Source organism: Aptenodytes patagonicus, chromosome 19, assembly GCF_965638725.1.
Source record: "Aptenodytes patagonicus chromosome 19, bAptPat1.pri.cur, whole genome shotgun sequence".
Classification (NCBI taxonomy): Eukaryota; Metazoa; Chordata; class Aves; order Sphenisciformes; family Spheniscidae; genus Aptenodytes; species Aptenodytes patagonicus.
The window spans coordinates 1464546-1745513 of record NC_134967.1 but is presented as its reverse complement, the minus strand read 5'-3'; the positions used below and the strand labels follow the sequence as shown (position 1 = coordinate 1745513).

Genomic DNA, 280968 nt, shown 5'->3' with positions numbered 1-280968 from the left:
TTATATTTAGATAAGAAGCAGCGCAGGCTGACATGAACAGAAACACACGAAAGAACAAAGTTAAAATGCTCAACAGTTGGTAACAAAAACCTGAGAATATCCGAGTTGGATTTTTTAATTTTCCTTTCCCTAATTCACATTTCCCTGTACAGAGAGAACATCAAAGCAGCACATGGCTTTACGTGAACAAAAGGTAAAGATTAGGTGTTTCACCTGACTCTTACAGGATTTACTGTTGCCTTTGTGGTAATTGAAAAGGAGGCTTCCTACTCTATGCATTTTTCTTTTTTTTAATCTTAGCCTAATTCTTTTTCCCATACAAACAGGCGCATGCTCAACCCTGTTGTCCTACCAGAAGAGATTTAAAATATTGAGGTGATCTCTACAGTGCAAAATTTATGTGGAATTACTTAACATCAGCAAAGGCCATCTCACAGATTCTTAAAGACTGAACAGCTACATTTAACCTCATTCTTCCCGATTTTTCAGCTGTCCCCAGCAAAGGCATCTCTCAACCCACTCAAAACCCCTAAATCCCATTCCAGTGGGATTCATCAGTTGCTGGCCAACAAACTAAGCGGGAAAGAGGACATGAAGACAATGGTAGGGAAAGGTTTGCATTATGTAATGAAACTAAATTCACTTTTTTCTACTTTCCCTTCAGTTGTTTAAACAAGCTAAGAAAGTTCCCGACAAAATAAAATACACTGGAGCCTCCATGGGAGGTTTCAGGGAGCCTGTTTTTCCCATGATTAAAATTCTCTTGGCAGTATTTTTCATCAGTTTATTTCAATATTAAGACACACAAAATAACACATACATATTCCTTTCCAACTGTAACTCACTGCTCCAGAAAGAATTTCATCACAGAGAAATAAAAAATTAAAAAACAATCTCTAATTACTTTATGAAAGCCTTGCCCACTTGTCATTAGAACTTTAAGTATAACTATCACAATTAGAAAAAAAAAATCCATTTCCAGACTTCTGTATGTACAACTTCTTACCATCGCTTTAATTCCACACTACAGGAATGACTATGCTCTTCTAAATCCTGGTGAAAATAAAAGTCACTTTGCATCTTAGCTGAAGTTGCTTTTTTAATTCCAGAGCAAGATCTATTTTACATTCCAAGCTATAGGAAATTATTCTTCCAACTAGTAAATCCTCCAGCATCCTCGACATCAGTCAACTGAATAAGCACTCTTAAAAAATAAATTAAAAAAGAAGGCAAAAGGAAATCTCGGGTCACTTATCTGTAAATTTACACACACACCCATGCGGCATTCACACTTTCACATTCTGGACATCACCTATGGGAAGTCAAACACTTCCGCCAGGATTTTGTAAATAAGTTTAAATCCCGTCTCAACAAGGTACTTTGCCACATGCCCGGCTTTTAAGAGCAAAACGTCCCACTGCTCAGTGCCATGTGGTTCAATACATCGCTGCAGCAAAGCTTTAAAAATAAACGCTAACACACGGAACAGCAAGAAACGTGTAAAGCCATTTGACATTACAAAACTGAATGAAAACGCACAGAATTTTTTTTTTTTAGCGCATTAGAACACCCTGACAAGCAGCCCAGAAAAGATCATTTTCTACAAAAAAAAAAGGGGGGGGGAGGGATTTTTTTTCAGGAGGTTGGGCAGGGCACAAACAAAATCTGGTTTGCTTCCTATGGGATCACACAGCTTCTTCCATGACACAGTACAGAAAATATGTTTGCTAATGTATCATTTGCGGTGCGCATTCAAATCAACAAAACGGAGAAATTAAGGCTTCTGGTGGCAGAAAATTAAAATGTAATTTTCGAGGGTTTTTTACGCTTTCAAGGCAATTAAAAAAACCAAAACCCAACGACCCTTTTCGGTAACACGGGTGGGGAATGAGAAATCTCACGTTAAGACAACTTCAAAACACAAACTCTTCCTCAAATCCGCGCAGGTGACGCCATCGGAGAAAGCGGCTCCTGCAGAAAGCATTCACATCCACCAGCCTCCCCACCTCAGCCCGGTGGGCAACTTCTGAGAGGCCACAACGTACCACAAACAAAGCCCTGCTTCAGAGAATATGGTTTATTTTTACCGTGTTCTTTTTGGTCTTCTACATTACTCCTTTGCAGTTCCCGTTACAACCCCCCCTGTAAAGGCCTCCAAATAGACATTTAAAGCGAAGCTTAGCTGAGATCCAATGCAACAAACTCCGAACCTTTATGAAATACAGGCTTTTTTTGTTTTTTTAAAACAAGCTGTGGAGCATCTTTCCTCATGTTATTGTCCAGGAAAATCATCTCCCTTTAATGAAAGTCCTATTTACTTCACACAGCTCTTTGGAAACCACAAGGAACAAAGCCCAAGCTTCTCCTTCACCACCTTTCTGCTCATTTTTCACAGCACCTTAAGGACGGTGCTACGCACAAAAATTCTCACAAGTGTTTAACACCCACGGGTTTCCACAGGCTCCAGCGTTTGTCCCCAAAACATTCACAGGAGCGTGGGTGAGAGACCCACCTCTCTGAGCGAACACAACATGTTTTGCCTCTTCCACCCCGCCAGCTGAGAGACAGACAGGACGAGACGTGAGTGACAAAGTTCTTCAAGACGTACAATTTCAGAAGAATTCAGTGTCATAAAGACCTTAATAATCTCACAGTGTCACAAAATCGGCCATTTCCACTTGTAATAAAGCCAGAAGAGGATCTCCAGCTTGCTAAAATCCCGGAGAAATACTACGGAAATTGCAAAGAGCAATTCTTCTTCAGACAATAACGAACCGTCCTTAGTTATTCCAGAGAAATCCCACTCTAGAAATGAAAACTAGATACGGAATTTGGGAAATCAATCCGGGGATGACACAGCCAGAATTTACTACCCAGGGTATGGAGATGCAAATAAATTTCTGCCTGGTCTGGGTATGTGAAACCTGAATAGATCGCACAGCAAGTGGGAGCACCTCACCATTAAAAAGGGGGCGAGGTAGCTTTCGCTCACCGCAGGGTATGAGGGGCTTACATATTTACATTGCTAAATTCAAAGTATGTTAAAAATTAAACAGGAAAGTCCGCTTGTGCTTTAGAAGACTTCAAGGCCAGGTGGGGTTTTGCTTTACAAAGTGAAGATATGCTTAAATGTTTATTAATATCTAAGTCATTGCTTAGAAACATGTAAAACTCCTTTCTGATCCTTCAAAATGAAATATATTATCCACCAGATTCTATTACTTGCTCTATTGAATTTGAATTTACTGTATTAGTAAGTAAAAAAGTTTATTTCCCTTTCCCTCCCAGAGTATCATCTAGTTTTCCATTACTACAACTAGAAATTGCCAAGAAAATGAAATGCTAAAGCACAGCAGACGCTGCTTCTGATTACATCTTCAAACTTTGTTCCAGTGGGATCATATTTAGTCCTCTCAAATGCAGAGCAGTATTTCATCCCGTCTCGACATCCCAACAATGACATTTTATAAATATTACGAGTTTCTTGGACTCCCTCCTGTCCATTCTGCAACGAGCAAAGGAGAACCAAAAGAGAGATTTTCTTGCCTGCTTGGGATTTTTTTTTGAAACTTTAAATGTAACCAGGCCTCCTTTCAATTCATCTTCTCTAGGGGTTTTTTTGAGACCTCTGGAAGTCTCACCAATTCTTTTAAGTCATAGTAAGTGTGAAAATCTTTGGCAAAGGGTTGTCTTTACCTAAGTGTTAAGATCTCATGGAGTGAGAGGTGTTAGAAATAAACAAACAAGCCTTTAAAGCAGCCTAAAAGTCGTCTCAAGTATTCTAGAGGTGCCTCTCTCTCCACCCGCTCTCCAGCCAAGACAGGACCTGGCTTTCTGAATCCAGGAGGAGAAAACAATAATTAAAAGAAGTAAATAAATCTTTGCACGGTTCGTTAGACATCGGGGGGGTGGGGAAATCAGAAGAGGAGAAACTAACTTCCTCATCCTCGCTTCTGCACACTCTCCCCAGCGTCAGCCCATCTAGCCCTTCCAGAAGGTCCAATGTTCAAGCAGGTAAGGTTTTATGAGAATAATTACCTTGACTAGAGAGTTACCAGTGGTAAAATTCCATTCATAGTGATAATCAAACACTAAGTATTTATTATACTGATGTACTTATTTACTTAATGAATATTTTCAGTTTTGGAGAAGAACTGGTATGCAAAGGAAATGTTTCCAACTCTGGAAACCCTTCTGAAGAGCAGAGCTCGTCACCAAACAGAGCATAAAACATTTACAGGTACAATGGCAGCTTCTTGGTTTCCACTCTTCGGGTGGATTTAATCTTAAAAAGCTAAATACCCGAGAGACGTTTCAACATGAATTTTCAAATTACTAAAAGAAATCCAGTGATTAGCTCTAGTACTCTCCCCCCCTGTATGTAGTTTACAAAGCTACACAAATACAGAACTACCATGGCTATTACAGAACCAAGGACACAGGCGTATCGCTAGGAAATGCATACTTGGATTTTTTTTTTTTTTTCCATTCTTCCAAGTCTGCAATTTTTGCTGCGAGGCCACAGGGAAAAAATGGAAAGGCAACATATCAACCTTTTAAATGTTAGCGGTGATAGGGAATGAGAGGAAACCGGACAATACTACTTATCGTTTCCCCAAGTATTTTAAAATGTGTCCTGTAAAAAGTAGACGACCTTAAAATTTGCTTATTCCCTCACTTAGGCAAATAAAATATTTACCCCATTCTCCAACCACACAGGCAGCAGCCAGGGGCGTAGCAAGGCCTCGTGTTCCTACATCTGCGCTTTGCCTAGCCAGCCCCTTACGGATGCTGCGCAGATCCACCATGGAAAATAATTAACGACGGCAACAGCATTCCCCTCGGATCTGTTTCGTGCCAACTTGGTCTTTTTACATTTCACGCCGGTTTATTTCTACATCAATGAATAATGCTTTGCCACGAAACACCTTCTATTTCCACAGCTTGGGCTCACAACTCCTCGCCGTGCCTCAGAAAATGACCCGCAAAGCCCACGGGACAGTCGCTTTGGGTCGGGCAACAACCCGCAGTGACCTTACCTGTCGCTGCTGGTACTGCTGCTGCTGCTGATGGAGTCGCTGCTGGAAGATCTGCTCCTGGATCCGCTGCCGCTGGGGGAGCGGGTGGGTCTGGACGCCTGGCTGGCCAGCCTCTGCGGGGACTGGGTCCTGGACTGGGATGAATGCGGCGACCGACTCCTGCTGTGCTGGTAATTCCTCTCTGGCCTTCTGCCTCGTACCTCCCGTGTAATATCATCCCTGTAGATATCCCTGTGTACCACACTGGGCAATGTAAACTGCTCCCGGGCCCTAGGTTCGTAACGGGGGTCGTGAGCATCAAAACGGTTTGGACTTCGACTCCGAGAAGTATAATAGAGCCCGTGTTGTAAAGTCCGCTCTCGAGGATCTCTATAGTAATCCTGATCGTAATGTCTCGTCCGATCAAATCCTCCCGTCCCCCGCTCATGGTGTCCATAGGCACTATGTTCATAAGCACGCTCCCTGTTATCTGAAGCCCTGCATTTAGGAAGGGGGAAAAATACTTCATCAGAAAGGGGCAAGCACAACTAAAAGCAAATCATGCAAACATTCACGTCAGCACTGAACTTATTTTTGCGACTGCTTCTCCACTAAACAGCAATAACCTATCAAGCAAACACTGACAAACTTAAAAACATTTTACTTGACTCCAAAGTTATATTCGTATACGATAAAGCTGAGCAATCATTTTGTTTTAATCACAGGATTGGGCTTTCATGACCAGCATCTTGCCTGCACAGGAAAAAAAATACTGCTTTCCAGTGCAGAATCCTCATTTAAATTGTGTTGGGTTTTTTCCTTTTTCTTTTAAATTCAGTAAACAAGACAAACTTCATGTTTGTGGACATCATAATTAACTCCCCTCCCCCCCCCTCCATTTTTGCTTAAGAGCTTCAAAAATTTTTCTGGAATTTGGTAATTACTGGAGCTCTTCTAATTATCCTTCTGCAAAAATGGCATTGCAAATTGGGCTGTAGCCATGAAAGCCTCTGTGCAAAGCATGACCCAGAGGTAAGAAGCTGCTTTCAAAAGGGGTAGCATAACCCATAGAGGAGGCCCAGAAAATTAGGGGTTTTCTTGTTGCTGTTCTAAAATATTTCATCCTCTTAAGAGGGAATTTTGCTTTTTTCAGACTGCTACACTCAATTCTCGTCAAAGCTGCATACCCTCAAGAAACATCTTGATTACTTATGTCAGAATACTTAAATTGCAAGGGTGCAGGCCCCAAAAAGATACTAAGACCCTAGGCAAGGAGTATAAAATTAAATTTTTCACTAGGTGTTTTTGTCTGTTGAGACTGCTATTGTTACTGCAATCACAGAATTTCTATCCTCACAAGCACACTACTTTCAAGTAGCTAAGGTCCATTTTGTTTTCAGTATTTCCAACATTTTGTATGTCAATTGAGAAAGGCTCTATGTTCTAAGAAAGTTAGTGTGATCTCTCAAATAAAGAGATAGTAAAACTGACAAGTGAATTAAAAGAACGTTACAAATAGTTTAGTAGTCTAATTTCGATAAGTACTGGGACGGCATGTCTAAGTTACGTCCACAAAATGGAAGATCAAGAATGATTACATTCAGCATTTAAAAAATACTTGCAAAATTCTAAATATGTCAGGGTAGCCAAAGTTAATTTAAAAATTTAATTATCCATCTTATGAAGGACATTTCAACCTTTTTTTTTTCAGCCTTCTCTCTCGGATTCTTCCTTCAGAATCAATTATTAGTCACTTCAATCCCCTGAATCCGAATAACCCAATTCTGCCTTGTGCTTCCTCCTCCTCTCCTGCATCACGGGTCTGTCTTCTATTTAAAATGGCAGAAATATTTCAGGTATCTTTTATAAACTGATTCTTTTTTGATTAGCATCTCAGGAAGTTCCTCCCGTTCCTTCTCCAATGAATCACTAGATCCTTAATCCTCTAAATATATTCACCCTCTGTTGTTAAATTATAACTCATTTTCAAGCTTTCTTTGCCTGCATTTTTTCTCTCAAATTATATATATAAGAACCTACCTAACCAGTGCAACAGAATGTCATTAACTTATATATCCGCTTTAAAATTCATTGTTGCCTTTCTATTTTCATTATCTCTTGCTTGCAACAATGGCATTTTGAAAGATATTCCAGGATCTGGCACAGAAACATGTCTCTTTTTTTTCCCCCTTTTGAAGGACCAAGATCAACAATTTTATAAATGATTGCATTTAGCATCCTACAAAGTGTTAATCAGTGAAAGCTGCTTTAATGAGGTAAGAGAAAAAGCAGTATTTTCTAGAGGGTTACTGCTATATAGCTGACATAAAAGAACAAAGTCCTCATCCATGAAAAGGACACAGAAGACAGACAGAGGAGCTAGCAGAGCTGAAAATCTAATGGCTACAGTGCTTTTTTGATTTATCTATTAGTACTAAGTACTACTGGAGTTAGTGGAAAGAGAGGGTTTGACTTGGGTTAGGAGAGGGGCTAATATACACAGGGCAGGACATACCAACCTTTTCCAAGTGTGGAAACACGACCTATATTCCCAATTAAATCTAGGGAGAGAATTGTGAACATAACTTCCCCAATTTTGGCCCCTCTTACAGGGGTAATCCACCTTCTTAATGGGCAAGGGTGTCAAATGATATTTTAGATGAACCAACAAGGAAAAAAAAAAAAATCTTAGTGACAAGACAAAAAAAAAAATTCCACTGGAAGGAAGTAGTCCCAGACTGAAACCGTAACTCTGAAACCCCCAGACTTCTTTCTTGAGACAGTAGGCACTTAAATAGATCCATTACTTTAATTTCCAGCCCTACGTCTGAATCAAGCAGCTGGTAGAAGATCACCCAATGCACGAGGGCACTCATCGCTGCTGGCCAGCAGGCATCCTCTAGCCGCCTTTGTAACCATCCAGCCCAGTCATTTTTCACTGGCGTATCCACAAACTGGTATTAGCGCCACATCCTTAAAACTAAAGTATGTTTAATGTGGAGTAGCAAAGAGCTTTTTAAGAGACTAGACAGTAATCCACTCCCCATGGCTACTGGCGTCTTGACTGTATACCATCCAATAAATTCAAGGCAGTAGTTCTTATCCCAGCATTAAAAAAAAAACACTATAATTTCCAAAATTTAGTAATGTCCATCATCTCTTTTTGCCAATACCATCAGAAAGAATAATCCCAATAACTTGGAAATGATGTAGATCCAAAATGGAAACATCACAAGCTGCCTTCGGTCTTCTCCATCCAAGCGTTATTTCCATGGCTAAGTGTTGTCTGTAGAATCCAAGGGGCTGCATCATTAAAGTCTACTAGAAATTTTGTGGTGACAATCCAATTAACATACCAACTGCGTATAGTGAGAACTGAGAACTAGGCATCAAGCTTTCACAGAATTTTAGGTTCTAGTATTCCGAAGATACTCCACAGAGAACTTCACCACATGTTGTAGAGTAAGATAGCTCCATCTGGCAGCAGGGATACATCCGAGCAAGGCCTTAATATTATCCAAGAAATGGAATCATTACTTCTAGAAAAGAGTAACTCCAATATCGATGCTGGCCAAAGGAAATCTTCCATCTTAAAACCACCTTATTTCAAGTGTAGATATCCAACCAGCTGCAGAAAACATCCTCTATGGATCCACAAGGTACCAGCCACTGGGATAGAAATCACTTCCGTTTCCAACCCAAAATAGGAAACATAGATAATTCCCAAAATTTTAAATCCATCTGGGGGCCCTAGATACGAGTTTGTGTTTCTCACCATATCAAATACAAAATACCTGCCTAGAGAAACCTTGGAACTTACCCATCAAGTCTCCGCTCATAACGTCCTTCCCGTGCATGAAGCGATGGGGGGGGGCCGTAAGTGGGCCCCCCACCACCTCCTCTGAACCCAGAAACCTCTCTACTACGAGATGCTATGGAAACTGTATCATCCAATCCCCGAGCAGCACTGGGAATGGTTCCTGGTTCATTATAATCCGTCCGTAGGTCTCTATCTCCCATTTTGTTGACAGAGTTGTGTGCCTTCTGTGCACTTTTGATGTCCACAAAATCCACAAACGCTGCCACTCCGCCTTCCGACCCCCTCTTAGGGAGTATTTTGACACTTTCGACACGTCCATATCTGGAAGGAAAGCAAAGCAGAGCACATATATTAGTGCTGGTAGAAGACCACCACACTTCGTAACATTGCCTCCTGCAAAATCAACACCAGTTTCAAACCGTTCGCCCGTCCCATACGGCAGGAAAATCAATCTCAAAGCACGGCAGGGGTTGGAAGATACGTTTTCAAAGGGGGGGGGGGGAAGCCATTTAAACTTTCCACCACTGTATTCAAAACTCCTCTTTTGGTTAGCCTACCATGAGATCGCCCTTTTTGTAATAACAGAGCAACAGCAGCTGAAGAAATAGAAAGGTATTCGTAATTAGAGCAGCCCTTCTGGTTTTTAATCTGACAAGCAAGACATAATTAAAACAAAACTGTGTCACAACAAGTAAAAATAAAGACATCCCCACAATTTTCTTAAGAAAAAAATGACCTTGACACAGCAATTCCACTACTCCGATCTGTATTTAATCCATTCAGCGCTAAAACAAGAGTCTTCATTCTGATCCTTGTTCCTGATCTCAAACCCATTTATTTACAACAGCCTCGCAGGACACTTTCAAAGTGTGGCCGACACAGGCACCCCCAGACCGGGGTGCTTCTGGGGTTCAACTTTACAGCCCCCTCCGCCGTGGACCAAGCCGTACAACAGGCACGCTGAGGAAAGCTGATGGGAACGTGACGCCACCCTACTTAATGTATGTTAAATTAAGCAATTGCAACATGGGCACTTAGGGATGAGTAAACGTCTACGTAAAAAAAACCAAAAAAACATGTTTGTGCACACAAGAAAACACGATGTAAAAATGTTTTTAAATGACTTGCATCAACTCATAGCAGAAAGGATAAAATGGAAGGTACGAACACAGCAATGTTTTGAAACAGCCAAGAACCGCAGGTCACCTTTTGGTTGCTCATTTCTCTCGGCCAGGAGATTTAGCAAACCAGGTAAGGGCTTTAACTGCAGTTGTTAATCCACGACAGAAAGAGGCAAAAAGCGTATTTTTGAATGCACTGACAAACGGGAAAAGGTCACACAAATAAAAAACTAATCAAGAAATATTTGTAAACTCTATGAAGAATTATTGCAAAAAAAAAGTCTATTCACAAAGGCAGCACAATGCTGAACAGCTGTAAACAGATCTTAAACAAGAAAAGCTGTTTTCAGCTATACACGTAGGAAAAAGCTAATACAATTGCCTCTCTGAGGAGCAAATGCTGTCAGAACCTCCATCTGACTGTTCTATGCGTGGCTTTCAATATACCTTAAAATTTCATCATCGTTGTTGGATGACTAATCCTTAAATATGATTTGAAAACCTGCGTCGCTGACTGCCAGCTTCTCATTCCAGCCTGACCTACTATACTTTATATATAATCTGGTTTGGATTTAGATCTCATTTTCCTCCGGTTTGTACTCCACCGAATACGGCGCGCTGTCCATTACGGAATATGTGCACAAACAAGAGCACCTTTCCATCAGTAGAAGTTGGGCCTAAGAAGGCAAGGTCGCCCATGGGACACCTTCTTGCCTCTAAGCTGCCCAGAGCAGAGCTTGCTGCCTTTGCACTCGTGGGTACAGCGCGGTGACGTTTAATTCTCGGGAGTCTCCTAACCTGTGATACCAAACTGATGCACCGGTCATTTTTTATTCTAATTAAAAGGTGCAAGGAGCAAATAATGGCAAATGGTACTGCAGGAAAGGTACTTCTCCGAGTTTGCACTCTCCCGAGCCTAGATAAGGTTATCTTTCCTTGAAGGTAAGATTTGGGAAGATCAGAAAAGTAGAGGATATGGTTAATAAAATTTGTGCGAGGAAAAAAACGGCCAACTGGATGTGGCACGTGTAAAGAGAGAAGAAACAGGAAAGGAAGAAGGGGGAAGGAAAACAGGAAAGAGCCTATTTGAAAAAATGTTCATGCCATGAATGAACATGACGAAAAATATGAAAAATAATTAGGTATCCTAGTTAGCATCACCCTTTACCATGCGTTTCAGTGCCGGTGCTCTACAGACAGCAAAGGAAAGATGTTGCAATAGCACAGTGCTCTAACTCTCATATCTATTGAGTTTTTCTTCTAAATAATGTAGTTACAGAAGTGACTGGTTAGAACATGTACTTTCCTTTTGCTCACTGTTTACACATTTGGTTTCTGGCAACACAAGCCCACACTTTGCCTACGATCTTCGGGGGGGGGGGGCAGGGGGGCGGAACAGTATCTTAGCACTACTCAAAAAACCTAAAATCCTAATTGACCTTCTGACTGCAATCACCACAGTCTACTTTGCATGAGTGCTGCCTGCCAGTTACATCAGAAATGAGCTCTGACTCTTCCCACTCACCATCCTGACAATTCTTTTATTTCCGCATTCCGAAATCATAACATGTATGTGTTATTATAACATATGCGCAGACCTCCATTATTTTTCTTTTGCTGCAGAAGATCCAGAAATGGGTTAAAATGTTCAAATATTTGAGCTAATGCTGCCCAGAAAGCACAGAAGATACAGAACATCAACGTAATATGCTCCCCATGTACCAACAAAATCACCCAGCAAACACACAACTCTTGCAGCCAGAGTTTAAATTTTATATTGGGAAAAGTGTACTTTGGTTGCCATTAACTAAAAAGTTGTTTGGTTTTTTTTTTCCTAAATCAGAAGTGGATGGGGGAGGCTACTACTGTTTTCCACTGCAGCCACAGTCCTAAATCATCCCACTCGGAGACGGCACGTTTTGATCCGTCCGTTATCCAGCTACATAAATATTCGCTGCGCTTTGGTGTCCTGCACCGTACCCTTGACGAGCCCCGAGGATAATCTGTGACAATCGTCTTTGCTGAAAGCGAGGGAGGCAGACGGGGGGAGGAGAAAGGGAGCATAAGGGGGGGATGAAAGAAAGCCGAGAAGGAGAGAGCCCTGAGTACTCAAGGACAGCTGCTGGGAGAGGAAGGTTTGCATTTTCCTTGCCCCAACGTGGTCCTGTGATTACACACATCCTTTGGTCCCCCACCGTGAAGATTAATCTGTCTGGTGATCCGACCCAGCCCCACCCGTTGGCGTCTCTCCGAGCTGCTCCCGTCTTGGCAGATGCTGCCAGGAGGAGGACCGCATCGAGGGGAGAGGAGGGGAGATCTGCAGTGCTGCATCACCAGACGGGTTTACTGCAGCAGAGTAATACATTACAAGAAAAAAACGATACTTTCTGGAGGGCCGGGGGAGGCGAGGCGACGATAACGCTGCGTTTCGTTACGCGGATCGCACGTTAAGGCAAGATGGAGGCGAACGCGCTCCGAGGAGCAACCTTTGTCCGGATCCCGAGGGCTGGGAAGAGGGGACAAAAGACAAGGGGAGGCATCGCCGTGACCTTTGGTAACATTCGCAGAGCGGCTCCTCTCAACCTTCGCCTCGTATCTTTATACCTGCGCGTCAGCCTTTTCCAAGAAGGCTGTGTTTCACAATCGCTGGCAGACCAAACAGAAAACAAAAGAGGCGTGTTCGCTCAGCTCAGAATCCGCAGACCCTCACGAAAACAAGGCTTTTTAGTGCCTTTTCCCGTCTGCGACTCATGCCAATTAATCATTAGCTCCATACTGTAACGAAGGTGGCCGAGGCCGTGTTTTCAGAGGGGTTTACAGTTCAACCAGAAGCAGAGGAGACGAGGATGTACGAGAGCTGTTATGTCACCGAGCCCCTCCACCAGCACAGCACGATCGCAGCACCCAGCTGTAAACACAGATCCAGCGGCCCTTTCAGAAAAAAAAAGTTGCTCGATAATCACTGCTCGAACAAAGCCACGCTAATCCAGCTTTTCAGACAAAGAAAAGGAATTCATAATTTAAGCATTATCGGTTTATTCACTGTAGATCAAAGCACCTCTATAATCAAGCAGCTGAAATGTCTCTGGGCTCTTGGCATGGCTGCTCGGCATGTTTCCCTCGCTCTCCAGCCCTTCCTCCTCCCCAGCTCTTCCTCCCATGCCGGCAGAGAGCGTGGCCGGGTTGGGAAACGCAGCCTCCGCCAATGCAAGGCCGGGCTGGTTCCTCTTCCCCAGGGGCGACGTGTCACCCAGACAAAGCCTAAGTCACCCCTCACCCTACAGCTTTCCCTGCACGGGGGTACCTGCACCCTCAGCACCCTTGCCTTTCCATTTCTAATTAACTGTTTCATCTCGGATGTTTACTCCAAACATTCATTTTTCTGCAGTCTCTGCTGTTCCCAAGCAAAAGCATTTGAAACAAAGGATGGACTATGAGAGAGCTGGCCAGCAAATGTTTAGTAAGCAAATGTTACCATTTAGCTGCAGTATTTTACAAACTGATTAAGATCTTTACGGGATGACATAGACACGATAGGAAAGGGTAGGTTGAAATCAGGGAGATTAGCTTTTTTAATTTAAACTGAATCCCACTTCAAATCGTATTACCTCCTTATTTCTCACGTTGATCTCCCCCTGAGCTTGTGAAGACCTTTTATACCCAAGCATTTTCATTACTGCAGACTTCTGAATGCCAGCTACATCCCGGTCTACAAATACTTCGTATTTTTATTTAGAAGTCAGCACAACGTTACGCTCCAGATACTACTAAATGCGAGACACACTGCAAGATCAAAAATAACGCAGGAGTTTTTTGTGCTTGTTTCTGCACCGCTCATTAAGAGCATGATTTGACAAGACATCCTGATACAGCAGGACATCTGAATATTCTGGACTCACTCGGATTCACTTTGACTAAAGCCAGATATCTTTAGCCATCTGAAAAGCAGGGATGATTTTTCCGTGCCACGCTCAAACTCCTTCCTCCTCCATTATTATATAACCCAGGCAAGCCCCAGCCTGCATTATTCAGTAAAACGCTCGCACAGCTTGAAGCTTTTCTTGGCCAATCGCATTCCTCTTGCTTTGTTGTTATTTCATAACAAAATAATGTGACCTGAAATAATACTTCTCCAGATGTCTGCGTCTCTTCTCCTTATTTGTAACTCCAAATCAGTCCGATACCCCATGCTAGGGGCTACCATAGTCCTGTATTTCCCCCTGCACAAAGCAGACCTGCTCCAGATACAGGTACAGGGAAACGCAAGATGTGCAAATACTAAAGCTGCCATAAAGGAGGTTGCCATCACCAGCTCCACAGGGGTTTTTAGCCAGGCTGCCGACGTCTGTTGAACTCCATTAACATCAGTTCTGGAGGTTTCTGCTATCACGGACATCCATTTCACAGTCCAAGAACTTGGCCCACCGCAATAGTACATGCATCTGCTTCCCATCCATGCAACACACCAAATAACACGCCAGAAGAGCAGCAAAACCCACTGCACTGCGGTCTTACCAGCAGCAGGACACCAAGCCATGGTGACAGCTATCCTGAAGAAATCCTGCTCCGAGTTGAGCGCCAGCTTCCAGTATCACCAACTCACGACATGAACTGCACAGCGACTCTCCCTCCCGTACCACCAACAGCAGCGTTTAATTCCACCGCTGTAAAAGTTCCTAAGCCAGTAGCACAAAGGGACGTGTGTCTTTACAGAGGCATTTGCAAAGAATAAGGCACTATAATTGATCATAACAAGGCCATTACTATAATAAGTAAAATATACCGTATAATAGTTATGACATGCTTGGCCTAAGAAAATTGCATACCACCATGTTCCATGCTTCATATTCATTATAGCCACATACTTTACTTGCCATGAAAAATATTCACATACTTCACCACCTTCAGACCTGAGCGGCACAAGTCTTTGGAATTACACTCTGCTTCAAGTAACACTGAGTAGCAGTTCAAAATCTGACAATGTCATCCTGTGCCTAGCATGGAAGGAAGACTTGAGAGCTTACAGATACAGAAGAATAAAGGAATCTAAACAAAAGATACTCAAAAACACACAGACTGCATTATTGGGTTTGGGTCCTATCATAAATACAGTAACTGATCTATAACAGACAGCAAAACCAAAGATAGACCATAGAGAAGCGTGTGCACAGGGCTGGGGTGAAAATAATGCAAGTTAATTGAAATGTATCTTGATAGAAACAAGAAGCAGAATTCCAGAGTCCTGGAAAACTGCACTTAAAATCCACTTTAACAAACGTGGGGAACTGTCACCCCATGAGCCACAATCACTTGTCTTTGTAGTGCTGTCACTCAACCCCGGAGAATTTGTCAAACAGTATCTCAAATGCTTAATGACAAATATGGCAACGTACACACAGCCGCTGGCCTTCACTAACAGCTGCGCTTAAGGGAGACCAAAAGCAGTATTTACTGTGAACAACTCGATGCGATGTCTCATTACTGAGGGCTCGATCCAAAGCTGGCTGAAGGCAGGAGCCTTCACTCCCAAGGGCACCAGACCACGCTCTGCATGGAGCTGGCACGTCAGAACGCTCAGGACATCAGAAATCCCTCACATCAACCCACACGTATTTCAGTTTTATCTTGAAATTTGAAAACTAGCTCTTCAGGACTTTGGTGAAAATACTGTGAACGTTTATCTACTACACATACACACACACACACACCCCTTTGAAGAGCCCGAATGCAACATTTTGTAACACTCCTCCAAACACATGATCCTCCCCCGATTTTCTGAAGAAATAGGTTTAAGTGACAAAACCCACCGGGATGAGGGTACCAGCACAAAGGCTGCCAGCAATGTATGGAGCACTTCCAGCAGCCTCTAGAGGAGATGCAATGTATGGTATTGGCTCTCCTTATCTCCAGCTGCTACATTGTGTTAAAGACAGCTAAAAATAAAACAAATTAAATGCCTCTCTAATTCTACTTTTCTCGGCACAAAATTGCTGTTTCTGTAACGATAAGCCATCGTGAGCGGCCGGGACAGCGTTCTGGATGATCACGAGTAGGAAAGCTCATCAGCAAGCAATAAAGCTACACGACGCAAGGCTTTGAAAACCTTTACCTTCCCGAAGCCAGGCAAAATAAAAGCTCCTCGTATCACAAGGAGCGTTGGTTTTCAAGCCATACCAAGAACAGACCTTGTGACAGCAATGATTCAGAAACATGCCCTAATTACCAAGCTCCCGTAATTTTCTAGATTGCAATCTGAGATGCTTTATAACCTGTTTAGAGTGATCTTTATTGGCTCTGCGACCTTTGGGGGGAGAAAAACGACGTTCTTCAGGGCATTCTCCGCAGCTCTCCTCCTAGCAATAAAGATCTTCAGGGAAACCTCAACATTCAGGAGCAGAAACCGTCAACCAGGTTACGGAGCTCAGTCAGACAGCTGGGGCGAGTCCTCACACGATGCTCCTAACTCTCCCCTCCTGCCCCACCGCCCAAATTACTCAAACCCAGACCACTCCTAGGCTTTGCAGCTCCCTTTAGCCCCCAACGGCACTCAACGGGAAACCTCCCAACTCCGACTACAAATGGGGGGTCTGTTAATGAGATACAGCACGTGTTCCTGCCACGCACCGAAAACAGCTAGGGCTTTGTCTACGCTCGTAATCCCTCCCTAAGAGATGACAAAGTAGGAAATTAAAAAGCTAGCACAGGCACATTCACTGATACTTCTGACACCTCTGTTATTTAAGAGCAACATGCTCGACATATCAGATAGTCCGGTAGATAACTCTGTGCTGAAATAAGCACTCGCTTCTTGCTTTACAGCTCAGCTGAATGCTCCATTTTAAGACACAAAGTAAGAGCGATTCCTAATTAAGACATTTTATTTATGTCTTTATTGCAAAGTCACCGTTTGGATGCTGCTGAGGTATTAATATACAAATGAAATTATTATGTACCACCAGAGAGCGAAGAAACAGAATATTTAAAACCATTTATTCACGGTTGCTACTGTCAGTAGCAACTACTTCTTCCAATAGTCAACATAGCAGGAAATTTTTCTGCGACCCCATGACAAAAAATTTTGCCACAGATAAGCTGTTCTAGCGTGTACGCATCAGGTGAAACTTGAATATAGATACAGCCGTTCCTTGAGATACAAATCTGTTCCACTGCAACACCCCCACAACACGAAACAGCATGCAAAAGGAGTCCTAGCAACATTTCAACCTGACAAAGACGACGGGGGGGAGATGAATCCATGCTTTGGACGCTGGGATAGCTTGAAGCTATATGGATTAAAAAAAAGCGCCTCAGCTTGTCCTCAGCAACATCTAGCTGGGCTGCCTTTAATATCCTCACCCAAGTCAGCAGTTCCGCTGCCTGCAACGTCAGGCGAACCCAGCATTGCATCAGACCGTCCGCAGGCTGCAGTCAGAAGGCAAATCTTGACCGAACTGTAATGAAGGGCTTAACGCAAAATCACCAAGTTAAAGCTCCGTAAATGTAGCTGAATGATACAAGTTTCTTATTCGCACTGCCACCTCAGCCAGCCAGAAAAGAAGCAGAAGCTGTTATTAAGGAACTTTTCCTAGTTGTCACTTCTGTACAATTAAGGAGAAGCATGCCAGCATCCGCAGCAGGGCTTATTGGTATATACCTTATTAAAGAAAAAAAAAAGAAATCAAAGTGGCTTTGTAAGCAGAAATAATGAAGACTCATTTCTTATGGATGCATGTCTTGAGGTCGAATTCTCCGGCGTCCAATAACTGCCAGTTCCCACTGCAGCTTTTCCCACGGTCAGGAACACCTCTCTCCCATGTGGATTCTTTAATGTCTAATAAGGGTTGCACTCTCGCTGCAGCTTTTCTCTCCATGGGGCCGCTAATCAGGTCTCTCTCCTCTATTAAAACTGCTTGTTTTCACAAAACTCAAAGGAATGTCGTATCTCTGAGACTGTGAGTACCCCCTTCGCCCTCAAGTTTAGCAGAAGCTAGCTAACAGCTTCAAAATTGATTAGGGAAGATATATATGCATGGCAAGATCACATCAATCTTGCTCTCCAAGCAGATGAGCATAAATACGACTATTCATAGAAGCCTGAAGAGGTTATAAAAATTTGTAGAAACTCTGCATGTTCAGCTGTATTGTATCAAGTACGATGCGCTGTGATTCTTTATCCTCCAACCTACACAGATGCACGGTATCACGTTACTACATGCTAGACACAGAGCCGCTGAATTCCATCTCCAGGACATTTTTTCTTCCAGCTTAAAGCATAATCTGCAGATTTGCTTCAAAAATACCGGTGGTGATAGGCTACATTAAATGCTTTCTGCAGAGGAATCGCTCAAGCCTGTTCTTTTGTGTGACTGATTTTAGGATTTGTTTGGATTCAATTTTAAGAACGCGCTGCATCGCAACTGTAGGAGAATCTCTTGATTAATCAAGTTTTTCATTCTTACGTGAAAGGGTAATTCCCCATCTCAGTTTTGCTTCTCCAAGTCCTGCTTTGCATGTATTCGGCAACAGATGGAGGGAAATGCAGAGTCATAACATTATGGTCTCCCTGCCATGCTGCAGAGTACTTTAAATATGTATCATCTTAAGGCTTTTTAAGTCTTGGTGCTCACTGGTTCATACTTCTTTAGTCAAACACAAACTTTATAACCTCTTCTCCAAGGTTTTGTACGTTTTCCAGAAAATGGTATTTCAGAAAAAAAAAAAGTTTATTTGTCTGCAGTCTCTTAGACCATCCCAAGTGACGGGATTGCTCTTCCCCCTTGAATCACAACTCCGTTTGAATGAGTGACCGGCTTCAATTCAGCCAATAGGTTCGACAACTTGGAATTAATTTCAGATCGAAAGCAGCCACAGATCCAAGCACTCACAGTCAAGTCACCAACCCCAAAAGCTCACCTACTCCTAAAAGGTTACGATCTTGAAACCGGGGAGGGAAAAAAGTCCGTTCCCAGCCCGTCCCAGCCTCCTCCACAAAGCCCTGTACATAAGCTGGCCAGCTGCTCCCATACTGCCACACCAGCCAGTCACCCAAATACAGATGTGCAAATGTTATTTCGTTGGTTCGTGACTCACCGCTACCATCACCTTGGAGAAAGTGCTTGTTCCTGTGACTACACCAACTGGCAGCACAATACTCGGTGTGAGCCAGGTGTCAGCCCAAGGAAACTAATATTCCCCACTGACAAGCGCCCGGTGAGAGCCAGGCACACACTCAGGTGTTTTGTCTGCAGTGACTACCTGCACTCTAGGCGGTTTCTCCACAGGTGAGAGCTTAAAACTTTCCACAACTGAGCTCCTTAGCCAGCCAGATTTTAATGGCTTTTCTTTTGATGCAACTCAAACTCAAGGTTTTGCAAAGCCAAGCTGAAAACAGGCTAGCTTGAATTTCATCGCAATGACGGGTGAGGTTTCCCACCTTGGTTTTACGAGCTGACCCAAAGGAGGCCTCACCATACCAAAGAATTCAGCAGACCCTTATCTCGAGGTGCATGGGTACTACCAGACCAACAGGGCTCCTCCTGCGGTTTAAGGATCAGCCAGATACACCCTCCCATCTGCAACACAACTGGGCACATCACCGTAACCACCAGGAAAGCTGCTTCCTAATTTTATGCCGTTTCGGTGAGCAGCTTCACCTTTAAATGCTTGTTTTCAAAAATTAGTCTGACACGAGCTAGGGAAGAGCACGCACTGCCAGTACAACCGAGGGACTGTAATCTCTGAATGGATGTAGAGGAAGAGATGCTTCCGGAGCTCAGCTGCTGCTAAAAAACAGCGTATCTCGCCATACCCGCCACCAGCATATCATCTACAACATCAGTGCTGAAGTCATTTTTATTTTTTAAATGTAGCAAAGCTTCTCTGCTACTAATACTTCCAACAAGTTAAGAAAAAGACCAAAGGTTTATTTAGATTCTGATTACAATGAGGTTACTGTGCAGACTGTTAGCTGTCTACATGCGTATTTAGCTGGCTTTCCAAGAGCAGTGTCTCACACATACAAGCACAGATCCCCTGAAATTAAATCAGATGTTGATTATGTATACAAGGGAGATACTTATCCATCCTGAGCTTTTATTCTCCTCACAGTTAGGATGCTAATGAGGCCGGAAGACTTTTTTCCTCCAAAGACGACTACTTTAAACATACAACTTGGCAATTTATTCTTCTTATTTTGCCCCATTAACTATTACAGGTCACCCACAGCTGCCACAGAAAGCCTAAAGAGGGAACATTTAAATAAGCCTCTATGCGCTTTTTGGCAGCCCTCACTATTAATGAGGACGGGAGGTATTCACACCAGCAGCAAGAGCAGATGGACCACAGCTCAGTGCTTTGTGCCGCGTGGAAGTGGCGAGCATCTCACCAAAGACACGTACACCACAGTTGGGGAAATCTGTGACAGGGACATTAAGTTACTCTCAGTGAATCCCATGGACAGAAAACACAACCAGCTCAGTTTTGTACCTGGAGAAAAACTGAAGGTGATTCACCACTTGCTTAAAAAAAAAAAAAAATTTACAATCTGGCAGTAGTCTTTTCATTGAGCTAAAAGATCATTTCAAACCCAGTTTTGATTGGGTACCTGATCACCTTCATGACAAGAACTTGGTTTGAACCCAGCTCTGATTTCCTACCACATCAGGGGATAACAAAAGACATGCAAGCTCTTCTATTTGGATAGAGGGATATCCAAGAAGAATACACACACAAGTTAGCACTGTCTCCATCTGTAGGGAGAGCCACGTGTATCCAACGGACAGTGGTGCAGATCATCTATTCACGCTCCTTCCAGAGATGTTTGGACTTATCTGGCTTTTCAGTGTTGAGATGAGAGCACGTTCAGGGCATTTTGATCAGATGTGGAAGCTCACGCTTCAGATCTAAGTGTGCTTAAAAAAAAAAAAGGTGCTTTCAATTTTAAGTTGCTAAGCTTAGTTAAAAAGGGGAAGAGAAAGGAAGCAAAAAAGCTCCCTTTTGTTCTTAAAAGATGCTCGAGTCTTTAAACAGAAAGTGGTCATTAAGACAGACTGCTGCTCTTCTCCCATGATTAGTTTGTCTGAGCGGAAAATTGATGTTCCTTTCACATCCGAATTCTGCTGCATTCTCACCCAAGTCACCATGAACGTTCGGACCTCGGACAAGGCACGAATATACAAACTACAGAGTCAGCCACATGCAATGCTACAGGACACACTTCCAAAAAATCCGTCCTGAGAAGGATGTTGTTTCAACCGAATTCAGGGACACTGCCTTCATATTCAGTCTATCCTGCTAACAGATCAGATTGCAGCAGGGCCTGGAATACATCCTGGTGTATTTATGAAAAGTCTGTAACAATGTTTATTCTTTTATTAAAGCATGTTATCTTCACACTGCAGGATTTTACAGGTTGCACAGGACGATTACACAGTGTTAGCAGGTTAAACAGTAACTATGGAAATGCAGAAACCAAACCAGTTGCAGTGTTCTATTCATCGTACAGAAGCCATCATCACATCTTAATATATTACTGCAGAACAGCACTGGAGACATTTTTTCAGACTTGAGGAGACCAGAGCTGCCATTACTCCCCAGGCAGCCAGAAAGGCAAAAGCTCCTGCATTACCCCAACGTGTACAAAGTGGGAAACACTACTGACTTGTTAGCTCTGCAAACGGAAAAAAAAAAAAGCAGCTTTTGTCTGATTTTCATTAACTGTTCAAATAGTCTTCGGAACACTACAAAGACTTGTGCAAAGGTAAGCCGCGAGGCTGGTTGTACACCGTGAATTTCCATCTTCAGGTTCATATTCCTCCCACGAGATTTCTAAATCGGCATGCCGAAGATGCAGCTAAACTCAAAATCTTATTATGAAGAGTAATCATATTTTCTAGTTTATTCCTCAGTTCATTGTTTAGGAATGTTTGCCCTTGCAGTCTTCGGTTTCAGGCATTCTCAGACCTCAGCAAGTTCACTGAACTTAATAAAAAACACAAGCAAAATATCTCACAAGTGCTTATTTTTGGTAGCTACCAAAACCAGAACGTATCCACCCCAGCAGCTTGACAACTTAAACCCTTGTTGCCAGCAACTCTCTGAAACCTTTAGTAGTCTAAAGCCAGCCAAGAGGGGTGACCCTCAGTTTTACCCCTTCCCAAACATCTTCAAGACCTTGTTTTGATAGTCGTTATTTCTCAGGTGCATCTTTGTGTGCAGAAGGCATCTCCTCCTCTTCTTCACAAGCTGACAACAGTGTGAAACCACCGCAACAGCGAGACAGCTTGCAGTTGCGACACTTCAGCTCATGAAAACAAAACTCCCGAGGAGCCCCAGGTTGATCCTGACTCACTGACTCGTCCAAAATCTGCAACCTGCCCTCTACTCATTTGGATATTTACTTCCTTTTTTATGAAAAGCCAGCTAGCACCTCTTCGCCCTCAGCGAAGACAACAACCTAATTTTGGACACACCTTAAGACAGCAATAAGGTCATTTGCCGGAGAACTTGGCATGACTTTGTGTCCTATGAAAAGCGAGGGGAAGGAAAAAAAAACCCCACAGTCAACAAGGCTATCACAAAACAAATTTAAGCCTTTTCTCACCACCTGTTCTAACTTGATGAATGGATTTAATACCTGCATAAGCCTCACAAGGACTGGTAAGTTCTCAACACGTGAGTCTGCTTTCTTGCAATCTGCGAGAAAGGGCACTAGGACTACTTTATCATCGTACCAAAGGAATTTAGAGTAAGGGCAAGAAATACCAAAAGCCAACGCCACTTTGGAGCGGCTCTCAGCAACAACAGAAGCTGCTCTCATCAAATGACAAATAAACACAGCCAGGACCTTTGAAGAAACTTCAGAGAAGAAACAATGCCAGAAAGGCTCAGCAGATGACAGAATTTTGTAACCAAGTGACATCAACTTATCTTTCTAACAGGGCTCAGCGTATAAAAACACTTAATAGAAGCTTAGTCCAAATCTATGCTCTTCGCGGCTTTTCATTAAGTTTCTTTGAAATAATTATATAGGCATTTCCTCGGCCAGCGTGGCGTCAACAAGCCGCCACCTCAAGTGCATGCAAAGAACAGAATCCAGAGCAGCCGGAGGATTCATGAATCTTAAACTGTTGAGGAGCCGTCCTCCACGTGACTCAGTCTCAGGGGAAGAAGTAGGTGACTGCAGACAAACACTGCTCGATAACACCCCGGTACACCACAGAGGTGATGCCTGTGCTGCTTTATGGCGCTCGGTGAATTTATGCCAGGATCAGAACTATTTAAGGGGGTCTAGCGGAAAACAAAGACGCGAGCCACCATCAGAACCAGCACCACCATCTCCCCAGTTAGCCACCCAAACGATGAACCTATGCCTGCTACAGGGCTGACTTTCACTAGGAACCGACCGAGACTCGAACAGGCAGGACTCACCAAGTGTCTTCCACGCCTTTCTTTCCCTTCTGATTCTGGGCAATTAATTTAACCCCCTTGCCCTAATCCCCCAACCAAACACCCTCCCATCATCTTCTTGGGTTTTATATTCTGCAAAACTAAGATTACCTTACTGGAGGTATTTGTAAAACGCAGCATAAAGAAGTCCCGATACTGCCCAATATTCTAGATGTTGCTTCAGCAAAGCACAGGCGTAAATTTTGCCTTCCCCTTCCCTTCAAAGGCTCTGAAATAAAAAGGCTAGTACCTCATCTATGAAAGTACCATCACTTAAAAATGATACGAATCGAGAAAGAAAACAGGAATAGTTCATTCTGTAGCCTCACTTCTGTATTTTCCTAAAATAAAAATACATCTGGATAGAGATCTCTATACACAAAGTTGATTCAGTATAACCATCCATGTGTCTGCATCCTAAGTGATATCCAAGAACTATTACTCTATTATAAGCAATAAAACCCTGGGAACATATTTGAGAGTTTTACTAGAAAAACCGGAGCACTGTTACTTCCGATTCAAGCCTGTTCCCGCGGAAAGGCACTGCAAGATCTGCCGGTGTCACACGTGGGAAAAAGGCACAGAAAGGGTGCTGTCCTAGCAGCTATCATCCTAAATAGACACGGAGATTTTTCTTCTCAGTGCTCAAAGCCAGCACACCAGCAGCAATCTTAACTGCCCTGCCCCGCACACAATCTGTAGAAGAGCTGACCAAGATCCCTCTACCCCACCTTTGTCCGTAGCAGTGATGTACAGAGCAGAAAGCATGGAGATTTCACGCTCCCAGGCTGAATTCACACTCCCAGCCATCAAGACAAAACAATTTCTTGTGAACTGACCAAATGTTTTCTAGAAGTTATTGAAAACAAACATGCACTCCCCATTATGCCAGTTTTTCCCAGAGCAACTCCTCAGAGCAGTTGTGTTTAAAATGCACACGTCTCCTGAAGGTATCCTATGCATCTACTCAAAACAGAGATCAGAACAAGGTGAAGCCAGAAAAGCACATTTTCCCAAAAGAAACCTTAACAGTTATTTTGTCTTCTCCGAGACTGCTCGGATCTGCAACTTATTTCTAGCGATTTTAAAGGAGCACGTTTGTTTCCTGAAGCCCGGGGCTTCTCCTGGTGTTGGTTGCCTCTCTGAATGTCTTAATTCCCCTACAGAATAGGAGATGGCATACCAAAGTCACATGGTTCATAATTAAGAGGCTTTTACTCCTCTTGCCCTTTAAAACACCAATAAAAGGACAAAGCCATGTTCTTTCAGATAACTGGAAGAAAACACGGGGGGGGGGGAATATGGAAGGCCAGCACTTGTGCTGGGGACAACTGTTACTATATTTAGTCGCCTTGTTCTGCAAGCTGCCGAGCATCTGTTTCAATGATGGTGAATGACTTTTTTCCTGCTAGTCAAGACAGCATTAATTAGGTGAACCCAAATGATTGCTACCACCGCTTCCCTGAGCGCCAAGCTCTCATTTCCCATGTCCTAACACAGATTCGCTGCTTATTCCATCTTAACAGCGGATCTCCAATCCTGGCACCGATTGCTTTCGTATTCAGGAATGCCTTAATAACTCATTTGAAAGAAAATACAGCACATTAGAAAGAAGTTTTTAAAAAGGGAGTATCTGGGTACAAAACAGAAAGCCCGTAACAATTTCAACTTGTTAAAATGCACAGAAAATCATTCTTTTGCAATCCCCTTTAATATCAAGACAATAGATTTAAAAAAGGGCTTTTAAGGAAAAAGAGTAACACTGCTCACATAAGCCAGCGCTTTTTGAGACCAGCTGCAATATTCTCTCATTTGAGAGGAGAATTCATAAGCACAGAGTGTTATTTCAATTCACACTAAACAAAACCAATCAGGAGCGTTTTGAAAAAAAAAAATACACTTTCTGCAAAACGCCTCTTTCATCTAAATTCATCCCTTAAAAGAATTACTTGTGAGACTGCAAACCCAAGCAAGGTTCCCACAGTAACTGGTTAATTGAAGGGGGAGAGGGGAAGCAGCAAACCCCTCACATTGAATACATCTGCTGGGTTTTAAGTTTTAGGAGTCTTCCTTGAATTTTTGCTTCTTTAGAAAGAAAATGGTTGTGTTTCTCAAACTTGCCCCTAGCAGAGACTGTGCAACAGCAAGACCGCTTGCATATAGGCTTTAATATGGAAATCACAGTATTTCCTAAGCAAAGTGGAAAAACAAACACTCCTGTGGGTTGCACAGAGGCTTTAGAGGTAACACTATTCCCCAGCCCTCGGAGCTACGATTTTAAGTGATATTCCCCCAAATTCTTCCTCCTGCTGCCGTGGCTCAGCCTCTCCGCATGCTCTTCACCCTATTCTCAGGCTGGGGGATGGGTGGGAACTGGGTTTCGCCAAGCCCAGCTCCATCTGAAAAGACTTTCTCTCCAAACTGAATTGTCCTTTCCAAGGAGGGAGCCTTCCACATCCCACCTCCACCACATACCCACCACGCCATGCAATCCTTGTGTAACGTGTCCCTTCCCCCAGGCGAGTACCAGCATACAAAGGAAGCCTTGCTCCATTGTCCACCTACAGCACCTATACATCGAGCCTGAAACCCGACTCAACATATACCCCTTTACCCCTTTCACAGCCACAAATATTCAGGTGTTTACATCCCCAAAAGGGCTACGGAGGCGGCGTGTCATTTCCTCCGTGCCTTAGTACCTGCACCCACAGCCAAATGTTTTGAAGCATATTTTAACTGTGTTTACTTGCATGAGATCAACCTCACCCAAACACACAAATCCCGGTTAAAAATCAGTTCTGAAAAACCGTGACAAATTGCAGAAATGGGGGGGGGGTTTGCCTGGCTGCACATCTCCTTCCCAAACCTCTGATGGAAACTCACAAAGGTAAAAACAACCAAAAAAGGTAATTAACAATTCAGCGCCTGCCATTTTTTCCCATCCATCTCTAAGCAACAGTACCATAGCAACTTTTTTCCTGCTTTAATACATCTTACAAAAGGAGGAGGACTGGACAAAATAAGACCCAGGAATGTCAAATTTCCACTTTTGAGTGCCTATTCCTTCAGCTAGCTATGCCTGCAACAAACAACCCCGGAGCGGGTTTTCTTTCCCCGAAAACCCTGCCTTTGTACAACGCTGGGACACGTAACCTGGACTGACGGACGCGACAAACCACCTCGAATGCAGAACCACCATCCCGCGCGCTGCCATGGACGGAGCAGCGATTCCAGGCTCAGGGGAGAAAATAAAAAGGTGAAGCTCAGTTAAAATAGGGCAATTCCTGAGTGCTGATGATGCCAGGACGGGATTTTGCTGCTGCTGCTGCAGCTCAGGCCAGGAGCATGGAGGAGACCTCCGGGGGTTCCTCCCCGCACCCCCGGGGTGACCCCAGCTTCCCCCCCGCCCCAACCGGGGCCCCGCCGCCATTTTGGAGACCGACTGGCACCACCCGCGCTCACCGGGGCCGCTCTGCCACCGGGGAGGGGGGATGCGAGTCCCCCCCGGCCCCCTCCGCAGCGGCAGGCGAGCAGGAGCCAGGGCAGAGGCGGCAGGGACCTTCCCCCCCCCACCCCCCGATGTCACTGCATCTATTTTTCCCATGGTGACTCATTATTAAGGACGCTCCGTAATTTTTCCAACGCAGGAAGATTAAAAGAAGCTTCAAAATCCCTTTTTTTTTTTCGGGGGGGGTGGTGGTGGGGTGGTGGTTAGGTGGTGGTTAAAACAACCATGAGCTGAGCAGCCACCCTGTTACCAGTTACCTTCTTCTTCCCCCCTAAAAAAAAGCTTCCAGCGTGGGGTGCCGGGCATCAACTTCGTGCGAGAGCATTTCCCGAGGAAAAAGGTGTTGCTGAGCCGGCGGGGGAGAAGCCTCCTCCTCCCCGCACGGAAAGACGAAGGAAGGAGAGAAAAAAAAAAAATACAACCATGCAAACAGCTACTACTTCCTTATAAGCAGGATTAATCTATGCAACGAAAAAAAGGGAGGGAAAAAAAAAAAAAACAACCAAACAACATAATAAGGAGTCCAGAGTGCTTGCCGCGTGGAGGGATCCGGGGAGCGAGGCGTTTTCTTCGTGGATTTGTGTGATTTTTAGAGTCACGTTTTTGCAGCTGCAGGCGCTTCGGTTCCCACCGTTTGCCGCACCTCGGCGGGACGCAGCATCCTCAGGGCCGGGGTGGCTCCAGACGAAGGAAAACACAGTAAAAAGGGGGGAGAAATAAAAAGAGAAAACTCCAAACGTTGACTAATAATAAAATAAAAAAAAGGCAACGGAGAAGCAAGATGGCCAGGCTTAAGGCTGCCTCCGAGACACCGCGCACCCCCCTCGGCATGAAATCCACTCCGTGCAGAAAGCCGAGCTTCAACACGCTGCTCCTCCGTCTTTCTGTGGTTTATTTTCAGTCGTCGTTATTATTATATTTTCCTCCGCTCCGGCAGGTCTCCCCGCAGCTCCGTCCACGCCGCCAGCCCTCTGCGGACGATCCTCGCCATGGCGCGGGAGTTATTTACAGCGATTTTGTTTTCCTCCTCCTCTCCACAGGCCGCGGGAGCCACCGTCCCCTCACATTCCTCCCCCCACCCCCTTTTTTAATTTTTTTAATGGATTTTTTTCCTTATTTTCCTCAAACGGGGGGAAGAGGGGGGTGGGAGAGCCGCGGAAAGGGCCTCCCCGGGGGAAGGGTGGGGAGAGCGACCCGAAGACGCGGGAAGAACCGGCGGAGACCCCCCCCTCCCCTCTCCCTCTCGCTCTCCCTACTCACCGCTTGAAGTGCTCGATGATCTTCTCCTCACGCACGTTCTCCGGCAAGTTGCCCACCCAGAGGTGCCTGGTTTCCCGGACCATGCTGCGCGGCGCGGGGCGAGCCCGCCGCCCCTGCCCCGGCTCCCGGCCGCCGCCGCCTCCCCCCGCGCAGCGCTGCCGGCCGCCGCTCGCCGCCCGCCGCCGCCTCCTCCTCCTCCTCCTCCTCCTCCTCGCCGCCCTCCGCCTCTTCCGCCGCGGGGCCCTGCCGCCCTCAGCGCCGCCGGCTGCCTCCCCCCGCGGCGGCGGCGGCGGACGACACCATCCCCTCCGGGGGGGCCCCCTGGCTGGCGGGCCGGCTGGCGGGCGGCGGGCTTCCCCTCCGCCGCGGGTTTTCTTCCTCCCTGTCTCCCCCCGCCGCGGCCCTCGCTCGCTCGCTCCCGCTTCCTCCTCCTCCTCCGTCAGCGGCAGCGCGGCGCCCCCCCCCGCCGCCGCCTCCTCCTTCCCCCCCTCCGCGCTCCCGCTCCTCTGGCGGCTCCGCTCGCTCGCTCTTCCCCCCCCCCCTCCCCTTCCCTTTCCCCGCGCCTCTCGCAGCGCCACACGGGGGCCCCCGCGCAGGCGCACTGCGCCCTGGGGCGCGCGCCGCGGCCCCGGCGGCGGAGGCGGAGCGCGGGCGCGCAACGCCCCGCTCCCGTGCGGGGGGCGGCGGGACTGCGCCTGCGCGACGGCGCCCGGGGAGCGCGGTGGAGGGAGGCGGCCTGCAACGGGAAACATAAAGGGGGTGCCGTGCAAAGAATAAAGGGGGGGCTGCAGCGCAAGGGCAAGGTCCCGCTGGCGCCCAGCACCCCGTCTGCACCCAGGCTGGAGGCTCGGTGGCGGCTGAGGGCGGTGAAACGCTGGGAGGGGGGGGTCCCCGCTGGGCATCGCAGCGCCCTTGCTGGCCCTGAAACCCGCAACCCCCACCGAGAGGTGGGGGGCCGTGAGGGTCTCCTCCGCCCTGAGGCCCAAACCGCCCTTACCCCCCCCCGGGGGAAAGAGAACCCAGCTCGCTGCCTCGACGCAATCGGCAGGAGCAAGGGAAGGATTACTCGGGGAGCCCGTAGCTCTGTTTATCCGCGATGGCTCCAAAGTTCAGAGCTACCGGCGACCCCGAGCGGGGCTGGCGGCGAGCGAGGTCACCGAATCCTCCGGGCTGCCCAAAATCCTTCCCCTCCGCCGAAACGGGGAGGCCAACGTCACCCCGAGAACGGCGCAAAAGAAACTCGCAGCCGAATCCCCCACCCCCCCGACGGCGGGAGTCACCCCCCTTCTCCTCCCCCGGGGTTTTTGCAGAGCTCTTTAATTAAGATGGGGTGAAGAAAATCCTCGTTGCGAATATTACCCTGCTTGCAGAAGTTAACCGACTCGCGTGTTGCACCCCCTCCCTGCTCGAAAGTCGGCTCCGCAATGTGGAGCTAAACGTTTTTCAACCCGGAGAGTCTTGGTTTTCCACGAAAATGTGCCTCTGCGCAGATAAAAACGCCTATTTCTATGCCCGAAAAGGAAAATGCCCAAGCGATTACCACCGCGAGAGTCCGAGCAGTTCGAGGTCAGGATAAAACCAAACATGCACCCAGGGCCACGAGTGCTTTTTTTTTTTTTTTTTTTGGAAGCCGGTTAGCTGCTTCCACCAGAGAGAGCAGCCCGACGTTTCAGTATTTTCCTTGGCCAAAGCCTCCTGACGGCGCTCTTCTATTGACTGAAAACACGTTTTATTTGTCGGGGCGAGCGGCGCTCAGCTTCGCTGCCTTTGCCACCCAAGTCCACCTCGACAACTGGTCAAAGTCATCAAGCTATAGGTGGCTTAACAAACATGCAAATCTCTTGATTTAATCAGACCTCTGACGCACATCGGCTCAAGTCTTGGCGGACCCAAGTCTTATCCCCAATTCTACCGCTGCCGGGTGGCTGTGAGCCCATCCCTTCACGGCCCCGTGCCTCAGTTTCCCCAGCGATGACGGGCGTTACGCTGCTCCGCCAAACTGAGATCTACTGATTAATAAAAGAAAAAAAAAAAAAAAACAAAGCACCAACAACTCTTTGCACGCAAAACGTCTTATTATTTAAAACACGTGATGGAGCCACGTGCACACGAGAAAACGCACCGCCAATGCGCTCCACCAGCACTTTCCACCGCACGTTTCCTCTCCGTGGAAATGGGCTTAGCTTTCTGTTTTAACTGGTCAGAAGCCCAAAGAGCAGTCGCTACGTGTCTATACCTTTAACGGGCTCTACAGGCATCCATTTTGGAGAGGAAGAAACCCAAACCACGCATCGAACGGCTTTTCGATGCCGAATTCTCCCTTCTCCAATCGAGCGTGCTTGCTGCGACAGCACTTCCAGCCGTTCTTCCCCTCCCTCCCTGCTAGGGTGGCACTTCTGAGGGACATGAGAAAACCGCGCCGGCTCCCAGGTCCTTCAAAGAAACCTCACGCGGGGTCATTGCTGTCACACGGCCATCTTGCAGGCAGGCTGGCCGGGAGGGACACCCACGGATTGCAAACAAAGCCATCGACTCTGTTGACAGAAGAGACAGTTGAGGCGAGTGCTTGAAGGGCTCCGTTTACATGAAAGCCAGGCGGAAGAGGAGCACAAAGCCCGGACGGTGACGCAAAACGAAGCTCTGGACCATCCCGATGCTTTTCAAACGCTCTGGGGGGAAAGCTGTTCCCAGTTGCAACACGCGACCGCACTCAGGCGATGCCGCTGTAACCGGATCCCTCCAACTCGTTCGGAGATTTTAAAGGACACAGACACAGGCTAGAGACCAGAGCGAGCATAACTGTCCCCTCAGCAGGCCAAAGGGGCCTCGACGAAGGACCGGTCTTACGTGGCAGCAACCAACGCCATCCTTGCCACCGCCGAATGGACGAGCGTTCATACCAGCCCACTGTCCTGCCACCGGTGACAACAGGATGAGCATCCAGGGGCGAGACACGGACACGCATCCCTGCTTGCGACCCTTCCCAGAGGGGCAAACAGCTGAGGAACAGGGGCCTTCAGCTGCTTTCCATCGCCCGATGGCCCTCAGCCTTCAGGACACGCAAGGGCAGGGTCTGGTGCACCGCAAGGCGCAATTTAAATTACTCATGCCCCCGCAGTGGGTGTAGCCGAGAACCCAGCTATCTCCGGGCATCTCGGCCAACCCCGCAGTTAAAACATTTGGACGTTTCTTATCGGCACTTGGAGAGGATTAAAATGCCAGGTCATATATTAATGAGGGAGCAGGTTATAGACCCATCTCAGCTTGAACACCGTGTTCACGTCAAGAAAAGCAAAGCAAGAACAGGACAGATCAAAAGAGAGCCATTAAAGGCGTGAGAAAATGGTGCTGCCATATAAGGAGCTAATAAAGTTAGCAGCTCTCCAGTTTAGAGGCGGGGGGGGGGAAAGGGCAGGAGAATCAGAAAACATCCTTGGGGTCCACACAAACAGCCAGAGACAGCCTCACTTTGTGGAGGAAACGTCAATTAATAGAAGCGAGTGGACAACACTTGAAAAGGCAAGTTTGTACATTTTTAACGCAGCATCTTTCTCAAGTGGTGGAGCTCGCTGCCACGCGTCGCCAGGACTGCTTGCCAAACATTTAAAAAAGCAAAGATCAGATACCGAACAAGGACAGCAACCAGAGCTCTATCTGCTAAGACCGTAACTTCCTATACTTGGTTCTGGCTTAGCAAAAGCTCTGCGTTTCGTGCTCGCAGCAGTGCAGCTGGAGGTGGGGAAGGGAGGCATTACGCCTCTCCCCGTAGCTGGGGACATCGGCCAGCTACATCGACCGGGGACTCGCATGGATTAGAGCGGTCGTGTTAGCAGCACGCAATGATTATCCCCACCAGCGTCCAGTACACATCCAGCTTTCTTTGCTTTTTACAGAAAAACAGTAGGTTACCCAGACAAGAGCCCTCAGACATCACCAGAAACACTCGGAGTGTTTCTTTGTTCGAGCCGGCCAGCTCCAGCCACCATCTTGTCATTATAAAATGTATTTACGTGCCTTTCCTGCTCATTGACTGTATTTATTAAAATGACAGTATGGCAGCTGAATATCAAATTGCCAGCTAGGCTTTTATCTCATTTTTAAGCCAGCCTGAATTACTGGCCTAATTTTATTGCTTACCCATTACGTTTTATGCAACGGATAATTTTCTCCAAGAAGGAATTGGTGCTGTTTGATATTTGGGCTCATCTGTTGCCAAGACAGAGGATATTGGCTCACACGTTGATAACGTTTTGAACACGAAGCCTGGTTCTGGATCCTAAGCAACACAAAGTATAGGATTTGTATTAATAAAGCTACCGATTTCGGTTCTTTCCTCTTTGAGGGTCAGTGCTCCAAATCTTCACGACGAGATGACTCTGTCTGGAAAACTCCCTTCACGTTTTTGAAACGCAGTATTTAGTAATTTATTTTCAAACACTCTTCCCTGCTAGACTTCACGGTGGCGTTCTTACCCACACAGCGCCGGGGATGGGAGCTGACACAAAATACCGCCACTGTAACCGGTGGGTTAGCACCAGTTACCTTCTGCAGCACAGTAAACACAGCTCAGGAGCCCTTGGAATTCAGTTGACACTGAACCCATTTGTATAGATATAAAAGCACACTTCTGTTTTCAAAATACTTTGCTATACAAAAACAGACATTTCTTCAGCAGCAGAGCACAGTGCGATTGCTGAGCCACGCAACCAAAACACCATGTGCCGTCACAAGACTGCAAAAGAGCTTACTCTTGGTCGCTGTATAGTAGATGTATTAGAACTAATACCTATTTTTTTGCCTGTTGTTGGGAAAAATTAGAAATATCGCAGTGCCGGCTTCTGCCCTGCCTCCCCTTGCCCCCCAACTTCTGTGCGACCACGTACCAAAGAGCTGTACCTGCTCACCTCACAAGGGTTCTTCCCAAACACGGGGCATTTCACCAGCTAGACAGAGAGGACTTCAGTCTTCCAGGCTGCAAAATATTACATTTTAGGGGAAAAACAAAGAAAACCAAACCCAAAAAAGCCAGCCCCACGTGATTTGATACCCGAACATGACAACTGCAAAGGATATAAATCCCCTAGGACTGCACAGATCACCTGTACTTTGCCATTTTTAACACCCAGTTGCTGTATGGCCTCTACGTAAAGGTCCCGCGTGCAATGCCCAGGAAAAATCACAGAAATTACGCTGGAGATGTTGCAGGACAAGGGTTTAACACAAAACCCACAGTCCAAACCTGTGACCTAAAGGCTGCTCTTCCCCACATTCCCCATCAGATTGATTGGCACCCCCAAAATAAACACTGAGCCAGCCACCGTCAGAGCTTTTGTTTCGCCAAACACCATTTTGATACCGAAACAACTTGACCGTGTTTTAAACGGAGCACGTTTGCACGGTCATTGCTCTTTCACTTCAGAGGAAAGCACAAAAGAAAAATACTTGCGCATCGAGACCTGCTGCGCTCGAAAACCTCTCCAGCAATACAGCACAGGAGACCGGTTTCTCGGCGAGCTTTGGCTTTCATTTTACCTCTGCAGACCTCACGATGCAGCTTTTTAACTCTTTGGGATAAAAGGAAAGCTTGAAAGATTGCGGTTTCCGCCATTATGGAGGAGGAGCGGAGGTTTCTATCGCTCACTTGCTTTTTGGCACCGGAAATTCAGGTTTTGTTTAGCTTGGAAACCTCATGGATGTAGTTCTAATAACTCTTCAGTCCAAAGCAGAGGGTGGTAAAAGTTCAGCACTCCCAAGGTAATTCTCACTCGTTTATCCTAAACTGCCAAAGAAAAGCAATTCCGAGTCCCACAGGGTGTGCCAACCTGAAAAACATGGAAACGTCCCAAACAGCCAGCTTCTTCGTCCACCATATGTCTATGCCAGCAAAGGCCTCTGATGAGCACGAGGCATATCTCCAAACCAACATATCCCTAACGAGAGAATAAAATTAATATCCCTGTCCACGCTGGTTTATTTCAAGTACAGACGAGGCTTCAGGCACAGGAGCTATTGACAATTTTCACGTACACCACACACCAACTTTCCCCAGCTCTCCACCGCAGGGAGCACGGTATGAAATCTGGCCCGGACACCTCATACTTACCCTCCGCTAAATTTTTGCCAGAAAAGCATAAAGTCATAGCCGTGCTACAAATCACTGCAGCAACCAGACTGCCTCACTGGCAGTGAAATCACGGCGTTTCTCTTAAGGTGTTGCTCCAGCTTAGCAGGGCAGGGCCTCTCCGCCGGTCAGCCAGAGGCATTCATGCAACACCGATGCCAATATTCTCATTAAGGGAGGCTAACGAGAAGGCGCCGATACCTAACACTCCTTGCGTGCTAATGACTGCCGGGACTCTGCGCCTTGAAGTCATGTGTGACCTAGGAGAGACCGGCACCAGGTGCTTTTTATTACCTTTTGCAACACAACAAAAGAAATTGCACCCAGTAAGGAAGCGTTTTCCTTCTTCCCGGTGAGCGAGCACAACTTTGAGGAATCAAGTAATAAAACGGCAGCATCTCGCAGGAGCAAATTCACAGAAAAAAAAAAAACAGTTCAAGGGGACCCTGATCTTCACCAATGCAATTCAGGACGTTGCAACGTTCCCTCCGACGTTAGCCCATTGCCTTTGCCTGAGCAAAATTAGGAATAATATACTACCGCATGTAGATCTGTTCACTTGTAGGGAAAGGGGCCCCACAGTTTTACTCTCTGGAGGCAACCGTTCTCCCCACCCCTTTTGTGTGTATTTTTTTTTTTAAAATGTGCCACACATCAGCACAATGCTGACAACTGCATTGTATGTTTTCTGCCTATGCAGCAGTTCAAGAGCATACAACTCTGGAAGGTTTTTTTGAAAGGGGAAAGGGGGAGGGAGCTGTCCTTTGCCATACCATTTTAATTGCACGGCTTGCTCTTCTACGTGACCGCAGCGAAGGGAAAAAAACACTAAGGTTTAAAAACAGTACCATTTTTAGCATCCAAAAGGGTCAAACTCAGTCTTCCCACAAGATACAGTGGAGCTTAGAGTAAAAGCTACCACAGGCAACAAAAAAAAAAATTAATCACCAGGGTTTCTTCTCTGGAGTTGGAAGTGACCCCAGAAGACAGCTCATCTGTCCTTGCTTACTGTCGTTACGGTCTCTACATTTCCACACCTGCCAATGCAGAGATACCAGCACTGAAAAAGGAAAATGGAGGGAAGGGTACAAAAAGCTGGACTGTTTTTCCACCTGCCAGCAGCAGCTCGACGGAGCCTCGGTGGCACTGCTCCAAAGAGCAGCGACCAGAGCACATTACCAGCCTTTGCAAATAAAGCTAATAGTTAATATCTCACACGCACATGCATTATACAGATAGGACTGGCAAACACAGCTTCCTTTAAAAATAAGGATGACTAATCCACAGCAGTTTTTATTCTTTTTTTTTTTAAGGCCACAAGGCAGAGCTTTTTCCAGAAGCACCAGCCTTTGCTTTTGCGAAATAGTAAGCGGTGGGAAAGGGAAGCCCTGGGACCTACTCATGCTATCCAGACAGGAGTAACCACAGAAACATTGTGGGTTTCTGTGGCCCGTGTACAACACACCCTTACACAACCAGAGCACTGTGCCTTACGCTCCTCGGCAAGGCCAGATCCGACTGCCCGGACAGCTCTTAGATCGCTGCGTGTTTACAATACTTACAAAGAAGGTATCTGCTGTGGAGAGGGGTTACACAAACAATCCTGTATTTCCCTGCGAAGGAAGGAAAAAAAAAAAAAGGAAAAAAAGTAAGGCAGAAGACAGCTTTCACCCATAATACTGCAACATGCCCCTGCGCTACCTGGGTCAGGGAAGGGATGTGCTGGGAAAAAGCGGCGTGCAGGGTTCTGTAATCGAAGCGGAGCATCTGCATTAGCTCGGTGGGCCCAGTCCCTCAAGCAAGGTCATTCCGGCTCGCAGGGAGACACATTAGCGCTAGCAAGCCTGCTTTAATGCAAAGCTGTGGTCCAACCACAGCGGAGCCAGCACTAAAGGAGGTCACTTGGGGACTACAAAAAGGTAATGAATTAAAAAAAAAAAAAAAAATCTATAAGCAGATGTTTACTGACAAGCAGGCAAGTCCACAGCTTCACTCTGGCAAAGAGCAAGAAGGAAGGGTCATCTGCATGGAGCAGGCAGAGAAGTAACAGCCCAGTTCCCAGGACGCAGCAAAATACTCTGCATCTACAGAGAGCACTGAACAGATTTAGGTTACGGCCAGGCACACTTACCAACATCCCCCCCTTCCCAGCTTTGCTTTGCAGCCCTAGAACCCACCAAATCTGTAATTTTTTAAAGCACTCAGAAATCCAGATTTGCCACCAATGTGATTTTTGGTGGTGGCACCATGAAAATACTTACCCACCTCACAGACAAGGGATGTGAAATCTTAAATTTGTGTTTGCAAATGATTTTGAAAGCCTTCCAAGGAAGGTGCTGTAGGATTGTAAATCCTTCCCATTATTAATAAAATGGAGCTATTGTTCCAGCTCTAATCAAGACTTGTCTCCAGCTGGGCAATTTTAAAACACAATTCAAAACACACACACACAAAAAAAAAAGATCATGAGGAAGCTTCAACCCACAGGCTGCCAAGAAAAAAAAAAAATCACTGAAAGAGCAAGCTGTTCTTTAAGGGGAAGGGGGAAAGAAAATAAAAAATAATAGCCCTGCTATTTAAAAATGAATTCCAAGCAGGAGCATGTCAGGGCGGGGGAAAAGCCTCCCTCCCACTGCCTGGGAAAGGTCACTTCTGCCATCGGTACCCTCGCTACGCCAGATCAAGGCTGCAGCAGTGCGTGCGAGCGAGCAACCCCATTGCTGCGAGCCCAGCCTCATCCATCTCCATCAGGAAATATCTCTGCTTTTAATTTATTTAGCAAAAGGGGAGGAAAAAAAAAGATTTAAAAAAAAACCCAAACCCTTGCAAACACCTCCCAGCACCCTCTTCAAGGATGGGGAAATCTAGCAAGGGTGAGAGGCTTGGAAAGAGGCTGTTAGCCGGGGAGGGAAGGCAGGGAGAGGTGGTGCATCCTCTGCATCCTCCTCCTCCTCCTCCCCCGGCGGCAGGGACCACGCCTGCCCGGCGCTGCGGCAAAGGCTCCGCAGTGGGTGCTCCCCTCCCCCGTAGAAACTTCTGGAATAAGCAGCCAAGCTGGGGAGAGGAGAGAAACCTTTATACCCGCGGGGGGGGGGGGGGGGAGCAATGAAGCACATAATAAAAGGGGAAAGGATTGCACAAGGATCGGGTGCGTGCATGGGGGGGGGGGGGGGGGGGAAATAGATATATATAAAAATTAAGCCCACGAGCGGCTTTGGCAGCCCCGGCTCGGCGGGGTTTTGCAGTCTGCTTGGCTTTAAATAAAACGCCCCAACACAAAGCACAGGGAAAAAAAAAAAAATGGTGGTGTTTGGAGCGCTAGATGGTGGGATAAAGGAGCTGATCCCTCCTCCCGGATCTACAGCAAAGCCCTGCCATTTCAGTTGAACTAATTTGTCCTCTCTTTTTGTTGCAATGAATTGTCTGATCCGGACTATTTGATTGCATTTGCAGCTTCAGTTACTGGGGTTTGTTTTTGTGTGCCTTTTTTTTCTTTTTGGTTCTCTTTTATTGTTGGTTTTTTGGGTGTATTTTTTCCTCTTTTAATTAAAAAAAAAAATCCTCCCCAAATCTCCCATGGAAAATCTACATCTCTGTGGAACAAATAAAACATTCAGGCACAAATTTCCACCATGGACTGTAAAAAAGAGATGGGTTGCTTTTTGTTTTTGTTTTTTTTTTTAATGGTTTTTTTTTCTCCTGCTTTTAGGATATATTGTAGTAGAAAGCCAATGGAGGAAAACAAAGGTAATATATATATGTATATAAAATCAAACCTCTATACGGGCCAAAATTACAGTGATTATATATAATTAAATCATAGTGGTTTAGGTGTGTGGGTTTATTTCATATTCTGTAATCAGTCCCTGGAAAAAGGAGATACTTATGTATCTATATATGTATCTACTAAATATACAGAAATATTTCTATATATGTAGAAATAAAAGAGCATCTGTATGGGCCTAAATCTGTAATTCCAGGAAAAATAGCAGTATATTTAGGCATGTGGTTTTTAACAAAGAGGGGGGCAATGTTATAACGTAGCCTGTAACAACACTGTGGTGCAGAAAAAAAGGTAAGGCAACATTAAAAAAATACATTAAAAAAGCGTACATGGTACCTTGGCTGCAGCCTCCAACAACGAGCGTTTGGATGTTACGGGGTATTATTTTTTTTTACGGTATTACCACGTCTGATCACACCAAGTACGTGCTTTTAATTAACCGAATGGCGGGCAGGTTGTCGTGAGGAGCAAGGCGAGCGGCGACGGCTTCTTCCCCGAGCCACTCCGGCTCTGAAGATAAATCAATCCTCGGGTGTTTTGGGGTTGGCTTTTGGTGTGTTTTTTTTAAAGCGCGTTTGGGTATTTTCCATGCCGTGAGGCGAGCGGGAGCTAGTGGCTTCAACCCCTGCGAAGTAGAAAAGCGGTGGAAGAGAAAGAATTAGGCACAAAACTACCCACCTTAGGGTGCGTGTGGCGATGATGAGGGGGGGCGTGTGGAAAGAGCAATTCTGGGCCAAAAATCTTCACGCTAGGAGGAAAAAAGCCATCATTTCAGGGGTCCGTGCCGGCGAGCTGCGCCATGAGGGGAATGAGGGGACGATGGTGCCGGGGGCCCGAGACAGCGATGGCGCCTGGGCGGGGGGGGCTGAGGCCTCCGCCACCCCCGCGGCCGAGTGGAAATGCGCGTTTCTGGGCATTTTCGCATCTTTCTGCAAAGGCGGCGGGAAGAAAAGCGGGTGGTGGGGGGGGGGAAGGTCAGGTTTCACCCGCAGCGCTTTCGCTGCCCGCCTGGAGGGGATATGCACATCAGGAGGAGCCCCTCCGCCGTGCTCCTGGCACGGCTGAAGCCCACGCTCGCCGCCCCGGCCCCCACAGCCGCTCATCGCCCGTCCTTCCCCCCGCTGCCCGCCCGGCGCCATTTTGTCGCCTCGGCGCCGCTCGCCGTGGCCCCGCCAGGCGGCCATTTTGTGAAGCGAGCGGCGGGGCGGGGAGGTGCGGGGGGCAGCTCCTGCAATACCGCGGGCGAGGCGGCGCTGTGGAGCCGGAGTCGGCGGGGCCGGGCCGTGAGGGGCAGCCCCCGGCCTCCTCCTCCCCCTTTTGTCAGGCAAATACCCTCCCTTTTCTTGCTTACTTCTCTTTTTCTCTACAAAAACGTAGTGCCCTTAAAACGCCGGGTGGAGGCCGATCGCCTTAGCCTCGGACGAAGCAATCCGATAAAGGAGATTAAAGTATATTCCTCCGGCTGGGCTGTGAGGGAAAGTTTAGCCGCACGGAGAATTAAGGGATTTATTAATTTTTAGGAGCTATTCCCCCCTCCTCCTCCTCCTTCCAGCTTTTTTCCCAGTGGTAAATCACCGAGGTCAATAAGCCACCTTTAAAACGGGATAACCTCTTGAGAAAAAATGACCTTTTTTTTAATAAAACCGCTCACCTATGGGCTCTAATGGACACTCCAGCAAAATAAAGATGTAATGTAAGCTGCTTACAGGTAATGTAATGTAAGCCAGGTCTGGGCAAAATTGTTAATTTTCGGGAAATAGGGCTGCGGGATGCTGTAATCGCTGCTGATACGATGAAGGAAAGCTGGGATATAAAATGTCAAAGCCCCACTTGCAGGCGTGTGCTGTGCATCTATTTTCAGAAATGGGGTGGGTTGTTGGTGGTTTTTTTTCCCTTGTTTTTTTTTTTTTTTTTTAAATAACGCAGTGTATCACTTGCAGCCTGGTAACACGCTTGCGTAAACGGCTGCATCAATTTCGCCTCATGTTATCGAAAACACGGCGTGCTTTAAAAATATATTGTGGTGCTGGGTGTTTCAGTTTTATAGGGAAAGTGGGAAAAAAGGAGAATAGTGTTTTGTTTTGTTTTTTTTATACATCCTGCCTGTGCTGCATAATGAAGCTGGAGAAATTCAGGGCTTGGGCTGCTCCCACAGTAATCCCTGCTGGTTTCCCCCCTCTCCCTTAGCCAGCAGGATCAGACCACTTTTCATTTAAGAAATGTTAGGTTTTTAGGTTGTGTCGAAGACAGGAAAGTGCAGAAAATGGGTCCGAACGCTCTGCAGGGAAGGATGACACTGCAGCAAGCCAGCTGGGTACGGTTGCGATTAACCTGGGTCGACCAAAGGAAAAACCCAGTTTTCCTCCAGCTCTCTCCATCCCATTTGGAAAAACAAACCAAAACAAAACATCAGCAGCAATAAGCGCCCAACCCTCCTCCCAGCACCTTTTCCAGCCAGCAAAGCCCCGGTGGCTGCTTCAGCCTCAGTTTCCCCTCCTGCAGTGTTTCCCTCTCCGCAGCCAGCTCCTTCCCGGCACCTTGAAGGCGGTGATGGCAGAGCGAAGGCACGCGAGGAATCCAGCTCATCTCTCCCTCTCTGGTTTTTGCATTTCTCACGGCTGACCGGGGGGGGATGCCGGAGAAGGCCCGTTTCCCTTTATGGGCTCACTTTCCTTCTGCTGCGCCAAAATCTTTGGCTTGCAAACAAAACCTGAAAAAAGGCCTTATTTGTTACAAAGCAACACTTCAGCCACTGATTTAAAAATACTACGGCCGTGCCTGTCAGCTCCTCCCTTAATTTAAAAGCTCTTTTTAAAAATCAGGCGGTCCTTTGAGTTGCAAGGAAGATAACCTTTGGTTGTATTCCTGGGAGCAAATTGGGCTCGCAGTGGGGTATGGTATCGGATGCCTTCACTGGGAAAGCCCAGGGAAATTTTATCCCCGGGCCGCACCCAGCCTGAAGTGAAGAAATATTTGCATTTGCTTCTCCTTGGAGGGCAGCCAGGTCCCTCCCCGCTCTCCTTGGCCTGCCAAGAGGGATTGCAAGAAAAGACGGGCTTATTGCAGCAGCCCAGGGAAGGGCAGGGCCCAGCTGGTGCGATTCGGAGGCGTATGATCCTCTTTGCCCTTTTGCACCGCCACTGGAAGGAGACGAGAGAGACCTCGAGCGAGTTTTATGCCTGGGTGGTCTCGGGGGGGGGGTGTCTCTGCAAAGCTTTGGGGGGCTCCCAAGGAGAACAAGAGCTTCATATTGCTCCGTGCATGATTTGTATTTATTATATTTTTGCTAGCAGACCTGGGCGCCTGCAAAAGCGCTTGCAATGGGGCGAGGAGCCCGAGGACGGGCTGAGCCGTCGCAGCCAACGTGGGCTTGCTCGGCAGCAGGATGGGACCCAGCTCCCGCAGCCCCACCCCTGCGAAATCTCCTCCACGCAGCTTGGCCGGTGCTAGAAATTCCTCGAGATCCTCCCGGGGGAAAATGCGGGGCCATGCTTTTCAGGCTTAGTGACAGTCCCTGCGCCTCAGCTCATAATGCTTCTCCCCTTATCTGAGAAGAAAATGGCTTAAATCAGTCTTTTATCCTCTTACCTCCATGTCCATCCATCCCTGTCCCTTGTCATCCTCTGTTCCTGGAAAAATATGCCAAATCTGACCACTTCTGCATCCCTTCGCCGCACCGCCAAACTCTCCAGTTGCACCTTGCCCTTCTCCTCGCCTTTCAGCATTTTCTCCAAGGCTTCATGTCGATAAAAACTTTTCCCTGCCTGCCTCCGGCCAAAAATCACCACAGTCCCGGTGCTAACAGCCCATCCTGGCTTGCTCTGCGGGGGAAATACCCGACCCCTTCCCACCGTTAGCTCTGCAGAGGGGTAGCGTAGCTCTCTGAGCACCCAAGGGTGCTGCGCAGAGGGTTTAAGCCAGCGTGCAATGCCATAATGCATCCAAAACACCGCTCAGCATCGGTGTTTCCATCCTCCCTGAAAACCTCGCTTGGAAAAATACCCGTATTGCCAAAAAACGGGCAACCCTTTGCTCTCTGGGGATTCCCTTCCCCGCCCCCTTTGGCCACCGCCAAGTCTGCCCACGTCTTTTTATGTTTTTAGCATCATTTTGGTGCCTGGTTTTCCCCACTGGGCGAGAGGCTTTGGAAAGTGAGAGCTGACTTCGAGCACGGGACTTCCCCGGCGTGGGACACGGGGGTATGCGGTGTCCCCACCCAGCCGGACCCAAAGCCACCTACTTACGTGACCGGGACAGACTGCAACTTTACATTAACATCCTATTTATAAATAAGTTTATAGTGAGTTATGACCTGATTGATGGGCCGTAGACACACATTACGAACGTTGAGCAATAGGCTTTGTAGATGGGGAGAGTGGGCAGGAAATAGTTGCGGGGTTGGTGTGATTAATCAACCAGCCCGCCGGACTCCAGTGCATACATTAACCATACATTAACTCTTTCATTCATAAACACAGCACGCACGTATGGCTGCTGGTTTGGTTGTTGGGTTTTTTTTTTTAGCAACTCCCTTTTTTCATCAGGAAAGCATTAAACATCATCTCAGACGCTCTTGCTATTTTCTGCTCTCGATTTGTGGCTTTTTAAGCACTTTCGGTTAAAAAGAAAACCCCTCTTTCTCCAGCTGGTTTGCAACGCCCTCGCAAACAAAACCGCTAAGCACCAGTGACACCAGTTGCACAGATGTCAGGCACGCAGAGAAATGGTCTAATTTCTGACGGTTTGGGGCTTGGACTGAGAGAAGATCAAAAAGCTTCCAACGGCAGAGCGATATTATCTTGGATAACATGCAAAAATGGGGCTGTCGGTCTTTCCTGGCATCCCGGTGCTGTCGGATATAGGAGATGGCATTTAGCCGGAGTTTTTCTGCCTGAATGGGGGAATTTGTGCTCCGGCTGCCCTCTGCCGGCTCCAGGAGTTGGTTGAGATAGAGCCCAGGCAGTGCAGGCTGTCCGCAAAAAAATAAAACCACCACCAAACACCCTTTCATCAACACCACGGCACATCGCAAAATCCTGAATCAGGCCCCAAAAAACGACCCTCTGCTCTCCCCCAGGGTGACAGCGGCATCTGCCAAATTGCTGCACCCCAAAATCAGCCACGTTATCGTCCTGAGCGACCTGACTCTTGCCACGCCTATAAAATCTTAGAAGTGGCTTTTTTTCATATTTTTAAACTTGCATTTTATGGGTTTGGAATGCAGGGTGGATGAAAGAAACGAGGGTTTTTAAACTCGGGGTTTTATTTAACTGCGAGTAACTAAATCAGTGCCCGCTCTCTGTGTCACCGCAGAGAGAAATGTTTAAGTAAAACCCCAAGGAAGCTCAAGAAGAAAGAAAAAACACCCAAGGAAACCAAACCGGCCACGGAAAAGGAATTTAAAAAAAGAAATAAGTGAACAAAACCTCAGCTCCTCCGCCACCGCTGCTCTGCCAGGCCTTTTTATGTTCGTAACGAGCGCAGAGCCATGCCAGGACACTACATCTGCGCTTCGCCTGGCCAGCCTGGCAGGACGGGGGTCCGGGTACATTTCGGTGACAAAAACTCTGGTCCTGCAGTTATTTGGGGGTGCAGCGGGCACCTGGGACCGGCTACGGGGTGCATCCCGGTGGGTGCACCCCCTTTTTGGTGTCCGGTGCTGGAAGATGGAGGTTGAGCCGTGGGGTTTTAGCAGGACGACTCGTTTCGCCGGCGGACGTGGCAGGACTTGCAGAGGAGGTGGTCGTCCAGGGGGTAGCACCCATTCTCCGTCGGCTCCGGCGACAGGGGCGTCCCGCAGCTCTGGGGGCGAGAGGGGAAAGGGAGGCCATGCCTTAGGGATCCCTGTGCTGCATTGCATGTGAGATACCATGCCATTGCGTCCCATCTTTCCTGCAAAACCCACCAGTGCTCGGAAGAAGCAACAAACAACATCAAAAGCGTGAAAAGCTGAAGCTCTCCTGGCCGAATGCATCGTCCTTTTCACCTGATTTATTTGTTTTTCCCCCTCCCTGTCGCAAGATAACTGGTGGCTAAAAAATAACCCTGGGTGCTGCGAGCCCTGTGGCCGTGCTTTGCAAAGACTCGGTGCCAAACCCCTTGGCTTTTGGGGGGCACCCCCAGCCCCGTCGGGGCCGTACCTCGCAGCGGTAGCAGCTCTCGTGGAAACTGCGTCCCAGGCACTCGATCTTGTAGGTGTCCTTGTCCTCGCGGGGGACGATGGGGTGCTCGCAGGCACTGCAAACCACGGCGTATTTCCTGATGGGAGCAAACCAGGGTGGCGTGAGTCCTGTGGGGTGATGGGGATGAGCCGAACCCCCCCCAAAGTGGGGGATGCTCCCCTGTTTCTGTGCTCCCCAACCTGTAAAAGTCAGCCACGCAGTACACCTCGTTCTGCTCGTCCACGGCAAAGCTCTCGGCGCCAATGGCCCGGCCGCAGGCAGCGCAGGAGAAGCAGCCGGGGTGGTAGCCCTTGCCCAGGGCACGGACAATGCGTTCCACGATCAGCCCCTGGCACTTGGCGCATTTCTCCAGCGTGGCCTGGGGTTTGGGGACACACACCGTGAGATGCCAGCTCCCCCCGCGAGGGACTGCATCTCCCGCCACCCCACCCCCCCCCGAGGGTGCTGGTTGTCCCCGAGGGAGGACGGGTACCTGGTAGCAGGCATCGCACATGGGGCGCCCATCTTTTTGGTAGTAGCGCTGGCCGGCCAGGAGCCGGTGGCAGGTCCGGCAGGTGAAGCAGTCGGCGTGGTACTGCTTCCGCATCGCCTCCACCGTCGGCTCCCGGGGCCCCACCGCTTTGTGGCAGAAGGCGCAGATGTCTGCGGGAAGAAGGGAGAGGGGTTCAGTGCCACATGCCTCGGTTTTCCCAACTGGGGATGAGCCCACACTGCACAGCTGGGTCCTCCCCTTACCTCTGGAGCCATCCCTCTCTGGGTAACCATTCGCATCCTGCCACTGCGGTTTGCCTGCTTGCTCCTGGCAAAATTTGGGCGGCCTCAATTCGGCAGGGAAGGCGGAAGGGGCCTGGTGAGCGGGGGAAGGCGAAGCCATGTTACATTTATGCTCTTGCAGGTGGGGAAACTCAGGCACTGGGGCGACTGCACCCCATTGTCCTCACCTGAAGGGTGGCGGGTGCCGCCAGGTCCAGTTGCTGCAGTGCCGGACCCAGCGCCTCCGCGGACAAGGGCTGGGGCGCTTCGGAGAGGACGAGGACCGGTGGGGACGAAGGCACAGGGGCCGCTGGGCGGGTTTCTGTGGCGAAAGCCAGACACGGTGGGTTTAGAGGGGGCAATAATGTCCAATAACACCCCATCGCAGTAACTCCCTGACAGCTTTGCAGTAGCGCTTGCCGACCTGCCCCAAAAGCAAACGCCATCCCAGCCGGAGGGGACAAACAGTGCCGATAAGCGCCTGGCAATGGAGAGCAAACACAGCCCTTCCCTCGCAGCCGGATCCATCCTGGGATGGGTGCGGGGATTTGGGGAATAACACCCCCCCAAAAAACCAAATCCCCTCCTGCCTGCACGCGCATCCTTTAGCAAAGGATCTCCGCAGCATCCTCAGCACCATCATCATCCTCCCAGCACCGCTCGCAGTCCCCCGCGGACACCCCTCACCTCCGTTGAGCAATGCAGGGGGCTGCAGCGGTCGGGTCTGGGGGTGACGGGTGCCCGGGACCTCTGCACCGTCTGGCCGCGTCTCCCTTTGGGTTTTCTCCTTGGTGGCCGCCTCCCTCTGTGGCGGCACCAGGGTGATGAAGACGGACGAAGCGATCCTCTTCTCCGCTTTCCCCGGCAGCATCGTGAAAGCTGCGGAAGGGCTGGACCTGGGTTTGATTTGGGGGAAAATAAGATAAAAGGGAGCGAAACCCGCGGGTGCACCGGCAGCTCCTGCAGCCGCGCCGCCCTTCGGCCTCAACCCGCCTCCCTCCTCGCCCTCCCGGAAAGGGAGAAGGAATGAGCGTCCCTGTCCCACGTCACGGCAATAAATGGTCTCGTGCCTGGGAGGACACAGGGTAAAGGGTCCCGATGAAGCAGCATCCGAAATCTCCCATTTCCGTGCCTCTGTGACCAAACCCCACCCTTTCGTAAGCATTTTAACCCCCTTTACTTCCTCTTATTGCCCCCACCTGGGATTAAACTCCCTGCGGGCAGCAGGAAAAACCCACCTTTCCTCTTAAAAATGGGGTTGTAATAGGATCTGCTTTTGCAAACCATTTTTTGGGGTGTTTCTAGGTCCCCTGGCTCCCCGTTCCCTCCCTGCTTACCCCTATTTCCCCCCTAATCACTTCCAGCTCAGAGCATCCCCCCCTTGATGGAGAAACCGGGGCATGATGCCACGAATCGCTGCGTCCCTGTCACTGAAATGGCCCCCAAGCATCGCCCAGCGGCGCAGGCAGGATGCGCCCGACCCCGATAAACCCCGCTCGGGAAGGAAAAGGGCTGTTTATTCAGCTTCCCAATGGGAAGAGCAGCCGGAGAGAAGCTTCCCCTTCCCAAACGGGATGGTTTGGGGGTGGGGGGACAGAACCCTGAGGCTTTAGCCAGGGCGCTGCGCCGGTGAAGCAGGATTCATCCCTGAGATGAATCGGCGGCCTGAAAAATACCTGTGTGATGAGCTGCCCGGTCTCATGCCCCGGTGTGGGGCAGCTCCGCTCCCCCAAAATCCCACTCACGGACGTCTGTGCATCCTTTCGGGGGGGTGGCCGGTCCTCCCGTGGCGGGGGAAAAGCTTCGGGACGGGCACGCTGGTGACTTCAGCCTCTGACTCAAGCAGGGGAAGGGATTAAAAAGAAAAAAACCCCGGGCGGCTTCGCTCCCTCCTTCCCTCCCTCCCCGCCGGCGAAACCCCAAACGGGCTCCGGCGCTGCCAGCCTTCGCCCAGACGCTCAAATCCTCGCCCGCGGGAGCCGCTGGTTTTCCTCCTCCCTGGCCCAGCTGCTGCAGAAAATAGGGGGGAAAAAAGTAATAATCATAAAAAAACAACCCGAAAAAGAAAAAAATCTCCGGGGCTAATGGGAACCATGTGCTCGTCGCATTCCTCTTTGTGCCGGGGCTGACGGGATCCCGGCGGCCCCATCGCAGCACCCCCCCTCCCCGGTTCCCTCCCCAGCCGGGGGCCATCGGGGTGGTTGAGGCTTGAGAGGTGCACTAATGGGGTTTCCCCCCCCCTTTTTTATGGGGTCCCCCCTACCACGGAGCTCCATCCTGTTTCGGGATGGCCGAGGCCATGTTGGGAAGGCCCCCCCCCCTCGCCCCGGTTTGCTGCAAGCATCGCCCCCCCAAAATCTGCTGGGGTGGGAGCCCAGGTGGGACCGACGGAGACGGGGCCACTTATGGGGCACCCCCACATGCTCCCCAAAATTGGGATGGGACATGGCCCTCCTACAACTGTCCCCGACTCTGTTCCCAGCCCTGGGGACCTCTTGGAGAGCGCTTTGAGGATGCCCCAGGGGGAAGGGACGGGGGGGGGGGACGACGACACAGCCTTTGGTGTCCCCTTGCCCCTTTCCCGAGTGGCCTCGCTGTCCCCTTGTCCCTTACCTGGGGGGTGGCCTTGCAGCCCCCCCCGCAATCCCCTGTCCCCCACCGGGTAGCCCCACAGCCCCCTGTACCCTACCTGGGGGTGCCCTGTCCCCTAAGTGGCGGTGGCCCCACCGTGTCCCCTCCAACCTGGGAGCCCCCCGTCCCCTACCTGGGGGTGGCTCTTGGCCCCTTCGTCCCGTCCCAGGGCGGCTCTGCGGTCCTTATCCCATTACCTGGGGGGGTCCCGTGTCCCATCTTGGGGTGTCCCCTGTCCCCTACCTGGGGGTGTCCCCAATCCTATACCTGGGGTGTCCCCTACCTGGGGGTGGCACCTCTCCCCTACCCGAGGGGGGTGGGTGGGTGTCCTACCTTGGGAGGGGGGAGGTCCCCTACCCGGGGCGGGGGGGGGGGAGGGTCGCCTGCCCGGGGATGGCCCTGCAGCCCCGCCTGCCCCTCGGGGGGTGGCCCCGTCCCTGTCCCCGTCCCCTACCTGGGGAGCCGGTGCGGGTCCCTCCGTGCGCTCCGCGGGCGCGCCCTGCCCGGCGCGGCGGGGGCAGCCGGGGGGGCAGAGCCGCCCGGCATCACCGCCCCTTCCTCCCTCCCTCCTCCTCCTCCTCCTTCCTTCCTCCTCCCCCCTGCCTGCCCCACGGCCCCGGGCAGAGGGGGGGCGGGGGCACATGTCCTTAGGGTGCCCCATGCACCCTGGGGTGCCCCATAGGTCCTTAGGGTGACCTATAGGACATGGGGTGCCCCATGCACCCCCCTAGGGTGCCCCATATGTTCTCAGGGTGCCCCATGCCCCGTGGGCCCCTCTGACTGCCCCATGCATCCCAGGGTGCTCCATGGGACCTCAGGGTGCCCTCTGGCTGCCCCATAGCCCCTCGGGTGCCCTTATGTGCTCTGGGATGACCCATGGCCCCCCCCCCCGGTTGTCCCATGGACCCCCCTGGTTGCCCCAGGCACCCTCAGGGTGCCCCAAGTCCTCAGGGTGCCCCGTACAGCCCTGGATGCCCCAACACCCCTAGGTTGCCCCATGTGCCTGGGGGTTGCCCCATGTACCACCCCATACACCCCCAGGATGCCCATGTGCCCCTATACAGCCCCAGCTGGCCCCCTATGCCCCCAGGATGCCCCATACTGCCCCAGCCCCCCTCCTGCTCCCCACCAGGGCCAGGGGCGGGTCTTGCCGAGGGAAGCAGCCGCTGCCGAGGCCTCCTTCCCTCTCCGAATCCTGCACCCCAACTGCGCAGGGCCTGGTGCCCCATAGCACGGCACGGCCAGCTGCAGCCAGGTGGGGAAACTGAGGCACGAGGGCACCTCTCAGCCGGAGGGTCACCCTCTCCGTGCCTAAGTTTCCCTTCCCGGGGAGGAACCGCACCACACACCTCCTCCAAAAAGCTGCACCGCGGCCGTCCCTGAGCCACTCTCCAGCTCACTCTGCCCACGGATTTTGCTGGAAAAAAACTTTATTTTCTGAGACTTATAAGCCCCCGGAGGCCTTTGCACCGCAACAGTGCGGCCCTGCAGCCACGGAGGACGGGGACATCCGTCAGCTTCCCGCATCCCCGGCAGGACGAGGGAGCAAACCCCCAGCACCACTGCAGCCTTGCGGGATCCCCCAAAAACCAGGGTCCATGTGAGCCTCCCCCCAACCTCCCCCACCCCACGGGATGGGGTCGAGCATCTTCCGAGAGCCCCTTTTCCTTCGTCCCCATGGGGGATCTGCGACAGGGAGGGTTTGGGGGGTGTCCACATTTCAGGGAGCCGGGCGAAGCCACCCTGAGTTTCTGATGCCCGGTTACACCCCGCGGCTTATCAGGATGCCTCCTCTGATCCTGATCCTGACCACCTATCCAACCGAGACTGCTGGGTGAAATCCTACGGGAGATGGAAGAAGAGAAGCAGAAAGGCCCCTCACCGTGGCCTCAGGGCTGCCACCAGCCCCTCACCCTGGCGTCGTGGCAGGGAGGTGACCCCATCTCACCTGCTGCCGGCATGCCTCCAGCATGACGCCGGCGCGGAGCAGGCACCAGAGCTCTCCCAGCAGCGAGACAAGGACGTGGAGGACGTCGGTCCAACGGCCGACGGTGAGGAGGAGGATGAAGAGGCCTCCCATCCGTACCAGCACTGTCTGGTAAACTGGCCGCCCGCCGGTGCTCTGCCGCGGCTCCTCTGCAAGGACGTGGCATCGGGGCGGCCGCCGCAGGGGGGACCCTGTCCCCTCCCCAGCCCCATGACCGGGGGACGCCGTGCATTTCAGGGATGCTATGGGGTGGCTTTGCATACAGCCCCGGGACACCCCATGTGCCCCTGTACAGCCCCAGGATGCCCCACACTGCCCCATATACCCCCAGGATGCACCATATTCCCCCTATACAGCCCCAGAATGCCCCCTGTGCTCCCATACAGCCCCAGGATACCTCATACTGCCCCATATAACCCCAGGATGCCCCATACTGCCCCATATACACCCCCAGGATGTCCCATGTGCCCCCATACAGCTGCAGAATGTCCCATACTGGGACATACTCCCCCCCCCCAAAAAAAACCCTATAATTGGGGGTTCAGTCCCCTTCTCACCTTGCATGTAGATGACCAGCAGCGTGTAGCAGATGGTGAGCGGCGTCCAGAAGCGGACGGCCTCCGCCGTGGAGAGGAAATCCTGGTTGATGAGCGCCACGGCGGCCAGGTCAGCCACGGCAAAGGTGATGGCCAAAGCGTTCCGGAGCAGCCGGGGGATGCCATGACCGGCGGCGAGGAGGAGGATGCAGACGCCGCAGTAACGTGCTCGGCTGTGCAGCTCGTAGAGGGTGCAGATGTGGTGAGCCAGGCGCCGGGCGTAGGTGGCCAGCAGCCCCGCCAGCCCCGCTGCCAGCGCCAGGTTGCAGGTCCCGTGGGGAGCCCCTTCCAGCAAGAAGCTGAGGCTGCAGGACACCCCGCAGCCCAGCGAGTACTGGCACAGCAGGTAGAGCTGGCTACTGTGGGCGCCCTGCGAGAGCGGGACGGCACCGTCAGCCGCTGCGGAGGTTGCAACGCAGCAAGGGGATGCATGGCCGCAAAGCGATGCATGGCTTCCTCCGTGCTGCAGCCTCCCCATGACCTGCATGGGTGTTGCAACCAACAAGGGAATGCACGACTGCAAAGCCATGCATGGTCTTCTCCATGCCGTCTCCCCTGTCCTCCCCACGGGTGATGCAAAGCTGCAAGGGGATGCACAGCTGCAAAGCAATGCATGGCTTCCTCCATGCTGCAGCCCCTGTAGCCCCCACGGGTGTTGCAAGCAACAAGGGGGTGCACGGTATAGGGGCCGTATGCGGCATCCTGGGGGTATATGCAAAGCCACCCCATAGCATGCGTGCGTGCATGCAAAGCCATGCATGGTCTTCTCCATGCCATCTCCCCTGTCCTCCCCACGGGTGTTGCAAAGCAGCAAGGGGATGCACGGCTGCAAAGTGATGCATGGTTTTCTCCATGCTGCAGCCCCCCTGTAACCCCACAGGTGTTGCAAGCAGCAAGGGGATGCACGGCTGCAGAGCGATGCATGGTCTCCTCCATGCTGCAGCCCCTATAGCCCTCATAGTTGTTGCAAATCTGTAAGGGGATGCACGGTTGCAAAACAATCCCCTTGCAAATCTGCAAGGGATGCACAACTGCATGGCTCCCTCCACACCACTGCCCTGCCTCAGTTTCCCCTGTCCCGTCTCACCTTGCCAAGGGAGAGGATGGTGGAGACGGCACGCAGGGAGAACTCCAGCACCACCAGCGCGGCCACGCGGGAGCCCACCAGTGCCAGCACACCCGTCAGCACCGCCACGTGCAGCGGCTCCAGCACCCACTGCTGTGCCTGGATCGCCTCCTTCTTCGCCTGCCTCTCCGGGTTGCTGGGGACAGCAAGGGGGACGCTGAGCCGGACGGGATGTCCCCTTCCTCCTCCACCACCCCAAAATGGGGTGACAGCCTCGGAGACCTCCCCTGTGCTTTGCAGTGGAGAGAGGAGGGTGCAGCCCCTGCCCTGCTCAGGCCACCGCTAGCACCCATGGGTGCTGAGAGCTGCCTCCCCAATAGTGGATCCCAAAAGCAGATCCCCAAAAGAAATCCCCCCGGGGGGGAAGAAGAGCTGGTGCTTACTTCAGGCACTGGATGTAGAGGTAAACCTTCAGGAGGCTGCAGAGCACCGAGACGGCGCAGGCACCCACCAACCCTGTGGGGAAAAGGCAGCAGCGGGTCACCGGCGTTCCCCAGGATGTCCCCAAGCCGTCCCCATGCCGCCCCCGGGGGCTCTCACCTTGCAGGAGCGCATCCAGCAGCGCCCAGCCCCACGCCAGCCCGGGCAACGCTGGCAGCCAGGACGTCGGAGAAAACATTTTCGGTGGAGAGGAGCCCCGGCGTAGTCGGGCCCCGGCTCCAAGGTCCACGGGGTGGAGGCTGGGAGCGGCCCCCCTGGCTAGTAAATCATTGCTGGGACAAGCGAGGGCAGCTGGAGCCCTGGCCAGAGCAGCTGAGCCCCAGCTGCGCGGTGGAGGTGAAAATTAAGGTGGCAAGAGGGATGCAGTGATGGGATGCACATGGTGGGGCTTGGGGACCACCAGCATCTTTAATCCCCCTGCCCCGGGGGGCGGATTGCCATCATCCTCTCTGGCCTGATGCATCGCAGCGTTTCAGGTCCCGGCTTTGCAGGGCATGAACCACCCCCCCCCACTCTTAGCACTACCCCAAAGACCCCGAAACGACGCCAAAAATAGAAAAACCCCTTTATTAACGGCCGCGGCGGGGCCGGGAGCCCGTCCTACGGCCTTGGGGGCTGCTGGTGCTGCACCATCTTCCTAAGCTCGTCCCAAAAGAAGAGGCTGAGGACGGTGTGGGGGCCGAGGCGGAGGTAGACGGCGCCGATGCCCTTGTACAAGCCCAGCAGCCCCTCTTTGCTGGAGATTTGCAGGATGCAATCCAAAAAACCCCGGTAGAGCTTGCCCTGGGGAGAGAGGAGCCGGCTGCGCACCCCTGCCGGATGCAATCCTGGGAAAAGCCGTGTGTTCTCCCCGTCTTTTACCGAATGGCCTTACTGTGCCGTCGGCGTCCACCGGCTGGTTGTAGAGACGGGTGCTGACCACGTCGAAGGGCGCCATCGTCACCGCCACGGCCACGCCGCTCACCATGCCCCCCGCCAGCACCGCGGCCCAGCTGCCCTCCCTGAACCACTGTGGGAAGCAGGGGCCATCAGCTCTTCCCCCCAAAAAAAGGGGAGTGGGGGGGGCTGGCGGCGGCCGAATCCGGCGCGTGTTCCTCCTCACCTGGCGCTCGCAGACCCAGTCCTTGGCGGAGGTGAAGGTGGCGAGCTGTGCGGCCGAGCCCACCGCCACACGGGGCACGGCGCCCGTCACCCCCCGCCACAGCCCCGCCACCCCGTGCTGCTTGTAGATGCTCTCGAAAGCCCCGGAGATGCTCTGGGGAAGAGAGGAAATTTGGGAAAAGCAGGAATGGTGCACCCCAGTCTGGCAAAATTTCCCACCCCGGTGTGCAAAACCCCGTTGCTCGTCGGTGGCACGAAGCCACCCTGGCTCCGGCTGGGTGACACTGATCCCAAGGGGTGTCCGGATCCGGTGTCATGGCTCCGCATCCCAGTCACCCCCTCCCCGTCTTCGCACCGTTATTTATAGCATCTATATGGGGCCGAGCTGCCAAACAGCAGCTTTAAATACCCAGTGGCCAAAATAGCGTTGCCCTCACCGGGTCCCGGCGCGTGCACGGCCAAGGTGCCACCGAATCGTCTGTCGTCCCCCCCGCCCCACCCCGTCCCTGCTCACCTCGTGGTTGTGCTGGTGGCCCACGGCCACAGCCGACAGCGTCTGGGCTTGGAGGTGGGTCTTGACCTGGGTGGGGGACACAACGCCGACTGACGAAACCCCCCGAGCCCCCACCGGGACAGGCTGTGGTTCCCCCCCCATCCCTTCTTAGCAGCTTTTGGGGGTGTCTTGAGCCCCTCCGGCAGGTGTGGGGTGCCCAGATGTATTGCCAAGCGGCGCCTCCAGACTTTGAACCCCATTTCCCCCCCACCCCAGGGTAAAGGGCCCCCACAAACGCTTGCTGCAGCTCCCCTCTTGAGCTCTGCACCCCCAAAAAAGGGAGAGACCCCCCAAAAGGGGGAAAACCACCCCTATTTCCTTATGAGGGGGTTCTCCACTCGGATTTCGAGGAGGGGGGGATTTAGGGGTGAAAGGGGGGGAAAGCATGCACAAAGCAGCCCCACATTTTTGGGGGTATGAAGCAAAGCAGCGGGGAGAAAGGATGCACCGAGCCGGTGTTTACAGGATGCAGCCAGCTCCGGGCTGGCCAAATCTTTGGGGGGGGGTGGGGGGGTGGGGGGGTCTCCCCGGAATGCCCCCCCCCTCCTTCCACCCCCCCACCCCCCGATGCCAAGGGCTTCTGGGGCAGAGTGGCACTCACCAGGTACGCAGGGCTGCCCACGAAGGCTCCCACCGCCCCAGCCACGGCCCCGGCGGCCACGGTGCCACCGGGATACCCGGTCCAGCCGGCGTCCTCGGCGCGGGAATAGCAATAAAACCGGACGCCGTTCATCAGCCCCTGGTAGAGGAGGCTGGCGGCCAGGCCCTTCTGCAGCCCCCGCAGCCCGTCGGCCCGGCACACGGCCCCCACCGCCCGCAGCACCCCCCGGTAGGGCCGGGGGTAGGTCCCGGGGGGCTGCAACTCGCCCTGCAGTTGCAGCCGCGTCTTGACCACCTCCAGCGGGTTGGTGAGGACGCAGGCCAAGCAACCGGCCGCCGCTCCCAACACCAAATCGGTAGCCGGCGGTACCCCCCCGGTCGGGGAACCCGGTGCGACGCGGGGTCTGTTTTGGGGGGGATAAGGGAATTCATGCAGGGAGGCGGGGGGGGGCCCGGGGAAGGGTGCGAGGGCCCCGGTGCCCGCCGCCATGCAGCACCTGCCTGCGGGGATGGCCCCAGGCTCCACCTTCCCCCCCCCCACTGCGGGGAAAAAAAAAGGGGGGAGCAAGTGAGCGCCGCCTCCTGCGAACCAACACCCCTCCCCCCCCCCCCCCCCGCAATCCAAAGCCGCCCCCCAATTTGGGAAGGGATATGGGGCAAAGGTCAGGCCTGGGGGTGCGTCGCCCCCCGCACCGACGCACGCCCGGCAGCCAAATCCTGGCCGGGCAGCGTCGTCTCACGTGACTTGGCGGTGCCCCGGCGCAAATAGGGAAAAAAAGGGCCGTTTCTGCAGGAAAAAAAAAAAAAGGCGCGATAAAATTGAAATAAAAGCCGAGGAAGGGCGGTGTCGGGGGGCACACGCAGCCATCCGCCCCCCCCCCCCAGCCAGCTGGATGAACCCCGGGGAGGGCATGAGGACTGGCCAACTCATTGTGCTTGTGGCTGGGGTTCAGGGGGGCTTGGGGGGGGGTCTTGCCCCCTTCTCCCCGTGCCAGCCCCTCTCGGGGTTACCGAAATGCTTTGCAATTGGCACTTCCCAGGCCAAAAAGCTGCAGGGAGGGGTTGCTGTCTGTCCCTGTTCCCCCCCCGCCATGGCTTCCTATTTTTAGGGCTCCACGGTGACCCCCCTTGGGACCCAGGTTTATACCACGTCATAGCCGTGGCCAAGCCACTTCGGTGATTACTGGGGTGGGGAACCCCCAAAGTCCCAAAGTTCCCCCCCCCCCCACGGCTGCCCCATCCCTGATATCCCCCCAAAATCCCCCCCTTTGATCCTAAAAGGCGAGGGAGGGTCAGTGGGGAAGGTGGGTGCCGCTGGGGGCTGGCCCCGGGGCTGTTTATTCCTTGTCTAGACTGGGAATTTCTCCCGGATCCAGGGATAAACGGGGCCGGAGCGTCGGGACGGATAATTCACGGTTGAAGCCGTGAACGTGCCCCACTGCAGGGTTAACGCCACTGGGGTTCAGCGAGGAGCCGGGACGCACGTCCTCCCCCTTCTCTCCAGCCTAAATATCTCCCTCTCCCTGCCCCAAAGCGAAGCCGAGGCTCGAACATCATGGGGGGAGGAGGAACGGCAGCCCCCGGCCCGGGAATTCCAGCCAGACGCACGTTGTAGGGCCAAATCTGAGTTACCAATGAATATTTATTTGGGGAGGGGGAAAGGAAGCAGACGTATATACATATACATTCAGTCACATACGTTTCCTCCCAGAAAAAGGCCCCGTGAACATATATTACATGAGAAGGTCTCCAGATTATTATTATTTAAAAGCTGGGGTCATGCCCCAAAGGGCTCGCTGTGGAGGGCAAGCGGCGATGGGTCCTCGCTGGCCTCGGATGCAGCGAGCCAAGAAGATGAGGACAGGTTTGGTGGCAGCCGTGTGACAACGTCCCTTAGGACACCTGAAGAACATTGGGATTTGATCTCTTCTCTCCCCCAGCACATGGGGCCAGCGTCCAAACCTCAAACTGGCTTCCGAGATCTCCTAAAACCGCGCCGGGATATTCAAGGCCAAAGTTTTGGCCCCGGTCCTTCTTCCGTACCCTCAAATCTCATCGACAAGCTGGAGAGTGGTTTTGTGATGTCCAGAGGCGCGCGGTCCTGGGAGGAGGAGGAGGCAAAGCGGTGCCGTACTTGGTGATTGTATTAGCAAGGAGAAAACATGCACGGTAGCCATTTAGTGTTCCCGTCTCGCCACCTCCGCGCCCCTGCCCTGTTCTAAAATGAACAACACCTCAGTCCTGCTCCCCGCCGCGACGGGGAGATGCTCATCCCCAGCCCACCCCGCTCCCACCCTCTCCCTCACTACTAGTGGGATATTATTCCGTGAACGGCAAATTATTTTGCCCCGTGACAGCTGGACAAGGAGGGCGCAGGCTCGCCTGCACGGCTGTACAAGGAAAGCAGCCGAGCTCGGCCTTGTCTCCAGCGTGGTGAAGCGTCCGGTTGCTCCCCAAAACACGCTGGACATCCCCGACTCGGTGGAGAGCATGGTGGGGACGGTTTGCGGGGTCCATGCCTGCAGGCACGTTCCTGGTGGGGACCGAGCAATGGCAGGAGGGTTTGGGGTGCCAGTTGGCTGCAGGGCAGCCAGATACAGGCCCTGCTCTCCAAAAATGAGCCCCCCCCATCAGCTGTCCTCCCCCCCCCCCCCCAGCCAGGGTTAACACCAGGGGTCCCGCTCCGCTCGCCCGCGGCAGAGGCTGTCGCTGCGCTGCCAGGCGCTGTCGATGAGGCTCTGAGCGTCTTCGCATTTCTTCTTGATGGCGGCATCCAGAATGGCCTTGTGCAGGAGGTCGACCTGAAACACACGTGTGGGGCAGTCAGGAGGGGGAACGAATGACAGCCACTTCTCCTTGTTGTAAAACCACCTCAAAAACAGACAGGAAAGTCGCCTGTGTCATAAATACAGGTGACGGAGGGGCACGGGGCTGAGCCAGGTTCCTCCCCCACTCCCCTTGCCAGTCCTGGATGCTCATGGCCCTCCTTGCCAGGGCACTCAAGCTCTGAATCCCACATCCCACAGTTATATGGATACGGAGGGGCTCCGTGGCTTTCCTGCCCTTTGTGGGAAAGCTGGGTTCACCCTGCAGGGAAAAAATCACCCACTCCTTCCTCGGAGGGCGCTGGCCCCGTTCACCCTTCCTTGCCGGAGGAAGGGTGTGACGCAGCCTTGCACGCTCACCTGGTAGATGTTCCTCCATGTGGCGTTCAGCGCCGAGAGAAACCTCTCCAGTTCTGTAGTGCAACTAAAATAGAGGACCCAGGGGGGCAGGAACTGCTTGCGGTCCTGAGCAAACTCCTAAACATCAAGAGAGAGGCCGGGCGTTACCACCGCGGTCCTTGCCCAGCCCTGGGCTGTCTGGCCCCGAAGCACCATGCTCACCAAGATACAGTACTCCTTGCCAGCCTCTGTGGAGATGGCAGTGATGTCCGTCAGCTCCATGGTGCCCAGCGAGCGGAAGAAGCTCGTCTGGCAGTCCTCATGGCAGGTGAAAGCCTTCTCGTCCGTCAGCACAAGGCAGCAGGGGACGCAAGGCGTAGGGGCAACACCTTGGGGGATCACCTGCACGGGGTGGGGAAAGGGGGGGGTTAAAGTCTGGCATGAAGGAGCCCCATCTCCACAGGGTGCCTCGTGGGGAAGCCCTCCCGGCTCGGGAGAAAACTGCCTGCTTCACCCCTGCCAGACATCCCCGCTCCTGTCGGCAGCTCCGTGCCGGCTGGGCTGTGCCCCAAAGGGGCTCCGGGCGAAAAAGGGGGGTCGATGCACCCGCGCTTGGGGGCCTGTCCCCGGCTCACCCCTTTGGAGACAGCCTGGCAGAAGTACTGCATCCAGTCCGCCATATCTTCCTCGTTCTCGGCACTCAGCTCCAGGGAGGGCCGGTCCGTCAGGATCACCTGGAAGGAGTGGGGCCGGTCGGTGGTGTTGGAGCGCCGGCATCCCCCACACTGCTCGCCACTGGGAGAGAGGGGGGAGGGATGGAGGTCAGCGGGATGGACTGGCCAGCGCTAGCCTGAAAACAGCCTCTGTCTGCCCTCCCTGCGCGGCACGTCACCCCTTTCCCCCACAAGCATTCGTTTCCCATTTGTGACATCCCCTGCGGTTGCTCCAGGGATGCCCTCCGTCTCTGCACATCGTGGTGGAGCTGGAGTTGAGCACGGTGGGTTTGTGGAGGTCGCCCAGCGTGGCTCTTGGAGGGGCATGCCAGCCCTTCAGAGGCCAATTCCCCGTCAAAGGGTGGGCTTGGCATGCAAAACCCAGGAGGAAACGAGCCCATCTCCAGCTACACGCACCGGAGCCAAAGCAAATGGGCATCTGTACTCAGCCAGGAGCAAGCAGGGAGTCCTGTGGCACAGACTAGATCATGATTTGCCCAGAAACACCTCCCCGAACATCCCAAGGAGCTCCTGATCCCCAGATCCCCGCCAAATCTGGGCGCTACATCCTACCAGCTGCTTACCCCATGTTGATGGAGAGCAGAGGGGTGACGTCCGTGCGGTCCGGATACTGGTACAAGATCCCGTTGCTGCCGTTTGGGAAGATGAGAGAGGTGGTAACTGGAGTCAGCTCGGCCCCGGCAACTGCACAAACAACCTCTGCCTTTGGTCCCACAGCCACTCTGCCCTGCTCTCCACCCACGCAGTCCTGTGGGGTTGCGTTCCTGCTGCTGGGCAGCCACAACTGGTGGCTTTAGCCCCCCAGGTGACAAGATGGGTCCTCTCCATCTCCCAAGCAGCTCCTGGGCAGCAATCTGGTCCCAGCGCCTTCTCTGACGAGCCCTGGCTGACCCCAGTCCCGACCCACAGCCCCGGTGCCCACCTGAGCACCACGAAGCAGGTCTTCCACTGCTCTTTGCCCAGGTAGGAGGTCCCCGCCTTGTAGTGCAGGATGCCGTCCTTGGTGACCGCGTTTTCGGCGGAGGTGTAGCTATTGTTGGCGGGTCCCAACGCCTCGTCCATGGGGTCTTCCCAGTGAACGAGGCCGTAGAAACGCACAACCACGTCGCAGGCCTGTGAGAATCAGGTGGGGAAGTCAACGGGAGGGAGTCTCCCTGAGCCTCCGCCACATGTAGTGATGGCTGCGATATCCAAACTCACCTCGCACTTGGACTCCTGGGCCACGAACTTTGCGAGTGCCAGTTTCTCCATGGTGGCATCCGTGAGGATACTGGGGTATGGGGGCTCCCGGCACCCTTTGATCATGGCTGACTTCAAGGAGACCAGGAAGAACCTGAGAGACAGAGATCTCTGATGAGGCCAGGGCAAACAGCCCCTCATCTCCCTCACGCGCTCTCATGCCGAAGGGGCTTCCCTTCAACGTGGGCCTCTGGTCTTCCAGCCCAAAGGGTCTCAAAATCAACCTCACAGACCAAAGGCGACGGGGGTTGCAAAGTCTGAGCTCGAGGAAAGAGACGGGTGAGACTGGGAGATGGACACCCATCCCAACACAGATCCCAGTATGACCATCCAGGCCCTGAAGAGGTCACCTCCCTGAGCTGACAACACACAGAGAGACCCGGGGACGTGCCCTGAAACTCAAGACCTCGTCCCTACTCATCCCAAGTGACACAAAGGGGACACAGTCTCCATCGCCCAGTGCCTGCAGGGTTTAGCCGGTGGCATCAAACCAAACCCCAAACCCCCTCTGGTTGCAGGACTTTGTCGTGAAGGGCTGTCACTGGAGTCTCTTGCATTCCCCAAGTCACGCCGGGAGTCCAAGGTGCTGGCCAGACGTCCTGCACCCCGGGAGGAAAGTGCCACGGTTCTGCCACCCGGTCCCTGCTTACTCGGTGAGAGCCACGTCTGCGGTGTCGAGCAGGAACTGCTTCCTCCGATTGGTGCACACCAGAGTCACCGTCTGCTGATCCAGCCCAACCTGTGCCACATATGACCGGTTAGGGAAGCCAGGTGGGGGACGAGGGGTGGTGAAGCAGGGCTGAACCTGGCTTCTGGCCCCGGGGGAGAAGGTCAGTGGTCGCTCTGCTGCCCATGCAAAGATACGAGCAAGCTGGGCACCCGCAGAGGTGGCATTTGAGGGGGGATCACTTCTAACTCTCCCAGTCTCAAAAGATTCACTGGCCAAAATGCTCCCTGTGGACAGAGCGCCTCACAGAAACACCCCACCGTGACGCTCCTGACACCCCTGCGGACGGAGAGGTGAGGACCGACCCCCCCACTCCCGCTCCCTCCAAGAGGGCTGACCCGACCCAGGCTGCACTCACCGAAATGTAGTCCAGCTCATTATAGGAAACGGCCTCCTCCACCATGTACGGCTTCTCCGCTGCCCCTGGCACAGACACAAAAGAGCCACGTGAAGAGGGGCAAAGGACCCCAAGCGCTGCCCGGATCTGGGCCGCTGCGCAGCAGCAGTGACGGACCTGCAAACCAAGCCGTGTCCCAGGCAGCACGGAGCTGCGGGGCACGTGTCCCAGGGCTTCTCGGGTGACAAGTCAACCTGAGCTCCCTACTGTGACTCTGGGGGACCCGAGAGAACTGGGCAGGAGCTGGCAGTGAAGGTAGTGAGCTATGGTGCCCTAATTTATGGACAAGCAGCCTCCCTCCCTGCAGCTGAGCACAGAGGCTGTTGGGACGGGATACCTTTCCGGATCAGGTACACGTAGCAATCTGTCAGCAGGACGTAAATCAGCTGCAGGTTCCCCTCCATGTGCCCAGTGCTCATTCGGATCATCTGCGTGGAGAGGAAAGAGCTCTCAGCCTGCAACCAATGCAGTCACAGAGCCGGTCATTTGCAGGAGATCGATGGTGACCACCTTACCCTGAACAACTGTTCCTCGTTCTCCCGAAAGACGTGGATCATCAGCAGGAGGAGATGGTTGTTATCCACCCTGTGAAGAGAGACAGTAGAGGATGGACATAGACGTGGGGCTGGGTGAGTCCAGGAAGGGCAATCCCCTTCCTTATTGAACTTGTCCATGATTTGGGCACCTGTTAGCCCCCCAAGACCTTCTCCTCCTGACCCCTTGTGCCTCATCTTCCTCCTGGAAAAGGATGGGCTTTGCCCCCCAAACCGAGGACAAAGGGAAAAGTGAGAGCTCGAGCTCAAGATTGTTTGGAAGATGCTCTCCCTGCTGAGCAAACCCAGCCTCACCTGAACTCAGAGGGATGGGTCAGCTCCGAAGGGCTGCCCTGCCCTTCCTCCACGCCAGAGTCCTCGGCGCTGCTCGGGGAAGGGCTGGGCTGCTCCTTCTTCGGCTCGTGGAGAGCCTGGGGGTTGGCAGTTTCTGTCTGGCCAGTTTGGGGTTCATCACTCGCCCCTCCAGACTCCTCTACTGCCCCAGCTGCTTCTCCCTCTCTGCTTTCTTCTTCTTCAGGAGCCTCAGGGCTACCAGAAACATGTGGCGGTTGGCCAGGCCCTGGAGCGTCATGGTGGCCACCACCTGGTGCAGCAGCGTTTGGACTCTCGACGGTAAAGCGGTAGAAGTCCATGGGGGCTGAAATTCCCTCACTAAAGTCGCCAGAGGACGATCCATCCGGGGTCTCCCCTGGCGTGCCAGTCCGAAAGGACTGCCCGGGGGGCTCGAGGGGGGCATTCCAGCCACCGGGGTCCAGCTGCCCGTTAAGCCTGTCCATCACCTTGCTCAGCGGCTGCCCCACACTCTCCATGGACGTGTCCTTCATCTCGGGGATGCGTAGAGCCAGCTGGCTGAGGGCAGAACGGTCACGACCCTCTTCCCGCCCGCTTGGGCTTGGCTCACCAGCCGGGGCAGCGGGACCATCGTCTCTCTGAGGGTCTTCTCTGTCACTCAGCCCGTTCATGCCGCTGTCTCCGCTGGCCTGCTGGGTCTCGGGCACTACGGGCGCAGGGGTGTTCATTGGCTCCTCGGGCTTTGCTTTCTTCTTCTTGCCTGTTTTCTTCTTCTTGGCTAACCTGCATGGTGAGAGACCAGTAGAGATGTCACTCATCTGTGCCTGCTTAGACTGCTGCAATATAGAGAGGGGGTCCCACCCTTTCCCAACAACCTTCCTTTGCAATTTTCCCCGTTGCAGAGAAATCCTTGCATCAAGAACATGGCTCAGTGTGCGGCCACATAGAGCCCCCGTCTCCATGCCAGCCGTCACAAGAAAAGCAGGGTATGGACACTGTTTCCTACCTATCCAAAAAAGAACAGAGTCATCGGCTGCCGGACGCAGCATCTTGGGCTTCCTTTGGCTGCAAAGGGGATCACAAATGGATGCGGAGCTAAAGTGACGTGGGAGAAATCCCCGTCTGAGAGCAAGATGCTGGGAAGGGAGAAGGTTTCAAGAGGACGTGGGAATGCCGTGTCCCCGCCTGCCAGAAGAGGGAGATGCAGGCTGGAGCCTGCTCCAGCCGAACGGCACACCGGGATGCCGGCTGCGGAAGTGTTCAGGCCTCCCATGGCACCCAAACTGCTGCCAGGTCACTCTTGTTTGGGAAGCGAGCACGGTGCTCCTCTTCCCGTGTGTCTGCAGGAGTGCAGACAGGGTGCGACAGAACCCAGCTCCTCTGCTCCTCCCAGGAAAAACAGGGTGCAAGAACAAAGCACAGGCCTGCTGGGCTGCTTTTGGGGTGCCCCCAACCCTGAGTGTGAGCAGACAGAGCCTTGAGCTCTTCGTCTGGGTTTAAGGGCTCCAAGGGACCCCTGGGGATCTCCTCTGCAAGTGTCAAACACAGGCCAGCAGGTCTGCGGAGGCATCTCCCTCAACAGGTTTAGCCACAGCTCATTGACAAACAAGAGGAAGGACGGGAGAGAAGATCTGAGACCCAGAGTTGCTGCAAACCTGCCACCAGCTGGAGAAAACTTCAAATAAAAGCTCACGGCTTCCTCTGAGCTCTCCGACACAGACGGTCAGGCAAAGGTGTTTATGTCGAGCCAGCCTGTAGCTCTACAGACCCAAGGGACCAGCTCTGTTGACGCCTACAGAGCATCAGCTGGTGTCTGGAGGTATAAAACCATTTTCTCATGATTGTAGAAAGGCTACACCACAGATGCTGTCTCCGTTGGGCTAGAAGGGCTGGCATATCATCAACATCTGGTGACAGATGACACTCGGGGCATGTTTCCAGGCCAGGCAGCTCTGTCCCTACCTGATGACCTCCAGCTCTGTGCAGCTCTCGGACTGATCCGTTCCTTCAGGGGTGGCTTCTGCCTTCTCCTGGGAAGCTGCGTGCACCGGCGTGGTCTCGGTGGAGGACGGCGCGTCGGCTTTCTCCTCGTTGAAGGGGTTGTAGCGCTGCGTCGGGCTCTTCACGGAGGCCTTGCTGCCGTTCGCCTCTGAGGCAGTGGAGCGTGGGCAGCTGAGTGTGTCCGTGAGGTCTCCATCTGCAAAGACAAGAAGGGAAGAGCAGAATTAATGTCAGCTCGGGCACCTGGATCAAGTCAAATCAAGCAAAGCTGCGCACTGGGGGCTCGGGGCACTACAGGATCACAATACTGCTCGCAGGGACACCATCCCGGGCACTGGCAGAGTGCTGTCGGACCAGCTTAGCTTCAGAGATTGCTGCAGGCAGCAGGCTCTTTGCGAGGAGGGACAGAGAGGCCAGCGCGCACCCCAGCATCGCTCTGCATTTTGCACCCGCTGCAATTTAGACAACGCCTGGAAATAACAGCTCGGTCACCCAGGAGCCGGCAGCCGGATTAAGATGTAGAGGTAGCGTCCTTGGGAAGGAACTTGAGGGGTTTTGGGGCCACGGTGCTCCTTAGCAAGATGACAAAGAGCTAAAGAGGCTGCTGCCCCGCATTGCTGCTTCTCCCCTGCGACTGGGTCTTAGGAAGACGCTCGCTCGGCTAGAAGGGCAGAAACAGAGCCAGCCCGTAGAGCAGTGATCCTTATGGAACCGGCTGCTTTTCTCTGCTTGCACAAGACACACACGGGGGGCTGGAAGTGTGGTGGAGGGGGGGGACAGAGCATTCACCAGGGTCTGAGGACAGCAGGCTGCACAGACAGGTCGTAGCACAACCAGCTTGGTCCATGTTAGTCTTCAGAGGGAAAAGGAGCAGCGGAGAAGGGCTACAGGAGTCATGCTCGGAGTTATCTGTCCACAAAATCAGGGTTAAAGGAAGGTTACCCATGCCCTTCTCTTCTCCAGCACCCTGCATTTCCAAAGACAGCTAGAAACCTCTTGCTAGGCAGGGAAACCCCTTCTGAAGGAAACCACAGCCCTGGCAGACTGATTCAGGGGCGTAGGTTTTGAGTAGGAAAATGAAGCCTCTTATAAAAAATCTAATAAAGGCAGTTTTGTGACGGCCGATTTCAAAACGCTGCTTTGTTCCTGCTGAAACGCCTGCCCCGCAGCGTGGAGGGTGTGACCTCTGTCAAGGGAAGTAAATCGGGTGGATTTTTAATGTCTACGTTAAAGGGAAAATAAAACATTTAAAAGCAATTTCAGCCCCAGGCTTCTAGCCTGTATCACCAAAATGAACATCGCTTCTTTTGCCTAAACCCTGCTGATTCTGTTGAGACACAACAATCTTTGTCCAAAATACAGGATTTTACCCCAAAATGCATTTGCTGAAAATGGGGAACTGCCCCAACTTTCTTAACCTCTTGCTCTGTGTACAAACAGCAAGGAATGCATTGGTAAGCTAAGCTCGCAGGGGGGATACGATGAAAACTTTGCTACAGCCGAGGTTTGCTCAGCACACAGTAACCCAGCCCGGAGCAGCGGTGGATCACACTGGCACCGCTTTGCAACCAGGACCTGCACACGGGATCCGTGCACGCCTCCGAAAGCCGGAGGGATCTGCCCCCAGCATCCCTTGGCTTCTCCCAGCCTGCACCCAACACCCACGGTTAAGTTGCTCGCCGGGTGTTGGGTTTAGAAACGTGGTTTGTACCCTCTAGGTGTACGCTCAAGCTTCAGGGATACGTTAAACCATCTCTGTGAGCATCTCTGCGCGTGGGGTAAGAAAGAAGATGAGAGGGAGCATGTTAGAGCCCAAGAGCCATCCACATGGAATTCAGGCAGAATTTCCCCAAATATTCAGGCGGTACCAGCCAAGGCAATTCAGACCCGGGGCTCCATCCAGCTTTCAGCTGCAAAGGACAGAGCACGGGTATATTTCCTCCAGGGGTAAAGCAGAGAAGTCTCCTACTCCTGTGACATGCAAAGGATACACAGAGGGACTGCACGTGGAGGAAGGAGAACAAGTTCCTCTAAAATGGGCACGTGCTCTTGACTGTAAAGGCCAGACATAGCTGACAAGTTGGTTTTAAAAGTGGTAAAATAAAAAAAGAAAAAAAAGAGAAGTGTGGTGACTCAAACTGAGCACAGCGATGTGCTGGATGTTGTGGCTTCGAGAGATGTTTTGATACAGGAGAGCAGGGTCCAAGGAAAACAAAACCTCCCAAATTAATCCCTGCAAAAGGCCCAAAATTAAAGAAAGCAGAATTAATTCAGCTGTTTTCCAGGGCTTTCAGGAAATCAATGAAGGTGGATCAGTTTTTCAATCAGCACCCTGTGTGCTTTACCCCACGGAGGAAATCTACGGTGTGAGGTCAGCTGGCACGGTCATGCTCATTTTGGACGGCCGCTGATCCCTGCCTGCCAGCTTCGCGGCGGGGGCGATTTTGCAGCTTTTCTTTTGTAACCTGGTATAAAGGCTCCTTTATCAACACAGGCCGCAACGTATTGAGCAGCCACAGAACCGCGCTCGAAACTCCAGCCTCGCGTCTGCTACGCCGAGCGCTGGGGCAGACACGTCTAGAAGACACGGAGGCATCGTCAGAGGCAGGAAAACAATCCTCCGCTCCGGGATATACGGCCAGGTGAGCGTGCCTGCATACACCAGGAGTTGGGGAAAGCTTTGCACGTGGTCTTACGGATGAGACACACAACCTCCCACCTTGGGGGATCTTTTCCTCTCCTTTCTGCCTCTACCGAATTCCATCAAGATGCGGTGGTTGCTCGTTAAAGAAGTGAACCGGGGAGCATGCAGCAAGCTTCAGGTGGCAGCAATGCAGAGAGAAAAACAAAATGTTGTAACAGACGAGTATGTCCCACCTTCCCAGTCTCTGCTGGGCATGGTCTGCATTGCTGGAAAGACATCTCCAAAATCATAATCTACAAAAACGAGGGATAAAACTCAGGATTAGAAATACAAGTAGTGGGGAGGGAGCGGGGACAGGGGAGAGTGTGAAGGGGATTTGGGGAGGGAGATGGGAAAGGAGAAAACAAAACAATCTTCCACCAGTATCTGAAACGCATGAGAAAATCATTAGGGAACATGGGTGCAAATGGAAACCAGCTGCACTAATGGTTGCTCCTGCTGGATGTTTGCGTTATGGGAGCTACAACGGGACCAGAGAAGGATGAAGGCCCCATTATGCGAGCTGCTGGAAAGTTAAAACAGAAAAACGGTTGGTGTCATCCAGGGCTTGTGTACCTAATCAGGGATCCCCTCTCGGAAGCAATTTAATTGCTCTGTGCCTCAGTTTCCCCACTTCACGTTTACCTCCCATAGACACTGTGATGTTTGACTCACTAATGTTTGCAAAGCCAGGGGTCTGATTAAAGGGAAAAATTTGTCCTCTGATCCTAAAATCCCCAGCTCCACCTACACTCCCAGGGTAGCGAGATGCTCCTGTTGAAATGATGAGCAGTGAAATAAGTTATTGAAGTTCAATTCCTCCACGCCGGAGGAAGAGCGGCAATGCCTGCCCTCCAGGGCTCCGACACCTCCACCATCCTGGTCCCACAACAGGGCGCGGCATTTCTACGTCAGCACCAAACCCCTCTACGCATGGGGAAACTGAGACACAGATCACAACCGCTGCCCGGACACACAGAATAGCTTGCGACGATGCTAAAACCAAAATCTAGCTCCAAAATCTCCTGGATCTCTACTCCAAACCCCTCTTCTCTTGAGCATTAAGCTTCCATCCACCAGACGGGCTGGAGAGCGTAGCCAAACCTAAGTGACACCCTGTGCCCAGTCAACAGGGACAGTAGGAGATGTGCCGGCACCAAGACATGTTCTGCTGAGGGAGGAACAGGAATACAAGCCCAGGGGGTGCAGCATGCACTGAAATGGCTGCTTATGCCAAACCTCCGGGGACAGAGGAGCTTCCTCCTGTGACTTTTACTGCTAGGCTCCTCGTGCTGTCTCCAACTTACCTGGATGCTGGAGGTTTGGCATAAGCAAGTCCCCGAAAGCAAACCCTTTCACGCTCACAGCACGAGCGCAGATGTTGTGGGTGAGCCCAAGACAGTGCTGTGCTTCAAAGCCCTTTGCTAAAACGATGCTAACGCCCATCCCCACATCTGCATCTTGCTTCCCGGGCTGTTCCTTCTCAGCATCTTTAATATTAGTCTGCAGTTTCTATCTTGCACATAAAAGGCAACTGGCAGACCCTCGTCTCGGAGGGAACCTGTCCGTATGCGGACTCGGTCCTGAATTCACTGCATCCAATTAACGGCACGCATCACCCCATCTGTTCCAGAATCCCCTGATCTCGCTTTGTTCAAACTGACATCAAAAAAGGAACAGCGCCAACGTATTTTGGATTAGGAACAGCAGCAGCAGAGCTGTTCCTTCACCTCAACATGCTTCATGCAGTGTAACAGCTCCCTGCTCCAGCCTGAAGCAGGTTAAGGGGGCTGGCACAAGGTATAAGTCTTCTCAGTTCATCTGGAACAACATCCAGTCCTCTCTGATAGCGATAAGGGGGTGAGTACGACAACTTATCAGGCTGCTCAAGTTAAGATGCATAAAGAGGAAAAAACAGCACCTCTGAGACCACTGGCTGCCCTTCCCTCAGACTGCGGACATGGAGAAAAGACTCTGGAAACTATTCCCCACCACCTCCAGCCTATTTCGGTCTCTGGACTGCAAAATAAGCAGTTAAAAAAGGTCCTCTGCAGCCCTGCGTACCTGCTCTGAACTGGAAGCCATGTTCAGATACAGACACGATTTTCACTCCATGGGGAGATTTCTCCAGTTCCTGCTAAAACACCCCCCCCGGGATGGAAACGTGGCCTGAGGTGACTAGCATGGGAAGTCCTTCTCTCCTGGTCCGAGGCAAAGGGGCTGTCCACAGCTTAAATCCCAGCACCTCCCAAGGCAAGACAGGAGAGACTCACAGCCTAACTGCTGGGTCTCTCGCTTTGGTCTCTTCCAGCCCATCATTTGCTACCTCATTCGGCATCTCGCCCGGTCCAGCAGCTCAGCCGAAGGAGATGTGGGAGCACAAAGGCCTGACCGCACCCATCTCCGAAAAAACCACTGACCTTCACTGGATGGAGCGATGGCGCTGTCGTCCCATTCCAGGTTGGTGGAGGTGACCGAGTTGAAGGAGTTGAGGGACAGGCTGTCCGAGCCGTGCACGGAGCTGGGCAGGCGGTCCTCAAAGTCTAGCAGGTACTGAGGTTTGTAGTAATCCGGCATGTACGGGGCCAGATCCAGGTAAGGAGCGTCCTGCAGAGAAGAGAGCGTGGGGTGAGTCAGGCTCTAGTCACCGCACACAGTTATTAGCACAGTCGAAACGATGGGACTGTCCTTGAACGTCCTCTGACTGTCCATTTCTGCTGCCTTTCAGAGGAAACCCGGCAGCTCCACTGCGACACCGAGGGTTAGCCAGTGGCTTTGTGTTTACCTGGAGCGACGCCAGCATTTCGTACGGCGCTTGCAGAGCTCAGCTCCTTTATCCCCATCAATCTGCCCCGCAGCTGGCTTCCCCACACCTGCCTCATTCCTCTTCCGAACCATGCAGAGGAATAACTGAGCAATAGGAATAAATCCCATTGCCGGATCTCCAAAGATCCCAGCCTAGAGCCTTTCCTAAAAGTGGCAGCTTCACGTTTTCAGCTGAAGGCCAACAAGAAGGTACACCCTGGACCAAGCGGTGGGACCTGTGACACCCAGGACGCTCCCTGCTCCACATACCCGCTCTCCCAGAGCCAAGACAAATGGATAAAACACTCACCAGATCCAAGTCAAAGCGGATGAACTCCAGCCCAGACACCAGCGTTAAGAACAAGGTCAGATGATCGTGACTGCAAACCAGGGCGTTCCTGCAGCATGGATAAAACAGAAGAGCTTTAGAGAAGGAGGAAAGAGAAGAAATAGCTACAAGCACCCTTCCGTTTTCTTGGTGGCGTGTCTCCGAGCTGCCGCATAAACAGCCTCAGAGCTGTGAGCCTGCTGTTTTCCTCTTCCTAAGAGCAATGGCAGAGCTTAAGGGCAGATATGCGTGGCTCAGAGCAGGCGGGCATCCACTATGTGCTGTCCCCGAACCGAGCTACGGGCAGATTTCCAGGCGTCCACCAGAGCTGGGTCCCCCTGGACAAGAGCTCAGCAGCTTCTTGGAAAACATGGAAGAATATAAAGGCTACATCCAGGACTGGGAGTGAAAGCAGTAACTAGGAGAGATGCATGGAAGTCCTCTTATATAGGACAGTGCGTCCACATCTGGGACCTTTAAATTAATCATGCAAAACCTCTGCAAAACCCACAAGGAAAGATCAGACCCTGATCAACTGCTTGTTCCCCACTGGCAAATTAGGGCTTGCTTCTGACAAGAAGGGATGCCAACCAGTGCCCTAACGAGAACGAGCTGGGATACTCACTTGACATAGTACTTGTGCAGCAGGCTTAGGTTCTCCTGGAACAGCCTCAAATAGCTCTCCAAGGAGTTTTCGTTGAGGGCTAGGTACAGCCATGCCCGGCCTGAAAAGAAAGCAGCAGACAGATTTATCTGTGGGGAAACGCCCGAGAAGCGAAGCAAGCCTGGAAATAAACATGAATCAGTTAAAACATGTCAGATCGTTCATTCGCATTTGTATCATTTCAGGGGAGCAACTGACCGTTGGGGAAATCTGTGGGGAAAAATGTCAGCGGGAGATGAAGGGGCAGATTTGTGATTCAGAGTGGGAATAAGAACAAGAGACCGCGTGGTAACCAGTTGAGAAGCAGACACACAACTGTGTCTCTCCAGCAAGATGGGAACCCTACTGGCATTTCCAGGAGGGATCAGGAGACAGGAGAGACGGAGGGAGAATCGCTCTAAATCAGCGCAGGTGCAATTTGAGATATTACACAAATTCTGCAGGTGCAGAGAGGTGCATGGTGGAGTCTGCGCTCAGCTCCGCTCTCACCAGTACGGGGCTTGGGAGATGAAGGGTGTTGGGATAATCAGGCAGAGGGGAGATCTCTGGGCACCGTCCTGCGTCAAAAGCGGCCTCGATGGTCCCAAACATCCTACAGGCAACTCGAAGCAGGGGAGAAGCGACATCGGGCAAATGACAGCTACAGCAAGACATTCTGGGGCGAGAGAGGCGATGCCTCCCATCTGCCAGAAACCCTTCCCCAGAGCACGGCCCAGCAGATCGCTTTGGCTTCAAGGCAGCAGAAGCAGGGCTACGTCTCTGACCCAACACCCAATCCTGAGACACGGTGCAATTATTTCTAGAGCCGTCATACGGTTACGGCAGGACTCTCACCTCCTTGGCCTGAGCAAAGCGACCCGGACTCAGTGGGGAGCTGCCTGCTGGCTCCCTCAATCTGCCTGCAGCTCCAGCCCTCGAACACGCAGCCAGCACAACCTGCCTGGACCTCCTGCTAGATGTCCCCAAACCGAGGTTTGCCCTCAGAGCCGGGGCAGCTTCTGCGAATACTCACTGCGTCCCAGGTTGGTGGCCACATGTTGAAGCACTTCGATCTGTTTGACGGCTTCCCGGCGGGTGAAGTGAACGACCAGCACCCAGTAGCCCGAGGAAAGATCTTGCAGGCTGGAAGAAGAAAGAAGCCCAGAGGAAGGTTAAGCAAGGGCTTCGTTGTCTCCATCCCAGTTACTGCCTAGATGGCTTCCCCATGCTGAGGCTACATGCTAGGCAAAGCACGGTGAAAAGCATCCCAGCAGCCCAGAGGCAGGCTCCACGCTTACCCATAGAGCAGAGCGTGGTCCAGATGTTCACAGAGCCGCTGCAGGACTTTGTCATGGTTTCTGATGGCCGGCGTCTCGTCTTCACAGGCAGCAAAGTAGCTCTGCAGCTGCAAAAAGATGGGATGGCTGAAATGCCCTTCTACAGCCCACTGAGGAGGCAGATGGAGATGCCAACACACTCACAGCCAGCATTAAATAGCTTTTTTTAATCTCTCAGCTTGCTAAACCTTGATGCAGGTTACTCACAGGGTATAGCAATTGGTTTCAAGAGTACCCTAAAGGCAGTAACTCACAGGGAGAACCTCACCCACAAAGATCTGTGCATTTTTCAGAGACGTGCCAGCAACGTGGCCGCAGCTGCACAACCAACTTCCCTGTTTGTTGAGCAGGTGGGCTGAGCTGCGCAGCCTCCTCCTTTACAGCTAACACTACAGCAGGGTTTTGGTGGTTCCTCTGCAGCGATGCAGCCATCGCAAAGCCGTTCAGAACAGAAATAAATCAGGGCTCTGGGCTCCGTTTCTGGCTCTGCCATGGACGAGTCCCCTCCTCGGTCTCAGGGTCTTGGCACAGGAAACCCTGGTTGCGGAGAGATGTTGCTTCCAGGTATAAAAGATGCTCTGAGTCCAGGGGCCTCATTCTTGCAGCACGCGTGCTCTGTGCTAAATCTGTGTGAAATCTCAGCGCAGTTTTGGCATCCCGGGAAGAGACAGAGGTTTTCTTGTTACAGGCGGCTCAAGCGATCGCCACGATGCTGGGTATTGACGCCGGGCAGCTGAGAGCTGCCCCAGACTTTCAAACACAGGCTGGTACGGATTGCCTGGCCGCACAGCAGCGGGGACTCGGGAGGGTGCAGAGGGCAGCGCAGATACGGACGGAGGCACATGCGCATGGGACAAAGGCAGCTCAATTAATCCCGAGTCGTTTGCCTCTGCTGGGGCGAGGCTGCATCGCTACGACACATCACGTCACGTAGCTGATGCTTTCTCAAAAATCAGGACAGCTTGACCCATCCTCAGTTAACCCGTTCGCAGCTGCAAAGTTAGGTCTAAGGTCAGCGCTGGCCCCGTGCTCTGCTGACAGCAGCCCTGGAGGCTCGACTCAGCGTAAATTGCTTTTCTGCTTCTGTAAAACCACTCAATAGAAATCCTAGAAATCCCCTTACACCCAAATCCTATATCCCTTCCCAGCTGACCCACCGGCCTCCTCCTGCCCCTGGAGCTTACAGATCTATTTAGGTCCCCATCTCGCACATACTTGGCATTCAGGCAGGGAGATTACTCACCCAGGATGTAATCTCAGCTGTATATGCCACGTTTATTTGCTCTGGCTGGTGACAAGTGAGCACAGTTCAGCTGAGCCACGACAACACATCACCCGTACGTACGTTATTTTGGTGACCCGATACATCTTTGCCAAACCTCACCAGTTAGACGGTAGATTTAAAAAAAAAACAAAACTTGACGGTATTGTGCCTGTCGAGTCTGACCTGTCCCCAGAAACTGGTTTCTCCTCCTGAATTATTACTAGAGCCAGAGAAGCTCCTTTAGAAAATCATCCAGTCTCGATGTAAAGATCGCTCTCTACAACCACCTGAAAGGAGGTTGTAGCGAGGTGGGGGTCGGTCTCTTCTCCCAAGTAACAAGCGATAGGACGAGAGGAAACGGCCTCAAGTTGCGCCAGGGGAGGTTTAGATTGGACGTGAGGAAAAATTTCTTTACTGAAAGAGTGGTTAAACATTGGAACAGGCTGCCCAGGGAAGTGGTGGAGTCCCCATCCCTGGAAGTATTTAAAAGACATGTAGATGAGGCGCTTAGGGACATGGTTTAGTGGACGTGATGGTGTTGGGTTGACGGTTGGACTCGATGATCTTAAAGGTCTTTTCCAACCTCAATGATTCAATGATTCTATGAAAAGTTATCAAGGGGACAGAGAACACTTCATGGCACCTGGGGAACTGCTCACAACAATCCTCTTAAAAACATGACCATATCTAGCTCCAACACCCTCCTGGCTTGAAGACCTTGTCTCTCTCTGGAGCTCTTAGGCAAGACGGGAGAGCCAGGCGTGTTCCTGCATGGAGCAGGTCCCAGCCCTTACGTGAGAAAGAACTGCTGAGCCGCAATAATCGCAGCCAAATTCCCTCGTCCGATCGCACAACGCAGTTCAGCCTGTCTTTGTCCCGTCTAGTCCAGGAGGTAAATCCGCTGGGGAAGGAAATAGGCAATAATGTTTTGTTTGCAGGTACCTGTGGGTGCTCCGGCGATGCACAGACCGTTTCACAACACCCAGGTGAGACCCGAAGCATTTCAGCTCAGCAGCTTTTAGCTGGTTTTGGGAGGAAGCTGTCCCAGAAGATTTACACTATTAATAGGCAGCCCAGACCCAAGCAGGGAGAAGAATGCCCTAAAATCCCACTATTCAAGAACTATTTCAGGAGCTACCTGCAGCCAGTGTTTTAAGCTCACTCCTGCAAAGAGGACACTAGAGGAAGAAACAAAGTCATAATTTAGAGCCGTATCCCTCTGGCAATGGATAGACGGAGCCACGGGGGATGTTCTCCAAGAGCTGTCTGGAGCTCACTAAAATATCCCATTTTTGGGGAAACTGAGGCAGGAAGCAAAGGCCCTGCCATACGGGACGTGAGCCAGGATTTGAAGGCAGAACTTCCCGGCTTCTCCCAACCAGGCTGTTACCTCTGCGGAGAGCTGGGGTACCCTCAGAGGAGGGTTCCTGTCCTGGGTGTTTCTGCAGGTTCTGTGCTCCCTTGAGGAAATGCAGCTGTGGGAGACAGCTAGGGAAAAACAAAAATAACCAGGCCCTACATCAGCTTACCACTAAAATCAAGGAGCCACTCAGCCAGCTCTGCACACACAGTTCGGGGAGGTCATCTTGGAGGGAACTTGGAGCCTGTCTGTGCCACCGACTGGAGGAATTCCCCATGACAGAGAGACTCCAAGCCTGGGCAGCGAAAGAGATGAGCAAATGGAAGCATTTCCTCTTTTTTTCTTTCCTTCCTTCTCCAAAAATAACTTAGATCTTTGTTACAGTCCTTCCTGCAGCCAGTTCACAGCTCCCAACCCTCTCCATTGCTACATGCAACCGACCTGCTCCCATCATCAGAGAATGCAAACCGTTAGCAAACGGTGGTTGTCTCATCTCAACATCTCCACACACGGAGAAGCACCAGGGAATTTCTGAAAAACAGATTTCTCTTCCCTAGAAAAGCCAAATCTTCCCCCATGAAGGGATCTAGGTTTTGAAGAGCTCGTTCTGCATTACGTTAAGGCTTGGTGTTACTTTTAGCTGCTCTGCAAGGAGCACGCAGCCTCCTGCCCTGCACAAACCAGCTACCCCTGCACGGCACCCCCTTCCTGGGGAGGCTGCTGGAAAACCCAGCCCCACAGCGATGTCCAGAGCAAACCTACCCCAAAAAGCTCAGGTCTGCCCCTCTGCAACATCAGGAGCCAGAGGACGAGCTGGCGTGACTGTGCTTCGCTCAGAGTCACGGGGTTACGCCAGCCCTGCGCACGTGGGACCCTGCAAGCTGGAAACGCATGCTCAGCAGTTTTGGATTTGGATTCGAGCGCGCCGAGTCACAGCATTTTAGAAGCTGTCAGTCACAGGGAAGCGCACCAAGTGCTTGCTCCTACCCACAGGCACAAAGGTGTGCCGCCGCGTTCCCCGGATGGTGCTGCATCAAGGAACGGTGCTGCATCAAGGAATGGTGCCGTTTCCAGCATCCCTCCAAAATAAACAGGGCCAACGGCTTCCAGCCCTGAGCAAAGGATGTGCATGGCTTGCCGGAGCACAACAAGCCCCAGAAAGAGATCAGCAGGAGAGACCAGGTGAATCCCTGCCGAGCTACCACGTTTCCAAGGAGGAAACAAGACAGAACAAGCCTTGGGATCTCCTGGGTGGAGTCATCCCTACAGCAAGGGTGGCGAAAGGCTGCGACTTGCAAAAGCTGATGGGGAGGCGTTTTGGGCTTGGGAAGAAGGGTGAAGACACACACAGAGGAAAGGTACAGTGAAATAGCTTTCCCAGTTGGGGAACAAAATCCAGTTGCATCATTTCCCACAGGCCTGCTGGCCTGCTCCAAGATCCACCTTGCCCAAAATCCGTAGGAATTAAGACCTCAAGCATCTTGGGGCAGAGGCACAGACCACGGACAGTCCCAGCATCCGACCCTGACTGTGCAGCACAGGCAGGAGTGATGTGGCACTGCCCTGAAAAAATGGCATTTATATGGAGTGTTTACTTCTCTCCTGTAAATTGCCATAAAACACAAATGAATAATTTGAAACCAACCTCTCCCTAATCACGGCGTGGCAGACAGACCTGTTTGGGAGGTGGTGACCAAACTTTATGAAGCATCCGCAAAGCAGCTCCCTGACATACCTGGGCAGCGAGCCGGGGAAAATCAGGAAGGATGCAAGCAATAACGTTAAAAAGCATTAACCAAAAGCGACATTGGTCATCTCTGGGTTTTCCGGAGAGATGTGCTTCCCCTCATCTCCTCCACGCTCCAAAACCAGAAGGAAGGGTTGAAGGCTGGCTCAGACGGAGGCCTCGTATGGGGCACGGTGAACGCCTCGAGCCCTGGCCCGGGGTTATTTATAGACATTCCTGCGGCCAAAATAAGCGCCATCGCCATGCAGAAGGCATCCCCGCCGAGACCACTCTGCAGCCCCAACTGGGTCCGAGCACCGGTGTTGCGACAGCGTGAGACAAAACCTGCTTCGGTGAACTGGTTACAAAAGCCCAAACACTCGAGGCTGGCGAGTTAAACACACTTGAGAAGAAAGCAGAGCAGAAGGACGTTTGTCCAAAGGCAACAGAGAGCTGGTTTGCACTGAGGGGAACACTGGGTTTGCGCTCCTAACGATCACACCTTGTCCCCGTTGAGGAGAAGGTAGATTTAATAGCTGTTTATCAATCATGAGTTGGTTTGTTGTTTGTTTTTTTTTTTTTTTGCAGTGATGCACCACACCCCACTCTGGCACACAGGAGAAAGGATATTCCTTGCACAATTTTATAGTCTACTAATTGCACCCGTTCTCAAGGAGTGTGAAGCTCTCCAGGCCTATTTGCAGAGCTCCTGTGTTGCAAGAGATGCCAAAAAACAATCAGGCAGCCACACTGTGAAGTCCATGCTCCGAATCTAATCATTCTTGTGGCTCTCCTTTGAAATCTCTCCAGTATTTCTACAACCTTATTGAAATATTGAAATACAGTCTTCTGACCTGTTCACGGCTGGCCACAACCCAACCGAGTCTCCATCTCCCCTCCGTAAATCTGGCCCGCAGATGTTTCACTAGCAGCTTTCCAACACCAAGTTCATTTCCCTTGTTCTGCTTGGTATTTCCTTGACAGGACAAACATGGCAAAAGAAAAGCAAACAGCCCAGTCGGGCACCCTTTGCATTCCTCCGGCTCCCTAACCACGGCGCTCACTGCATGAGAAAGGCGAGAGGCGCTTCGAAACCCGCTTTCCCACCCACAGCACATGGACCGGCGAGGGGTTTTCCCCAGCTGCAGCAACACAAACAAAAGCAGTACCACAAAGCAGCAATCGGACAGCCAAAACATAACAGAAACTGCAGCAGCCTTTTTTCTGCCTCAATTCCTGTCTTCTCACTGTCTTCCCCAGCGGCTGGAAAGACACCTCCAAGCTATCAAGTAGGTGGTTTTCTTTGAGGGCAGTATTTTGTGAGCCATCCAGGCAGGCAGCTGAAGATGCAAACCCTTTGCTAGGCCCAAAACCCTTCCCAAGCCTGCTCCCAGCACCTGCTTTTCCACCACACTGCACGACTGGAGAAGGATGGTGGCACATTACCTACCACACTGCACAGCCAGAATAACCCTCTGCAGCAAGAGAAAACCCGTATGGTTTCCTGTGAACGCAGCTTGCAAAGCTGTCTAACTACATGATTAAAAAAACGCTGATTAAGAAGCCAGCTCTGGGTCTTGGCACTCAGTCTGGGGCTGGACCCGGAGCCGAGCACCCTCAGGAGCAAGCCTGGAGCTCCAGGGAGCACCAAAAAAAGGTGGTAGGTGACTGATCTTGTCCCAAGCAAGCGATGGCAGCTCAACCCCAAGGCAAGAGGCAATGGGAAGGGACAGGAAAGACGCATAAGAACCGGCACTCTCATACCTGCTCAGGGGAGTACAGACATTCAACGGCAAATGGATAAAGAGGGGGCTGAACTACTCTGCCTGGAAAACTCCTAGTCTTCCATAGCACCCATAAAAGCAGGCTGAATTTCAAGGCAGGGGTGTTATTCTCTCTTGTACACTTGTATAACACAAAGCTCTAAAACTTCAGCTCTAGCAGGACGTTTTGGAGGTTGCATATATGATCTGACTCAACATTTCTTACAACAAGCTTCCAAAACAGCACCAGTCTCAGCACCCAGCTTCCCATCCTGGACTCGGTACACCTTGCCTGGTTCTTGTGGCTTTCCCGATGAAATACATGGGCACGCTCAGAACATCAGCACGTTGAAGGCACCACAAGTGACGCTGGAGCAGCCCGGAGAGAAACAGAGCATGCTCGTGATGTGCAGAGGCAGGAGCCTGAAACAGCTGAAGCTGAAACCCACAGCAAAGATGCTCCGTGGCTGGAAACGCAGGGCTTTGAAGCATTTGCAATCCAGCGCCAGCAAGGCTGTCACCTCCTGGGACACGTACGCTCGTCAGCTCCCACACCCCCAAGGCTTTTCCAGGGCTTTCCTTCATTATTTCTGAGCAGCAAACCTTGCAGCAGGCTGGAGCTGCGCGTGGCTCAGCCAAGGACAGGATTTTTTCCAGTGGTGACACCTTGCAAGTCGCGGGGAGCATCCCATTCCTCTGTCACGGCGAGCAGAGTGCACGGAGCAGGGGACGGGCACAGAGCTGGCTGCTGTGGAACAGGATCCCTGCGCTCACTGAAGGCAGATGGAAAGGTCACATGCTCGGCATAACAGAAAAAACAGATTTCATGGGAAGGAAAAAAACAAGTCTGGTTGGCAAACACACCAAAACAAGCGAGCGCAGGGTGCTTGTGCCCTGCAAGTCTTGGTAATGGCGCTGCTCTCCCAGAGAGCTGCCGCTTACTCACACGCCGGCTTTGAATTTCTCCCCATCAACCAAGTCCTCTGGCCCGCAGTTATTTCAGTTTCTCCTCTTGGACCAGGATATCAGAAGTGGGGAAAGCTGAAATCACTCAACAGCCGCTGAAATTGTGCAATCGGAGGCAGAGAGGCTCGGAAGCATTGCTTCAGCGCCTTGTACAAAACCCACTGCTGCAATTCATCCTCCTAAACCAACTGATCTCCCAGAAAAACACTTTGCATTAGCGGTAGGAGAACAAACGGGATTTTTTTCTCTCCAAAAGGCTACCATAGCCTTGTCCACCAGCAGATCCAGAGCTGGTTTTGAGAAACACCTCCTCTGGGTATAAAGAGACATCATCAGTTTAGGTACCCACAGAATCCAATCCCCTTGCAACTGCAGACAACGAACCTCATATCATCGCCAGACCTATGTCAGGATGCGGCATTAGGAATTTCAAAACAGATAAACCTTGAAATACTCAAGTAACCCAAGAAATACACAGCTGCGCTCTCAGCGGAACCACAAACGGCTTGCTTTGCTTGCCAAACAGTGGCAAAGCCCTTAGAGGACCACCAAAATACGCAGTGTCGGAGCTGTAAGCATTCGCAGACTTCCTAAAGCACCTGAGCGACCCTTGTGTCTTCACGGCTGACTTATGAGCTCCGCAAGATTGCTGCTAGCTTCAGCCACGGGCTTCTGGTGGTCTTGTGGTCTGGTGGCTGGCAACCCTGGTACACGTGGCAAAGGGGCAGGCCAGGACTGCCAACGGGAGCGATGTCGATCCCTACTGCGTGCTCCCCACAGCAACAGCAGATGTGGCCTGGAGCAAACATGAGCGAGAGGAAATACCCTGGCAGAGATAAAAACCCCTGTGGTCTTAGAGCCAGCGAGGTGCCCCTCAACGGGAAGCAGAAGGCAAGTCGCTATTTGGCTATTTTCACATCTCCAGAATTGCTACCTCCATGTCACGGCGGCTGGGCTAAATAAATCCACCCAGCCAGAGATGAGCATGTTCCCTACATGATTTGAGGAGGGATGCTCCACTCCAGTGCTACCTGCTCCTTTCCAGGACATGAGGGCACTAAGCCATCCCCAAATCTACCCTCCCTCGCCGTGCAGGAGAAGCAGAGATGTTGGAAGGCAGGGCTCAGAGAGCCTGGGGGACTGCAAAGGCATTTCACTGGTACGGGGCTGAAAATCTGATCTGGAGATAAGCAGAAAAGGCACAGCATTAATTCACTGTGGGGGAAGTGGAAACCTTCCCAAAGTCCTGCATAAACAGAGCAGAGCCAGAGCTTCTGGCAAGAACTCCTGCAACATCGGCAAAACCATCGCTCCTCCTGACTGACATGCACCAAGGATCAGCTGCTCTAGAGTTCATGGGAATGTGTGTCCTTCAAAGCCAGTAGGAAAGCCTGAAAAACAGAGAAGAGCCCCAAAATCTTGGATTCTGATCTCCTTTCTGATTTTAAGTTTAGCTCCTGGAATTGCCAACAAGGAGCACTGTTTAAGGACATCGCATTTTTGCCACCTAACCACAGGCAGGACAGCAATAAATCTCTCCTTAACACACTGCAATGTCCAGGAGGGCACGGAAATCCAACAAGAGAATACAAAACATCTAGGCTACCAGCTTCAGCATGGACCAGGTCAGCCGTGATAGGTTCTAGCTACCAGGAGATGGTTAGCCAAGGACGGATTTGAAGCTGTTGGCATTTCTAGTGTGCTTATCATGGCAAGAGTTCAACTGGGAGGCACCAGGAGGCAGCTCTCATCCCACTGCTGCCATGCACAGCAGTATCTCCTAGAAGAAAACAAGCACTTGAGTGAACAAGGGTCTGCACCCCACTGGGAGAGGATGCACAGAAAGCGGTGAATGCACACTGAGCCATAACATGCCCATCTCCAGCCTTCTGCCTCAATAAAGCCCTAATTCTTTAAAAAAAAAAAAAAAAGGATTAGGCATCAATTTGCACAGTAATTTGTGCTGAAGCACAGCCCTCTTAGCAGAAAGCAGGGTGAGGGAGCACTGGATGGGAAAGGGGAAAAGAAACGGTCACAAGACAGAAGCAACGCGCTCTGTGGCATCACACCGTCCACGTAATCAGAGCAGAAAGCACTGCCCGCTGAATTAATTTATATCTCCCAGGGAGGACAGAAAGGACAAGCTGTAAATGGGAAATCAACACCATGCTCACAGTTCCCTTGGATGTGTGCTAGAATTGAAGCAGGGACCCAACTCGCTACTGCTGAGCTCTCCCAACCCTTCCTGAAGCAGGCAGAAGCCTCTTGACATCTCTCCAGCTGAAGAAGCCAATTTTGTCTAAATTAGATGTTTTGTCCCTCTCTTTGCAGTCGAGGCCTGATCTCACACCTCTGATCTCACACCTCTGCAGTCAATGGCAAAGCTGATCTCCGAGATACAGGTGAAGTACACAAACGGTCCAGATGTGGCACTTGGGTATCACACAGAGAAACCCACAGGTTTGTAATTACCCTCTCCGAGCAGGTTTGCATCCCTACCTTTTCTAGCTGTGCTCCATCCCTCATGTATTTCTAGGAAAATAAGAGAGAAACAGTCCTGTTCACTAAGGCTTGAGGGATTCACTTGGAATTGAAACACTTTTTTTGCTGTTGATTTGTACAGAATTTAATCACTGCTTGTGCTCTGACCTCCCACTCCTGAAATTCAGAAGCACCCTGGAGAAACTGAAGTCGCAGCCAGGTAAAGTCACAGCCACAGGTCTCCGCGGCACAAACCCTGCCCAAGGCTGTGCTGCTGCTCGTTGCCTATCCCATCTGAGGCAGAGGGAAGCCGACAAGCATCTGGATGGTTTTCCCTGTGCCACTCGGTGAAAATAAGGCATTTTTTCTGCTGCCGCTATTTAAAGCCTGACATCGTAACCAGGTACCTCAGCCTTAGCAGTGGTTTGTCCCAGTTTACCCAGTCTTGAGGTGGGGTTTAGTCCTGGCTGTCTTCTAAAATAACATCCGACTTGCAGTCCATGGACTGCTGAGAGTCCACAAACTCCTCTTTGGGTCTGAAGCTGAGAAAAGAAAACCTATCATCATCTGGCCCAAAAGTGATGTGAAGAGGTGTGCGCAGCACCGCAGACACATCCAAACCCTCTGCTCTACAACTCAAACCTGCAACGATGGCGAAAGTAAGGAGCGAGCAACCTACACAGCTAGGAAGCTTTTGAAATCAGAGGCGAGATACTTAGAAAACTCCTCCACGCCCCATGACACAATCCCAGCGATGAGGAGTTACTCAAGACGGACCCAGAGAGGAGGATGAATGAGAGCAGGATTTCCCAGCGCGCAGCTAGGGCGTGGGAAGGGCGTACCTGCTCCCCTAACCTACTACCTTACTCTCCCCGATAACACAGACAAAAAGAGAAATATCAGGGACTTGAGGGCTGAAGTCAGACAGGGAAGCGTTGGGAAAAATTAGCATCTCCATAGCTAAAGGGGAGAGACGTCCCCAAGGAAGGAGAACTGCATCCCGGGGGGTAAAAAGCAGGGGTGTGCCGGCGCTGGACTTCTGCCATGTGGCTGAGTTTGGTTTCGCTGGGATGGTGTAAATAAGTCTGTCAGCCTCAAGTCTCACGTAGGTTCCTACGTTTCCCTGAGCTTTCTTGCTCTGAACTGAACAGGAGAGCAAAAGGGGCAGCACTGAAAAATCCCCAAACCCCTCTTCACCATTGGACCAAGACAGGAGCTGGCAGAGATTGAGGCGGGTCTAGGCAGAGGTGTGCTGGCAGAGCTGTAGTTGATGAGTCCTGTTCAAGTACAATAATAATTAAAATAACCACCGTGTTGATTTTATAGCCTTTTCAACAGGGATCCCCAAGGATTTTCTGAATGCAAACAAACTAGTCCAACAAATCCTGTATGGGAAGTAGTATATCCTTACACGTACGGGGAAACTGAGGCAGCTAGGTCAGTGCTGTAGAGCGTCGTAACAGAGCTTGGAGCAGGCTGAACATCCACTGATTTCCAGGTAGATAAAAGACTATCCTTAATTTTTAGAGGACAGAAAGGTGAGAGACCAGGGGGACAGGGTTACTCATGGAAGAAAAGAGAAAGGCTGGGAAAGGTTTGCACATCCATCCTACATCCCAGAGGTGATGTCAGGCCATCCCTTCCTTAATAGTGCCAGGAATTCACTCGTGACGGTCCTCGTAAGACAAGTTTTCATGGATGAATCTGTGTCAGGACACACTGCAGACCACAGGAAAACTCCTATTCCATAAGGCAGCGGAAACCCAGTAACTGGAGAAATGTCAGCGAGTCCAGAAAGCCTCCTTTCCCCCAAAACTTGGGATGAAAACTGGAACAAGACTCCCTTTACCTCCTCAAACAGAGCTTGCGTTCTTTCTCAAAGATGGCTGGAGTTCACATGTGGACCAGGCAGGACATGTGGCCCAAACCAAAACTTCCAGCATGTCCTTACAACTCACTCCTGTGACCACCCCAAACAGGCTCCAGCGTCCTGGTCCCCTTCGTGCCAGCACGCACACGTTCCCCACCAAAGGGATGGGCTTTAAGAAATGCTCTCACTGGCAGCAGATGCTGAGGGGCAAGGAGAAACAAGGGGCAAGCAGAAGGACAAGGTGAGAGGTAAGGCATGACGGGACATGTCTTCAGAGCCCCCGCTTTGAGGGCTCAGACCAGAGCACGGCCAACCCATGGCGTACGCCTGCCTGGAGGGAGGACCTCTGGAAAGAGGGTTTCATGCTGGACTCATCCAGATCCCCCCACCATAGAGCCCCAGGAAAAGGGATCCCCCCAGGATCCCCCCAGTCCTGTCCACAGGAAAAAGAAACCCTTTGAAAAGGGGGAGCCCCAGGGGGTAACCCCAGTATATTCTGACCAGCAGAGACCAGCTCCTGGGGGTGACCCTGGCAGTGTCCCTTTGGCAAGGTGGGCCAGCAGGTGACCCCACACTCCCAGGGGTGCCTCTGGGGTGTCCCATGGCACCAGCAAAAAGGATGCCTCCAATCTCACATTCCCAGCACAGAGGGTCCCTAGGGACATCCCCAAACCCGCACAGAGGAATGGCAGGGTGTCCTTGACCCCGTACTCCTGTCCCAAAGAGTCCCCCAGCGTCCCTGGGGTGTCCCCAGCCCCCTACCTTGGGGGGTGGGGGGTGTCTCTAAGGACTGTCCTCCAGCCCCACACCTCAGGCAGGGGGGTCCCCTTGGGACTGTCCCTCAGCCCCACATCTCTGGTGGTGGTGTGTGTCTGGGGAGTCCGCAGGAGTGTCCCCCAGCCCTGCACCTCAGGCAGAGGCAGTCCCCCGGGACACTGCAGGGCAGAGGGGTCCCCAGGGCTGTCCCAGGGCTGTCCCCGAGCCCACAGCCCTTGCAGAGGGGGTCCCCAGGGCTGTCCCCAGCCCCACAGCCCCGGCAGAGGGGGGGTCCCCAGCCCTACACCCCAGTCAGAGCTGGGGGGATGTGTCTCCAGGGCCACCCCAGCCCCACACCGGGGGTCCCCGCCGCCCACCTTCTTGACGGAGAGGGAGATGTTCTCCAGGATGCGATCCTTCACCTCCGCCGGCTCCATGGCGCCGCCGCCCGCCGTTGCCGTTCCCGTTGCCGCCGCCGCCCGCCGCCGCGCCCGCCCGGCGGAGGCCGAGTGCCGGCCCACCCGCCGGGCCCGCTCGCCGCCCCGCCGCCCCCCGCCGGCCGGCTCCGTCCTGCCGGCTGCCCCGGCCCGGCCCCGGCCCGGCCCGCCGGCTGCGGGGTGGCGGCCTCCGCCGCCGTTCAGCGCGCCATGGCCGCGCCGGGGCCCCCCGCGGCGGGCGCGGAGGCGAACGGGGCCCCGTGGGAAAGAGGGAGCGGAGCGGAGCCGCACTCGTGACGGGCACCGCGCTCCGCCAGGCACTGAGGTCAGGCGGGAGGGAGGGGAACGGCGCTGCCCGCCCCCGGCACCGGGGACCGCCCCGCCGGGGAGCCGCCGGGCCGCCGCCTCCCCCCCTAAATGGCGCCTGCGGGTCCCCACGGAGGCGGCGGGCGGGGGGAATGGCGCTGGGTCCCTCATGAGCCAGTGAGGGGGATGAGGGGAGGTGGCTTGGGGTCCATCGTGGCCCTGGCCTCAGTGAGGGGTGTGAGGGGAGGTGGCATTTGGGACCCTCATGACCCAGCGAGGGGACGTGAAGGGAGATGGCACTGGGTCCCTCATGGCCCTGGCCTCAGTGAGGGGACATGAGGGGAGATGGCGTTGGGCCCAGTGAAGGGACACGAGGGGAATGTGAGGGGAGATGGCATTGCGGACAGTGAGGGGACATGAGGGGGATGCGAGGGGAGATGGCGCTTGGTCCCTCATGACCCAGTTGAGGGGACTGTTGGCACAGTGAGGGGACATGAAGGGAGATGATGTTGGGGACAGTGTGGGGGTGAAGGGAGATGGCATCGGGTCCCTCACAGCCCCAGGCTCTGTGAGGAGGGAGATGGCACTGGGGACAGTGAGGGGACACGAGGGGGATGAGGGGAGATGGCTTGGGGTCCATCATGGCCCTGGCCTCAGTGAGGGGTGTGAGGGGAGATGGCATTTGGGACCCTCATGACCCAGTGAGGGGACATGGGAGAAGGCATTGGGTCCTTCTCAGCCCAAGGTTCAGCAAGGGGATATGAGGGGAGATGGTGTTGGGTCCCTCACAGCCCCCTGAGGGGACATGAGGGGACAACGGTGTTGGGTGCCTGCTGGGAGGACATACAGTGGGGTCAGCAGGCCCCAGTTTGGGGACACCAGGCGAGGTGGCCACCAGACACCCAGCCCTCCTAGCCAGGGCCCAGCCCACGGCTTTGCTGCACTTGGGGGTGCGGGCAGAGGCCAGCCTCAAAGGAAAGAGAAATATTCAGTGGTGTGAGGGAAAAAGGGGGGGGGGGGGCACATGGCCCCCCACCACCGAGGGCTTCGGCAACCCCGGAGATGAGCAGGGGATCCGCTTCTCTGCTAAGATTCATGCGCTTGGTCGCGCAGCGCTTTGAGGCCAAAAATGGGCCAGATAAGTGTTGCTCGGGCCCAAATCTCCGTCGGTGGAAAAAGCTCCTAAAAAACCTCATCATCACAGGACAGAGCTAGGAGTTGGTGCAAAGGCTTAATGGGGGTGGTGGTGATGGTGTTAAAGAAATAAAAGATAAACCCTCCTCCTGAGATTCAGGTGAAAGGCCCTGATGCTGGGGCTGTCCCTCAGGGCTGGCTTATTGCCCTTGCAACATTCAACCCTGATAACTGAAAATGGTACCGAAAGTAAAAGCAATTAGAAAAGGAAAAGCCAGCAGCTGTCAGGAGCGCATTCCCTGCGTCATTCCCGTCCCTTCCTCTGTAAATAACCTGCTGGCAGGGAAGGGAAGGGCTGAGCAAGGAGTTGGATGGAGAAAACACGCCAGGCCAAGCCTGCTCTTTCCCTGCAGTTGCAGGAACGGCCCAGCCAGTTTAACAGCTTTGGAAACTATGGGAGAAACTCCCAGGGAAGGGAAGAGAGCGCAGCTCGCTAGTGCCTGGGCTAAAACCAAGCCAAACCATAAAACTCCTCTTCTTTTCTCAGCTCCCCACCAGCAGCTGGAGAAGCGGAAGCATTGCGTTGAGTGAGATCCCAACAAGGATGAGAGCTTGTCTCGGCACCTGGGGAAGAAGGTAAACCTCTCCTGCTGAACTGGGGGGAGATTAGAGGGAAACGACCCCACTAAAATGCACACACAACTCCTTAGTAGCAGTCCTGAGCATGAAACATTTGAGCCTGATCCCTAACAAGTCAGTGGAGAGACCAGCAAGCTAAAGTCAGCCCCTTTTAAAGAAGCCCAACAGATCCAACGCACCGTTTTATTCTTTACTGGTGAATTTTAGGATTTAAAGCATGCTCAGGGTATAAAGAAAACAAGCTGTACAGCACCAGCCAGCAGGTAAGTGCATCTGTTTGCGTTCTTCGTTGCTTTGAAGGTACTAGACGCAGCGCAGTGTATACACCTGTATAATCCCGTGGTACGGCAGACTTCCTGGTGTCCTATAGTTTTCCTGGATGTTGTGAATGCCCCAAGTCTCTGTTTTACTCCAAGTAAAACGAGTTGGTTGTAATCCATTAAAGCACCCTCCACGCAATTACGGATTTACATGGAAAATTCCCTGCTCCCAGCATTTAAAGACAGCCCCCATTCTCCCTGGACAAGCTCAGGGGCAACCATCCCACTCCCACCACATGATAATCTGCTTCCTACCCTCTTCCCAAGAGATTTTTAACTCTTTGCTCAGTACTTACAGGCCAAAGTTAGCATGAAGAACATTACCCATGAAGAGAGGGGCCATCAGGTGTTTGTCACAAATGGATAGCAAGGAAGGACAGAATGACTCACTGAGGTGTACCTCATCTCCTGCAGCAAAGCGTGCTAAGTGCAAGATACCATCCTCCTAAGATACATACCTTCTCACGCAGCGCAGTCGCAGGGCACTTTAGTAATGTTGCCAGTGATCCGGAAGGAAATTAAAGAGACACGAGAAATATTTCAGGAGGCAGCAGTATGGATTTAGGCAAGAAAAAAATTTAGTATTAGGAAAAAACACGGAAGAAACCACAGGCTTATCAGGATAAGTAAAACAGCGAGCCCTGCATCTCATGACCAACGTGCAGCCCTGTGAGCGCACCTCCATTTTCACAACCAGGCACAAGTGTTCGATTTTAAAACGCTTTCCATTTTCATTTGTTAACAAAGAGACTCAAAACTAGACACTCCTTTGGCAGCTGCTGTTGTGAGGGATTTCAACCACCAACCACTCACGTCCTCGTCTGCGTGACTCAATGCTTTTATTGGCAATCATGACAGCACCTTGTAATTAGTAAGCTTGGTTGTTAGAGACAATTATGTAATAGTGGAGCAATCATCACAGTACGCTTCCGAGGGGGTCCTTCACCCCCAGTTTACCCTCGAGGAAAGAAGGGGTAGAGCAGATAATCGATGTAAGGCCGCAGTGGATCAAAAGCCAGGCTGGCCAGCAGGATTTCCCAAATCCCCTTCTGGTGACAAAACCTGCCCAAAAAGTTGTTCGCTTGGCAAAGCAACACCAGGCACGTGCTAAAACCATGAGACTGCAGAGAAGCGAGGAAGTGGACCTAAGTGAGCGTCACTGCAGAATTTATGAGTGATGGCTCAGTCGCGTTTCTTCTGTTGACCATTCTCTGAACTATTCTGGTGAGGTTATGATGCAATGCTCACCTCTCTGCATCTGGCTCCTGCTCTTAATGCAGCTTCTGCACCCACGTGACTACTCAAAAAACCCCTTCACCTGTCATTTTTAAACTCATAGACCTCTGGGGGGAGTCCCTTGTCCTACTCCTAAAGCGTCCAGAAAAGATTACCAAGGAAAGCACACCACCCTGCAGTAAGCTTTACATTTATTACATAGGCTCTGAACCTCTCTTGGCCATATAAGGGGCCGCAGATTTAAAAGTGCTAATGCCCCAATTCAGACAGACTGGGACGATCCCAAACGTGAACGCAACCGTAACTGTGGTTAATTTGTACTTGCATACAGTACCAAAACAAAACCATCTTCATAAAGCAGAACAGACAAGGCCAAACGCTCAAAATAGTTTTCAAACAGTCAGAGCATTCAGTCCTTAAATCATCTCCCTGCAGAAGAAACTGCAACCAGCATTGTGGCTGTATGAAAATGTTGAAGGGGGCTGTAGCAGCCCACACATTAAAACCTTCCCCTTTCCCACCCCAAGAACAGAATTCAAAATGTAGTTTTGCCCTCCTAATTAATATCTGCCTTTTATGACATAACTCAGCTATAATAGTGACAACAGCATCACATGGGAGCTCTGAACACTTCGAGGAGGAAACCACTGTCCAAGAACTGCTTTGTCACGGCAACTGATTAATAACCCTTCGCGTTTTTGAGTGTCTCTGCTCATTTGGTACTGACTGCTCCCTGGATATCCGAGATTTAAAATGGTCAAAAACTCAGTGCTTGTCTCAAGGAAAAGTGCATCTGTTTTTCAAGATACGAAAAAGGAATTACTGCTCCATGAGACAAATGCTGGTGCTTAGGGTTAGCTGACTGCACCACAAGTCTCAGAGGAGGAAGATCCTCTGCTCCCCCTTTCCAAAAGCTGTTCTATTACATGACACTAAGAGAATGGGACTTTAAAAGTTATTTCTAACTAAAACTGTCATGAGCTTTCTAGGGATATAAACGCCAATTTTTTGATGTCCCAAGAGATCAGCTTCCAGCTCCAGAAAAATAAAACCAACCGCCTCCTAATCTGTCTGGAAATGAGGTATTTACACAGGCGACATGAAGAGCGCCGCATTCATTTTTCCAGCAGACCGTGCTGCGGCCAAGTGCTACCTTTTGTATCGTACTCTAACGCTCTTCCAAGTCCTGCCTGAAGGATTCAACAGCCCACCTCCGTAGAAGGGGAATACATGAATCTCTCACGCCTGTTCTCAGGCCCTGCCAACTGGAATAATTTTAAGCACAGATTTCTACTCATTTATGTTCAAAATGGCAACATTAACGTTAAGGAAATTTTATTGGCTTTGGAAAAAAAGCCAGAGAAGGATTTAAGTGCAGAGATGCTGACCTCAGAAATACAGACAGACCAATCAAGCAACATTATGATAAAGTGTTTATTCATTTTTTTTAAATATCAAATTTTTTTTTTTTACACATCAATTTTGTTGATAAACAGTCCCCCAATATTAACAAAAAAAAAAAATCAAAAAAAGAATCAAGTGTGTATTACTTTGGGCAGAACCACATCCCACTCTCTGATGACACAACCACTCCTCCCTTCAGCCACCTGCGAGGACAACCGCAGTATGTTCAGCCCAGAAGAGTAAATGACACAAATGCAACCAGCTTTAGGATTCCTGAGTATTGATTCCCTCAAGTTCCTCAAGTGAGTTTGTAAAAAACTCTTAAGCTAAAAAGCATCAGTCAAAGAGTAACCCAAACCGCTACGCATTTGGATCACGGACTAAGCCTTGTCTACACAGTGCAGGAAGAGATCTCTTGAACGCTTCAGAGGGGAACGATGTACACGAAACCAACCCCATTTCCCAAGCCGACTTCTGAGAGAGGCAGGCAAAAATATTCTTGATTTCTCCTCTTTGAATTCACGTTAGAGTTCTGGGGAGCCGTTTGGCAAGAAGTCCAAGTCTGGTGAAGAAACCTCTAGGATCTGTTCCTCCTTTTATTCGTAAATGGCATAGTGTTTTAAAGAAAACTTATCTGGAAGTTAAGCATTCAGCAAGTACACTTAAATATTGCTACTTTTGAGGAAAGGAGAAGGCAAGAGGGAGAGACAAAGACAGAAAGAGGGGAACATATCTAGGAGGTACAAGGTTAACAGTCCTGGAGACCAAGTGTCTACGTAGAAAGTTGAACATACGTAGCAACAAGGCAGAGATTGTCACGATAACGCAGCGTAGCTCAGCTCTGTCCAGCAGCAGGTAAACATGCCAGGGACCGTCACCAGGAAATAATTTCCTCCTCTCGTCAGAATTATCTGTGTCCAGCAGCTTTCAGATGTCGGTATGTCACTAAACATCACCTCTAAACTCACCTAGAGCCTCGTGTACAGGAACATGCATTCAGCAAGAGGCTGAGTAAATTCCTTCGGTATCTTTAAGCAAAAGAATACATCCCAGAAACCAACGGCAAGGTACATGACCACAGTGGCTTCAGGAAACACCCAGAAACAAAGCTCTACAGACCCTCAAGGGTCCCCCACAGGCGCCGGCATCTTTATGAGGCAGCTTCCGAGTGTTGCTTTATTCTCTATAGATGGACTTTTCATAGTGAAATCATTTTGCTAAGCTGATGTGACATTAGTACATCGGGGCACTGATGAATGAGGAGGGGGAAGAGAAGAGAGTGAAGAGCCTTATTTTAGGCCAGGGTACATGGCTCCTTGGAAACCTGAACAGCTTTTGGCATTACCTTTATCCCCCGCTCTAGCCAACAAGCAGTCTGCCATTCATGCTTGAATAGAAGTATTCACCGTGTGGGCCAGGTAAGCACAGAGACCAGTTAAGGGATTGCTAAAGGCTGAGCAAGGGATGTGTGCATACAGCAGAGAGGACACACGTGCACGTTAAAACAGAAGACAACTTTTAGACAGCGTTCGCTAAATACATGTTCTATTGCATTTTATTTCAACCTTAAATACTCACCACTGCCCAGATTTTCTCCAACATAAATGTTGCTCCTAAAAAAACTATTCTCTAATTTAGCAGCATGTAGCCGTTCACTCAAAGCAAGGCTCTGAAATTAAGAGATTTAAATCACCAGGCTTGGACCAACTTGATAAAATAGTTTTACAAGTATTTTTCAGTTGGGGGGTCAGGCTTTGTTTCTAGCACTTCAGAGAAAGTTACCCAGGAAATTCTAGCACTATTGATAAATGCTTCAGTACAGCTTTGGCAGAAGGGCAGGTTTCAAAAATTATATTTGACAAAGAATAAAACTGAGCATTGAAGCAAGTTGGCTGATGCTCTAAAGCTTTTATAGCATAAATTCTGTATATGCAGGCTAAGTAAACGTGGCCATAAAACTAGAGCCTTTAACCAGTTTGGTGCAAAGCAGCAGTACTTCGTCTAGCTATTAGCAATTGCTCTTAAAAACATAACGTGTAAATACGAAAAGGGTCTAACATTGAATGGCTAACATCTGATGCCGTAACGTCAAGAAGCTGGCAGTAGGTGAACCTGCAGGCTAAGGGTGCAAATTCAGCTCTCGTGCATCCAAGAGGGCCAACCCGCAGCTGGTCTCTGCGTACCAGATGGGGGCTTGCTCCCAGGACCACCTCACTGAGACCCGTGGCGTGAATCGGGAGCAGATTCGGCTGTTTAGACTGAGGACGCTCTCTGGACCCGAGAGCTGGGAGCTTCATTCTTGTTGCTGCTTTTGATAGTGAACCAGATGCAGATGGGAATGGGTCTAATATATCTTATTTCCTAAGGCTTCTAGAGAGAGATCTGATGACACTGTACTCCTGTACCAGCCCAAGCGCTACCCTTTACAGAGGCGGCTTTCGCTGATCTGAGGTGCTCATTAATATTTATATATTAATTAATTATTTAAATATTAATATATTTTAAAAAACTTCAGCAGGGGTAACTCTGACCACCTGCACGGTAAAGATCATAAAGCTGTAGTCTTGCCTCAGTAACTCATTTTGAACAGAGCCTCAAGTGAATTAATTACTCGATGCTGCTCTGGCAAGGGGTCCCCAAACAGCCAAGCGCTGCTTCCTACGTACTCACGGAGCAACGCCTGCTGCCAGCATCACAAGTAGTGGGATATGAACTAAACGTGTCTGGGAGCCCCAGGCCTAGCTGGTACGTTCACAGCTCATGCAGAAGCTCCATTCAACAGACAGAGGAATGCCTTAAAGCTCTTCTTTATTCTAAAGGATCTCCTGGCTGCCCAAGCGTCTAAGAAAAACCTGACAACCACTGCCCACTGACATCAGAAACTCCTGCAAGTTCACAGATGAAACCAAATTGGTCTTGTTTTTAAATGCCACCCTGCATGAAAAAAGCCTAGCACACACGTAGGCAAATCTGCTAAGCAACAGGGAAAACAAAACACCAGGAACACAGGCCTGAGACAATGATGACAACAAACGAAAGCCATGAACAAAACCATGTTTCCAGCTGCTGCTGACCCATCACTTCGGGTTTAGCTCACAGCAGGAAGTTCAAGACGAACACTTGACACAAAGCCACTTCTGAGATTTGCAAGTGGGACTAAGCAAAAGTTCCTACTTAAAATTTGGTATCATGTTTCAGCCACACTTTCCTTCCCCTTCCCCAGCCCCAACAGTGTTTCGGGGCTTTGCAGAGCATCACAAAGTAGTTAATCCCCAAAAAAAGCATCTGGAAAGGGCTTCCTACAGCACAGCCTCCGTGAGTCCTCATCATGCAGGCTACTCACCAGGGACTTCCCAGAAGGCCACGATGGTTATAACGCAGAAGCCACGTCAGTGCATTTGTTTCATAAACCCTATTGGGGAGCCCTCGCTCTTTAAGAGGTATTAAATTAGTACCCCACCAGCCGCTACAGGCTTTCCACAGTTTGCATTTCCACAGCTGAGAGGCTGATCATCCCCAAACATCGAGATAAACTAGTGCAGAGCAGATTTCTTCATTCTTCTGTTCACACCCGCGCTCGGTGCATAGAGAATACATCTACTGAAACAGTTCATTCTTCCAGGGGCGGAGGGGGATTAAGAGCCATAACACACGGTTGGTTTGTTAAACAATTTCATCGTTAAGGTTTTGCCTTAAAGTGGTTGAGCTTGTTCTTTTGGGTGGGGGAAACATGATGTGGGCAAGGCTAGAAAAAAAAATGTAAAATACTCCTTTTCCCTTCCCCCCCGCCCCTACAATTAATACCAGCACATCTTCAAATAAGTTAAAACGTCTCTTAAGTTTTGGTAGCACCAAATTCTATCCCTTCCCTTCTTCTATCCCCATGTTGTAAACTTGAACACACTGGCCCAAGAGCGTAAAAGGGTTTGGCAAAAATAGGCATCAGCCTTCCCCGTGCACACACAAAAAGCGTGCGCTTCCAAAAACCCCCTCCACCCCTCACTCCTCTTGCAAAGCGTCACACGTCTGTGGGCATCTACATACCTTTAGTAGCTGCCATAATAGTTTCATCAGCGTCACAGGTGGACATTGGGTTACAAAGCGCAGGAGAGCTAAAACAAATCCACAAAGTCCGTTTGGACAAGCGCTGTTTCGCGTCTGTGCCATACCGAACTCGGCGTGCGCCTCCTGTCCTGTGCACACGCACGGTCAATTCACTTCACAATCTGCTTTGCGCTGGACAGGGCGGTGATCTTAATGGCTTCTGCTTTTTATTCGTAACATTGGAGCTTATTCTAAAATTGTACATTTAAATAAAAACATTAATTTTAATCCAGTATGCATAATTAAAAGCTATCCTGTCCACACAATGCTAGGATGTTTTCTTTCTTTTAAAAGGCCAAATCTAACGAGTGAAACAGAAGAGACAAGTTACTTTGGCTGCAAATAATTAAAAAATCTGGCTCAACATTCTGCTTGTACATTATGGTGTATAATTTAGATACGTCCTTTAAAAGAAAAGACACCCCAGTCAGCTACCTCTTCCGTAGTTATGTAGGAACAACGATACTCTTGGCTAGCAAAATGAGAAGAGCAAGATCTGCGTTTCCATCCGCTTGTTCCAAAGCCTCGAGAGCCTCCCGTGTGGTAAAACCAGCACCAAGGATCCGATCAACGTCAGCCGCAGGGAAAGCAGGTGGTAGAGAAGCACCCGAGGTAAGTCCAGTATAGCCAGCTGGTGGGCTCAGCAGTGGTTCCTCACACCCATCCAACGGCCACAGACCTTCAGGAGCAGAACTACTGCTTCTCCCAGGTTCTCCTGTGAACAGGCTCCGAGTATCTTGAGGTGCGCCTTCATCCAAAGCAGGTGTAGAGGAAACGGATGCATTTTGCCCCAAAGTCGGACTCGTTGGACTCTGATAACCTTCTGCCAAAACCTCTGCCTGCTCAGAGCTCTGTTGCTGGTCAGATGTCACTGCAGAATTCACCACGACCAAATCACTCTTACCTGAAAAGTTCTGAATCTCTGAAGCACCTTCTCCGAGAGCTGACTGCATGCGACTGACAGACCCAATGCTGATGTTTTCTACGCCAGAATCACAAGGCTGTTTCCCCTCTGCTCTTCCACCTTCAGACCTCACCTTATAGAAGGAACAACTCTGTTCCTGGCTGGCTGGATCCGAGTCTTTCTGCTCATCTTCAGAAAGCCCCTTCTGTTGTGCTGCTGACTCTCTGTGAGCCATTTCCAGCTGAGAGACTTCTTCAGAGGCAAGGATTTTACATTCTCCTTTCCGACTGATAATCAAGAGTTTGTGCAGCTCTTTCAAGGCTGATGCTAGAGAGAAACATGGCTCTTCTGAAGGTCTTCCTGGATCCGTGTCCAGCTGATGGATGCTGGAGGGGGAAGAGCTGCCTTCAGCCGACAACTCATCATACTTTGCAGGAATTTCACTAGTGCTTTTAGGCTGTGGGACATCACCGGTGGAAAGCGGATCACTCAAGGAGGATGCAGACTTCAGTGACTCCACCTCCATAGAAAAGGCGTCCGAGTTCAGGTCAGATACGCTTCTGTTCTCAGCCTGCCGCTTCTGCTCGCTTGCCGAGCTGTGCGCTTCAGCTACAGACTGCTCAACTACATCTATTTCCATGAAGGCTTCCGTATGCATACAGCTACGGGAGGCTGACATTTGGATACTCCCTTTCGCACAGGAAAGACCTGCTTTCTCCTGTCCATCTCCTTTCATTTCCGTAGGAGGATTTTCTGGCTGGCTGGCTTCTTCCACAACAGGTTTCTCAACCCCACCAACATGGCACGGAGGTTCTGGGTCAGTTGTCTCAGTTTGCTTCTCCAGATGTTCCTTTTCTGGTTCTTTGCACGTCTGATGGTCTATGGGAAGCTCATGCTTTTGCTCCTGTTCTGAAGACAGACACAGATCTTGATTTTGCCCGTGCTTAGCAGCAGTGTCAGCCAAACTAGTTTCTTTTGTCACTTCCAAACGAAGTTCCTGACCACGGTCTTGTTCTTTAGCGTTACATTCCTTTAGACTGTCAGCAATAAACGTTTCTTTGAGTGTCTTCTGTGAAAGGCAAGCTGGATTGCAACAGGTTACCTCCCCTGCTGGGGAAGAAGGGTCGTTATGTGCCAAGGAAGTGTTATTGGAAAGATGCTGTAATAAAAGAGGATGTTCTTTTTCTGGGGTTATCTGGCATTCAGTTGAAGACTCAAAAGACTCGACGGCTCTAGGATCAATGGGCTCTGCGAGACTAGATTCGGATGAGCAAACTGAAGCAGGGGCAGAGACAGAACGATCAAGTAATTGATTGGTGGGATTACAGATCTTGGAATTTAGTCCTGAAGACTGGACTGGATTTTGAAACCCATCAGAAGCTGGTAATGAGGGCATTTCCAGTGAGGTAGTTTCTTTGTCACTATTCTCTGACAGAAGACAGAAAGAAAGAAGTAGTTAGGACACACGAGAACGACTGTTTTCACTGTAGTAGCGAAAACTTATAAACCAATGGCTATAAATACCTGGTCTGTGGCCCACTCCAGCTGCAGTAAACACACACTACATGCATCAAGGCTTCTGACGTTCTGTTTGGATTAGGAAACAAACACACCAAACTTGTGTTAGCATTCAGAGCACACCACATGCATGGTTATAGTCCTGCGGCCTCGCAGCTCCCCTCCCGACTGTCCATCAAGACAGCGTACGAGCAGCAGGAGCTCCTCACGTTCGCTGCCTTCCAGAAGGAGTTCTGCCTGGGAAATTCGTTACGTCAAGTCAAAAATAACTCTGCTGGAGAACAATTTAAAGGCTGTTCTGTACTCTCTACGCTGCAGAGTGGTCCGTGGGTGATACTATGTGCTTGATAAAATATACGCAGCACAAGGCACGTGTCTAGCACCGTACTGGTTTGTTCTCCGTACAGCTGAAGATATTCAGGAGCCATCTTTCAGGGAAATGACAATTAAGAGGGCATCGCCATTCTCGGACTGCGCTCCCAGCAGCTATTGCCTTGCGATGGCTAGTGGCATCACAGGGAGGAGAAGGCGAGCAAACATCAGCTTGCTGCAAAAGGGAAGCGTAAGGATCCTAGGGTGAAAGGCAGAAATCCCCAAAAGGAACTTGCTGCCCGGGGCTGGGAAGAGCAAAGCAAAGGAAGAGACAGCCAGAAGTCAAACTCCGCTCGCTGTTTCCTTCTCCACACGGAGAACGGATGAATTGCAGATCTCTATCAGTAGCACCAAACACTGGGTCTCGTTATCAGGACAGATTAAGTAAGTGAACTTATCTTGCTAATAGTCTAATCTTGCTCATGTATTGGCTCTCATGCTCTCGTTAAATCACTAACATGACCTTTGCTGTAAGAGCGCCTGTTCTTCCATTAAAGCCCTACTCTGTCCAGTGTCAGATACCCAAACGGTGAGCCAGGTTTTGTGCTGCATGATTTGTTGCACTAGTTCCCTTTCCCTTTCCAAAGGCCTCCAGACTCAGGTCTTAAACGTATACCACTGTTTTCCCTTAAGTCCTTCTCTTTTTACAGATACCCAGGTGTACTGGGGACAGCTAACCATGCTCCCATGTACAGCCAGGATTTCCTTTAAGTTCCACACCATGGAAGAAACCTGCCTTTTTCACCTCACCTACTCGTTTCTTTTATTTTCCGTTAAATAAAAATGGTGCACTGCATGCTGCGATACCACACCTCCGATCAATACACTTTGGTATAAAATACAGTGGCCGTTGCACAGAGCAATCCCTTCTGTTGGCTGCACATCTGGTCTTAATACAGCTACAACAACTTGGCGACGCTGGAGTATTAAAAAGCCAGAATTATCCTGCAGATTTTCAGACCACTCATCTTTCATAAGGGTGGCAAAAGAGGCTTGTGACAGAGGATACGGATGAAAACCGGAGGGATCTTTTTCTTTCTACGCGGTAGGATTACATTCACGCTCTCTGCTCCCAAGCCAATCCTTTAGAGAGGAAGCAGAACTGTCTTTTGACTCAGTGGATCGGTAATAAGGGTCTGATCAAACACATCAAGGGGTTTGCAGTTGTTTAGAGAGCAGAAGTAGCTGGTATTCTGCCAAGCGCTCCTCAGCGTCATCCTTCCGAGACCCACTGTCATCCTCCTCCCAGGGTATCTACAGGAGCTGAATCCCAGCTCCATCAAGGATATCGATCCAGCTAACACTGGGAACAAACTCTTCTCCACAAAGTGCACCATCAGGGATAAATTCCTCTCTATATTAGGAAAAGCCCGAGTTGCATATGTGGTGGCAGTGCCCTTCTTATATCGAGGCTGTCTGGATAAAAAGCTGTATATGGGGTAAGCTACCTGAATACGCTTCCTCCTAAAGCAACTGTAGTTTTGCTGCCAGTTTTGTAAATCCTCCATAATCACAGAATCGTTACCAGTGGTGGTGGTGGGGAAAACGCTGCATATTGGCAGAAAAGAGCAAGCTCGCAGACATAAATGAAGCAGATGTGGAGGGTCTAGATCACAGTAAAACATACCAGGACTCCACTACCACCTCAGCTGCCTTGCCGTAGGTGCTGAAACACCGGCAAGTCAGCTGGCAGAAATCATGACGCTTGCTAAAGTGGGCTTTGGGGAGTTAAATAAAGCTCAAGAATAATCCAGGTGCATTCAAAAGGAGAACTTTAATAGCCTACAGACGTACGCAGTGATTTCTGTTGTACCATCTACCAGAAGGCAGCGAAAATTCAAGCTGTTATGAAAGAACACAGGCCTTGCGGGGAGCTGAGCTTCCTTGGTCCCGCATTATGTTCTCTCCCTCTCCAGTTTCCTGTTCTTTCACTCGGTTTTCCTGGTACCATCTAGCAGCAGCTAATAGTTTTGGAAGAGAGGAAGAGGGTATATATTAATATTCTGACATCTTAGGACACAGCCTGTGAGCCAGAGGCTTGTAATACGTCTAAGACTTACACACAGTCAATCTAAACAAGGCCTACCTTAGTTTTGTGCATGGGTGTTCTACAAGAATTAAGTGAATACGCAAAACGGATTTCCTATTCTCGTAAATCTTTTACGTTCCTCTAGGGTTCAGCATCAATGGAAAACGGTAGACTGCTGATTAGTCTGAACAAAGCCACGTGGTCTTTAGAACTGTACTGGTACATAAGCAGCTTTGATTTAAGTCATTTTAGGCGCTTTTCATTTTAAAGCATTTGACTAAAATGCTTTAATTGTAAAGACTCTCATATTTTGGGCCAAGGTTTGCTTCTTATTTGACCCTTTCAGCAGAGAACTAAGTCCAACCAACTATGATGTCTGCAAAGTCTCATCCGAAATGGAGAGAGACTGCAAAAACCAACCCGGGCTTCATCAGGCTCAAAGTTTTAACAGGAAAAGAATTAATATTTACATCTGCACATTTTCTCTGCCAGATCATGTGAAGAGACATGAGCCCAAGCTACCAAGTCCAACCTTTTAGCTATGTCAAAACCTGACAGGGGCAAGGTCAAATCTATGTTTGTGTTTCTCTCTACTTGCTGCAACTTAAGTTAATAAGCATTCAAATTTGGCTTTAAAAGTCAAACATGTAAAACATGTAAACCATTTCTTGCTGATTCATTAAAGCCAGGCCTTCCTCTCGGTTTTTATGTCCAGAGGTTTTTACGTCTCTGGAAAACTTGTGTTCTTAGAATGGAAGAAAATTGGTCAAAGGGACCCACAAGTGCAGTCCCGTGCTCCCCTTAATGTAAACAACTTCGTTATTTGCAAGAAAGTCACTGCTTACTCTTTGGACTATCAAGCAGCAATTGGGAAGTGTTCAAGAAAAATTTCAGTGCATTACAACTGGTTGCATCTAGCTATATAGCTATATATAGATGTATATGTATATATATACACACATGGTTAAATCTGGTTATTGCATTTCAATTTTAAATATGGGCATGCTAGAGCCTTAAAAAATTAGCAATAAAAACGTTGAAGAAATCAACTTTATCAGCTTAAACATGACCCGGCAAAGAGTTTTGCATGTGTGTGGGAAGCAGAACCTTACTGCGTGCTTTCAGAGGAAAAATTAGCAGTAAAACTCAAAAGTCTCTATAAAACACTTGCATATAAAACGTTACCTTTAAAAGCTTTGTAAAAGGCCTAAGGAATACACTCTGTGAGGTATTCACAGCTTCACTGCAATAGCGGGGAAAAAAATTATGAAGCTTTCCTTTAGTCAAAAACATATGCTGAAGTTAAGGGAGGAGTTAAAAGGAAAATCTGAGTTTCAGATAGTTTGGCTCATAGCTCAGCGTTCAGCTATTTTGGCGTCTCCACTTAACTAAATTTTGCAGCTACCAAAATCTTCCGTAGCCCAGTCAGTCTGCATTTGTGCAGCTTACAGATTCCAGAGGCACAGGGAACAAATCTATGGGGAGGGTGAAAATTCTCTTTGCAGATCCCATTTAAGGCTGATGATATATATATTAGGATGTGAGTTCAGCTGCTTCTCTTGAAATTTAGAGCAACAGTAATCTTCAGTAAGAGAAGCAATTCACCTTCCAAGGGCAGAAGCACCATTCTAATGACAAAAATGCTGAAATAGTACTATTTCTAAAAATTGTCGTGAACTTTTGTCCAGAAATTTGTACTTACTGCTATAGCTCCTCTATTTTTATATGCTGCAGCTATTAAGAACAGGGTTTGCAGAAGACTCCACAAAACTGCCCTTACATGAGGCTGCTAAAAGGTCACACAACTGAACCGTGTCCCTGACTAGGGACTGCACCTTCACCCAGGTGAACGGGTGCCAGAGACAAACCATTTTTCTCCACACCTTCGAAGGCCAAGAAACCAGAGCGGGTAAGGAAGTTGCAAGAAGAGCACAAATTAAACAGCAGGCACCCCCGAATGCCTTCATGCGACAGATTTTACTGTACAGAAAGGAAGAGAGAAGTGCAGTTAGAGGCCACGAGCAAGAATAAAGCCCCTCTCTCTCCACCATTTACTCGCTGATGCTGGATTAGACTGTATCTCCTAGGAGCTGAGAAGGGGGACTGCTGACAGGCATCCTGATGCACAGCAAGAAAACTACGCGGATTAATATTTCAACTGGGCTCCTCCTGGTACCTGCTTCCTCTACGGACTTCTGTATTGCTTCTGCTAGTTCCTGGTCTGCAATCTCCTCTGGCCGCATGTCTTCCCGCCCGGCCCCGTAAGCCAGCCGGGCACACTCTGGGAGCTCGCCCTCCGGGAGGAAAGTGGTCTGCGAGCCAGTCGTGCCGATCACTAGTACATTCTTCTTGAGATCAATCGAACACTGTGAAAGAGCATCGAGACATCAGGGGCCTGCATAAGAGCCAGTCAATTCCCGGAGAAGAAGAAGGAGAAACAAGGTTAAACAATCCATTTCCAACGGGAACAGCTCATAGCAGCTAAGCAAAGTGGGCCAAGAGCACCAGCTATAAGCAAAGGGCTCCGTATGACTTGATTTGTAATAAATCATTCTGTTGGAAAGCTCTGAGCATCTTTGATGAGAGCAATAAACTTCAGGGAGCAGGCAGACACCCTATAGCTATCTGTGATGTATGTAGCGTATGTACTTCTTTCATAACTGACTGGAAGATAATCCACTATCAACTCTCCCCAGAAAAATCCTAATAAATTCACAGGCTTGGCGTTTATGTTGCACTTAGCACTTAACTTGGAAGAGCCAGTAACTGTTTCAAAAGATACCTGATGCCTCTTCAGCATATCCAGTCCTAGAAGCATGTCCATGGGCTGCTCTTCAAGGATTGAGAAGGAGCACGCCAGGAAATCCCCTTCAATCTGGACCTGAGCTGAAATGCAAGGGAGAGAAGTTACCACCTCGCAACGCTACAGCGCAACAAATCTACTTTCTGCTCTTCCATCTCCTGGGAAAGGTCTGCTGGGTAAATCTGAAACCAGAGCTCTGACGTACTGTTTGGGTCACAGAAAGCCTAACCCTGTGCAAGCCCCAGGACTACCAGGCCTGCCTTGGTCTCAAGAAGTTAATTATTTTAAAAGCTGACCTGCTCTAGAGCCTGAAGTACTGCTTAGCTAACCCTCCAAGCTAGAGGAGCTGCGTACAGCTCGTTAGAGCACAAGTCTAAAAAGCAACAACAGTGAAGAGAATGGATTTTTCAGACAATAAGGGCAATCGTCTCTCACCCAGAAAACCTGCACAAGAGCACAGAGAGCCTTCTCTTCCCAAAGGAATATGAAACACTCCACTGTACTGGAACCCTTCCTGAGCGACTCACACTGCCCAAGTCCCACCCCAAACAGGAAAGATCCCGCTATTTCACGTTAGCCCCATTTTTTGCACCCAGAGTGAACACATCCTCTGAGCTGAGGACTCCCTCACCTAAAAGTGTTAAGGTAATTCCATTAAATAAGCATTAAATGAGACAGAAGCCAGGCTACTGTGCCCGAGAGAAACGAACATATTGCATATGCACTTTTATTTTATTCTGCAGGAGTTTCTAACAATTACAGCATTAAACCAGATACTCCTCGGTGCCACGACTGTGGGAAATGCAGTCAGACTGCTGCTAAAGCTGCCCCAAGAAGAATGCCAGTACTTACCTAAGTGCACCCTGCCAATTATTTTCTGCGTCCCTACACCTTTAGCAATGCCAGCCCATCGTCGATCTACCAGCCTCATTATGTTGCACCTTTCAGCACAAGCTTGGCTCATGATGGTCATCTGGGCACCTACCAGCGACAGAATTGGTGTTAAGTCCTGACAGCTCATCACAAATTACAATTCCCTCCTGGAAGGGCTTAAGATCTTGCACTCAGCAGCCGGGAAACCACACTGCATCAGCAACTGCATTAGGGCATAAAGGCTTCCTGTGAATCCCGCTGCGTTGAACTGACTGTGTATACACAGATCAGCACTGACAGTAAAGTACGTATTACTGTAGAGCTGGAATAACCCCAAGTGCTTTCCCTTTAAGGCTGTGGATGGGAAGCACAGCATTAAAGGCATACAAAATCCCCCCCATCTGTAAAATGAGATAAGATACACATGTGGTAGTTACCTTTCTGGCATCGCGGCCCCAGAAATTCTCACAGGAGCCTTGATCTGGGGTGTTCAAGCACTCATGTGCGCTGCTTCTCACAACGATTTACTCTGTTCGCCTTAAACAATGCCCAGGCTGCTCTCGGGTTTTAATTAGGTGCTTCAAGATCACGTAATGCAGTGCTTTATTATGGAATTTTTGGGCAAAACTTCTGGAGCATTTACAGTCTCCCTCAGGGAGGGAAAGGAGAGTGCGGAGAAAGAGATGAAAATGGGGGCAACTCACCTGAGTCAACAAAGGCTTTCACTGGATGTCCATTGACTTTGCAGTTAATATACAGCATCACCACCTGGCCAAAACTCTCAGGGGCCTCTTCCATTGCTATCGTCATATTTTCTTCAATGTTTTGTTGCCTGAATTTAATGGAGAAAAGAGAGAAAAATCAAGACGTTCCATCAGCCAAACCTTATAAGCATCCCTCTGACTTACAGACAGATCTGGTAATCCCACCTGCTGCAGCTCATCTTACAAACAGCACGTTTAAACCACAACAAAGACTGCTTCGTTAGCTAACCAGAGCCGCCTTAGCAGAGGGATTGCTAGTAATGATCTTGGCTTAATCCAGAGACACCAAGTCGCTCCTCAGCAGCCAGGAAGACTGCTCCTTCCAACACCTTGCCTAACTCACACGACAGCACCTGACAACCTTCTGTTTGCAACGAAACCGGTCACCACAGAGTTAACCTGGAGAACTTGTGAGTGAAAAACTTGTGTATTTATTAGTCACGCTAAAATAAAGCGCTGAGGGCACACGATGAAGGTGTTGCCAGTAGCTACAACGCTGGAATCTCACACAGCAGCTGAACATTAACATCCTCCAACGTTTCCCTGGTATCCTTCCTTTTCCAGGCATAGGAAGGGAGGTGAGCAAAACCGCAGCAAGAACACCACCATGAGCACAAGCCCTCACTGCAAATTCAAGCCTACAGAAGAAACGCTCTTCAAGAAGCCCATCACAGCCCCTACAGTAATCTTGGAAGTGGTGGGTATCCGTAGCGACTGCATCCAAAATAGCTTTACCTACCAAAAACGGAAAAGGGCTTCCCATTTTGATGCCATTTCGCTTTTCCTCCTCAGTAGGGGAAGGGGAAAAACCCCCGAGCTCCTCTCTTACCCATCTCCTGTACTGTGGCAGCCTTCCCACAAGAAGATGGGTAGACGTGGTTTCTTGGTGGGGGAGGCAAACAGCTAACAGCATCCGAGACCTGGCTTGCTTGGGAGTTAAAGCACCCTGCTACCCCGCTGCCAGTCTGTCCCGCCTCATATACTCGTGAAACAAAGAGCCACGTGTTGTCCTGTCTTTTATTATTTAAGCTTAAATCAGATATACAGTGGTTAATCTTCAGTTTGTTTTCTCGTCAAATCCATTATTCTGTTTTCTCTGTGCTTGACACTCTCTCCACTTGAAGGACAGAGACGTGTCTCAAAAAATACGATGCTTGCAATAGCTTCCAATCAAGCTTGGGCAGAGCGCATCTAATTAAGCAAGGAGTTCAGAGAAACTAAGTGGGGTGTGAAATCTGGGGACTGCTAGATGCCCAAACTGCTCCCTAACAGCTGCACAGCCTTGGGCACGTCACTTTCATCCGTCCCCTCATCTATGGAAGAAGGAAACCGTTCCTGTGCCTCCGAGCAATGTTTTGCTATCTATAAATGTCTGTTTTTCTGCATTGCTAAGCTAAGCATTTATCCGGCACCAACACCTTGTCAGTCATAATGCAAGAATGACTCTTATCACAAATGAATTTTGGTTATGACCAACTACGAGCCTGTATCACAAAGACATTTCTTTATTGGGGAAAAAACATCAGTCATGTTCTGACTCAAGGATTTATCACTCAATTTAAGAAATCAAGCCTCAGCCCAATGCAATTACATTCGGAAGACAGCAAGAGGGAGCGAGCGCTGATGAGCAGAACATATTTCTACAGAACATCTCTTTCTGACAGCAGTGATGCTCAGAGTCTGGAATCAGCCAGAGAGACAAAACAATTAGCAGTACGCGAAACCAAATCTCAAAGGCAGCTGGGAGAAATGACGCCACGTTGCTGTGCAGGGAGCTCAGCTTAGAGACTAACACAGGCCCAGCTCTCCGGTTCAAAACACACCCAGGGCGCCCAAGTACCGCCTCTCAAGAGGATCTCGGCCAAGTGCTTTCCACAAGCGCTCCTGCATCAGAGTGGACCAGCTTAGACAGCTCCGGGACATCACACACACGGACAGCGGTGCTGCTACCTCACGATCTGTGCTCAACTGGATACATCTAAAGGATGGGGTGTGCTTACACGTCCCCGAATCCCAACCTTCCCACGCGCAAAGGTGGCTCGGAGAGCATTCCTCCAAGGAAAAAGCACCACGGATGGAAGCGCCCTGTGGAAAAAAAGCGCCGTGAAGACCTCCAAAGCCTGCAAGCAACTTTGGTTTGCTACCTTATGTCTTCTTCTATCTTGGCCTGTGCCTCGAGATCAAAAGGGTCAGCTGAATAGAGTCGGATCCTCTCCTGCTCCCGCCGGGCTCGGTCCTGCTGTTGCTCCAGCAACACCCTGGTGAATTTCTCTGCAGTAAGAAGGAGATACAGAAATGCTTTTTACTGGAAATTACTCTTGCAAATCAAGTTCTGGCACAGCAAACTTCTTCCTGTGCCAGCATGCACTCAGGGGTAGACTCAGCAGCACACGCAAAAAAGGCTTCGTCTGAAGGCAGCATGGATGGACGTCAAAGGATCGGTGGCAAACTTGGGAACCCACTGAGATGAAGAGCAACTGGACAGAGCTCTTTCTCCTTGTGTCTGCTACCCAAACTCAGCACAATCAAACTCAATTTCCTTGCGCGTGTATTTTCATATGGAAGGAAAATGGAAAAAACATGAAGACAACAATATTTAAAACAAAGAGCTGCCACTAAAACAGGAATTCATTCTTCTGTTGCAGCAAGGTTTGCCTACGCAATACTCAAAAAAAAAAAAAAAAAACCAGCTGCAAAACCAGCAGATAAATGAGACCCAAAGCAGAAATCAGGACTACAGAACTTGCACAATCCAAACGAGAAGCTTGAGTGCATGTGTATTTTGAAAAAGCTTCAGAGATAGAAGCGAGATTTCATAGCTCTCAGTAAGATGGCCCATCTACAACAACAGCTTGCAAAATCTATCACGTTTTACACTCGGCAATCCCCGGTAAAATAACAGCCTGTAGATCCAGCAAAGAGCAAACGCAGAATTGTGAGACATAAAAAGGCTAACAACAAAACCTACTTTAAGCCCAGGCAACACAGGCAAAGACAGCGACACTGTAATCCCTACAGCTGAATGCCTACCGCTGAAATCAAGAGGTCCTAGGCAGGACACCTGCTTCACAAACTCTAGCACCACGTTTTAAGGACACAGATTTTAGATCCCTGCTTTTTGGATGGCCTCTGGCTATTTTTTTTTACTACTTGGATGTGATCACGTACGTTCCACAAAGGACTTGGCAATAAATTAAGTTCTGTAAACACAGAAGGCTGTGGGTTTGCTTCCAGAAATGCAGTTCCCATGAAGAAGTGCTCTGGCTCAAAGGCTGTTAACGTGTTCAGGAAGGCACTGGGTATGTTTTCTTGTTTGTTTTTTTTTTCCTTTTAAATTAGGCTTCTGTATAGCAGGTGCCTTCTAAAGTGCTTGCGGTGCATCCAGCACAGTCACATGGCATGTATCTATGTGTACATTTGGGCATCAGAGCCAGTGCTGAACTGGATCTGTGCCCAAATACCGACAAGGAGCAGTACGGAACGATGAGAGCATAACCAGACCAAACCACTTCCTTCTGACAGCCCACTGCGGCGATTTGGGACTAAAAAGGCACATCTGATTCAAAGTTTAATGTGCACAACAAGACAGATCAGCAGATGAGCCAGTTCTGGGTGCCTTGGGCTTAACCTCTCGTTTCCTGTGCCAAGAGCGGCACATCTTCTCAAGGTGACGGGAAAAACTCCTGCACTACGGACGCAGCGCTTGCAAGAAGCGTGAAGAAGCTTGAGAGCGCAAAGGACGTGGTTTTAACTCTGGATATGAACTAAAGTCAGAATTAAAAAATGAAACAGGCTGACGATATCCATGCAAGTTCCTTTCTAGCTTCCTTCGACAGAGAGAAATCACTAGGATGTAACCTCGAAAGTGGGAAAAAAGTCTCCTGCTGGAAGCTCCTTCTCTTCATTCATTTCCCCGAACTCAACAGGATTTATTTCCTAACTAAACATCTTGCAGAGGTTTAGAAGCACATCTTCTGATGCCCCAAACACCACTCTGTTTTCATACTGAAAGGACGCTAGAGCTCAAAGCTTTCATCACATGAAGAACGAGGGACCAACATCGGCTACTCACCAGCAGAGACAGTGACACGGTACTAGGCTTCAACTGTGCCCAAAATACGTGAACACTTTCAAGATTAACAGAAACTTCAACATTTATGATTATTCCTATTGAAAAAGCTCCCTAAAGCCAGTATTTGCTTGTTCCTTCTCCTCTCCCTTTCTGACATCCACTTCCATAGCAGCTAATCATTACGGACAGAGCTGGTTTTATAGTGTACTGCCCTACACTGAGGTCTCAGTGGGCTCTGGGATGCAGCAAACACAACACCGTTATTGGAAAATGTGCATTCCGAGAGTCTCAGCATAAAAATCGGGAGCTGAGCCACTCGTCTTCACAGAAACTCGACTTACCTGTGCCTCTGATATTTCAAAGTAGGGGACAGAGGGTATTAAAAAAAGCCAAGCAGGAGAAATACGCCCAACTTGGCAGAAACAGTCCTGTTAGAAGGAGTACTCCCAACTGGCACCTTTTATCAGCGTCATCAATGAGTTGGCAGCGAACATCCCAGCTAGTTAAAAACCTGTGGCCGCCCTTTATTAGAACCGAGCTCCAACAGATTTAAAACCACCTCCCGCAGATTAAAAACCCAACTTACCGAGGTCTCCACTGAGCAACGCCTCCGCCAAGGGCGGGTTGCGCTCCTTCAGCAGGGACAGCTCGTGAGGATTCGCAAGCAACATCTCCCGTAGCAGCGCCGGATTGTCCAGACCCTGAGGGAATGAAGGTGCATCGGGAGGCGACGGGCGAAGACGCTGTGCTGGTGGCTGATGCTGCTGAGTGGATGTCCCGGGAACCGCGATGCTGCTGAAGTCTATCCTCGGCAGACCTTGAGGGGAAATAAGAGGTCAGATGTGTCGGCGCTTCACGTTTACAGTTCTGCTTGAAAAATGTAGTGGGAAAACTGCAGGAAGGATGAGCCGCTCTTAACGCTACAGGATTAGACGGGATTCTGCGAATAGCAGCTCGTGTCGGAAGCACGGCCACGTACTCGGGTTACTGGGTTAGGAATGCTAGCACGTATTTATGTAACTGGTCTAGCCTTCTATCTGGCCCATTTTTTATCCCCTGAAATGCACTTACTGAATCGCAGACTAGTTATTTCCAGCTTCACAAATGTGAATACCGCACGGAGGGACCGCGAGGCTAAACCCAGTGTCTCTAAGGCACTCGTGAATCTCTCAGATTAAAGAAAAGCCGGGGGGGGGGGGGCGGGGGAGGGGGGAAGTAACATTTCTGCAGACCTGCATTGCAGGTACCAATCCTCCAGCTGAGGCAGGAAGACGAGGACCTCAAGCAACGCTCCCACGCCCTTCTCAGCCAGCGGTACCTTCTTTTCCAGCGATATTTTATGACGGGGATTTGCTAGGAATCGCTGCAGAAGGCAGGACAGAGAAGCAGGGCTCCGCTCAGATGTTATCTGAGGAATCTTTCGCATGTTACGATTGCGTAACTGGGTTTGTTAAGACGTGGCTTCTCTGGGTATTTGTCACAGTACAGATTCAGAGCGTGCATCGCAACAGCCTCTTAAAGTGTCTGAGCCGCACAGACCGCAGATTATTGAGCCATTACACCGAGCGGGAAGGCAACCGGCGGTCGCATGAAAATTCACACGCCTTTACAAAAACTGCTGTTCTGAACCAGTTACCCTCCTCACCTTCTCTGCGTTTCCCCAAAAGAACAGTAAAATGGTATTTGCTTCCTTGGAATTAAAAAAAACCCCATTAAATAACAAGCCCTTGAGCTAATTTTAAAAGCCCCTTGCCTCATCCCTAGCCGCCCTCCTTTCCTAAGTGTTTTGCCTAGCAAGGTACTAAAGGAGGCTGACAAGAGATGGAGTTGGTGTTTGATAAATATCGGGATCTTTGCAGGCTCAGAGCAGAAGTTCGCACAAATCCTTCCTCACCTGGGAAACGGATGGAGGGCCGTGGCTCTACAGTCTCTTTCTGTCGCAAAATCACCACGTCCCCATCTTTCAAGCCATAGGAGGCCAAAGATCTGTTGTTGTCAGTTAGAGGCCGCTCCGCATAGACTATCTGTTCATGGAGAGAGTGCAATGAAAAACACCACGTGTGACAAAGCAGACAACATCTTGCGCTTTTAATTTCTTTTTTTTTTTTTTTTTTTTGGAAAGTGTTCTGGGTAAATCCTCTGGACCCACCTCAAGCTTCAGAAGGGAAGGTGCAATTCTCGCCACGGGCGCAGGCGGGCCCTGCCAAAGCACCTCTACCTCAGGCACAGACAGACCTCAACAAGTAAGTGGTTGGACAACGACGCAGAGTTGGTCTTACCGAAACCCGGCGGTGGTTTCTCGAAACCCAGCATCTCGGAGAAGGGCTGGTCTCTCTTAATTAGAGGCCAAGATTTTTAACAGAAAGAAAGCCTTGGACCTGGGCTGTTTGCCACACTTTTCCAAAATCCAATCTCTATGATTACGCAAGTGACGGCCATCTCCTACAGCGTTATCTCCCCCCAAGTCAGCACCTACTGACCACGGACCAACTGCATACACGCAGGCAGCGTCGATCAGGATTGATCCATGGATGATCCAGTCCAATATCTATGATCTCTGCCTTTTCCCACAACTCGGTTCCCCAGAATAACCAGTTTTACAGGGACCTCAATGATTAGCTCAGTGATTTCCAGTTAACTTCAGCGATGTAACTCTGTCCAGACTCGAAGGTTCAGCACCCAGAGACACCACTCCCAAGACTGCAATCAGTCCATGGCGGGGAACTAACTTCTTTTGACTATAAAACACAAAGTCACATCATTTTCTATTACGATAATCTGACTTAACAAGGGGTCCGTGGATTAAACATAAAACCATATTGAGATAAAAACAAATAATCACCATGGGAACATTTCTGTTAACATTAGAACTGTAATACCTACGAATGTCCTAAATTACAGGGAAGCAAAAGAAATAAAACAAATAAAGAAGCACTTTACGGGAACAGAAGTTCCCAGAAGCGATATCTGCTAAACATCAAGGTTTCTGTGCCTTCATCAGAGCGCGAGACTAGGCAGATCGGTTCAACAGCCTCCTACCCCTGGCAGGAGTCCAAAGCAAGAAGTGCCGGAGAACTCGGCCTAAACCCGTCGGGCATACGATTGAATTTCACGTTTACCACCTCGTTTAGCAAGACCGCGTCTCTCTGGGTCTGGAAAAGGCCGGTTCAGCAACAACAGGTTTGCCGCAGGTCGGGACCGGCAGAGCCGCGTGGGAGAAGCTTTCGCAGTCCCTTGCGCGGATGGGCTACGGCTCTACCCGATGCTATCGCAAGTAGCAGATCCAAAAAAACCAATTACTACGCGTCTTAAGGTTTGGAAGACGCTACAGACTTTCACTGCTTTACTGCAGCAACTCAGAAATATTACACAGAAATATTACACTAATGCACTCGAAGAGCGGAGCTCCATCGTCAGCGGTGGTGCCAAAGACAAGACAGAAAAAGCAAAAATAGTGAGAACCGCATACGGCAGCAATCAGAGCTATCAGAATTAGAGAAACACACGCGATTAGAAACAAGCGCGAGCTTCCTACCTTCCCATTAACGACACGCTTAACAGCCTCAGCGGCACTGCACCGGACCGGGTCCCTTCCTAAGCAAACACGGGTCCATTTGCAAGCTATATGAAGGCGCGCAGCCTCTACTCCGATGGTTTGCAGGACGTTACCGGCATAATTAAGGTTAGCTTGTGATGGGGAGAATCCCGGTGCATCCTTTCACGTTACCGGACATGTCCCGCCTGGCCTGACTCAGTAACGCTGCTGCCCGCAGAGAGAGCAAGCTTGTAATAAACCCGAGCTGCATGCGCAAATCTTAAACGGCAGTTTCCCCGCGCAGACACTCTGGAAGAGACAAGTTAATAAGTTTAAGTGAGGTTTTACCTCTGTCATCTTGCTGGGATTGGATTTATGAGCGTTCGGTCTTAACACCTCCGACAATGAATTAAGCGCCTGGCACTCACTCTACATCCATTAGCAGCGCGGCTTAATACGCTTTTGACCCATTCCGCTCCGCTGTTAAAACAAACTGATTTAATTTTGCCGCGTTTTGATTATCTGGTTTGTAGCATATTTTAGAAGGTGAGCTTGTGGGCTGGCCAGGTACCGGACACGGGCGCTTCCGGAGGTGACCTGGGCAGGGATGTAGGCACCAAGACCGCACGACGGTTGGATTTTGCGTGATGCCGTAGGGTAGAACCTCCTTAGGGGGCAAGGAACCCCAATCAAGAGTGCTAGATACCACCAGCAACCACAAATCAATCCAAACCCAGAACCCGTCACATCTCCCTGCGCACAGCCAAGGACAGGAGATGGACGGCACGTAAAGAAAGAGAAACGAAGGAAATCCACGGCGCTGCCGGAAGAATGCGGTTCTGCCGAGAGCCTCCCCGTCCCCCCTCCAGAAAAGCCACCCACCGCCTCGATGCGTGGAGGAAACCGCGGCGAGCCGAATTATTTCCCCTCTCCTGGCGCAGCTCCTCTTATCACCGCAGCCCGCCAGCAGCCGTCCCCGTTATCTCACGCCGTCCTCCGCACCTTGCGACCGCAGCCATCCCTCGGAAACCTCGCAGCCCCCTGCTCACCTCCACCCCAAACTGCGGCACCCGGAATTAATTTCACAAAACAGCGGAAAACAAGACGGGGATCAACCCTCCTCCACACACAGCAGTGGTTCGTGCGACCCCTACTATTAAATTCACCCTCCCTTTTGTGCCAACGTGACACCTTTAACGCAACGTACGCCGCGGTTATGGAAAAGCGGCAGCAAACCACCAAGTTTGGTAAATGTAATACCGCCTATTTGCGGAGGGTGGTTTGAGCACGTAAAACCCTTCTACGCGACAAGCTGCTTCGCCGATAACTTGTATTTTTATAACTTTCTCCCCACCGAAGGTCCTCAAAACACTTCACAAACAGGAGATAAAGGAACAATAAATAGAAAACATTAAAGAAAAAGGAAGCAAAACGATGCATGAACGGCAGATGGGTGAGCAGAAGGACAGCAGAGGTGGTTACAAAAAGCACAGCGCCGATCCCCGTTACCTGCCGCTGATATAATCGCAAAACTCCGCAGCGGTTTCGCTGCGGTGGAGCAAAAACTCAAAGCAAGGGAACTCCCGGCGAAACGAGGTCCAGCCGTTTTTCCGTCACTGACTAATATTCGCTTGATTGGGATTATTAATTTAGCCTAGGAGAGGGCTCGGGAAGCAAAAGCCGTCGCCACAAATCTCCGCAAACTCTGCCAGGCGCGGCCAGCGCCCCGGGGAAAGGAGCCGACATCGCCCCGTCCAGCAGCGCGTCGCCCCGCTGATAAACGGGTAGAAATCGCAAAAAAAAACCCCCAAAAAACCAAAAGAAGCGGGACTGAACCCAAAACAGTGAGTAAACCCCAGACGGACGGACAGACGGACGGACGAGAGCCGCCCCCACGCCGCAGCCTGCCGTGTGTTTTGGCACGCTCGTGACGAGCGAGCCCCGAATTCGGGCCGGAGGGGGATCTCTGCCGGGGGAAACCCGGCGGGCGCGCCGTTCGGTCCCCGCACCTGTAAGAAAAAGGGGGGGGGGGGGGGGGGGAAGCCTCGATCTGCCCGTTCCGCCCCGGAGGCGGGCAGGAATTTGATATGATAAAGAAACCCTTTCCCGAACGTTTCAGCCTCGTTCCCCGGGGTTTGAGGGGACCACGGGCCACCACCTTCCCCGCTCTCCGACTGCCGTTCCTCTCGCTCCCAATCCCCCCTCACTAAACCGCCAAATTCCCCTGAAAACTCAGTTAAAAAAAAAAACCAAAACCGTTTTCTTCTCCTTTTCAGCTCCACCGCGGGAGGAGACCGAGCCTTTCCCGGAGGGACCCCCGTAAGACAGCGGGTCATCGGGGACCCGGAGCCCTCTCCCGAGGGGAAGAGGAGGATTCTGAGGGAAAAGGGACGCGTTTCTGCCCAAAACCGAAAGGTCGGCGCGGGGAGGGACGGCCCCCCAAAATAACACACACACACACACCCCCCCAAACTCCGGGAGACGGCGGGGCGGAGGCCCCGCGGGGACACAGACCCTGCGTGGGGACACACACACAGAGCCGTTCCCGGCCCACGGGACCCCAACCCCGGGGGTGTGTGTGGGGGGGGTGGGGGGTAACGACCGGGCCCGGCCCCGGCCCTCGGGGCGGGGGGGGGGGGGGGCGGCCCGTCGGCGGGCAGGGCCTGACCTGGCTCTCGGCCGCCGGGATACCGGACTCCAGCTCGCAGAGAGCCCGGAAGTTTTGCAGTTCGAAGTCGGCGTCCACCTGGAGGGAGAAGGTGAGCTCGCTGCGGTCGCGGCGCAGGCAGAACACGGTGAGCAGCATGGCCGACCCGCCGCCTCCGCCACCGGCCCCCGCCGCCGCCAAGTGCCGCCGCCGCCGTCAAGCGCCGCCGTCGCAAAGCGCCCGCCCCGCCGGCTCAGGGGCCGGCCGTCAATCAGGGGCGCTCGACCAATCAGCGGGCGCCCGGCGGGAGGTGGGGCCCGCCCCCCTCTCCCTGCGGCGGCACGTGGGAGGGGTCCGTGCCCCTGGGGGGTCCCCGCACCCCAAATGCTGCCCCCCACGTCCCCATCCCCTTCTTCCCCCCTTGTATTCATCAGCGCCTCTCACCCCGCAGCCCTCCGGGCAGGGGCGGAGGAAACCCCAGCACCATTTCCCCCTCTTCCGCCCCGAAACAGCCCCGGCGCACCCCAAAAGCTGCTCGCTCCGTCCCCCACCCCTGCCACCCCTTCGGCTCCTCCACTTCACCCTGGTTTTCCTGGGATCGCGTCTTCTGGCTGCTTTTTCCTCCCCGGACCCCTCAGCGCTCATTTTGGGGTGCTCCAAGGCCCTCGGTGGGCCTTTAGGGGTGTCCCTGAACCCGCCCGTTTGCTTTTTGGGGCACAGCCCGGCTTTTGGGGTGCCCTGTCTTCCTCGGTGCGCCTCTGGGGACACCCCGGACCCCGCGGTGTGCTTTTCGGGGTGCCCCAAGCCCCTCCGCGCACCCCAGACTCCCCCTTTTGCCTCTCGGCGTGCTCCAGCCTCGGCGCCGTCCTGACTGTTCCCTCACAGCCCACCCCACGGAACACCCCGAGCTCGTGAGGGTGACGCGGGGACACGTCCCCCCAGGTGCCACCCGCAAAGTCCGGGGACGCGGCCGAAAGCCCCACGCGGTGAATTCACTTCGCTTCAACCCAGGGCGAGAGGAACAAGACTTTATTTGGAAAAGGAGTTAACCTCGACTCAAAATCACTCCGAGGGCGGGGCGAGACAAACATCGCGAGCTCAATCAGGGAACACCGCCAGAGGCGTCGCGTTCCCGCGTTTGCCGACGCTTTGGCGACGGGTTTCCCCCCCAAAATTTCGTCTTCTTTCCTGTTAATCCCCCCCACACACACGTGTAAAAATAAAAAAGACCGAACGCGGACCCACAGCGTGCCTGGCACCTACCAGTCCTCACAGGGTTACAAACGAGGGTCCCGAGCGCTGCCCGTCCCTGCCTGGCGCCGGGGGGGAAAAAAAAAAAGGCTCTTCCTCCCACGGGGAGCTCAGTCGGATTTCTCCTTCTCCTTCATGTGCAGGAAGACGATGCTGAACATGAAGAGGCCAACCATCATGGAGAAGGCGCCGGCGTAGTACGGGTACGCCGAGGGGATGAAACGTTCGTACTGCGTGTGCTGGAGGGGACGCACGGACACCTGGGAGGGGAGAGAGCGGCCCCGTGAGTCCGGCGGCCCGGCCACCCTTCCCTCTCCGGCGAGTAACTCCCACCGCGCGTACCTGGGTAGAGGAGTAGAGGTGGGTATAGCCCAGCCGGTTGTAATCCACTTTGAACTGAAACACTCCGTAGACGTCCGGCAGCTTGAACCGCACGCTGTATTTGCCGCCTGAGAAAGAGACGGCGGCGAGGTTCGGGCGACGCCAGAAGGTGTGGAAGCCGAGCGGCGAAAACGCCCCCAACGCGGGGCTGGGGCGGCGAGGGAAACCTACCGTTCCTCTTCAGGAAGGTCCGCACGAAGGGATCGATGCGGACGAACTCCAGCTGAATATCGTCTCCGTCGAAGGGGACCCACTTGCCGTCAGAAAGCTTTTCGATTACGATGCTGTACTCCTGGAACGAAGCCACAGCGCGCAAAGTTAACGAGCGATGCCCGAAAACGAACCTCGACCCATTCCGAGTTCATATTCTCCCAAATTCCTTTTCCAAAGCAGCTCCCGCGTCCCCTTCCTGCCCGCACCGCAGGCTCCGAGCAGGCAGCCTTACCACGAGATCGGTGACGGTGTAGGCATTGGGAGGCGCGAGTTCCCCCACGCGGTGGTGGGACACCGCTCCGACGCGCAGCACTCCCTCCTCCTTGAACACCCAGCGGGACAAGGCAACAGCCAGCTCGTAATTTCCTGTCTGCGAGTATCTACGGACGAAGGAAGGCTGAGAAAGGATGGCAGCCGCGCCGGAGAAACACACCGCGTGCCGAAACCCGAACCATTAATAGATGTGAAAGCAACAAAAAGCCGGCCGGGGTTAAAGGAGGGAATTGCTTCCCAAAGCCCTTTGTTCCACGAGGCCAAAGGAACGCGTCACCCCCGATTTCATTCCCGCTTTCTGCTGTTCCCCGTCAACATGAGTATTTGCTGCCCGTTTCCCAGGACTTTCTTCATCGAAGAGCTCCCCAAATGTTCCTTGGCCAGGGACGCCAGGAAGCCAGCGTACCTCTTGGAGCCAGGGGTAGCTTTCTGCACGGCCGAGTTGAAGAAGGCGTCGCTAAAGAAATCCAGGGAGCCACTGAAAACAACGCGGGCGTTGTTCCGGGCTTGGAGCCCCGCGATCAGAAGGGTGTTCTTCCCGACCGCGTGCGGGTACTGAAAAGGAACGCGTTTAGAAAGGCGTTTAGCCAATTCGGGGATGATTAAAGGAGAATTAATCTCCGGTTTGCTGCGGGGTGGAACAGTCTGACTGCAGCCAGCACAGTCCGCAATTAACTAGGAACCAGGAAGCTCAGAATAACCGGTAAGGGATTCACAGCTTCTGCCCTCTCCGGCTGGAATGAAACCAGGAGATAGGCTTTGATCTAGGCTGGCCTTTCTTCCAAAGCATCCCTCACGCGGGACGTTTTTCCCACCGACAAAAAGCAGAGAGGAAGATTGCCAGGGCAACGTCGGAAAGCAGACGCCAGCCTGACGCTTTCAGGAAAAAAAATAATAAATCAATCAATCCGGAGACTAAACACTCGAGGATTTTTCCAAGCTGCTGAAACGTGAGGGACTTTAATCGTAGAAGTATAGCCCAGAAGAGGGGAAAAAGTAACCGAGCGTACCTGAGTAATAGGCTTATCCGGGAAGAAGGAGTACGAGGTAGAAGAGCCAGTCAGGATGTCCAGCACCAGCGGGTTGTCAGGATCAGCCACCATCCTTGCAGGGAGAGGCGCGGTGAGCGGCACGAAGACCCCCCAGGGTCGTCGTCATTCCCCCCCCCCCAGGAACACGCAGCCGCCAACTCAACCGCGCCAACCTCCTCACCCTTCGGATGTGGCAAGACAACTGCGCACACCGAGAAATGACGTATTTTCCTCAAGATACATAGTCAAGCTTCGCTAATTTACGTTAAGAATCATTCCTAAGTCAACAACTAAGCTGCTTTGGAGACGTTCTTTTCATCGTTACCTGAAACCAAGAGAGGTCGCTCGTGTTAAGAGTCACAGCCGGCTAACCCTACGCTTACCTCGCAGCAACACCGGTACGTTTGCTCCGCTTCCCCAACACCGGCCAACCCCGCCTCGCTCCCCACGCCGCGCTGCAGGTCGCTTACCCGACTCCTCGGAAAAGGACGGGGTTCAGCGCCGCTTTCCCCACGATGGTGGGGGCCTTCAGGAGATTTTCAGCGTCTGCGACTATGAGCGTGTGCTGGGAGAAACCGGAGAGATCGGCGTGAACGCGCTGCACGGGCAGGGGGGGTGACGTTTGCTGGGTTCTAACGGCAAGCAACAGCTTCTCTTGTTACTTGAAAGTTAACTTTGTTTTTACAGACAATTAAAACCGAGCGGCTGTTGGGTGAACGTTACAATTCAATTAAAAAGCAGAAAACCAGCATTTTTTTTTTTGTTTAATTATGATCGAATTAAATTAAGGCTGATACTTAAGGAAATGTAAACCACCTTTTGATAAAGATAGCAAGACCTACGGTATTTTACTTCCCCATATTTATCCACTTGCATCCTTAAACGAGGACAACATCCATATATACTGCTTAGTTAAATTTAAATAAGAAAATTAGCAGAGTATATTAAGTTCAGAGCTTAATATAGGTTTTAATTTTAAAGTACTGGATGACACTGGGGGGGGGGGGGGAACTGACCATGGCAACGTGTACATTTCTATACTGGTCTCTGGGACTGAAAATCCCCCTTCCCTCACCCAAAGCGTCGCACTCGGTGTCCGGAGCGCTTCACCCACAGGTGAAATCCCCCCCCACACTGCTTCAAAACCACCATTAATCGTGGTGTGGCTGCCCGAGACACGGTGACAATTTGGTATTACTCAGGGCGGTGGAAAGATCAGACCCGGGACATTCAGAAAGATGGATTTGAGGGCAAAGACCCCGAACGAGCACAGCTTTGTAGCGTTATGTCACGCTGCCAAGCAGAACTATTTATGACTTTCTTGGGAGGAAGCTGAGGAAACAGAGAACGGATGGAAGAAAAAAAGGGTAAACAAGGACAGAAGATTCATCCCCAAACCTTTACACTGAAGTTCTCGTTAAAAAAAAAAACCCAAAACGTGCAGGCAAACCCGTTTACCTGGCCGGGGTCAGATATATCGTAGTTGTGATGGTCGATGACAGCTGTCCTTTCCTCATCAAACTCGATCCCACACTCGCTGCCCAGCTCTCGCAGCGGGTCGCCTGGAAGGACAAACGGATTCTGTTAGGCAGCGCGTTCGGGACGCGACGCCACTCTCAGCACTCAAAATAAAAAGTAAATTCAGCTTAGAGTCACGCGATCGACACTACGAGCCAAACCCCGAGGAGCAACACAACCTCTCCCAGCTAAATTCCCATTCAAAATGTGGGAAGAAAAAAAATTGGCTATTTATCACCCATTTCCTTACAGTACAAACCTTGAGGTTCACAGTGAGAAACAAGAAACTGTGTTTTCTCACCATTTTTGTTGCAGGAACTCAGAGAAGGATGAATAAACTATTTGCTCATTGCAGAGCGAAAGCAGTGTAGGAACCTGTTACAAGAAGTGGCTGAAGCGTGCTAATTTGCTCTGACGAGCGTTTGTACTTACCGATGTCCGAGCTGGCGGCGACGAGGACGCTGCCACCGCCGTCGATGAAAGCGGTGATGGTCTCCACGTTGATGTTTCCACCAAAATCTGAAAGCGCACGCCAGAAATTCGTGACTGGCTCTCAGAAATAATACCCCGGCAGAATTAAACCACGGCAAAACACCAAATCATTTTTATCGTGGCTGAAAGAACCACCATTAAAGGCCTGGAAGCATCCACAGTTTGCTGCTGGGTACAAGACACAAAGGATAACGTCTACAGCGCAAGATTTAATTAAAATTCACAAAGCAGTCGGAAATCCCCTTCCAAAAATGCCACCAAGCTTCAAAAGCGCTTGAGTTTTCCCCTCCTGTGTTTACCTTCTATGGATGGTGAGAAGATGATCAAGTTGTCATACAGAAATTCTCCATATTTTATCAGGGACAGCCCCGCATCATCCGCTGTCCGGAAAGTGAGATCGAAGCCCCTGTCTGCAGCCACAAAACAAACCTGACAACTTTCGCGTTTCACGAAATCGACACGTGCAGCAGCAAAGCAGCATCAAGATCCCGAGTTTTATTTCCCCAATAAACAGCGGTGTTTTGGAAAAAAAAGGCACAGGGGCTTTGGGGCTTGGTTTTATGTGCCCCTTTGTTTAGGAGCCCCTTTGTTGCAAGGACACCTCGTTGACACCCATCAAGTGGGGACCAACACTGCAGGGGACCCAAACTACAGGCGTGGGTGTGTGGGGGAACAACCCTGATCTCCTCCCTCAACCCAAGCAGGGGACCCCAAACACCCCCTTCTTCCCCAAGGAACCCCAACCTCCTCCCTCGGTCTGATCAGGGGACTCCAACCGCCTCCCCTCCCTCCCAGGAGACCCCAACCTCCTCCCTCGGTCTGATCAGGAGACTCCAACCTCCTCCCTCAGCCCGGCCAGGGGACCCCAACCGCCCCCCTCACCCCTAATCTCCTCCCTCAGCCCGGCCAGGGGACCCCAACCGCCCCCCTCGCCCCTAATCTCCTCCCTCAGCCCGGCCAGGGGACCCCAACCGCCCCCCTCGCCCCTAATCTCCTCCCTCAGCCCGGCCAGGGGACCCCAACCGCCCCCCTCGCCCCTAATCTCCTCCCTCAGCCCGGCCAGGGGACCCCAACCGCCCCCCTCGCCCCTAATCTCCTCCCTCAGCCCGGCCAGGGGACCCCAGCCGCCCCCCTCGCCCCTAATCTCCTCCCTCAGCCCGGCCAGGGGACCCCAACCGCCCCTCCTCAGCCCCAGGGAACCCCAATCTCCTTCCCTCAGCCCGGCGCGGGGGCCCCAGCCGCCTCCCCGAGCCCTACCCGCCAGGCTGCGGAAGAAGAGCGAGTGCGTGTCCCGCAGGTTGCCGTTCTCCAGCAGCACCAGGGTGCGGGGCCCCCCCTCAGCCCCGGCCGCCGCCACCGCCAGCAGCCACCACAGACGGAGCGCGGCCGCCGCCATCTCGCTCGCCGGCGCCAAGCTTCCCCGGAAGCGGCCGGGCGCGGGCGGCCAATCAGCGCCAAGCGCCGCGCCCACGCCTTCCAATCACCGACAGACAGCTCCTCGCCGCCGGCCAATCAGCGGGACGCCGTCCTCATCCCCGCGCGGCCACCGTAGGGTCGCTGGGGGGGGGGAGGGAAGATGGCGGCGGGGCCTGGCCGGCCGGCGCGACACTCCGCTCCGGCCGCGGCCCGCTCTCGCCCTCGGCCCCGCCGCCCCGAGCGGGAGGGAGGCAGGTTCCCAGTAAAAGACCTCAAAATGGCGGTGTCAGACTGGTTTATTGCAGCGGGGGGGGGGGGGGGGGGGCGTACAGGGCGCGAGAGAACAGGGTGACGGCGGGCTCGCCCTCCGTCCCTCGCCCCGGCGTGGAGCGAGAGCGTTTTGGTGCAAAAGCGCAGGGATCTGGCGTCTTCCCGCGTTGCTGGAAACCCCAGCGGCGACGGAGTCAGAGGGGGCGGCTGTTGGGGCCGGCTTTGCCCTTTTTGCGCTTGGTGGTGGGTGTCGGCGGGGCCAAGGCGAGGGCCTGGAGGCGGAAGGGCCGGGGCCGGGGGGAGGCGCCGCTGGGAGCCCCCGCCGGCCCCGGGGGAGCTGAAAGAGGAGAGGAAGGGACCCGCGGTGGGCAGGCGTCCTCGCTGGACGCCGGACACGGGCCTCGTCCTGCAAAAAATCCCCGCTGAGGGCGAGGGAGCCAAGGCAAAAAAGCGCTCCCTCAAACAAACAAACCAAAAAAAAACCCTAAAAAATGAGGAAAACTGAGGTGAACGCCGGCGGTACACGGGAAAAGGCGGGTTTACCTCGGTTCGTGGTTGGGTCGGGGAGGAGGATCCGGCTGGCCCGCGTGGGTCGGAAGTAGTTGCTGGCGACGGTCTCGCTGTCGCTCCTGTTCAGCACCAGCTTGTAGCGGTCTTCCTCGGGCTGGAAGCGGGAAAACGCCGTCAGCAGCGCCGGACTCCGCGCTAGCCCTCGGGTTACGGCTTAGAAATACGGCAAAAATCGGTAAAATACGACACAAAACGGAGGAGAAATGCACCGTACCGTTAGCTCTCCGCTCTCGGCCAAAGGGCTCTTTCGGGCAGGTTTGGGCTGTGGCAGTGCTGGAACTGCTGCGAGAAGAGACGGCGTTAAAGGGTCGTCGTCTCTAAAACACTTAACGCTCTCCTGACCGCGCTCCCCGGTCCCCAACACCGCTCCGGTCACCGACCACTGGGCTCACAGAGATTCCGGAAGGATCCGTACCGCGCTTCGCATTAGATGACGTTATTATTCAAACTTTATAGACGGGGAAGATTTTAGAAGCGGACGCAGCCCAGAAGTGATCTGCCGAGCCCAGAAGCAGCCGCGTGCCGGCGACATCATCCAGGCGCTCCTCTTACCTGCGGGCAGGCGGCTTTTTTCAATGACAGGCTCTGGAATTTTCCAGCAGCCGGCTTCCTCATCCCAGACGGATTCGCGCTTGACCTTCTCCAGATTGCTGTAGTTGCAGTCACGCCGGACGAGGGACTGCACCTGATCCAGCAGCTGCTGGAAGAGCATCAGGTCTCGCTCCAGGCGGCGGATGGTGCCGAGGTAATCGATCTTTTCCAGCTCAAATTCCGACTGCAGATCTTTGATCTCCGTCTCGGCAGCCCGCAGCTGGGACATGAAAACAAAGTCAGTCGTTGGGATTACGAAGGAGAGAGACCGATGGTTGCTGTGAGTTACAGGAATTTGTCGGGCAGAGGGATGGAAAGACACACACAAAACCCTCAGTGTTTGAGAGGATTTCTAATTTATAACTAAGAATTAGGATGAGATTTGTGCGGAGAGATTACTCCACGCCCGTTTCAATGAAAGATTTCTCGCGTTTCTCCGAAGTGCCGAGTCTCTGAATGGACCTTACGTTAATCTTACTGGTGTGGTCTGCGCCCAGTGCTAACGAACTCTTGGGAGCTCCTAACTTCGATGAAAAAGGTGCAATATTTCTTTGATAACCTAAATACAAAAATAAAGCAAGTTCTTAACGTGCAGATTTAGGACTGCACACACACACACAGAGATGATTTTTTTTTTCTTTAAGCTCCTCTGATTCTGCCTCATCTCATCAGAGCGAAACTGATTTTTCAAGCGTGCCTAAAATTTAACGGCGTTGCTTTTATATATTTCATTCCCCCCTTCCCCAAAAACTTTTCACGGCGCAGTGTCTCCCAGGAACCCAGGTGTGATACCTGGGGCGATCAGAACGGGAGGAAGCTGTGCAATAGATCGCGTGGGTCAGCAGAGGGAGTCGCACCCTCTCCCGTCACCAGCCGTCACCCTCCGGCCAGCGTCCCGCACGATAAGGAGAGCGGCCTCTAAAACGGGCGAGGTTTGGGGTTTCAACAACTTCATCCACCGTCCTGAGGGCTGCCGCATCCCGTATTTCGTCAAAATACAGACATAGGTACTAATGCGGGCGCACGCATGAAGGATTTCACACAGCCAGAGCCATTCTTTAAACATACCGCCCTAAAACGCCTCCTTAACCTAAAGAAACGGGTACGCAGAGGAGGAGAGAGATGCTCCCTAAATCTTCAGCAGGGACAAGGGGGAGCTGCTCACCTTCTTCTGCACCTTCTCCAGAAGCTTGCTCTTGGCTCGAACCTCCTCCTGGATGGAGTCGTAGACGTTCAGCAGAACCCAATCACTGCTGTCCTCGTCAGACTGCTGCAGCGCGGCCACCAGCTGCATCCTCCGCTCGGCCGCGTATTTTTTCCGGCGTTTCTGCTTTTCTTTGAGGTCCTTGTTTTCAGCCTGTTCCCCCCCTACCACCTGTCGTTCTAGCATCTGCAGCCTGGAAAAGGCAAACGCTTCTCTCAGCTCAGCGGCACAAAGAACCACCCTCTGCGTAAGCGTGGAGGGCGCAGGTCCTCGCCCGAGCGGCGCTTGGGAAGACACAGCGCAGAAAACGGTGATTTCTGACGAGATTTGCTGCCCTGAGTAACCGTGGCAAATTCCACTTTTACTAACGGTTTCTGTCACAGACGCTCCTGCGGACCCAAGGCAAAGCGCGTGTCGTTCTGAGCACCTTTGTCAACAAGTATGTCCGGAAATCTGCATCTACGCTCACAGAATTCTTTTTAAAAACCCCGTTTTGTGGAATTCGTATTTCAATTCTTATTTCTTGTTTTGAAAGACTCTCAAGGCAAGCACAAAATGTGCCAAATTTACGCCAACAAATATTTTAAATGGTGGATATGGGGGTGATACGGCTGGAAGCCACAGTACAATTTCTTTTTCGGGGCAGTATCAGCCAGGGTTGATGACTTGGGTGATCTCAGTGTTTCTGCTTGAGCGCTGGCACAGACCCATATTTGAAATCGAGCTCGTCTCATGTCCACGCCGCACGGCCCCGCACACTCCGACACGGAAATAAAGCCGTGCTCCAGAGCCGTCCCCTTTGTCTGCAGAGCAGACAAAGCTCGGGTTGGCCAGCGCTGGCTCAAACTGGAGAAAATCCCACTGCTGATAAAACCTCCGCTGATAACAGCTTCGTAATTATCGTTAAGCCCATCCGAAAGAGCTCGTTCCCCACCAGAGATGACCTGCTATTCTACCGTACTGCGCTCGCCAAGTAGCCTTGGGTTTCGTTTGCCTAACGCGCGCTTGAATCCTCGCTCTGCCGAGCGAAGTGTCAGAGATCTCACAGCCGTCCTGATGTGTAAAGCTTTTAACAGGCGGCTTTGAAAATCCCCGTGCCTGCGGAACCAAACCCTCCCGCCTAATCTGCAGAGAACTTTGATTTTAACGCTGGAATTGGAAGAGCGTTTTTCGCTTGTTTGTCACAAAAAGGAACGCTGCAATATTAAGATTTGATATATAGTCAAAACGCATGGTTTCTTTGGAGACCTCTCCATTAATAGACAGAATTGCCCGCAAATTACGAACGCTGCTGTTCTAGATTTCTTAATAGCTCCTTTTTTAGCTGGGAGAGGCCCAACAGAGCAAGCATGCGCCACAGGAGCTCACAGTAAAGCTGAAAGACTGGTTAAAAAACACAAGACTTTTCAGAATCAAACTCCCATCATCCACAACGTATCTTACGTTGAGCGCTTCTAATTCTAATATAATTCCACGCGACGGAGTGAGAGAGAGAAATCAGCAGAATTTGCTCAAAGCATCTATTTTTGAAACAGCCCAGCAACATCCCAGCCCTGTGCTCCAGGCCCTGGGTCTAATGCCGCCCCTAAAATGTGATTATTGGGAAATTTTGATGTCAGTTCTGGCTGATGTCTTGCAAACGTTGTCAGATGCGTGAGTTAAGAGGCAAAAGTGACCTCAGTGACAAGGGAGAGTCGTGGAGGACGCACTCTCGTCCATCCACACGCACAGCAAGCAGCAGGAAGGCCTGCTGCCTCGCTTGTACTCTAAGTGCCCTTCAAGAACCTTTTTTCAGAGGAAAATGAGGCTGCCTCCACAACCCGTTTGGGCACTTAAGCTCTGTCAGCGACCGCCAGACTCAACTTTGTAAACTCCTTATAAATTACACCTGCAAAAAGCCAGAGAAGGAAAAGATTTCCCTGCCTACGGATCTAGGCAGGATCTGTTATCAGGAAAGCACGCTTTTTTGTATCCGCATCTGCTGACACAGACCTCTCCAGATTTTTCTCTTATCATAATTCTGGCACTTGGCATCGTCGAACGCCACAGCTATTTATCTGCCCAAATAGGACAAAGTTAATTTTGGGGTAAAGAACACGCGTCTGCCTAGTTTTGTGCTGCGCTGACCTCACAGCTGAAGCTCGACGGTTGTAATGCCACGGAAGAACACGGTTGCTTCTTGCCTGTGTGCGTCGTAAGCAACGCACAAGAGGCAGTTAGGAGCAGCGTGGTCACTGACCTGGCGAGCACCTGCTGCTGGTCTGCAGGCACGGAAATCCCCTCAGCAGTGACAGCCACCTCTGCTCCAGCGCTCCCCCTGCTCACACCACCAGCGTCTTGGACAGTCCGAGGTGCTGCTGGGTCCTGAGGACAAGAGGAAACCGAAGGCCACAGCTCTGAAAAGACGCAATGCGAGTACGGGGATAGATGAAGCACAACACTACCCACTCGGGTTTATTCAGCCCAGGGGGGTAAAGTAGCCTGAAGGGTACCTGGGCTGATGTTGGCTCTTCATCGGCTGCAGCAACAGAGTCTTCAGGCAAGGGTGTCTCGTCGGGAGTAGTTTCAGTCCTCATGGCAGCTGAAGAGTGGAAGAGGAAATACCCACGATGTCAGTAACGAGCTCTGCAAAACTAGAGCATAAACCTGTGAAAACGTCGCACAAAGTCTTCACCAAAAGCTAAGAACTATGTGTCTGGAAGGAAAAGGTCTGTTATTTGCTTCTTATGCTGGTCAGTAAAAGCCATCAGACCCAGAGGGCATATCAGGTAAGGAACGCAGATTTTACAGGGTTGGGAGAGCCTGGGTCCTCGTGTTCACACACAATCTATTTCAGAGGCCAGGGGGGTGTACGTTTGTAATCAGAGGGGGGAAAGAGAACCTCTCACCTTAGAAAGCGATAGCATCAAAAATGAAGAATATAGGTTCAAGAATTAATATTGGACAATAAATGCTGTTGCGTAAGCGCATTGCAAAACATGCTCTGAGGCACTGCGGAAGTATAAATGAAAAGCAGTAACGAGGAGGATAGCTGGCAACAATTTATAGGTATGCGAGAGGAATATCCGCCCTCCAGCAAAGCGATGGTGTTGATAATCCACCGGGAGACCAAGGGCTGCATCACATTTGCATGCGATGGAAGAGACTGCCGCAGCCAGCCTTGTCTTGGGCGTGAGCTGTGCAAAGCCAATCGGATCGAGACAGAGCAGCGCCTGCCGAGACCAGTCATCTCTGCAGCTCAAACCTCTGCTCGAGAGAAACGCTGCGCTAAGTCAGAAGAAACTCACAAAATCGCATTTCATCGCCTCAAGGCTTACAGGGTAGGGCCAGGCTGGTCCTGACGGGGAAAAGAAGTCAGGGAAATAGGGAAGAGGACAAAGCTGGGACAGAGGGTCTTATGAGCGGCCCAGGAGAGCCAGAGTTACCGCTCCTGCTGTCGATAAGGGACGGTTGAGAGCAGGGACTGCTGTTGCTGCCAGGCAGCACTTGCTGCAGTAGCAGTTGCTGCCGCTTTGCAAAAGGGCCAGCCCTTTTGCACTTTTGCAAAAACAGTCTGTGTCTACTCATGCCTAAAGCCAACCCCCCAGCGCATTAACAGCATCAGGGAACCTTCAGTCTGCACTGCGCACCCTCCACCTGCCTCGTCCACACCTGCTTCCTTCCTGAGGTTCTCCTCGAGAGCAGAGAGCTTGAGGTCGTAGTGATTCCTCAGGCTACTGATGTCCTCTTCGAGGCGGGCACGGGACGCCTGCTCCGCTTCGTAGCTGGCCTTTAGTCGGGCCAGCCTCTCTTCGTACTCCTGAAAGGCACAGCAGGCAGCCTGAAGCAACAGCCCTGTGACCGTACACGAGGTCACATCTAGGTCCATTCTAGGTCACATCTTATGTCCACCCCAATAAAACTTTACCATCCTGTATTCATTGATTTTTTTCTGGGATTTAAGTCGACACAGTGTTGATGGAAGGTGACTAGTCAGCCCTAGAAACTGCTGTCTTGGGCAGATGTGGTGCCCTGGAAGGAGCTTTGTAAAGAGCAAGGGAGAGTTTTATTTCCTTCTGGCCCCCAACTCCTCATTCTTCCTCCTGGCTCCATATCCCCTCTTCATCTTCATCCCTGTACTGTTCCTAACACCTTTGACTACTGCTTTTCTCCTCCCTATTTCTCCCTCCTCTGACAGGAGGAGTCTAAGTTTCACATGCAGTTTCCTCTTCTTGTTATGTGTACTTCAAAAATTCTTCTTGGGAATCCATTCCAATTCACCTCCAGAGAGGAGGGAACAATGCTGAGAGAAAGCGGCATTGTAAATAAGGCCTCCATCAACACACGTTCTGTCCATTGGAGAAGCCCAAGGACCAAAAAAATAGGAAGTGTTCTGAAAAGGCTGAACCACACAGCCCTACACCATATTTGTAACGATTATTATAAAAACCCACAAGCCTTAGTCAAAGGCACTACGGGATACCTCCTCCTGACTTACTTCTCTGATCAGCTGCTTCTCTGCTTCAAGATCTAACTGGGGTTTGAGGATGGGAGCTGGCTTCACTTCCAGGTGAGCAGTCTCAGCAGGCAGAAGCCCTACAAAGCAAAGCCGAAATAAAAATCACTCACAATTACTGGGTGGGATTGTCTGTAGAATGCCTGGAAACAGAACAAAGAACCTGGCTGCCAGCAAAGAACATCGCAATCCACGCGCTCCTTTAAACTGCGCTCGTGTGCCAGCATCTGTGCTGCCAAAACGCCCACTGGCCTGGGACTCCATAGGTGTGGGGAGAGAAGGAGTCAGCGCTGAGCGGGCAGGGGGGGGAAGAGGTTTAAGCTTCAGGTATATGAGAGCAAATAGAAATCTGATCTCTTTCACAGAATAACAGGAGACTTGTTTCCAGGGCTATGCTAACAGATTTGGGAGATAAAAGACACTGGGAAGGAGATGAAAGGTGCAAGGAAATTGCCTTCTTTCTTCACAGCTGTTTCTGAAAGGTGGCAGAAATGGGGGGGAAGAAAAAAAAATAATCTTACAGCTTTATTCCTCTGCTGGAAGTTGCCCTTTTTTGGGGGATAATTCTCAAAAGGTGATCAGCTCCCTAAAGACTGCTCTTACCCACTGGTTCCCGCATTTGCTACTCCTACTTCATAGCAAAGAGCGAGCCTGCTGAGGCTGGGCTGAATCCTCAAAGAGAGGACAGTGCCGCTCTCCGTAAGCAGTGCCATCAGCAGGGCAGAACGCTTCTTGTAGTGTCAAAAATTCACAGTGTAGGAGAACAGGGGCTGAATGCTAAATTTGAAAACATATATTTAATAAAGAATTTTACATTATTATTTCTTTAGCAGCTCATTTTTGCTCTGCCAGCTGAAACCCCTCTTCTGTGACTGAACAAATTCTAGCCAGAATGATGAAGAACCATGAAGGATTTGAATCACGTCAGCATTTTCTAACAGAATTTGTCGTTCTTGAAAATACTGGATAATCGAGATGATCTTTACCAGTGGCAGAAGGTCAATTTGGCAACAGTGAAGGAAAAGTCCATTACCAGAATGGAGAACTCTTCCTCCAACAGGTAAGGGACAGGCTGAGGTTAAATCCAGTGAGCATTTTACGTGTAAAAACCTCTTTTTTTCTGTCAAAGATAAAACATCTCTGGCACCACTAAGGGCTCTCCTACCTGACAAGTTATTCGCGCTCATCTGTTCAGCTAGAATGGCCTTCAGCTTCTTAATCTCCTCCTGATACTCCCTCAGCAGAGCATCCTTGGGGTCCTCGTTGATACAGGGCTTGTTCTTGATGTTTTTCGCTCGATTAGCATAGCGCAAAGTGCTGAGGCTTTCATCATAGTTGTTATCAGCTGGAGATAAGCATGCTACCATCAGCGTCTTGGTATTCCCTCCGAGGGAGTCTTGCAGCAGCCTGGTCAGCTTTGAGTCTCGGTAGGGGATGTGCTTACACCTGCTGTCAACCAGGGCCGAGATGACGTTGCCCAGAGCTGAGAGGGAGAGGTTGATTTTGGTGGCCTCTTTGAGCCGCTCCCCCGTGGCTCCAGTTTTTGACTGTCTCTCGCTTCCTGCCAGATCCACTAAATTGAGTTTTGCGGCCCTAAGGTGGTCCTGCCCCTGCTCATCTGCAAGAAAATAATTCCGGGTTAGGCTCTTCTTAAGAGGAAGCATCTTAACAGTCAAGAAATAGGACTCTCTTGGCATTACCTTCCAGTTCAAGCCCTGTTCTTTGTCTGCATTTGGGCCCGGGCCCTGACTCCCTTAAGTAAATAAATAACTACTTAATCTTAGAACTACATGTCGTAGCGCTTTCCTGAACAAGATCCTGCACAGTAGGAATTCATACCCGTTCTTACTCTCCTAGTGAGCTCTGAACACACACACACACACCCCCCACACACACATATTCCCACAGTGTTTAGAATTTCACGCAAAGCCCTCTGCAAGTAACAAGGTCAGACCATGAGTTTATACAACTTTTTTCCTCCTCAGATTGTTTCACGAAGTTAAACAATGTCTGACAATTGGAGAGAAAGAAGGGAGGAAGCATGAAATGAGGAGTCAACAGGCAGCAACCGGAGCAGGGCTAGTTGGAGTGCACAGGCAAAAGAGCAGGCTCCCTGAACACCTGTGTGACGTGGAGAGACAAGCAGGAGGGTTACCTCTACAAACTACCGTGGAAAGGCTGGAGTAGACACTACGTTGGGAAACAGTTTTTCCATGAACTCCCAAACTACAGCTTTTCTCAAGACTGGAATCCAACCTACCCTAATCAATGGACGTATTCAAGGTTTCTTGCCATGCTTCAAAAGAAAAAGCACATTCTATCAGATACCATCAAGGTCCACCATCTGGCTTGAACGTTCAAGAAGCCCAGCAGATCTCCCCTCTCGCCCAGATAGCTGTAAAACTGCGCCGTGACTCAGCACACAGGCATGCTCGGCAGCATCTGTTCCTCCTCAACTCATGACATTCTCAGTGAGAAAGTAAAATGAAGGAACACAGGCGAGAAATGGGAAAACTACAAGAAATCGGGACTGCACTCAGCCCGAACCACCTGGATGAGGAGCTGGATCTCAGCGAGTGAGGAGTCAGACCCAGTGAGCTGGTACCATTCCCAACATACCGCTTTAAGGCAAGAGAAAATCTGAGCTGAAGTTAACAGCTAGCTCCCCAGCTACCTGGACGCACACCTCATGCATATAATATCTGCATTTTGAGGCCGGATTAACATGATGACACAAATCCCCTGTGACTAAGAGAGAGTGCATTCGGTCGCGTTAGGAACCCCTCGGTTTCGCTGGCTACTTAACTTTCCCAGCCTCGTGCAGAGCAAAGACTTGGACACACATTCCCAAATCACAGACTACTGTCCTAAGCACCGGACCATACTCTCGGGTGTCCACGTCCCAATCATCCCTCACGATTACAAGCCAAGTTCAAGGGAAGAGCTCCTTTAGTGCTCCAAGCAAAAAGAACATCAAGGTTTTAACCGAGTCCGCCCTTTTCCAGACAGACTTCTGCAAAACCTAGCCTTCAATTTAGTCAGAGTTAAGCTTTAGGGCTGTGGATAATACCTAAACATGAGCAACGAATAATATGATGCATGGGGGAAAGTTAAAAGTTCACAGGTAAACAAAAAAATCTAAAATCTATCACCCCAGGATATTTCCCCCAGTTACAGCAACAGATTGTTAACTGCGGAACTTAACATTTGCTGCAGAGCAAACTTGTTGTTTCACCCCAGATCCTTCTGGCATGTCAAGACATGGGAGGATTGGGGAAAAAAACCCAACCAGATGGAGCTTAAATAGAGCACCCTCTCACTATCCTTTCTGAGAGCTGGGGTGAGTGGACAGTCACAAAAGGTAGGTTTTCTAACCCTTTCCCTCCTTCCCTCTGTTTATGTAAACACTGACAGGCAATTAAGAAGTTGTTTTGGTTCCTGCCAGTCCTTTTACCCACGAGGCTGTTTGTTTCAATCTTGGAGCTTAGCGGTTTCATTTCCATGGTGTAACAAGGTCCCCAGACTCTTGCTAAAATGCCTGCAGTAGCCCAAAAGTCTTGCCCGTCTAATTCTCCTACAGCCCTTCAGCCAGTGCTGGTGGCATAAGCACTGGCCAAATCTACAACGTCTTTCTCATTAACAAATCAATCCCTAAGCACAACGTAAAGGAATAAAACATCTGCTACTCTAAATACGGTAAAAATACTGATGACAACTTGTGCATTTCAAACATCTGCAGCCAGAGGGCCTGGTATGTGCCATAATTCCTGAATCTGTTACTTTAAAAAAAGAGTAATTTTAGTCTACATAATTGCAAAGAGATCCTTTAAAATATCAGCTCCCTGTAAATTATAATTTACTACAGGCTCAACTGGAAAGTAAGTTTGAACTTCCCCGTGCACCTCTTCATGAAGCCTAAAGATGACAACATAAATACCAACTTCATTAACTATTTCAACTAATGATTACTCTAGCAGAACCATCCAGTTACGGGGATTGTGCCAGAACCCTCAGCTTTCTCCTCAAATATTCCAGCTGTCTTCCATTTAACTGCCAAAACTGCAGGTTTCCCCACCTGCCACTCTGTTCTATAAAACAAGTTTTCAAAGCTTTAAATCAGATAAATTGTTGCAGGCTAGATTAAGAGCCCTGCACCCATCTGGAACACAAAAGAGGAGAGTAAATATTTCTTTTCCTTGTTAGGATTAAAGTTGGAATTTTATGGACCCACATAATGCAAGGATTAGCACCCACCAGCTGTGCTAGTTGAGAAATTCCAAAAATCACACACACCCCCACCATTTTGGATAGAGGAAAACACTGTCACCAACATCTGGAACCACAGTTTAGGAAGACATTTGTGTAACTTTCCCCATGACTGAAACAGCTGAAGAAAACAAAGCCAAGCTGTTCACAGCCTCAGCCGGGGTCAAGGACTAGGCAGAATATAGGAGACCAATTCCTTTCTTAGTCCCAGAGAAAAACCCTTTCGAGGTACGCATTCAGACCCAGCGAGGCAGCTTTATCAGCTAAAGAAACGCCAATGGAAATGAGATACTCGAGAAAGGAAAATTAGTCACTAAAACATTATTAAGGGATTCTTTTATTCCATCTTTAAAGCCAGATTAGCTGTTTGCTTAAAAGATGCGCCCCGTGATTAAGCTCAACGAAGGAATTGTTGGGTGAAATGATCTGACTTGCATTGTAAAGGAGGTCAGACAAGACAGATAATAAGTTTCTCCAGGCTGTACAACACCTGAACTCCAAGCCATTTTATGGGCTGTGAGATTTAGCACCCTTTGCTGGAAATAAAGGTTTTGGAAGATAAAAGAAATGGAAGGAGAATTAAATATGTTCCCAGTTTGAGTGTAAGACATTTCTCTCCTAAGGGGGAATCAAGGAAAAAAAAGACTTTGAATACTCAGCCATTTCACACTGAAGAATGTCCATGTCAGGGCACAATTCTGATTTCTACTGGACCTAAAATCATTTAGGATCTATGTTTTGCTGCGGGATGACCGGTCAGACCGCACAGATTCTGCGCTCTGCTAGGCCCAGGCCTAAGGCAGGACATCCAGCTACCTACCTACGGTGTAGATTTCCATATTGACAGTAAAGATGGAGTGGGAGCGGGAAGAGTCCTTATTCATGAGGGTGTAACCCACTGCTCGGTTTCTCCAGCCTGTCTCCATGATCCGCTCGCACTGGACCACGCTATGCACTGCGTGCAGAGACAGCCCCTTCACGTACACCCCTTTCTCTGGGTGCTCCTTCAGCTGCAGACAGGGACAACGCAAGACAGGTTAGAACAAGACGCACCGAGACTACGGGAAGGCGCGCTGGAAACTGTCCAGAAGCTTGAGGGCTACGCGAGTTTTGCATGTGGAGAAATTAAACTGCAGTACGGCAAAAACGTTATCTGGCTGCCACCAAAAAGCTTTAGTATTTCTGAAGGAGAAATAAAACCACACAAAAAGGGGGAACCACCTTCCTGGCTCTGCAGGCAAAAATAATTAAAGTTAGAAGTTTGCTGATTGATTCAGACATCTCCCAGGCCACAAGAAACCTGCGCCGAGCCGCCTTCTACCTCCCCTGTTACTAAGCTGCATATTTTAAAATAAGAACTGAAATATTTTTCACCTATTATGGCAAAGGCTCCAGTATCTCTTCAGTCATAGAGAGCTTTTTAAAAATCAAAGCACAGATTCAATAGTCACAGATATTGTTACCAGTGCTTTGCTGAACCCCTCCGCTCTGAGAGGGCGTCTTGATCTCCTTGACAAAATTCCCAAAGTCACACCCATCATGCGCAGGCGGACTATAATAATTTTTCCTCCAGATTAGTTCATTTTTAAGATGCTCTAAAATCCTCTTCAGGCACCTGGATAGAGACGGAGTGGTAAATACCTAACAGCATCTTTTCAGCAATTATCAATCATGCAGAAGAAAAATTTCATCCAGCGTGCTAATAAATGATTGAAGTGTTCAAAATCTTGAATGATCCAACAAACCTACATAAAAAATACAAAACAATCAAGACATCCCTGCACTCCTACACCAGCCCCCTCCGAAGCTCCCTCCACACTGGGAATTTTAAACGAGCTGCATTCATTTTCAGCAGCAATGTTACGCCCCACATCTGCTGAGTTCACAACCAAAACTCTATCTTTATCGTGTCAGCTGGGATATCAAGATATGGCTGTCATGACTCAGTGTCATGGGGTGACAGACACCGCGTTTGGCAGTGTGACTTCCAAAGAAGATCCTCAGATACTTTAGTGATGCACGCGCCACAAGAAGCAATGTAAAATAGAGCATTTGCTTTTAAAAAATCCCCACAGAACAGAGCAGAACTGGCTGAAAACTAAACTAGGCAGGATTTTAGCCTTGTTCTAAAGCCGTGACTGCTCAGGGTGAATCCAGTTACAGAATCACAGCCAGACTGTTCATACACCGTGACTTTTGCCTGTGCTACAGGAGAACCCCGCGGCTGGCCCGGCTGTATGGGAGGGTGCTGCAGAGTCCCTGAGGAACACCCAACCGAGGACATGGCTGTTGTTTAACTCCACGACAGACTGATGGCACCGTAAGACCTGCTCTTCACCGGGTTTCATACCACAGGAGGCGACTGTGGGCTTCAGAGTCACTAAAGTCACTGACGCTGAAAGGCAAAGGAACAAACAGAAATGGGATTTTGGAGAATTGGGGGACACAGAAGAAAGCAGTAGGTCAGCCCGGGGTTTCGGTCTCCGCAGGACATGCCTCCCTTAATTACTCGGTGGAGGCAGCAACAGGCAGCGGCTGTCACCAGTGTGATGGTGTTACCCTGGAAACTGGTCTGCCCAACTCCTGCCCTCCCAGTGCCAACTGCAGTCGTCATGGAAACCGGTGTCACTGCTGATGTGGAACAAAGGATGGGAAACCGCAACAAGCGCCTTCCGAAACAGCGAGTCCCCTTCTCCCACCCGTCGCTCTCCACACACACATGCCAAGCATGCTTGGAACGTGGAGTGGAGAGGGTTTTGCCTCCCTGAAAGCCAGGAGCCTGTTAAAAAAACATCTGCCCCGTGAGGCAGTTTGGGTCTGTCACCATCTCGGCGCGTCTGTGCGGCAGATGGTGCTAGTGCCTCGGTTTTCTTCACAAGGGCAGTCCTGCAGGGAAGTAAATTAGGACAGGAGACTTGCAGCTTCCTCCAGGAATACGTGCAAAAAGATCTGCAAAGCCACCAAGAGGTAAATTTTATAAAAATCAGCCCCCTGTTTAGGATTTCAGGGAAGTTTACCCTCCTGTGTTCCTGGAAACCGCCCGCCTTCCCCATATGTTCCCATGGGGAGTAATATCTGCTCTGTCCCCTCAAAAAAGGATCAGCCTTTCTTGTTTTAGACAGGTAATGAGATCATCCACAGCTACACTGGATCAGATTAAACATTTATAAGGCACGGAATCCTCCCACTTTAGAGACAGCCGTGAGATGAAGTGGATTAGGAAGAAATTGCCCCATGAGCACTTTATTCCATCCTTGTCCAGTAATGATTTTCAGGCACCTTCTGCTAAGCTACCGGCCCCTATCAAGCAGGACACATGGGACTGGATCCTGTTCCTTCTGCTACTAAATTTTCACTAACGTCCCTCAAAATCTCCTCTTGGCTTCCATATTCATCACTATATCTTAATATTCTGGCGTTCAGCTTCTGACAGAGCGTATTATTGCACTTCTGCAAGGCATATGTAATAACACTTATCTGAGCAAATTAAAGCACTTCCTGATTAAGACACATTGACTCCGCCTCACCTCCAGCTTCTGCTTGGTGTCAGCTCCTAGAAGGTCTCGTATGTCTTCATTGTAAATCTCCAGGTAGGAAGCTCTCACCAAGAACTTGGCATTTTCGGCACACTGCACAAAACAGGGACGATTTTCGGGTAAGGTTCTCAAAATGAAGGCGAGTAGGCAGCCCACGTAGATCCTCAGTGCCAGCTGGGTGCCCACCTCCCATCAGCACTTCATCAAATCTCTCCTGGCATTCCCAGGTGTAACTACTCAACACACTCGCTATAGGGACTTGCGGTCCTTAAACGTCTCAAGTGCGAGTCCATAAAGTCAGCAGAGACGAGGGTGCAGTTCATCTGACTATACACGGGCCTCAGCTTTAGGATGAGAGGCAGCATACCCAAAAGCCTGTCCCCATTCTTGCTCCCGAGTGCAACTGGCACTCAGTCCTGGGGGTATGACACAAAAAAATCATCTTTCTCGATATCACACAATCTTACAACAGGATCTCTCTCACATCGTTACACACCTACCTGTACGCTCTCAAAAATGTGTTCAAATGCCCTGGGTATTATGCCTTTCTGTGTAGAAGGATCCACGATTCCCTGCATGGTGAATGACTTCCCGCTGCCAGTCTGGCCGTAGGCAAATATGGTGCCGTTGTAACCTTCAGTGACACCCTGGAAATGGAGGAAAACCAAATAAAATAGCCATTACCCTCACCCTTTGCATAACAGGAAGTATGTCATCCAGATTCAATCCCACCTCGTAAAGTGTATTTTAAAGGAAGAGCTAGAAGTAAACATCAAACAGCTGCTTGATCTTCATATGCCATCAGAGTATAATAATAAAAGAAAGCATTCTACTAGCATATAAATTGATGGTTTTCTCTCAAAAATGGAAAACTTGAAGAAATGCAGGTGTTGAAAAGTGGAAGGGCAGTTGACAACGCTTAGAAGACCAGAATATTTTTGTCATAGGGCAGAAAAATCTTATGAAACCCAGAGAGACAACTAGAATGCTAGTTGACTGCAGGGTGGCCAAAAGGTCGGTCTCTAGGTTAGAGTAATTTTCTCTTGGAAAGCTGGCTGAAAGAAGGCCTCACTTTCACTTGTCCCTGTTTCAGAGAAGCATGGTAGGAACAGAAGATATTTGGATTTCTTAAGGTTTAAGTAAAATAATAACTTAAAAACCCTATTAATCTAATAACCTACTCTCTCAGACCCTGCTTGTTCTCATGAACTTCTATCTTAAAAATACCACTAGCCATTTTATCCCTGTTTCTTCTTCTAACGAAATTGGCTTTTCTGGGGGGTTGGAGTTTTTTTGTGTAATTGGTTCCTTTCTCACCCTAGCTGCTTACCATGCTGATGTATTAACAAGGAAACAAACATATCCCCTCTCACTTTGCCAGTCTAGAACAGGCTGAGGTTCCCTGTCTTCTCTAAGGTTTCTTGCTTGACAGTAAAAATGTCCCCAAAATCATCAGGAGTCTTGTTTGTCCCCCTTCTCCTCACATCACTTTCCACTGCAGTTTCTGTCCAGCTACCATCTCTAGGGCCTGCTCAGGGGGGTTCATCTTTCATATAAACATCCGCCTAAAACAATTAAATGTAATTCTATCCTCAGTGCTCCGCTGGCTGCTGAAAACGTTTTTTTTCTTCCCAATTTCCCAGCCTACTGCCGGGACGTTGTTTTGCCCTCCTCTGCACCCCAGGGTTGCAGCTAAGCCACTCGAAACAGCGGACAGGGCTGTTTCTGTCCATAAATCAGTTCCACTTAGGGATCGCCTGCCCACGTAAAACTCCTCAGTCCACGTCCCAGGCTACGTGCTGGCTGTGTCTGGCTTGCTTCAGGCACCACTCACCTCCACGAGCGGGTAGGCGATCTCATTGTAGATCTGCTCCGTGTTGTGCTCCTGGTAGTACGCCCCATCGAAGGTGAACTGCTTCGGGGGCTCGCTGGCAGCAGCGGGGTTTTGGAGGAAGCACTGGCCCCGCGCGCTCTCCATGCTGACAACCGCCTTGCAGCCGAGAGCCTTCTCACGCTCGTTCATGGGCCGGCAGCGCACGATCACCTTCACTGCCTCCGAGGCCATTTGTCAAGGCTCAGCTCAACCCCACGCGCACTCACTTGGCAGCGCTGGGGGGGCATCGGGGCCTGGGTAGGCCTGTGGGAAGGCTGGGGCAAGCCTGACCCCGGGGCCTGCACCCCTCAGTGGGGCGAAGCACTCACAGCTCGCTGGGGGCACTGAGGGGAAGGACCCCCCCCGCAATTTGGCATGAGGAAGGAGAGCCAGGAGGGCCGCAAAACGGCTGGGGGAGAAGGGGAGACTAAGGAAGAGAAAAGCTCGGGGGGGATGAAAGGAAAGGGGGACGCTTGGAACAAGTCTGAGGGGGAACTAGGGCAGGCCGGGGGGAGGAAACCTGAGGGGGGCCCGGGGGCGGGAGAGCCTGCGGTAACTTTGGGGAGCCGGGACAAGCCTAGGGGGGACTGGGCGAGGGAAAAACCTGAGGTAAACCTGTAGGTGTCGGGCAAGCCTGAGGGAGCGGAGGGAAACTCGAGGCGAGCCGGGGCGTGCGGAGGGAGCCGCGGGGCTGAGGAGAGCCCGGGCCGGGGGCTGAGGGGAGGCGGGAAGCGCCGGCCGACGGCCCCACCGCGCATGCGCGCAGCGGCCCCACGCCGTTGCCACGGCGACGGGGCAGCGCGGCGCAAGGCCCCGCCCCTCGGCCCGCCCCGCGAGCCACGTGACTGCGGGCGGGCGCGGGCGCCTGTGCACGAGAGGGCGCGCGCACCACAGCGCGGGTGTGCAAGGGGCGGGGGGGGGGGGTGTGCACGAGTGTGACCCCTGAGTGTGCAAGAGAGGGCGCGTGCCTGGGTGTGCAGCTGCACAAGCGCGTGAGAGTGCGAGCGTAGCAGTGCACGAGGGTGCAAGGGCACGAGGGCTTGAGACTGCAAGCGCGTGAGCGCGTGCCAGTGTGCGAGTGCAAGCACAAGTGCATGGTGCAGCTGTGCAGGTGTGCGAGTGCACGTGGGTGCGGGCGCGTGGTGCACGTGTGTGCACGCACGAGAGCACAAGTGCACGAGACTGCAAGCGCGTGAGTGCAAGTTCATGAGGGCGCACGTGCACGAGAGCATGCAAGGGCGTGCACGTGAGTGCACGGGCGTGCACGCTTGCACGCAGCGCCGTGGTGGGGGGAGCGGGAATAAAAGGCCGCCAGCAGACTTCTCCTCCGGTAGCACGAGAGCCATTTATTGCCAGAGGCGCGCCGTACAGCCCGCCGAGCGCGCACGCAGCCCGCGGGAGGGGAATAAATAAGGCAGATGGCAGCGATTTAAAGCTAAGTGGGGATTTTGGGGGGTAGCCGTGCCCGAGCCGGGGGCGGCCGGGCCTAACCCCGTTCATGCTGCACCCCAACGGGGGTGGCGGGGGCCCAGGCGGCCTCCCCCCAGGCGCTGGCCCCGCCGCCGGGGTCCCGCTCCTCGTAGCCGGGGTTGCGGCGGCCGGGGGCCAGGCGGCAGAAGCAGCCCCCCGGCGCCCCGGAGTAGTGAGCCAGGAGGGCGGCCACGCTGGCGAACTCGGCGTTGGAGTGCTGCCGTCGGCGCCGCCGCGGGGAGAGAGGGGAGAGGTGAGCCCCCCGCTCGGCGGGAGGCCGCGGTGGCTGGCGGGCCTGGCCGGGATGCCCACGCGCCCGTGTGCTGTGCAGCCGTGCACCCGGGCACCCATGCACCCCTGAATGGAACGCACCCGCGCACCAAATACCTGCGTACCCATGCACAGGTGCACCCATGCACCAAATGCAGCCATGCACAGGAGCGCCCGTGTACTTGTGCACCATGCACCCACAAACCCAACGCACCCGTGCACCAGTGCACTCATACACCCGTGCGCCCACTGCACCCATGCATGCGCATACCGATGCACCCGTCTACCTGTGCACCGTGCATCCACACACAGCTGCACCCTGTGCACCGATACACCCACGACTCAAACGCGCCCATAAATCACACACCAGTGCACCCCTGCACCATGTACCCATGCACAGATGCACTCGCGCACCCACGAATCGAATGCAATTGCACACCAAAGCATGGATACACCCCCGCACCCGCACCCAGTGGTACCTGTGCGCCATGCGCAGATGCACCCGTGCACCGATACACCCACGAATCAAATGTGCCCACGCACTGATACCCCTGTGCACCCACGCACAGATGCACCTGTGCACCGACGCAACCATGAAGCAAATGCCTTTGTGCACCCATGCGCTTACGAAGCAAACGCACTTACACACCAGCGTACCCATGCACCGATGCACCCATACACCTGTGCACCGATGCAACCATGAAGCAAATGCACCCGTGTACCCCTGCATCAAATGCAGGTACGCACCCGTGCATCCACGCACAGATGCACCAAATGCACTTAGTGTGTCAAATGCACGTGCACACCAGTGCATCCAGGTTCTTAGGCACCAATGCATCCATGCATAGACGCACCAAACGAACTTATACAGCGCATCGAATGCATGGATGCGCTGGTGCACCCGTGCACAGCTGCACCAAATGCACTCACACGCCAGTGCATCCACGCACCGGCGCATCCACGCGCAGACGCATCAAACGCACTTACCCAGGTGCAAGCGTGCACCGCTGGCAACCACGAAGCAAACGCACCCCTGCGCTCACGCATCAAACGCGCCCACACCCGACGCGCCCGTGCACCCGACGCACCCCCGCCCCGCTGCCCCCCGCGCAGCACCCTCACCTCCACGCAGAACCTGCCCTGGTGGGTCCTGAAGAGGCAGTAGGGGACGATGCCGCAGGGCGCCCGCACCCACAGGCACCAGCGCTTGGCCAGGCCGGGCTCGGGGCGCAGGAGGAAGGCGCCGGGGACGTCCCGCCGCAGCAGCGCGATGCCGCCGTCCCTGGGGAGGGGATGAGGCGGCGGATGGGGGGGACACACACACACACACACGGGACAGAACGGAACGGACGGCGAGGAGCGGGGTGCTCCCGCGCACTCACCTGGCGATGCCGGCGAAGGCCCACACGCTCTCGGCGAGGACGCTCTCGTTTTCGGGGAGGAAGGCCAAGCTCCTCGCCCCTTTGCTCTCCCATCCCGCCGCCGCTGCGGGAGCCCGTTAATCCCCTCTTCGCCCCCCAAAAACCCACGAAATTGGGGTTGTGTGTGTGTGTGTGTCCCGCCTCAGTTTCCCCTCCGGGCACTCACCGGCGTCACGAGGCGGCTGGTGGAGCTGGCTCTCGCCCCCGCAGTCCCGGTAAGCCCCCGAGCGCAGGACTTTGCTGCGGATGGCTTTTTTGCGCACCAGAACCGGGGAGCAGTAGGGGTTCCCCGGGCGCCAGGCACCAGCTCTGCCCTCTGCCTCCAGCCGCCGCTCCTGGAGGGTGGAGGGGCTGTGAGGGGGGGGGGGGGGTTTGGGGACGCTTGCTGCGTGAAGTGTCGTGCAAAACACCATGCAAAAACTGCTGTGCAAAAAAAGGCTACACAAAAAAAACGCCGTGCAAAACACCATGCAAACAAACGCTATCCAAAAAACGCTGTGCAAAAAAAAAAAGGCCGTGCAAAACACCATGCAAAGAAGCTACAGAAAAAAAAAAACCATGCAAAAAATGCCATGCAAAAAATGCTGGGAAAAAAAAGGCCATGCAAATCACCATGCAAAAGATGCTGTGCAAAAAACGCAGTGCAAAGAAAAGCCATGCAAGACACCCTGCAAAAAACTGCTGTGCAAAAATGTGCCATGCAAAAAATGCCCTGCAAAACACCAGCAAAATTGCTGTGCAAAAAAATGCTGTGCAAATACACCCAATGCAAAACGCCATAGAAGAAAAGGCCGTGCAAGAAAAGGCTGTGCAAAACGATGTGCGAGAAAAGACCGTGCAAAATGCTGTGCAAAAAACTGCCCTGCAAAATGCCATTTAAAACAGGCTGTGCAAAACGCTGTGCACATGCCGCTGTGCAAAGAAATGCTGTACAAAGAGGATGTGCAAGAAAAGGCTGTGCAAGACACCATGCAAAAACGTGCTGTGCAATAATGCGCCGTGCAAAACGCCGTGCAAGAAAAGGCCGTGCAAGAACTGCCAGGCAAAATGCCGTGCAAAAAATGCCGTGCAAAAAGCGTCACGCACATACCGCTGTGCAAACAAATGCTCTGCAAAAAAAAGGCTGTGCAAGAAAAGGCCGTGCAAGAAAAGGCCGTGCAATGCACCATGCAAAAACATGCTGTGCAATAATGCGCCATGCAAAACGCCGTGCAAGAAAAGGCCATGCAAAAATCCCATGCGTGAAAACGCCGTGCAAGCAAACGTTGTGCAGAGGCCCGTGGAGCAGCACCCAGCACCCCGGCAGGGTGCACCTACCCCTGCGCCCAGGGAGCCGAGGCCGGCGGGCGCAGGCAGGCGTCGGAAGGAGACGAGGGCGTTGACGTTGCGCGACACCTCCTCGGGGTTGAGCGGCTCCCGCAGCACCCCGGCCCCCGGGGGCTCCCCCTCGCCCGCCTGCTCCTCGGGGTGCGCCAGGAGGTAGCAGAGCTGGAAGGAGCGGCAGAGCAAGAGGTGCAGGGTCTGGACCTGGGGGAGGCAAAAGAAGCTGCATGCAAATATTAAAAATGATAATAATGGTATTTTATTTGGGGGGGGGGGGGGGGTTGGGCCACGCACCTCGCCCGGGGGCCCCACGAAGAGGTGGCAGAAGAGGGTGCTGGCGGGGCTGCGGGGATTGCGGGCCACAAAGGCGAACTGGCAATCGGCGTGTCGCCACGTGCTGTACAGGATCCGGCGGAGAGCGTGCGCCATCAGCAGAGTCTGCGGGGACGAGGTGTGTGTGAGAGGGGGTCACTGGGACCGAGCACCCCTGGACCCCCCCGGGGTGCAAGCGGTACCGGGGTCAACCCCATTTGCACGTCAGGTTGCAAACCTGCAAATGCATGGCAGGTTGCAACCCTAGTTGCAAACGCAAAGCAGGTTCCCACGCAAAACGCAATGCTCGGAGCGGTGCAACCCCCTCCAAAGCACCTCTGCAGCAGCACCCAGCCCCCCCAACACCCATGACCCCCGCCCCAGCACCCCTACCTCCCCGTCGGCACCGTAGACCTTCAGCCCCTGCAAGCTGAACCTCAGCACCACCGACCTCCTCCTGGGGCAGTCCTGGTTGGGAGAGATGCAGCGTTGGGGGGGGTCCGGGCTGTGTCGCCTGGGGGTCCCCCCCACTATTCGGGGTCCCCCCGTTTCCCGGCGAGGGGGAGCGGTGGCAGATGCCCGACCTTCAGCGCCCGCAGCTGCTCCTCCAGCCGCCCCGCTTGCTGCTGCAAGTCCAAGTCCTCCACCGCAAAGGAGCCCACGTACTGGGGGGGGCAAAAACCCACCCGTGTCAGCAACAATCCCCCCATGATGCTGCAGTTGCCCCCCCTGGGGCAAACGGACCACCCTGAGATGATGGTTTGGGGGGTCACAGGGATGCACCCGCACCCAAACCTCATCTCGGGGTCCCCCCTTGGGGGTAAATCACCTCCGCCGGCTTGGCGATGCCCCGGGCTCGCTGCTGGGGGGCCGCAGGATCCGGCCCCCTCCCGTTGGCCGGCTTCTTCCTCATGGCAGCCAGGTTTCGGGGCGAAGGCTGGATCAGGATGGGGTTAAGCGGCTCCGGTGCCGCATCCGAATTATTCGGAGCCACCCAGGGTGGCGGGGAGCCCGGACCTGGCCCCTGGTGACGGTCCCTGCGAGGAGGAAGGGGACAGACACAACCTGCCCCCACCGTCCCCCGTTTCCAGCCCGCTGAGCCCCGGGGAGGTCCCCGTACGGTGGTCCCCAAGTCCTGACCCCAGTGCAGATGTCCCCAAGTGCTGGCCCCGAAGCAGGGGTCCCTCCATACCGACCCCAATAAAAGAGTATGGTCCCCCAGTCCCGACGCGAGGGTCCCTGCATCCCAAACCCAATGCAAAGGTCCCCACGTCCCCACCCTGAGCATCCTGCAAGGGTCCCCATGTCGCAGCCCCCGTGCAAGGGTCCCCCTGTGACCCCAAGTGCCATGCAAGGGTCTCCACAGCCTGACCCTGACCCCAATGTGAAGGTCCCCGTGTCCCGACCCCCGTTCAAGGGTCCCAGCATCCTGACTCCAAGCACGATGCAAGGGTCCCCGTGTCCTGCCCCCGAGCACCACGCGAGGGTCCCACGTCCCCACCCCGAGCAGGATGCAGGTAGTCCCCACGTCCTGACCCCGAGCGTGATGTGAGGGTCCCCAAATCCGGACCCCAAATGCGCTGCATGCGGTCCCCACATCTCAGCCCCAAATGAAACCCAAGCGCCCCCACGTCCTGATCCCCAGCAAGATGCAAGCGGTCCCCACGCCCCGAGCACACAATCCGGACCCCAAGCGAGGTGCATGCAGTCCCACACCCCAAACCCCAGCGAGATTTTGGGGTTCCCCCATCCTGCCCCCCCCAGTGCTCCGTCCCACTCCCTGCCGGCCACGCAGCACCGAGACCCCCACGGCTGTCCTTCAGGGGCGATCCCCAAAACACCAACGACAGGAGCAGCAGGTTTGGGGGTGCTTTTTCGGCCAGAGCACCCACCGAGGGGTGTGCCTGGCCCCTCTCCAGCCACCCAAAGGGGTTTCGCCCTCCGCAGCCCTCGGCCAGGCTGAGACCGGCGCAACTCGTGTCACCGAGGCCACGCTGCAGCCACCTGGGTGCAAACACATAGGAAGGGGGGGGGGGTCCGGCTGCTCCAAGCGCATCCTAATGGGGTGGGGGGGTCCCTATAGTGTCCCCATCCCCTTTGCAAGCTTAGGGCTGCTCCTCTCTTTTCTGGCACAATTTGGGGGGTCTCCCCCCCCGAGCCAATCCACGGGCAGGCAGCCCCCAAGCCCCGCCCCCTTTTTCCCACGCTCCATTTCTCAATGGACCCCCCCCCCCCCCCCCCCCCAGCCCACCGGCCACCCTGGAGGTCCCCAGAGGAGGGATGCTGCCCCCCAAATTTGTGTGTGTGTGTGGTGCGACACCCAGACACCAAGCATCCCCAGGGACCCCCATCCCGCTGGGCCCACTCCCCCCCGGCTCACGGGCAGCTCGCTCGGATGGCTCCGGAGAAACGCAGGCGAAAAATTCCCCCACTCGGTCTCTCGGCCTTCGCCGGTTGTTGTCCTTCCCCCGGGGTGGCTCCTCCGGCAGCTCCCGCCGCGGCGCAGGGATGCTCGACCCGTGGGCGTCAGGCCCTCGCCGCCAGCCAGGCCCAGGCGAGCCCGAGCCCACGCCGGGCACGGGGCAGGCGGCAAACTCTCATTTCCTGCCTCCGATCTGCCCGCGATGAATCACTGCAATTTACCTCCCCGGTTTTCTCTGTTTCTTGGAAGCGATGGCGAGCAGAAATGCTCAGGCTTTTTGGAAAACGCGGCTGCAACTGATTTCTTTTATCTCTTTTTTTTTCTTTTTTTTTTTTTTTTCTCTCTCCTACGGCATGCCCAGCGGAGAAGCGATTTCTAACCCTGACGCACACACGTTCGCTCGCTCGTCACCCCCCTGCCCCGATGCTCAGACCCTTTTCACCCCAATTTCTGAATTCCCCGGGGAGTTTTGCCCACCGCTATCTGCTTTCACCAGAAAAAAAATGAAGAGGGATGGCTCTGACCTCGCTGCAAAGCGGCCATGCAAACCCAGAGCCTCGGGTCCCCAAAATCCTCCAGCTGGCCACATCCACGGGGCCGAAGCAAAAGCTGCCCCCAGCCCCAGGGATGCGCTGGGCTCCTGGAAAGGGAAAGCAACACTTTGGGGAGGAGGTGGGGGTCTAACCCCTCGGAGGTGCATCCGAAAATCCCCATCTCGCACCCCGGTGCTCCCGAGGGCGCGAGGAAAAGGGTCCCAAGAGCGGCGTTCAAACCTTGGGCTGCCGCCAGCGCCGGCTGCTTCGACGCGCCGTGAGATGCCCCGGCAGAGCCTGCCGGAAGAGTCGATAGCGTAGAAACGGCGGAAAGAAGAAAAAAAAACAACCCCAGGACAGATGGGGCTGAAGAAATAACATAACGGAGCCCAGTCTGGCCAGGAAGCAGAGACTGGAGAAGAGCGAGCGGGCAGAGATGGTACGAACCTTCCCGAACGCGTGGCGGAGCTGCCGCTTGCTCCGCTGGCAACGCTGCTGCGGGCTGGAGACGTTCCCATTCAATCCCGGTTGCCGCGCCCGGGAGGCGAGGATCGGTCCTTTGGATTAAATACAGCCGGACCCGCGGCTTTTTTTTTTTTTGGCTCGGTGTGCAGAAAGCACCTTAATTAGCAATTAAAGCCACAACCAAAAAGAGTTTGGTGATGACCAAGGGAGTTAATGGCTGTTTTTAGCACGACGCTCTAATTCAAGGTGCCCCGCAGCAGAATTAAGCCGTGCTCACGTGCGGAAAAATCGGTGTTACCCAGACCAGTGTTTTAACAAATATCCACGGGGTTGTCGGTGTGGGAACGTTATTGGGAAGGAGGAGGTCGCAAAACGCCCCGCAGCTGGGCGAGGACTCCTCGTCCCCATAAATATCCTATGGATGAGAGAAGCTGTTACTCAAATTTGGCTCACCGTAGCACCGGCCTGGAGGAAAATGCTGACAAAACCCACTGTTTCGGTACAAGTAGCCCTAGGAAAGAGCCATTAACTAATGTTTCTAATTGCTTTACATCCCTGCGGATTACTCTTTGATCGGGGCTTTCACTCTCCCAACTTTCCTATCAGCTGTGATTTTCGCTAAACCTGCTGTTCGCACCCTCGTCACAGGGCTGGGAACAATTTAGGGCTTTTCTGGAAGAATTTTTTAAACTCCCAGTTGTTAGAGGTAGCACACTGGGATGGCAACTGAAAAGAATCAATTCAATGAGGCTATTTTCTCCTTTTTTGCATTTTATTTCAGAGGTACTTCCACTCCTCTCGGCACTGTACGTGCAAAGCTCTTTCCAAAAGCGCGTTAAACAGACTGTCAGGTCACATTCGAGTCACTGGCGTTGCCCTGTCCAAGGGAGAGGTGGAGACGTGGTGGAGCGTGTTCGGAACGCAGGCGCTGCTCTGCCGAGCGGGGCAGAAGGGGGAAGATTTCAGCTGGTCTTTTTCGTCCCCGCTGGCCACTGACCGGGGGCGGAGGGAAAGAGGAGCAGCAAGAGGTTCAAACAGAGCTTTCTTCTTGCTCACCTTTGTCTCCAGAGAAAATGGGGAAGGAAAAGGTCACAAGTCCGTCCAACTACAGAGCTTGGCAGGGGCTCAGGCTAAAATAGCCCCACTCTTTCACACTGGCAACGTACTTTTACAAAGATTTGCCTCTGCAGCAATCCATGGTGACTGTAATTCGCTCCTCTCTAGATTTCCAGGAGGAGAAAGCTGTGGCGAGGAAGAGAAAGGACACACAAAGCGGGCCTGGAATTTAGTTTCATTTTATTTTAGCAAACTGCATGTTCTTCACTTATCAACATCTCTACATTAGCAATTGTATAGCTCTCCAACTTTTCTTTAAAAAAGGGTAAACAAGAGGTGACAAAACTCAGGCTCTTCATCTTTTAAAAACATTTGAAAGTTGGATTCAAGAAGACTTTTATATATTTTGGTTTTAAGGTAACAGATGTGGCATGGAAACACTAATTCAAATCACCCGCCTAACCGAGAACTACCCCTTTTGGAGCCCCTCTGGCATCAGACGATCAGCAGACGCTGCAGCCTCCGTTTACTGAAGATCTGACTCACCGCCAAACCAACCTTGCTGGTCTGAAGGAGCCAAACGCGCCGTCTCCTCAGCCTGTCGCTCTAACGGCCGAGCAGAAAGAAGCGCCTCCAGGACAGTGCAAGTGCCGTATATACACTGCTTCTTCACAGAAGCGTTAAGGACCTCGTCATGCAGGGGATCTAGGGAGGACTCTCCTGCCGTTGTACCTTCTCATTAAGAATCACATTCCCCCAATCATCCTGTTCCTGCTGTCTAAAGATATAAAGATCTTCTCTGAAGAATTTTTAAAAGCCAACCCTCCCCCCCAAACCCAAGAGGAACACCGTAAAATGTACAGATTATATATGTCCTAGAAAAGTCCTAAAATTATTGCAGAAACTAAAGATGACTTGTTCCAGGGGAGGGGCAGGCACGAGGCACAGCATTGAGATCTAACAAATGCTCGGGTTGGTTTGATTTAGTTTTCAGCTTTTTCCCCATCATTCAAGAAAAAAAAAAAAAAAAAAAAATTAAAGAAGTGTTTAAGCATCAGAACTAAAATACAAATGCACGTTGACTTATAAAACAAGATTGTGGATTTGACCATGGGATTCCCTGACAGTGGAAAAATTTTACTTTTTTGCCCGGAGAGATTTCCTCATGGTGGATTTGCCCTTGGCGGAGGGTTTCACTTCCTTCCTCCCGCTGGCTGCTGGTTTCTTGGAAGAGCTGCCACCAGAGGGTTTCTTGATGGCTGGGGCTGCTGGTTTGGCTTTCTTAGCAGGGGTTTTAACCTTGGGAGGGGGCTTTGCTTTCCCCCGGCGGGCTGCGGGGGTTTTTCTTGGCTTGGGTTTGGACTCTCTTCGCTTCATCGGAGGGGCCCTGCTCCGTGATTTTGGAGGCGGTCTCTTCTGCATCCTGTCAGAGAGAGGGAGACAGCACAAGATCTCAGTGGAGGCGCAAATGCTACCCAGAACAGAGCTGCTGTCGTCAGTTTGCATAAACGAAGCAGATCTTGGCATCCTTGTTCTCTACCACGGATGTTCCTTTATGCAGCGTACATTTCATTAGCTAAATCCCAAGGAGCGAGGACTCCTCTGGTGGATCTTGCCACGCTACGCACTTCTCAATCCCCACAGTGCTCTGCCAGCGAGGTTTCGAACTCCTTTGTTAGGCATATAAACATACAAATAACGACAATGAATCAAAGTCAATTGTCAGAACAATTAAGAGACCTAAGCGCTCTCTCTCCTCTCTAAATGAAATTTTATTACTTAACGAACAACATTTCTCTTAAATCCACATTCTGAGTAAGGCAGGTTTCATATCTGGCTACAGAACTGCAAATAATACTGTAGGGGAAAGTTTTCCTAAGGAAACACTTAATAAATACAAAAAGTCCCATGTGAAACATCACACCTCTGTAAAGCACAACAGGCGACTTTAGGAGACTAAAGGCAATACGAAGAATAAATACAGGCTCTCTTCTCATCTGGAGGAAAAAAGAGGTAAGCCGCAAATTATGGAATGGGGGAGATCATTATCTCTGGAGCAAGGCATAATTAGAAACAACTTCTTCCAACACCTCTGAGCAACAGCCTTGTGGGTAAATAACCACACCAAGAGACAAACCTGTGTGCTCTACAGCTGTGACAGTCACTTTTATTTCATCCGAAGGAGCCCATTCATCTCCCATGCTACCATACCTCTTCTTTGGTGGTGGCTCTTCCTCCTCAGACTCTTCCTCTTCAGATTCTTCTTCCTCCTCAGATTCCTCCTCTTCTTCCTCATCAGATTCCTCAGAGTCCTCATCCTGCTGCTTCTCTGGGTAGAGCACATCTGGGCTACAAGAGGGTTCTTGTCAGAGCGTGACTTACTTCTAAGGATACGACTCCAGGGTCAGCAAGCCTTGGGTAACCCTGGCTTTCATCAGGCACTGCTGCCCATCCTCCTGTAAGGTTACAGCTTCGAGAGCCTAATCCAGAAATACCCCCAAGACTTCCGTGTCTGCCGCTACCTGAAACCAACGTTATTTAGTCTCTGCAATGGCAGACTGTAAGTCATCAGGAATGCCCCAGCCCTAAGCTGCCCTTTCTCTGCTTCTCTCCTCATTGCTCCTTCTCTGCAAACACAGGAAGGCAGACAACAAAGGGACAAGATCAGGCTTCGGTGACTCTGAACGCAGGCTGAAGCCACTGAGGACTTTGTATGCATGCAATAAAAGAAGGTGGGAAGCAGAGACTTCAATGACTACGTTGCCATTTGGCTCTTTGCGGGACACTAAGTCACCATCCCTGGGCTCCACGTGGCCCAGCACAATATACTCTCACAGCAGGAGAAGAAAGGCTGTTTTCGTCTCACAGAAGCTAATCTAGGTCATCTTCCCTCCTCCCACCTCTCCTCCATATCAGCATTAAGAAAGGCAAACAGCTGGGTCCTACTCCTTACGAGCATCCCTGCATTAAGAACACCACCACACTCTACCTGCTCACGTGAGTTTGTTTTAGCATGGGAACACTTAAATAGCCCCCCCATCCTGAAAAAAAAGCATCATGACAGAGTATCTGAGAATATTGAGCCCAATATTTTTATTGCCCTTATAAGCTTCCCTTGCTAATGAAGTCAGCTTTATGTCCACTCACAGTCAGACACGCAAGTAATGTCATTATCTAGAGTAAGGGTGACAACGTTGTGGTTCATCTGTTATTAAACCCTCCACAAAACTTCCCTGTAAATAGGAGGTCGGCCTATGAACTTCAGCACTGCTATCGGACTGACCTATGCGACACTTATCTTGAACATCGTTTTACAGCCAAGCTCTTTACCTAGGATAATAAGGGAAGCAAAGCTGAAAGGTTCCACTGAAGCCCTTTCCGGAAATTTGCTCCATCCAGCCATTCTTCTCACATTTCTGCAGGGTTCTCTTCAGTAGATGCACTGTGGGGGGGGGGGGAATCAGAGAAAGGTTGCGTTACTATCTTTATCCACTTGTCTAACCTTACTGCTCTCTGCAGTGCCCTCTGAAATCAGAGCTGGAGAGTCAGGATGAAGTCTCCTTTGCCCAGGACACCTGCAAAGGAATGAAACAGCACTGGAGACCCGAGACTCGTGAAGACATCACCACATGCTCCTTTCTGCACTCAGCAAAGAGCAGCTGCTGTGTGTAAGACCCAGCTAGATCACTGCATTTAAAAGTTTTAGTATGTCTTATTTCAAGGGAAATCCTCTTGCAGTTAATTTTCAGGAGGAAGATACAAGATACAAGTGTTTGTTCCTGAACACTTAGCAAGTGTGGTTATAAATTTTCCAAAGGAAGAAGTCAAGGACAGTGCAGGTTTTTGATGTCACTATCAAGGGATCCTCCTTTATAAATGCATTCAACAGCGCCATCTAACTACTTCTGTCCAAATTTAATCCAAGTCTCAGCTTTCTTCGGCCTGTTTTCCAAAGCATTTTTTAAAACAAGTCTTTACCCTGTTTTTGCCCTCCTCCTGTTCTAAATTTCGTATGTGGTGCATCTTTCCCCGTTCTGTGGGTTTTTTTGCTTTTGGGTTTGTTTTTGTTATTTTTTAAAAGGAAAATATTTGTTCTAGAAATATGACAATTGCACTTTTGATTCCAGTCTTCTGCTCCATTGTGCACTGTGTAAGAATTGTAACCGAAACTGCTTAAGTACAGGGAATATTTGTCCCTGGCAAAGGGCTGAAGTTGTTTAGTCAGTTCAAAACCATTTTCAGCTTGAGTTAGAGGGACCATTTACATATTTAGCTCCCTCCAAACCAAGGGAAAAGTAAGGCCTGCCCTCAAGCACATTCCAAAGAGATTCACCCGAGGAATAGAAAGAGAACAATCCAAAGAAACACGCTGGCTGAACCGTCATCTGAATCCGTTCTGTATGATTAACGCAGAGGTATTCACTCCAACCACTTAGTCAACACTCCTGAAATGGGCTTTTATCAAGAACTGATACTGCACAGCAAGAGAATCATTTGGGACAGCGCCGCACCTTCACCAGCTTACAGGCTACCTCTGCTGGAATGTTTTACTTTGAATGGCACTGGAAGAGCTTGCACAGCTAATTGAGTTGACTGTAGCCATTAAATTACTAGTGTTGCAACCTTAGGATTGTCATCGTTCAAGAACTCTTTAAAACCTCCACACTTCTATAAACAGGAGCAACACATAAAACATAAGGCTGTTTTTACTCTGGGTACCAGAGATCAATAGCAGCACGTAAAGGATTTGACTCCAGTCAAATCCAGTTATAAGTATGAGGTATAAAATGGGGAGGAGTGCAGAGCACTGGCTCTGCAGCGCGTGCCCGCCTGCTTCTACATCTCACCAGATCTTCCTCCGGTTGCTCTTAAAACAGAGCAGAGATCATAAAAATTCCTTTTATGTAATGGAAGGAGAAAGAAAACAACAGATTGCAAGCTGAAATTTCCTTATCCGACTTGCAAGACTGACAAGCACTGGAGGCTCGTTAAAAGCAAAGGACCAGGGCAGCTTCCAGTGGTCCTGAAAAAAAAAATGGTGCAAGGGCTTAGTAAGCCTGGGAACTCTCTTCCCTGCCCCAAGATTAAGAAGTCACACTTGACATCAGTCTCTAATTGGCAGAAGGCCTCAGGCAACTTCTTTAGCCCACGCTGCTGCGAGGGAACCTGCGCTCGTCCATGTGTTGGTAAGCCCTGCATCAAACAGCCGTGCTGATGCCGTGCTTCAGCTCCAGGTGAAGAGTGTGGGATCAGCAATCTCCTCTCTGGCCCCGTGTCCTGAGGAATGGCACCAGCAGTGTGACACCACAATAACAAACTGATCTACTTTTAGGTTTGACTCTAGTAGAGACTGCTGCGAGCTCATCCTGCTTCAAATGACCTCCAGCCTCGGTTAAACTACTGCACTGGGGCTCAGACCAAATAATGCAAATAAGCCATTAGAAGATCTGCTTTAAAGTCTCTGTTAGTATTGCTTCTGCTAATGCAAAAGTCAAAACAGACATTAGTGTCATTCCTGCGAACAAAGACATGCCAAATGCCTTCCCAAATACAACAGGATTAGTTTCTCTCCTCACTTGCTTGACCTTTTAAAATCAGAGCCAAAGAAGGACCTCAAACAAATCGGTAAGAGGGGTGCTTGTGAATTTTTTTAAAAGTTAGACTATGCAACTTCTCTAAATAAAAAGCAACTAGGAACTGCATTTATGCCAAGCTGTAGCCTTTCAAAATACAGAGAGACAGATTAAATCAACTTGGTGATTTAAGAACAATAAAGTACTTGAATACTCTTCCCCCTTTCTGGGAACATGCTATAGACAAGAGAAACATCCATTATGTCTCAGAAACTAGCCTTTGTCAGGCTTGAAAGGAACTAATGGGAATTAAAAACACTGAGCATCTCTGCAGCACAAAGAGCTGAGCAGCTGTCAGTTCCCCAGCAAGCTCAACCGAATAGTTTAAAGGTGCTGCACAGACACATCTGCAGCTGCAGGACTCTCTCAGCATGTGGAAGAGAAGCGGTACACAGATCGGTACTTTACCCTGGAAGTTGGAGTTGGTCCCTGGGTGGTTTTCCAGGATATACTTCTTCAGCGCTGTGGTGGAGCAGGTCTTCGGTTCGTTCATGGCCGCAATAGCAGACAGGATGGCATCTTCCATCAGAGTCCCACCCAGCAGGGGCTTCTCCCCTGATTTCTTCAGCTATTTTCCAAGGAGGAAGAGAAAAGCATCAAGACAAAATTCTCCCAAACCAGGTCAGGACAAGCTCCTCTGCACCAGGTGGGTCGGCGCTCCTGCATTAGCACAGATACGTTTTATATTAAAACACCGCACAGGGAACGCTGCTCTCCCAGCTTTAATTGGGAGGACAGGCCTATTCAGTCAACTGGCCTGGAGTGCTTTTTATCGGTAACACATTGTCCTAGTCCCCAAATACACTGCAAGGATGTGGCAATCTAAGGGCCTATCACTCAGGGAAGCAATTCAATCAGATCTTCCTCCATCCCACAGACCAAATGTAGCCAAGAGACTTCTGTGGCATAGACATGAGAAAAAGACGTTGCAGACATATGGGGTACCTACTGCACTTACAATTAGTGATGGAAAGGAAAGCTTACCCCACCATCTCCCCTACTGTGCTAGTGAGTCAGAGCTGAAGCAGCGTGTGGAGCACGCTAAGCAAGGAAGGCAGGGGGGTCTGCTCCAGAAATGTAGACCAAGAGGAGAATAAGAGTCCTACTGCTTCATAGTTTGACAACTCCTGAATATGACAGGCTGCTAAAGAAAGGCGTACCCAGTGAAACTGGGAGGGGAAAGGGTGCGTTAACTTATATCCAAGGCTTGTGGTTAGTACAGTCAACAAAACAAGATGAACTCTGGCTCTGACCTGGAATGTCCCAGACGCTCCCTTCCCTGTGATCTGCTCTAACTGGCCCTTCTCTACAGCTCTCTGCAGGGCATTCTTCAACAGCTGGGGTCTGAAATACAGGAGGATAAAGCTTTACTGACACACACTGACAGCTTAAAAAACAAACAGAGAAACAACGCTTTATACAGAGTGTGAGCAGAGCAGTACTTACAAGTGGTATCTGCCTACATACAGACATTTTAAATGGAGATCTGTCAGCAAGTGCTGATTACGTGAGAAGAACAATGTACGTTAGCGGAAATTCAACTGCAACGCTTTCTTGGTGTCACTGCGTATCCAAAACCAGACAAGCTTCACTTGGAAGGATTTACTCATTTTGAAAAGCACATTTGGACTCGGTGGGCAATGAGTCAGTCAGCTCACAGACAAACCAGGGACTGAGTACAAGCCCCTGTAAGAGGTGACCCACAGGGTTTTCCTAGATTTGCTTCTTCCCCAAGCCTTGACCCGCTCCGTATGGGCAAACTTAAAGATTACTGTAAGCGTGTGCCAGCTAAAGCATCCAGAACCAAGTGGGACAAGATCCCAAGGAGAGACCTTCACATCCACGCAGCTAAAGGGGTCTGGTTTTGGTTAAGGGTGGAGGTGCGTAGAGCAATGCTGATGTCAGCGTCAGGAACAAAGATTGGGTGTGGAGGGATGCAGAAAAAGGCACAGCTTTTCCTCAAGCTTTCCTGCAGGCTCTACAACGCAGAGCACCACCTGTCTGCTGCCTGCTGAAATACTGAATTGAATCACCGTGAAGTGAGGCAAAGCCAGAGGAAGGCTGTGTTTCACTGCTCCTCTGCAGCTCTGCTTGCAAAAGCGTACTCCTGCACCTACCTTATATCTACTTTGAGTTTGGGGTAATACTGAGACACATATTTCTTGATCAGGCTGTAAGAAGCTTCCTTCGGCTCACAAAGGCGGGTGAAAGCCAGCGGCAGGATATCTTCCAGCTTGACTTGTTGCTCTGCAGTCGAAGCGGAAGTGCTTTTCTGAAATACACATACTTTTACGCATCAGTGGGGCCTAAAACTCTGAGTTTTCTGAACCAGCAATGCACAGGTGGGGAGAAGTGCTCCTGACACTGGCCACAGATCTGGAAAATCAAGTTCTGTAAGGCAGTTCTTTACATTAGCAATTTTAAAAGTTTAGCAGTTTAAGTAAAATCGAGCAAATTTGGCTGGAATTTTCATAGGAGGCTTAGGAAAGTTTTACAAATATAAATTGTTGAGTATTTAACAATATCTGTATTTTTAATGGTTTCCTTCCTCTTTCTATAGACATTTTCCTCTGCTACCCTTCAATGAGACAGGTGAAAATGATTCACGCTAACATGAAACACAAAAACCAAAGGCAAGGCCTGTTTACACAGGTCAAATCTTCCCAAAAATGAACAGCTAAACAGGAGTGCCTTTTTTATCAGATGACAGAATGAAGTCTTGATTGAAGCCAATGCTCCCTTCTGAATTTTCCTCCATCCCTTTGTTACTACGAGGAGGGGAGGATCAGGAAAAAAACAGTCTGTTCTTTATACAGAAAAGACAGTGGGGAAATGTGCTGAAGTTTAATGATTTTGATGCTGAACAGCAGCTTTGCAAACAGTCAAACAGGTGAGGGTGCTGCTCACCCAGACAGCTGCTCGACTGCTAGCTGAATTCACCGAAAACAAAAGCAAACTATTTGTTTTGCTGCAACACAGAGAAAGTAACTAGGAACAAAGACACCGATATGCTGCCGACAAGAAAAGTGATACCTTGGCAGTTATCAGGTGCCTTGCTCAAACTTCTCGTGGAGCCAGTGAGCTCTATTTAAAAAGAAGTTCACTGCAATTAGTTTACTTCAGTGCCCTAGTAACAAGTGTGTCACTGTTTCGTTCAGTTTTGGGACTTTTGGTCTCCCCAGTAGCCAAGAGATAAGCACCAAGGCGTTACAATACTCTCTTCTGGGTTCACCCGTCTAAGATGCAAGGGGATCGGCAAACCCATCTAAGCATTTTGTAACTGCGGTGTTAGAAATGTGTTTCATACACTCAGCGCAGCAGGGAGCGGAGAACAGAGGTGCTGGAACCATGACTAATTGTGAGGACTAGGCTCAAAAAAACCCACATCACATTTTACTACCTCAGAACAATATACACCCAACATTAGCAGCTTTCTTCCAGAAGCCTTAGGATATTTTCTTCTTCCTCCCTCTGCCCTCACAGCTGATGGAAAAATGTTCATCTGACAGTCCTGAAGACTGAAGTCTTCCATTTATCCATGCAACAGATATAACAGAAACAGCAGTAGCATAAAGCTCTCTTACAATACCTGAGAGGCATCTCTCTCTACCAGGTAAAGACAGAAGAGGAGCTTCATGGTTATTCAGTTTTCTGCCTCTGAACCAAAGCCTAGGGGTTTAATGTAAACATTTTAAAACTAAGATTTTGATTACTCTACTTCATTTTAAATTTCTCATACTAGCTTTCTGATTCTGATTTTAGTGGAATGGGTGTTTTAATTACTGTACTTGGGGAGGAAAAGTACAGCAAGGAGGAGAATACTGTTTGGGTTGGGGTTAGGCTGCATTTCGTAAGATACATGTCTTTCAGTGCAAGATTTTTCAGAGTGTTGTTTAAAATGATCCATCTTACCTTTCTGTCTCTGGCTTTTGGAACAGTTTTTCCTGCATTAGGCACCACCACAAAGCTCCCAGAAGCTCCCTTTCCTTTCACCTAGTTCGAAAGAAAGTCCATTTCAGTCTTTAACAAATAGTAAGAACCTGAAAGAGACTAAGTGACATCATTACGCAGATTTTGAATGCACTGCCACCCTGGTGATGGGCTGTTATGGCAGAGGCCTGATTTGAACCCACTGACATGTCACTAAGATCAGAAACCACAGCCAGACATTAATAACATGCTCTGCTGTCCCGACCAGGAGACCCTAACAGATATCACAGGCATAAATTACAGTGTTAAAAGAAACATGCTGCTGCAGAAGTGAGGTTGTTAGACTCAGTTTGAAGACACATGCTGCTGCAATGCTATATTACACAACACCAAGAAATGGTCATAAATTGCACAAAAGACAACCATGCAAAGTATCTGATTGTCAGAACAATGCTGAAATCCTGTCAGTGTCTAACAAAGTGGAGACAGAGGTTAATTAACCTCCACGAGGGAGAACATGACCACCCCAGACACCTGCTAATGCAGTTTAAGAAACTCCTATGTAATTGAGTAACACCACCTCCAGTGCTGCTCCGCAAAGCAACCCTTACCTGTCTAATGATTCCTCTCTCCAGCTCCCTTTTCAATGCTTGCTTTAGCAGATAGCCTCTCCTCTCAAGCTCCAGGGAAGGGTATTTGTGGATGATGTATTTACGTATTGCAACGACCGATGCACCACTCTTTTGAAAGCACGCCTGAAACAGAAGCAAAAAGTTAGCAGAAACCACCTGCACTGCAATTATCTTGCTGTGGGTCTGGAAAAACACAGATTGAACTGATGCATGCAGGCCAGCACATCGGCGCAGGGTGCCAGGGCTGGCCTTTTCCCCACAATGACTCAAGAGTATAAAATATGACTAACAAAATACTTAACTTTCCCCTTCAGCGTGGCTGAAGGGCAGACAACACAAAAGCAGTACAGTAAGCGCATATCAACTGCTCCCGTATTCTGAAGCACTTACAAGTCATGGCATAAACACTACATGCTACTACAAAATACAGTCACCTCTTGGCAAACCAATGCTGCGCAACTGGTAAGTCATTTTACTAATGTCAGACAGAGTAATCATTAAGTCAGAACAAGTTGGCAATTTTTTTTTTTTTTTTTTAAAGTTGGAGGATTGACATTAGTAAACTAGTCTACTAGTGATGTTGCTCATGATTGCTGTCATCAGTTGTGCTGCTGCTCTCCCCTTGAGGCTTGGTTCACGCACGTTGCCTTCACAGGAGGCCTGGACTCCACCAGCCTCATCCAACTACAACAGCACAGGTCTCTTCTTACAACCAGGAGGGATACAGTAAACCAAGACCAACATCACTTTGGAATGCTAGTTTACAGTATTTCCCTCTGTCCTGAATTAGAATAAGTTAACACTGAAAACAAGCACGTATCAAACAGATGGATTAATCAAGGTTAATCAAGTTAAATATGGCTAGAAGGCACACCAAGTGAAATGATGACAGCAATCAACCAGGTTATGTCATCCTAGCTGTTTCTAATAATGTAATTATGGAGGAAAACAAATTCTAAACAAGGAAATCAGCTACAGGGCCCCCATCATCATCATGGACTCACATTTCAGCTCCATGGCCTTTCAGGCAGAAGCATACATGTCTTACACCGTAAGTTTCCTGCTAACAGACAGCACTATCATCCGTACCATCAGCAAGCTGAAACTGCGGATTTTAGGTGCACAAATTATTCTGCTTTGCAACAGATAAACAAAAGAAACATTTGTCTCCTGCTTACCCTGATGGCCTCAGTTAAAATAGCATCCATTTTGGGACGTGAGGTGGCAGCCATCTGAGTTTGCTTCTGTGCTCTAGCTAGCTGGCTAGCAGAAAGAGTAGCCCATGCAGGAATGGTCTTTTTCACCTTCTTCTCCTTTTCCTTAGACTGATCCTTCTCGCTTAGGAAAAATACAAAGCAATAGTAAGACAAAAGACACTGTAAAACAAGCCAACAAGCAGAACAACAACAACAACAAAGCCCAGAACATCTGACATTGAAAATAATTTAAAGAACATTTTGGTGTTTCGATTAGAAAACCTGACTTTCTTCAGAATCCTACCCAAACCCCTGAATTCAGCACTAAGCAAGCCTTACTCCTTTTTGGTTTCTTCTGAGGACTTTGCTTCCCCCTTCCCTTCATTCTCAGGTTCCTTTGGCTGTTCTGCTTCACTGGATGCAGCAGGCAGGGTTTCATTCTCTTGTTCTTCTCCAACAGAGGCAGATTCCTCAGAGGTGACTTCTGCATCTAACATGTGAAAACGCATCAAGTTACTGCCTGAAACTAGCCTCTATTCTTCAGGAAGGCAGAGGAAAAAAAAAAGCTTAAGAACACACCCCCCAAAATTATTTCCCACCAGACAATTTCTTTTCTCTAATTTAAACAGATGATTTGAATGTAACTTAAGAAGTGAACAGAACTACTGAAAAGAGCTTCAGTAAGGTGCAATCAGCCATCAAATGCCAGAATAACTTCAAACATCATCATGTAGCATTTTCACAATGAACTAATTCCCCCAGTCTTCTCTTAACTCCAGAAGTTACTGTTGCAATCAACCCTCATCAGAGAGGCCTGGGTGGGGAAGGGAGGAGGAAATCAGTACCATGAAACACTAAGATTTTCCCCTAGGTTGAGGTTTGTGTGTTTTTAACTCAGAAAGGTGCAAAAACATGCACCTCTACAAGAAATTTGGATAGATACATACAAGCAGCTTTGTTTACGACCAACTTGTCTTCAAACACCGCTGTTTCTGCACGCTGTGGCACCTGAAGGATTTTAACCATTCAATCACATTTTTCCAGGCTTGGCAAAGCTTTAGACTGCACATGCATTTGCAGAAGCACTTGTCTATCAGTAGGATTAAATCTAGTCAGAAATGAACTTACCAAGCAAATTAACTCCAGCATATTTAGCTGAGAATAGCTTAGAGACCGGGCTGCCTGCTAGGTAAGATGCATATAAACTGCCATTACCCACTTTTTGGATAAAGAGCTGTCTACCGCGACTGCTCCATGCAGTAGACATGTTCTCTGTCTCTGAGAAGGAGTTTAAGCACTCCTGCTACGTTCCTGTGCATAGTTTTCCCATGGAGGCATCATGCATTTAAAATATGCAGTGTATTAATAGTTAGTTTCGTATGTAATTTATTTATTTGTGACACCAAAGAGGACAAAGTCAGTGAAACTAACTGAATACGATACTGAAATGACACATTCTGAGAAACTGAGGGGAAGCTGCTAAGACCAGACACATTAATATTGGACTAGATTTTATGACACATTGCGGTAAAATCCTTTTGTTCAGGAAAAGAAAGAAAGAAAAAAAATTAAATACTTTGTTTTTCCACTCATTAACTCCACCTTTCGATCTCAAGCCATCTTCTGACACTACTGAAACTTCACAATTTCTACCTTTATTCTAAAGAATGTGCAAGCTTAAAAGGGACTATATTTAGTTATATTTTCCTGTCTGGAGCATCAGGGCTTTGCCACGGGGTATGAAGGACAAAACAAATGGGTTCAGACTGAAAAGAGTAGCTGCAAAATACAACTTCCCAATAATCCAGGAAAAGCCTGTGAAAAGAAGCTAAGCATTAGTAGTATTTTAATCACGGCAGTAAGGTTTTTTCAGGAGTTTCAGAACACAAGCTTATGTTTGGATATACATTAACAATCCACTATAGAACTATTACCGTACCTGCTTTGACCTCTTCACCATCAGCAGGTTTGCTTTTGGGAGGAGTTTCCCGGGAAGAAGAATTCACCGAGCGACGGATCGGCATCGTGTCGTCTTCAACTTTCTATAAAAAGTATACAAAAATCAGTACAGATACTGGAAAGAACCAGAAAGTTTTTGAAATGGGATTAAAGTAAATCAAAAAGCAGCATATGTAGAAATGTTCTAGTTACATTTGGATTTTTCAGAATTTTAAAAGATAGTAACTCTCAAACCAGCTTCTTTGAAGCATACTAGGAGAGGATAGTTTCACATTTTACAGTTATAAAAGAAATAATTTCTTTTCAATTCCAAATTAAATGAGATGAGCATTCAAGGATTTTGACAAATACAACATCTCAGAGAAAGCAGAGAAGGGGAAGGAAAGTGCCTACAGGGTTTATTAGACTCCCAATCGAGTTTCCTACAAGCAGGGGAGAAAGAGTACCGAGTAACCTTCAGCAGGACTGGAAGTCAAGGACTGATCCAAGGGCAAGCTTGGAGAGTGGGCCAGCCCCTACCTCACTTAACTTGTCCGTGTGGATCAGCTGAGCTCCCGTTAAGAGTGGAAGCGCCTTATGATGCACGGGTTCAGCTTCAGACAGATCAGTCGCCATTTAAATTAATTTCTAGCCCCAAGTGCAGGTAACACTGTGGAGCCCCAGGTTTTAACCCCAAGGACTTTTTCCTAATGGTTTTCACAGTGCAGTGAGGAGTCAACCTAAAGTACAGAAAAGATGTGGTGTGAAAATTAACAAAACAAAAACATCTACGTCCATGTATCTAACAAACTAAAGATTAAAAAGAAAAGAAGAATAAATGACTTACAGCTTATGACTAACATAACTGACAATCAACACTTGCATTCAACAAAGATGCTAAAACATGTATGCAAACTTGAGTGCTATGGATGTAGCACAAATGGTAAAGGTATAAGCCAGCCCTGCAGCCTGCTCCATTAAAACATATCTGAAAGAATAAAGAGGCTCTTTAACAGAAAGCGTTAATGAAAAGCAGACATTGCACTGTGCCTAACGTAAGGCGTTGAGGTAACCAGTAAAAGTCATTCACTTTGGGTAAAAGCAGGAGCTGACGCATTGATCCAGCTTCTCTCAGCCTAAGGCATTAAACCATTGAATCTCTTAGAAAATACATACGCTGGGGACCCAAACTATGCCCCTCCCAAAATAAACCCCATGCAATTTATAGAAATTAATGAGTCCTTGAACAAGAAAATAAACATCAGAACAGCAGTCTCCGTACCTTCTACAAAAAACCTAAAGCTTTAGAAAACTCTCCTCCGAACACATGCACCGTCATGGGTACCGAATGGGTTAAGCTTAGTTTAACCCTCATCAAGTCTCACCCCTCGCTACCATTACACTTCTACAGCCTTTCTTACCTGTTGCCCATCCACCTGCATCAGCCTCTCCTAAGGGGAGGTGCTCCACTATTTCCATCACAAAACAGAGGGTTTACTTGCTCATTCACCTCCTCTTCTCAGCACCCCCTTTAAAAACCTCAAAAGCAAAGCCTCACCTCTAGCAAACCAAGGCTGGACCCATTCTCCCCCATTCCATCCAAAGGTCAAGCTCCAGATTGCCCTCTTCCCTTCCTTACAGAGAAAGAGCCAAATGCTCCCGATTTCTACCTATTCTGGATGTTTTCTTTTGCTCAGATGAGAAGGCAGGCACTTACCATAAATTTTCACTTTTAATAGGTATTTCCCCAGCCTGAGTGTCTTCCTCTTGAACGGAGACCTAACATCACTCCTGGCACTGTTTTCAAGATGACTTTCACCACAGTTTCAGCACTTTGCACTGCATTCTCCATTGCAGGGGTGGATGCTCCGTACCACATCAATACCACCTCAATTACTCCGCATTCTTGCCCAAAAATACAGTCCTCTTATTACTCGGCAGTGGGGACTCCTAACCGATCAGAGGGATTTTCTCTACCTCAGTTATTTTCCCAGGCAAACCAAAACCCAGCTCATCTGCACGGAGCACTTTTGTTAAACCTCCAAGCTGTGTAAGTAGTTTCCATTCAGAAACCAGCGGCAGTGAAAGAAGAGCTGAGGGGAATGTACGTTAAGATACGACGGTTCACCAGGCTGGTGCTGCAAGAGGCTACATCATCATACCTACAAGATCTCCTCCCCAAATAATAAACCGGTAAATTAATAAACTAATTCCACTGCTGCTGCAGGTGGGTGCAGTGTCACGTCAGGTGCACACACCTACGGCACAACCGACAGAGAGACTTTCATTTCAGGGGAACTAGACACATCACTTGGCAGCACTTCCACAGAAGGTGCTCTAAAAGACATTCATCTAGCTGGCCATCTTCAAAACGCAGCGCTTCTAACAGCTAAAGGCAGTCTATCCACTTCTGCAACATCTACGACTTCTCCTTTGACACCGAACAGTCATTCTGAAAAATGACAGTGAAATAGTCCTGTCTCAGTACCAGTAAAAACAAATGAGTGTAACAGCGCCAGATGTTTTCTTCTGAGACAAAACAGAAAAATCAAAACACACTACATGCCAAAAACAAAATAAATGAGATGAACGAAGCTTTCTTACGAAATTTCAGGATGGGAAAAAAAGTACTAACAGCCAACTAGAACATACGAACTATAGCCCAGCACATTTTTTTTTTTTGGCCTATTTTAAGGGACCTTCCTCCCTGAAGTGCGGAAAGTGAGAGGATAAATGAAAATTTTCACCAGGCTTCAGCTCAGTATCAAATGTTTTTTCTAGCAAGCATAGCCTGAAGCCCTTTAAGAAAATGCCAGCATTTCATAGAATCATAGAATCATTGAGGTTGGAAAAGACCTCTAAGATCATCGAGTCCAACCATCGACCCACCACCACCACGCCCACTAAACCATGTCCCTAAGTGCCTCATCTACTCGTCTTTTAAATACCTCCAGGGGTATTTTGAAGTGAGTCCTAAAATAACCAATTACAGATCCATCCTCAGGGAAATTGGTTGGGGGCTACAAAAGACGCTTTCCCTGGGATTACTAACACACACATACAAGCATGCACTGTGGCTGCCCTGGTCCTGGGTTTTATTTTTTTTCAAACTGTGTGACCTGCACATCACACGCATGAAAACATAGTACTCCCAATTTTGACTTAAAATTCCCCAAGTTCTGAAAAAAAACTTTTGTTTAGATCACATTATAAACTACTCGAGTCTTTTTGCTCTCAAGAGTGAAACTCAACACAGCGCAATTCATAACTTCAGTGCCTGCAATACATGCAAATAATATCATCCAGCCGAAATTCAGAGTGACCCAAACAGGAGCTTGTTGATTCCCTCTGCATTTCCATGTGTGGATCATCTTCTGCTCAAAAGGCCAAGGGAATCAAAGGGGCAGGAGGATAATCTCCTATTGACTTCAAAGCACCGATATTCTCAAGGGGCAAAGTCACAAGCACCACCATGTGAAAGCATCACAGCTCAAGGACTGCTCTTGCTTAGCGCCTATTTCTTTGCACAGAGGGATCAAAAGCAGTTTTCGGGACTGGGTGTGAAATGTCAACTACAAACAGGCCTGAATTTACTTTCTCAAAAAGATAAAGCAAAAGACTAGAAGGTTTTGCAACAGCAATGCAGGAAAATTCTCATTCCCCCCTCCAAATAAAACGGTAGATTTATCTAACGGAAAAATCAAGTCACCCAAACCAACTGTTACCTGGACACCCTATTTCATGTATGGGAAACTAAGACATCTTTAAACGTGTACCACAGCTACTATTACAAGCATCACTCTTAATAAAAAACAATTGGAAAATAATAACTGTATTTTGCATTTACACAAATGTCAAAGAAACAAACACTGTGATTAGAAAGTGGGAAAAGGCCATCAATTGAGGATGCAGGTTTTCAAGGTGGTTGTTGGGTAACTCTCATGTACGCTTAAATCTGATCAACTGTCAGAAAAAAAAATAATCACATCAGCAATGAAACAAACATCAGGATACCAATCTTTTCAAAAAGTTGCTTGAAAGTACAGATAACAACTCCTCACATAGCTACTCACACTCATTTTCCCATGGGTCATTTGAACTGCAGGTTCACAGGTTCCCCAGCTATCATGAACTAGTCATTTCAAAGCTGGTAATCCAGCAAGGAGCTGGTAAGCGACAAAAGCCCCCAACTTTCTGGATTTCTAGATGAGCAGGAATGGTCGATAGTGTCCAGTCTCCCAGCTCAGGGAGCGGCCACTAATGGAAGATCCAGTCAAAGGTACAGGTGGCTTTCCATGAACTATTATGAAAAACTGTAGCAATTTCCTCCTGAGCTATCAGCACATCGTTTAGGGAAAAAAAAAAGGGGGGGAGGCTTCAGGTGAGACAAACACATTTTGGATAATATTTCAGAAGAGTGGAGTCCCCCCACCAATGTAACAGACAAAAGAACGTTAAAAAAAAAAGTTAATTTGAGACGTAGTTTGGCTGACTCCTTGAATTTCTGCTGGCCATAAGATTTTCCAGCTTATCTCAGACTTCAATCTCATTCGAGGGAAAATATTTCAGGATAAAAATCAGGTCTCGAACGTGGCAAGCCAACTGTCAGGCTGGTGGAAATACCAAGTCACAAGGACTTGGGGTAGGGTGCACAGGCTGAGCGGACTGAAAACAAATATGCAATGGAAAACTGAGAAAGCATATCCAATCCTGTGCCGTTAAGGGTGTCCACTTACTGTTACACGACACGTATACCGGTGATTGATGTGCTCTTAGACATGACTTGGTATATGGCACGCTACGCGGGTCCAGAAATCAGGTCAAAAAGGGCTAGAAAAAAGTTATGTTCTTCCAGATTTGAAGCCAGGGTGTCAAGGGATACAAACCCGCCAACCTTACAAGCGACACAAGCAAGAATGACTGACTATTATCAGAAAGGCTCAAAAAGCAAAGTAACTGGATTTCAAGAACAGGCTATTGATTATCATGCAATTATCTACTAGTTTCTAAAGCTAAATTGAGCAGAAGAGCATTTAAACATCTCAGAAGCTGCAGAAAAAAGCACAGGAAACGTTAATATTTTCACAAAGCAAAAATAGAAATCCAAACCAAACATGCCAAAATATTACCTTCTAAATCGCAAGTTGGCCAACTTTTTAAAGACTTCTGGCCCTCTGAAATCCTCAAAGCTCTTCCCTAAAAATCCAGTTCAGGTAGAATATACCTTATCGAAACCCCCAATATCTATAACGTCACAGAATATATCATCCAGCAACATCTTTGATACAAATTTGTGTTACAAAATGTATCTGTTAAAAGTTCTCAGCTGACTGCCTGCCACAGCCTGCTTCACAAAGATGTTCTAGCATTTACTGATCTCCCTTTTGTTTTTGCAGTTCACCGAGCTGCCTGTTGTCTTGATTAAGTCAGACCAGTAGTATTTAGTCATTTAAAACAGCCTAAAAACATGCAGAGGAGTAAAATACCTTACTGAATACAGAATACGAGTTAGTCCCCGCTTCTAATCCTTATTTGGCAACCTGCTCGGAAATTCACTCCCGTTTCACATCTGGCTGAGCATTACTTCACAACTGGCATTCCCATCACTTTTGTTGCCATTCAACAAGTTTTGTGCTAACTTCGTCCCGATCCTTACGGACACCACGCTGCATCGATTTCCTGGGAGGTGTCCTAGTTAAGCGGACTTTTCAATCGCGTGCCTCCTCCTGACCAAGCTACAAGGGCTGCATTTGCAACTCTCTTGCGGTTGAGTCTCCGAGAGATCTGTTACAGGCTATCTGAGCCCCAAGCTGCTACAAGCATTATAAACCATCTTGTTTCAATTAAAGAAGAATAGTAAAGATCCAATAGCTCACCACTTGCCAGGCAAGAAATTCTTTGGCTTGACTAGTGTTACAGTTTCTATTTCCATCCACTCCTTCCCTATACAGTGTTAAGGAGGGGAACAACAAATCCCAAGTACGTTAGGGTTCAGGGAAGCACAGTGATAATCTTTCACGTTTCTAGTATCTAAACACACGCATTCCTACACACGGAGACCCAAAGGAGAGTTTCTCTAAGTCTAAAGATACATTTTCATTTCAGGGTAGCATTGAATTTGGACCCGTGACTCTAAAAGCCATGAATGCAACCTGACCTACACCTTGCCTATCCTGTTGACTTTTACAGAGCAAAGCAAAGATTAAATACTGCCCTTCTGCACACGTGGATGCTGCTTTCACCGCAAAAAAAAAAAAAAAAGGCACATTACTACAGTGAGATTGATGCTCTGCCTCCCCACCTGGGACTCAGCTCAGCACCTTGTCTCCCCTAGGATATAATACCGGAATTCAAAGTCAGCTCAATCTCAACAGATGTTTATTAAAATACCAAGTAACAACACAGGCCTCACCTCCGCTATTCTTAACCACCAAGAATGCCAGCTCAATATAAAAACCACTATAGGTTTCAGATTATTTCTCAATCAATCTTTGACCTATGCAGAAGACAGTAACAGCAGATCATTTCCGTGGCTTGGATTATCTTCTTTTCCTATACCCAGGAGTTCTTCTTCACATCCCCAAACACACAGCCAAAGCCAGGTAGTGTGCAACTTAAATTATGCCACCATCATACCTAGAAACTCGCAAAAACTTCAGCTAATGGACTAATATGAAGCAGAATTTCTGCTTGCATAGCTGTCTAAAAATAATCCCTCTCCGCGCTGATGCTCAGGATTGTGACAGTGACAATCTCTGTGGGACAACAGTTTTTGAATAATTTTTGGCTAGCATGGTCCTTGATCCAGATTCTCCATGTGCTGCCACTGACACAAGCAGCTAAGGAATGAAATTGCCTGTATTAGAGCACACAGGGTTCAGCTTTAAGTTTAGAACAGGTTTAGGTCACAAACTTAAAACTACTCCAACATGAAAATCCACTGCTGAAAGTTTCATAGCCTTGGATGAAATATCTTAATTCCAGTATCCAACATTATGAATTTTGACAAGCCACTGACACTTGAATGAAAATTTAGGCCGGTAACACTACATACCAGGGTAAGAACCTTTTATAGGCAACATCCTTCTTGCTTAGATGGATTAAATTTAAAACCACTATGCAAACCCTCCTCCCGAACTATTACTTATTCAGCCGTCACTTACTATTATTATGTATAGTTTTGTACTCTAGAAAAGCTATGATTTCCTTGCAGTCTATATAAAATCTACTCACGCCTCATATTAGAGTCCATCAATGTAAAACTTCTTTTATTCTCTCTCATGGAAGTTAAAATCCTCAGAGCACCCTGGGTCACTTGTAACAAAACTCTGACAAAAGATTCACACATCAGTTTCTATTGAAAGGGAAAACACAAAAGATATTCTGAAAACAAAAATAATTCAAGCAACTACTACCTGAGGAAAGTGCACAATGCATCGAAGAGCTAATTAATTAGTAGGCACATGCAGGTAAAGGGGAGAAAGGCTGCAAAAGCCAGTAGATGTTTTCAAGGCATATACACCAAGTTCTCCCCCCCAACAGAAATTGTGTGTATTTTTTTTCCCCTACCCATTCCTCATTTCCAAGGACTTCCCACTCTGTCCACCAATCTTTTTAAGTCCCTCCTGAGGAAGGCAAGTGCTCTCCTGCCCAGTCCATCAAAACACCTCCATTCTCTAACTGAACTCGTCAGCGATACCTTCCTCTCCTCTCATTCCCCCTGTGCACACTGTCCTCACATGGAGGAGCTTAATAGTGTGACATTGTTTATAAACATGAGTACTTCTGGACCTTTCCCGCCTCAGTAAGATAGCTGCTTGCCAAAGATTGTTGGCCAACTATTTCTTGAAGATGCTAAAAATACTATTTATGGTAAAAACAAACAAACAAACAGTCACATGCTTGGAAATCAGAGTGCAACTATTACTCAAAAGGCCTGATAAGAACTGAGAAGTGACACGCTTGTTAACCCAGAAATAATTCAGTGGCCAAGTAAGACTCCTGAAAAGAGTAACCTGTGAAATACCACAGATATGAGCAAACTGTCAGTCTCTGCTACACTTTAAAAGGAGCGAACACACCCACAACCCGACATTAGCTAAGTTTTCTTCTCCTGCAGCACAGGCTGAGCAGTCCCCCGTGATTTGCAGACACCGGTGACTGTGAAAACAGTTAGAATACAGGCGGGAAGGATTTATTCTGAACAGCGTCTCTGGTCTGGAGCTGTCCTCAGGCACCGTAAGCTGGTGGAGCCCCTCTGGCCTGGCAAGAGCTACACCAGTTTACATCAGCTAAGATTTTGGTACGCTGCTCCTTCTCTCCTTAAGTCTTTGCAAGGTTTTAACGGAAAAACCACAGTCCAGAGTGGCAATAAGGATAACGAACCCAGAATGGAAGCCTCTCTGGAACAGTCCCATTCCAGACTGGAATGTAATAGCCTTCTCTATGGAGAAGCATGTGCAGTAAGGAGAGGAAGGTAATTAACATTCTTTAACCAGGCTCTGACCACCACAGGGTCTCGGGGAGGAACTCAGAAGTGCCTAGTAGTCTCACGCTTAGGCCTGTATCCATCTCCAGCAGCACCGAGAGGGATTAAGAGCTTCTTTTTGGAAGCAGAGCCACACTGAAGTCTCGGACAGAGGTTTTCCTCGAGTGGCGGCACTTCTCTGGCCTCTGATGAAGTGAGTTTGTGGAGGGGAAAAAACACAACCAAGCAACCAAAACGCGGAAAGGCTACCGCAGGAGCTAAGGCACTTCCCAAGTTTATAAATAGCGATTATTTATTGTGTCGCACCCCCATCGGCCCCTCCTGCCGCTGACCTTCCCCCCGCGACCCGCGGCACACCCGCCGGTGTTTACCAGGTGTCAGCGGGACGGGAGAGGCGGTTTTGACGCCCGCACCTCCTTTGTGAGAGACGACGAGGGGCCGGGGGCCCGCACCTCGCCAGGCCCGGCCGCGGCGCCCGCAGCTCCCCGGCCCGGCGACACCCGAGGGCCGGGGCCGCCTCCTTGGGCCTGGATGGGGGCGAGCCCGGCGCACCGCGGGCCTCCCCGGGTACGAGGGGGAGGGAAGCAGGCCGCGCTGCCCACCGCGACAGCACCCCCTATCCGCGCAGCGTGTCGCGACTCGTCACGACAGCCGTCCCCCCCCCCCCGAGGCCTGTCAGGGAGGGGGCGCGGCGCTGAGGGGAGTTCCCGGGCCCCTCCGGCGGCCCCGCCAGGCCGCCCCCGCGCCTCACGCGCACCACCCCGCGGCCTACCGGGCCCGCCCCCCCCGCCCCGCCGCGGCGCCGGGACGGGCGGGTGGGCGGGGGGGGACTCACCAGCAGGCCCGGCGGACACAAAGCGGCCCCTCTAATGGCGGCGGCGGAGGGGGAACCGGCGGGGGGGAGGCCGGGGCAAAGGGGCGGGGGCGGGACCGCGGGGGGGGTGTGGCCGCGGCGCGCGGTGGGGGGGCGGGCCGCGGCGGCGCCGCCGGCCAATGGGAGGCCGCGGGCATTTTTCGAACACCGCCCCCCCTTTCCCCTCCGCCTCCACGTCGCGCGGGGGTGTGTGTGAGGGAAAGTGCGCATGCGCGGAGCCGTCCCGTCCCGCGGCTCCGCCCACGCCGCAAACACAACTGCGGGGCGGGGCGGGGCGGGGCGGGGCGGGGCGCGTGCGCCTCCTCGGCGGCCGTTAGTGGCTCTGCGCGCGCGCGCGCTCACCGCCGCCTCGCTGAGGCGTTTCCCGCCTCCGCCCCCTGAGGGCGCTGAGGGGGCGAGAGCCGCCGCCGCCCGCGGGCCGTCACCTCAGCCCCGCCGGTCAGGGGCCGCAGGGCGGCTTCCGCGCCCCTGTCAGAACCGGGCGTACCCAGGCGTTCCAGTTCTGGAGCGTTGCGGCGTCGCATCTTTGCTCCAGCCTCTTGCTTCGTCCTCCTCCCGCCGTTTGTGATTCTTCCAGTGCCTGCCTCCGCTGTGCCTCAGCCTGTTACTCTTTACCCCCCGTCATTCTCATTAGCTGTGTAATTTACTGCCTGCCTCAATTACACTAGTTCCACCGCTGAGATCTGGCTGCAAGCTAGAAATTTTCTGTCAAAACATGCTAAGGAGTCCTCACTTGCAGGAAGGATCCCTTTCCTGGTGTTCCTTCACTTTGCTCTGTTTCAGGCAGCTGCTTTACCTGTGCCTCAGCTGACCAAGGTGAGGATTATCATTGCAAGGCAGAGCAGAGGCATGACCCACACTGGTATTTTCACCATTATGGTTATTTCAGGTCTGTGCAGAGTATGCTGAGAGGTAATAAAAAGTTCTTTCCATGTACCTCTTGCTAGGCTCTTGTGCTAAGTTTGTTTATTTTTTTGGCGAGGCCTGTAGGTGGGTTTTTTTTTTTTCTTCCCCCAAATCCCTCTACTTTCCTTTCACTTGAGTTCAAGGTACAACTCCTCAGTTCCCTTCCCTACCTATTCTTATTCTCTTTTCTGCTCTAAGTATGCTTTCTACAAGCTATCTCCACGTACGCTGCAGAACTTTCCATCTGTAAGTCTCTTGCCCAGGCAGCTTCTCATCTTTGTTTTCTGCACATAATCCTTACTCGTGTGCTGCCAGCCTCTCTTTCTCCATCTGTGTTTTTATGATTTGAAGACTGTACGGGCACTAATGCATTTATTTGGGCACCATGGTACCTTTTATCCCTCCTGTGGATGGGAAGCCCCTCTGTGAGCACTTTTTAGAAGCACTCAAACCATTCAAAGCACGGTGGAGATGTCTTGTTTCTGCAATAGTGCCATGACTGTTTCTTGTCTAAGCTTTTTCCAACTTTTTTTTTCCCCTTTAGGTGGCTGCTGCAACAGCGTACTACACCCGAGAACATCGCCTTGCAAAGCCAAGCTGCTGTGACCAAGGCCTGGCCTTGCTCAGTGTCGTCTTCTCCACTCCAGGTTATCTCTGTGATGCTTTGCTTTCATACAGTCCTTTGTCTCCTGTGCCGAACAGCCCTGGAAGTGCCTTAGCCAGATGGCTCCACTTTGCTAAACATTCCTGTCTTGCTTGTGAGTGCGAAATGACGACTCTGCAGCTGCAGAAAAATGTGTTCTTTGGCCTTTCCCCCCTTGCGGTGCCTCTCTGGCAGGAGGGGAGGGATTGGAAGGTGGAGGAGAGGGGAGCGAGAGGGAATGTGCTCCTTTACTGCCAGCTTTTAAGACACCAAGAAGGAAAAGATGAAATCACCCCAGCTGCCCTCCCCTTGCTCACTGCAAGCCTTTGTGCAAAACCCCAGCACCTGCCTTGGCTGAGCTACAGAGCTACACTGAGATGCAAGCAGAGGAGGAGAAAAGCTTTTGTTGTCTTCTTCCCTGTTTTTTATCTCGAAATCCACCCCAGAGGGGAGCTGCGGGCCCTGCACATTCCTTAACAGCCACACGCCTGCCTGACCAGGGGGGGCTCTTGCAAAAATACCATGCCTGGGGTAGGCAGCTTCATCCCGCAGTGGGATCAAAACCCACTGCTCAACCTCCTCTCCCCTCCGCCCCGTTTTTTGGCTCGTGTCATCTGTGTCCCCCTCCCTGTTCCCTCAGTACTGCACGCAGCGTGTGACAGGAGCCACCTTGGAGTGAGGATGCACAGGAGGAAGGGGACAGTGCAGGACAGGGAAATTAATCGTCGGGGAGTCTCACTTCAGCGGTGGGCTGCTGTCAAAGTCGAACCGTGATTGTGTAGAGCACTACCATCATCATAAAATACTTTTAATGACTAAGTACTAAACACTTTCAATGCCTTTCCTGCCCTCCCAGGTGCCATGCCCTAGTAGGATTCTGACTGATTCGTGGATTTCTTCCCCCCCTAAAATCATTCAATTTGATTACATCTTTCTGCAGCCCTTAGAGCTTTTACAAATTTGCCTACAGCTTTGGGATTTGACTGTACAGTGCAGCTTGCAGTTTAAACTGGATCATTTAGACATATTGCTGCTGTTCCCAAGGAGTAGCTGTAAAATTTGCATGTCAAGAGATTTACCGTTTCCACCCCGTACCTAGAGCAATGCCACGTGTTCTTGTTCTTGTTAGAAACAAGAAACCTGTTGTGCTTCTGTTTTAAATACATCTGGTCACGGAAACTCCATTCCAAGGGTCACAAGCCCCTCTGTTAACTTTCTTACCCTACACCAACTCGTATTTTCCCCATTTTGCCACATTTTTTACTTAAAGTCAATGCTGTTTTATTTAATAAGCACTGCCCCTGTGTTGCTTAACAGCTACCTGCCACATATGGTACAAAACACAAGATTATTATTACCTTTGTGCACCTCATACGTTGACATCAGCTTCTGCCGATAATGTTCTTGACCCCGCTGGCTAAGCGAACACAGCGTCTTTGTTGCTAAATTCTGTTTTAATATTGGCCTGCAGCTCCAAACTTCAGCTGTGATTATATTTAGGCCTTGCCTCTGGTGTCGTCACCCCAAGTTTTTGGTGATTTTTTTCCTTTTCCATTTTTAACTCAACTTTTGCGTTTGTTTTGATAGACTTTTATACGTTTTTGGCCCACAGTCTGCCTGGCTGAGGGAGAGTTTGATCCTTTTTCCATTTCGTCCCGTGTCTAATCGCCAGCAGGCTGGGCAGCTCCTTCCCGTTGCCTTGCTCTTTCATCCCTAAAGCTTCACATTCTGCTGCTGCCTCTTCAGCTTCTCATGCTTTGAAAAACTAATATTCCCCAAGAAGCCATCATCAAACTTAAATTGGGTAGCATGTGTCTACTGCTTCTTACCTTTAGATCTGTTTATCCCTGAACGTGTGTCCCAAGGGAGTTATTTTGGTTTGATGGGATCGCTCGAGCAGGACCCTTGCTCTTCTGCCTTGAAGTTTCCGTTCAGCCCGAGGCGTGCCCGGCCGTTGAGGGGACAGTTGCTGCTGTTCTCAGCTTGACCCGGTGGATTTGCACAGGGAGTGCTGCAGAGTATAACTATCCCATAACCATCACAGAATCAAAACATTTAATTAATGAGGGTCTCTCACATCCATAATCACTTCCCACTTGTAGAGCCACACACAAACTCCCAGGGGCCTTTTGCCTGCAGCACATGGAAGTATTAAGTGACGAAGCACTTACCTGTTATGCAGCGGCGTCACCCTTCCCACGGTCCCACACGCAATTCTTGTCTTTACACTTGAGCTGCTTTTTACTTCTGGATTTTTTTTTCCCCTTTACATCTCCAGTAGAAATATGGACTTTTAGAAGAGATGAGGTGACGTCCTTTAACCACAATTTTCCACTTAGTTGCTGGTTCACTTTACCAAAGACGCATGTCCAATGATCACCAGAAAAACTTACAATTCTCTTCCAATTCATACTTACCCTTTTCAGTGGCAGAGTCCTAGTGTCAGCTCCGTATTTCCTGTAATTCAGTGCAAAAATTACTCCATTTTTGGTTTCAACTCAAAAATACATATTCCCTGCCACTTTGTGGCCTTCCAGACTTCACCTTTGATCTCTTCATTCTTTATCAGCTTCCTAATAATTTTTTCTCCGTACTTTTCCCAGTGTCGCCCTACACCACCTCCCAGCTGATCCCTGTTGCTGCCCCTCTAACAGCTACCCTTAAGGCTAATCCAGTTAGGTTTATCTTTTCAAACCATTTCCCCTTTTCCAGGGGGTATTCTGTTCATCAGAGCACCCATTTTTATATCAGTTCCTAGCAAATGAATAAAAATATGCTTAAATTTACCAAAGTTTGCTCCATTCTGGAGCAAATATATGACAGAAATGCCACTGGAGCTGACAGAAATTTGGAGCAGGAAAATGTTGTGGACTAAGCAGCTTCCACAGGCTGCTGCTTTTCTAGAGACACTCTAATTTGAAATAGATCCTTATTGCTAACGAGGCAGATGCCATCATCACTGGGAGACCAGCAGCTGGAAGTTGTGGGTTTTTTTCTGTAGCACTTTTGGCATTACAGTAGTGATTTATTTTACCCAAAGCAGGCAAATGGAAATGACAGCTCCTCTAAGCCAAGGAGAAGTTGAAGTCCACCAGCTCGGCGTTTCACGCTGGGACAACACACCTCTCCCAAGGCCGCATATCCCCGCAGCTAACATCTGGCAGCAGGAATTTGCTAAATTCCTTTGCTCTCCGAGCCAAACACCGTTTCAGATTAAAATCGGTTAGTAGCGGGCTGCAGCACGGAGCACGCAGCGGCCGTTCCCCTCGCCCAGGCAGGTAATAACTTACTGTCACTAACACCTCCCGGCTGGGATGCTTTTGCAGCCGCAAAAAGCTCATTTTTGGCTGCCGCGCATGCACCGTACGCCCCTGCAATCAGCAGCACGCCAGGCGCATGCAGCAGCCTGGCTGGACTCCGGCCTCCGTGCCGGTCCTGCAGCCATAAGAGAGCAGCGCCATGCCAGTGAGCCTTGCTGGGAAGGCAGAAAACCTTTGGGTTGAGCAGGAATTTAAAGCATTTTTGGCGATGGCTTTTGTTTGAAGCGTACGGTCAGCTCTAGTGCTGGCTCGCTCATCTCTCCGTGGGAAATCTTGTCAACTGGCTTTTCTTCGAGATGTGTCAGCCACAGCTCAGGCTCCTGCTCAAAATATCCACCTTACGATGTTGGAGGAGGCCTGAAGAGTCAGATGTGTTTCCTTGGAGGATGGGTAAAACACTCGACTCCCCGGTTTTGCAGAGAAGTTGTGTGAAATTCCTTGCGTTTGATGATCACGGTGTATGAAAACACCCAAGCAGAGCTGTGCGGCAGGAGAACAGACCTGCGCGCTGCGCCTGTCACCATAAATTCATCCGGCGGTGGTGCCGCAACCCTGCAAAGCGCTGAAGAGGTCGAGTGCCCGCTCCCATCTCAGGCCAGCCACTTTTGGTGAAGTATGTGGTTTTCCAGCACAACTCGCTCGCGCACAAACGGGAGGTGGCCGGGACTGAGATTATTCACTTTGGGCCGTCTTCAACGGCACAGAGCATTTGCACCAGGCGTTATTTCAGAATAGCTTATTCTGCAACACTGAAATGACCAATTTTCCTTCGCGGGTGAGACCCGAAGGTACCAGCTGCATCCGCAGAGATGATCTTTTCAGCTCCCTTCCAGCTGTTCTCTGCAACGCTGTGATAAAACACTTTTAACAGTGCTCCGCTCCACGTTCGTTAATGCTCTGTACCCTGCGGGCTTAGTAAAACTCTGCTTCACGACAATATCTGCCGTTAAACCTTGCAGGGGGCTGCAACAAGACAACCAAGCGTGCAAGAGCCAGGCTTTACCGTTCTCTCCGCTTGCTCAGTAACACAAGGATTTCCTAACTGAAAGCATCGATTGCCTTCCCCAAGCCCCCTCTCCCCTTTCCAATTTGCAACCACAGCACAACCATCCCTGCAGCTGGGACAGCAACTGCACACTTGGACAAATTCCCCTTTGGAAAGTACTGAACGGAGCCGGAGCTGGTTCTATTTCTGTTGCCATTTCAGCGCAATTCAGCAGCTGGAAACGAGGAAGAGAAACCGGTGCCATGTGACCAAAGCTTTCCACAGATCACCATCGGGAATAAGCAGGAGTTAATTTCAGCAAACCACAGTTCCATGATGGTTACCTGCAGGTGGCAAGCGGAGCCCCTTGGAAAATACAAGGGTAGACAACTTCTAGTGAAGTTTTCTCGGATATTGGCAGGCATTTAGTCACACTGCTGGAAGCTGAGTGAACTAATTGATCTCTTGCTGCGGTTGCTTGCCCATCGCTGTGGTTTTCCTGCAACGCCTCCTTGCGGGTTATCTATCCACAGAGCTGGGCTGGGAGTCGGGCAGCCAAGCAGGACCCTCTGGGCTGAAGCCTCCTCATCCCCAGGCTCCATCCTATGGTTGTTGCAGCTTGCACGTGTCCGCCCAGGCCACATCACACCATTGCTTGGAGTTTCTATCAGCGCATGGCGTCTTGTGCAAGCCTCCAGGTTGGCACCTTATTAAAAGAAAGTGGCGTGTGAAGAGCTGACGCTCCTGCTGACGCTGCTTGGCTGGAGATGCCGCTCAGTTGGCCTGGGATCAGGTAGCAGCAGAGGGCCAACGTCTTCCAAAGAGCAGAAAGGCCAAGCTCTCCCTGGCAGACCAACTGCGTAAAGCGGGAGCGCGGAGCGCTTGCCAGCCTGAACATCTCCCGACGGCTTCATCCCCACGTAGCGCACGGCAGCCCCGACCAAACTCCTACCACGCAGCATCTCACCACCGTCATGTACCGACCTGTGGCCAAGGGAGTTCAGTGCCTTGAGGCTGGTTATAGCCATTTCCCTGGTGCAGTCCTTAGGGAAGGTAGAGGTGTTGGATCTAAGGGCATAAAAGCATTTGGGGGGGTCTGATTTTGAGCTTACCGCCCCCAAAGCTAAACCCTCTTACGTCTGTAAAACATATGAAGTGAGCAGCGCCAGGGGCATGGTTATAACAGCTTTTCTGCTCTGCAGTGGACACTCCTGACAAGGCAACCAGCTTCAGGTCCCTTCGTCTGTAAAAACGACTCAACGCTGGGACAAAACACAGTAGGAACAATCACAGCCACCCTTTTGCCAACGAGACGCTGACATCTGCAATTGGTTTTAAACGTTTTCAGGATGCTCAGCGAGTTAACAGGACTTTTTTCCTTTATCAGAAAAAACGGTCTATGGGATTGCAACCAAAAGCTCTGTGGGTCGCAGGAACGCAGCAACGACCAGTGTAAGTTACTACTGGCTTAAACCCACCTTGTGCACACTAAAAACCATCTCTGCAGAGGAATCCCTCTCCTGCCACGTGGCCTCTTTGGCTACCAGCTCCTGCACCAGGGAGGGCTGATCCCGGGCAAAAGATTTTTCCACACACCAAGGTCTGCTCCTGGACCCGAGGCTTCTTGAGAAAATAAGGTTAAGACCCGAACAAGTTAACGCAAGCAGACATAGCGCAACGTCTGGTATCGGTGTAGTCCCTGACCTCGTTCACAGAAACGGCCGATCCATTTCTGAAAACGCTTTCCTAGAAAGAAACCAGCCTTAGGCAGACACCTGGCCTGGAAACTTTCTGTTTGACTTCTTCAGGTTTGGGGACATTTTCAGCAATAAGCGGGGACGTAAGCGATGCATCTGCTCCTCCTTACCTGTGCCATTGATAGTGCGCACAGCCTCAGCACAAGAAGGGCTCCCAGCAGTGGAAATGGCTTCTAACGCAGCTCTTTCCTGCCGAGCTGCATTAACTCCCTGCCACGTTCACGAGCCTGCCCAGAATATGTGTTTAAAGGCCTTACAGGACCAAGACTGGGAAGAAAAAAAAACCCAACACACCCAAACCTTTAGTATTCTTGGGGGAAATCTGCTGTCCTCCCCGCTTAGGCTTTGCTGTAATGTTAGGTAGGAGTAACCACAACTCACCTCTCCTCACTTACGTAAAATGAGGCTCCCAGAAATCACATTCCCATGGGAACCTCTTTTAATTATCCCCTTTTCTGTTTCATATATCTCTTAGTTTTTTGTATTTTAATACCCTTCAGGAGAAGATGTGTTGCAAAGATCTTCCGGGACCACGGGCTGCATCCCGAGGAGCCACAACTGCCAGCAAACCTGTGCTGATCTAGAAGACGACTGAAAAGAAACCACATCTTGGTACGGGTGCAGGTAACCAAGTGGCACGTGGCAAACAGCACGAGGGGAACAGAGGAAGCAGTTTCGGTCCAAGACTGGTGCCAGACAGGCTCCTTGTGGTGACATTTGTGGGAAGATGAACCTCGAGGTAACATACCCACAGCTGGAGACCTCAAGGTCTCGTGCATAAACTGCTCACAGCACTCCACGTGAAGCTTAACTGATCTAGCTGAAGAAAATGCAAAGCTTGCCATGCTGCAAACCCACCTTTCCAGAGCCTTTGGGTAATTCTGGAAAAAAACCCGAACACTTAAAACCTCTGAAAACTCCCTTCCTGGCATTTGCAGGACGCTAACAGGGCAACTTCTCACCCCCTGCAACATTTAAGATTAAAAGGCTCAAACAAGGAGGGGAGAGACTTTCTCATCTCTCCTCTACCCACATGCTCACTGTTCCCATGCTCTCCAGCCAGTGGTTTTCCAACTCTTTCAGCCAAAAGATTCAAGCTCCCCAAATAAATTCCCCCGCCCCGACACACTTTGATCCACGTAGCTGTTCAAAGGCTCTAGCAATTTCTTCCTTTCTGATTCAAGGCAATCGATAAATAAATTGCAGTCCTTGCACAGCACGGCTCCGGTGTCGCACGCTCACATTCCCAGCAGGGTCTGACACTGCCCATCCTCAGAGAGGAAATTCATCAGGTGCACACACCGACTTGGCAAATATTTGGCCTCATTTACATACAAACTCGCATCCATTTAATTCAACTATTTAACTGCTACAAACCATCACGTACCCGCTCACGTTCTGGCTCAAAAATGACTTTTGCGAGAAGAGCACCCACACGACCTTCTGCAGAGGTTTAACAGACACACCTTGAGACCCGCTGGGGGGGGAGTTTCTGTGCGGATGACCCTTTCGGAGATCTTGAGAGCGCCTGTCACCAAACCGCTGGGCCCAACTGTGAGGCCGGGAGAGGAAGCGGCTGAGGACGAGGAGTCGCTGGATGTCATACAAGCAGATACATACATATGCATATATTAAGGGTGAGAATATTTTTTTTTTTTTTTTTAACAAAACATCAGAGAAAAGTGTTTTATTGTTACTAAAAAAAACCCAAACAATGCTCTAGTGTTTTAGGCCATGGATTCTCTAGCTCAAGATTCATGGCGTGGAACACATGTTAACAGGGAAAGCGTCTTGTGGACATCTCCCCTCCAGCCACAACCAGGCACCCTCCTCCCTTCCCCTCGGTGATCAAATAACATCCTTATGCAAGTACAGCAATTGTTTACATGTAAAAGTAAGATTAGGAAAGTATTTAATGTATTTGTAGCCTTTTTTTTTTTCTTGTTTTTCCTGGTTGTTGTTTTTTTGTTTTTTTTGTTTTTTGTTTTTTTTTTTAAAAAAGAAGTGATTTAGCAGCTGGAAAGAAAAAGACAGCATCATGTGAGCAGCTAGTGCTGCACAGACCACCAGCAAATGCTCCACAGGTTACTCGCGGTCCACGGACCACAGTTCACAAACTACATTTTAGGGCTTCACAAACTTTGCAGACTGTATTATAGTAGATGCTTTTTCACAGTGAGAGCCAGCAGGTCATCTTTGGTTGTTGAAGAGAGACACACAAGAGACTTAATGTACTCAGCAGCAGCTCAGTTTGGAGGACTGCGCGGCGCTGGGGCGCGGTTGAGGTCCCTTTGGGCACACAGAAAACAGGCGCTCCGACTGCACTGCAAAGCGACCACTGTTAATCTGTACCCGAGCTGCACTCAGACTTCAGACACCGTCACGGGGTGGGCAGAGCCGGGAAGAGCACCGCATCGCTTGTTCTACCTCTTGACTCGCGTAGGGTGCTTTCGTCTTCACCCGTACGGGTCTTTGGGTTCCTTAGGCACAGCAAGGCAACCGACAGATGTGAAGGGCAGCGGCAGAAGCTGGGCAGCAACGGATGCACAAGCCATGGTGAAGGGCTGTTGGTTCTCTGCTCGAGCGGCTGCGACCTCCGGAGCTACCAGGGTCCCAAGTCCCCAGGACGACACCACTGATCCGAGTCACACGAGAGAGACACCGCGGCCGCACGGCTGGAAAAACCGAGCTGGGATCGGGCACCGACCGCCCCGAGGTCGTCTCCCAGCCTCGTGGCAATGTGCTGGGAACCAAACGCACCTACACGGTACAGCAGCCCAGCCAGCTGCTCATCGGCCATTAAGTTCTCTCTGCAGAAAAGGTCTCCCAAGCAGCAACCCCCTTTTTTTTTTTTCTTTTTCTTTTTTTTTTTTTAAACAACAATTGCTCTCACCCCTCTTTTTTTGGTAGACACACATACATACACACACTATATGTACACAATTTGGAACCGAGGATCTACACAATGAAAAGGAAGCCAGCACCGCTCAGAGATGGTGCACACATTCAGCAGCTGTCAAAGGAGAAGTCGTTTTACTTTCTTTTAAACTTGCAATGTTTGTCTTTATTTTGTTCTTTATATTTTGAAAGTGAAAAGAAATAGTATTGAGTCAATTTCTTTTTTTCTTTTTTTAAATATTTGTTCTATGTATTTACAAGCCTTAAAGTTGCTCTAAAGGTTCTGAAAGTATCACTAGTACTTTTTCCCCAGGGTAGCACTGTTTTGAATGAGTTATTTTCGGAGCACTCTGGTCCGCAGCGGTTTTCTCAAATGCATTTCCTTCTGTTCCAAGGTTATGTACGTTTTGATTACTATTTTCTTTTTAAATTTCTGAAGCAAGCTGAGAGGCAGGCAGGAAAATCTGATGACAATTAAAAAAAAAAAATTGATCTCTTCCTCATCTAGCTTACCCCAACCCCCTTGAAAGTTTTGTCTATTTATCATGCTTTGAAACAAAACTGAGGTGCATATGAAGGGGAGGGAAATTTATTTCTCTGCTTTTGTTCTATTATACAATTTGTTTACAGAAACTGCAAATTTAAAAATTACACTGGCATTTGCAGTCCTTAAAATAATAAATTAAAAGTTTTCAACTTTTTTTTTTTGCTAAACAGATTTGTTTCGCTTTGTGTTTTTGTAAGTATGAGTCCTTGTTTAAAAAGAAAAGAAAAAAAAAGATTAAAACAGAAAATATTTTCTATAAATAATACATGTATTTTGGTTTAGTGCTCCCGCCCTCAGGTTTGAAGTTTACTTTTTTTTTTCAAGTACCTTTTTTCCTCCATGATCACCTTTGTGTTTATCTATTTTTACCTCTCCCACTCGTGCATGTGTGGGGGAAGGGGGGGTCTGCGCGAGAATTGGCCTTGCTGCACTGTGATTGGCGAAGACGTGAAACTTTTTAAAAAAATACTTAAATTGTTTCTTTTTTTTTTTTTCCTCTGTATTTTAAGTTTTAATTATCCTCTGACTCCTCTTCGGCCTCCCGTAGCCACGTGAAGAATGCTGTGACAGATTTTAGCGCTACTCCTTTCCCGTTCTGCTCCGCTGGGTCCTTGCTGCTTTCCCACTTGTAGAAGGCATCCTCTGATATTACCTCCTCATCATACAGGCAATCAAAAAACATCCGCAACAAATCTGAAATAATGGAATAACGGGAGAGAACAGCTGTTAGTACTGCGCAGTTTAAGGCAGCAGACAAAGACACGGTTACGGATAAGGGGATTAACGTGACCTTTAATGCAAGAGATGCAGATACAAGTAAAAGGAAGGTCTGTTTATTGAGTTATTGCTTCCTGGCTGGTTACACACAGCTGAGAGGGAAAACAGGTCCCTCTGATGCCATCGGATAACACATGCTCCGCAGAAAAGGGAAAGCTGGGAAAACAGCCGTGGGAACGTATTATCTAGGGATTGGCCGGCAAACAGAATCCACAGCAGCCTGTCCTCCTCTCGCTGGACCGTGCAACCTGGCAGCCTGGCTCCTCTCCAACACCCGATTTTTTGTGGCTCAGCAGGAGGGATAACGAACAACTGGTGCCTTAAAGCTACGGACCATCAACTCGGGTGTTTTTTGGCACTCTGATTTTGTGCTGCACACTCCCTGGGAATTCCTACTTCTCGGGCAACTCCCTTGCCTCTTTTCCAACAAGAGTTTTCTGCAGTGTCTCTGGGACAAGACTCATCAGTTGTTCAACTCATTTGATTCCCTCCGAGTCCACAGACATCTGTGGTGCAGCAATGCAATTACAATGCCTGGTGCTCTCACATGTCCAGGTATTGTAGACTCAACAGATTATTTTTTACTGCTCTTCCTCCCCTCCCCCCTCTCTTTTTATCAACAGAGGTTTGTCCTTCCTTCTGCATGGCTGCTTACAGGAGCACCCAAGGGAAGAGCCAGCCTCTGGCCAAGCATTTGGGGACCTGCACTGCTCTAAAAGCTGGAATCTGGACAAGCAGAAACCACTGTACGCTGTTTTCTCTCATCTGCTAAGTACAAAGGTAGGGAAAAGCACATCCTCTTCCAGTCCCTACCACTAGACTTTACTCTCGCAGAAACAACCTTTCCTTATGCTGTCAGAGTTCAAATCCCCAGCACAGAAGCAACACTTACTAGGAGGCTGATCAAGTTTTACTATTGATGCTTGTAGTGCATAAAGTGCTTGTAGTTCCTTCTCCGTGTCTGAGTCTAGGTACTTGAGTAAGATCGGCACTCTCTGTTTGATAACAGCAGCGTCCACACGAAAGCTAGAAGAGTCCGCTGAGGGAAGAGAAGAAAACAGGGTCAGCTTTGGTACATGGCAGCAGGGGCGGATCTTTTATCGCCTTTATTTATTCAAATAGAAATCACAGATACAGGACAGCGTGGAGAGAAAGGAGGACGAGAAACAACAGGAAGTATTTCCGATCAATAGCTTTTTCTGGAAGTCTTGGTTCCTGCAGTTCCCCAAATTCAACCAGTATCTGCAGCGACCCTGGCCCTAACCAGCCTGCTGACACACGCAGAAGAATTACAGCCTTACTTTGCAGTGCAAATCGTTGTTGTTTCCACAGACAACTGGCTGTCCAAAGTGCGTACAATGGCTACGGCTAAAATTTCATTTATATAGAAGGTTTTTAGAAAATTGTGTCTTTTTTTTCTAAAAATACTAAGGCAGAAACAGAATCATAAGCTGCACATGACATAGGAAATCAGGAATATATAAAATATACGCATTAGAAGTCCATCAGCAAGATGGATAAATTATTCAGCAGCTTTTAAGTAGATCATGCGACACAATTAAGTGATATTTTGAAAACAAAAGGAAAAAAACCCTCACAGAGGCAAGGTCAAAACGTAAAACAGAAGATGTTCCTGATACACATCAGGGAACCCTGAAACATTTGTAATCAAATCCTGTGTCATTTCACCATTAACACTAGGTGGCATCAGAAGGGTTCTGGTCTCATGGAGAAGAAAGGAGCTGGGCTGTCTTTCCCCCTCGCAGCAAGATGAAGTTCAGACCATTCTCTCCACCAAGTGTGACTCTTAGAGCTAAGAGCAGAACTGGCTGCTTTACAAGCGCAATTTTTTGCCTTGCCAGATGCCAGCAGTAAAGGTAAAGAAAACAAAGTGAACTGACCAGATGTTTCTGGCTGCAGCGCTTTATTCAAGCTCCCCTGAGGATCTGAGGCTCACATGTCTGACTTGGGAACCCACCCTTTCCTCCATTTCCAGCCGACTGCCATACATTCAAGTAATCCACATAAACTGTCTTTCCAAAATTGCAACTTTGGACATAAAACTATTAACAAGACAGAGATGCAGGCTGGCTTCTCTTCTGCAACCCACGCTTCCAACTCGCACGTGGCAATCTGCGATGGTAGAGCGCCCACACGTACTTGCTGACACAGGAGTGGAAATGCTAATTATCTTAATAACGTCTAGCGCATTTCCACCTTCACTAGAAAAATCAATGAACGCTCTGGCATTACTCAAGAGTCATCCGAAACGTCTGCTCACGCAAGGTCACTGGGACACACTAGGGCCTCGAGGACACTACAACCAGCAAAGCGCCTGGCTGTCGCAGGGGGAACGGACGTCCTGCTCTCGAGCACTAGAATTCAATGCGGTGCAAAAGTCTTTAAGTGTGTGATAAAAAACAGCCTCGGGGGAGGGAAAAGTGATATAAACCTGAAAAATGTAAAATAATTCTTTGCACGTTTGGTTTGTATGGTGTTGACATTGCAAGTTACTCACCTATAATAGCTGCTTTACAAACTGCTGTCATTAAAGCTCTAAGGAATGTAGGTGAACTCATCTGGCTTTCATCTAGATTAGCCTGAAATCAAGAGTAAATGGACCAGTTAAAAACATGCCGCTGCATGAGAGCAACCATTTCCAAACTCCACTGCTGAATTTGGCAGCAAGTTCAAGTTCAGCAAAAGCTGCTGCGGTAGAAATCCAGTTCGCCCCTCTGCAAAAATTCAGCTTTCCCATTCACTTCTGGAAACTAGCTCAGGTAGGTCAACATGCAACAACAGTTCTCATACGATCGATACACCATTTAGCTACTCCCACAACTAGTCACTTGCCCCGAGAAACAAACCAAACCAACAACGCTTGGCTTTTACAACGCCCTTATGCATTTTCTAAGAGTTTTAGGCTCTTTCACCAAATTTTACAGCATGCTCCTTGGGTGGGGATTTGTTTGCTTTGTAGAAGAAATTCAGAGAATGGTATGTAACTTGTCCAAGACTACAAAGAGATCTGTGGGTGTCCCCCGATTTTCAGTGCTGCTTTCATTCCACTCCCGACTTCTCTAACGGCAGCAGAAAAACGACATTTCTAACACACTGCTCCAGCAATAGAAATAACTGAAATGATGCTGACCAAGATTTAGCTGTAAGCACAGATCTAAATGAATCAGGCTGAGTATCATTTCAGACACTAGACTTAAAATCCAGCTTAAAGGATGCAGCCAGAGATAGAGGGCAAAAGTTCAGTGGGATGACAGGGCTTCTGTTTTTTCTTTTTTCTTTATTTTCTTTTACAGTGACTGGTCCAACGCACTGGGAAAGGTACACGTGCTCTCAGTGACCGCCCAGGATGTTTCTGCAGCAGGGCAGGGGGAATTTGGTAGGTTACCTAGTAAAAAGCAATGAGATGCTTTTATCCCAAGTTTTGGGAAGAAAGAATGTAGCAGTGTACTCGGTCTAAAATGTAGTAAGTAGCCAGAAGCAGTGTTTTCAGGGTCAAAAAGTCTACAGTATTTAAAAGGTAGTTACACAGTTGTATGTTAATACGGCTAAAATTCTTTCTTCCTAAAGCTTACTTTGAAATAACTGACTGATTATATTTTAGATTTTAATTCTTTGGAAGTGTTGCTTGCACAGACCTAATCATCTTAGTGTCTAGGGAGGAGCTTAGTGCCTAGCTGCCTCCCTTAGTGCCTGGAGAGCAGCCTGCAGAGATGCTCCTTTACATGAGAAAACATTTACGAAAGCAGTTAACGAACTGTGTGCAGGGAGGGTGAAAATAGTCTTTGTACCTCTACCCAGTCAAAGATTTGTTCATCATTCGCCTTGTCCTCAACAATGAGTTTTTCTAGCTGCTTGTTCAGCTCTTCCGCAGAGAGTTCTTTCTCTGAAAGTGCTTCTGAGGAACTGGAACAGTCGGACTCCGTGAAGTCCAACTTCTGCAACATCAGAGGTGATGATGAGAATTAGTTAAATATACTTTCCTATGCTGAGTTATACCAAACTGAGGCAGCAAGCTACACTTCAATTCTGCTTTCTGGCACCTTTCAACTGCCAAGTTATCATTACAACGATTTATAAACTTTTTCTGTTCCAAAGATTATAAAGCATTTTACAAACACGTGGGAACTACATTATCCAGCAAAGACAGCCAGGCATCTCAGAGCAACTCCAGCCCTGCGCAATACGAGCGTGCACAAAATAAAGTGCATGTTGCTCAACTAAAACGACGGGGAGCTGGAATGCAATTACCAGAGCTGGCATTCGCTCAGAGAAATTGCAGCTAACGCCCCAATTCATTGCAAAATGTGACAGAGGATCTACAGTCCCCTCAGCAAGCCCCAGGCCTTGGTAATCCATTTCATTTCCTGCAGTGCAGCACTTCCTAAGTGCTAAAACAGGGCAGTGGATCGCTTGGAGCTCCGAAGGGAGACCTCCAGCTTCTTCCTTAGGAGCACCACCAGCAAGAGCTGCAAGGTGCCCTCTTGCCTTGGATGGCAAGTCCTGGATGGCAATAGAAATATTGTCCTGGATGGCAAGTCCTGGCTCCTCTCGGTTGTGAAACCCCCCGGGATCATAATGCAAGGTGGGATGAGTGAGTAATTGCTACCATTTATTCTGGCCCTTCTGCAGATCGTCTGTCCTTGCTGCAAAACTCATTCTTGAGTTCATTCCCCCCAGTTGGAGAAAGAGATCTAGAGGAAGCCAGCTGACGGGAGATGTGTGCCTGGGATCGGAGGGGACAAGCCCGTCCTCCCAGTGTTTCAGAAAGGAGGTGCCGAAATAATCTAACCCCAACTTGGTGAGGGAGACACTTCACCCCACATCCCATCCCAACTATACGTAGGAATGGGCTGGAAAAGGATGAACAAACGGGACATGGGACCAAAAATCAGCGTGCCAAAATCATTAAGCAAATGCTTGCTCTGAACTCACTTGTTCCATGAGAAAGGTATGTACATCCTCCCCTTCGGGTAAGTAGTCCTTCCAACTGAGGCCAGTCTCCCTCCATAAGGCTCCCACTTTCTTATGGCTCTAAAACACAAAGTTTGTTCATTTTAAAGACTTGAGGGACAACCAGGGGAGCTTACACAAGCCGGAGTGGTGCAGCTGTGTCAGGAGAAATAAAGAACCGTTCAGCCACCAAACAAGATGCCTAGCAATGAAGTGAAAACGTCTGGAAACCCCGTGCAAGAGAAATCATATACACAACCCTGCCACAGGTATACACATCTTGTCAAGTGGTCAAACGCCACGGTGATGGGTAATAAACAAGGCGTAACGTGACACGCGGGGTTTGCAACGACTTCAGCCAGAGATTACCTATGAGAAGTGACACATCTGAACAAGGCAGTTTCCCACGGCCGTGACACAGAGCGGGCAGTTAGATGACTTAGATTCTTCTCCTGACTCTGTCATTAACTTTCTCTGTGCCTCATTCTCACCCTGCCTTGACATTAAGGCACTGGCAAATTAAGCTACTTTCAGAAATTATTTACATGGCTGTTTTCAGTGCAGAGATCAAGCCTCAAATTCAGGTACATAATACCAAGTTCACCCTTCAATTCCTAGGATTTATTGCAAAGGAGCTTTTCTCAAGGTTTGCAGCACATACAGTTCAACCTTCCGCATCCTCTAATGTCACGCTGACCTTTTGGTATCCCGCCTACGATGGCATATATACAATTCTGACAAGAATAAAAATACTAGTAACAACCAGCTCTTTTCACCCAAATGCTTTGCAAAAACCTTTACCTTACAGTGCCTGCACAAGGGAGATCACTGCGTAGCCTAAGTTAAGCACCGACAAAAACAGCCTGATTTTTAGTTCACAAAGCGGATTACAATTTGAAGTTTACAATGCAGATCATTAAGAGCTAATTGCGCATAGTTCCTGCTACGATTCATCAGGATCTGGGTTAGATAACTGATATTACATTGAAATACCCGAGTCCAAGTATTGGCCTGGACAAGGTCAGATTAGAAAGCTGTGGCAGAAACAGAAACCCAAGCCTGTGCTTCAACTCCCAGAGCACGGCAGCTTTTCTTTCAAAGAACAGAGAAAAATAAATGGGAGTCAACTGTCAACTGTCCAAACAAGCATAAGGCTAAAATAAATAAATAAACAGTCACTATTTGCACCGCTAGACTGACATGCTCCTGGAACATTCAACCTTATTTGAATGCATGCTTTAAAAAAAAAAAAAAATTAAAAAAGGCAAGGGAGGGATTTTACAGAGTTTAAAATAGATGCTCTCCAAAGTGCAATATTTAGCTGGATTGGGGGGGGGGGGGGGGGGGGAGACAAAAAATGGAGACAGAATTATAGGGAAACCACCAAACTGTTTGGACACACAACTGTGAGATGTGTAAGAAAGCTCTAGAAGTTACAGGGTGAAAAGGTGTCACTACCCCTAGTGATGGGTGAATCTTAAGAGTTGGCAGGTTTAGTTTGGATAAGCACCCAGAAGTCTGAGAGGCCATCTGAAGCTTATCCGAACCCTCAGAACCTCTCCGGTCTGCAAGAACAGCTCTCTCGCAAGATTTCCGGCACTTGCCGCTTCTGGTCAGCCCAGAAACACCTTGAGAATGTCCCTCTTGCAGTATTTCAGCACTCTAGCTTCTGGAAGAAGCCAGGTGCAAAGGTACCTGCAAAAGGGAAAAGTGATGAGAAAAAACAAAGAGTTAACTCCACTTTTTGGAACCTCGGTAAGGCTTGGTTTGAAACTGGGGATGAAGAGGCAGGTTTCCTAGGTTATCTGGACTGGCTGGCCCATCCCTAAATGTCTTCACGTGGGAAACGTGTAGGCTTCACGCATAAACGTGCACTCGCTGCATCCAGCTCCTGTCTGCGAACGGTACACCCGGACACTTACCATTTGTTTGCATAGAAGGTGCAAGATTTCAGCAAGCAAGACGCCGGCTCTTCCCACAGGAAGCAAAGGTTTGCTAAATTCTCTAGAATGAAAGAAAACCAGATATTTTTCCTTATAATTTGAATTGTCTGAAGACGGTTTCATCCTCATAAAACAGCGCTCCAAGCCTGGAATGCAAGGCAAGGGGTAGTGATCCAACCGAGGCAGGAAATCACCTTTAACTTCTGCCAGGGATAAAGGATTTGGTCTAGCTAGCGCTGCCAATAAAGCAGACTTCAGTGATGCGGTGCACTTGCCACAACAGGGCTAATTACAAAGACTTTATTTTTATGTAATGTCAAATCCGCTCATTTTTGTAGGACGCTGCATTCGGGTAGCAGGACCCTTTTCGGGGAAAAGGCTATTATTTTCTTAATACCTTACTTACAGGAAAAGAGAACCATACAGTTGGCCTCTAGTTAATCCCCAAATATATAAGGACACGTAGAAAATACAGAAACTCTGGTCCTGGAAACAGTTTCCAGTCTCGCAGGCAAGGTTTTGTGCCCGTTTAAGGCAATGCCCAGGTGGTAGTTATCACACTCTGAGACACAAAGACTCCGGCGCGATACCTTGCTCTCTTCAAATCCAATTCTCAGAGCCTCAGTGCGCTCTCTGTACAGACTCCGACTGTACAACACTGGGGTAGTTTTTAGCTCAGCTGAAACAAACAGGATTGAAGTAGATTTACGGATAAAACTTGCACCCCTGAACGGTGACTACAGAGCAGCAAGCTCCCTTCCCACCACAGCTTTCTGTCTGGTGCAAGTCCCGAATGATGTGCAGCAAGCCTTTTATCAACTCGTATGAGAAGCTGAGCCTCTAACACTATTTGTCTTTTATCTGCTGATGGGAACCACGCTGTGAAAATACTATAGCATAGTAGACAGCTCAGCTCGACCGACACTGGAAAAGAACGGCATTGCTTACTGTATAAGTTCTCTCATAGAGATTCCTCCTTCTTTTAACATGGGGGTCACCAACTCAGCTAGGTACAACCAAATATGGGGTATATCTATGGCCATATCGTCCGCCATCTCCAAGGTATCTGAAAAACTTTAAAAGAAGAAGGAAAAATGTCAAGCATTAAATACCATTTAATTTGAGACCTTTCCTGCAAAGCAAATCTGCACTTTAAAACTCCTGGGGGAGAGAAAAACTATTGCCAATCTTATGCTTTCAGTGCTTCAAAACTGCCAGGAGTGAATTCCTCTACACAGTAACACGGAGAGTATGTGGAAAAGGCATCGCCTTCCATAAAACCAGCAGATACATCCAGGAAAACTCCATTTACAATAATTCTTATATGCCAGTAAAAAATCGTTTGCTAGCTAGTAAAACCTGTAAAAGTAGAAAAAGCATTTTTGTCTATAAATACAAAACATCTACTAAATGGAGCCTTCTTAAAAAAAATCCAAATATTTACAGAAGGGGGATTGATAATAACAGAAGTCCAAATGGAAGGTAATCAGCAAAATGTCTGTAAGAACGTAAAACACCACAAGAACAAAGTTCAGTACACCAGAGGGAGGCTTCCATCCAGATCAGAAAACGCGGCAGGATGAATTACAAAATCGCTCCACAACTCTAGAAACAGTTTCCAGAATCGCTCAAAACTCTTCTTTCCGATAAAAGCCTTGTAGGTGGCTTCAATTCCCATGCCTGGTACAAGATGATCATTTTTCTGGCTCTCCTGCCGGTTTTCATCATGATTCATTTCTCCCTGAAAACCTTGAAAATTCTGGGGTCCAGTTTACTGACTATAAATGCATATTTTCTCTTATGCTTCAAACCCAGACACCATCTCCTTTGCTTTGTTCTTTACATCCTCTGCTACTAGTTCAACTACTACGAGGTTTGTCCAAGCGTTTCTGCCAGAAATTGGTTTCCTGTTGTGTATCTCTCCAGCCTTGCGCTGTGACCAGTACTCATCCCATAACCCCTAATTACACAGTAATTTGTCTTGCGTGAATAAGTACAGTGGTTTTCAGTGTTCTTCTCACGTGCCTGCTGAACACCACTTGCCCTTTCATCATCTTCAGGAGCCGTTTCACTTTGTTTATGCCACATTCAGACCACATGTCCCACTATTTCATCAAGATCCTACTTATTTGGCATCACAGCCACTTATCCGCGCTCCAAGAAACACAGGAACGGCTTTAATCAAAATCCATTATGGAAATGTATCACTTCAAACGAGTCGTTTTGACCATCAGCGACTGTGTGGACACAGAAAAGTGTACTCCCTGTGGATACACATTTTTTACTGTTGTTCCATATGGTTTTGAACTCGGGCTGCCTAAACTTTTCCTGTGAGCCACTGGATTGCATCACGACGAAATTCACTGCCAGACACGGCGCAGGGAGATCACCATCGGAGCGGTCAGTGGTACCGTGCGAGACATGATTCAAATAAAAGCAGCAAGACGGAGCTAACTACCCAGAAACTCAGTATCTGAAAGCATTATTCCATCTGCCCGTTCACTGGCTGCTTTTCATGGTTATCCCTGTTTTAATCACCCTGCTCTGAGCCCCAGCGAGAACTGAGTGGTGCCGGGGATCTCCCTGGGAACATGGATCGTTCTACGTTCAAATCCAGGCTGGAAACACAAAACCCAGAGAGCTGAAATGAATCAGCAGCTGAGGCTCAGATCTCCCGAGGAAGGTCTAACCCGTCTGATACCGCATCTGGCACATATTCTCCTCCTCAGCTCCTCGAGGACACGTCCGCTCCTTAAAGTTGAGTTGTCCTGAGAAATGGCATCGTATGGGTGAAGCCCGTTTTACCAGTGGCTGCGGTTCTGTGGACGTACAGGGCTTCAGGCTACACAGCTTCCAGGAGTTAACGTCATGTGAAGATTTTTGACGACTTCCTCCTCTTTTAATCATATTCAGTGATTTGCCAAAAGGCAAACATTGGCAAATGCATCACAAAACAGAAATCTAAACGCACACATTTAGATAGACGCCTACATAGTTGCTTAGAAATAAGTAACTTATATAAATACGAAAATATTTACATTCACTAAGGCATTTGAAATACTTAAAAATATATTACAATAATTATATTACTTATAAATACACCCTGGTAAAAATACTCCTTCAGAACGGATGCGTGGAGAAGGCAGGATACCAAAGCAAGGTGGGAAACCGTTCCTCTCCAACACAGTGTTCATCTGCAACGAACGCTGAAGAAAAGTATCCGTTTCTATGCGCAGAATACAAACCCCTTGAAGAAATCCTGCTTGCTCAGCTTTCCTGACTGCACCAACTGATGTAATAACTGGCCCATGTGATCCCTGGTGATCTGACTCCTCTCGAGCGTCGACTCCACTCCCACTCGCACGAAAACAGGCAGCAGATTCTGAGCGCTCAGCTCCTCCACGCACTGCATTGCTTCCTGTTCGAACGACACACAGGATCATTTGCCTGAACTGAAAACATCAAAAAACGGGGCAGAAGAATATTTTCTACTGTAAGATAGTTTAGGGTGCACAGCTTAGCACCTGGTACACAGGACGGGGATTTTTTTGATGGCAGATCAAGAGACTGCTAGCCTTGGTTTTTTTTGGAAACGAATATTTAGTGAAGCTACCAGGCAAAGGTGCTGAACTAGGCTGTGGAACCTCATCACAAATCACCCCTGAGATGGCAATCGAATAATAATAATGAGAATTTATACCACGCAGGCAACAGAAATTTTAAAATACACAATCAGGCTCCAGGGTACAGTTCGGCTGCTCAGTGAAAGGACAGGGATTGTCTTCTGGATGCCACCAAAACGCCTATTATTTCATCAAATATCAAGCCAAGTCAAAAAGAGGACATTAGGTGAGATTCGTTGCTGATCTGATCTGGCACAGAAATGCCTGTGTTACCAACCCGCACCATATAAAGAGGCAGCAAATAGGTGAGTAGCATTTGGAGGAAAATTTCCTCTTCATAACGCTTCTACTTTCTGGCATGTACATTTTGTAACCTAAGCAAATAAACCACTCTTAAATAGAGACTTTCAGAAAAGCGCTCAATGTCACACTTCAAAAATCTCCACTGTCATCAGCAAAGGTCTTCCACTGACCTTCTAGGTTCAGCCCAACGGATCTCAGCGGGCTTCCTGACTAAAGGCATTTGCTCTTTGTCTTACGTTATGCCTTCAGTTATCAAGAACTGGCAGCCCCAGATGCATTTCTGCAGGCCCCGAACGGCTTTTTTCTGCAGGTCACAAGCCTGGCGGCTCCCAGACCGCACGCTCGGGTCAGACCTCTTCCGTCAGACGTGCCAGACGGATGCCAGTGTCTCCAGGACAGACAGGTGAACATGCCGCTGGTTGACCCTGCTGTCACTAGACGCCGGCATACGGCTCAGCAGTTTTAATTTACAGCCAGGCTAAATACTGAAGACTAAACTCATGAGAAATGGCTGCTCCTCTGCTATATACTACATTAACACACTCATATATGGCCTTGTTGATGCGAGTTTAAGCTGAGTTAGTCAGAAGCTTTGCTGCCCGCTGCGTTTGAAGAGCACTGGGAATTTACAATTATCGAGTAACCCCCAATGCAAACAAGCTGCCTCAATCTGATGTACTTTTTTAACCAGAGGTGCACTTGTCTAATACAATTCAACTCTATTTCCATCCAGCCATACAAATATGTCATTGTATTTGCAAGCACAGAACCTGAAGCAGCCCCTCAGCCCCAGACATGCAGGGGTTAGACTTTGAAGTCTATCGCAAAAAGAAAAAGGACCGGAGACTCCTTTGTTAACCACCCCCGCCACCCCTGACTCCTCCTGCTGAGATCTGCCAGGCCAGCAAGCTGGGGGACATTGCGAATCAAAGTGTATTTTTTTTTTTTTCTCCTCTCCAAACCAGGATTTAATAATTTCTCCTGATTACTAGATGTGAACCCAAAACAATCCATCACAAGAATATTCCTCTTTCCTATTTTAATTGGAAGCCTGATGAAGTGCAAGCAGCAACTCTGCTTTTAGGGTGCTAAACTGGGAACTCCCTAGTGCTGCCATTTCAAACTTGGCAGGTTTTTAAAATTTATTTCAGCAAAAGATCAAACCAATCAGCTTTGCAGCGAATGTAACACGTCTTGCAAACTCCCTGGACAAGCTAAAAATCCGTTTACAAGGGAAACAAAATTTCAACCTTTAACTAGGAAGTGATGACAGCTGCTCAGTAATTTTCAATGTTTATTAAAAATACTCTGGAGTGGTTTGTTCAATATTTAGTATTGCTTTATCTGCCTCCAGATCAGAACAGCACATGCTTTGATAACTGAACGAAAACCTCAGTTTATTTTCCCACTAGCTTTTCTGCTTCCAAAATTGCCGTTGTTATGGAGCTGCTCAGTGATTCATGACACATACACATACATCTTGCTACTTAAAACACACAAGCTAGGCTGCTTTTCCTATTACTAGCAGGGCAGAAAACAAGTTTGGGAGACAACTGTCCTAAAAACGCTCATGGAGCTGCTGCTGCCCGAATTTTGACAGGCCCCACCGTTTCTGTTACCTCTGTGTGAGCTGGGTGCTTACAAAGACACTGCTCCCGGAGAGAAAACATAGTCCAGTCCCACAGACCTCTCTGCTAAAGCGAGGTTTTCATTTTGCTTACCTTAAAATCATTAATATGCAAGAACTCATCAATGATAGATTTGCATTTTCTCTCTATTTCCTCTTCTGATAGCGAAGGCTTTTCTTGCGCTGGAGCTGGGGGAGCTTCTGGCTTGGCTAGTAGAAAAAGAAGAAAAAAAAAAACACATTTGGAAAGGGAAAAGCAGCATCATTTTCAGAGACGACGTTCTGAAAACAGAAGTCACCAGAGCAGGGTGTGTTCCCTGTCCATCATCAAGCAACAGGTTGCTGCTTTCTGGGCTACGTTACCCCCTGTATGAACTCCCAGTATTTCTGTAAATCAACCTTCCCATAGAAACACGGTTGGCAGTGACACAGGTTGCAACACCTTCGAAGCTCTCTATCAACATTAAATAATTAAACTTTGAGCTGTTACAGCGTGCCGCAAATTTAAAACATGCTGACTGCCATGGGCAGCGACCCAAAGCAATCTCCTGGTCACATCCTCAAAACCTTGGTCCCCATGAAGTTCTTTACAAAGTCCCAAAGCTTCAAGACGAGTGTGTGCTGTGTCGTGGCAGCCAAGATGTACTCCTCACTGTAGCGGTTTTTAGATGTTTCCCAGGGAAGGAGCTAAACACTGTACTTATCGCAAGGGTTCTGTCCACAGGGAACATCGCCCTAAGCGTCCTCAGTACTTTCTCGCTAACAAATCAGCTCAAACTGGCAGGAGCAAAAAGAGGGAGCCGCAGCACTGACAAGGTGACAAGCCACCCCAGCGGGTGCTAATGCCGCGCTGCAGAGAGACCTGCTTGGAGGGAGGGCTGGCAACAAGGCAGCACTAAAAAGATACCATGCATGGTCTGTCCCAGACCCAAATCACTGCTCTGGCCCTGGGAAATGTTTGGAAAAGGTAGATACGGCTTCACTGGGCACTGAAGCAGCATTTCTGCAGAACTGACGCTGGTTTTGGGGACTTCTAACCCAGAAACCAGCAGCAACAGTGACAGGATATGAGCAGGCAAGACAACGCCGTGGAGTGGTGTTTTGCTGGTATCTCCAGCCTTCCAACTCTGACGAATCCTAAGGAGGAGCTGGTGAGAGGAGACGACGCCAAGGCCTGTATGAATCAGTTGTGTTGCAAACCTTTGGGAGGCAGATCACAGCTATCGCAGCTTGACGATGCGTCACTGCGGGCCAAATTTTCACACCGCTGCACAGAAATCTGTCACTTTTTCTGATAGATTTTTCCCTTATGCCTTTTCACACATCCAGCAAGATTCCCTGGGCACGGAAGAGCCGCTTACCAGATTCCTTGGCTTTGTTCCTCTCTGCCTCTGTGCTGTTTCTGTCCATCTCCATGCCGCCCGTTAACTGCTTCACTGTCTCCAGCATCTCCCTCCGCTGCTCCTCTTGTGCCTGATTGTCGAGCAGCAGCTCTTTACTGCTGCTGCCCCGTAGGAAGGTGTTGGGACGGGAGAGGGAAGGTGGGAGAGGTTTGTCGTTCTTCTCCCTGCCCGTGCTCCCGCGACTGCCGAACAAAAACACACGCGCTTAAAGGTTATGGAACGAGTAACCCCTGCTCGCAATGCTGGTAGTGTTAGAAGAGATACTGGATAGCTTTGTAGTAACTGCAGGAAAAAACCCACAACCCAAACCCAGCAGGGCTGTTGTCTCGACATTTTACAGTTGTAGCCACACAGAATATAATCAAGATTAACTCAAGTCTCAGAGATGCACAGAGTGGACAGGCAGAGCCAACGCTTCCCAGAGAACACACGGAAAAGCAATAGAGTCCTTACAGCACCCGTTTTATATGTAGAACGGTGAATTTTATAATGTAAAGGCACTGTTTTACTGTGAAATGGTAAGAGCCGTGTATTTTTTTACCCATTTATTGAAAAATAGTTTCAGAATAGTGAAGGTTACCAGCAACAGGTGACAAGGATCTGTCCTATTAATTACTGCATTAAGGAGCAAGATGGGCAAAACAATACCAAAATGGAATAATCTCCAGGTAAGCCAGAGTTTTAGGTGAAATAGGAGGGAAAACATCAGAGGGACAAACCCAAGAAAACAGTCCAGCAGCTGGTGTGTACTTGGAAGGAAGAACCAGTGACATTTAAAATGAACCGTACATTTATAAACTGTGTCTAGAGTTAATAAATTATTGAGGGTTAATACATGTTTCATGCTACAGGCTGGAGTGGCTGTAGCCCTGATGAAATCGGGGTGTGTGAGAGCACTGCACAGCCTTATGTATGCATTGCATGATGCAGACGCAGGGGCAGGCTTGGTCACACCTAATGGGAAGGCTCAGACACAGCCAGAGCGTTTCAAGAGCCCTGCTGCAAGGTTTTAGTAGGCATGTTGTTCTGGATAAATAAACCTACTGACCCGGCTGAATCCATGACCGTTGAATCCAACCTATTTATTACAACATTTTATCTGAAGAGTTTTTAACCTGTTATAAACGACTAGCAAATGTATCCTTTAGGTAAAGGGTGACTGAAAAGTGGAAACTAAAACATTCACCGTAATGGCTTTAAAAATTAATACCACCTGTCTCTCCTATGATATTATAAAAGATGCATGTGTTTTAAGTTAGCTCAAAGTACACAGAGGTGGGGAAAAGACCCAGCCATTCCTGGAAACTCAATGAAATTCTCTTCTTTCTGTGTGCTGGTAACTAGAGCAGCAAGTGAAAAGCGCAGGCATACAGACAGCGGAAGGGAAAATCACCGGCGGACCAAAGCTTACCTAGTTAAGGCCCTGCGAGAATCTAATTCTGAGGATGCGGATGAGGCAGATACAGATGAGACTGGAGGCTGCAGTGCAGAAAATCTGTTCAAACTAGTGGCACTTGGTCGTAAGGAGTCTGGGAGATTGTAAAGACAACACAGATAAGAGCGACAACAAGGTCAGTAGCCGCTGACACCTTTGCATCACAACATCATTTAAGCAATAGCCGTTTTCGGAGTGATGGGGAGAGAACTGAAGGGAAAAGGCCGGTCCTGCCCCGCTTTAGCCCTGCTTGCCAGGCAGTCACACACAGAGATGAGCATTCCCACCCAAACCTGCTCTTGGCAAGGATGGCTGGTATCGAAGCAGAGGGTGACTTACCCATCTCGCTTGCCTTTGCTCCACCACTGCTGCCCTTTCCCCAGCTGCCCAACTGGGCTTTAGGCACAAGCTGAATCTTCTCGTCTATTGTGGGCTGTAAAACACATCAAGACATACAATTACAAAGGCAAATCGTACATCTTAATTATAAACGGGGTATTTTTCGCAACAATCCCTGTCTTGTGAATACCAAAACAGACTTGAACACATTTTTGAAAGACCAAACCCTAGCCAAAGACAGAGGACGCAAACAACAAAGGGCATCAACAAACAGCCTCTTCCGAAGCGTCAGTGAAAGACGTTCACGATGACCAGGCGCTTCTTTTTATTGGGAACTCTGAAGCTCAGTAAGGAGGAAAAAGCACAGTATATCAGTACTTGAAAGATGTTCAGTTTGTTTGTGATGAGTAAAACGGTTCTGTCCACTCCACCTACCAGTCACGGCTTTGGGGGGAATCTGCACAGTAACAAACAGAATTCAGAGGGCAAAGAATGACAATAGGTTGCAGAACTTGGAGGGAAAAAGTAGTGTCTGACTAGGAGAGAACATTGACTTTACAATGCTCAGTTGGTGAATTTATTGACAAGGAGGTTGTGACCCCGCAGATCTCTTTGTATGAGCTCCTCTCTCCTTCCGACAATGCAGCTGCTGCGGAGCTAGCTCTATTTGTACTGTATTTGTACTAAACGGAGTAGAAGGACTTTTCCCAGATGAGCCATAAGCCCAGACAAAAGCAGGCTGAATCCCCCCTGCTAATTAAGTTTTGGAGTCTGTTTTATGACTTTCACAAGGAACAAACCGAGCTTGATCTGCAGAAGGGCTACAATCTGTCCAGGTTCTGCTTTACAGCTCTCCGAGCATCCAGGCACCGAGAGTAAAATTCAGGGAGAGTGACATTAATTGGGACAAGGGAATATCTAGGAAACACCCTGATTTATGTGAAAGATGGAGTTCTCCTTGGCGAGAAATCCCAAAGCTGTTCTGAAGATCATTAAAAAAAAGGAGAAACCTCCAAGCCTGCCTGACCTGCAGCCTGAAATAAAAGTCCCCAGATCACCCCTTTAATGGTAAAATAACAGGAAGATGCTGGTCTGCAGGATGGGTGTGAAAGTTTAAACACATACTGAGGGATGCAACTGCACCGCACAGAAGTCCAGAAACGCTGTAAAAGCAGACACAGCCCTTCTCGTACTACTTGAACCTTTCAAGCCTGGAGTGCTGCCATTTGTGACACGTCAGGAACATTTTGTTTTCAAATTGAATGCAGCATCCTCATTCTACTAAGAAGCAGCGTCAGAACAGGGTCTTGAGAACTTGAGGCAGCAAAGGATTTCTATCAGACAGGTGTTAGAGACGCCTTCTGTAATAGCCATGTATGTGCTGTCACCATCACACACGATACCCCAACTCACAATCTCTTTTAATCATTTAATAAAAACACAGGTTTTTCCACCTTAGAGAACTTCTGGGTGACTAAAAGGACACTATAAACCTGAGGAAAAGCGTATGCATACTCCTTTCCCTTAGAAAAAGCAAAACAGGAACATTCAGAAGACAACGGGGTCTTCCTTTGTGCTCGCTTTATGCACAGTACTAACTCTGGGGATTTAAAATGTCCCAGAGCCCAGGTTTTGACCTGTAAACACCGTAACGGTCTTTCCTAGACAGACAGATACAATAAGGTAAGATCTCGGCGTTTTTGTTGCTCGGAGTGAGTCTTATGCTGGCACCTACCTTGGTGATTTTAAGGAACTTGGTGGGGTCCAGCACTCTGCTGTTCTTTGCCCCCTGCACAGTGTTCCAACCGCCTTCATCGACCCGCTGGACACCTGCCAGGTGACAAACACAACCGCCCTTAGCTCATCCCCGCTGCTCCAGCGGCACCCCGGGAGAACGCAGGCGATCGTCTCCAAATTCAACAGGAGGAGGAAAAGAAGACGGCACGTTTCTGCTAAGCCTCAGCACAATTCTGTGCGGAAATCATGTCTTTCGGAGTGTACCTTCAGACTAAGATGACATAGCTAGTTAGCCTGACTTTATTATTATAAAACAGCCTTGATATAAACCCCCCCAGTATTTTCAAGGGCTGGTTTCTGTAGCGATTCTTCCTGGTTAAGGAACGATTTCTCAGCGTGTGTCCTTGCAATTTGGATACGGCTGCACATACTGTGCGTTCACAAGCTCACAAAAGGAGCAGACGACATGCCTTTGCTAACCCAAAGCCGCATCTGTGGCACAGATTTCAGCAGTGCTAGGCTAGTCTAGGCACAGAACCATTCAGGCAGTCCCAAGTTCCTTACCTTCTCCTGATGTCAGTTTTAGGATAATTAAAACAAAGTCTGTGTTTTTTTTCTTTATGCCCCGTTTTCACGGCACTTCCACTTGATAATCCTTAGTATTAAAGAATCCCAAAGATGACTTTCTCCTTGCCCTGCTCTGTCCCAGTCTTCATTTTCCCAGTCACTCCAAATTCATCTTCAGGTAATGGTCAGCCTCAAGGGCTGGTAGCAATTTAAGTCAATGCCAAGACACTTTCTCATGCTGAGTTAACACCTCACAACTTTAACAGCTAAAGACAACATGGTTCCTCTTGAAATTAGATGCCATTCTCTTGAAATTAGATTCTGCTGTATGCAAGAATGGATGGCAAACCAAGTTACCACGTAGGAGTCAGTTATAACAGATTTCTGGCAGCCTGTCACAAAATCAAATATGGTTTGCATGAACGTGAAACTTAAACAACTGCAGGCCAATAGTGCTTATTTTTACCCAAGGGATTTGCCCCCGAAAAATCCACACAGCCAATCCATGGCAAGTCTGTTCCCTTTCCAGTCTCAGCCATAATCAGGCCTCAATTCCCTTTGCTCATTACACTTAGGAGAAAAACCAGATTTTTTTCTTCTATGTGGGATTCCCTCTATGGCCACCGGATGTGAAATGAGTGAAACGAGCAGCCAACTTGGCTTCTACTTTACCCGGTCTCCTCTTCTCTTTGGTCATGAGTTGTTGGACCTTCCTCTGTTCTTCTTGCTCTTCAATCTTGGCTTCTTTATGAATCTGCTCGATGGTCTTCGGGCCCTGGTCTGCTCTCCGTGACACCCAGTTGCACTAGGAAAGAAGCGAACACGTGCTCAGAGATACTTCCAGGAGGGCATCGTAAACGGGGTATTCTGAACACCGTGAATGAGGCCTAATCCTCCCGCCCTTGTAATGTCTCAGAGGGGCTGCTCCCCGAGGGACTGGGGAAAATTTTGTGGAGCCGGGTCACGTCGCGGACATGGTTATCCCAGCACCGCAGGTCAAAGCTACGTACTCTGGTATATAGGCTGTGGTATATGTTTTGGTGGAGAATGGGAGGCTGCAGTGAAGACCTGACTTTGGAGAGGCATGACTGAATTCAAGACATTTTAACCCCTAGCATCCTGCACATTCCCAGCTTTTCAGTCTTTCTAGGTTCAGAGGAAAGAGAAGGACTAGAGGGAGGCTGCTGTCACTCTCTATCTGTTTAATACTGACACTGTTCGTTGGAGCCCTTCCTCCAAGCTTGAGGGAAAAAACCACAAAACCCTGAAAATAAAGAAGCAAGAAGCGACTGCATTTTATCTGGAGATGGTGCTTTGCCACTCCAGGGATCGTGATGGCTGAGACAGGAATCCTGCAGAGAGAGGTGGAGCTGTCTCTCCACAAAACATTTCCACTGCTTGATGTGTCTATTCAACCATACACTGCACAGATCCATCTATCCCCAGAATAACCAGACTGTCTCTTGAACTTGCTACGACCTTGCCACAACTTTCGGGGTAATTATCTTTGTGTACCCTGCAGTCAAAATGGTGACTTTGGCCTCCACAAAACCCCAAACCAGCTTCAAAACAGCTATCTGAGGTATGAGTAAAACCCGCTCAGGACTTCAGTCAAGTGCTGTCTCGTGGCTAAAGCCATGCTGCTATCAGCACCTACGTGGGTAGGTAGAAATTACAGGTGCCGGAGAAGGTTTGTGCAACCTGCAGTCACATCTTCAACCGCGTGGAGTAGAGAAACCCTTCACTGTATGAGACTCCAGCTTTAACACCTTGGCTGTAGTCAACCATTGCTTGATTACAACATGGGCAGGTCCCTGTCGTCTGCACTATGTGTGCGCTTGTCTACATCAAGTTATCTCCTACCTGTAATTTTTGGAGCTTAGTGTGGACCCACCATCATCATGCTCTGATGGAGCGCAGGCTCCATTTGCTTTTGTCTGCACAATATGGCCAGGAAACAACTAGCAGATGCTTGGTTGTGCTAGCGATACAGGCTAGCACATCTTTCGATGAAATCCATACTGCCATGAAAAAAAGCCCTCGCAGTTTTTTTACAGCCACACTATCCGGTCCCCCTCACTTGTGGGGTACGCATCTCGGAGCACTTCGGTCCCATCAGCACAAGTAAGTGCTGGCAGGAAAGAGTTACACCCAGAGTGCATGGAAATAAAGACAGCAAAGCAGTGCGACTGACACAGACAAGCACAGGGGATGCTGTGGGGAAAACACACCCAAAACCTCTCCCGTGAAGAGCTCAGGCATGTCTGCTGCAGTGGGGCTGGTCTAGCGGCACGAGAAGCCAGTGTGGGCACGTGTCTAACATGAAGCAGAACCAAAACACCTGACACAAGCAGTTCGCCTGTCTACCAACCTTGGCCTTCATTAAGGCAAAAGAGAGACTTCTTGTCTTTAAACAGCCAGACTTTTGGGATAAGGGGCACAGATCTCCCCCTAACATCCCACTTCTGCTGTAAATACTGTAAATCCCTGCTCTCACATGAGAGCTCTTCCAGCCCAGACATTAAAGGGAACGTGCTCTTTTACTTACTTGCGTTGGTACCTACCAGCCTTAGGTCTATTACATCCTGAAGCATGAACCGAATCCTTGAAGATGTTTTCCTCTCTTTCACAATCTTCTCCATCTGATTAAAATACTGGTCCATGCGAGGCTACACAAGAGAAACATCATCATCATCATCGTGTCTTGGAAGAAAATGAAAATACTCCCTCAGGTGGGGAGTCAGTGGGTTCTGCATTACAGCATTTCTGTGCCAGAAACACATCTGGGGACCCAGAGCTGCTCTCCGGAGAAGTGAGCGTTGGGTCTCGTACGCTCCCCCAGGTTGGATTTGAGTGTGCGCAGTGCAGGATGTGCAGGAAGTGAGGCACAAGTCTGCGGGCGCCTCCTTCGTTTAGCACACGCTTTCTCTGCATTTTTAATTACTCAAATAATCTACACCCTCCACATGTACACAATAAACTTGCCATCCATTTAAAAAAAAAAAAAACCCCAAACCCAACGTGTTTTTTTTCGTGGTACAGCTAAGCTGATCTGCTGGCTAGCTGCCACCAACAAGGGGAGTCCTGCTCTACCTCTGAGCTCCTCCTTTTCATATCAGCATGCGTGCTCACCTCAGCCCAAATAAAAATGGCTCGGGAAGCTAAACGGGCATAAAACTAATCCTGCAAACGTCGTTTCGATGCTTTACCTGCCCGAACTGTCTCAGCTGGGGTCAGGCAAGAGAAGCAGGGGCAGAAGCACCGCTTCTCTCAGCAAGAAGCTGTTTAACGGGCTTAGCCATCGTATGAAAGCCCACAAGCTCCCTTCCATCCAAAAAGTCATGATGTGATGGAATCCTAATCAGTTCGCACTAAGACATGAAATGGTATCATTAGAGAAGCCTCCGTTAGGTCTAAATTTGAACCGCCGGGCTCCAAAAAGCCTTTTTCCCCCAAAATGGGGGGCTCTGGCTGTTTTAAACAAAAAGTTTCAGGGCAGTTTTATAACACGTTTCCCACTCCCTTCACTAAAAACTAGCTAAACCCTTTTCCTTATACTTAAACAAACAAGAAAAACCCTATTAAAATTTGGTTCTGGCCTTGCCTTGGAAAGTTTCAGCTCTGAGAGCAAATGTTTCCAAAGTTAGGAATGACGGGGAAAATATTTAAAATGGACTTTGTCCAGAAGCTTTAATTATAACTATCGCTAACACTTCAGCTTCAATAAAAACACATAATAAAATGTCTACCCCATCAACAGAAAATAAATAAAGGATTCTCACTCAATCTTGATAGAAATAACAAATCACAAAGACAGGACACGGGCAGCTTCTCACAACGGGTAACGTGACATCTGCAAGCATTTCCCTGCTGCGTGCATGCTCCGTGTTACACGGTGCCGTGGCTCAAGGTTGCAGAACTGGCCAGTGCACCAAAACGTTGGCTTTTACAGCGTTTCCATGCTAGCAAAGACCGAAACAGCATCCAGGACTCATCCAGCATGACCTCAGCTACTGCTCAGAAGTCAGACCCTGTTTTCTTCCCAAAGCACGTGGAGAAATTGAATCCCCGCTTCTGGCACTTTCAAACCTGCATCAGTAACGCACACGCTGTTGCGTTAACAGCGTAGGGCATTTAGCCTGGGGGATTAGTGGTAAATTAGGCTGTTTTGGTCAAGTCTCCGCAAAACAGTTTGGAAAACTGTTTCCCCATAAGGATCAGGATTGATCCGCCGTGATCCCTGCAATCCAGCGCGCTGCAAGGGAACTCCCTTCCCTGAGCAGCTGAAAACAATTAGCTCAGTTTGTTTCCAGAGCTGAGTCCGACTGATTTCTGGCAAAACCCTTGAATGCTTTTTCATCCCAAGCCTGGCTTTTGCGCAAAAGAGGCAGATTGTCTGTGCCAAGAGAAGCTTGTCGAGTGCGTAACGCTCCGTGCTACATATACATTTGTTGGAAAGTCGGGAGGAGGATGCTGGGGCGCTGCAGTTGCAAAACAGCTGCTTCATTCCAGCATAGCTGGAGATGGTGATGACACAAAATAAATGCATCCACCAAGGTTCAGGTGGGGGTTTAGGTCAGGTAATGAGGGTTTTTTTAGATTTAACCCGAACAATACATTCAGTGGTAGATTTTGTAGGTAATATAAGCCTTCAACGGTAAAGAAACAACTCCAAATCTTAATGTTTGGGAAACTACAGATAAGAGGTAAATTCTATTTGGAAAAAGCAACCCATAGGATATGTTGAGTGCTTTTAGACTGCGTGCTTGGATGAAATATTTGGAAACAAGTAGCGACTGGAGAACACCGTTGAACACTGTTGATACAGACTCTATTAGAAAGGGGCAGAGAGGAGGGAGCGAGGCCAGGTCGTGATGAAACATCCGCAGAAGAGCGGATGATTTTCTCATGCTGTAAAGAAATTCCTGAAGAAAAAAAATAAATCCCCAAATCAAAACACCCCGTACCCATTCTTCCATCCCTGTTCTAAAAGCCCCTTCTCTCGCTCCCGGTCCTGCCCTACCTTTGCTTTCTCAAAGTCCAGGTCCTTGCCAATGGTAGTTAGCAGGCGGCAAAGGCACTCGAGGGACTCTTCATCGTGGTTTTTCAGCAGCTTTACCACGCAGTCATGCATGATAGCCTCCGTCAGCATTTTTAGTTTGAAAAGCTCGCCAATGAATTTTATATTCCCAATGGATCTCCGTCGGGCTTTGTCCTTGGCCTCTTCCAGCTCGTCATGGAGCCGCGTCTTCTCCTCTGGCTGTAAAACAGAAAAACAGCTCTGAAAAACCACGTTCACAGAGCACAGAACTCTTCAAAAGATCCAGTTTTATGTTTATAGTTGCTGTTGTCCCTGTTTACTCTTTCTCTCCTAAAAACCAAAAAGAAGCTGGTATAAACCCGCTAATCAAGGCAAATATTCTTTATTATACTCAGCCACAGTGGCAGAATGAAACTCTCAACTCCAAAATTCCCCCCAAATCGACTGCCATCTTCAGAAGAGATCATTTTCAGAGGGAGCTCTGAGAATTTATGGGGAAAAATACCACTTACAGTGGTAGCAGCTTCAAGTTCTTTCTGCTTCTTTTCAAAGACGTCGTCGTCAGCCTTGTCCTTTTCAAATTCCTTCTGACAGCGATTTAACAGCAACTTGCGGAAATTTACTGTGCTCCCAGGTTTGTCTGCCATGGGCACTTTGAGCTGTAGGAGAAGGAACAAAAACATCAGCAGAAATACGGCTAAACTCTACATACGAGCGAGGTTTCCTGTAAGCCGTCCATTACATTTTATTATGCACTTCACATTCAGCAACGCAAGTCTGCAAGGCTACGACAGTTAAACATCACGTCATGATTTCCAGCCGAGTTTTACATTTCATGTGTAAAGTCGCACTCGAAACTTGGCTGACACCACCTCCGCCCGGAGACAGATTACATTTCCATTCACAGGACCCTTTAAGACGACACACTGCTTAAACACACTCTTGTTACGCGCTGAAGACTCTGGAGCCGTGCTCCTTCGTTGCATGTCAGGAAGGATCGGGGGGAGAAGGGGGCTATTTTGCCCCAAATTCACCATCTGAAAACTAGCTGTCCGGAGCTTGGCTCGGCACCTTGGGCTCCCCTTCAAAACGAGAGAGAGAAATCGGACCTTCCAAACGTGACTCATTGCATCTTGAGACCAGGCAGAGCAAAGTGTCGTCAACTCCCAACAACACATCACTCCAAGCAAAGCCCTCTGCCTGCAGGCACGGCCAACGAATGTAGAAGAAGAAATCTGTCGTGTAAATTATTTTTATTTACGTTCAGAAACTAACATTTAACTCTGCTCTTGCCACGTTTATATTACTGCCCATCAGTTCATGGGGATAACGTGCAGAACATTCACCCGTGCAGAGGAATTTCCCATTTGACTTTGGCGGCTCTTACCGTTACAAGACATCTGCACATGTTGGCATACGCCACCGAGAAGCTCGGTTCATCGATAGCCTTCTCGAAGACCAGGTCGATGACTCCTTTCAGCCTCTCTTCTGTATCTACCGTCAGGTCTGTCACTTGCTTCATGAGCTGATTGAACATCTGGGGCGTCAGCTTGTTCAAGATGCTTCGTACCTTGCGGAACAGCTCCTAAAGGACAGGAAAACTTTAAGTTTAAGCACAAATCGAGCAGGTGGCTCTCAGGAACGAGCTAGGATGCATCTTAAAGGTGAACAGAGATGATGTCCTACGGGAACTTGTAGGAAGTTGCGTTACACACAAGACACATATCTGCGCGCAGTCCAGCTCCAGTTGTAACTCAGCTACCGGCTACCGAAGACCAAAGCCGTGGGGCAGGATTTTTGGGAATGCCCAAATGCTTTTTTCAAGTGCGACAGAGGCACAAAGCCTGTGCTGTCGTCCAACTGAAATATTCTTCTTGATATCAATTTAGCCATGAAATATAAATTAAAAGGGAGTGGCTGCCTTCTCCCTCAACTAGAGGTAATCAACTTCTCCTATATTTAAGGCACTTTTTTTTTTTCTCCTATCCAGAATGATAATTAGGTCAACAACGCTGCCGTTAGCCCCGAGAACAAAATTCCAGTGTCCTTCAAGACTATCCCAACTTATCCTACAAATTACAAGTTTGACCACCAGGCAAATACCTCCACTCAGAGCGGCTGCCCCACGGAGGAGAGGAGGGGGAGAAAGACACAAGAGAAAGCTTCAGAGACGGCGCTGTTGGGCTGGGCAGGACAAACTGACAGAGGAACCTCAGTCTTGCTGAGGTTCAGGGCAGAATCGTAGTCTAAAAGGGGATGAAAAGCAAGTTGTGTGCTGGAAGCTTGAGGTTGTTTGCTTTAGAACAGAGACAGAAATATTCTAGTAAAACAGCAATAGAAAAACCATCCTGGAAGAGAGGTAGTAGGTTGTCTGGTGTTCCCTATTTAGACTCGCTTAATATACAGGATTGCCATTTAAACTCCAGGTCAAGAATAAACACATGAAAAAAAAATAATCGAGGTAGGGGAGAGCTGTTATTCAAACTGGAATTCATTGCCCTTTTTTACTGTCTTACACAACAGCAAAGGCAAATTACCATCCTCCTTCTGTTACAGGCTGCTGTACTCAGAAGCGCTTGCTAATGCTCTCACCTGAGTTTTGACATTTTCCGGGTCCTCGGTTTGGTTTTCTCTCTTCAGGCTCGGCTTCCAGGCGTTCTCTGCCTTCTTCAGGTGGACATCCTCCTTCACACACACAGTGATGATCTTCCTGGGCTCTCTCCTCTGGCCTGGCTGAGATCTCCTCGGTCCAACATTCAACAACTAGGACAAAAACATTCCTTGTTATATCCCCTTTTAAACTCGCATCTCCATAAAACACTCCAGGGAGCAAGCCAACACCCGCTGATGGCAACACCGTCAATCAGCAACTCATCCTAGGACTTGGAGGACTCTCTCCGACCCAACACACCAGTCCGGGTTGGTCAGAGGGAACATGAAGACACCAAACACGTTTCTGGCAGCTTTTCCCTAAACAGATATGGGATGACCACTGCCTACACGCACCGGCGATGCTCCGGACACTGCTTAAGCGCTGCAGAACTCAACCTGACTGACCAAAACTGCCTCTTGAAAGCCAGAAAGTGCTTCATAGCACTTTCAACTGAGGCATCATAGCAAAGGCGTATTTAAGGATTAAATTAGTCCTCACAGGTGTATTTCAAATGTGCCATCCCAAGCAATTAGATTATGATAAATTAGCAGCTCTGCCAAAAACGTTAAGTTTTACTGGAGGTTGCTTCGAACAGAGCCATTTTGAGACAGGAATTACATAAAACACACTGAATGGAGCATCAGTGCTGCTCCCGCATTGTAGAAACACGGATCCGAACAGATGTGGGTCAAACTCTTTGTAGTTTCACAGAAGAAAGGGAAACACAGTACTTTGTCTGCAACAGCATCAAGCACTTCTCCGCAAGCCTGTAAAACGTGATGGTCCTCCTGGTCAAACCAGGTAAGAAAACTGTGGAAACGGGGGAGTTTTTCATGTTGTACAAGCGATAGGGCACAAGACACCCCCAAACTCCTCCTTCATCCTCCGGGAGCTTCTGATTAAGGACTAAAGGTATCAAATGTTATCAGGAGGTTATTCTTCCCCTGCGCTCTTTCATATTTCTGAACTCATTTATTAGAAATGTCCAACCTCAATGTAAAAATTTGCGCAGCAGCAAAACTCCATTATCAAACCCTGTTACTTTCCACAGAAGTAATTAATCTCTTCAGTGGGCAGTAGGCAACCTCCCCATGAAAGGTGGGCCATTTAAAACACTTCTTTGTTCAGCAAAGGAATTCAATGAGCATCAGAGAGGCAAAACCATCTCAGTTATTCAAACAGCTTTGCTGAATACATGAGGAGAGGCTCTTAGCTGGTGCCTCTCATGCCATATATCAGCCCCAAACCCACCTTTGCACAATTAAAACAGAAAACCCTCCTTAAAGGCAGGAGCTCGTATCTGCGATTTGAACCGCTTGGGCTTTGACCACGTAAATACGTGCCGCCGATGAAAGCAAACAAACATAATCACGGCCACTGCTGGAGTTCTCATTTGGGCTTCGTTAGCTGATAACAGCAACAGAATAAGATCTTGTCAAAAAGACAAAGACCTCATGCCGTGATGCACTTCGTACGCCGAGGCGATGCATGGAAGAGGGCTAGGCAGTGCAGCGTGTTGGTGTGCTGCCCCACCACCTACGAAGGCCTGCGTTCAGATCCCGCTGGCACGCACAGAAATAACCCATCAGACTCGTTCAAGCTTTGTCGGGCGCGTGCCGCAACTGCAGTGCAACCGCGTGAGTTGATCGCTCCTGAGAAATCAACGGTGCGATAAGCAAGAACGGGGAGCCTTGATGATGCTTTTGCGTGTTAGATACCTTCCTAAAACAGCTGTCAATCCCTCCTCGTGACCCCTCTCAGCTCCTGCCCAGAGCCCTTGGTCAACACCAGTTATGACGCAGCAAAGTCTGCTTCGCAGCCCTGAGTTGAGACATCCACCTCTGGTTTTTATGCAGTTTCACACAATTTTGCTGCCCAGGTTCTAACCACGCTGCAAACGTATGGCCGTGGAAAGAAGAAACTTCCCTCCAGCTGAAAAACCAGACAATAATGCAACAGAAAACCGACCGGTTTCAACCACGCGCACTGGACCTCATCACACACCTCCTTGCCCACGAAAGCTTGCTAACCAGAGCCAGACTGGCAGCGTGCCCTGAAAATCAAAACATTTGAGCTCATTTCGCCCAGGAACACGGGCAAAGCTGACGAGAGGTAACCTGCGGCCGTCCCGTCTCTCTTGCGCAGAGGCAGCTCTGGTCTGAAGGACCTTCCAACCGCAGCTGGGCTGCAACGCGGGAGGACAGAGCCGCAGAAGCACGGTGCTTCCTCGGGTACGGGTCCACGCAAAGCCGAAGCGTCGGCTTTTAGAGCAAACACACCTCCCTGAAGGAGGTGCCTCTTTCCCTTGCAAAACTGATGGATGCAAGGACCACTCTCACGTCTCCTGAATATCAGCATGTAACATGTCACAGCCTTCTCAAATCTAGCTGCCTTCGAGACCAGACCTTTAAGTGCATTAATAGAACAAAGACTTTCTTTAAGGTTGTATTTTTTTTAATATCTGTGAATAAACTTGGTTCAAACTGTTTGATTAGGTTTTAAAAGCAGTGAACAGAAGCCTCCTTTGAACGTGTAATAAAATAATACACGGATCAAACTTTTAACAGAAAAAATCTGGGGTTTTTTGGTTCCAAATTTACAAAGCGGCAAGTTAAAGAGGCACTTGAGCTCATGCCTGGCCTCCTTTTTGTAACCCAGTCCAAGTAAATAATAATGGTTCTGTAGCACCTGCGATTACAGCGCTACAGCTTGCACTGAAATAGTATTTTCCACCAAAGGCATGTAAAAGCGCTTACCAGATGTGACTACATCAATCTGAAGTACCTGCCTTCCGGATAAGAGGGGGAAAAAAAAGGAAAGCAGAAAGAAACAGGGACAAGCCTCCCGCAGAGGAGCCAAAAACTCACGGCAACACAGCACGACCCGGTGCTCTCCCTGACGGTCGGCTTCCGCTCTTAGGGCGGAAGTCACGGTAACACTTTAAAAAACATCCAAGAAATTCAAGAACTGCTTCTCCCTCTACAACAGGCTTCAAATGCAGAAGGTGAAATTGAGGTTAGATGCTAGGAGCGACCCTGCCTTCCAAGGAAGCGCAAGAATTGAGGCGACTTGAGTTACCGTCACCTCTCAGGAAGGATAAAAGCAGATGCATCCTGCCTCGGCGCACAGGGACGGACCGCTCCTCTCCAACCCTATTTCTCTGTGTTTGCATCTCGTTACCCACTGCACTCATCTAACTTCTTGTCTGCATCAAAAAGCGTTTATTAGCTGTATTTTGTTCCTGTGTAATTACACCCCTTGTGTTGTCTGATGCAACATTTGTTAGTTCTAAAAACAGTCATACAACACGTTTAAGTGAAAAGAAGGAAACAGAGACAAAAGCCAAGGAAGCAAAACAAAAGATTCTCAACGTGCCGAAAGCTTGTTAGCGCTGAGCTGCTCGACATTATTTCGAGGGCAAGGAATAGGCAGTGGGGTTTAATGGTTTATGGGCATGGCCTGTGTAGAGGTGGAATGACCGAGTGGACAGACAGACAGCGTACACACAGACTTTTGCCATGCTTTACGAGAAGATAACGTCTGATTTTGCTCGGGGCTGAAAACCCTCTCATCCTATAACCGCCGACGTCACAGGACAGCAGGGCTTGTTAAATAACGTTACCTTCCAACCCTCCTCGAGAAAAACGCAAAGAAAGGCTCTACTCTGTAAAGGCGCAAATGTAAGATGTATGTTATGTGCTGAATGCTCCAAATGAACGGGGTAAGCGGGACTTACCTTTTCTCCCCCTTTCCACAGGTCTGCAAAGTGCAGACCCCTCGCGGATCCCGCTCAGGCCAACGTCCCAGCATGCCCTCAGCTGGTGATGTCCCACCCACCACTGAAGACTGCCTAGAGGGGTACAATGCAAGTCTTGTTTCGTTTTTTTTTTAAACACTGTTGCACCTTTTTGTAAAGTTTTCTGCCAGTCGTTCTTTATCAACAGTGGGCGTTAGGGAAAAAGACAACTCTACAAAAAGGTGCAAAGACTGGGGGGGAGAGGGGGGGATTTGGCTTACCCCTATTGGCAGGTTCCTCAATGGTGGGTGAGGCGAGACCAAGAGAGGGCATGCTGGGGAACCGCACCGAGCCAGGGAAGGCAATCCAGGGTTGCTCTGCACTTTGCAGGCCTGCGGAAAGAGAAAGAGCGACAGGGACGTTACCAAGATGCCGAGAGGCTCAGGACATTCAGCGCACGAAAGGAGAGAAGGCGCTGGAGTACAACCTGCAAGTCCTAAATATAGGAAGCGATGTCGACCTCAAACAGCATCGAGGTTTCGGGACCGGGTGGTGCTCTGAGAGAAACCGCGACACCGAAGCTACTCCAAGACACGGACGCGCACCCCAGAACCGAGGCACCGGCCATGAGACCGCTCTCAAACCAGAAATATTACATCAACTCAAAAGTCCGCATCGAAATCGCTGGGTTTGACTCCGAGCCTCCTGGAAAACTGCACGCTTGGAAGTCAAGGTTATTCAGTGAACTCTTCTGAAACCAGCCGTTTTGAAAGATAAATGATGGCTATGTCATTAGATGTATCTAGATGGATACACTGGATGTATCTTAATAGACAGATGAAAAAAATCAATGATTGCACGTAATGGAGGCGGCCTCCATCCTCCAGCTGCGGCTGACCGGGTGGCACCGTGCTGGGGGGCACCTGCACCCCGAGAAAGAGAGATGGCAAAGGCAAGAAGGAAGAATTCAGAGAGGGATTTTCAGAGTTTGGGCAAAGCCAGACACAGGGGAAAAGAAGAGAAAGTGAAAGAAAAGCCGAGGAAAAGGCAGGAAAACAAGGAATGAAGTGACCGAAGCAAAGCAACACGTGGAAGCACAGAGAAAGCAAGAACATACACAGGCGCTGTGTATATTCTTTTTTTTTTTTTTTTGGTTAGTAAAACTTTTTGCTCTATTGGCACGTTTTATAAAATAGACTCCTACGATGACACACACTGACGCCGGGTTGTTGTACGAGAAATGTGCATTCGCACACGTGTGACTGCCAGGTCCTCAGCGTGGAAACATGTTTCCACACCTCTCGCGCAGGGAAAAGGGGAAGGAGATCAAATCCATTTAAGACCAATACGTACCAGTTAAAAACCATCCACAACGTTTTTCTAATTTGCCTAAATTTTGACAGCCAAGAAAACATCACCCTTGCATTCATCCTGACAAAACCAGAACCACCGGAGCATCGGAAGAGGCCCAAAAGTGTGAGGATGGACTTCATCGGTGTTAAGGCCAGTTTTTAAATTAGCAAGTTGGGGTAAACTCACACTTCCAGATACGTTTCTTCCACCAGAAGTTTGCCTCCCAAAATCAGCAAAGGCTGGCGTGAAGTCTGGTCCTCGAGGCAGTATCCGAGGGTCCAGAGTTCTCAGCGGCAACTTGGGCTGATTGACCTGCATCGTGGAGCGGAACAAACAAACAGGATCTGTTCAGCGGGTGCTGGAGCTACCGAAGTTTACGCAGGTCTACAGACCACCTCTGCCAAACCGTAACAGTCATATTTAATATCAGAATTAATGCTTTTAGCAAACTGTGCAAGTTTCATGCATCCACACTTACACTAAAAATAAGCATTTAATTTAAAATACGTCTTCTGCAGGTGACTATTGTGGAAATAGGTGGAGTTCAGAAACATTTCAAGGCTGAGCATGACTTATGGAGGATAAAATGATGGCGACACAGGCCCGACTTCTGCAAAATGGATGTGATCGTCTTGGTTCAGGATCACAAAACTGCCACCTTCCCTCAAACAAATGTCTTTTGTGTTAACAAGACAGATGGCCGACCGAGCAAAGGAAGCTCAAAAGCAGACAGAGCAGTGAGAAGCAATCACAGAAAACTAGTAGGTGGATGAAATCATTTTGGGAACAAAGCTGCGTTTTACAATTTGTCGGGGTATGAAATTCAGAGTGGAAATGTTTCTGCACATGAGAATCACCTATATCCTCATCTGTGCTTGAAACTTAAGAGCGAGTCTGTAGTGGTTACATCAAAATCAATGAACTGCATAGTTCTGAGAGGAGAATAAGGTCTTGGTGTCAGCTCTTCAGAAATAACAAGGATTTCAATAAGCGCAGACATACAGCAGAGAAAATCACATCTGTAATAAGGCTGGATAGAAATCACAAAACTTCAAGAGTCAAGGTTTTAAAGATCTTTCATTAGATCAGCTCATAAATACTGACACAACTGTTTCAAACCAAAAAGAGTTTGCCCAAAAGCTTGCCTATGCTTTCTAACCGCAGAATTGATCTAATAAAAGACACTGCCTCTCTGTTCAGTCTTGCTTTGCTTATATCCTTAGTTCTTCATGGTTATATCATTTTAAATTTTAATAACAACCCGGTATAACTTAATCCAGATAGAGACTATTAAAAATGCTTCAGTTTTTAAGTCATCTGTGCCCATTCATTAGGCACCAATGCCTCTATCTGAAGAACTTTGTGATACGACACCAGCCAAATATTTCCCCTTCCCGACAAAAGTCTGCATCGAAACGGTCAAGGAATAAAGCATGCATTAGGGATCTTTGTTTATATTAAAAAAAAAAATTGCACGCACCTGTTTTATCGGCTCTCCTCTCACCTTGTCGAGAACCACATCGCTTATGGGAGGCAGCCCCTCCGGCTTTTGGATACAGGCAGGCATGAACTGGAAATCCAGTAAGAATTCCCGGTCGTACTGCTTCTTCCCCTCCGGGTCCAGGGGCTTCCACTGCTCTATAAGGAGAGAAGGTGCCTGAGATTCATAGGGAACAAAAACCTCCGCTCTCCGAGACGCGTTTCCAGTAAATCCAAAGGGAAGAGATTGCTGCAGCCGCTTGGGAAATTTTCATTTGACTTCATTTTAATTTTGAAGGCAGCAAGGAGAGGAATAGACATCGCATTAAAGGAACATAAACAATGGGGAGCATATAGCCAATTCCAGCAGCAACCACACACGGAACTAATCACTAATTCCAGTTTTAACCCATGTCATCTCATTTTAACTCTGACTTTCACTGTCTCGTGCGGAATGATGAAATGGGGACGATTCCCAGTTTCTGGGTGAAAATGCCAAAGTTAAAGCGGCTGGTTTTGTGTAAAAGGGAGCGATAAATGCAGAGCCAAGGAGAGCGCCACGCAGAACAAACATATCCTATGAAAATGTGAAAACACCGAGCCTTTAACAACCCATGCTGGAGATAACGGTGGGAGCCAAAAGGAAACACACAACCACAGGCCGCGCTCTAAGAATTACAACTTTTCACCCATTTTTTCAGAGGGTTTTCTGGGCAGGAGAACTGCAGCGTAGAGGACCTTGCCTGATGCAAATGAAAATGTAAACCTACAGCCATTTCAGTGCAAGGAAAATTAGCATCTGGTAGCCTAGAGACAGGATTTTCTTTGCCGGCCGCCCAGTTTGTTTGAAGTTAGGAAAGAAAACATGGACTTGCTCAGCAGCCAGGTTGACTAGTCAGGCCCCTCAGCGGGCAGCACGTTTTTATCTGAAGGAAAACATCTGTACGAGATGCTGCCTTTGTATTTCACCGATGCCAAACGGCGTTGCTTTGCATTTATACCCAGCCGTTCAGGTTCACTGTGAAGGTTTTCTATTGTTTATTTTAGTCCCTGATCACCAGCTTTAGGTCTCTGGGTTCTCACCATCCTCATCCCTGCAGAGGCCACAAACAAGAACTTACTTCAAGTGATGGGTTTTAATAACCGGGAATGAAAATACACAAAAGTAATTACAATTTTTAGCTCTTTGTGCAGTTTTATTTCTACAGAGCTTTGGGATAAAAGGGTGCTGAAAACATTTTGGCTGGCTGGCTGTGTCCCAGCCAGAATTCCCAGCCAGCTGCCTATCCACCGTGCCACACCACCCTCCATTTATCATGGAAAAGTACCGACAGCAACAAGAAACAGTTTATATGTACAGTTTCCTTCCCCTGGAAAGATCTTAACAAGCTGTTTTAACGTGAAAAGCAGCTGGGCAGCGTCACAGGCAGGCTTTCTGGATCCCCAACGAGGGGAGAGACCGGGATCAAACACACAATTCCTCCTGTGGTGGACCGAAAGGCAAAATCCCCAGTTTTAGAAAGAGCAGAGCTGAAATCGAGGATTACTGCACCAAGTGGCCAGGTCTGCTTTACAGCAGACAAGTCCGATGCGTTGTTGCTTTCCAAGGGATCGATCCAACCCCTCCAGCTGAGCAAAAGGACGTCCAGATCCGACCAGGATTGTTCCGACTGCATCAAGTGTTTTGGAGAGACAGCTGATGAATTATGGATTAACTTCAAGATGTGCTTACCTAATGAACTGGTAAGCTATCAGAAGTGTGTGGTAAACTATCAAGAGGCCTCTACGGCTTCTCCTAACGATACGATACTACCAAATTAATAAGAGAAAAGTAACTCGGGTCTTTGTCAGAACAAAGCAGCACTGAAATAACAACCACAGTGTAATCACTTAACGGTGGTGCTCCTTCCCGGTACCTTGTCCAGGCTCTCACGGTCCTTCCTTATTTTGTTTTATACTCTTTGATTTCTGAGCCCTTAAGAAAATGACTGATTTATTTTGAGGGAGCTTCACCTGAATAAGAAATGGCTTAAAAATTGGTAGCAACCGAAGAGTCGGTCTCAAGGTCTCTCTTAATGAGGTGAATTAAGAGGTTCAGGTCTACAAATTAAATATCTTAATAACAAAACACACCCCTTAGGTAGACTATATCCAGTGCTAACCAGCAACGAAAGGACCACATCCTGTGAGCCCACACTTGTATCAAAAGAACTGCACGCTCACAGTTCAATAGCAGAGCCTGGGATTGAAAACCACAAACTGTTCCTTTTCTTTTCCTTACTCTTCTAGAAACCTGAAGATCTATGCAACTGTTTAGCCAGGAAATTAAATCTATATAAACACACATACTCGCATTTAGTACCCAATCAGAACTTTCAATTCTCTTATTTAAGAAGTATGTCTGCGTATATGGAATTTCTTGGATCGTTCTCAGCTGTCGATCACACGGGAACCAATTCGCCGCCACTTCCACTGTGCTGCAGCCAACGTCCACATGTGCAATAAATTCAAGGAATCAGGGATTTTCTCTTCTCTTCATTGCCACTGGCGAGAGAAAAACAATTTTCCCCTCGTGCTCCCCCAGGTCTCTCTGAGCCTGCTGGTTAGGGGATCCCGGCAGAGTCGGACACGGTGAAACACTGTACCCCCTTCCAGCCCCACTGGAAACACCCTTCCTTCCGCGGGGAGGATGCACGGAGCGTTAGCAGCCCTTGAAGGAGGGAGGCAGAAAACCAAGCAAGCATACAAGAGTCTGAAACAGGATTTACCTGGTTTATACTGGTACACTGGCCCTTCGCTGGAGCTCTCTGTGAAGCCTGAGTTTGCATCGGTTCCTTCTCCCTCTGAAACGCTCTCTGCACCGTTCCGCACAGGTTCTGCTTCCTGCTCTCCGTTTTCTTCCACAGGTTTCGCTTTTTTAAGTTCAGAGGGGTCTCTCTCCAGTTGAAACCCATGGCTCATTTTCTCCTGTTCAGATTCAAGTACTTTGTCACCTGAAAGTTCCTCTTCTACTTTAGGCTGAAGCACAGATGGAAAGACAGAGGTTACGTTAAAAACACCCTGCCAAAATTCGAAGCACGCAAAACGGCTCTTCATTTATTCATACAGCGTTTTTGTGCGTAGCAGGAATACGTACGCATCTTAAACAGCGATACGGAACACCACACAGAACAACCGGATGATTTATTGGTTCGTTCCCGGAGATGACCCACCGATAACTAACAGTGCAACTGGAAAGACTTAGCGTTGCCCATGAAACCCCCAGGAGCTATTGGGATCGGGTGGAAGGAACTGTTAAGCCCTATAGCGTGACAGCCATGAGCAATCCCAGCCTGGAAAGACAACTTCGCTTTTCTCCTCTCCTGCAGCTCACCAGCCACCTTAAAGGGCACGCCGCGCTCGTTTTGGGGGGATCCGTCCTTTAAACGTAGGCTGCTAATTGGAGCAGATCCCCATGAAGAAGGTAATGTGACATACCGCCACAATTTCAGCATCTCAGTTTCAGGAAAAAGCATTAACAGTATCCCTGGCTGTTAATTCTAGAGCTCTCCACGGACACGGGCTTATTCTGCATTCAGACAGAGGAGGCGTTAGGAACGCGTTTCTCCTGGGAGAAACCCCAACACGTCTAAGCGTTAAACAAAGCAAAGACTGAATCGAGGGTGCTCTGGAAGAAGCCCTTGATCCTTTCGCCTCCCTACCTGAGGACACCGCATCCTAAAATGCTTTTTGCAGATCTTTCAAGGGAATACTCTGAAAAATTAGCATTGGTGAAAACGCCAAGTGGTCCAGGAGACAAGACTCCTCCAATAAAGGACGAAGAAAGCGTACAGAGTATAAACTTACTCGCGCAGCCCAGCGACATCCTTCGCTCTCTGGCTTGGAAACGAGCACAGGGATGCTTTTAATTTCCTTGGATTACCCAATCATCAGCTTCCCCATTGCGCACAGACCAGCTGTCGCAGCGTGATACCTTGCACGTGAGCATTTTGAGCATCTATTTCCCCACAAACAGAGGGGAGAGCACTTCTATACCATTCATAACACGTAAATGAGCCTATCTGCCGCTTCGGTGGAGAAACCGCGAATGCTTGCTTACACAACGGGTGAAATACCGTCCACTAGACTCAAGATTCACTCTGCAAAAACATGCTTTTAGAGGGGAAGGGTTCAACGATGTTGGCGGTAAGGGAAAGTTGTGGAAGAAATAGCAGATGAATAATAACTGAAGAAAAATTTGGAGTGAAGCAGCAATGCTTCTCTGCGTCACATCTGGCCGACATCAGTTTTTATATATGCACGGGGCAGTCTGAATTTTTACATTTTTACTCTTTAACCCCTCTGTGATCTATTCTAACCCCAAGTTTACCCAGGATATTAAACAAAGAGGTTCCTCCTGCAATACCCCTACCAGAACAGCAGCAAGGGAGATTTTCGGTATTCATCTAATTACTGTCGAGGTGATTTTGCCTGGTAACTTCAGTGTTTTCCTTTCCCAGCTTCTCCATCAGATGGTCATCAGGAAAACTAACCTTTGGCCGTGACATCACAATGACATCACTGTGCAGCAGAAGAACCTGCCAAATGTCACCACAGTGGCCTCGGGGACCCAAAACGGGGCAGTGCTAAGGGATTCAAACCCACTTTTATCTCATCCTTCACTGGAAGGACAGCAGTTACATATTCTTGTATGTTGGGGGTCGTTAAATTAAGCAAGAACGAAGAAAGCCTGAAGACCTTCAACAGGGAACAGACTAAAACCGGTTATCTAAAGGATGCTGGGGAATATCAGAGTTTCCCCCCAAAAAGTCTGCCCTGGATCATTGCGAGACAACTGGGAAGCAATGCCTCTAAAATACAGTTTCAAGAGAGCAACATCATCATTAAATTTGGATAAAGGAAGACTGTGCTTCTCTCTTACCTCTGTTTCTGCCTCCATCGCCTCCTCAGTGGCTTGGGTCCGGTCTTTTGGTTTCTTCCACGTCTTTGGTGCAGTTACAGCTGTTTGGGCTGCAATATAAGCGTACACCTATTACAACACTAAATTACACGGAGCAAATATGGCCGTGGGCGATGCGCTTCCCTCTCGCGTGCTGGTTTTACGTACAGGAAAATGGAGCAGTCGCAGCCTTGCAGAGGGTTCAGCTTGATAGAACCGCTTTTTGTTTCAATGTGGTAATAACACAGTCGTTAGTGTGACATTAAAACATGGTAATTGTTTTACAAGTTGCTCATTCAAGCTCAAAATGGTACTTGTGATAGCGGGGAGTTTATTACCAACAGTATAAGGATCATGCAGGGCAAAAGAAAACCTTCAGAAACTGATTTTTTTTTGAAAGATCAAGTATTGGCTAGGAGTGAAGGTTGCTCTCAACATATTTTTCTCAAGGAATATTATAAGAATTAACCATCATCTGGACCATAACCATAAACAGGCTAAAAATTCCAGTATCTCATCCAAAAGGACAACTCCTTCAACCTTGTGGCACTACTGGCTCTCCTGAGCTGGATTTGTATTTTAATTTAAAAGCAGGTTAACAACTCCACCATTCATTAATTTTCCTGGCCAACTGATTCAAAGAAAACACCACGTAATATTTCTAAGATCAGCAGTGATTTACTCTAATCACACACACACACCCCCCCCCGAAGGGTAAAAGAAACCACACAATATATTAAGGAGACAAAACCATTAATCCAATATGTTCATAATTTGTTGCAAGTGCTAGCAGCTTAACTTCTGATAGTGAGCACATACGCATATTTAACACAGAGCGTAAACAGAATTGATTTCGTGAGTGAAGTTTACTGCAAACAGATTTCCAGCTCGAGCCTTTGGTTTCTAGCAGATACCGTGGAAAAACACAGCGTGCACTTATTTTATCACCACAAAAAACAATTTTGAAAGGCTCTTCAACTACAGATAAATGAAAAGAGTGTTAATAATGGCCTACTTTGTTCCTATGGGCAAAGAGGAAACTGGATTTGCTGCGTTCCCACTGCCCCAAAAGATATGTAGGAGCCTCAGCGGCTTCTTGACAGTGTTTCCCTGTTTGGAGGGCGACTATGGACTTGCAGAAACACTGCGGGCGGCGGAAATCACTACAGTCGGCACGCTGGCCCCAACCCAAAGCGCAACAGGAGCTATTGTCGCTGATAAAAGGGTTTTATCTTCATGCTAAACACTACAAAAGCAAAGGTTAATTTAAAAAAAAAAAAAGTCATCTAATTCAAATATTCAAACATCATCTGGTCATTCACAGAACTGATGGTTCATGGAGGAGCTGGAAATATCACCCAGGTCTCCAGACCCCCGAGTCCCGCACATCCCATCCACCGCAGCACCCTATGGAGAAACTTTAAGTTTTAAGAGCAGGGCAGAGCCCCAGCAGCAACCCTGAATTTCCTGGGGCTCAAAGGAGAGTAGAGAAACGGCCAAGAAGGCACGGATTGCAAAATGGCTTTGCCTTACACAACCGGGGATTGTCTTTTATTACTGCTCGCAGAAGTTCACTGTACCCTCGCAAGAATAGCCGAGTTATTCTCTCCGTCTTTGGGTGAAATCGGGGTTGGGTAAGGACCAGGTGTCCACACAGGTGGTAATTTCTGTGATTTAACAAAGTGAGGCTCCACAGTTCCCTCCACCACAAAATCTGCTAAAACTTAGTGAAAATTTAGTGCTTTTCTAAAGTCAACCCATGGTTTTAAGGCCAGACATCAAGCCCCGCTGCCACAATACGATGCCTTCTTGTTTGGCGATGCCACTTCCACACTTCTGGGGGATTTCTTCAAGGAGCGGGTCACGTCTGCACAGTAACGACCTAGATACAGCCACAGCCAAGTAATTTAACTGATTAACCCCAAAGTTTTTAATTTTACAGAATTTCACTCCACTCAAGCTCAAAGTATGCTATGGAAAACATCCATGATGTAAAATAACGTTTCATTTTTAAACGCACAGAAATAAATTCAAGGTCATGGATTTGGGGTTGGCAAAGGTTTGGGATGTTTCCTTCCTCAGCTGTCAGGATGCTAACGTTATTGCTTCTCAGTGATACATTTTTTTCACCTTTTTTTGGTAGAAGAAAGCTATATAAAGGATGTGATCCTGCCGAGCCTCCCGAATGAGTCTCGCAGCTTTTGCCTTGTTTTAATCGTGCAGATCCTTTTCCTGCCTTGGGGCTTCCCTGCAGGAGGATGCTTGGCCGGCCGCTTGCCTTTAATCCCAAGACACGGCAGCAGCCTTCGCTTAAGCCCTGTAGCTTTGCAGCCTGTAACTCCGTGCTAACACCCGACTGTATCTCGGAGCTGCCTGGGGTAGGCCGGCGAGATCTCCAGAGACATTGCTCAATTTTTCCCCTCTTAAAATAGCAGACATCAGATTACTTTTTTTTCTGTTGAGTTCTCATTTCTGCTACAGGAACTGACTCAATAGGAGAATTTATGCTAATGTATGCTGAGAAAATTAAAGCGAGTTTAGGTGCCAACCCTCCCAAACCCAAAACCCAGCCAGGACAACGGCGCTATCTGGTGCTATCTGAAAACGGAGTTTCAGCTGTGAGGCACCCCGTGAGCCGTAGGGAAACCAAAACGTAATGTGTGTAGTTTGGCTCTCGGCAACGGAGGCCTCCGGACACTTCTGGTCTTTCTCTCAATTTTCCTGTCCCCCCCCCAATTAAGCATTTTGCATGCACACCAATAATCAAACTCGTTCTCAAAGGGAGGTTCATTTTTGCCTGCGTTCACACATTTCCAGAGCTTGTTTTCAGCCCGCTTTGACGTGTTAGGTGGTAATTTCTTTCCGTTGGAGGAGGGACACCAGCAGACCCAGCATACTGCTGAGCTCTTTGCTGCTTACTGCTGCTTACGAAAATGAGAGAGAGAACAGGAGTGAAAATACTGATCTACATTTAGAGGTCAGATCTCCTTTTTATGTCCTTGCTAAGTATTACCTACTTTATTACTTCTGCTCTTTTCTTTCTTTCTTTTTTTAAGATATTCCCCTTTTCTTTTATAATTTCAATTATAACACAAGCACAATTCCATCACAAAGCTCAACCGAATTAAATCCTCTAGCTGCCGTAGGACTGGAAAGAGTAACAAAGTCCTTCTTTCCAGCCTATCCTGGACATCGTTACTGGCGATAACATCACCACTGGAGAAATCTGCTCAGCAGACCCATTTCTCCAGCTACATCATGTTCTTCAGCGGAACGTCTTTCTGCAGGAGATACCCACCCCAGCAAGTCCACAACCCATCAAGCGAGACAGAGAAGGCAGTCTCCTCTCCGATGTGGGTGCCAACTGCTAAGCATAAATTAATACCAGCTCTTATATTTTTATTTTTTAGCCAACGTGCCATTAAAAACCAAAGCAAAGACTCACCATCGCCTTACAGCTCATGGGAAAGAAAATATATTCCAGTGGGCTATGGCAGCAAATCAAGAAAAAGGCGATGCCTGATTTATGTTTCCGGCTCTCTGCCTTTGGGTGCTGGAGATATTTCTCCAAGATATTTCCAATTACTGCCCCAAGTTGCTTGTTACAGCCTCCACAGCTAAGAAACCCAGGGACTCGCAGTCAGTTGGGCTTCTTTATATTGAAATACGACTCATAAATTAGTTCTGCAAGAAACAGCCCTTTGAATTCAGTGCGTATTGAGCTCTTTTGGCTTCCTATGTTCCTAGGAGTTCTGCCTGGGACAGACATCAATCTCTTATTTTCCTCTTTGCTTCTCGTAATAGCCATGATAGAAAGATTACATCAAAGGCGGCCATTCAGAGCATGTCCTAAAGGCTTCAAGCCCTTGGTAGCGCCGCCTTCTTTAGAAATTCCACTCCACCAACAAAATTTTTCCTGTTTTGTTCCCCGAGAAGTGCTGGTCCCTCACTGCAGCCAGCAAAGCTACTAGAGAAAAAGCAGAATTTAATTACAAAAGCAACTGTGTGTCGTTGATGACTTTTAACTGGAGCAATGTTTTTAGTAAGGATCGCGGGCTGAGCGCCGAGTTCCTCTCTTGATAATATCTGTATTTTTCTTCCTTGTAATGAAGATGAGTAGGAACTAATTATTTTAAAAGCTGCGTGCTCTTGCCCTTTGCAGATAACAGCTCTGCCCCTCCTGAAAACCTCAAGATAATCGTTCCTGAGCAGGCAGGAATGAGATCCGCTGCCTGCACACTCACAATAGGGTGAACGTGCCTCCTCTAACCCCACATTTTGGCCAATGCTCAGAACCGAAACACAGTCAGCAGCAAGAAACCACACCCCCAGGTACAACATCCTGCTTGCAGGATAAAAAACTGCAGTTCTCAGTGGTTTAACGCTCCGAAACCCACCAAATCTTCCCCATTTCGTAGGGGATTATAAGCAAGACCAATGATGCCGATGAGCAGGCTACGGATGAACCAGCTGCTATCAGACATTGAGATCGAACCACTAAAATTGCTATCTTCATTATGCAGGCTAATACAACTTAAGAGTAGATAGAATACAGTGTATAATAAAAAGGAAAACCAAACATACTCCAATTTCTGCAAAATAAGAAGAATACAACACAGGTGCTCCTGTAGACATCCTCTGGCCTTGGAAATCTGGCAGAGACCTAACGCCAGTGGAAAAGAAAGAGTAGAGGTTCCCCTGGATCCCAAAAGGGTCAGCTCTGCTCAGCTCCGGTCTCTTCCTGCAAACACGGAAAAATTCATGTTCTTGAGCCGTGAAAAAGAACTGCTGGAGAACAAAGATGTTTAAGGGAAAGCCTCTGTGGTCTGAACATACTCGTTCCTCTCTCTATACAGAGCTTGATGGAGCAAAAAATAAAAGTATTGTTTCTCTGACTGTTAGGTAGAAGGTGTGTTCTGTAAAGCGCTTGAGGAACAAGCAAATAATTTCATTCATCCCTGAAAAGCTGTTGCCTCCATCGCAAAATATGGGATACACCTGCAAGTCTCAACAGTAGTGCCCCGCCACGTCAGGGAGGAGGTGGATTAACGTCTCACTCAGAAACCCCCGCATTTTTAGGCGGGCCAGATTATAGCTATGAAAAGGACACCCAGGAGCAAGTGCTGCAGCAATTATATTATTGGGTCTGAGTAGTCTCCCAGTCAGATCAGATCAGCTACCATTAAAGGCAATAAAGCGGTATGATCTGTGGCCAACCAAACTGCTCTCTAGTAAGTACACACTTCTGCTGAAAACCCCAAAGAAATACTGTTAAAAGTCACAGAGCGCACGCTTACCACCACGTGTTTGAGAAGTCTCCCTTATCCCAATTTCTATCGTATCTCCAGAGATCATTAAAAAAAAAAAAAAAAAAAGACTCCTGGCCTCTAGTCCAAGAAAATAAACATAATAATACAGCCCCTTCTCCTTGCTCCTGAAGTTCAGCATCTGTATTTTCCAGCATATGGCAGAAACATGCAACTCCTCATTCAGCCTAGACGGACGCCTGAATTAGCAGTCACCTTCAGATTACGGTATTTAAATCTCTCTCCCTCTCTCCAAGGAAGAATTGGAAAATTATTGCTCAAAAAAAGGTTGGCAGAGAAATGCAATACAGTTAAACATCGTTAAAGAAGAGGTAAAGCACAAAAAATTGACTTGGAGAGTATTTTACTATTAAAAGCTCAGTACTTCAAGGAAAGCAATCAGAGTTTCACGTGATCTTTTACGTGACTTGAGAAATATTTGTTTCTCTGTTGCCAAAGCCAATGTATTGGCTAATGTGTGCTGTCCAGCCTAATGACATCAGAGCATTAAAATTAATCTTCTGCATAATTAAAAGCCCAAAACGCTGTAAGTAGGGTGTGGGGTTTTTTTTTTTTTTAATTTAAACTACAGGACATTACAAAGCAAGCAGTAAGATTGCAAGCTGGAACCTGGCTGCGTAAAACCTCATTTACAGAAAGAGTCCCATTTCTCTACTTTGTAAGGAAATTAATTTGTGTTATGAAGTAGCTCAGGTTGAAAGAACAACAAGTGCCAGAGCAGTGAAATGACCTGAGTAAAATAAAAATAGAAAAAGATTAACAGACACCCCCCCCCCCCCCCATGGCTGGTACAGTGAAGGGATCTTTCTGATCTTCTCTAGATACTGGATTTTATTTAAGATCCAGCATATTGACCTAGCGCAGCATTACATAAATACGGAACAAGGCCAATCTCAGCTTTTCCTTTAATTTAATCCATAGCAGAGTGTGGCCCTAGATGCTACTGATGCCAGCACACATCTATCGCTTGCTTATGAAAGAATAAACTAAAAAACCCCCTATTTTAAACGTTACTCTTAAAAAAAAAAAAATTCCCAAACCCAATCACAACCTAGTGTTTCTCCTTTGTTTCTTATCCAAACTTCACCAAATTCAAAGGATATATTTAAATAAACAACCTCAGCTTCACAGCTCTGAAAGGACTGCAAAACAGGGTATAAAAGATGCGACACATTCAAATGCTTTAACACTGCTCGGCGCGCATAATAGCCACCATTATACTCCCCCCAGCAACTAAATACAAGTAATTGATTGATTTAACTTCTTTTCCACAGTTTCATTTCCAGGAAGTCCTGAAAAAAAAAAAAAAGCAGTTTTCTATAGAAAATACGGCAAATAAAAAGACAGTGGTCTATATTAATCCATCAAATGCTGAACCAGCGATGTGATAGGACACTGCAACCAAAGGCAGATACCAACACTCGGAGAAATAGCCTGGATTTTAAAAGGCAGCCATAGAAATTTCAATTTTTAGTAATTTGTAACAAGTCCTTACGCCTCCCGAACTAGAGCACCATGTTTTCTGAAAATTTCAAGAATAGCGAAATACAAACCGCCGAGCCGAGCGAGGAGAAGGGGAACTTTCGCTTACGTGTTACTTTTGCAGAGGAAAACCAGACGCATCGTTAATTAAGGCTGGGCAGATTGAGGTGTGTGACACTCGGTGCTTCAGTCGTTCGGAAGAGCTTTAATGGTCCCTTTCATTTACCCACATCTGGTAGCACCATGACACATTTTTAGAGTTGGGAAAAAACCTCACTCCACCGGTTTCCAGAAACCGCTGGCTCAGAAGGTTCACCCAGAGGGCTTCAAGGTCTGAATGTTAACCCGGTTTAGGCACAGGCTGACAAATCCAGAGCAACAGGTCCTCAGACCGACCGGTCATCTCAGAGAGAGCAAGAGCAGTGTCCTTTGAATTCCCCCGTTAACAGCACTTGGGAGTGCTGCCCTGTATCACCGTGAACGCAAACGCTAGCGGCTTACATGAACCCAGCCAACCCTGGGACGCACATCCGAGTCGGCTACCTCTTTTACGAACAGTTATGAGGGGTTTTTTTTTTGTCCCTGCAAACAAAGATTAGCATTTCGCAGTCACAACAACGGTCATGCAGCACTATCAGATTTTTTTTTTTGGCAGACAGAAACGGAAATATCTGATGGAAGAACCACCCCAAAGACCCTTTTCCTTCATCCTCCAGTTTACCGCACACAACCACAGTGCCAAACGCTTACCTGGGACAGGACTCTTGCTCGAGTTTAAACTCTGAGCCTCCGTGCTCTCCTCCAGTTGCCCATCTGCTTCCGTCTCTTCCTTCTTTTCAGTATCTTTTACCTCTTCGTTAAGAGTAGTTCTTGTGCTCTCCTCTCCTTCTAAATCTCCCTGAACAACAGGGAGGGCACTAGGAGATGGAAAAGGAGGTGGAGAAGGAGTTGTAGTGGTAACAGCAGCAGCAGCAACAGAAATAGGAGGAGAAGGAGGCGGAGGGGTGGGAGGTGGGGTGGGAGGAGGAGAGGGAGCAGCGTGAAGAGCACTGGAAGATGGCACGCTTTCCACTTCTGCTGGAGGTGCTTCTGGTGTCTCCAACTCAACAGTCAATGGCGCAACTTCTGTCTGGGCTACATCTACTACGCTCTCTGCAGCAGTTACTTTTTCACTAACTCCGTTCATTTCATTAATTAGATTAGTACTAGCAGTCACTGGAATATCACTAGATGCTACACTACTAGGCTCCTTGCACACCTCGGCATCAGCCTCTTCTGCAGGCGAAGGGTCTGATGTGTCCGTGCAGGGTGCGGCATTAGATATAGGCATTGCCTCCTCTTTTGGGGAAGCGAGTTCACATTTCTCCTCTGAGTCAGCTGTGAATGTGGATTTACTAGAAACAGCGGCGACAGCAGCAGCAGCAGTAGAAACAACTGCGACGGGAGCGGCCGGGGTTGGTGATGGAGCAAGAGGAAGTTCTGGTGGGGTTTCCACTGAGGCGGCCTCGGTCGTCTGGCCAGCTTGATCTTTTTTCTCCCCAGTAGGTTCTGGTCTGAGGACTGGAGAAGAAGGTTTTAATACTGGATCTGGTTTTGGCTTCTCTTCTGGGAAAGGAAAGAAAAAAAAAAAAAAAGGCAATGTTACAAACAGCAAGTCAACTCCATTTTCCTTCGCTGTATCTATCTAAGGCTCCTTTCCTTTGGTTCCCCCCCTTGCCTATATTCTGCCCGCTATTCAGGAAGCTCCGAGGAAGACACCAGAGGCACCCGAAGCTAACCTTGGCATCTAAAGGAAAAGTCCAGACAACCTGCAGCTGGCAGATCTGAAAACATAACTGCTGCTTCTACTTTTCTGAACGTAGGCTTTGCAGCGAACGGCAGTCCTTTACAGAAAAGGCATGTAAGTATGTTACAAAATGTGGATTTTTTTGCAGAAACCGCTGCTGAAAATAGAATTTTTCTTGACAGAAATTACAGAAGACAAAAATATGCTTTAGCGGGATTTTGCCTCAAAGGAGCCTGGGGTTGTAACAGGCACTGGCAACCCACAGCCAGTCTCTGCCACTGTTCCCCCTCTTTGTAAAATGGGGAAACCACTCCACGATGGGTGACAGGCCGTTCTTTTACGTATGCCATGTGTCATGCCATTACTAATACATGAGATGCATCTAGTTTATTTTTCCACTTGTTATTTCTCAACTCCATCACCCTTCAGCGCATCAGACTAAAGGACACAATCTAAATTTCAGCAGCTACCTCTTCCCAAAGAAAGGAAACCCAAAAGGGATTTAAGCGCAGCTGCCACCAAAGAACGGCATCATTACCTCTTGATGTTTGTGGGCTAAGGGTATCGAGCAGGGTGGGAAAAGCACGGCAAAATATGCACGTGTATCAAACCAACCCCCAAAACTACCGTGTGCAGAGAAGTCCCTGTACTTATCCCGTGATTAGCAACAGACTTTGCAATACCATCCCTGCCATGACCATCAAGCAGCTCCCAAAGGTCTGCTGCAACTCCGTTTAACACACTTCTTCCCACTTCTTCTGAAGAAAATATGAGCCAAGATCCTAAAAGACCCTCTCCCACCTCCGTTTTGACGACAAGACGAAGAGTGTAAGATCTTGCTTAGGAAAGCGCCTAAACAACTTGCTACAACTTGCTTGCTTGCTAAACGCCTTGCTACAACTCTGCAAGACGGATGAGACAGGTATCACTCAAAGTCAATCATACAGATGGCAGGGACTCAACCGCCCGGTTCCTCATCACCGTTACGAGGAGGTCCGCTTTATCTGTCCTCGGGGAGGGAGCTCTGCTCTGCTCCACCAACGCAAAACGCCCCAAGGCTTTCTGAGCACTGAAGCAACAGGGAACTCCTTCAGGACACCGCCATGACAGCAAAAAGCGATTCCAGAAAAGCCAGAGGCACAAACCCTGCTGTTCAGATTAGGAAATCGAAGGCCACAACCAATCCCAAATCATCAAAATTCAGGTAGAACTGAAGAGGTATGGCTTTGCTTGGTCTTTTCCAGCTCTGCTGGCCTTCCATTTGGGGTTTATTCAACAGATAAACCCTTTCCCTTCAGCCTTTGAAGGAGAACCCATCCGAAACCGCTTGGAGCATCAAGTCCCATCTTTAGGAAGAGCTGGAGCAAAGAAGAACTTTGCTTCCAGCCGTCGACAGCCCCAGCAGTGTTACAGTGAGGACCACGGCCAAAGCAGTAGTTTATCAACTTAATGAGGCACGTAGGGAGACGGCTTTGGATGAGGATGACAAATGAGGAAAAAAAAGATGGGGGAGAGTATCCCAACAGCTGATTTTGATTCTGAAGGCTCCGTGGAAGAAAAAGGACCCGGGAACTGGTTTAGAAAAGAACATGCGTCACCTCCGATTTCTGGAACATCCTTTGCAGATAACTCATGGAGCATTCTTGACATTTACAGCTCGCTACAAACAACTGCCTGGATATTCCCTCCCTTGAGTCAAATGAGATTGCTCAAAAAAAAAAAAAAGCATTTGAAGTATCTAGAAAAACATTCCAGGAGATAAAAAACGCAGCAAAAATACACAACTGTATTTTAGAACCAGTGGTTTACACACACTTTCTTCTAACTACACCTTATTTGGGGAGCATGTTAGCCACCGATAGAGGCTCTGTGTGCACAATTCAAGGAGAAAAGTAATTTGAGGAGGGGGGATTTCAGAGGAACGATGAGAAGGATTTGGCTAATGAGAAATAAATCTTAAGTTGACCGACCATCGCGGAGAACAAATCTCAAAGTCCTGGCAAAGGAACATTCGTCCCTGCCAACTATTACAGAAGGAGTCACGTGAAACAACATACAGTTGGGAAGGGAAAATGAAAATCAATGCAATTCATCCAAACTGAATCAGATCCCTTTTCCTAAATATGCCAAGATCATTCCTCACATTATATTTAGAAAGTATTTACTGGAAGCGCTAGGCTGTTCAAGAGGAAAGCTTGCTCCATCAATAGATATTTTTTAAAGTCTCCAGATAAATACAAATCTTGCAAAATAACTCTTCATTACAAATACTTTTACAAACTCAGCAGGACAGACGCTTGCTATCTCCTCCATGCAAAGACATTAAAGCCAGAGAGGGAGCTGGGTTGCTGGGTGGTCGCGGTGGCAAAGACTGCCCGGAGCGGTGGACGGGGAAGATTTTACTGGATACGGGAATTCGTTTCTGCTTCGCGGTGTTTATCTGAAAATAATCGCTGGGCTTCCTGCCATTTTTCCATCTTTTGTCCCGATGCAAACATTTGCGAGGCGGTACCGATGCTGGCTTCGCAGGCAGTTTTTGGAGCACACGTTACTGAGTCATAGTGTCAGCAGAAGGGCTGAAAGTTTTCCAAGCTTCGGGATCTGACATCAATCTATTTTCCACAAACCGTGTTATACATTCTCCACGTCTGATACATTGCAGGATTTGGAAAGAGGTTTAAAAAAATAATAATACTACTCCAAACATCCCACTGAACCTGTGCAAGCGGAGGAAACGTGGACAGCTCTGATTTCATGCACAATTATACCCCATTACAACTTCTGCACCAGCCTGGCCTGCAGCCAGGTTCCTGCATGCTCTGCCATCAGCTTGACCTAAATTCTCCAGCAATATCCTCGCCTTCTGCAGCCCGGCTGATATATATGCACCAGGGGCACCTATAGGAACGCCAGCTAACTGCTTGCCCCTAAATAATGCCACTTTTCAAGGTATTATAGTAGCAATTCCTATATTCCTCCAAATCATAGATGAATTTTGAAGCCTGAAAAGCCAGAAGCTGCTTTAAAAGCAGCAAATGCCACATGCTTGTCTTTTAAAGAAAAAACAAGGATACTAAATGCAACGCAATCCCAAATTCAGCCTCGCTAAGGACTTTAACGCAAAAATAACAGGGACTGCAGACACTCGCAGCGAGAAATAACAGAGGCCGGGTCTGCCGGCACAGCACACGTGCTCTGTTCCCGATCCCCAACCCAGCGAATGGGCCAAGCGCTGCGCGCAGTTATTTATAACTGCAAAACGATCGCTGAATATCACAAAATTAGAATGATAGCTTTATACCAAATTTCAACTGATGCAAACGAGCGCACGAGGTGAAGGGCACGAGGGAGAATCTGATCCACAGGATGAACACGGTGGAGGGGTCTTAAGGGAAGCCATAATACTGGTTTTAATAAACACTTGCTTGAGAAAGCCATGCAACCCTATCTATGACTATTTTTATTTTGGAACAAAAAAAACCCAACATCAGGCACAAAGTGAAAAATGATTTTGACACCTTGGCGTGTATTTCTGGGAAGATGTGCCCCCCAAGTCACTAGCTCGGCTTAAATAAATAATTTTAATGGTGTCTAAACTTCCTTCACCTTTTATTCGCTCTGCCCTGTGACTGACACCACCGCTGCTCTCCCCCACCCCGAGGCCACAGTCGAACACTAATGGTGTTATTTCAGGGCTCGCTCCTTCTCTGCAATGCTTACATAAATGTGCTCTTTAGCAATTTTTGGACTGGAACAAACGTTTGAATCTTTCTGGGATGGAACAGAGATAAACACAGGAAAGCTCATCAGTGTTAAATCCCAGTTCAAGCCCTGATTTATATTTAAACCAGCACAGTCAGACCTGTGTAACTAACTAAATAAAGACCACTTACTTCCAGTTTACTTACAGTTGCCTAAGAAGGGATTAAGTTAAAGAGAGAGAGAAGAGGGAGAAGACTCACTTTCCTGGAAATACAAGTTTTCACACACAGGGTTGAAATACTGTGCTGTAAAGTGCTGGATTTTATGGTTCAGCATCAACTTGCTTGAAAGGGCAGATGCATTTTGGTGCCTGCATCGCGGCCGTCAGTTGTTCAAGTCCCAGTGCCACCACCCACCTCGGCGTGCGCAGAGCGTGTCCCTGGCAGCGAGCGGGACTTGGGCATGTCGGCAGAGGGGGGACACGGACCGGGAAGAGCGGCTGTGCCAGAGCTGAGCAGCAACAAGCGGCAGCGAGCCCGTGAGCTACAATCACAGTCGGTTTGACGTGTGTTAAACCTACCCACAACTTCTTCAGGTGGCAGAAAGGTCTAAGTTTTGCACAAAGATCTAGACAAAGCCATAGTCCCGCTTCAAGTGGGAGACGGGACCAGATGATCTCCAAAAGGTCCCTTTTCAACCATTTCTAGACACTGCAGCAGTCTAGAGATGTATCCGTGGAACAGTTTTCACTGAGGGAAAACCCTGAAGTCTACGCTATGGCTGTGAAAGCGCAACATTTTCAGTAAATTTTAGAATCTGATACAAATTAGCCTCAGGGATACTTCCCCTTACTCTCAAGCAGCGACCGTGCTGCTCTTTGGATCTGCGACATCTGAAGCACCATAGGCAGCTTTTTTTCCCTCTTTTCTAGAGCTGTGCTTCTCTGAGGCTTAAGTTTCCCTCTAGCGAATACTCTGAAAAAAAAAAAAAATCTCGGCAGGCTCAAAGTTTACAGGCAACGCTCACGACTGAAAGATGGCACTTCTCGACTTCCATGTACACGTGGCTCTAGGCAGAAACCTCAAATGCTGCAATACGGTGAATAAATGGGAAGCAAACAGCGGTGTCAAGTCTGTATTCCAACACCAAGTCCGTTAACATGATGGCAGCATACACAATATTAACTACAGCTTTTTAATGGCTTTTAGGTGGCTATAAAATTTCAGTGTGGGAGGAGTCTTGGCACGCTCCATCTTCCCTCGTTGGGACACCTGTTCTTTAAACACTTTAAAAAAATCTCCCTTCAAATGTATATTCTTAGCTATGAGAAGGAAATGTAATCACTTTAAGAAACTTTTTCCATCCGTGCCATTGTTACTAAAGTCAGCAAAATTTGTTATTACTTTCCATCCTTTGCATCCTAACTTTTTTTCTAATTAAAATCGCCCGTGTCCTGTAGGACAGGACACACGAGCAGCTCTGGAGGAGCCATATGATGCTCTGGTTACGTGCCATCGCTATGGCTATTTGTCCAAATGATATAAAGCACCTCTGGCTAAAAGCATTTTACTGACAACACGCTTGTTTCTGAAGGATGGCACATGGGCGAGAGGAGATTCACGCTGCTAGGTGCTCTGAAACGACGTTTAGGACGTATAAGCTTGGATACAATTATTTTTAACCAGTTTCACGTTGGCAAATTTCAATTAATTCCCTTAGCAACACATTGTTAAAATGTTCCACTGGAGGAAAAGAAGTCCCTCCCCTCCTATTTCTGCTGACTGCTTGTCTCCATGCCAAAAATATTCACACTAAAACAAGAAAGGAGAAAAAAAAAATGACTAACAATAATCAGGGAGGAAATATCCATCAACAAACCTTGCTTCGGGTTGCTAGTCGCAGTGACAGGGGTGCTGGCAGCGAGATGGGTGTTCTCCACAGTCCCATAAACCACAGGGCTGTGCTCGGGGACCTGGCTGGACAGCTGCTGGGATTTGAAGTACAAAAAAGGGTGATAATGAGCATGCGAACATAAAAACTAGCAACATGGAGCACAAGCAAGCCAGTGGGGAGACCAGAATAGGGTGGGATAGAAAAGAAAAACAAAAGGCAGGGAAAATAAAGAGAAAAGATACACAGACCGATTGAATAAATTCAAAAAGTACATGGGAAAGGGAGGGAGGAAAAGGCAGCAGGAAAAGGGGAAAAAGAGACGATTACTGTTAACGACAGCAAGAAAGAGACAGCACAGCACAGTTATTAACACACTGCATTCTCCGAATGCTCCTTCCAAGAGCAGCAGAGATGCTCCTCTGCGTAGTCTGCAAAAAGTCGGATATACACCCAGGCTCCTGGGCCTCTCTGTAATTTAAGTTTGCTTTCTGGACTCGACTCCTTTCTCAACTGATCAGTTATTTCACACACCTTAGATATTTTAATATATATTTATGTATTTTTCTATATATTTATTTCTAGATAGATAACGTGTGCATGTACGTATGAACAGTGCATGCATGTATCTCTATGCATACACATAGTAACTTGTTATCGCAGTAGGAAAATAATCTAGAGTAGTTATACCTGTGTGGTTGTATGAAAAAAAACATCCAATGCCTTCTACAGACAGACTTACGGATGGTACCTGCTGGGTAATATGAGAATAAAACCAATTGTGCATCACTCTAAAGGAGAGCAGGAGGAGCTGGTTCCCAATCAACGCGGAGTGAGCCTGAGATTTTCTATATATAAAAAAACAAAACTGCAAGACCAGCAAAGTCACAAGACTGAAAAAGCCATGGCCTGTTGCTGAGACCACACGTTTTAACTACGTTCCCACCATTAACGGCACAAAACGATGACTTCACTCGTGTTCATGAAGGTTCGATAAAGACAAAAAACTCCCCCCTGTATCTCACCTCGGAATCTAATGGAGACCTTGTGTAAGACTATGAGTAACCACAGCACACTCAAATTTACAGGTAAAGCACTTGTGTACGTTAGAGTGAACATAGATGGGGCAAGTCAACTATTCACATTTGCAGAATCTCCTTAAACACACATCAGGGACCATGCAAAGAAGAAAGTGGGGCTAAATTTCAGTTTAATACTCGGAAGTGGAAAGCCACACAGCTTTTTGCAGGTGGCTGGTTTTATCTAGCACTACACCCACGCTGACTTCTCAGAACATCTACAGGAAAAGGGATTTTTAAACAATCAAAACAAAGCAGAGTGCCCAAGACATGGGTGTCTAATACCTTCTTTCGGACAGGCTATCAGAAATCCATGCAAAACTTATTTCCCTAAAAAAAAGAAACTCTCTGGCAATCTGCTCCTCTTCCTGGGACTCTCTTTTTCTCCCATTTCCAGCTCCTTCAGCTATTGCATCTGAACAGTGCAGAATAAAGCGTGAATTATCTTCAATACCCTATTTTTCACCATTTCACGCAACAGAAAGGTAAAGGAGGACTGTGAAAAAGGACATCTGGAAAAATAAAAATAAAAATCTAAGTAAGCGGGGTGAAGGGTTGAAATTTTATTTGGGATTGCTCCTCTTCCAGGAAGGAGCCTGATGAGATCGGCTGGACTATGGATGAAAAACTGCATCCCTACCTCCAGCCAAAGCTGAAGGAATCCAAAGAAAACACAGTTTTACAAACGAGCAGGTTTCAAGAACGCTTTCCCCTCACCCTCAGCGGATCATTAGTTTCATTTTATGAAAATTTATGGACGAAAGCAGTGGGGGGAAAAAGGAGAATGTGATAAGAATCACAGGAACCAAACGAGACTAGAGGACAAGAAACCTGTAAGCTTAGAAACTCCTTGGGTCAGGAAACATGTTTTGTTAAGAAATTTGGAAAACACTCATTTATTTTGTGGGAACGATATTGCAAAGCAATATAAATGGTACTTAAGTACTGACCCTTACAGGCTCGCAGCTTCAAAATGGAGCATTTAGAGACTCTCTAGGAAAAAAAACCCACTCAAAATCGCTCTCACGATTTATGATGCTAAAAGGGTTGCTCTGTGTTATTCTATCCTACCATGGCCCACAGACCGAGCAAACACCAAGTGTGACAAACTCATTGATACTTGGAAGAGGTTTGCCAGGAAAGTAAGAGCATTTCTGACTCTTTAAAAGGTCATCTCCTATGTAAGTCAGTGCTGAGTAAATACCGTAGCCAGATTTGAAACGTGGTCCTACGTTTTATTTATCTTCCCAGCAAAAAATACAGTGTGAAAAATAGTGTCCTGCTAAAAACACATAAATAACATCTCCACTTACTGCCAGCTTCTCTTGCAGGAACTTTAAAGCATTCCAGCAATTCAGCAACCACTGCAGAGGTGCTGGGAAGACTCCACCTAAAGCACTTTTTGGTCAGCGATGCTGACTGCAAAGCAGGAGATGCAAAAAGCCTGGAAATGGCTAAAACCACGCGGCTCGAGTCTTGGCAGCAATGCTCATCTTTTGGACAATTCCAGGGGTTTTTTTGAGGTTAAGCACTTAATCTACTGAGAGAAGAGGGTGCTTCGGGCTTGTGTTATCAAAGTTTTGGGTTTTCTTTGAGTCAGTTAAAAAAATAATCCATATCTAAAGGGGAAAAAAAAAAACAAAAAGAAAATTTTGGAACCTATTATTATTATAAAATGGCTTCTTTTTCAAATGTAGAATTTGGGACAGGGACTGGTCTACAGCAGTGGCTTCCATGCACTTCTTGAGCCCTCTGTGCTCGTGTCATTTAAATAATGAGATTACAGAATCAGATACCGGTCGTCAATATAAAAGCAGCGTTACTAGAATTTAGCATACTTCTAAAATATCATTGGACTGGGAGTCACTTTGATTAGATGATGCTTCGTCAAGCCCGGAGATTGCACGTTTGCATTTTGAGTGTTCAACCAGATGAAATCTCATCAAACCCCCCCCCGACGTGCAGGGGTTGATTCAAAGGGGTGGTGGAACAAGGCAACAGCAACGATGCTCCCCTTGCCCCTCTTCCAGGAGCTGCCCTAAATTGTGAGCATTTCAACAGGCGGGTATTTTCACATGAAGCTCACGCTGATCGTTCACAGCTTTTATCAGCCGGGGAAAGGGAATACAAAAAAGCCCTAGCACGTTTCAAGCAAAGTTATGGCTGCGTATTTAAAGTTCACTGATTTTAGACTGTTCAAAATTGTAACATCCACCACTACTGGAATTCAGCCACTGAGCACAGTTATTAAGGCATCATCTAATTTCATCCAAGATATTACACTTGCTCCAAAGAAATGAATTAGAGATGCTGTTGGGAAAATAACTTTGAATCTCCTGGCTTAAGTGGGCTTAAATTTTCAGTTATGTTACACTAATGAACTTTTTCTGGTGAGCTCTACTTCAGAGCTCTTCTGTGACTAACAAAAGTGGTTCCAAGTACCTAATCAAAATGAAGCCTGGATATTAAACAATGAAGTATTTGCATACCTTAGAGTAGATGATTGGACATCGCTGCTGTGCTCTGCATATAAATTACAGCTGATAAAAATTCATGCTTATTAACCTCCTCTTGAAAAACATTTATTTCGTCCTGTTTGACTTAATTGTAGTATCTTAAAATAGATTGCAGAATGCAAAAATGATCTGGTAAGTGCCTGGATTAGCTGCACCATGCATAAACACAATCTGAAACCCTGGCTGTTTTCAACTCTTCCCCACTTCTAATGGGGAAAGTCATTTAGCATGAAGTAATGGGAAGAAGATCTCACCAACACTCCAACGTTTTACATCACTAGTATCTTCTCTCATGGAAAACGCTCAGAAAGAAGTTTAATTGATTCTACACGTAACCAGCTCTCGGCTCTTCTCCCCTTCCAGCTGCAGTCGATAATCATCAGACCACCCTCTGACAGAAAAACAGCTTTTTCCAGTCAAGCACTGCAGACCTTGTTGCAAAAACACGGCTAGCTGGGAGCTGCTCGAGCATGGTGCCTTGCTGCTGCTTGCCCACGATGGAGACCAGGAGGAGAAAGCAGGTGACCAAAGCAAATGGTGATGTGCCTTTATGTGACAAGAGGATTCGACTGAATCAGGGGCACGGCCAAAAGCCGTAGCTATTCCATTGGTCTCAACGGAGGGGAGACCTGCAGGCCAGGCTCTTATTTCATCTCAGTGATCCCAGCTACACTTTTAAAGGCTCAGCTGTAACCTCAAGCTCCCACTCCAGCGCAACGCGTGTCTCAAGGCAAGCTTGTGCTTTTGCCTCAGCACAGGACAGTCAGCAGAAAAACTATCCAGATGCAGAGGGGAAAGAAAGGTTTCACCTCAGGAAAGGCTGTTTCACCTAAAAGCTAGCAAAAACCAGTCTCTGACATTAAACAGGAAAGAACTTAGAAGAAATTGCACCCCAGCCTCAGCCAGGCTCCGATCTAAAGCCCACCCATCACTTGCAGAACCTTCCTGATATTTATCATCATCTTATCAGGGCCCTGAGAAGTGGACAACGACCTCCAATAAAACACAGCCAACTTCCAAGGCTTGTGCCAAACCACAGAGTTTCTTCTCCAACTGTTCAAAAACATTTGAGTTTAGCAGCCTGTGGCTTAGCACCATCTCTCCCAAAAGAGAGGGAGAACTAAGATGATGTATGAAGCAAAGAGCAGCTACACCAAGCCAGCAGCTGGGAAGAGGGCAGCGGCTGCCACGCGCCTCCTCTCCATCTCCGATGCTATGGGGAGATCAAGGAGGCATCGCTGCTTCCTGCTGCAGATGGGGAAGAGCTGGTCCGAGGAGAGAAATCATTTTCTAATTAGATAACGCAGCCACTTCCAGCCCCAGCACTTCAGGTCACGGCGGACTTACATTCACGTCAGGACTGCTGGTCTGCAAGTCGGAGAGTGCTCTTTTGGCTCCGGGTCAAAAAGGACTAGAACAGACCTGGATGTCCAATCAGTTTAATTTCCAGACATTACATGTGGACTTCTCAGGTGAAGCAGGGTACAGAGGCTTAGAAGGGCTCAGAAACTCAAAGATGTGCGACAAGGATTTTTGAAGATATTTATGAGCTATGGAAAATGTCAGTTTGGGATACTTATGCTTTTTCCTATGTCAGAAAAATGCATTTTTAAGGTTGAACACACAGAGACCAAATCTGGAAGCTCTGTGATAAAATTCCTGAGCTACAGTCATTTTGGTTACTCTAAAACAACACTACTAAAGCAGAAAGACGTTAGTATGGACAATGATGCAATTGAAGATACATCATCAATCACATGCATGATACAGACTTTCCTCAGGTGCACAAGACACTAATGGAAACATCACATTTCTCACAAATATATTAGCTCCTCCTTTAACACTAGAAGTCTTTACCAGCTCTAAAAACTACCGCTGATACAAAAACAGGGATGGGAAACTTGTAGCAGCGCTGCAGCTCCACATTTTACAAGCTACAGGCTGGTAAAAATGACCAAACTTGGGGGGGGGGGAATCCTTGAAGAACATGGACAATTTAGGACCATCCAGGTGTCTGGGGCCATCGGTGGTATGGATGGAATATACAGGAATTGGCTCTAACAAACAGCAAAGCGAAGCAGACATCACTGGGAGAAGGCTACGCGGCCACTTTATTACCTGAGGTGGAGTAGGTGTGGAGGTGGGTCTCACGATGGGAGGCGTTGGGTTTCTGCTGCCCCCTCCAGACATTATTTCTTCTGTTATATCTTTGCCTCCCTGGTTTGGATCCCGGATTCGGATCTATGGTATTGAACAAAGAAATAATTCAAACAAGTCTTCCCGTTACACGCTGTCCTTGGGGTTTATGGAGAGGAGAGTATGGACAGGACATAATTCCACTACGCTCGGTAGGAGATGCTCTGGGTTGAGCTGATGCTCTGCAGGAACGCTGGAATGTGGTTTGTTTCGATAACTTGAACTGCATGGTATGTCATCCTTTAATCTCGAAACCTAATTTAATCAAAACGCTCATCAGCCACACCAGTTAAGTCTAAATACGTGCACCCCAGTGCATGACCCTGTAATTCAGAATATGGTCTCTACTTCTGGAAAATAAAAGTTTACTGCAACTTAGAAAATTTAGCAGACATTTTAGCTACAGAGCTACGCTTGCCTGTCAGTGGAAAGTGCAAGAATAAAAAAAAGGGCATGTTTTACCCTGATATGACCTTGAGTGACCTTGCCAACCCAGCTGCTAGTAAAGGGGGAAAGCAAATCAGCTCTTTTTGTTTTTCCCTTCCATGTTCAGAAAAGTCATACCAACAAAACAGAGCCAATCAAACAAAAAAGACTGAGCGGAGGAAAAGGAAACCACAAGAAGAACAAACTAAAGTCCTATGAAACTCATCAGCGTTTAGGAAACAAGTATGTCTTTTGAGTCTCTTCATGGCCCCAAAACGGGAAGGAAAAATATCTTCCAAAATAAACCACTCGAGAACACGCTCATTTGAAACCTCAACTGACACTTGAGCCAACCTATCTCACTGAATATGGGGAACAGTCAAGCTGTCTGGGTTACTTTGGAACAGAGTATTTAAATCTTCAATATAAGAATTGAAGATTTCCATAAACCTGAAGACAGTGCTATCGTTTCTGTCCACCTTCCCAAAAACTCTTGGTTGAACTCCCTCCATAAATTGCACACAGAAGTCCCCGTTGCGCTGAGCACAACGCACAACCGCAAGCAAACCCAGAGACATAATCCTTCCGAGGGCAGGGGCGTCACTGGAAACCACCGTACTTTTTTCAATCAGCAACATATAAAGTCGTTGGCTGCAGAAGGGTTTTGTGATTTATCAACTTCAGTATCGTGTGATGTCTTCTCGACTCTTTGGGTTATGAAGACAAATGAATATACACACGGTACTTAGGATGTTGACAAGATGGGGTTTTCTCTTGTTTCTGATGGAGTTTTTCTGCTAAAACATTTAATTAACCACAGCCACGAGGACATAAGAGTTGGCATGAGTTCCTACCCTCTCCTCCTCTTGACAAGTAGTCAATGGCATTAAAACACGCTTTCCCTGCCCGAAAGCTTGTACTACTTGAATACTCAACTAATGGTGCATGCGGGTGCGTGTACATACATATGTTTAATTTTTCTTTAATTTCTCTCATTTCTTCAGTTACAACACAGATTAGCAAATTGAAATAGTTCGTCCAGAGAAAAGCGTCTCAGGCATTTAAAAAAAACTTCTGCTTTTCCGCTTCAAAGAACTTAGCTTTGTTGGCATGAAACTGTCTTAACCACAGTTGAGCGTTTCTGAACATCTTTGCATTTCAAATGGCATCAATGATCTGGCCACGTCATTCTTGGATGCTGAAAAGAGACTCCTCAGGACTGAAGAGGATGGTGAAGAGGTGGCAAAAGAGTTGCATCACCCTTTGCTGACAGCAGCTACAAAAAAGGCCTTTCTTGCAAGCCCAGCTAACACATCGTTCAGCTCTTCCAGTTTCCCAAATCAAGTGTCACCTCAGATCATCTTCAAAAATCAAAAGACGCAAATATTCTGCATTTTGAGTCATGTACAAGTCCCATTGTTTTTTCCCCAGGAAACAGTTCTTTTAATGTTTTCAAACCACTCTAACACACATAGCGATGTAAAGTAATTTCCTTTTCGATTGTTTAGAAATGATTCATTCACAAGTTCAAGTCCACCCCTAACTTCTTCTGTTTAAACGTTACATTCACCCGGTGTGCCTTTACTATTCCCTACCATCATCCACCTGCAAATGGGTTTAAATTCCATTAAGCTGTCTCTCTCAAATTCTCACCAGTGAATCAGGAAGAGAGGAAATGTGGTCTCCAAACCTCTACCCACTTTCATAATGTCGTGTGTTCAGGTTCTTTCAAGCCTGCAAGTATGTGCACAACTTACTGTTTCTCTACCTCTTCCAAGGCATAATATTAAGCAATTTATTTTTTGTCAGTTTGAACCAATTCCCAACATTCTCCCAAATTGATCGTTGTGGTTTAACCTCTGAGTTTGTTCATTCCCACCTGGCTCTCTGGTAAAACTCTAGGCAGCAGCGCAGGCAGCTGAGGATGCCAGGCTCGGGGAGACGATTCTGCTTTCATCTATGTTCGTTACAAAACCGGCAAAAATATTTTCCTGTTTCACTGGCTGAGATGTCACAAACTCAGAGCAGAAAGTCCCCACAGAAAATTGAAGACAAGACAAACATTGCAGCGTTGTGCAATGTTTAATTACACGTAGGCGTGAAAGGTAAGACTTGGCCTCTCTGTGAAGATAAAGCTCCGTTTTAAGCTTAAGATCATTATTAATCTCCTTCAACCTTAGAACCAGGACAATTCTCAGAAGGGATTTATCAGTGAATGATGATCACTTACCGTTTTTTTCTCTCTTTTAGCTGGTGGAGGCTGCTGCTGCTGTGTAGGCACTATGATGGGTGCTGACTGATACACTGGCTGACTTGGGTAGAAAGGTGTTCCTGGGAGAGGACAAGAAGACAGAAACAAACCTGAAAATTTCAGTTCATTTGTTAACGAAACAAAACCAAGTGCAAGAGGTAGAACTGGCCACCTACTCCTCCCTCCCTTGAAAAACCAGAACTTGTAACATCCAGCCGGTCACTGGTCTGTGTTTTGCTCTTCCCCACTTCCACTGAAACAGAAGCTGCTTCTCCATCAAGACAAGCAATTAAGTCTTCATTTTTTTCCTCCATGAACAGAAAAAACACCCCCGATCACGTGCATCCATTTCTGAGAGGCTGCTGAAATCACCAAGGCATGAAAAGAAAAGTGGCCCACCCTCGGACTCCTTTGACTGACAAACAGGTGGGTTTGTTGTTTGGGTTTGTTTTTTTTTTTTGCCTTTGTAGAGAAATTCAGTCAAACCATTACAAAGAATTTGCAAGGTCAACTGCAACCTATTTTGAAGCATAGCCAGAAAATTTAATTACAAGCAATGTTCTTCTCATGCTGCAACACAAAAAAAAAAAAGCATGACCACGGTTATTATTGCAAAATTACACCGCATTGTTGATTACATTCATAACACCCAATATAGTTTCATTATGTTTTTCTTTATGGAATAAGACTGGCTCAAAATGGCTGAGTGCTTAGAAGACGTGCCAGACACCAATAAAGGTGGCACAGTAGAGCTGTATTCTCTCTGTCGATCAGATACCAGGTGAACTTGTAAGATGGTGCTGCTTTTTTTTTTTCTTCTAAGCACAGATGCTAGACGGACTGTCTGCTTGCACTTGCATCTGGAGGAATCCGATTTATTCTTCAACTGAACTAACCTTTAAATGGGAATGAAAATCTGTATTGTGTGTCTGTAACCAAAACGGGAGGTTATTACTGTCTCAAGCAAACGGTGAAATCCAGGAAAGCAAACGAAGCCAGCCCAGCACAATCTGATTTGCAACTTCAAAGGATGCATTCCTCAAACTAAGAACTGGAAAGCAAAAGCTCAGTGCAGGCTCCCTGTCTGCATACTCAGATCAAGAACTTTTCTCTGGTGAAATAGCGGGCAGGTAGCTGGAAGCAGAGAGCACTGCATGGCACTGCCATCAAGCTGCTAAAAGCTCAGCCCACCATATTCCTTGGCTCTTGGACACTGCAATTAAGGTGGCCTAAATGGCTCAATAAACTTTTCATTTTGAACTTCATGGTAGGCAGCGTGACTTCAGATCTGGCCTCAGGGCACAAAAGTCTCCTCAGTGTCCCCATGGCTTGGGAAGCGAGAACCCTCCTGCCTCTCTCCTTAAAAAACAGCGATGAAGCCTCAAACTCTTCTGACTAATGCTTTGGCCGAGCTGGCCAGGTGTACAACATGAGTTTGGAGAACATGAGAGAACAGGAGCAAGCCTGGGAGCCCTGCAATGTGTTAATTATCTTGATTTCTAGTTCCCTAGAAACCAGATCTAATCAGATAGCCTGTAAGGTGACCCCTGCCAGAGAGCGAGCTACAGCGTAACTCAAGGAAGGACCTTTCCTTTATGAAAAATACCTTAAAAAAAGCAAATCCCGAAAAGCAAGAGTAACTTCTGGGAAGAAATATAGCTTCTGTGGCAACAAGCCAAGAGCATTTTTCAGTGCGATGCTCTTTGCTCTGCACCCTGCCTTCTGATCCTTTCCAGTTCGGCACCCAAGTTCTATTCTCCCTCCTTTCCATTCATCATTTCAAGGTCTTTCCTAACGTAGCACGGAAACTCACTGATATAAAAGAGAACGGTAAATTGCAAAACTGAGGCAGTCAAAAAAAAAAATGCACTGTCCATCTTCACAAGTTTTTTCTTCTGCAGTATTTTCCCTTATCACCTTCTTTACAGCCTGCCAAACCGTGACAATTTTCATGTCTAGCAGCCACATTGGCTACAAAGTCCTGAGGTTTATGGGAAAGGCCACTGCCAGCAGCATTACCCATGCCTCTGCTGCAAATTTACCCAACGCCATGAGCAGCGCCTGGTGAGAGACTGAACATTTCCAGTCCCTATATAAATAGCAAGGAAGCAACAGGAGGGAAAGGTGGACGAGCACAGGCAAACCTGCAATCATCCTCTTCCTCGGCTAAACCTTCTCTGCCCGGAAAACGCTCTGCATGACAGAGGGCTCCAGCTTCGCCCACTGACGCTCCGCAGACGCAGCAACCTAAAAACAAGCTGGGACTGAAAGATTACAAGCCTCTGTGCAAGAAACCAGGCGCTTTCAGGAGTGGAAAGGAACCGGATGGGAACCTTTTCCAAATTACAGAAGTGAAGACAGACAAACGGCACTAAGCGAGCAGAAAGAAAGAAAGCAGACCTGTAACAGCACAAAAAAAAAGAGGAATACTGGGTAACTTCCTCATTTAGCGGATCAGATTTAAAGAGCCATTGCAGTATTTCTTCTCTTTTTTTTTTCCTAGGATAAGCAAACAGGAACTAGCTGCCTTATAATTGCTCTCTCTCCTTTTATTCAGAAATTGTATAACCAGGTTTGAAGGCTTTGTGGCAACCTTTCAAAGTAGTCCCATTAGCTCTATATACACCAAATAAATAAAAAGTAAAAAAAAAAAAAAAAAAGAAAGAAGGAAAAAAAAAAAGAGTCCGGACCTTTTAAAATGATAAGTAGAGAAGCAACTGGGGCTTTTCTCCTCTTTAAAAGGAATCTGTATTTGTGAAGAGCAAACATGCAATTCTGCCAGCGGTACAGGGTTGTCATTGTCGTCATCAACAGCGGTTCAGCCTGGAAGGTAATCATTCACTTCTAACGCTCTGAAATACCAACAGCTAAAGCCGCATGGAAAGTTGATAGTATCTCTGCCCCCAACAGATTACAGAATGCGTGTGGGCAGGTAGCAATCAGACTGAACAACATACCTCCAATTTGATATCGAGAGGTGAAAACCGTTTAAAAATACCCCGTACAACAGGGTGATGACTAGAATCATCCTGGCGGATTTTTCAAATGTTCCCATAAATGAGCAAGGGAAGGTAAATAAAAAAAGTGATGTATGTGACTGCAAGATACCTAATTCTGCGTCTCATTCAAATACAGCTTGCAGGAGCTGATTTGTTTTAAATATGAAAACACAGATCCCACAGAAAACCTTATAGGGGACTGTGATGTAAGTATGATATATATTGCACATGGCAACACACTGCAAGTTATTAAGAAAGGACTTAATTACTTATATGTAAAAGATGATTGCCAAGAGAAGAGGCGTCATGGGACACTGAAGAACATGGGGTCTGCAAACTGGGACCCAAATGAGAGGCAGTTGTGAGGTCCTGGAGGAGTGAAGGACCGGTGAGATGCAGACAGGAGGGATGCCCAGCACTGGACATGCAGCCTCTGAATTTTTAGGTGCAGCTTTGAAGCTCAATACCTGGAGGAGTCAATCAAATATACTGACTATAGCGTTCCAAACAACCACAGCACACACAACGATGTTGGGCAATCTCCCAACCCTTTTGCTTGAGAAAAGGCAAGACCAGGAGTTGCCCATTAAAAGGGCAAATTTCAGCCTGTGCATGGGTTACAAACTCTTCGACTGGGCTACCTTGATCTTTGCAGCATAAGACCGGTGAATCAAACCACAGGACTTGTTCTTTTCCCTCACTAAACGCCGAACAAAGAACACAGGGATAAGAAATGTTAACTGCTGTATTGCTGTGAACATATTCGGGGCATAGCTCAATGGAAACCAGGGCTGCCAGATGTATTCACAATACCTTAATAAATAATAATGATCGAGCAGGGAATAACAAATAGCCACTATTCTTGTTCACATGTGATTATGGGTAGCTCTGTGAGTTGCAGCCTTTCCTTAAGCACTCATACAAACAATACTCTGTTATTGTGAATTTTTCAGGAGTGAATAATAAGGGCTGTGACACAACCAAACTGAGCAGCTATTTGAAGTTCAAACAAATGCTAATCCATTTCGCTATTATAAGTCTTCAGCTTGACAACAGAAAGACACACCCAGAAAATACTTTTTAAGAAATCTCCAAGCAGAACTTACCGTAGGCATTGGGGAATTCCCCAGGACCTGGTCCTGGATAAAAAGGTCCTGGTCCTGGCGGCTGAACAGGATACTGCTGCGGGGGCCCGACATATGGAGGGCCGCTGTGACGATACTAGGAGGGAGAAAAATAACCATCCGTTTACAAGGAGTTGGGCAACTTCATGCTGTTGCATACAGAACCTGTAATCGAGCCCCCCCCCCCATCAATAGGGATCTGATTATCAAACCAATTCAGAAATGTTACTGTCGAAAAAAAAAGTAAGAGAGGTAAGCTATGTCATCTAAAGACAAGACAGGGAGGACACGAGAGCTGACGTAGAAAACGGTCACTCCCCTGAGTTCAGCAATATTGTGTTTTTATGAGGCCCAATGTTTTAGAGTAATTGTAGAGCTATTAAGTCAACTTAAGACACATTTATAGCACTAAACGTTTTCCAAGAGCTTAGTCTCACACTGTTTTGAGGGGGACCTCAAAAACTAGAAAGGTAATTTATTCTTACTGCCTCCATGCACAGAAGAACAAATACTTCATACAGAAAAAGGACAGAGGCTAAATAAGCAACTACCAGCTTAATTTCCCCTCCCTCCCAACTCTGCAGCAGGTCTTCAGAAAATCCAGATGGCGCAAACGTTGCTTTGCAGTTCCTTAGGTGGCTGGACAACGTCTTTTTACCTGTGGTATACAGTACTGGGGGCCCTGAGGCATCGGGTAGGGCATTGGCAGATGATTAACCATCATGATGTGTTGGTTGGTTTGATACACCGCAGTCGGCGTTTGCGCACCAGGACGGATGGAAGGGCTGCTGTTCTGGATGGTAGCTCTTGGAGGCTGTATCTGAGGCCTCTGAAAAAACTAGGGCAGGGAAGGGAGAGAGGAAGGAGAGAGGAGAGAAAAGAAAGAACCGGTCAGACTTTCTGGAAAAAAGTTTGAAATATCATTACAGTATTATAATTACACTACTACTTCCGAAGGGTTGCCACGCATTCAGAAAACTGCAGGACAATTTCTGTTTATCTGTAAATAGCAAGGTCATGCTATAGCCTTCTATTTCATGAGGTAGAAAAAGGTAAGAAACTACAAACTAATAATTATTGGAGTTTGAATCTACTGAATTATACAGCTCAACTTTCAGAGCGAATGTTAGAAAAATTATTTTTGTCAAATATATTTTTTATAAGGTGGGTTGACTGCCAAAAAAGCCACCTTTATAAATATGCTAGGGAAATAAAAGATCAAGGCAACTGTTCCAATATACCTCCAGAACAGCTAAAAAGCCAGATTTTTACAAAGGCCAGAGGCACCTCATGCCTATCCTTTATACAAACTGAGCCAGGTGACTTGTCTTGCCCTCCGTTTTCAGAAAGGTGGCAACCTCTTCCAGGGTGGCACCAAACTCTTCTACCACGTTTGCATGAAGTGATGCCCCACGCAGATGGACCAGGTCCAGGAAACCAAGCAACCCACTGGTGCACGCTCCGTTCTCAACCCTTACGCACTGGGAAAGGCATCAGCATCCACGGTATGGAGCATTCATGGCACTGGAAGACCTTGCTCGGGAGTCTTTGCAATCTTGAAACTCAGTCGGTAAGATACGCATCAGACATTAACGCATTCACTAACGGAGTAATGATACAAGTGATAGAGACACTTATGCCATGCAGAACCAGGAGTTAAAATTACCTGTATAGGTCTGAATCCTCCCTTCAATAACGAAGCAAGAAAGCAGCAGGAAACAGAAAGAAAGCCAATGGAACAGCTTACAGATCAATAGGAAGGAATAGGATACAACATGCACCCTAATTGCACACAATTCCATTCATCTTTCTATCCTGCTTTGACTAATCTCTTACAGAAACAGCAAGAAAAAGACACTGAACTGGTACCAGGGACTCTTCTACCAGAATCCTAAGGCAGGGGTCAGAAACTCATCTAGAAAAGTTTTATATGGAAGTATAAAAGTTTAAAAAAAAAAAAAAAAGAAAAAAGAAAAGAAAAAAAAGAAAAAATCAAACCATGATTAACTGCAGGAAATATGATACTACAGAAAGCCTTTATGTTTACTCTGTTCCTAAAACATTAAACATTTTTCCTTTCTGGTCTCTTTCAGTGATACAGAGATAGTAGATAAAGCAGAAACCCTTGCTCAAATCATGGATTTGGTCTCCACTTCTGCACCAAGACTGGAAGGATAAGAAATGCCACGTATTTAATTGTTAAGCAAAAAAATAATAATAATTAGGTCATCATACATCACATCAAAGACTGCTGACTGACGAAGTGCATCGATGCAAATAGTCTGTGAGTAACTACATCATAAATGGCGAGAAGAAAAGAGAGTGGTAACCACTAAGGAATGAAAGAATGAGCTGAGCTTATCTGCCTGGGCATTGGGAGAATGGAGTAGGGCGGAAGGAAGCTGTGATGCCTCTACACTTGACATGATGATGAACTTAAAATGGTCATTCCGATGAAGACTTTATAAAACCTAAGCTGTTCCCATACCAAATGATTTCCCCAGGAAAGCCACGGATGACTCCCCATCTCAGAAATCCAGAAACCATTAAGATGAGCGCAATGCTTTTATGTCCAACCCTGTGAATCTGGATGAAGAATTGTCACCGGCACACTGTACAGTGTGACCTGAATTAGGAGAATGCAACTGTTTGGGGAGAAAAGTCTGGTAGCGAGGGTGCAGAAAGAAAACCAGCAGAACAACACACTGCCATGCTCCTGCGTTAATAAAAATTGTGTGGCTGTCTAGATGCAGGGGAACTACACAAGTGTGCATGAAACAAGGGCACATGCTGAATTTAGGGTGAGAATAACTAGATTTTGCAATTTTTCAATATCCAAAGACACCAAAAAGTGCAAAAGTCCTTTCTTCTTTCACTGCAAATTACTCAGTAATGACTATTTCTAACCTGTTAGCAGGTTACAGAAAAAGTATCCCCAGAGTGGGGTGGGGGTGAGGAAATCAATAGCCACCATGATTCTCTATTTATGCAGAGTGAAAATGGGCCGGAGGTTGAAGCAAGACCTGCCTCTCTACTGACAGTAACTACATCCACAGGCCAGCACGGAAAAGCCTTCACCGCAGAAGACAGGAGTCCTCCACCGGTGCGAGTCACGGACATGAACCCTGCTCCTCAAGTTTCTGCTGCACCCACATAACCTGCTAATAACCTCACTGAAACCACTGAGGAAAAACTTACAGCAACGGAAACTCCTGGTTTACGGATAGCTTTTCATTTCTGATGCTGGCAACTGGCACCTAAGAAACTCCACTTCATGAAACACAAGCCGGCTCTCTTTCCTGCCGTAGCAGAAGGAAGGAAAGCACACTCCGTGCACCAAAACGGGTGGTGTGTTGCACAGGCTTGCTCTTCCATCAGGCATTAAACACCACCATGGTTGTGCTAAGCTCTTCTACAGCAGAAGGAGGACCTCAGATGAGGAAACTCTAGGTTAAAAAACCCAACCTCTCAAAAACACTCTACACTGCCCACACCATTGCAGAGGTAGCACAAATCCGGAGATGAAGAAAAAAGGAGGAGGATTTCATTACTAAAAGGAAGATGGACTCAGTGAGAAGAAAAGCAGATCCATTATTCCAAGCAGCAAGACCATCAGAAGCTTTTGGAAGTGCCAACCAGAGATCTCTGGCAAAGTCTGAACTACTTTTAGCTACTCCACGTCCTGTAAGTAACGTTAAAATTCTCAAGGAAATCAGGAATCATCAGAGCACTGTGCATCTGATTTGTATGTGGGTTTTACTGTTCAAAACAAGTATCCCCTGGCTGACAAACTGTTTTAGGCTCCATCCTTGTTCCTGTCCCTCCAAAGCTAAGCTAGCGCTATTCAAAGTCATTCTTAGAAATGTTTCACTATTCTGACTTGATTTGCTAAAAAATTCACCTTGCAAGGTCAAATGGATGCCTGCACAGACAACATTTTCAAGTAATGCTAACAACGTCCCATGGGAGAACCCCAGGAGATTAAAATCTGAGATATTTTGTCTCTATTTCTTCTAATAAGTGCAGGATTTGGAGTGGAGAACATACAGGACCCACTCAGGACCAGAATGAAGGTACCCTGGGCCACAGCAAGGCTTCCGATAGAAACCCTGCGTTACATCAACCCTTCCTTGACTACGTCCTTCAAAAATTAACAAGTCCCGCTATGTCTAATGATGGTCAAATTAGTGTGAAACTTGCTACACAGTCGTTCAGCAACCAGTGAGGACCTGAGCTGTGGTCCTCAAGTCGTGGTCCCATCCCTTATCCGTCCAACTCTGCCAGGGAGGAATTTCTTGGATCATCTTGGAGTCAGTACTACTGGGCAACAGGGTCTTTAACTTCTTCCTTCCTAGGGTTGCTCCCCCGATATACTTAGAAGAGCACAAGTAAACCCCTCTCAGACATTGCTTTTATCGGCTGCCTCAAGCTCAACTCTTTTAGCCTGCCCGTTTAATAAGCTCTCATCATCTCAGCGGCCCTTCATCTACCTGCTCAAGGAAGTCTTTCTGGAAAATAAGAAAGCAGAATTGCGCACACGCTCCAGACAGGGTTTCCTCAGTACTTCCCAATACAGCAGTAATAACTCCCTATCTCAACTGGAAATAACTTTTGTTGTTTATCTAAAGATTGCATTGCACAGGTGGTTTCACCCGAGGAGCTCCCACTTTACAGAATAAAAACTTCTCCTTGGCATTGAAGTATAAGTGCTTGCACCTTGCAATGCTGGATTACGCCTTGCTTCCATCACACCAGTCCTCCTTGCACAGCACCCTTGTGCTAACCACATTTTCTAGCTTTGTACTCATTAAGTTTGCTGCAGACACCTACCTGCTACTTGTGCCAGAGTAATTAACACTAATATTAAGGAAATCTACTACTAACCTCCTGCCTACCCCTCTCAGCACTACTCTGCCACTTACTTCTTAGTCCCTCCTTATATATACATGCCCCGACATCCTTTTATTAACCATCATCGTCTTCTGCTTAATTTTCTTCCCTCATGACCCTGTGTCAAAAGTCTGTTGAAGGCCAGCCAGATAAGAGGCTGTCATCTAGAAAAATCAATGATCAAAGAGAGCACCAACCTCCTTCTGATAAACCACCACTGCATTTTAATTGATTTTCTATTTACTCTGTATTTCTAAGCCATCACTTCCAGTGACATGTCTGTGGAGCACTCCCTCCGTACTCTAAAAGCTTCACTGAAAAATAAACTTGCGGTAAGAGCAGTGAAAATAAATCTCTGCTAAGCTTTGCCCATCAAACACAACGTGCATAGGCACCCGTCTATTTTTTTCCTAGATCGGATCAAGGCTGGCAGTCGCGATGGGTCCACGAAGCTCTGCAGAAGGTTGCGGAGAAAGGGAGCAAAAGGAAAGTTCAACAAGTTGTCATCAACGCTATCAGATCAAATCGCACACCCAAGCTCTCCACTTCAATTAAGCTTCTCATACCCTGAGACAGCCCTGTTACTAATTTTTAGTCTTTTTGGTCCTACCAAGAAGGCTGGTGGGATAACCCGGCCCTGACCTGGAAGAGGGAGGAGGAGGTGTCTGCACAGGCAATACAGCAGGAACCACGTCTACTTGCAGATGAAAACTGGCACATTGTATTTGATCTTTCAAACTTCAGCGCAGGCACCAGGGCTCGGCTGAGGAGCTGCAGCCTTGAGACGTAAAGATCTGGTGCCAGAAGCAGGAGCTGCAGCAGAAAGCCCGCAGGTCCACATCTTGCTTCCCCAGCGGCCACCAGCAACCTAGTAGCAGCCCTTGGGGCACAACACAAGACTTGTTTTTCCCCCTGCCTCAGACTTTCCCAGTTTTATTATTTACTAAATGACAAAATGGGGGGGAAAAAACCCTTTTGGCATCAACCATGGGATTTAAAACTGGTAGCTCCTTTCCACACTTGTGGATGAAGACTGAGAAATGACTGTGGCAGCCGTTTGCCGACTGCTTTCTAACTCGAGATACTCCAAAAAGCTACAAAATGGGTAGTCTTGAGTCAGCTCAGGGAGTAAATTCCTGACCTCTCCAAATCACAAGGCTTTTTAACAACAGCACATGGCCAAACCCAGCTTTCTGTTGTATAAGCTATACCCAAAAGAACTCGAGTAACCCCAAGCTAAAACTGGAACAAACGACAACAGCAACCTCAGACTAAATTAGTCTGCCATAACCAGCAAACTAATCTCAAATACAATTATAAGTCAGAAAGGGAACTATGACATTTCAGTTTATACTTGTTCTTATTTCTGTTTTTAATTACACTGGCCTCTTCTGAGCATCCATTTTAAAATAACCCATATGCTCCCGAAGTCACTTTTTAAATTAAGGGTTATTCTACATTTTGGACTTCAGATTAGAAGAAAACTGCTATTTTCAATTGTGCTTCATGAGGATCAGAAGCAACGAAGTGACTCAAGAGCCTCACTTAGAAAGAAGAAAAAAAAAAAAAAGGGATGCTCCGTCCACAAATTGGGAAACAGAGCAGCAAGCCCAGGCAGGGTAGTAGCTAAGTCTGCTACAGCATTTCGAGAAAACACAAGTTGACAGTATATTTAATAATACTGCCACAAAACACTTTGTAGGGCCCATTTTCTTCCTCCTATAAAGTGAGACTTTTCAGCGGTTTCTTGGGTAGCCGTGTTACTGGAATCAAGGATTACTGATACACATTTAAGTTCTAATACAAACCACTGCAGCTATTTTCATTTGACTTCAGCCACTATTAGTATAGCATCCTAAATCTCATTCTAATATTTTTCTCTTATACAGAGTTCGATTACACTTTCTATAGCATCAGTTGATTATGAACCACCAGGGCAGGCATTCCCATCCAAAAAAAAAATTGCTCATAAAGTTGCCACGCAACTTCAGGTGCTTAAATCATGCTAATTTGAGTACTTTAAAGATCTAATAATTACAGGGAATAACATTAAAGAAGAATCCATTATTTGACTGAAAAAGACACAGAATCAATACGAGGCATATATTAATAAAAATCACACCAGGATTGACACAGAAATCGTTGCAAACCTTATCTTGCTGCCGCTGTCTTAGAAGAGCACATTATGTTGTTGCAACAAATATTAACACCGCTACGGTCGATTTACTTATTTAGTACTTTTTAGGTTACAAAATCTCGAAGCCTGTTGCTTATGTTATGCAATTTAACTATTCCAGTATGTTAAAGGTTTCCCGCATGAGAGTAATAATTTATGTTGGTCTCAAGAATCCTCTAAGTCTGGGGTTTGGGATGAATTTCCTCCAACAGCCATGACCCTCCTGCACGGGTCGGTGGCAAAAATCCCTCCCTCCATTCCCAATCCGCACCACGGGCAGAGACTGAGTTTTGGATTAAGAGAAACAAACAGCTCATCTCCTGCCCAGGTTTCTCTGTGCCTGTCCTGATCCAGCGCGTGACAGATATAACTGGGAATAAAGCCTGAAATGTTTTTCTAACGGTGACGGCTTCTCTCAGATAATTATAAGCAGACTTCAGATGTAACAGAGTCAAAAATCTAACTGCAACACAGTTAAATATGTAGTGATAAAATCGGGAAAACACTTGGAAATTACGAGTTTTAACCTGCAGACAGGGTCATAACTGGGTCCAAAACCAAAGTTTTAAATCAAGTTATGACAGATTGGTGGTAGAGTCATACCAGTAAAGCCACCAAGCGCTGAAATCGTTTCCCCCAAGGCTGCACTGCCTTGAGACTCGTAGTCCAAAATCTGCTCGCAGTGAGTTCAGCAATTTTTGTAAGGATATTAAATGGCTCACACTGAATATATAATTTGCCTTAGTAACGACCTATGAAAGAACTAATGAGTTTCTGAACAGCAATGCACTTTCGGTATCGCGTAATATAAACACAGACCTGAAGTTAAGGTCAAGAACAAAAGCATCTAAACAAGATACTAATTCTGTCATTCCCTATGTTGCCCAGTCATCCTGCAAACATTCCTCCACCACTGCCTGTCAATGCAATCCCTTTTGTGCCACGCACAAAAATAATTTCTCTCTCTCTCTGTCTCTCACATGACATTTGCCTGCGAGCAAACAAGTGCAAATGCCTCATTCTACTTTTTAAGCCTTTTTTTGTCCTGCTCTGGAAGGGTGCCTGCCTCCGTGCTGCTCTCTGAGGTGGAAGGAACAAAGATTATCAGCTTTTCTGGGTGTCTGTGCCCACTTAACACACTTACCTGTTCTCCTGAGAGTACTTTCCCAAAGGTGCTCATCTCTACAGTATTGAACGGCTCAGACTAACAGGAGCGAAGTGAGAACAAAATAATTCTCCTGCAACAAACCTTCCGTGACTTAAGCCCCTGTCCCGACATCACCGCAGTTAATGGGATTTTTCTTTTCGTGTTAACTTGGTGGAAATAACCTGTTCCTTCCAAGCCAAGTGAAGGAAGAGTGACACGGAAACAACCGAATCTGGGAGACCTTTCCTGCACTTGTCATGCCTCTCCTCCTCTTTTCCACCCATCAGCGCCACCTCTGTCCCCTCAAAAGCTACGAGAAGCAGCAAAATCAGTCCCCAGAGGAAAAGGGTTTTGGCAAAGATGAATGTAGGAGTTGACAGAAAAGACAACTTCGGACACCTTGACGAGGACAGAAGGGCCCTGTGCATCTGTCCTGACGCTGAAGAGGTCCTCTGGGTATTTCTGCCACCCTCATAAGAGCTGCCCATGAGTTTCATGAGCCAGCGCTATTCCTAATTTTCATTCTTCTCAATTAAGTGGTTCCTTACAAAGTCCAAGTCATGCAACAGGAATGCTACAAAGATTCCTAAACGTTTGGCTTTCATAGGGTGAGTAAAAACAACATCAAGCAATGTAATGATAACAGATAACCAGGCGTATCACACAGGAAACGTATGAATTGGAAAGTCATTTGCCTTGCTCCGAGTTTGAAAAGTAGGAATTTCTCAGGGATGTGAATGCCCGGTTCTCATTGACATCTTCAGCTCAGGCAACTTAATCCACTGACTAGTTTGGGAAATATTCGGCAAAGTTTCTAGCAACTTGAAAAGGCAAGCAAATCTCACGAATACCTGGCAACGATCTCTACAGGTTCTCCTTTCCTATGGAAACGGCGTTAAGTGGGGTGGTTAATGAGTGCAGTGACACCAATTGAGAATTAAGTGTTACTCTGCGTTGCAGGCAGCTTGTTAGCGGGGTTATGCATGTGCTAGTATCTAACAGGGCTGGTTTCCGAAGCGAGCCTTCGTTCTGAGTTAGTGGGTGAACCACCTCCAACCGCCCGCCTCCCCCAGCCAATTAGTTTAGGATGATAATGAAGGGGCAGGGTACTGTACCTGGTGATGGGCAGGTCGAGGCCCCGCTGCAAACTGAGGAAAGGCGGGAGAAACAAACACAAAAGGAAAGGCACAAAGAGTCAGAAACACCACAACAAAACCAAAATGTCACACTCTATGCAAAATAAACCCACAAGAGAAAAAAAAAAAAAAAAAAACAACCACAAAACAGTCAAAAGCTTTGCTGAAGGACAGTGACAGACAGGTACTGAGAACATCTCTACGGGGGGAAGTGTGCCGCTCGAGAGCTGGGAGATAAACAGCCAAAGCTGCCAGTTATTTTAAAGGCATTCTAGTGTATGAATGCAGGCATTTTTTTATCCCGCCTGGGAAAAAAACCAAAACAAACCAAAAAACAACTTAAACCAAGCAGCAGTGGAGATTTTAAACTGTTTAAGGTGGAGGTAAATTGTTAAAGCAGCTGGACTCAGAGCCGTTCCAAATATTTGGTGGGAGCAGAGGATGGAGACTCATGGCTGGAGAGAGTTAAGAGCCAGGTAGGCACAGCTAGTGTCCTGCCGGCGAGGGGGCTGCGGGAAATTCCCTGCAAGGCAAAGATCAGCAATTCTTTGCACGTATACACAGTGCAATTTCGTTTTCAGCTTTTTTTTTTTCCCCCCATAACGATCACAATATAACCCTCCTTATTGATTTGGATTTGTCACCCCCATCCGAAAGCGAAGGAGACAGGTTAACCCGTGATGTCCCCGGGGAGCTGAAGGCATCAGCGGTAGAGCTTGGCTGGAGTACAGGAGGTCCTGGTTCCCAGCCCTGAGCTCAGGTTACTAAATCACTTCCCACCCACTTGGGTTACACACGGAGGAAAGTAATCAGAATGTGACATGCTCAGTAAACATTAAAAGCATTTCCCAATAAGTAACTGATTGTTAAAATAGAAATAAAAATGAATGCAAGAAATGGAAAATAGAAATAAAGATGACAAGGTATCCTCCTCCAGAAGCCGAGATAGGTCTTTAAACCCTTAATTCTCAGTGTAATCAGCAGAGCTCCATGATGAGAGCAGATAAATCTATTGATAACAGCTCCAATAATTAAACGGAGCAAATGAAACTAGATCCCATGGTGGCTTTTTACCCACCGCATGCCTCTACCTGTTGCTAGTTGTGATGGCTTAGTAACATACAGTACGTGCTGAAGCACACGGTACAGTCCACCTCTGCTAATTCATACTACAGGGACTCAGTACATTTTACCTTCTGCCTGAGAAGAGTGATCAAAACTGGCTACTAATTATTGATTTTCTTAATAAGAGGGTTTTTTCAGTAAGAAAAAGGGGACCGGGGTTCACTTGCAGCCCTACCTCCCAGCTATTTTACTGCCATCAAACATGAGAAGCGAAGTATAAATATTCACTGGTCCAGCTGATTTTTTCCTTCATAAACATTTTAATTGCCTATATTTAAGACTTCCAAGAACTAGTCTACTAATACCGGCGTTTATAGATTCCTTCTCATCCAAGTGTCACGATGAGGTGAAGGTAGAAGTCATAAAAACCTTCAGAAACGAGAAAGTATGCACACGCAGACCTATTTCTAGTACAAGAGTTTATAAAGAATGACCTGCACTGATTCACCAGAGAGAGTGTTTTCCCACGCTTGAAAATTTTCTCTAAGCCTTACATTAAAGAAAAAAAAGCAACGCATGATCATCTTGTAAGACCGAAGAGCTAAAACTTCTATTTTAGTAGCAACCGCAGGACAGAAACACTCAAAGGCTCTCAGCATCCTCCCAAGGCTCAGGGTGTGAAGAGGACAGTGGCTCTGCCGATGGGTCCTACAGCGATGAGAAACGGGCACCTGGACGAGTCTCGGGAGGTGAATGCACTTCAAGTCCTTATTTTCCTAAAGAAAGAACTCCTCAAAAACAGATCACATGTCTTGTGTTCGAGAAAAGGGAACAAAGCTTACCCTGGAAGGGCTGACACAAGCCTTTCCGGCGGGGCTACACACTCCATGTTACACACCAGTGAAAAAAAGTAATCAAAAAGAGAATGACGGGGTGCAAAAACCTTGCGTTGCTTAACTTCAGGGCCAAAGTACCTCTCTTATCCCTGTTCCACAGAAAAGATTTGTTCTCACTGTGTTTAAAACAAGAGCTGGAAGCTTACATCTTAAGAAGCTAAAGTTTATTCCATGGTGAAAAGTAATATGCGTTACAAGAAAAAAAAAAAAAGAAATAAAACAAAACCTCAAAGTTAGTGAAAAATACCCTAAACCGCTTTGCACTGGTCACCATTGGCTATTGATTTTTTTTAATTATTAATTTTTTAAATAATTCAGGTTGATAGGATTTATTCCTATTAGTAGCTGTAAGCAACAGAACAAACTGTAGTCACTGCTGGCTCGGATTAAAATAGAGACTTTGGGTTTTTTTTCCTCTGTCCAACGGAGGTAGTAGATAGAAAGGAAAACTTCTTTATGAAACCTGGGTCCAACATTTCTGCCACCCACACTCTTTACGGTCCTGCTCACTGCTTTGTGGACAGCGGGGCACGTTCTCTATCTGCTGATGTTGAGCTGGCACGCCTCGAGCCTCTCTGAAAATAACCACTTCTGGATGGCTCAAACACCCTCTCCAATCACGAGTTTTTTGGCAGACCTCCTAGAATCGGACAGTTTGTGTTAAAATCACCTGGTGCTCGGGGCTGGCATCGGCAAGAGCTAACGGATAACTTTCAGTAGTGCTGAATGACTCTGATTTCGTTTTCCTTCCCCCAGCTGGAGCTGCACTTTGAAATTCTCGCTATCAGAGTGATGCTACGATGCTAACAGGGAGAAAACATGAAGCCAGTTGGATTGCAAAGGCAGCTGTCCTGGAAGGAACAGAAAAGCCTGAACCGTGCAATTGCCAATGGCCCTTGGATGCAGAAACAGGATGGAGGAAGCTCCGGCTGCTCGAGGAAGCGGGGTTAGGATCAACCTCGTTAGTGCAACAGCCTACCTACCCAACACCAGCCGTACCAGCTGCGTGACGGACGGGACTGTGCTACAGAAGCCTAGGGATGGCTAAGACATCCTGCCACCTTCCTCGTCCCCTCTTCACCCTCCCCTCACCACCAAAAAAAGACAGTTAAAAATAAATTAAAAAATAATAATTAAAAAAAAAAAAAAAAAAAAAGGTAAATCAAGCCCAGAACAAAATGCAAGAGTAGTTCAGGACCGGGCTAGCCTTGCATTTGTTTTGGGGTGGGGAGGTGGAATGAGATGTTATGGGTGCGGCTTTTAGTAATGGGGGTGGAAATGGTCACTAGCAGAGCAGATGGCAAAAACTGCATACAGGAGAGTTTAAAAAAAAAACCAAACAAACTAGAAAAATGGCTGACAACTGCAGACAAATTCTTCCTCGATACCTCCTCAATAACGGGGCCAAAACCCTACAATTTGACACATTTTCCGGCCAAATTTCCTGAAGCCGTTATCTGTTGAGCAGCAAGCCCAAAGTCGCCTTGGTCTCTATCCTACACCAGGTCAGACCCTCCCAACTGCAATTCAACTTTGGACCTTGCGTCACCACTTAACCTGGCAGAAACTGCCACGGTAGCTCATGCTTTTAGCAAAGAAGCAAAATCAGTGCATTTCCGTAGATCAGCCAACAAAAAAGATGTGGTAAAAAAAAAAAAATAAAATAAAGAAAGGAAGAAATAAAAACAGTGCCATTGGCACAATTGCCTGCAAGAAGGAGTACAGTTTGTTATATTGCTTACAATGCAGTATTTTATCCAGCCTCTTCCAGCCAGGGACCTGTAAACCGGACTCTGTTCCAAAACCTTCCTCCTCTTCCAGTTGTCTGTGCAATGTATTGGCACTGTTCTGCTGGGCTGTCAAAAAAACTGGTTTAGAGATGCAGCTCTTCAGTCAGGTTTTTGCTCCAGTTCTAACCATATAAACTTTTTTTGCGCTTTTCAACAATTAAAGATAAAGAAGATGATTATACTTACTGAAAAAAAGAGTATTTTTACCATCAGTATCCCGCGCTACTGATCAGAACAGGGGACTAAGGAGGTGTGGGGGGGGATCCGGTTACAAATTCGCAGCTGTCCACATCACAGAAACTCCATCAAAACTGGCATTAATTGGCTCGTGCATCAACACAGAGGTTAAGGGGCCTCAGAACTAACCCTCCTGCGAATCCCCTGGAGGTGAAACCTCCAGAAGCGGGGCAAGCGCATCGGTGCGGCTGCACACGGGGGGAAAGCTCGCCCTGTGTGTATATATATACCTGTTATGTGGACAAACAGAAGACTTCTGTCTTGGAGGCTTTCAGTTGCCACGCTTCAGCAGCGTTCATCTTACTCTAAAAAGAGAAGAGTGCTGGGAACGGTGCAGTGGTTTTATAGGTAACCTGAAAGCGTTATGACGCAGATGTGGATTTGCAAGAGGCGCAGGGATTGCTGCTCCCTTGGCCGAGGCTTGAGACATCGTGACGGTAAGCTACCATGCCTCTGGAAGCTGGGCTAAGCAACTGATGCCCTAGGAGGGTCTCCTAGCATTGTGTGGAACTGCACTATGAGCAGAGATTCCCCAAAAAGAGCCTGGTTTGGGGAACCAAAGTCCTACAACAGCAGAGCAGTATTACAATACACCAAAAAAAAAAAAAGAAAAAAGAAAAAAAAAAAGATTACGGAGGACAATCAAACCTAAAGTTGGATGAAAAAGGAGCTTACCACAAAAAGATCTGGGTACACAGAAGCTCTACGTTAAATGCGTGAGCGCCTACAGGGTGCTAGGCAGTAAATGGTTAGAACTGATCCAGTGGCACTGATTCAGAAGTAGTGCCCAGAGGCCACTGGAGACTGAGTGCTGCTGCAGAGAATCGGTTTCATTTACTGATCTTTGGTCTATCACGTTACGAAATACTTCCTTAAAGGGGGGGAAAAAAAAAAAAAAATGAAGAAAAGAGAAAGATTCTGGTAATGAATCTAAACTCTAAAATGAAGTGAACCTGAAAGCAACTATGCTAAAAATAAAATCGTGTTATTTGAACGTAGATGAGAATCCCTCCATCGCTTTTTTTCTGATAAGCCACTTCAAAAGGAAAATTATCCTACCAGGACAATGTCTGAAAAATTCAGTCAAGATTTGGCATTTGGAACGTGCTTCCGGTTCAGTAAAACACGCTTTCCAGAGAACCAGCCAAGTGCTATAGACACACACATACACACAGAGAAACACACAAATGAGGAAGAAAGAACATAAGATAATGCAAACATGGGCTCCCTTACCGGTGAGCGGGTCTGAGGCTGGGTGTTCATTGTTTGAGGGGCTTGAGGGTACACCAACGTGGTTGGAGCTGCATTCTGTCCTGAGGGGTAAGGAGCCTGCCAGGGAACAAGAAAAGTAAATAAAAAAAAAAAAAAGAGCGTATCAACTGATTCATCCCAAAAGATAGGAACTGGACACGTTATCAGATGGACTGCTGATTAACGTTGAGATAAAGACGACATAGGTGATTGCGATGGAGAACGCCTTCTCCGTCAAGGACCCAACCAATTTATCAACGCTACCCTAAGCTCCCCAAGCGCCGCAGCGGAAAACATAGCGAAGAGGCACGTCAACACAACATCGTGTCACCGAAACCCTGTGTTACCGAAACCCTGCGTTGTCCAAACTCCCCGCCACGTACTTTCCAAGAGCCTCCTCTGAACCTGTTTACAAGGAAAGCTGGAACTGCAGGTATTGCTGATAAATGCTCCAAAATAAGACAAACGACAAGAAACAAGCTCGAATGCATGTAATACAAGTCACTGCTGCTTTAAAGTGTGTGCAGCACAATGAAACGGCCCAAAATCGTTACAGATGTAAGGCAGACCATGGGTTGTGTAACTTTTTCATAGTCCCACTGATTTCAATGGGCTATAACAATTTATACCACCAGATGCTCTCCCCCATGTTATTTGCCCAAAGTAACAATAAACTGGAGCTGTAGAGTTATGCCGATCACACATTTTAACGAGACATTTACAAATAACTTTTCAGAGCACCTTTTTCCTTTTTTTTTTGAACAAAAAATTGTAACTTACCCTTTTTTTTAAAAATTTATTTTTATTATTGTAATGGCATAAAAACCAGCCACTAGCCTGCAACAGTCTTCGCTTTCAAGAGGAATTAGCCCAAACTCTACATGCTGCCCTGTAGCTCCTGCACGACTCCATCGCAAGCCACTTCTCCAGCTCCTCAGCTCTTCCCCCTTCACTGTCTATCCCTTGTGGTGCCAGCTCTGGATATTGGCATTACTAATAGTAACCACAGTCCTTACTAACCTCCTGGCTACGTACCATCAGATTTACTTGATGAATAAAGGAGCTCATCAGGTCTTGGGTCTCCTCTGGGAGAAGGTCTTTGGGCTCACTTTACAGATTGTGGGAGAGGATATGCTTAAAAACATTGCAATACATCTCTGTACACAGAATTACAATACGTTCACACCGCAAGCCTTGCTGAAGAATCCCTTCTCATCTTTGAATTTCATGGCCCTTGCATTAAAATTCAAGAGCAGGTCTAAGGAATAAAGGGAACCGTTTCAGTCCGTAATGTGGTATTGAGAGAAAAGGTTTCACTGCACCAGCTCTCAGGCACATTTCAGGGTATCTTTGATTTGAACTGTGCTATATTTGATTTGAATAATTAAGTTTTTAAACAATAAAACTGAGTTGGTAGGCCAAACCTGTTTGTATTAAAGAAAGAAAAAAGAAACTTATAAAACTTCAGCTATCAAGAGAGGTGATCCAGCATAAAGCCTGAAGCTCTGTTTTAGGCAAATAGCTCAAGGAGTGGTGTAGAAACAACACAAAACGTGCTGTTTCTAGAAACTCAGTCCTGAAGGCTGCAAAACTTCCAAGTCTGAATTAGCAAACTACGCCAAGTATAATCAGGCACGTTCTGGCTTTCAAGGGAGAGTCAACCAGTCCTTACAAGATGAAGGATGTACGCTTTTAAGGAAAAGAAAGCAATTTAAGAAGAGTTTTTTCTTACAAAATAAAGTGGGCATAATAGTATGCCATTGGGTAAGGCATGTATTTACTTCTCACCGCCCAGGCTGAGTCCTACAGCAGAGTCACAGACCTTACCGCAGCTCAGCCTCTTCGGGCTGTTCAAGATGAGCAAATGTAGGATGGTTTTGGAGCAAGAACACGTCTTATTTTGGAAGAGCACCTAGTACATCTGATCGCTGAAAGACATCTACCAGCAAGTGCCCCAGCACACACTGACCAGTGTCCTGTGCCTTGCAGAGCGTCTAGAAGACAGCTGGGGTCTCTGTGTTATTCTTTTTTTCTTCTTTTTCACCCCTAGACATAAAATCCCCACTTAATCTGCTGATCAAAATGTAATACAAGGTAAATGAAAATATAGTTTAGAGACAATCCGACCAAGGAATTTTCCAGTCTCAGGAAAAAAAAAAAAAAAAAACCAAAACAAAAAACCCAAAACATGGTGGCAGGGGAGGAGGGGACTGAGCATAGACCAAAACTAGTCCCATCCCAAACACCTACTGCTGCAGTACCTCCTGATCCTGCTTGGGGACCACACTCAAACCGATCATCAAAGAGCAAAACTTAAGCACGAATACACAGACACTTAAGGACAGTGCTCCTACTACACAAGCTAACTAAGCAGGACGTTCTGTTATTTTCTACTTGATTTTCACATCGCTTTTTGGGTCAAAAACTTATGTCTCCAAGTATATCACTAGATCTTTGCTGTGATTGGAGATGCCAAAGCACACTTGGTAGAATATTTAGCTGAAGAATGTGGTTCTGCAGTAGTTTATATCAATACAGCAGAAAAGACTCTGGTTCAAGAGCAATTAAATGTTTTAATCGGCTCCTGCTATGGAAGCAGCAGCCTCTGGCAGGTAAGCAGGGCAGGTTTTCCACTGCCCCTCCTCTCCAGGAGCTCATTTGATCTAATCCTCTCCAGCCAGTGCTTCCTTCCCTTCTTACCACTGGCAAAACCTCTAATTCATGCTAACAACTAATTTGCAAGAAGTCTTCTAATTTTTTGAGATGTCAGATGCAGCATCAAATGTTTTCCCCTTTTATTTGACAAGTGTGATTCTGCTTGAGCTGTTCGTGTCAATGCTGTATAATAAACAGTATGTACCATATCTCGCGGCAGTAATGACACCATAGCAATGAGCGATCGCAGCACGGCATAGAATAATCAAGCACTAACGAGACGCGGGGAAACTCTGGTACCTTTTTGTCCACAAGCTAGAGAAGTTGTCCTGCATTTGTAGTATCTTGCTGCTTGACTTTCTGCATCTGGGATCTCTGCCCAACATGAGATTAAAGCTTCTGCCCTTGGAGGATCAGCGGCTTTCTCTGTCAGTCCACGCACCTTGCAAAGGGTCCTGATGCTACTCTTCATGTCCTACCAGACAGCAGCGAGCACGCGCGGTAGGTGACTGTGTCGGGAAATATTATGAACGCTCAGTTCATAAGCCGACCAGCTGATCACCAGCTCCTTGTGCCTCCAGCTATGCATCTCAAGAGAAGAGACCCTACCCCAGTTAGTTTCAACTGCTGCTCCCGTCGCATCTCAGCAACAAGGGAGGAAAATTTCTGCGACTCTCCCCCTTCCTCAGGCTCATGAAACATGTTTTCTTCAGGCTTAACTTGCATGCAACAGAACAAAGCCTAAGTCAGATATCGCTTCCGTGCTACCCCCAAAGTAGCACCGACCCAAACACCTCCGAAACAGCCCGAGTTTTATTTTAATCACCCAAGCAAAAGGAAATTTGAAAGAAAGGAAGTGCAGCTATCACTAAGCCTAAAAAACTGAGAGCTTTAGGAAAAAGACTCTAAAGCAGGCATTTTTAAATACAGTGCCAAAGACAGCCACCTCATTGATGACAGATGTCATTTCTGACACTAGTAGGGCTGAGGGGCAAATGCAAGACAACGCAATCTAGTGTTAAATTTGCTTTAGTATTTAAACCCTATCAGAGTAAGTACAGCATTAAGTTGTAAATAAAGAAAAAAGCATATGAAGGCTTAAATAGCAGCTACTGAAGGTTTTCTGCTATTAAGCTGTCATCAAAACAAGGTAATTTTGGACAGCCAGTGCTGTTTCTAACCACGACGACCGCTCCGGGTGCTAGGTTCACAACTGCAGCCTTGAGGAACGAGTGCAATAAATCCCACTGAAGACAACAAACATCACCTAAATAAACATGTTTCACAACTATTACACAACAACAAGTGCTTCTGCTCGGCATGCTTCAAACCAGATGCAGGTATGCCTTAACTGGTATTTGTGTTAAAACCATAATGGGGGGGAAAAAAGGGGGGGAAAAGAAGTGCTTTATAAATTTCTGCAGGTACTAAGTTCACATATAAGTACATGGTAGCCTAAATAAACGATCAAAACATCCAACAGAATAAATCACAGCACTCCATTGCTTTTCAGACAAGTCAGCTGATTAAAAGTATCGCATCTATTCATCTGTCAAAAGGACTTTTTTCTGTGCCAAGCATCTAAATAGGTACACAAAGTAATATAATCACATGCAGTCACGCTGGAAAGATGTGGCTTTTATGCACCGTGGCTGAAATGCTGAGGATGAGGTGAGCAAACGAAGAGATCAGCGAGGAAATGCTCCAAAATTCTCCTAAATAAACTACCACGGAGGGGAAGGCAGGGAAGCAAATATCGCTCTGTATAAAAATTTTGGTTCAGAAGCATCTAAATGCTGGCATCGAAATCCCTGAAGTTCAAATAATTGCAGCACCCCGAGCTGGAACAGAACGGATGGCTGCTGAGCTGCTCCACTTTCAAGGCAGAGCAATTTGCTTCCCCTAAAGCTTTCATCTTAGTGATTTTATATTTCAGATGTGGCTATTCATGGGGGGAAGGTGATAATAGTTGTGTGTTTATGTATTCCCGCAACTTGCTGGGGAAAACCCTTTCTATCCGTCTTCTGTGCAGTTTCCACCTTGGGCTGCTGACTGCGTGAAGCAAAAAAAAAATAAAATAATCACTACCAGCAAAACAAATGAAAAAAGTTATTCTTAGATCAGTTTCTGAGCTGGTTAATAAACACTGAGCCTGCTGCGTAACATGACTCCCTCGGTACTGACTGTACTGGGAATAAACAGGCAAAGTACACACATCAGGTTCAGAAAAAGCTGAGTCACACAGCTCTCTGCCTCCCGCAGCTGGTGGAAATTTTTTTTTGGAACAAAACTCTTAAATCCCCAGGCAGAAAAGTGTCACTTGCTGAGCTTTCTGCCTTCGGCAGCGTGGTTGGGTTTGGTGTGGGAAGGGGTTAAGCCCTGTCGCCGTTTCTTGAATCCTCTCTTGACTTAGGGAAGAAGTTTGGCTGGGTCTATATTTACTAAAGTTACATACGAGGAGGAGAAATGGTCTTGTAGTTCCAACACATGACCGTGACTCAGGAGCTTGCCCCTCTATTACCATTGCTATCGCTGTGACCTTGGGTGAGAAAACCTTCGGACTTCCAGTTACCTCCCAGTAACACCAACGCAGTGACCACGTTCCTGTCGGGGGTGAGCTGAAACTCCGCTGAATGCCAGCAAAAAGCTTTAATCTCTTTGGGAGGAACATGACAGCGTAAGCAAAACATTTTATAACAATACAAAGCGTGCTGGGGCCAAAGGCAGCCCTCGGTTATCCTGGAGCAACCCCAAAGGCCATTTTTCGTGCATGGCCACAATAGAAAGCAATGCAATTCTTCCATGTGAATAAAAAATATGTACCTTGCCATAGTGGCTTATATCCCATTTGAGCGCTCAGCTCACTACACCCACAAACGGAGAGCACCCAGCTAAAAGCTTACTGAAAGTGCCACCACATGGACTTTCAAAAAGATTTTTAACCGTTTTATGTTGAGATGTAAAATATCAAAAACATGCATCAGATGGAAACAGGATAAAACTGTTGCAAGATCCATCTCTGTCCCCAAACAAAACCACACACATTTCTCTGGATGTAAACGTATTTCTGCACAACAGTGGTCTTTTACCAAGACATTCACTGACCCAGTTAAATGGCAAATATTGATTAAAGCTACACCAGGTGGGCACTTAGAGTAATACTCAGTCTACTTTATACTGAGGGGTCCTGTCCCTAAATTTATAAATTCTTGTTTATACAAGCTACCTGACACAAAATGCAGCTGCCCCTGGAACAACGTACAGGAGAGAGCACTACAAGAGTCATCGGCAAGATCATTGCGTGGGTGTTTCCTTTTTATATCCCCATTTTTAACAACCGGACTCAGTTTTCCTTCCAGCTGCTGAACTATTTTCCTCAAGGAAAACCACGACAGGGAACGCGGGACAGGCTGTGTTGATGCACCAGCCCTTGAGGCTGCTCTTAGAGCCTCTTAGAAAGTTTTCCCCTGGGTCACTGGCCTGGACAGCAGGAATTTGGCCTTGGATGCAGGTGAAGAAATTCCCTGCAGCAGCAGCATAAACCATCACTTGGTTCACAAGCGTGGAAGGATGGTGCCAGCAAGGATGCGGCTTTTAATTCTGAATCATCGTTTATTTGTTGAGTTGGGTTTGCTCTGCCCTCCCACAGCCTGAAATCGAATCACTGTACTACCTAAACGACTGCAACCGTGCAGCGCCCAATAAGCGCAAATCTCTCAGCATTCAGCTCTTAAAAAGTAAGCAGATTATAATTTAAAACCTGTATCTTCATTTCTACCCAATAAACTCACCCGCAGGCAAGCGCACACCAGAACAGCAGTTCTTCAGACTGTTCCTCCTACAAAGCCAGCACCTTTCTTTTTCCCCAAGCTTTGCTTTCTGAATGGCCCCAATTTTACGAAAGGTGTGTATCAGCACGAACTCACAGCGTCGGCAGAAGCAGCTGTCCTGTCTTCCCCCAAACCCAAGCGGTTTGCTCCTGTTCCTGTGCTCTTTCAGCAGTGGTGCTGGCTTCAAGTGACTGTGAAAGTGTTTAAAACTTCCAAATTACAGCAAGATTTTTTTTTTAATCTGATATGAAAAGCGATATTATTGCAAGGCCGAGATAACTGACTTTTAAAGGTCCCTTCCAGCCCAAACTATTCTATGATTCTGTAACAGCTACAGCGAGAGCATCCGAGAACAGCCCAGAATCTCCTACAACTACCGCCTACAAGACACGCTGCAAACAAAAGGCTCATTTTTCCATCTGGGTGCTGACTTATGAACACCGGTAGCATCAAGTGAAAGGGATGAAGAGGTTCCCGCTCTTGCTGTCCTCCCAGGGGCTGCAGCACCCGCAGCAGAGGTGACTGAACTGGAGGTGAAGCAGCTTTTGACCTCAAATTAGTATGTTTTCAATGGACAAAACAAAATACTTTTTAACTATGTTACTGAGCTCTCAACAGCGGCATCTCTGGAGATGCCCAGGATTCAGCTACCTCACCGTGGAGTTAGCAACCTGTGGGAAGAGCTCAGATAGCAAAGAATTAGGTCTTTTAATCCACCTGCACTCACAAATTAACACCATGAGAAGCCAAAACAGGCACACGAGACCTCAGTGTCTCTCTGCCCCTCCAATCTCAGTTTTGCTCAGGGTTACGTTATCGAGCTAGAAACACCCACCTTGGCGACAAATGCACAACAAAAACATAACACCTACATTATTTCAGCAGCCCTCCCAATGGCTGCAGGTACAAGCAATGAAGTCCTGCGGGGAAAGAGAAATAAGTGCCAAAAGAGCTCACAGAAATCCTGCAGGAGCGAACCGCGCTTGACACATCAAAAAGCATTCCCTTGGACCTGTACCAATGTCACTACAATACCTGGAAACCTGTGCTGCAACCATCTCAGGTTAGTTCCTGCATCTGAACACAAACATGACATTACTCAGCTCCAAGATTTCTTTTGAACATAGTTGATTTTTATTACTATTTTGGTAACTAGATGATTCAAATCTATCCTTTTTTTTTTTTCTTTCCTGGTGTGCCCTGCAGTCAGCAGAACAGGGTCACAGACGACTTCGAAGCTGCTGTCTGCCATGACTTGTATAATGTGAGTAATTTGAGTATGGTAGGAAAAAAATCTGTAGTATCTGTAATGTCTATCTGTAATCATAGAATCATGAAGGTTGGAAAAGACCTCTAAGATCATCGAGTCCAACCGTCGACCCAACACCCCCATGCCCACTAAACCATGTCCCTAAGCGCCTCATCTACTCGTCTTTTAAATACCTCCAGGGATGGGGACTCCACCACTTCCCTGGGCAGCCTGGTCCAATGTTTAACTACTCTTTCAGTAAAGAAATTTTTCCTCACGTCCAATCTAAACCTCCCCTGGCACAACTTGAGGCCGTTTCCTCTCGTCCTGTCGCTTGTTACTTGGGAGAAGAGACCGACCCCACCTCGCTACAACCTCCTTTCAGGGAGTTGTAGAGAGCGATGAGGTCTGCCCTCAGCCTCCTTTTCTCCAGGCTAAACAACCCCAGTTCCCTCAGCCGCTCCTCAGAAGACTTGTTCTCCAGACCCCTCACCAGCCTCGTTGCCCTTCTCTGGACACGCTCCAGCACCTCGACGTCCTTCTTGTAGTGAGGGGCCCAAAACTGAACACAGTATTCGAGGTGCGGCCTCACCAGTGCCGAGTACAGGGGCATGATCACTTCCCTTAATATATAGTAATATATAGAACCAGCTCATCTGCAAATATTACAAACGATGATGGAGAAGCCTGAATTATTAAATTTATTCATTTCAGGCTCTTCTACACAGTACCCTCTCAAATAATGCATAAAAGCATATTCTCACACTACTGTGAATTATCCCAGCTATACAGCTTTAGAAATAGCACAGCAACGATTAAACCAATAAATAAGCACAATTCCCCTCTAAATGCTCGTAGTTTGGCTTTCGTTATTTACAATGATACTTCAGCTGCAAATCATCAAACACGCTATCAGATTATTCTGTTTAAATATAAGTCCTCATTCACAGCTACATGTTCAAATATGCAGGTTTTTTGGTATACAGCACATAAAGAATTTCAAATTTTTTAAGCAGCTCATTTGCAAATTAGCCGGCATCACTGAAATCAGCTTGTCCTCATCATAGCATCTCTGTAAAATAAAATTACATGGCAGTTCTAGTCTGCTGACTCTCTATAAGCCAGTGCTGCTACACTGTAAGATGCATCAGTAACTTGAAAACACTCTGGTTTTCTGCATATATTGGTATATATTACTTGGAATATTCAAAGCCCCATTAAAATCAATGATGCAAGTACCAGAGCTCTTCTGTGACACTGAACAGGTTATGTAGATTAAAGGTTTCCACTTTAAAACAGGATTTAACACAATTACAGTGCAAACACCCTGCTCCTCACGAAGGGGCTGGGACACCGGTACAAAGTCTTTGCACGTCGGATTTACTAGGAAGCTTCAAGGTTTGGATTTGGATGGGAGCAGAGAGTAAACAGGAACTGTGACTGTTTGGTACGTTTATTTAGATATGTAGGGTTTTTTCAAAAGCCATTTCCTGAAAATGCTAGATACTCGGTTAGCTCCAGGTGTCTCATCCTATGGAGCTGGTGTGGATTTTAGGGATTCACTAAATTGCAGACGAGAAGACCGAGCAGAGAAGAGCCTGCGCTGCTTGCAGCAGTCGGCATCCTCACTTCTCCTCCTCCTCGCAAGCACATCGGTTTCCACTCTCCCCTTTTTCCATAAGCCCAGCCTTTAGGATAATTCCCCGTGTTGGTAAATATTAAACTCAGCCTTTAAAAAGATAAAAATATACTGACCCAGGAGGAATTACTTCTCTCGCAAATGTGACTCAACCCTTGCTACCTCTATTCCTCTGCAGCAGTTTGTCTCGGGGTATATCATCTGTGTCATTACCTGCCCTGCTAAACTTTTAACAACCTTTTTTATGGCTTTGTATGATTTAGCGTCACGCATTCAAGGGGGCAAAGGCAGCAAGCTGAACTGAGAAACAGAGTCCCAAGTAACAACCACAGAACTACAGGCATTTTTCTTATTTTAACACAAATAATCAGATTCCCACCGAGGGAAGGCGGTGAAGGAAACGTGGTTTCCTCTTCCCTGGACAAAGACGGTTTGTGCAAAGGACAACACAGACACAAGATACGCACTCCTTTCCTTCCTGCTTCAGACACTGTGGTTACTATTCCTGTAGGGACGTTACGAAGGAGGAGGGTGAAAAGGAAAAGCAAGACAGAAAGTGTCCCTGTTTGACACGCTATCTCCCGGAAGTTCAGGCTTACCCCGTGGTTTTAACATAATAATTGCAATTATTTTATCAGCAGCTATAATGCTGAATGCAACCGTCCCTTAACACGATGCTTCACGCAAAGGTAAATATAAACACACAGTTTTTGGGAGGAAAGAACAATCTTTCTGCTTTTTTTAAAAAAAAAAAAAAAAAGATGAGGCGCTCAAGCTAATAAGCCCAAGCCAAATTTCAGACTGCAGCGATGGGGCCAGCTGAAGATGCAGAGTGAAATATTTAAACAAGTGTAATTTTGAGACATTGGGGTGGACAGATGTCCTGCTACTGGCTGTCCTCCTCCCAAAGACACTTGTTTATTAAATTCATCAACACAGAATCTGCCTAGGTTCAAAACTGTTGTTAACGAAGGCAAGGATAATGCCACAGTACATTATCATTTCATAACATCTGTAAATGCTAGTATGAATTTACTTGGCTTCTTACAGAGACTGAAGTGACAGTCCCTGCCTTGACTGCAGCACACGGCTCGCAGCCGGGGGGTGGTCTGGTAATGACCATTACATAATTAAGTGAATTGGTATTTTCCAAAGGCACTCAAAAATACACCATGTGTGTGCGCCTGTGTGTGATGGGGGGAGAAATTCCAACATCTCCACTGTTGGAAGCAGACCTGTGAGAGACACCCTTGCGTTTACAAAGTGCCGGTTAAATTTCTTTCCAATTTAACCAGAACCTGAACTTTGAGGATGAATACTTGTGCTCAGGAACAGAACCTGCAGTCAGCTGAGAGCCCTAGTCCACGCTACTGTCAAAACAGCAGCAGCAAGTTTGAGCCTTTCCTCCTACTTTCCTCCAAAACCCAACAAAAAGCTCAAAAAATTTGTCGTCTTCTGTCTATCTCTAAGGACGTTTCCATCCTTGGAGATACTCAAAACCCAGGTGGACATGGTCCAGAGTAACCTGCTCCAGCTGACCCTGCTTTGAGCAGGCACTTGGACTAGATGATCTCCAGAGGTCCCTTCCAACCTTTTTATGAGTCTATGGCAGCAATCCAATAAAATGTTCAAGTTTTACTGCATTACACTGAAGCCCAGAAATACCACTGCATACAAAACTTTGTGCAAATTCAGACAGTTTAAAGCAACTAAATAAACTACTGGTTTCTAACAGCACCATAAGGAGGGGTCTGTGGAGAACACGGGCACAGCCCTTCCAGGCTACACGGAACCAAAAGTGGAATTACTGCTCCATAACCATCAAATCATTTTGTGCTCTTTGTCGTGAGCAGAAAGCAGCACATCAAGACTTCAGCTGGCAGAAGAACCACGCTGTTTATTGATTTCAAACCTTCACGCTCTTGGGTAGGTCCTCCCTTCCGAAGTTGTAAGTGGCTCCGGAGGTTATCCTTCAGTTCCCCCATCTGACACAACAGCTAATGATGGACTCCAGTAATTTATGGGCTCCTTCTTCCCAGTTTTATCTAGTTGCAGGGATATTTTCTGCCCTCTACATTTACAAAATGCAGACCGGGTAAAGCTCTGACTTCTGTGCCGACTTTGGTGTTTATTGGGACATATTGCCTTCTGCAACACATTGTGTTTGTTTAAAAACTACGTATTTTCTGGAGCATGCAAGAAAACATCCATTAAATTGCACGGAACAGAAGGTATTATTACAGAAGGAATACCAGAATAGAAATTATTAAACATAAGAAAATGGCAAGTTGCCTCGCATTATTTTGTCGTCTCATATTATGAACAAAAATGTGGTTCAACAAGTGGTAAAGTCTGAAAAGCATCAAAATAAAGCACACTCCACATGATTGTGAGAACAGAAAACGTGCACAGAAAAGTCCTGAAGAAAGGGATCCATACAATTTTAAAACAGCTACAGAGGAGTTTGATTTTCTATTAAAAATGCTATTTCAACCCCCCCCAAAAAAAGTTACTGGCAATTTTAAAACTGTTTTTGATTCACAATAGTATCACAAGCCAAAAGAAAACTCTTCCGCTAGATCATGCATCCAGGATGCATGTGGCCAAGACACTTACTGTGAGAGCTTTCTTATTCAAAATAACTCAGTTTACAGCAGGGTGGATGGGCCAGGGAAGGCTCCGAGCCAGGCTAGGGTTACTCCTGAAAGAAAAAGCTCAAGCAGCAGTAGAAAAAACACATTATCTTCCCCCACTGGGCACGCAAGACCACACGGAGAAGTATTAAACACACCTCTCAAAGCAGTAATCCACTGCAAAATGGAGTAGCAGCAGTGAGGGGGTGGGTCTGCAAGCAGACCTAGTCCTAACTAGACTCGGCATCTGTGCTGCAACCTTTCTTTTGCACATGTACGTGATACAATTTTAACAGATTTTTCTTTCTTTCCTTTCCTCGTTAGAAAAAAAATTAAGGCTGTTTCTAGTCCTTCCTAAGTGCACAGATACTAAAACCAATTCATTCATCCCACCTATGTCGTGCCTTTTGAAAGTTAACTGTTTCCAAGGTTAAATAATTATCAAAGTTAACAGCCTTCCCCACTATCCCAGCTCTCCCTTCCTGCAGCTCTTACACCCAGCTGCTCTCCCCAGACTAGAAGACACCCATGAAGTTGAGCATCCCTAGACAAAAGCACCCCAAAGCCCGAAAGCCACCACCAGCAGGTGCTGAGACACAGACATGCTTTATGGTTCCAGCACAGGCTTGCCCAGATTTAAACTAAGGAGGTAAAAAGCACAGCAATGAATCAAAAATAATGAAACATGTTATATGAGCAAATATTCCCAGCATTATTAACCCAATCAAAAACCTACTAATCCTATTACAAAACAGAGAGTTCAGCTGCACTTCCAGCAGGTCTTTAACACAAAGGCCAACAGAAGATTACACTTCTGGATTTATCGGCTATTAAATAACTTGCAATTTCAAATCTCCACCTGCAGTCATATATTCCTGCAAGCTCAGAATTAGTGAGCTGCATTAAAAATATGTGTTGTGAAGAAGCCTGACCCGGATGTATAGAAGCATGCACAAGAAAAGAAGTGGAAAGTGCAAGAGGTCAAATTCTTGACTGCTCAGAAAAAAATACATTAATGCGTATGTCTGGAAGGCAGGTCTCTTGCCCAGAAAGCACCATCAAGAGTTTAGCTGTTTAAATTTTCTTTATCCTCATTATCTGGTATGGACAGAAGACCCAAGAAACTGAAATCTGCTGTTCAGAGGGGCAGCACGCACATACAAACTTCTCCCTCGGCTGGTCCAGCCCCAATTTCTTCACTTACACAAGGAGAGTTTAATCCTTCATTCTTTGTCTACATCATTGTGGCTGCAAAGATGATTGCTAGTTAATGTCCTGACTGACAACCATACCTGCTCTACGAGTTACAGGATTCTGCGTGGTTTTAATCGGCATGAAATCTGCTATAACGGCACCTTACATAAAACAAGGAGGTTCCTGTATGGAAAAGCTCTCTGGGTAAAGAGTTCCCTGCAACACTTAGAGAACCGCCTCTGACCGAGGTGTCCACAAAAGATGCTCTCCTAACACAGAAAATGATGGACAGGGCGTTTGCACAAATGAGACTATGAAATTAGGGAGCCCTTTGCGCTCCAGGGGCCGTGGAAGTTTATTATCTCACTTTACACATAGCGAAGTATACATGGACTCGGATAACGGGGAATAGCTGCATTTGGGGGAAGACAAGCGTAACGTGTAGTTCGCGGGCAACAAAACACAGAAGGCAGCTGCCTCCAACACTTGTGAGCAAACAGCTACCGTAACACTGGCTATGCCCCACCTGACTTATCACAGGTCACAAATGGGCCAGGTTACAATTAAATTACAGTCCTCCTTCCATTCCAATCCATTAATAAACGTCACTTTATTAAAAGCATCTAAAATCTAAATTGGGCTACGAATGATGGGAGGGAAGTACTGAATAAACATCATGGTTATAACAGGATTCCGGCTCCCATAGAAAGAATCCAAGATAATAAAAAAGGGGCTTGGGGATTACCTATAAACATGCCACAGATGGCACACAGACATGCTTCCTGGCACAGATTCCCAGACCTTAAGCTACTAAGGAATGTCTCACTGCTATTACAAACGCTAATTTAGCGATGGTGACATTTTTGAGGACCAGAATGAGACCACAAAACTCTTTTCACTTAAGGCAAAGAACCAGATGGTAACAAGTTTCAGCTAGTACAATCTGTTTTGGATTTAAACCAGCCACCTAAAAGTCAAGGTCTCTGTACACCAAGATCCTGAGAATTCAGCTCTCTTGCACTTTTGTTTTCTGTGGGTGTATCTTGACATTGTCAGAAACGGATAAGGGATTATTAAACACAGCTCTCAATAACTACAACAGCTTCAGAGTAAGGTCTCAATAGATGCCACAGGGTCCTCTGCTAACTGGGTACTCCATCACTTCAGCCTACCAGGTAGCCACGGGCACAAAGCACCGATCTGCTCAGTGCATAGCATGTCCTTAACATGAGCTACAGCTTTCCCCAATTACAGAGGAAATTCCTGGCCATTTGTTCCAAGCATGGTCAGTCGGTGCTTACAAACTGTGGTCCCGGACTAAAAGAATCTCTCAGCACGCACATCAGAGCCCGCAGTTTTAAAGCTGAGGCAGAGAAAGCCAAGAGTCTTTTCCAAACCATTCCCCTCTTGTGTTGCTTCATCTCTCACGCCAGAACCCACTGCACTTGTTCCTTGGGATCCTTCAAAACGCTCCTAGGTCACGAGGAGGGATGAAATTGTCTTTTCCTGATGTCCTAAGCTTCACACGCTGCCTCCTGCTCGTGGTACAACTGGAGGAGCCCCCTCCTTCTCTTTTGATCACTCACTGGACAGAGGGAAGCACTTTTCTGCTGCCTCCTTCCAAGCCCCAGTGTGGTTGCTTTGGAAGAGCTCCGCTTTCTCGTTATTCCCATCTTAAGGCACGACTACACCATAAATTACTGTAACGTAAAGCCAGAGCCAGGGGCAGATTTACAGCATTTCAGCTGCTTTGCGTTAACTGCCTGTGTGAGTGCTCTTTGCCTGCACTACTTGCACTGGGCGATCTCACATCCACCATGGGATGAGAGTGCTCAGGCAAGCAGTTACCCTGTGGTGCCGGGCACACTGTAAATTCAAGCCCTAGCCGATCTCAGGATAACTTGCTCTGGTAGCCATGCCCAAGGAGAGACTTCTCTACTCCTTTTTCAATGACTTCTCCTTTCCTCTGTATGCTGAGAAAGTGAATCGCCTCAAACCAGCCACTTCTGAAGTCTGCAAGCCAAGAGAGGAGGCAGAGGAGATGCGCCCCTCCTCTCCCAGTCGGTACGAGGGGCCCTTTCACGCAAAGAACAACAGAAATATGAAATTTTATGTACGTGGGGCCACATCTGGCCATAACATCACTGCAGCAACATGTGCTGTGCATTCCCCAACGCCGGCGGAGTTCAACACATTCCTGAGAGCAGCAGTATGATTTCAAGGCCCTGGAATTTGGGAAGCAGAAACGCTGTCTCTTGCTGCGGAGACGGGGGTGTGGGACTGTTTCACATCGCTGCCAAGCTCTTCTCGTTTTGCTGCAGAAACTAACTCTGAAGGGCAGCAAAGTGCCAGAGGTTAGTCATTATGAAAGACTTTGGAGGAAGTTGAACAGCAAGCCTTTCTCTTGTTTTGGCTATGTCAAATGGAAAAGGTGGAAGAATAAGTGAAAAAGACACCAAACCACAGCACCGCACGACCATCTGTTTCTGTTTATTTAAATAGAGCTAAAGGAAAGCCAGCTACAAAGGTACAACATAAATTTGCACCTGACTTTTCTTCCCACAGGAGACACTAAATATCCCATACATCTCCTGGTCTATGGTTCCCAAAGTCTCTGTTACAGACCACTCAACACGAAGCTGTCATCTTGTCACGCACAAGTTTGCAGACCTATAAAGTGGTCCAGCTCCCACTGCCCAGAGCTTTTGTAAGGGACAGTAGTCCCTTTTATCACTTACCAGCATTTTAAGACATTACCTAATCCCCCATCACCCAGACTTACTGGGACAGCGAGGGGACCACTTGTGGAACCGCAGCACTTATTAACCCTCCGTTCTCCCTCGCAGCATGGCTTCTGCAAGATCCCCACTTGAAGAAACTGATGAGCAACTCCGAGCCCCAAGAGGAGGGATGCTGAGATGCCTACTAGATAAAAGCAAGGGACTGACCTTTCTGCTGAGCTCTGAACTGACAGTTAGCACTCAGAGTAATTTTGTGACCACGAAAGCAAGTAACACATATTCGATCACTGGCAAAATTATTTTTAGACCTAAATGATATCCGAAGCCCAAAACCATATATAAATATTTTCATTCACTACTGCCTAAACAGCAGTCCCTACCTTGGAAAGACTCAGTTTTATGAGTATTCATGAAGTCATGGTTCTGGTGGAGAAATCAATGACCCCTTAATCAGATTCTAATTCAAATGAAGTGGTCTCTTCCTTACCTTTTTAATTACTCTGTCAAATCCAGAACACGCACACCCCTCGCCACGCACACACCCCGCTACGTTAGGCACGACTGGACAAACGCAAAGACAACCTTTGTTCGGTGTTCAATCAACGTAGCGTCGGTTGTTAAGACACAGAGTAGTTTGTGAAGTGTTATATTGCTGTTACAGAAATCAGTAATAAACCATTCATCAGAATACCACGTCAGCTCTGGTCCCTTTATCTCAAAAGGGAAATAGCAGGATTTAAGGGGCCCAAGAATCAGACAAAAAGAACAATTACAGCATGGAAAAACTTTCAAGTGATGAGAGATTTAAAGGATTTTGATTGTTTACCTAAAAGAAAACAAATAAATGAAGTCATGATAGAAGTTCACAAAACTACAAGCGGTCTGGAAATAGGAAACTTCCACTCACCTCGTTTCTTAACGCAAGCACAAGAGGGCATTCAATGAAACCCACAGGAGAAAAATGATGGATGCAATGAAAAGGTAATACTTTCATCCAACACTCTGCTCAACTGGGGAATTTCTTACCATAATAGAATACTGAAACTCAACACCTGACAGGGGTCGAAGTGAGATATACGTAAGAATATTCAGAATTCTAGTGTTAAAAAAAAAACAAACACACCTTAAAGTTTACCCAAACCTGTAATAGTTCAGGGGTACGGAAAACTTTCTCTGGGGACAAGTTACCCTGTAACTGCTTATGTCAAGAGTCTTGAACCCCTTTCAAGCCTTACTGGTGAAAGTGTCCCAAGCGTAGGCACTTCCATTTTAACTCTTCACCATCACCTCCAGCTGCAAATGAGAGGGTCAACTGATGGGACAACACAACAGTGAAAATACCTGAGAAGCAAGCAGATGCCGTGAATGAACGGAAACCACTCTTTTTGTTGCTTTGCTACCGAATCCCAGCTCAAGCTCCCCAGACCTCACTCCTCTATAGTCCCAAAAGTGCGCAGTGACCGATGCTTTGCCTGGCTTATAACTTTGGATCTTGCTTTTTCTTCCTCTCACTAAGCACACAAGGGCCAGCCCCATACAGTCAGCGGACAAATATCCTCCTAGAGCCCTTGAGGATCCTCAGCTGACATGGAGGACGTAAGGTCAAACCGCTCCTACTAGCAGCATCGGAGTGACACAATCTGACGCTCATTTCCAAGACGATAAGAGCCAGCAGAACAGGAAACGAGCGTTTTCCCGGCTGGCTGGAACGGTGATTTGGCACAGAGCCCGCTCTCTACGTATGCACTGACTCAACAGGAAAATATTAAGGGAAGAAAAAAAAAACCCACACAAAACCTTGATTAGGATATTTTTTAGAAGAGGCTGCCTAGAATGTTCTCTTTCTTCTCTGCTTATCTGCCACATGATTAGCTTCCCTCTGTTGACGAGGTTTACCAGGAATTAATTTCTTGATACATGACACAAGCCAGACAACATTTTAGGGTTTGCTCTGCAACACTACTACTTTCTCCCTCTGTTACGTGAGGCTCAGTCTTCAAACCAGAGACTTCAGACAAAGATGAGCATTTGCACATTTTCAAACGTGACCACAAGTTTCCAGTTTTCCCACCAAGTTTTATCTAGAATGCATAATATTAAGGTGAAGTGTTCCTTACATGACCTTATTTGTTTTCACGTATCTCCTAGTCTAAAAGGTCAGCTGCAGTCTAATATTTCATGCAAATTAAAGAGGCTGGCAGGAGGACTAGAAAGCTTGCCTTCTCCCAGTGCTGCAATACACTGAAGGCTCTCACCACCACCTCGCCGCAGCATGCGGCCGTTCCCAGCCCATCCTCGGCTTGTCATCCTGCCTCCCCACGTAACATCTTGTTCAGAACGAAACCGCATTTCTTAATAGCCGACCTGCTCATGTCTTCCTACTTTATTCCATTTATTTGAACAAGTATAAATTAAGCAAGAGCAAACAAAACATAAGGCTTTCCCCTATCTCAAACTTCAATGCTTTTACATATCCCACTTTCCCCGATCCTGTATCTTTTATCTCCCCTCTTTCTGCGCCCCATTACCTGTCTCTTTTGCCCCTTCCTTTTTTAAGATAAGCTTCTCCACTCTCACGTCAACCCTGTAGAATATTCATCTAATAAAGACTACAAAAAGACCAATTTATTCCACATATCTTACCAAACACTATTTCTCCATTCTTATTATAACTCCTATTTATCTCTTCTTCTGTACTTTTTTTGTAATCAGTCCTTTGTCTCGTTCCTTTTATTAGCATTCATTTTTGTAATTCATTTTACTGTCCCACTTCAAAGGAGAATTACAGAATTGCAGCGTCCTGTACAAAACATTTGAAATGGAAAATCCCTCACAGAGGACATGGGGCACTTTTACAGCATTTAAAATGGAAGTCAGGCCATGCTCCAAAGCAGCCTAACCCAACAGCAAAGCACATTCCTCATGGATGAGTATTTCCTATAGTTTTTCAAGTTGCTTTTAGTTTCTGTTACAGAATCAACAATGAACTGATGCCTAATAAACCTGAATGCTACCTATAAGTCACTGCAAGGTTCGAGCCACATAAAGACATTATTCATTAATCAAGTTTTATACACTGGTCACAGACAAGACAGCTATGTCAAATTTTGAGCAGCAAAGCTGAGAATCAGACAAGAGGAAAAGAAGGAGGCTGGGAACGCTCTGCTCCAATGCCAGGTCTTACCTGTGAAAGCCCAGGGGACGATGCATGTCCCGGTGGCGTTGCAGCAAGATTTGGGTGTCCCTTATTTATTTCATGTGCAGTGTAAGGGGATGGGGCAGGAGGACCCGGTTGTCTTGCTACTTGTGTTACCTGTGTGGAGATAAACTGTTAGTAAAACACAGTATTAGTAATTCAATCTGTATAGATACTGTAATCTTCTTTTTAAGAAAGCAGCTAGCAGCATCTTTATATCTATATATATATAAAATAATATATATATTTATCTAAGTGAAACGCTGTACAAGTTAGTTAGCTATTTATATGATTCAGGAAAACGGGGAAGGATCGAAAAATAAGAGCACCAGCTGGAGTCACTGGTGGAGATGTCTAGGAACTGGATGAGCTTTACTGCTGCGGTCTTGCTTTGCAATATCCCTTTGACTTCAGGCCTGGGATCTTCTGATCTTTTCATTATAAGCTGTATCAAACAATATTGTGATTTTGCAAAGGGATACACATTACCAGTGACCCAAAAAACAAAGTAAGGGGAAAATTTGTACACTCCCCTCCAAAAAGGAAAAAAAGGACTGCACAGAGGCCCTCTTATCTGAAGGGCTTGCCACCAGCAAAGAATGAAATACCAAAGCAATTCTTGCATACACTTATCTCCTTTCTCAGCTTCCATAAAAAAATACTAATCAAAACACATTAAGCAAAATGTTGTAATATATATTCACGGCACATATACTTGCTCCACTGTACTATCTCCACGATGGAAGTGTTTTAAATAGACTTTATATAGTTGCTATAGTAAAAAAAGGAGAATCAAGGGGAAAAAAGAAACACAACCATTGGGTGACACCCCCCAGCAATTCAACACAACTAAGTTTTTGCAGATTTGGTTAAAGCTCATAGTATAGAAGTCCAGCACTCGCTTCTCACTGACCTTTCCCCTCAGACCTGTATTTCGCTTGCTGAAAATACCACTTAGCCATAGGCACTTAAAAGCACAAAATCAGGCAATGCTTGCAAGGGGACATTGCCACTGCATAGGTAGATACGCGTGTGTATATATTTCCCCAGCATCAGAAAAGAAGGCAGAAAGAAATTCCTGGCTCTTGATCCTGAACGGAGTATTAGCACCAAGCTCCAAGAGAGCAAAGTATGAGAGCAAAAGTCACAGAGTTTATGACTAAATGCTTTTTCCAACTCATTGTATTGCACTCCAAGTATTGATGCCTGTCATTACATTACCTAAACCACTAAAACAGCTGCACCAGCAACAAGAATGATAACGTGCAATTTCTCGAGGCTTGGAAACGGTCCAGAATCGTTCGCCATGGGAAGATTTACAGCACCCTTGTGCTCATCAGAGAAAAGGGTGGGTCAAGTCAGAGAACCTCATCCTCTGTCCCCAACTGGATCCTTCCCTTCCCCAGGGGGGAATCATCTCTTTTTTTTTTTTGGCTGATCTAGATTGGCAGGTGTGCGCGCACAGCCTCAGTCGGCTGAATCGAAACCAGCGTTACAGAGAGCATCATAAAACTTTCTACGTACCATTCCCAAGAAAATCAAAGTCTCTTACATGACTCCTAAGACAGACCTGAAAGATTTGTCATGTCAATTGTGCAGTAGCCGGTGTTTAGAAGTGACTATGTATCATGATGGATACAAAAAAATGCAGTTAGGGGAGGGAGAAGGAAGCAAAGGCAACACAAAATACAAAGAAATCATTCCTATAAACAGCCCCGTCGGTAGGTTGAGTGCGTACTCATCACCAAGATGTCTCCTTGAATGTTGCTTCTTGTGGAGAAAAAGAGGTTATTTTGCAATAGCTGTGGTACTTCAAACACTGCCAGCTTTTATCTCCCTACACTTACAAGTGCACACACTATTCCAACTAAGGCCAGAGCCATCCAAAAATCCTCTGATCTCCAACAGCACCCAAGTCCACACAGAGGTTTGGCAAGGGGGACGGGGGACACTAATAATATCCCAGGTTAGTGTAAGCATTCAACAGTCCTCTTCAGAAATTAAAACATCCAAATAACCTAAGTTGGAGGTTAATTAAAGACTGCAAGGAATGCTGTTCTGAACTGGGTATGAAATCTGGAAGCCAAACCGAAAGGAAAGCTGTGCAGCTTCGTGAATGATGGTCCACGGGACGCCCCTGTGCAATGCAGCAGCGAAGTGGCAGATACATTACAGACACAGGGCTGGACCTACTAAAATTTGCTTGAAAGCCTAATTAAGGCAACAGAACGATCGTAAAAATCATACCATCTTGATACTTTGGCAACAACACACACATCTGATGGGAGTCTACCACTGACCTGTAGGACTTCCTACTATTAGCCAAGCCTAGCGCACCGGACCCACAAGAGAGATCAGCTGCCCTTCCAGCACAAGCAAAGGTACAGAGTGCCTTTCACGCCAGCTACAGCAACGTAGGTACTTCTACACCTTCCTCTTGGCTCCTACAACAAATTACTTTCAAATCTGTATCTTACATTTCAGTTTATTTGTATGTTAGCAGGTGATAAAAGAAGACAAACTTGCTGAATTTGTGTGTCTATTCACTAATTTTAAAAAAATCAACCAGGGAGAGACTCTACTAGCTCATCACTCGTGTTACGGGATATCTGCCCTCATAGTGCCTGAGGTTTGGTTTTCTGTTTATTAAATGGGATTCTGCAGAGCATAAACTTGGTCTGTGATTACTATGGAAGCAAATATCCTTCTTAAATCTAGAGATTAAATTATTCTCCTAAAAATGGATACACAAAATTATATACTAATTTGCTAGGGCATCACTTTCTTTTTTCCTTAACTGAGTAGCAAGAGGCTAACTTTAGTTTTCCAGATGCCTTAAGCCTGTGTTTTAAAGGAAATAATGAAACAAACATGAAATAAAACTCAGGCTGGAATTCTCTCTCTTCCTTTTGAGCTTAAGTATTTTGGTTTTAGCATCTTTCACAAGTTTTGGATTATTCTTCCCCCTCCGAGTACCTAATTTCAGATACATGGTTGTGTCCATGAAACATTCAGGTTAGATCAGAATGGATTGGGCATGCCACAAAAATCCCTCGATTACGGGGACAATAGTTTATCATTAAGAACGGCTCTTTTCCTAAACAAATTTGGGGAATTAAAAAAAAAAAAAAGGGTTCAGACTTGGACAGAACCTCTTTCCTTCCAGCATTCAGTTTATGTGCTCAGGCTGGTGCAAACAGCTTCAAAGCCGCGCTGCCAGCACCCGAGGAACTGAGCATCCCTCTTGCACACTTTGCAGCCTCCATCGCAGCCGGGCAGGGGAACGAGTCGGCCTCCTGACCCAGATCCTTCCTTTAAGCACAGGGTGGCTGGAGCAGCTAATCCCCCCTAATCTCTTTTCTACAGGATTCTCTTCATCGCAGGAAGATCCCTTTAAAGGACACAAAGGCGAATCACAGTACCTCTGCTGGGTGTGAAATTAATCGGGGGGCCACCAACGGGCACCCTGTTGCAGAAAAGCCACCAAATGAACACCCAAAGAAGCAAACGATGGAGTCAAGCCTCAGTCACTGAAAATTTGGGGCAAGTAGTTCTTCAACACCTCACCTTCACATTACCTTCTTTACCACCAGCTGGCACCGAGTTGGGTAACCTGACACGAGGTGGCATCTACTCCAAAGAGATGCAGTAAGATTGCAATTAATACAGAAAATTTAGATCAGCGTTGGATCTAGCCATGCTACAGAAACTCTGCTCAAGGCTACACCCAACCAATTTACATGCACTTCTCTCCAAATAGGTACATCAAATTAACACTCGTTTCTAATCAGTTCACATCCAGGAGTCACTGTTGTTCCGTAGCTTATAAAAGTTTATCCCAAAGTATTTTTGGTCCAAGCTTCAGCGCTTGAGGTCACAACATGTTACTGAGGCAGTTATGAACCT

General features: G+C 48.2%; 11 protein-coding genes and 1 long non-coding RNA gene across 48 annotated transcripts in view; all 12 read right to left on the bottom strand.

The window, feature by feature from the left end:
* The window catches only part of SPEN (spen family transcriptional repressor), a 67127-nt gene extending 38837 nt beyond the window's left edge, over nucleotides 1-28290 (bottom strand). For all 3 annotated transcript variants that reach the window (XM_076356442.1, XM_076356443.1, XM_076356444.1), the window contains exons 1-3: nucleotides 28174-28290; nucleotides 8839-9159; nucleotides 5040-5516 (exon numbers count right to left, since the gene is read on the bottom strand). In XM_076356442.1, coding sequence (XP_076212557.1) covers nucleotides 5040-5516; nucleotides 8839-9159; nucleotides 28174-28256 — 881 coding nt within the window. In that variant the 5' untranslated portion in view covers nucleotides 28257-28290. The remainder of the gene's footprint in view (nucleotides 1-5039; nucleotides 5517-8838; nucleotides 9160-28173) is intronic.
* A 1937-nt stretch (nucleotides 28291-30227) lies between these two features.
* LOC143168922 (uncharacterized) lies at nucleotides 30228-39168 on the bottom strand. 8 transcript variants are annotated; one of them, XR_012996812.1, is made up of 7 exons: nucleotides 38757-39168; nucleotides 35857-35907; nucleotides 35243-35354; nucleotides 33996-34103; nucleotides 33078-33145; nucleotides 32311-32449; nucleotides 30228-30707 (listed from the first exon to the last, which is right to left on the bottom strand). It is a non-coding gene; the product is annotated as an uncharacterized LOC143168922 (long non-coding RNA). The 8 variants fall into 8 exon arrangements; XR_012996813.1 differs by having other exon boundaries at nucleotides 35243-35331; nucleotides 38757-39167; XR_012996814.1 differs by lacking the exon at nucleotides 38757-39168 and adding an exon at nucleotides 36556-37281 and having other exon boundaries at nucleotides 35243-35331.
* Nucleotides 39169-43323: 4155 nt separating this feature from the next.
* FBLIM1 (filamin binding LIM protein 1) lies at nucleotides 43324-48164 on the bottom strand. 2 transcript variants are annotated; one of them, XM_076355963.1, is made up of 9 exons: nucleotides 48099-48164; nucleotides 46690-47023; nucleotides 45701-45909; nucleotides 45202-45335; nucleotides 44996-45107; nucleotides 44733-44902; nucleotides 44440-44618; nucleotides 44219-44336; nucleotides 43324-43880 (listed from the first exon to the last, which is right to left on the bottom strand). In XM_076355963.1, the coding sequence occupies exons 2-9, from the start codon at nucleotides 46713-46715 to the stop codon at nucleotides 43767-43769; spliced, it is 1062 nt and encodes a 353-aa protein (XP_076212078.1). In that variant the 5' UTR covers nucleotides 46716-47023; nucleotides 48099-48164; the 3' UTR covers nucleotides 43324-43766. The 2 variants fall into 2 exon arrangements, with proteins under 2 accessions (XP_076212078.1, XP_076212077.1); XM_076355962.1 differs by lacking the exons at nucleotides 46690-47023; nucleotides 48099-48164 and having other exon boundaries at nucleotides 45701-46297.
* Nucleotides 48165-48819: 655 nt separating this feature from the next.
* TMEM82 (transmembrane protein 82) lies at nucleotides 48820-52024 on the bottom strand. Its single transcript, XM_076356221.1, has 6 exons — nucleotides 51894-52024; nucleotides 51737-51809; nucleotides 51315-51489; nucleotides 50189-50597; nucleotides 49593-49780; nucleotides 48820-49486 (listed from the first exon to the last, which is right to left on the bottom strand). Exons 1-6 carry the CDS (start codon nucleotides 51970-51972, stop codon nucleotides 49424-49426), a joined length of 987 nt encoding a protein of 328 aa, XP_076212336.1. The 5' UTR covers nucleotides 51973-52024; the 3' UTR covers nucleotides 48820-49423.
* A 319-nt stretch (nucleotides 52025-52343) lies between these two features.
* On the bottom strand, nucleotides 52344-54604 carry SLC25A34 (solute carrier family 25 member 34). The gene is made up of 5 exons (XM_076356222.1): nucleotides 54050-54604; nucleotides 53410-53475; nucleotides 52897-53049; nucleotides 52669-52803; nucleotides 52344-52577 (listed from the first exon to the last, which is right to left on the bottom strand). The coding sequence occupies exons 1-5, from the start codon at nucleotides 54536-54538 to the stop codon at nucleotides 52395-52397; spliced, it is 1026 nt and encodes a 341-aa protein (XP_076212337.1). The 5' UTR covers nucleotides 54539-54604; the 3' UTR covers nucleotides 52344-52394.
* A 2107-nt stretch (nucleotides 54605-56711) lies between these two features.
* Nucleotides 56712-83619, bottom strand: PLEKHM2 (pleckstrin homology and RUN domain containing M2). 3 transcript variants are annotated; one of them, XM_076356086.1, is made up of 20 exons: nucleotides 83515-83619; nucleotides 70913-71019; nucleotides 70648-70757; nucleotides 69597-69696; nucleotides 68954-69041; nucleotides 68259-68445; nucleotides 66033-66092; nucleotides 63117-63351; nucleotides 61158-61937; nucleotides 60825-60894; nucleotides 60647-60737; nucleotides 60271-60335; nucleotides 59836-59924; nucleotides 59147-59279; nucleotides 58869-59059; nucleotides 58510-58575; nucleotides 57848-58007; nucleotides 57435-57614; nucleotides 57234-57350; nucleotides 56712-56849 (listed from the first exon to the last, which is right to left on the bottom strand). In XM_076356086.1, the coding sequence occupies exons 1-20, from the start codon at nucleotides 83572-83574 to the stop codon at nucleotides 56712-56714; spliced, it is 3027 nt and encodes a 1008-aa protein (XP_076212201.1). In that variant the 5' UTR covers nucleotides 83575-83619. The 3 variants fall into 3 exon arrangements, with proteins under 3 accessions (XP_076212201.1, XP_076212202.1, XP_076212203.1); XM_076356087.1 differs by lacking the exon at nucleotides 66033-66092; XM_076356088.1 differs by lacking the exons at nucleotides 66033-66092; nucleotides 68259-68445; nucleotides 68954-69041; ... (2 more) ...; nucleotides 70913-71019; nucleotides 83515-83619 and adding an exon at nucleotides 63945-64126.
* Nucleotides 83620-88630: 5011 nt separating this feature from the next.
* Nucleotides 88631-112401, bottom strand: DDI2 (DDI proteasomal shuttling factor 2). 5 transcript variants are annotated; one of them, XM_076356362.1, is made up of 10 exons: nucleotides 112256-112401; nucleotides 107947-108076; nucleotides 106639-106869; nucleotides 104125-104251; nucleotides 101921-102048; nucleotides 101196-101324; nucleotides 100323-100426; nucleotides 99717-99906; nucleotides 95146-95208; nucleotides 94986-95049 (listed from the first exon to the last, which is right to left on the bottom strand). In XM_076356362.1, the coding sequence occupies exons 1-9, from the start codon at nucleotides 112391-112393 to the stop codon at nucleotides 95192-95194; spliced, it is 1194 nt and encodes a 397-aa protein (XP_076212477.1). In that variant the 5' UTR covers nucleotides 112394-112401; the 3' UTR covers nucleotides 94986-95049; nucleotides 95146-95191. The 5 variants fall into 5 exon arrangements, with proteins under 5 accessions (XP_076212475.1, XP_076212474.1, XP_076212473.1 ...); XM_076356361.1 differs by lacking the exons at nucleotides 94986-95049; nucleotides 95146-95208 and adding an exon at nucleotides 97267-97472; XM_076356360.1 differs by lacking the exons at nucleotides 99717-99906; nucleotides 100323-100426; nucleotides 101196-101324; ... (3 more) ...; nucleotides 107947-108076; nucleotides 112256-112401 and adding an exon at nucleotides 88631-92725 and having other exon boundaries at nucleotides 93153-95049; nucleotides 95146-95206.
* Nucleotides 112402-113248: 847 nt separating this feature from the next.
* On the bottom strand, nucleotides 113249-118789 carry DDOST (dolichyl-diphosphooligosaccharide--protein glycosyltransferase non-catalytic subunit). Its single transcript, XM_076356357.1, has 11 exons — nucleotides 118651-118789; nucleotides 117693-117803; nucleotides 117334-117420; nucleotides 116842-116945; nucleotides 115854-115948; nucleotides 115363-115456; nucleotides 114759-114907; nucleotides 114312-114459; nucleotides 114038-114158; nucleotides 113828-113934; nucleotides 113249-113745 (listed from the first exon to the last, which is right to left on the bottom strand). The coding sequence occupies exons 1-11, from the start codon at nucleotides 118787-118789 to the stop codon at nucleotides 113596-113598; spliced, it is 1305 nt and encodes a 434-aa protein (XP_076212472.1). The 3' UTR covers nucleotides 113249-113595.
* A 363-nt stretch (nucleotides 118790-119152) lies between these two features.
* KIF17 (kinesin family member 17) lies at nucleotides 119153-136302 on the bottom strand. The gene is made up of 14 exons (XM_076356140.1): nucleotides 135576-136302; nucleotides 134242-134388; nucleotides 133733-133834; nucleotides 131026-131215; nucleotides 127105-127557; nucleotides 125922-126019; nucleotides 125096-125243; nucleotides 123937-124025; nucleotides 123684-123808; nucleotides 121406-121637; nucleotides 120202-120460; nucleotides 119864-119931; nucleotides 119623-119743; nucleotides 119153-119416 (listed from the first exon to the last, which is right to left on the bottom strand). Exons 1-14 carry the CDS (start codon nucleotides 135804-135806, stop codon nucleotides 119274-119276), a joined length of 2406 nt encoding a protein of 801 aa, XP_076212255.1. The 5' UTR covers nucleotides 135807-136302; the 3' UTR covers nucleotides 119153-119273.
* Nucleotides 136303-137038: 736 nt separating this feature from the next.
* SH2D5 (SH2 domain containing 5) lies at nucleotides 137039-142103 on the bottom strand. Its single transcript, XM_076356141.1, has 9 exons — nucleotides 141240-142103; nucleotides 140995-141075; nucleotides 140804-140878; nucleotides 140393-140536; nucleotides 140093-140302; nucleotides 138942-139110; nucleotides 138737-138839; nucleotides 138477-138636; nucleotides 137039-137301 (listed from the first exon to the last, which is right to left on the bottom strand). Exons 1-9 carry the CDS (start codon nucleotides 141696-141698, stop codon nucleotides 137101-137103), a joined length of 1602 nt encoding a protein of 533 aa, XP_076212256.1. The 5' UTR covers nucleotides 141699-142103; the 3' UTR covers nucleotides 137039-137100.
* A 3006-nt stretch (nucleotides 142104-145109) lies between these two features.
* Nucleotides 145110-167606, bottom strand: HP1BP3 (heterochromatin protein 1 binding protein 3). 4 transcript variants are annotated; one of them, XM_076356388.1, is made up of 13 exons: nucleotides 167539-167606; nucleotides 158756-158955; nucleotides 158217-158319; nucleotides 156617-156767; nucleotides 156260-156419; nucleotides 155061-155204; nucleotides 154432-154512; nucleotides 152637-152791; nucleotides 151773-151863; nucleotides 150928-151087; nucleotides 148217-148328; nucleotides 147098-147235; nucleotides 145110-146309 (listed from the first exon to the last, which is right to left on the bottom strand). In XM_076356388.1, the coding sequence occupies exons 2-13, from the start codon at nucleotides 158849-158851 to the stop codon at nucleotides 146024-146026; spliced, it is 1677 nt and encodes a 558-aa protein (XP_076212503.1). In that variant the 5' UTR covers nucleotides 158852-158955; nucleotides 167539-167606; the 3' UTR covers nucleotides 145110-146023. The 4 variants fall into 4 exon arrangements, with proteins under 4 accessions (XP_076212503.1, XP_076212505.1, XP_076212504.1 ...); XM_076356390.1 differs by lacking the exon at nucleotides 167539-167606 and adding an exon at nucleotides 167075-167172; XM_076356389.1 differs by lacking the exon at nucleotides 167539-167606 and adding an exon at nucleotides 159933-160120.
* Nucleotides 167607-176514: 8908 nt separating this feature from the next.
* EIF4G3 (eukaryotic translation initiation factor 4 gamma 3) overlaps nucleotides 176515-280968 on the bottom strand; it is a 151765-nt gene continuing 47311 nt past the window's right edge. For 3 of the 18 annotated variants that reach the window (XM_076356315.1, XM_076356323.1, XM_076356327.1), the window contains exons 3-37: nucleotides 277051-277194; nucleotides 257908-258003; nucleotides 256390-256503; nucleotides 252666-252698; nucleotides 245004-245024; nucleotides 243996-244175; nucleotides 243320-243434; nucleotides 239194-239294; nucleotides 236460-236582; nucleotides 230735-230843; nucleotides 224119-224973; nucleotides 216542-216630; nucleotides 214389-214638; nucleotides 211622-211779; nucleotides 210328-210453; nucleotides 209070-209180; nucleotides 204992-205162; nucleotides 203787-203984; nucleotides 202912-203058; nucleotides 202382-202618; nucleotides 199923-200027; nucleotides 198031-198163; nucleotides 196790-196884; nucleotides 195055-195148; nucleotides 194692-194809; nucleotides 193239-193462; nucleotides 191972-192087; nucleotides 189570-189742; nucleotides 187273-187398; nucleotides 186304-186385; nucleotides 184364-184462; nucleotides 183220-183366; nucleotides 181929-182010; nucleotides 180303-180449; nucleotides 176515-179326 (exon numbers count right to left, since the gene is read on the bottom strand). In XM_076356315.1, coding sequence (XP_076212430.1) covers nucleotides 179145-179326; nucleotides 180303-180449; nucleotides 181929-182010; nucleotides 183220-183366; nucleotides 184364-184462; nucleotides 186304-186385; nucleotides 187273-187398; nucleotides 189570-189742; nucleotides 191972-192087; nucleotides 193239-193462; nucleotides 194692-194809; nucleotides 195055-195148; nucleotides 196790-196884; nucleotides 198031-198163; nucleotides 199923-200027; nucleotides 202382-202618; nucleotides 202912-203058; nucleotides 203787-203984; nucleotides 204992-205162; nucleotides 209070-209180; nucleotides 210328-210453; nucleotides 211622-211779; nucleotides 214389-214638; nucleotides 216542-216630; nucleotides 224119-224973; nucleotides 230735-230843; nucleotides 236460-236582; nucleotides 239194-239294; nucleotides 243320-243434; nucleotides 243996-244175; nucleotides 245004-245024; nucleotides 252666-252698; nucleotides 256390-256503; nucleotides 257908-257937 — 5091 coding nt within the window. In that variant the 5' untranslated portion in view covers nucleotides 257938-258003; nucleotides 277051-277194 and the 3' untranslated portion in view covers nucleotides 176515-179144. Of the gene's footprint in view, nucleotides 179327-180302; nucleotides 180450-181928; nucleotides 182011-183219; nucleotides 183367-184363; nucleotides 184463-186303; nucleotides 186386-187272; nucleotides 187399-189569; nucleotides 189743-191971; nucleotides 192088-193238; nucleotides 193463-194691; nucleotides 194810-195054; nucleotides 195149-196789; nucleotides 196885-198030; nucleotides 198164-199922; nucleotides 200028-202381; nucleotides 202619-202911; nucleotides 203059-203786; nucleotides 203985-204991; nucleotides 205163-208788; nucleotides 208903-209069; nucleotides 209181-210327; nucleotides 210454-211621; nucleotides 211780-214388; nucleotides 214639-216541; nucleotides 216631-224118; nucleotides 224974-230734; nucleotides 230844-236459; nucleotides 236583-239193; nucleotides 239295-243319; nucleotides 243435-243995; nucleotides 244176-245003; nucleotides 245025-252665; nucleotides 252699-256389; nucleotides 256504-257907; nucleotides 258004-277050; nucleotides 277195-280968 lie in introns of those variants that run through there. The other 15 variants (XM_076356324.1, XM_076356326.1, XM_076356316.1 and 12 more) reach the window with 15 other exon arrangements.

Coding starts and splice junctions, on each gene's coding strand:
- FBLIM1 (XM_076355962.1), bottom strand. CDS start 46,178: ATGCTTACGAAAGGGTGGGGTTTGGTCACAGAGGCACGGAAATGGGAG. Junction 45,336..45,700: donor CCCTGCATTGCTCAACGGAG/GTGAGGGGTGTC, acceptor CTTTCGCCACAG/AAACCCGCCCAGCGGCCCCT. Junction 44,337..44,439: donor TGCGTGGCTGACTTTTACAG/GTTGGGGAGCAC, acceptor TGCTCCCATCAG/GAAATACGCCGTGGTTTGCA.
- TMEM82 (XM_076356221.1), bottom strand. CDS start 51,972: ATGTTTTCTCCGACGTCCTGGCTGCCAGCGTTGCCCGGGCTGGCGTGG. Junction 51,810..51,893: donor GCTGGATGCGCTCCTGCAAG/GTGAGAGCCCCC, acceptor TTTTCCCCACAG/GGTTGGTGGGTGCCTGCGCC. Junction 51,490..51,736: donor CTCTACATCCAGTGCCTGAA/GTAAGCACCAGC, acceptor TGCTGTCCCCAG/CAACCCGGAGAGGCAGGCGA.
- SLC25A34 (XM_076356222.1), bottom strand. CDS start 54,538: ATGGCGGCGGGCACCGGGGCCCTCGCACCCTTCCCCGGGCCCCCCCCC. Junction 53,476..54,049: donor TGGGCAGCCCTGCGTACCTG/GTGAGTGCCACT, acceptor TCCCCCACCCAG/GTCAAGACCCACCTCCAAGC. Junction 52,578..52,668: donor CGGTGGACGCCGACGGCACA/GTAAGGCCATTC, acceptor CTCTCTCCCCAG/GGCAAGCTCTACCGGGGTTT.
- PLEKHM2 (XM_076356086.1), bottom strand. CDS start 83,574: ATGGAGCCGGCGGAGGTGAAGGATCGCATCCTGGAGAACATCTCCCTC. Junction 71,020..83,514: donor TCTCCCTCTCCGTCAAGAAG/GTGGGCGGCGGG, acceptor ATCTTTTTGCAG/CTGCAGAGCTACTTTGCTGC. Junction 70,758..70,912: donor GACCACGCTCTGCTCTATGG/GTAAGCGTGGAG, acceptor TTCTTCTTCCAG/CCTGCAAGATCTTTCCTCGG.
- DDI2 (XM_076356360.1), bottom strand. CDS start 95,017: ATGCCCTCATTACCAGCTTCTGATGGGTTTCAAAATCCAGTCCAGTCT.
- DDOST (XM_076356357.1), bottom strand. CDS start 118,789: ATGGCGGCGGCCGCGCTCCGTCTGTGGTGGCTGCTGGCGGTGGCGGCG. Junction 116,946..117,333: donor CGCCGCCAGCTCGGACATCG/GTAAGTACAAAC, acceptor TTGTCCTTCCAG/GCGACCCGCTGCGAGAGCTG. Junction 114,460..114,758: donor GCTACCCCTGGCTCCAAGAG/GTACGCTGGCTT, acceptor CTTCGTCCGTAG/ATACTCGCAGACAGGAAATT.
- KIF17 (XM_076356140.1), bottom strand. CDS start 135,806: ATGGCCTCGGAGGCAGTGAAGGTGATCGTGCGCTGCCGGCCCATGAAC. Junction 131,216..133,732: donor ACACCAAGCAGAAGCTGGAG/GTGAGGCGGAGT, acceptor CCCTGTCTGCAG/CTGAAGGAGCACCCAGAGAA. Junction 126,020..127,104: donor GAGCGCGAATAACTTGTCAG/GTAGGAGAGCCC, acceptor TTTGCTTTGTAG/GGCTTCTGCCTGCTGAGACT.
- SH2D5 (XM_076356141.1), bottom strand. CDS start 141,698: ATGCTCAGGGTGGGGACGTGGGGACCTTTGCATTGGGTTTGGGATGCA. Junction 138,840..138,941: donor CCAGCCGCCTCGTGACGCCG/GTGAGTGCCCGG, acceptor GGGCTCCCGCAG/CGGCGGCGGGATGGGAGAGC. Junction 138,637..138,736: donor GCCTTCGCCGGCATCGCCAG/GTGAGTGCGCGG, acceptor TCCCCTCCCCAG/GGACGGCGGCATCGCGCTGC.
- HP1BP3 (XM_076356388.1), bottom strand. CDS start 158,851: ATGGCGACTGATCTGTCTGAAGCTGAACCCGTGCATCATAAGGCGCTT. Junction 155,205..156,259: donor TTTTAACTGAGGCCATCAGG/GTAAGCAGGAGA, acceptor CTTCTGTTTCAG/GCGTGCTTTCAAAAGAGTGG. Junction 152,792..154,431: donor CAAAAGCCAGAGACAGAAAG/GTAAGATGGATC, acceptor TGTGTATTTCAG/AAAAGCACTTCCGCTTCGAC.